The following is a 227,232-nucleotide window of genomic DNA, read 5'->3' as shown; positions in this document are numbered from 1 at the left end:
CAGTTGCCACTTCCTGACAACTGCAGCTTATGTAACCGTAACATTTACCGGGAAACGCTCGCGGCGAACACTGTGCGTTAAGGTGAGGTTTCATATTCCTTGTTTTGTTTCCCCCGCGCGGCCGGTGCAACCGCTGGTGCGCATGCGCGGACGTGAGTGCCATCTGGAAGGGCTTCAATATGGCTTACTTCGCTTTCCTCATTATGCTTCTGCTGCACCCTCCTCCTCCACTTTCCTCTTCGCTCTCACTGTCTTTCAACTGCCACTGCGCTCTACATTCACTCTTTCATCATTCTCTGTGCTCGTTTGCTCGGTTACGCCGAGGTACGACGCCGAGGGACGCTGACGTTCAACGCAGGAACGGGCGCCTAAGAGCTGCGATCTTAAATACGCAGACTACTCAAATCCGGAAGCAGTGACAACTTACAAACAGAACCGCTCAAACACGTTATTGTCATCATTGTTCCCCTTGGCGAATAATGTTGTCAACCTAATATTCTCATAAGGAAATCTTCCTTAACGTCTACAAGTTGCCAAGGTGTCTCTTGTCTACAAAGGTGGTGATGGATATATGTCCGATTACAGGCCAATATCGATTCTTTCTGCCTTTTCGAAACATATAGAAAAAAATATTACACATGCGGGAGACCTCTCTTTTGACATAGCACAACCTTCTGGCACCATTCAAATTTGGTTACACACACAGAAACAAAAGACATTCTACTGAGAGTGCAATATTGTTACATAAAGCATTTATCCTAGACTTCCTTGAAAGTGGCCATTACGTGGTTGGAGTACTTAATAATTATTGCAAAGCATTCTATTGCATAAATAAAGCAGAATTATTAACAAACTTTCTGATTATGGCTTCCTGGAAAATTTCAGAATCTTTTAGGCAGCTATCTTTACCGAACACAACAAATCCGACAATAGAAATTTAAATCTCAGTTTATAATATAAATATCAAATACCGTAGGATATCATCCGCGGACCTTTGCTCTCTAACGTATATGTCACTCACCTAGTAATTATTGACAGAAATACAAAGTTTATCGTATAAGTCGACAATACCTATTACATTTCACAGATTCTCACCGGCGGGCACTTATAAATCGAGCTGACGATGTACTTGCACATGCATATAAGTTAAGTTCACTGGCAATAAATATTGCGACAATGGAAGCTGTAATATTTCCCACCCAAAACAAAACTATGAATGTTGACATAAACTATACTGTGAGCACGTCTAGCATGGAAGTTGTACTTGTTAAGAGACTTGGAGTTCTACTGCATGAAATCAAGTATTAGAAAGAACACGCTGAGAAGGTTCGTTTTCAGTTATCACGGGCAGTTCGAGATTCATCGAGGCTGTGGTCACTTCTCCCATCACACACAAAGCTTGCAGACCATAACTCTTTCTCCTTTTCTACTTTATCATATTGTCACCTGATATGAGGCATGACTATCATTGCAAACTTAACAGGCATTCACAGATTGGAAAAGAAAGCAGTGCGAATCTCTCGTATGGCTCCCACACTAAGCCTATCTGATTACCTCAGACAGATACCCGTTTCTGACTTTTAAATCAATTCTTATGAGCCGCTACAACGTAGGCGCTAAACATAACGACGTATTTATGCCACAACTTGCAAATCGAAATGAACATTTTCCTAATTATTTACACTGCTAAGCAGACTAACTGCACGCTGCCACTTGCTGCATCCTGCTACCTGTGTGTTTTAAACAGAGTGCAGTCAACTGTCACGCCTTTTGTGGTTTATCGCTTAGAAGTCCCAGCATCACTGTACTTTTCACTATGCATGTTGAAATAAAGGGACGTTGACTGACTTTGACCCGACTGACCAGACTTGATGTAGAGCGGGAAGCCGGATCCGTCGTGGTGACCACGTAGGTGATGAGTGACGTGGCATCGGATTACATCATTTCGGTGGTCACGCGGGTGAATCGCAGAGGCCTGCAAAAACAGCACCCCACGAACCATAGGCATCACGTGAACGTACGCGCTGGAAACTGCTCAATGACCCTTCAAGGCTGCCAAGGTCGAGACGCTCACTATGCAGTGAGCGAGAAAAGTTAGGGGAAGTGAAAATTCGTATTTATTGTTAGAACAACGATTCTTAGTGTTATAGGCATGCTAACAGTGGTTTAAGCCTGGTGGTTCACTTCATTGTTTTCTTTTTTTTTGCAGAATTCCATTTCGACATTGTAGTATTTAAGGCCTTTCCTTGGTGCTTCCCTCTACACCAAAGTATACGTCGTGCACTAGCTCATAACAGAAAAAAGATATGAATAACCCTTAATAAATGAGAAACAACTTACTGAAAACAGAGTGCACTGGGTCGTGATCAGCACTTTTGCTTCGGCAAAGAAATCGCTACTCCGCCTCATTTTTTTTACTGCGAAATGCCTATACGCGAGTTCAGCTTACTTGTATCTATTCGGTTGACTCGGTACCGTGACAATGTGCATGCAAACAGTTCTTTGACATTGTTTGACGTCTCGAGACAATTAGTATAGTGAGTATACAGAGAGAGAGAGAGAGAGAGAACACGAAGCCACGCACGGCGCTTGTATTGCTTTTACAGTGGACAAGAGGAGGAGGGGCGGCACACACGTTTTCGCACTTTATCGCGCAATGCAGCGTGCAAACACATCTGCGGCGCCAACGAGACACCAGCACGACCTCAAGCCCCATACCTTTATTTATTTATTTATTTATTTATTTATTTATTTATTTATTTATTTATTTATTTATTTATTTATTTATTTATTTATTTATTTATTTATTTATTTATTTATTTATTTATTCAGTTACCTCACAGGTTCCCAAATGAGTATTTGGTGAGGAGTGGATACAGAGAATTAGCAAAAAGAGAGGAGTACAAAGAAATTCTGCATTGTTAGCTAGTAAACACGAAAGAACAAATATCTAACAACATAAATAACGCGATAAATGAAACAAAACGACTGTGTGAAGTAGCAAGAAGGGAGTACCAACAAATTATATAAATGGTAGCTCGTGACGACGAAAGAAGGAGTCTCTAACAATGTTAACGCAATACAAAACAAACATACAAAACAAAATAAACTATGCAACTTCGCTAACAGTATTTACTTATGCGCGCAGTAAGGTTTAGATATGATGAATTATGGAAATAATATGAATAAGCGTGCTTTGAAGGACACAGGGTCAAGAATGTTAACTATGTCGTTTGGTAGGTATAATGCTGAAAGGCACGTGGTAACGCCACCTGCCAACTTGTAGAAGAAGGTTCGGCGTTCGAATGCCGTGTTTTTGTCTTTCGAATATTTATTACTATATTAAATTTCGAAAGATGGACACTTCCTAGCCGACACTTATAGAGACGCGCGTTCGTTTCCTTTGCAGCTTCCTCGAACAGGACATGTTTGAGACCGTGGAAGTCAGGGACGACCTGACCGCGTTGAAGAAACGGCGCAGGGTGTACCACTACGGCATCCTGAACATCATCGATGATCCCACACCTGTCGAAAACCTCGCAACCGTGATCGCGCCTGCTATACTCAAGGTAACGGGCAGGCACGTCATTTCAGCGATAGTCACTTCGACTAAAAGTGGCCGGCAACTTCCAAAGGGAAGCTCAGTAATGTGAAAGTTGGGCTAGTTGGTGATTAATCATCATACCTTGCTGGTGAAGCAGCGCACTGACACGGACACAGTGAAGACACAGATGAAATGACAGCGAGTGTCCACTGTGTCCGTGTCAGTGGACACAGTTTCTTAGCCTGGTCCCGAAGGTGTCGCTTAAGTGGATGGCTGCATATTGTGCCGGATAGGCTCGGCGGGGGAGACCGTTGAGCACGAGCTGTCACTCAACAAAGAAGACAGATGACACTTGTTCGCAACCTTGAAATCTTCAGCGAAGCTGTTCCTTTCGGGAAGGTGCATTTAGAGTTTTCATTGCTTCAAATTCAAAAACGCACTTTGTAACGCTGCCCGCATATGACTCGCCCGTTTGAAGCTGTGGCCTCACATAATATGATTTTTTTTTGCACTCTCTTAAGTAACATACTATGAAGTCTATATTCTATTCATACCCGTCCGACTTCTAGTACTTGTTCCGTAGAGACTTGCCACCATTTTCGCTAAACTTTATCTCAGTTTTATATATCAGATTTATAGCGTGCTCAGGGGAGTGGTTGAAGTTGTGGATCGTTCGTAAAACACACTTGTGACGTTTATGATAAGGCGTTCGTACATCCGCACACTTCTAACTTCGTCTACACGTTGACCATAAGTCACTCCTAATGTTAGCCAAATGTAAGATGCCTTCTTTCGTTCACCGAGGAGACCGGAGAAACGTACTGCGAAACTGTGTAACGCATGAAAATATTCCAAAACAAACAAAAGAGGGTAGAATTTTTTTTCAAAGTGCCTGCCGCTAAATAGACTACAAACATTGTACGAACTTTTATCAGATGCTATAAAACACCCTTGCCCCTCCTCCCCACATTCCTTTCCCACATTTTCTCCGTATATATCTGGTCATTTAAAGCCATTTTAGGACTCTGAAAAACATTCCTGGTAATGACAATATGATATCCTAGAAGGCTTGAATAAGAAAGAATTTGACGCGAAGGCTGTATATTCATCAATACGCATTTAACTTCACACACTGAGTTGCCGTAGTGGTCTCCGCGCTTTTTCTAGGTTTGAACTTGGTGTAAAATGTACATATGGCAAGGAAGCAGGCTGAATTCCCCGCCGCTCGCAAAATGAACGCATAGTCATAAAGCTCCGGAGAACTCGCATATCTAATACATTAATAATACCGCAACTGGGCCACATATTTCCAACTTAGCTTATATTGTTCGAAGTCGGACGCACGTGACATGTTCAAATACGAAACGTTATGTCTGCCCCCTCCTTTCCTCCACGATGCTTTACCTGCGAATACGATTGTAAACCGGTCTAGAAAGACGAAAACTTGTCATGTCTGCTAGCAGTGTGTTGCTAAATCTAGTTTTAATAGTCTACTATTAACTCAACATGTGTTAAGAAAAACGAAAAGAAAGTCTGCAGCTTCTTTGAGCGCACGACGAGAACAAAGAAGAGGCTGAGTACAGGAGCGCGCTCACATGTCTCAGCCTCTTCTTTGTTCTCGTCTTGTGCGCAACAAGCTGTATTCATGTCCTACCAACATGCCCAGTCAGTCACCTTAAAAAAAAATAGTTTGTTCAGGCAGAGAAAGTAGACCAGTTCCATGTATATGCGACTGTCTTGGAAAATCTTGCTGCTGTTCTTTTTTTTTCCCCAATATTGTGCCTGAAATAAAGAAATGGGTCTCCCGACCTTGTTGTTATTGACAGGAAATGCGGAGGCTGCTGGGCTCAAACAGAGAACGCAGCAAGGTCTTCGTCGGCGTTGGCTACTACTTCTACAATGACAAACATGCATGGACTGACCTGGAGCAAACTGCGGAAAACCTTGCATTGTGAGTACGCAACTTCCGGTGAACACATGCAGCCGACGTCTTTGGAGCGTATTGCTCCAAAGATACCCGGGAAAGGCGGAGACATTATTTTACAAGCTTCGATCCGCCCTTTTGTCCTTAGGCACTGAGAGCGCAAGATTTTCATATAAATTTCCTGTATAGCTTCCCAACTCTGTTTCCACAATTTCCTTCCCCCGATTATTTGAAGCGCTTAGACGCGAATAGCGTACCTGACTGGGAAGCGACGAAAATTGGGACAATGTATGCAAGAATATAACTACGATCACTGTTGCGCGAATTAGGTTGGCAAACTTGTTAGCGTCGAATATGTCACACGGTTGCGTTTTAATCAACGCGTCCCCGTCAGGTCAGTGTTTATTTCGGTTCATTCGAATGTTTTCCGTCTTCGGCGTCACTATAAACGCAAGCAGAACAGAAAAAGAAGTTTAGACATACTCGGGCAGTTTTTTCCGTAATTTTTATAACAACATTGTCACATATAGTGAATGGCCAAGGGAGACCTCAGCCCGGAGGCAACATTTTCGACTCGAGCACTTGCCATCGGCGGGACCCTGGCAAAAGACTCATTCTCTTAGCTCTCGTCACCGAAGTATTGTTCACTTGAAAGCACCAGTTACGCAAACAAAGGCGCCTCGGATTAGACTCGTGACATGATGCAAATTTCTTCTAGGGAAACGTTGCTTCAAGACTAAGGTTCACCTTGTTCAGCCACTGTTGCTATATTCAAAGCGCCATCTTCCCATGGAGCTTGACGTTGGGAATTACAAAAACGCGATTCAGCTCAGTCTTTCTCTCAATCGTCAATGCGATCAAACTAATAGGTGTTTGAGGTTACTTAGCTGACAATAAATATCTGAGCCGCCATTGTGGCGCATTTGCGTCCGCTTTGCACTTCTTAAGCCCGAGGGCGCGGGATTTAATTTCGGCCGTACCGGCCACATATCGGGGGAAGAGAGGGGGGGGGGTAGTGCAATGCAAAAAAAAAAAAAATCGGCCGTGTACCATGTATCGGGTGCACCTTAAAGAAATGCAGGTGGCGAAAATGAATCGCGAATCCCTACCACGGCGTGCTTCATAATCGCGTCGTTGTTGTGACACGAAAAACCACGGAATTTAAATACTGACAAATCTTCATTAGAAAAGCGGAAACATCCTACCCGGACAAATTGCTTCGCACCCGGAAGAATCACGAATACTGTGTATTGCGTAGACACTGGAAATGCCGGTTTCACCAGAATTATGTTATCTGAATACCGGAATGTTGGGTTTTTATAGATTTCTGAGGCTGCATTTGAGAGATGTCTGCGTCAGCCCACGTAAACACCTCTGAGAGATGAATTTCCACTGTAGACTCCATCCAAGATTTTCAGATTTCTGTCACGCACGTACGAAGAAGTCGTTACGAAATTCAGCAACACCGGGAACGCGTTCTGCAGTATGTAGATCCCGGTACCTGTGCTCGACGCGTCACCCGACTTATGTGTCCCTGCTTATCGTAAAAAAAGAAAAAAAAGGAAAGAGAACCACCATAAATTCCCGTAACCAAAGTTTCTGAACCCCTATTGTGAACTCTGTTTTTGTACGCCTCTGTTATTTGTCGTTTCGCTACTTTTGTTCCAGCAATTTTCCAATCGCTACTTACTAATTTCTACTGAGGATGTGGTTAATTTTCCTCATGCTTTCGCTGAACCCATGGGCTTCAACGATGACAGTCGCGCATATATCAACCACTGCGCAGATGTATTTACAATGAAATAAAACATGCTCCACCGTTTCCCTAGCTTTACCGCAGCAAGCACATGCTTCGTCTTCCCTCTTATATCTCTGCTTTGTAAGTGCCTTTTCTAAGGCATGCTGTTCTCGCATGGAAAAGTAATGAGCTTCCCTTTCAGACATCATAAATTGTTTCTTTCCCGATTCCGTTTTTTCTTCTGAAGTAGCTACTTGGGCCAGGTTTCTTTTCTATTGCCGTGACCTATGAGATTATCTCAGCTTGTCTGACTTTCCATTTGACGTTCTTTATCGCTGTGTTGCTCACCTACACGCCCTGGACATGCTGGTAAGCTTCGTAGTTATCTTCCTGCACTGTGAATCAATGTTTTTCTTCTATATTCCTCAGTCATTCTTCGTAACTAATTTTGCTAGGAACTTCCATCACCTCAAAGCTTGTCCAGCCCATACCACCCACTTGAAGTTTTCCCGTGAGCGCCCAATTCGAGGCGTCCCACAAACCTTTGGTTGCCATCGAGTCCTGATTGCAACCCTAAATTCAAACATACGATCGCATTTGCAAATGTAACTTCTCGAATCATAACACCTTTCCACATACCACTGAACCCCTCCTACGTATTGCATCCGCAACAGCCTTTGCCACAGTGCCACTCCCCGGCTGAAAAAGATGCTACTCTTCTCAAGTGTTACCGTCGAACGACAGCAATAGACAGCAGGGACCCGCTTTTGTGGAAAGTTGGTGCTGCCATTCGCCTTCTAGATTCGCGGTGGAGTTGTGTCGAGGAAAGTTCTAGATTACGAGGGTAAGTTCAAGAAGAATGAGCGGAAACAACGTTTTGGAGTCTCGGTTACAACGCTGCGCGGTTCTTTCGTTGGTTAGTTTCGGAGAGATATCTTTCTGCTCGCTCGATGTACCTCGTGTCGCTTGAATACATTTTGTTGCCCGCAGGCCTGAGGTGGACATCGTGGTGATACTGAGCACAATCCTTACGACGCCGAGCCCCGAACGATGCATCACGCTGCCCGTAAACGCTTACAAGAGCCGAGACTTGCATCCACCCAGCCTGGCAAGTGCATCTGCATGTTTACAGGGTGCATTACCAAAACGTGGGGAAAAAGGTGTATTTTTATAATATTCAAAATACTTGCGCTTCGAAGTGATTAGGAAGAAATAAAACGTGTAATAACAAAATTTCCTCTTTATGTTAAGCCCTTTTGAACGGCTTGTATACGCCTAGAGTGTAGATAGGGAAAAAAAAGACACAACGAAAATTCACCGTTGACGTTGAGGATGATAATACTCCCTAATGCGACAACTGAGCCCAGGTCTGCATGAGTTCCCATTTCCTGATATATTGGGTGTCGTGGAGAATCTCTCTCGAACGGCCCGTTGCAATCAGAGCGCAGCGTTGCTAAACAAGACACACCCAAGCACAACGATAGCTGCGATCACAGTCGGCGGTCGTCGAAAATCTGATCTAGGAGTCGGGCGCGTTGGCTTTTATACATCAATCGTCGAAGGTTCCGGTGTAATCAGTGGTGCGCGCGTGGCCTCCAGAAAGTATCACACTGTTCGCGTCGCCCGTACAATCAGATTACGAATACTCTCGAGCCATCTCGTAGTCTCCCGCGGCACTCTGCTTTTCTCCTCGCCATTTCGCCATACTCTCCACTTCCGCTTTCGTCCTCGCACTCTCTTCGCTATCAACGTCTTCCATCACCCGCTGTGCTCCGCGTTCGCTCTTTCATCCTTCGCCGTTTTCGTTCACTCGGCTACGCCGAGGGAGGACGAGGTGCACTGAAGGTCGCCGAGGCACCACGACCTTCAGTGATGCCTCCAAAAAGTTGGGTCACCTGCTAACCTCGCCGCCAATACTGCGTCACTTCGACCCTACAGCTCTGACTGAAATGTACATCGACGCCAGTGGTGCTGGACTCGGCACTGTGCTCGCGCAGCGCAAATCTGGTTTCAACGAGTACGCCGTTGCATGAGCAAGCCGCACCCTCACCAAAGCAGACCAGTTATACCGTTACGAAAAAAACGTTTCGCAATAATCGGGGCACTTGGAAAATTTCGACGCTACCTCTTTGGCCGTCCCTTCGAGGTTTTTGCAAAGCACCGTGCGCTTTGTAGACCACCCACGTTGAAAGATCCCTCAGGCCCGTTAGCCCCCTGAGCTTTGCGGTCGCAATGTTTCGACGTGCGCGTTGTCTACAAGTCTGGCCGCCACGCCAATTCGATGGCGACGTGCTTTCCCCTTTGCCCGTGTCAGTCGAAACACTGCTTGCTTGTTTGCCGTTGATAAATTACTTTCGTTCCCAGCAGGCTGCCACATGGTTTGGGAACAAGGCAATATTGCCTGGATTAGCGCTCTTGTCCGCTTTAATTCACATTCGTCGACCCTTCCTCCACCTTCTCGAGTTTCGCACCATCAAGCTTCTCAGTTCGAAATGCGGGATGGCCTTCTCTATCACCCGAACTACCTCTCTGACGGCCGCAAATGGTTGCTGGTTATAACTCGATATCTTCGTGGTGAAATATGTTCTGCATTCCACGATGATCCACAGTGTGCAGATGTCGGTGTCTTCAATAGATGCACCCACCTTCGCTCCAGGTTGCATTCACGAGGCATGTACACCGTTGTGTGCAAGTACTCTCGATCATGCCCTCACTGACAGCGCCTCAAGCATCCTGCTCAGCATGTCTCTGGTCCACTTCAGTCAATCCTGTGCCCTGCCAGTCCCTGCGATCGCATTGGCATAGGCCTGTATGAAACCCTTCCGAGCCCGGTTCCCGGAAACCGCTGGATAGTTATCGCCATCGACCTTTTACTATTGATAGTCTTCGCCACTGACGCGATACGCGGAAACAGCCGCTCTGCCTGCCGCCAGAGCTTGTGATATTGCATCCTTCATCCTTCATCATGAGAAACATTATTCTCTGTCACGGGGCACCTCGTCGACTCCTGAGGTATAGAGAACGTGTGTTCCTCTCCAAGGTAATATACGCGCTCCTTGCTGAATGTCGCATCGTTTACTGAACCACCGACGCCTACCACCCTCAAACTAATGGATTGGACTAAACGCTCTCAGATACGTTGCCTCTGATAAGACTGATTGGTACCCTATTTTGCCGTTCACGATATACGCCTACACCACTGCACCACAGGCGGCCACAGGTTTTTTGCCATTCTTCCTCTTGTAGGGCCGCGAGGCTTCGACAACGCTTGCCACCATTGTCCCGTACCTACGCGAATCATCCGAGTGGACGCGCATCCGTGAAGCTGCCCGCCATGCCGAGAAATTGCGCCAGTTGGCCCATTCTTTAACTATAGCGTCGGCCAATGGCAACAACAATCTCGACATGACTATGACCACCGGCATTTTCACTTACATCCGCATCCCTTTTATGGATTTGGTTCGCAGCTGTTCCTGCTGGCCCCTGACCCAAGCTTGTCTCAAAATATCACAAACCCTACCATGTTGTAGCGCCGACATTGCCTGTGAATTATATCGTCCAGCCAGTCATGCCACCTACGGACCAGCGCTGTCGTGAAACCATCCACGTACAGCGCGTAAAGCCGTATTACGACCCACTAATACTATGTTCACCAAGAGTCGCCAGGATGGCTCCTTTTCCAATGCGGGAGTTTGTAGTTAACAAGAATGCTCCACGCTTCAGCCACATCGCCAGTTCTTCGGAGATGAGAATGTACCGTGCTTCGAGCGGAAGAACCCTGTGCGCGGTCAACCTATCGCTTACCAGGAACGACGGCGCCTCCATTCCGTGTGCCACCGTCAAAGATGCTGACGCACTGTGAAGTCAATGCCTACTGTCGCGGCCCCTCAGTTCGCCATAGTCCTCGCGCAAGGGCCTTTCGCACCAAGCACGATCGAGAGCGCTGCAATACGACAGCATATGAGCGCCGTCACGTGGTTTTATTTATTTCGCGGGCTTTCTTCAAACGCCGAGATATATCACCGCACAGCATGTTCATCACCATAAAAAATATGGAAACTTTATAAGCATGACTAAACACACTTGGCCCTAAAACTAATATTAAAATTTTTGCATAATTCATCCTATTTAATTAACTAATTAAGCGGAATAATAAAAAATATTTACAGAGCGCCATGTGTCCGCAAACCATAGGTCATTGGCTTCATTCAGCTGCAGTTCACCACTTCTTTATTAAATCCTTGGTTCAAGCTACGTGAAACACTCTATAAATGAGATTGTAAGATACGGAAGATGCGAGTAACGATGGTAAATAAAAGGCAGGTTTCTTGTTGCGTAGAGAGGGCATGTCGTTGAACGTGCGTTATGAAATCAACAGGACAAGGCCTACCGTATGGCGACGTCACAATTCTCGAGGCCGGATCTTCTCGTGGCCTTGGCACTGCAGATGGGCGTCGTCGTGTACAGCTTCGAGGAACGACCCAATAGCGCCAAAAGTGCGCTGTACGAACATTGCACTGGCTTCGATATCTCGGACTACTCTGAGGCAAGTTCCAGTCTTCCAGCATCTTTGTATTTGCTCTTTCTTTTCTTCCTGTTCCTATAGCAATGTGCGGTGTGTGAACCCATATAGATGCACGGCTACAAATTCAACTGCAGTCGAACATGGCTATAACGAACAAGTTGATGCATAACCTAAACGAACCTTTGTGACGCTTTCTTTAATAGGCATCTGTCATCTGCAGTAGTAAAACGTGGAGCGCAAGGAATCCGTTCGTTGCTGCGACGAATCCTCTGCATAGCAGGCAGTGATGTTTTGCCTCTGCCTTGAAACTAGTTTACTGCGTCGCTAGTGTGAGCCTTCTAATTTAATAATCGCCTTCAGTGCCAGTGTTGGTTAGCGTCACTAGTGTTGACCTGCTTACAGAGTGACAAGTTTTGCCGCTACTTTGTTGTCGTCTCGGAAGAGCACAGCTTTTGTACTTGAAGCTCTCAGCTGTCTGCATCACGAGGCCGAGGGATACGTATGACGCTTGTCGGGGGAAGAACGTTGATGAGTGGTGTACAGGGGCTCAGAGCATCACGACGCACACCTTAATGCAATTAGAGCTTCACACCTCTTGCCTCCCTAGTCGCACATCGCTCTTTATTTATTTACAGTACTTAAGCCGAAGCATTCTAGCAGGGGAGTAGGTACAACATGAAGTGACTAGCACGAGTATATAATCACCCAAAAGGGAGGGATGACAAAGGAGCAATGCATCAAGATAAAAAAAAGTACATGAGGAAAGTATAGGAGTAAAGTACATGAATAACAGTACAAGAAAAAAGTTCATTCAGCCTGCAGTCATTGGTTTGGAAGAAGATTGCAATTACAAATCATGGATTAGTCTTGAAAATGCATCCCGAGGAGCACTCACAACTTCAACTGGCAACTTATTCCATTCCGAAATACTGCGGGGGAAAAAAGAAAACTTCATATAGTTCGTTTTGCAGGAAATTTCACGTATTTTGAAACTGTGGTCTCTTCTGTTTGAGGTTTAGTGGGGTGCTTTACGGCATTTTAGCTTGTCAGTGCCTGTCGCGTCAGTGTATATTGCGTGCAGGAGTTTCAGTCGGTGCTTCCGGCGTCTTATCTTTAGCGGCTCTAGTCCGATGTGTTTCTTTATTGCTGTTATGCTTGCGTGTCTGAAGTACTGCCTTGATATAAACCTGGCAGCGCGGTTTTGTATGCCTTCTAACTTATCAATCAGGTACCGCTTGTGGGGATCGCACATGTCAGTTGCATATTCTAATTGTGGCCTTACCAGCGACTTATATGCTATGGTTTTAAGAATCTGAGGGGCAGTTCAAAGGGTTCGAATAAGTAAGCTAAGCATTTTCCCGGCTTTCCTGACAGTCATATTGATATGGCTGGAAAAGGACAGATCAGCAGTTAGATGAGCCCCTAAGTATTTATTTCGTTAACCTTCCTGAGTATGGAATCTCCCAGTTTGTAGGTAGGTTCATAAGTGATTTTAGATTTAGTGAGTCTTAACTGGTAACATTTATCAGTATTCAGGCTAAGTTCCCAGTTTTGACGCCAGGAGGCTATGCTTTTGAGGAGTACGTCTGTATCATGTTGATTGCGAAGGGATCTCTAAATAACGCAGTCATCTGTGAAAAGTATAATTTGTGAGGAAATGTTTGAAGCGATGTCATTCATGTAAATTAAACACAGTGGCAGCGCCAGCACCGAGCCTTGTGGCACTCCAGAAGTGACTTGGACAAAGCTAGATTTCTTGCCGCCTATAACTACGCATTGTATTGTGTCCTTCAGGTAATCTTCAATAACCTTCATGACTTTCGCATCCAAATTAACAGTGCTCATTTTATGTATTACCAGGTCATTGGATACGGAGTCAAAGGCTTTGCGAAAATTTAGAAAGACTGCATCCGCAGGCATTCTTTTTTCAGCAGTATCTGCAAGCTCATGAAATAGTTCTATCAGCTGAGTGGTACAGCACACGCATTTTGCGAAAACCATGCTTATTTGGAAAGAAAAAATTGTTTCCTTCTAAGTGCCTTATTATATAGCTATAAAGAATGCGCTCAAAGACTTTACGACATCTGGAACAAAGTGAAATTGGCCTATAGTTTGATACGGAAGACTTGCGACAGCTACCCATTCGCGCCCGTTGCTAATAAATCTCTTAGCAAGTGGTGGACGTTCTGGGTTTCGACCACCCTCGAACTTCGGAGTCGCACTCAACCCCCCATCATGCCCGATGACGCACGCACTTCTCCAGCTCCTCCAACGGCGCCAGCCACCTTGGTTTGTGCTGGTGCCTTGCGTCAGCGAGATCCCCCTATCTTCTCCGGCACAGATGACAAAGACGTTGAAGATTGGATTTCGTCTTATGAATGAGTGAGTGCCCATAACTAGTGGGACGATATTGCCAAGTTAAGAAACGTCGCATTCTATCTTGCGGACGCTGCGATACTATGGTTTCTAAACCATGAAGCCGACCTCACTTCGTCGTTGGTCTTCAAGACCAACTTTACCAAGTTTTGGTAGGCCAGAAAGCTTCGTGCAGAACAGCGTTTGCGCACACGATCCCAAGAGGCCGGAGAGAACTTCACGAGCTACATTGAAGACATTGTTGACCTTTGCAAACGCGTGAATGCGTCGATGTCAGAGGATGAAGCGATCAAACATATAATGAAGGGTATTCAGGACGACGCCTTTCAAATGTTATTATCGAAGAGGCCTCACACTGTCGCTGAAGTGATAGCATTGCGCCAGAGTTACGACGAGTTGCGCAGGCAACGGCTTCACACTCGACGTTTTAGCCCGCCCGCCGACTGTCTGTCAAGCGTTCGAGTTGACGACAACCATGCTGCTCTGTTCTTAAAACTTCAGGAATTCGTTCACGCAGAGGTCACCCGCCAGTTATCTTTGATATCGTCTGTCCAGGAACCACCACCTGCTTTGCATCCTACGATCCGTGACTTCATTCAAGAGCAAGTATCTCAAGCCGTTCCTTCAGCCGCTGAGCAGACACCAGTCACGGCTCCTCTCACTTACGCTGAAGAAGTTTCCCGCTCTCGTGCACAACCGCCCTTGCCGCCCTCTAGTCATCACCCACCGACATTCTTGCCGTCATCTATGCCACTTCCCGACCGATGGCATTTTCATCCTATGCCGCTAACCAACCGACAGCATTTCCCGAATCCTCAACCACGACTCGGACCTTACCCTCACCTATGGCACACCTTCGATGACCGCCCTATATGTTTTGCTTGCGGTGGTGCTGGTCACCTGGTGCGCCATTGCCTTCGTTCCATGCTTCCTCTTCAGAAACTCCGGCGAGTGCCATTTTCCCAACTCCGTTTTCCTCTTCGCCTTCCAGCCTTCCTACATCTTCCTTTTCCTCTGACCGCCCAACCGCCGCTACCCGCTTTCTCCGATGGGGCGCCGTCCCGTGTCCACCGAGCAGGAAAACTGATGGCCGCAGTTCCCGAGGCACGAACTGCGTCCACGCTGCAATGCGCAAGTCCTCGGCCCTCTCCAGCCAACGTAATTGAAGTCTCTGTCGAAAAAATTACCGTCCTGGCACTTGTAGATAGAGGAGCCACCGTATTCGTAATTTCCGCCGAACTCTGCCGCTCACTATATACGAAAGGTTTTGACGCCTCTCTCTGACTTCTCCCTTAGAACCGCGAACGCTCAAAATATAACGCCTCTCGCTGCCTGTACTGCTCGCGTCTTCATTCAAGGTCTATTGTATATCGTCGAATTCGTCGTGCTGCCCTCGTGTTCCCATGAAATTATATTAGGCTGGGACTTCCTAGCAAATAATAACGCCGTTATTGACTGTTGTCACGCCGAACTCGGTTTCTGCACTTCCCGACCTTGAGACTATCGAAAACGGCCTTTCTAGTATTAAACTGTTTGTGTATGAAGACAATGTCGCCCCTTCATGTCCTTCCCTGCTTGTACCTGTGTCGTGCACCGCTATTTCTGATGGCACTGTTCTCTTTACGCCCTCTGAGTTCTTCATTCGCCGCCAATGTTCTCCGATGCCCTTTGCTCTCTTTATTCTTCGCAGTGGCGTCGCGAAAATCGTCTTCGACAATCACATGGCCTGCCCTTTAGCTTTATTTAATGGTGGATGCCTTGTTCAACCGGTCGACACCTTTTGCATCTTTGACGCTCCTGCGGTTTCTACTTCTGCGGACCCATGAAACTACTTGTGACGCTGCGGTTGATCAGTACCTCCTCGATGCTTTCCACTGCTCCATCGACGATGGCATGTCATCTTCAGAGCGAAGCCGGCTTATTGTTCTCCTGCAGAGGTTCAGCGCTTCTTTCGACAGCCATGCTTCCGGTTTGGGCCATACATCGACCGTTTTTCACCAGATAGATACCGGCAGACATCCACCTTTACGGCAGCGCCATTACCGAGTATCCGCCGCTGAGCGCCATGTCATTGACCACCAGGTTGCTGTCATGCTCAAGCGTGGCGTTGTGCAGCCTTCCAACAGTTTCCGGGCATCACCGGTCGTCCTCGTTAAGAAAAAGGATGGCTCTATTCGATTCTCCGTCTACTACTGATGTCTGAACAAGATAACGCGTAAGGACGTTCACTGGTTACCGCGCATCGACGACGCCCTCGACTGTTTGCAGGGAGCGTTCTTTTCTTCGCTGGATTTACGTTCCGAATAGTGCAAGTCCCTTTGGCACCATCTGATTGACCTAAAAGAGCATTTGTAACACCTGACTGATAATACGAATTCATCCTAATGTGTTTTGGCCTCTGTAACGCTCCAGCCACTTTTGAGAGAATGATAGATAATATTTCTGGTGGCTTCAAATGGAACACATGTGTATGCTACCTGGATGAGGTAGTTATCTTTTCCGCTTATTTCCGAACACATCTCAACCGTCTCGAGCGAGTTCTGAAATGCCTTACTGACGCAGGACTTCAACTTAGCTTAAAAAAATGTCGTTTCGGTGCCCGAAAGCTCACCATTCTTGGCCATGTTGTATCGCGAGACGGCGTCCTTCCGGATCCTGCCAAGCTCCGCGCTGTGACCGACTTTCCGCAACCAAAGAAGTTAAAGGAGCTTCAAAGGTTCCTTGGTTTATGCTCATACTTCCGACGTTTCATTAGGAATTTCGCTTCCATAAGTGCACCCCTGACAGCCCTTCTAAGTGGCAACAAAGAACTTTCCGCTAGTTCACCCGCCTGTGATGACGCCTTCACGAAATTACGCTAGCTGCTAACCTCGCCACCTATCCTCCGCCACTTCCATCCTGCAGCCCCCACAGAGGTCCACACCGATACCAGCGGCGTCGGACATGGCGCCGTAGTCGCGCATCGAAAAGCGGGGTTTTATGAATATGTCGTTGCCTACGCGAGCCGAACTCTCATAAAGGCCGAGGCTAATTACTCTGTTACAGCGAAAGAGTGTTTAGCCATTATTTGGGCCCTTGGAAAATTCCGTCCCTAATTGTATGGTCACCCTTTCGATGTCGGCACTGACCATCAGGCCCTTTGCGGGCTGTCCACCCTTGAGGACCCATCTGGCCGACTTGCTCGCTGGGCCCTTAAGCTACAGGAGTACGACATCCACGTTCTCTACCGTTCCGGCCGCGAACACACGGACGCTGGCGCCCTTTCTCTCTCACCGGTCTCCGCTGACTGCGCTTGCCTATCCGCCCTTGAGCCCACACTTACATCTCATGCACTGCGCAACATGCCATCGGAGCAGCGCAAGGATCCCTGGATCAGTGATCTCATCAGCATCCTTTCTGATCCATCCACCATCTCGCGCTCTTCACCGCCAGGCTACCCACTTCTGCATTCGCGACGGCCTTTTTTATCGTCGTAATTATTACCTCTCTGACGGTCGCAAGTGTCTTCTCGTGATACCCCGCCATCCCCATCACCTTATCTGCGACGCTTTCCACGCAGACCCTCAGTGCGTGCATGCCGGCCTCTTCAAGACCTATGCTCAACTACACATCCGATTTTATTGGCATGGCATGTACAACTACGTCCGAAAGTTCATTCGCTCCTGTGCCAGTGCCAACACCGAAAATTACCTCCCGGACAAGTCTATCCGTCACAACCCCTTCCTTGCCCTAGCCGGCCCTTTGATCGTGTTCGTACAGACATCTATGGACCGCTACCCTCCACTCCATCAGGCAACCGCTGGATTACTGCTGCAGTGGATCACTTGACCCGCTATGCTGAAACAGCTGCTCTGCCGACTGCCACCACCCGTGACGTTGCATCGTTTCTGTTACGACATTTCGTTCTTTGCCACGGTGCCCCTCGCGAACACCTGAGCGATATTGGACGCACCGTTCTTTCCGATGCTTTGAAGGCACTACTCGACGAATTCCGAATCGTCCACCGCGCACCAGTACAGCGTACCATCCGCAAACTAACGGCATAACCGAGCGCTTCTACCGTACTCTTGGTGATATGCTCTCGATGTACGTCGCCTCTGATCATTCAAACTGGGACCAAGTTCTCCCTTTGGCGACGTATGCGTACAACACCGCGGCGCAACAAACTACTGTTTTTTTGCCATTACTTTCGCCTATAGGGAGGAGAACCTTCTACTACGCTTGATACTATTCTTTCATATACACCTGACGCGTCCGAAAGTACTCCGCTATCTGAAGCTCCTCGTCATGCCGAGGAATGCCGCCAGCTTGCCCACTCATTTTCCACCGAGGACAAGTGGCAGCAGCAATTCCGTCAACCTGCCGACCGTTCTGCACCAACTTTTTCGCCTGGCTCTCTCGTATGGCTTCGGGTACCCGCTACTACACCCGGCCGCTCCTCAAAACTTGTCGCAAAATACCTAGGACCCTACCGCGTTCTGGAGCAAACGTCCTGCGTCAATTACATCGTAGAGCACCTCACGCCATCGATGGACCCACGCCATCGTGGCCACGAACTTGTTCACGTCTCTCGCATTAAGCCGTACGTACTACGACCCAATAGTAGTCTCTTCGCCTTAAGCCGTCAGGATGGCTCCTTTTTGGGTGGAGGGCCATTGTAACGAAGAAGAGTAGCCTGCCTGCGCCACAGCACCATCGCTACCGGCATGGGCTCGTGGTTGTTCTCCTTCGCCGAACGCTTGTGACTGCTACCCGTTCGCGCCCGTTGCTAATAAACCTTTTGAACATGCTTGTTTGTACCCTTAGAATAGTATACCTTCTTATCATTTCAAAACTGCTATATCTTGAATTCTTGAATGTATCAAATATATATATATATATATATATATATATATATATATATATATATATATATATATATATATATATATATATATATATATATATATATATATATATATATATATATTGTTACGAAGAGTTGCGAAGAAATGGTTTTATTTACAGGCGACGGATGATGGTCGTAGCGTGATCGCAGCCCGGCCTCTCAAGCTCTTCGTTCTCTTAGACTTCTTTTCTCTCTTCTTGTCCGCACCTTTCGTATCCGTTACATTTCCCCGCAAGCAGACGAAGCCCGTGGGGCGAGTCAGGATGGACAAGCACGGCAGAAAGACTGCAGGCGAGCAATATGAGTTAGCTGAGTTCTGCTTGACCGCCGACCATTGCACAGGAAGCGAGCTATGACGTAAGTGAGTTCGATCAGGCGGTCCACGACTACAAATGGGCCTGAATATTATGACAAGAACTTTTGGCACAATCCACGCTTGCGTTGCGATGTCCAAAGAAGAACGAAGTCACCTTTTTCCAACTATACTTGTACGTGATGGTCGTCGTATCGCTCTTTCGAACGACTTTGCGAGGCCAGAGTACGAAGATGAGCTGTTCGAAGGGCTTCGTCGGCGAGACACAAAGTCTTCGATACAGAAATGTCACTGTGCAGTACGAAGGGTAAGAAAGTGTCCAGAGGGCTTCGCGGTAACCTTGCATACAGGAGATGAAATAGGCTATAGTTCATGGTTTCGTGTTTCGCCGTGTTGTATGCGTAAGTGATGAATGGAAGCACGTCGTCCCAGTTCTTATGATTTGAGGAGACGTACATGGCAAGCATGTTGGTCAACGTTCTGTTCGTCCTTTCAACGAGGCCGTTAGTCTGTGGATGATACGGCGTGGAATGAGGGAACGGTGAAGTGCACAAACGAAGTAACTCTTCAATGGCATCAGCAGTGAACTGGCGACCACGATCGCTGATGACACGTGGTGGGCCATGACGAAGGACCATGGAACGCAGCAGGAAGATCGCCGCACAAGCAGCGGTAGAAGACGGTATGGCTGCAGTTTCTGCATGCCGTGTAAGATGGTCTACGCAGACAAAAATCCAACGGTTCTTGTTGTAAGATAACGGGAATGGATTTGAAAGGTCAATGCCTACTTGCTCGAACGGCGTACTGGGCGGTGTCAATGGCCGAAAGGGATCGGGGACAGCGGTGGTCGGTCGCTTGTGACGTTGGCATGTTTCCCAACTACCAACATAGCGCTTGGTTGTTTCGTACATCTTGGGCCAGTAAAAGCGTTCCTGTGTGCGGTGCAGCGTTCGTACGAAGCCGAAATGACCAGATGTCACATCGTCATGCATAGCGCGTAGAATGTCGGAGCGGAGACTCTCGGGGACAACAAGCAGAAAACGCGCTCCATGCCCGAAGTAATTAGTTTTGTAGAGCAATTTATCACGGACAGCAAAGCGACCGCTGCATTTAGAAGCTCGGGGGGCGACAAAAAGTGGATCGAGGGTAACGTCATTCCGTTGTTCTCGCTGAAAGTCTGGCGCGTCAGGAAACGTAGAAGTAACAGCAGCGAGACAGTCGTCAAAATTCTCAGCATCGCAGTCGGTAGTCGCAAGAGGAATCCGATAGAGGCAGTCTGCATCAGCGTGACGATGGTTACTCTTGTACGATACCACAAAGTCGTATTCCTGGAAGCGCAGCGCCCAACGTGCGAGGCGACCAGAGGGATCACGCAAACTCACCAGCCAGCATGAAGAATGGTGGTCGGTGATAATCTTGAATGGTCTACCGTAAAGACAACACCGAAATTTATGTATGGCGAAAACGGCTGCCAGGCATTCCTGTTCCGTAACCGTATGATTGCGTTCAGATTTGCTCAGGCATCGGCGGGCATATGCGACAACATGTTCTGCGCCACTGTGACGTTGTACAAGCACCGCTCCTATCCCGATTCCACTAGCATCAGTGTGAACTTCAGTCGGGCAAGATGGATCGAAGTGACGCAAGAGGGTTGCTGACGTTAGTATAAACTTCAGCTGAGGGAATGATGCGTCACACTCTGGTGTCCAAGTGAAGAATGCATTTTGTCGCAAAACACTTGTCGAAGGGTAAACGATGTCGGCAAACCGGGGAACAAAACGACGAAAATAGGAACATAGGCCAATGAATGAGCGGAGTTCTCGAGCTGAGTGCGGTGGCTTGAAGGAGTTCATCGCTTCAATCTTACGAGAATCGGGTCTGACGCCATCCTTGTCGACTAAGTGTCCCAGGACCAGTGTTTGACATTCGCCAAACCGACACTTTTTTTAGTTTAGAACCAGTCCAGCTTTCTCAATGCAGTCGAGAATGAGGCTAAGGCGTTTATGTTCTTCAAACGTGCGGCCGAAGATTACAACATCATCGAGGTAACACATGCATATCTCCCACTTTAGACCGCGTAGTACTGTGTCCATGAATCTTTCAGAGGTGGCAGGAGCATTGCAATGGCCAAAAGGCATATCAAATTCGAATAGGCCATCTGGAGTCACGAAAACGGTCTTTTCCTTGTCGGCAGGGTCCATAGGTATTTGCCAATACCCCGATCGCAAATCAAGTGTTGAGAAGTAAGAAGCAGCGTGTAAGCAATCAATGACGTCATCGATTCGCGGTAGTGGATAGACATCCTTCTTCGTCACTGCGTTTAGATGTCTGTAATCCACGCAGAATCTCCAGGAGCCATCTTTTTTTCGCACCAGGATTACTGGGGCTGCCCACGCACTACACGACTCTTGAACGACAACTTTGTTCATCATCTCCTTGACTTGCTCTGCAATAAGTTTGTGCTCGGACGATGACACTCGGTAGGGCTTCCGGCGGATGGGGTGTGCTGAGTCTGCATCTATTCTGTGACGAGCGCTAGACGACGGCAAATGAAGGGGTGCGGCTCCATGCGTGAAGTCGAATGCAGCCTCATGTCTGGCAAGGACCTGTACCAGTGCTTGCCGTTCCGATGTTCCGAGAGCCTTGACGATCATGCCGAGCATTAGCTCTTCAGAATGGCGATCATCGCAAGGAGGGCAAGCTGTAGGAACGTCCGTAGTTAGTGCCGCTATTGAGCTACATGCGGCTTTATCGAAGAGAGCGATTTTCATACCGCGAGGAAGGACAACCGGCATGGCAGAACAGTTCAGCGCCCACAATATGGCGACTCCTTTCGTCATGCACATGACAGAACAGGGCACAAGTATACTTTCTTTAGCACAGTTTATGCGAAGAGGCCTAACTACAAGGTCAACACAATCAGCATCAACAGTAGTTGCAGAAACACCACGATGGCAGGCACCACGATGGTGCAATCACTTCGTCAAGAACACTGAGTGTCTGTGTCCCTGTCTTCACCACCCGAGCTTTGCTCGGACTGTGCTGATATAAATAACTTGTTCAGTGATATTTTGCCACATCCACAGTCCACCAAAGCACCGCACTATTCACGAAAACTTATACCAAGAATAACATCGTGTGAACAACGAGAAAGAACAAGGAATTCCGACACAAACACTTTCCCAGTCAATAAAACACTCGCAGCACAAACACCAAGGGGTTGAAACCACTCGCCGCCTACTCCACGAAAGGTAATATCGTCGATCCAGGAAAACATAACCTTGTAGCCTAGACGGTTTCTGAAAGCGAGGCTAATCACAGACACAGTCGCCCCAGTATCAACTAACGCCATGGTCGGTATTCCGTCAATCGAGACATTCACTTTGTTTTTGAACATCCCAACAGGCAGAGGTATTTCTTGCAAAGACCGTCCGGCGGCCACTCCTCCATTGGCCGCGGATGCTAGTTTCGCGGTGTTGGTGACGAAGAACGGCGCCGAGGGCACGGAGACCACCGACTTGGTGGCGTCAAACTCCGCTCAGAAGCTGGCGAATCGCTGCGTCTGGTCGCGTGTGAGAAGCGGTCCATTGGAAGTAAATCGGTCGTCCGCAAGTCATATGAAGTACGGATTCTGGGTGGCGAGAACATCGGTGGTGTCCCTGGTGATTCACGACCTTGGCGACAATAACTAGCTATATGGCCTGTGGAACCGCAGTCGTAGCACACGGGAGGGTCGTGGTTCACAGCATCTTCCTCGAAACGAATGCTAGGCTGCTGCGGGCGGCGAGAAAGTTCATTGTCATGTGGATAACTTATCTCTGCTGCTCGCTGAAATCCGTTATATCCTTCATAAGTCACGTCGTGGAAGTAGGGTTGGTGCTGTTCTTGTCGCGGCCTGACAGAAGTCACAGGGCCTCGGGGGCAAAAACGCGGCTGCTCTCGTTATGGCCGAGCGTCGTAAGTAGCGCCTCTGTCGTAGAGACTTCGCTGCTGTCGGGGTGCGAGTTCATAATCCTCAGCGCCCCTCGCCGCAGGATACGGGGAGAAGGATGCCACGTTTGGCTCGAAATCTGGTGGTAGGTGGAAGCTATGAGCGCCTGGATGTGTCACTTGTGCGTGCAGCTTGAGCTCTTCCCGAACTATTTGTCGGATCGTTGAAGCCAGATCGAGGGGCTGGTTGCTGTCCACGCTTGCAACTGTCGTCACATTGGCTAGCCTGCCAAACTTGGGCGTGATGCGCCACGTGTTCAGTTGCTCGAAAGTACGACAGTGCCGAATGATGTCAACGACGGAAGCCAGGTTGTCCTTCGCGATGAGGAAATTATAAACGTCTTCGGTAATTCCTTTCAGGATTCACCCGACTTTGTCTTCTTCAGACATCCCAGAGTCCACCATCCTACACAGTTTTATTACTGCCTCAGTGTAGGTCGTGCAGGTTTCGCCTGGCACTTGCGCACGTTGCAGTAGGGTCTGCTCTGCCCTTTTCTTTTTCGTCGCGGAGTCACCGAATCACTCTTTGATTTCGGAAACAAATATTCCCGATCTTGTAAACGTTTCCTCGTGATTGTCGAACGACAACAACGCAGTATCCGTTAGAAAGAACACGACGTTCGAAGGCTGAGAAGCACTGTTCCACTTGTTGGCGGCACTCACCCGGTGATGAAGGATGAGCCCTTCCTTGACGTCTTCGTCCGATCTTCCGGCGAAGGGACGCGCATCCCTCAGTTGTAAAACGGAACTTGTCGGCGCAGCTGTTGGAATGGGCCGTTGTTCGCCTGCGTCGTGGGACATATTCAACTCCGATACTTTCGATATGAGTTCAGCAAGACCACGGCTCCGTCGAAGAACTTCTGCTTCAGCCTCCGTCTTCGGGTGTCCATGACCCCACACCCTCCACCACAACTGTTACGAAGAGTTGCGAAGAAATGGTTTTATTTACAGGCGATGGATGATGGACGTAGCGTGATCATAGCGCAGCCCGGCCTCTCAAGCTCTACGTACCCTTCGTCTTCTCTTCTCTATTCTTGCCCGCACCTTTCGTATCCGTTACACTATATATATATATATATATATATATATATATATATATATATATATATATATATATATATATATATATATATATATATATATATAAACGAGAAGAAAGGGGGTTAACCGAGGGTCCCGATTTTATTAGTCATATCCTAAGAAGCCAACCAAATGTATATATATATATATATATATATATATATATGAGTGCCCGGCGCCGTGAACCAGCCTTCGCTACGTGGAGGGGCGGTACATCCCACTCGCGCCGAGGAAATTTCACCAAATAGGGGCTACGGTGTGGATTGGGATGGCCACTCGATCGCTCGCCTTTTCAAACCTTCGCTTTTGCCATGCCGCGTTCGAAGAAAGTGTTGACCGAAGTGGACTTTGACAAACGGAAGAACAAACGTGCAGAGAGTGTCTGACGTCGAGGTGTGTGTGTAGGGGGGGGGGGGGGGGGTTCTATATGAATCCAAGCAGAAAAGTTAGAAGGGGCTACAACACCTAGCTGACATCCACCAAACGTTGTCATCCCAGCGCCACTCTTTCAATAAATTGGGCGGTTCATACACGTAGCTTGCGGGTTCATCACTTTTAAGTGCGAAGCTTTGTTTCCCAACCCACGCAACTGGCCTTGGCTGCTGCTGTTGCCTTAGAGAATAACTGCCGCTCTGAAGATAAAGAAATTACGAGCCCGGTGCCGAACACCTAACCTGCAACACTAACTAGCACAGTGAGCGCTCGTTGTCGTAGGCAGGTTGTGGCGATACGACAGGCACACTTTTTTATTAATCACAGCGACGTTAGAAACTAAGGCACTACGTTGTGCTGGGTGCTCAACTTGCGCGATAGCTAGCAGAGCTAGGGCGGCAATGACTGCGCGAAAAAGAAAAGAAAAAAATTAAAGCACTGCTGACAGTATTTCTATCGTTATTTGAATGCTCCAGGCGTGCCAGGTGCCAAAGACGGACCTCAACATCGAGAAGACAGCTGTCGGTCTTGACACCACGGCGCAGTCCAAGCCACTCATGCGGGATAGGATGCTGGCGTTTGACACGCTCAACCACCTCATTGTCAAGGTGACTTGCTTGGGCCAGAACTCTTCATATGCAAAAAAGAACGTTTAATTCTTGCGATTTTAAATCTAGTCTTACAGCAGAGCTAATCATAGTGTCCTCGGACATTAATTATAATTAGTTTGCTTGCTAAATTGTTTCTTAATACTTTTTTAGTAATCACATCATGTAATTTTGTTGCCTTTCAATAATACGTCTATTCGTGCTCCCTGCTTTAATTTCCAATTAGTGATATTCAGACGAATGCGTTAAACAGTTCATCCGATGAAATACACGATGTCCCGCGTCATTGCACAGAAATTCATGTAACCAAAACTAACCTTGAGCCTCACTTGGAGGTATGGTTACCAGATACCAGTTGACATCGCGGAGGTCGAGAGGTCTTCCGATGTCAACCCCTACCTTTGGTAAGAGTCGAACCCACTTGGAGATACGGGTTAAGAGTCGAACCCACTTGGAGATACGGGTGAACCGGCCATATCTCCAAGGGCGTCTGCTCAATACAACACTTTCGCTTACGTTGGTCGACGCCGGAGCCATGCGGAAGACGCGCACTTGCGTCTACCGGCCAATGCTTCGGAAACAGACTTGCAACCGCACTTAAAGCGCGTTTCCGCCAGCCTCTTTACCGTCAGGCTGCTTTGAAGTGAAGTTTTAACGATGGCTATTGCGATGAATTCGAAGAAACGAGGCACATTTAATTTCTAAATTTTGAAATATGTTATCCTTTAGCCGTCTACTGTCAGTCACTGTTTGCGAATGCGTTCTTCGTAAGCATGCAAAGCTTACACTACATTCAATTCGGCCTCTAGATTAGGTGCCCACACTTTTTTAAGGAAGAGAAGAATCTGTTCCTTTCGGCTTTCCCAGGCCACGATCATCATGCAGAAGCCCGACGTACGGACCAACCTGTCGTGGTTGTTGCTGAACGTTGACATGACGGACTCAACGGGCCACTGTCTCCCAGCACCCTTCGACCGCGTGAAGGGATTCAGAGACTTTTACTACCAGCGAGCACGGATGCCGAAGGGTTAGGCACATACCCTGCTGTGTGGTAATTGCGCAAAGACGCGCAGGTGTCGCACCCTTTTGCGAGCCGTCGTGTAAGGTGTCTGTGGGCGGGCTTTTTTGTTAGCCCTACGTCACCAGGTAGAAAAGAAAAGCTTATATTTTTATTCAGCGTCTGTTCCTCTTTGCGGTACTGCATACGATAAACACATTGCGGTCAAAATGTTTTTGACCTTTCTCATTGCTGTTGTAAAGTGTCTTTGCGGGAGTTGTCACAGGCGGTGGATCGCCTTCGCTAATGGCTGCGACATCGGGCTTATAGATTGCAGCACCGTCGTCACATTACCGTGGATGGGCGGTAGGCGGCGCGCATTGAAATGTACGCGATGGAGGTTCGCTTTGAGCGATTTGGGCCAATTACTTAGCAATCATACATGCGGATTGTAGTGAACTGTTGCTATGTTGCCCTCCATTGCTCCATGTTTGTGAGAAACGCACGGGTCATTCCTACTGTACCCTAAATGAGCTCAAAACGAAATTTTTATTTGGGTACATCAATATCCCTTTCTTTTTGAGCGTCGGGCTTCCATTCAGCCTATTCCGATGGCGCTGCTCTTGTGCAAAAACTGGAAGAAAACTTGGCCTAGAACAGGGCAAGATCTATGGAGTGCTAATAAGTAAGGTCATAAGTAATTTCTATGATACGGTAAAAGCAGCGGAATTGTATGCTTGCGTGTTCAATACGCAGAGCAGCCACGTACTTTGTAACTTGACGCTGGCATTGCGACTGGCACGGGAAGAGCCACATTTATTGCGTTGCATGTCTAGTTATGCTGTGTGGGTGTGACCAGAGTGGCCAGACCACACCGCGTAGCATGCCACATATTAAATACATCTTTCCTCCCGCAAGGAACATAAGAGTAGAGAAAATAAGGTAAGTTGATGTGCAAACGCACCCATACACATGCACACTCACACATGAAAGCCTAAGGCAATTGTTGGAAGTCTTGGGAGTACGCAGGCCCGGTTAGCGCGCGTCACGTGAGATTTATTAGATGTAGTGTTTGGGGACGCAGGACCTTCACGTTTCCTCTGATGTTTTATCCGCATTTCTTTCGCGTCTCCTGTAATCCGGCTTCTCCCCCTAGCAAAGCACCGGTGGTGGTCGGCGTTGTTGCAGCGTATTACGGGAGGTGGCGCGAGTGTGGTGCTGTTAACGCTACGTAACGGAACGAGACGTTCATTTCAGGGATCGCCAGCCGTTTGTGCGCAGGAGCAAGTAAGAGCGGGCGCCAGAGAAAGTCTGGGGGCTTTCGCTCCTTGAACATATGACTCTGCCTAGGCACTACCGAGGAGGTTTCTTAGTGCGTGTTGTAGGAGTTTGTCCCTAGGCGTGCCGGTATTGCCTAGTAGGGTCGAGTTTGTTTACTCTCGGACGCTGGCAGCCGGCGCCGTAAAATAGGTGAAGCAGCGGGCTCTGACGCCCGCTTTGGTGACCTCTGTGTCGGACAGTCCGAACTTCTATTGTATAGGCCCACCCGAGGGAAGGTTAGGTGCTCCACACCATTAGATCTAGTTCCCATAGCCCTCTATAGGAGGGACGGACACCAAGTCCACACAGTGGATAGCAACGGGGTCCTCAGACTCTTGCTAGAAACTCGCGGGGGCAACTCGCAGCTCACGTTACCTCCAAGACGGAGAACGTCCTTCGGCTTATCCTCAGGGTCTCGAACCGCAGGGGAGAGGGGAGGGTTTAAGCGCGAGCAAGCTCCTCAGAATCTACCACGCGTTTCTGATGAGCCACGTTAACTTTGTAACCTCGTCGTTGCGCTGGTCAAAACGGGATGAGGACGAACTCGACGCCACTCACTACCAGCACCGCACGTGTCGTGCAACTAGGCATGCACAACACCATGTAAGAGGTGATCGAGGCTCAACGAGTGGCCCACATAATACGACTCTCATCATCGCGAGACGCCGAGACGCATCCTGGAATCCGTTGGATGCGCTCACCAGGAAATCACAGAGCACGACGTGACCCTCTCACCCATGGTCCGAGATACGTTCAAGGCAGATGCCGTGCCACGTAACGTCCACCCTCAATGCAGTGTTGGGCGCCGGGTAGCCCGGCTCGTTCCCTGTTAAAAGTGACTGCGGCCACTCCGAATCTGGTATGCTTCATTGACGCCACACATTACGGGTGCTCTTATCGTTATCATTTGCTTTTCTTGCAACTAATATATTTTTATGCCATCCACTGTTATGCTGCCAAGAATTCTACAATTCTGTTGTAGTTACTAACAGAGGGTGCCGTTTTCAGTATCATTACTTAAGGCCCCTCGTCTGTATATTACATGTATGTACCTATGTTTTGCATACGCATAAACTTCAACTATGCCTTAGTTTTGGTTGACTTGAATGGCACTCTATCTCAGCATCCGTGCGGAAGGTTTCTGCAACAATAATCCTCACGGCGGAACCACTGCGAGAAAACGCCACGCCACCCTAACGTCTTGTACGGTAACCTAACCTAATGTGGCCGAGACGAATAGAATAAGACTCATGGTGTAGCCGCTGTGAGAATACGCCGCACCTACCTAACGCCTTTTACGCTAACCTAAGCAAACGCGGGTGAGACGCCAAAGCCAATTATCCTCACGGCGTGACATCAGGCTGTGGCGTTCAATCGCGGTTGGTAAGGCGCTGTACCCTTATTTCAATCAAAGGGGACCGCTCGAAAATGCCCCTGAAAAGTCGCGGACAGCAGCATACGAAAAGCCTGGCAAGAGCGAAGAGCGCACCAGGAGAGCAGGCCGGGCCTCTACAACGGCCCCTACGGCTCCACCGGAAAATCAGAGATGTTTCCTTTTCTTTCAAGGTACAGCGCCGTAAGGGGCAAGAAAGGGTTCAATCCGGCATGACTGGCTCAGAACCAGCACCGCAGGCACGAGAATGCCTGTCCTACGCACCTTCAGATACAGCGATCACCAAATGGGGCCGTCCACACCCACTGCCTCACCGCGCGAGCAGCCAGCGGCGGAGCGTAAGCACTCTCGACCCCACTCCGCAATGCCGGCACGCCTAGCGTACAAATGCATATAACATGAGCGCACAAACTTCTCCTCCGTAGTGTCAAGGGAGAGTCAGATATTCAAGGAGGAAAAGCCCCAAGATTTTAACGCGATAGCGTTAAGGAGCTCGTGTCGCAGAAAAGCCGGTGTCGTCGGCGTCGGGTGTCGGCGTCGGTGTCGGCGTCCGCGGCGTTGACCGTGAGCGATAAATCACGGCAGGCACTTCATAAATAAAAAGCAACTTCCAAGATGGGGTGGGTGGGAATCGAACCAGGGTCTCCGGAGTGTGCGACGGAGACGCTACCACTCAGCCACGAGTTTGATGCTTTCAAGCGGTACAAACGCGCCTCTAGTGAATGCGGTGTTGCCTTCGAAACGAGCCGTGGAAAGTTATACTGCAGTTTATATCGGTAATTATGAACATGTAACTTACAGAAGTCGCAATTACACGAGTAGCGAAGTGCGTTTCCGCTGCATTTCTTCTGCGCTTTCCGCACACGCAGAGCCATCTTGCGGCAAACACAGAAGACCCCCTCCTCTCCATGTAGGGCGCTGCCTCGACAGATGGCGCGCCACGCGCGCATTGGAGCTGTGGAAGGACCGGTGCGAAGGGGGTCGTTGCCCGAACTCTCTCTCCCCTGACAATGCTTCGCCTTGTTCCCTCCCTCTGCAGAATCAAGCGTCCTTCCTTTCTTTAGATCACTATCTGTCTATCTCTCTGCCCGTGCCGATCACGACGTTTGGCTGGCGTGCATAATTTCCCCCTCCGAGATACCGAGTTCTTCGGTTCGTTCCGCTTGCTCAGGCGCACGTTTCGTTGCTGCGCCGAACGCCGCGCTGCTCGACCATAGGGCTCGACGCTCACCGCGTCCGATGCGGGGCGCCTCGTAAGTGATGGCTGCCCTGTAGCCCATTGTCTTACACCCCTTGGCGGGTCGACGGGAACGCTGTCGCGTTCCACTCTTGAAGGCGAAGCTTAAGCGTCCTCCAATTTTTCTCTCTCGCACCAACTCTTACTCGCGCCTGCGCGCAAACGTGTGGCGCCTCCGGAATTGCCCCGCCCCGCGAAACTTACTCGCAATTGCAAAAATGCGACAGGAAGTAGGCTCTTCCCCTTTGGCTTGGCGAGCGGCACGGAGCGGGACACAGGAACGGACGAACACGATAGTTCTAACGCGCCACCGTTCGCGAGACCGCACACGTGAACGATTACGCGTTGGTGTTCAGCATGGGAGCGAACATATTCGATCGCTATCAGGTCGCAGTAAGTCAAACTAACTCGATTTGTGGTGCGCTCATCCGCATGCACTTTCGTCTGGCTAGAGTAGTGTTTGAAAGGTGCTACACATGCTCTTGCGATTGTTTGCATTGCTGTGTTGTCGTTCCTTTGACCCAAGAGCCCGTGTGAGATCCCACAAGTGATGAACAGGATACAGAGGTGCCTTCAGTATCTAGCGAGGAAGTTAGAAGGGCCTTCAAAGACATGTTCCGGGAAAAAACGACCGGAGATTTATTTAGTCCAAGATGGCAGAGATATTATGCTTTACAAGCTTGCGGCCCTTTAAACGCAACACCTCGGGACTTCAAGTGTGGCAGAGAGCGCGAGGAATGCCAACATTACACTAATACATAAGACAAGAGACGTTAAAGAATTGAAGAATTAAAGGCCCATCAATTTGTTTTGAGTATTGTATAATATATTATTAAAGATAACTCGATAACTCCTAATATAATCAGGGCAACATTTCACTTCAACCAACCAAGAGAACCTACTGGCATAAGGAAGGCATATTCTGCAACTGATCACATCCATGTCATTAATAAGGTAATTATAAAATATGCGGGTTACAATCAGCCTCTTACATGGCTTTTATAAACTACGAATTATGCCAATGGTGCCTCCAATTAAGGCTTCGGTGTAAATCTCTCCCAGATAATTTAACGATTATACATGAGGAATTATCTCCTTACCAAAAGTCACTGTTATTCGTACAAGAAAAGTTGTCGGGACAACAATAATTATACTTTTGTTGACATTTAGCGACATTTTTATTCCTTAAAGCCACATTTAAGTCAGATTAAAGTACGACTGTGGGCTTTTGTATAGGGCATGTACAGCATCTAACACAAAAAATGCAGTATCATCAGCTTCTACAGCGAAGTAAGGAAGATGAAGCTCTGGCTTTTCCCGTGCCTCGACTTCGCTCTCCACATTCGAGCCAAAGCAACAACATCCGTCGCTCTCATTTTTTTCTTCTTCTTTAAGAATAGAGTGAAATGGAAGTAGGAGTCGCTCTGGCGTATATCCTCGGCATGAAATGGGGCCACCTTTTTGGTAACTTCCGTAGTGTGGGAAACAGAGAGTATGTTTGAATTCAGCGAGTTGTTCTTGAGTAACAAGGTTAAGTCGAGGGCGTTACAAAATTTCGTAGTTTTATTTCAGTTGTCCAACGATGGTCAGTGCTTCAACAGCGAAGTAAGGAAGATAAAGAGCTGCCTTGTCTCGTGACATGCTGCCACGAGATTAAAAAGAAGACATCAGCGCGCAAGCAAGCATTACCCGTCAAGCTCCTGTCAGGTTTGAGTATCTCCTCTGCGTGATTCATCCTCGAAGTAGACATGGCTCAAGCAGTAGGTGAGTGCGGAACAATTCTACATTCGCTAGCTTATCTGATAGATACATTAGCCCGTGAGGCAATCGCTTCGGCTTTGGCAAATCTTTCCTTGGTATCAAGCAGCGTCACCTTCCTAACAGCAGCAAAGCGCGGTGGGTCGTAAGCCATGTTAAACTGCTAAACTGCCATGTAAACATTGGCCAGTATGGACCGTCCCAGGGTACTATTCTGGATTTCGCAAGGTTCTGACATATTGCCCAATTCGTCATCTCTCTTTGGGCCACAAAGCTGCTAAGGCCTTTTTGATTGGCATAAAATGCCGCGAATGCAAAATTTGACAAGGTTACCGAATAATACCCCTGGCTTTCGATTTCCGGAACTGCGGGCGAGTGCATGCGATGAATATGCAGCGCGGTGTCTAGCAGGGAGGTGGCTCGTTGTCCTTCCTCTCACATCATGTGGCTTGACTCCCGGTTCCTCAGCATCACGCAACTAAGCAAAAACAATGCATCATGTGAACCATTGGTCCCGCAGATTAAGGGGCATCACGCGAAGGGAAGACGGGGCGCACCTCGAGATTGCATGCAGTCACCCGACTGGCTCGTTGTAGACGAGTCGCCAAGGCAGAAAATCTTGTAGCTGGCTATCCGCTCTCTGAAGGTGACCCAGTGTACAGTGCGAATTTTCCGTCTGGTCCCGCGGTTTGTGGTTCTGTAGACATCGATCCAGATGGGGTAGTGAACGCTGCCCCTCGCACTTGAGTGACAGCGCCACTCCCGCACAAGGCCTCACGTGGACCACGCCAAGTCAGGGGTCGTGTTTCGCTGCGGCGGGTGCAAGGTATGACCGGCAGGATAGAGGAGGTCATTTTTCAAAAGCAGGCCAGCACGCCCCACGGCATCCACCAGTGCTGTCTCACATGCCCATGTCTTACCCGAAACCGTGTGCTGGACGTTGAAGTCGCCACCAATGAGAAGGCGTTCTTTTGAGCAAAGGTTTTTAGGTCCGCAATCGAATGAGATATTCTGGAATTCTGCCAGTTCATAGCAGGCCGCGTGTGCACAGAAAGAGCAATGATGGTGGAGCATCCATCGAGCTTAGATTGTACAGCCACTACTACTTGGTGCTTTGTGCAGTAGGCGGATGTGTCACTGTGAACTCAGCTTCGGCGAAATATTATTAGGCAGTGGCTTGTCATATCAAATGCTGGGTTTGTAATAATCAGTGTATCCGCATGGTTTCGTGGCTTGGCCCCGAGTTTTCTGCAGCAGCAGTACCCACGGGTGGTCAGTTTGCGCAAGCAGCAGGTCCAGCACAGGCGCACAGGTCCCGAGTCTCCGGACGCTCCATCAGAAAACCACCGCAGGGTGCTAGGGTACTCGGCTGCCACCGGCCTGGTCGTCCATGTTGTCGCTTCATTTGGTCTCATTTGGTCTCGCATCATTTGGTCTAGTCGTTCGTAGACCGTTTCTGAGAATAAGGCGTACATGACTTCCTATATTCCGCTTTGCCACATTACCTGTCCGTTGACATAAGGTGTGCTCAGCGCATAGATGTAGCACTAGAACGCTGTTGTGATTGATGTATCTGTCTGAATCCTTCTATTGCCCACTCATATCGCCTACAAATACCACCTAGCCCGATTTCTTGACCCCATTCTTTTCGCTTTTAACCCAATCAATTCTTTAGTTTTATATTTGCTTTCACTACCTTTTCATAGCTGAGCTACTCCAACGAATGAAGTTTTGCCTTTCCATGTGCTTATAATCCGGAAATGCTCCCTACGGGTCTCTTACCCTTTGCCACTTCCTACTTCACCTAATTAGCGTGCCAAAGCATCCACCTTTCCTTGAACCATTCATTCTGTTGCACGCATCCCATAAGAAGTTGTCAATCACAGGCGGCTACTCCAACTCTAGCGGATGCGTTTTGGTGAACACGTATCCGATAATGGCTTCGTCGATCAGCTGCGTTTGAATTTAAAGCCATTTTTCCTGCATGCGACCACCCCGCATACTTATGTAACAAATTTTACCATCTGTATACTTGGGCTCTGTGCGTCTTTTCTTAATTCATTGCGGACTAACTTGCGCACTCTTTGCTGCTGTGGCGCTATATTTAATACTCTTACTTCCTGATTACCTGGGGCCCACCTAGAGAAGCTATCGCCTGTGCCGCGAATTGATGTCCGACCGGTGTAGCTGCACTATCGCTATGGTGTAACGCGTTACGCGCAAAAGCTCATTCGAGGCCTCCTCAGTGCACTTCTCGGTTGATGTCAATTACTTTAAAATCTATCGCCTTAGTAGCGTCGAAATTTCCCTCTTAAATGCAAGCACTGCCCTTGCAATTGCATAGCCTTGCCTTTCAACTTCAGGCACGGTGCACACTGTGATTTTCGCTTCTTTTGTAATATTTCGCAGACTGGTACCCATTTAACTATTTGCTTCGCGTTCCGTATACCACGTCCCTGCAGTACGTCAATCAGTCCGCCCATTATCGCCGCTAGCTGTCTCTTTTCCATTGTGTCCCACATCTGTTGTCCCATCCTTGGGGGAGGGGAGGGGGGCATTCGCTATCACTTCCCTAATAATTTTTCCGGGAAGCGCGATAATCTGCCGTCGCTCGCCGGCTCCTACCCTCTCTATTATTAGTGGCTCGAGTTTTCGCATGGCTTAATTGCCTACAAAAACAAGTCGACGATTTTTATGCGAAGCATATTACGAGAGCTCAACCCAGCTCCTCAGGCGCGGCGGTGTCGCCATGAAACCACGTGACACCGTGACGTCACGACAGAGGAGAAGTGGCTTTGGCTCAACTCTTGCAAGACGGGCTGGGTGGGAATCGAACCAGGGTCTCCGGAGTGTGGGACGGAGACGCTACCACTGAGCCACGAGTACGATGCTTCAAAGCGGTACAAAAGCGCCTCTAGTGAATGCGGTGTTGCCTTAGAAACGAGCTGTTTCTAAGGCGTGCGTCTCTTGCTCAGGCGCACATTTCGTTGCCGCGCCGAACGCTGCTTTGCTCGACGCTCACCGCGTCCAATGCGGGGCGCGTAGTCGCTGCCCTGTAGCCCATTGTCTTACACCCCTTGGCGGGTCGACGGGAACGCTGTCGCGTTCCACTCTTGAAGGCGAAGAAGTAATGCATGAGTTGTTTCTTCGTCTAGCCGAACCAAATATAGCCAAGCAACAGCAGTTCACCAGGCTAAACAGTGGTTCGACAACTAAAATAAAGGCTAGTATGCTTCGCATCCTGGGCTTAACCTTACCTAAGCCACAGCCATTTTTTTTCCTCCTTGTCGCCGAGAGCTGCCACCGGGCCCGCCATGCAACTTCCGGCCTGTCCCGTCCTCTCCCTTCTCTTTGTTGTCTTCCTCCGCGGCCGGCACGTCAATGGCAGCCTCTTGGTTTCCATAATTGACGTGTCTAGCCCTGTTTCCAGGCGTGGTTGTTCCAGCTTCCTTACGTGGGGTCGGGGGGGGGGGGGGGAGGCTCTTTAAGTGTCTGCATAGTCGACATGGCCATTTCGTCTGCTGCTGAAGTGCTGACTGGCTGGGGGCACCGATCTCCTTCTGACGCGTAGCCCTGCCCAGCCCATAAGAAATTGAGCAGCATACGAAGTGGTCATGTAAAGTAGGTGGACGCTTACAGGATTTGGCGGGTACACTGCTTTATGGTGGCTGATACGGCTTCAAAGATGATGTGCTGGTTTGAGAAGGCTGTTGTCAGGAGGGAGGGTATTAAACGCCGCTGAGCGGTCCTTCGAGTTGAGAACTCCTCTTGGGCAAGAGGGCTCGTAGAGAGGCTTGGCGCGGTTTTATTTGGCCTTACTGAGGCGCAGTTAGAACGCAGGCGACACCTTGCGCGGATAAGGAACGCGCCGATTGCAGAGACTTGCGAGAGCGAGAGCGATCGTGACATAGTGTCGCGGTGATGTCATTGGCGATGGCTTGTTCTATCACGCAACACCTGGCACGCTGGTGTTCCGGTTAGTCCGCTCTTCTTAATCGTGGCGCGCTCATGACGTGGGGTCACAGTCAATGGGATTTTAAACTGCTGCAGACGTCGGACGCCGGCTTTTTCGCTCAATGAGCGATTTAACGCTTTCGCATCAAAACTACCCGGTTCCCAACGCGCAGGAATGTTCTCAAAGAACGCGCGCCTGGGTTCCTTCTTGTACCGACTATAATTCTGTAGTAACAAGGCGTCGTACAAACGTAAACCTACTTGTAGAAAGAAGCACAATTATTCGCTACCTACCTACATCAAACCAAAGATACCAAGAAATAAAAAAGCACGAAATAGAACTTAGATAGATTTCTCGTTTAACCCAGCACTTATAGCAACCAAATGAGCGAAAAGTAAAAAAAAAATAGGGTGACCTATCACTTCTCGAACGCGGGCTACTCGCAAGCGTATGGGGGCTATTAGCCTTTATTTGTGCATTGCGCGAGAACGTTTGTATTGTGGTGTCCTGGGAAAGCCAAGCCCGCGCGTCTTGCCTGACCTGTTAGGCTCGTGGTCGGCGCTTGGCGACGAAAGCGGGAACGGTCGGCTCGCGCTCGACCTGCGTCGTTTGCGTCGCTGCTCCTTCTTTATCGCTCGGCCTGTCGATCACGAAACGAAAGCGGTACGTCGACAGTGCACGCAGAACCCGTAACAACTCCCAGAGGAGGTCAACCCAGCGCGCCTCCACCTTCCCTCCACCTCCGCGACATTTCGCCTCCTTTCTCCTTCCCCGCAGGGAGCCTACATCGCATGCATGCAAGCACGCTCAACGCCATCTAGAATTTCCTCTAGGTGGCGTCGCATTGCGGAGTGCATATTTCTACTCATGAAAAGAAGAGACGCCGCGAACACGCACAGCGAGCCAGCGTTGCAGCGAGCACTGCAGCGGCGAAGCACAAACGGAAATGGCGCGAACGAGGTCGCGGTCGGTACATTGGTCTCTATGGTGCGATGCCTGGTATCCTGGCGCACGATTCTCTTCTGCACCTCCAGGCGCCTTCCTCCTCTGGCGTTCGCTCTCCTCTCAAAGACAAACATAATGTCGCCGATTTCACAAGCGGGGCGTGTACGTTTGCGCGTAAAAAGGTTATCGCTTTCGCGCACGTCTCAGGGTTTGCTGGTAACGCACTTCCAGTGGGAACGCCTGTTCTCTTCGGCGTTCCTTTCGGCGTCACTCGCATCAAGAAGGTCGATGAAGGCGCCACCCCTCGAAAAAAGAAGACGCTACGTTTCTCAAGGATGGACGCGGGGTGTCAATGAAGCGCCGGGATACGTTTGTCCAGAGACTGCTATAAACTTCATTGAGTCGAGGTGTAGCGTTGCATGGAGGGATGTTCTAAGATACGAAGTTAAGAGTAGAAAAGTAAGAACATCTACGATGCAAAGAGAGACACAAAAGGTAAAAACGGATTTCGCCTGTATTAGTGAATCACCGTTGTACAATACATTTATTTAAAAAACACCACTCCTATCGTGAGAGGAAGATTGGCGCACCGTGAAACATGTGCACCTTTTCAGTGAATAAGGCTGTGAAGCAATCGATCCGGCACACCCTTACACTAAAAGAGGGTGTAAAGGTGTGAGCCACAGAACTATTCACACCCTTATTCTCCTTTTGTGGCATAAATTGTTTTCCCGCACAAGCTCCCCATGACATCACGCATTATTGCGGCGTTTGTGAAGGCCCAGCCGAATGTTTAGAGGTGAAAATTCAATACATTGTTTTCTAAAGAAGGCGAAAAGTGAACGTGACACGTTTCGGTCATTTTTACTGAGCCAACGCGACCCAAAGGCAAGAAAAGATTTATTATAATATATTGAAATATATGAGGCCTAACTGGCTTACTGGCATTGCAGTTTCGCCGCTAAATATAAAAAAAGGAGCTTGAATTTTTGTTCGGCGGCAATTCCTTCGCAATGCAGCCGCCTCGGCCTGCATGCAGTCGAACTGGCGACCGTCATTCACAGCCACCGCGATGCCGTAGCCTCTAAACCACTGCTGCGGGTGACTAACGCTTTTACTTCGTACGTGCTCCTTGCAGGTTCAGGTTCTAACGACCCAAAACAGAAGCAGCAGTACCCGTACCAGCCGACCCAGCAGCAGCGGTCCACGTACGACCAAACCCAGCAGCAGAAGTCCACGTACGACCAGACCCAGCAGCAGCAGTCTACGTACGACCCGAACTACGACTCGGACTACGACCCGAACTACATTCCGACCCACTACCCGCAGAGAGAGGCACCCTTCGCTATGGGCTACAATCAGCCGGGTAAGCAAGGAGTCAGCGATCAGAATTTGGGTTTCATGGCTGTCCACGTTGAACGGCTCTGCACAAACATAGAAGCGCATGTGGTGCTTCCGTACTTACGTGTGCTCAAGCAGGCTCAAAACATACCCTAGAGAATTATGCTGGCATCCGAGCAACTCTCGCTGAGAAAGATCTGTATGCGCGGGAGATCGCGGTGACCAGGCGAAGGCGTGGTGCCAGCGAGGGATGACACCCTTCAAAACCAGGCCCAGTAAACGGCAGACACGTTTGTTTACTGGCTAGTGCGGTTGTGTGCGCGCTTCAGGGGGAGGACTTGTGCAAAAAGAAAAAAAAAAGCACCGTAACAGGCACTCAAGACTGTGGCACTGGTAATACGCGAAAATGTTGTGAATGCCAAGGCGGGAGGCTGCTATGTTTGCAGTGCTGGGCATCATGCCGAGTTGCAAGCAATCTTGTGTTTAGAGAAAATCGACTTTTTTCGTCACTGGCAGCGGTAGATGAGCAGTGCCGCATTTTGGCGGCAGCTTCCCACTGTCGAGCAATGATTAATGTCGACCATGGGCATTAACCCACAAAAAAAAAGAACAAGCGTCAGAGGGCTATAAGGCGTAAGCGAAAATTCCGTTTACATTCTAGAAAGTAGGTAATTCCCCTTTACAATATTGCATGTGGTCAGTGCGTCATTCGTGTCACGCTGGGGATGCATGCTTATGTGCATGCATACTTAAGTGACGGTTTTACCCAACGTGGCTCAACTCTATTGGCGTTATGTTTGTTTCTTTTCCTTTTTGCGCGCAGGTATCGGCACCGCAAGTACTGGTAAGTTGACGTAAAAACGTGCTTCAGTTTAGATGTGGGCGAAAGCGATTCAACAACGAAAAAATACTCCGGTTCTGAACGTGCGTATTAAGAAAGAACCCTTAGGGCGGATTTGCTCGTAAGAGAAAATCCGAGCCGATCCGAAGATGGCAAGCCAGTGGTCCAGAGCTCTTAGCGAGGAAACGCTTCGCGAATTCGGCCCCTCATTTAGAGCATCGATGCGGCTTGGAAGGGAGGCATGAACGTGTTAAGAAGCAAGTCTAGAAAGTCTGTAGGCCTGAGGTAAACTGCTTTTCCCTCCCACAAGCTTATGATAGCGCAGAAAGCACACTAACAATTTATAGGTACATCGTTAACAGGAAGCTGTAGCTCCGAGTTCCTATGTAATTATATCTGAAACGTACAAATTCCTATTCTCGGGAACTGCCGCACCAAATTTTACTTAGTTGATTGTCTTTAACAGAAAAAAAAGGTTAATATCTAGAGAATGCAGCAAGCAGACATTTAAGTTAAGCCGTCGATTATTTCGTAGAAGTACCCGCCGCGGTTGCTTAGTGGCTATGCTGTTGGGCTGCTAAGCACGAGGTCATGGGGTAGAATCCCGGCCACGGCGACAGCATTTCGATAGGGGTGAAAACAGCTTTGTATTTAGATATAGGTGCGCGTTGAAGAACCCCAGGTGGTACAAATTTCCGGAGTCCCCTATTACGGCGTGCCTCATTATGAGATCGTGGTTCTGGCACGTAAAACTATACACCTTAATTTTTATTTCATAGAAGTTTGTATAAACTGCAATATTTAAAAACGACATACTGCGAACTTTGCAACTACGTACGTTAGCAGTGAAAGAGACATCACAATTTTGTCATTTGCAGCTAATAATGCGTCCTAAATCGGACAAAGTGTATGTAATAAATACACCTTTGCAAAAGCTGCGCAGGCAGTGCCAGAAGCACAAGGCCAGTAAATCGGATATCATATTTGCCGGCTTGTTTTCCTCTACCAGATACAGTTGATAGAACTTCAGAATGTGTTTTTAGTGCAGATTTACGCATTTGACTACTTCGTGCTCCTGTATTTTTTAAGCTGAACCATTTGCGGCGGTCTCCCTAAAAAAAAATATTTACACATCTAAATGAAAGTTTCGGTTCCTTCAGGCACTATAATTTTACGTTTTCTCTCTTAATGCAACACATTTTAGCGCAGTTTGCCGAACGGCTGTTTCACAGAAGTATTTATGAGTTTTACTTGTATTTGAATAATCGGCATCGCACTGCAACTCGAGCTAAGCATTTCTATCAACGAGCTGTGTCCTCTTGGTATTTTTCGACGCCTTGTGAATGGGCGACAGCGATGGTAGATCACGAAATGAACTAGGTGCCGTCAGTGCCGCAGATGCACAATCGCAAAGAAATTTCCGAATCGCCTACTTTGGTAGAAAAAAAACGATGCTTTTTAAGTATCGTGCTTTTGGAAACTGCCCCTGTCAGATTCTCGAAAACGTAATGGCCACATGCCGATTAGGAAGCGTAAGGATGTATTTCGCAACGCTTTTCGCAATTATTTCCAGACGTTCACGAGAAGGCAGTCATCTAAGAAACTTACACCCCTTATCGCGATTGTTTGTTTACTTTGCTCGCTTAGTATAGGAAAACACATATCTCTACTTAGATTTAGGTGCACGTTCAAGAACCCCTGGTAGCGCAAATTATTCAAGAGTGCCCCAATACGGCATGCCGCGTAATCAACTCGTGATTTTGTCACGTGAAAACCTACATTGAAATATTTTAATATGCTATGTAAATTGTCTAAACTTGAAACTCTTGTTTCAGGCATTTTTGAATGGTCCCTCTAGAAATGCGAGAGATTTACAGAGGTTATTATCTGGCTGCTTCCGAATACGTTTGTTTATTGTTGCTGGTCGCCTTACATATCAGCTTACGGACCTTCGACGAGATCGCACCATTGTCTTTGACGGCCGTGATTTTTTTTATATGAGTCATGACTCAGATTCTCGAAATAAATGGCGATCGCATAACACAAAATGCTGGGGGCAGGCTATCTTACCGATGGTTCCTTGTTCAATACTTAAGGTAGCAATATTACGCGGCAGTGTAAAGTAAAAGTAGAGAAAAGGAAGAAAAAAAAGCGACAACAATTAAGAAAGCGCTGTCAAGATTTCGCTTTATTTATCAAGACGGATTTGTTTTTATTTCCGATATACGGCGAGGGTAACCAGTGATACCGCCGACATGTTTTCGGCAGTATTCGGACGGTTTGGCTTGGGAGCATTTACATGGGCTCTTGTCGCCGGCAGGTTGATCTAGTCTCCTGCTGGAGTGCGATGGTACCCGTTGCGGGCTCAAGGAGGACTCTTTGCGTGACTCTGTATCGTTTGCTTGTCGGCCTCTGCGCGCTTCCTTCATCGCTGATGAATTTGCTTATCAACTATGGTATGACTATACTGGTGGCGAGCGGTTCGCCACACATGACGTCATGGTCAGGTGTTGCATAAGGCGCTGTTAGCCGTAAGAATTCCTTACGCTATGGTCTAAATGTTTGTGCGATTCGCATTAACACAGCCATATCAGCCACCATCTATCTATCTATCTATCTATCTATCTATCTATCTATCTATCTATCTATCTATCTATCTATCTATCTATCTATCTGTCTATCTATCTATCTATCTATCTATCTATCTATCTATCTATCTATCTATCTATCTATCTATCTATCTATCTATCTATCTATCTATCTATCTATCTATCTATCTATCTTCTTTAGACCACTCTTAGAAAAAAACCTATAAGCTATAATTGAACGCTACGTAAGAAGAAACATTGTTGTTTGGTAGTAGGAGGGTACTCACAAACAGTTACATGTTTCTGACAGGAAATGTGCACCGCACGTTGTGAATATGAAATGATTACATGGCACTGTTCTTTTTTTTTTTTCAGACCCGACAACGGTGCACACTTCTTGCAATTTGACGATGTTAGACTATGTAAACCAGTGAGCAGAAGTATACGGAGCAGGGACTGTGCAATAAAGCTCATTTTTCTCCTCTGTCTGTGAATGCAACCTGACATTAGCGACTGCAGTCCAAACTTGGCATTGCAAGTTTTTGAGGGCGCTCGCCAGTTTCCGTTTATGCGTGCTAATTACAAAGACATTCTGCTTTTTACGGTGACCCTGTGGTCCGTATACTCTTGCTCACGGGTGCACAAATACACACATGCACGTCGCTTGACATAATTATTCATTGTGGCTTTGATTGTATCTTCACCTGTGGCGTCACCAACGGTTTCAGTGCTGGATTAACCAGTTATGGCGGAACATGCCCGATGTGCATCATTGCTGACGTCAGTGCGCACTTGTCGAATAACTCAAGTGTGCTACGCCTAGAATTGGGCAGCCGATGAGCCAAGCGATAAGTGACAGCACATTGTTTCGTCGGCGCTGTATCGGTTAGGAACGTCCCACTGAGCGCTGTTTTGGCGTCGGATGACAGCTGCGTGCCCCAAATGCAGACCTCGGCGACTGTTGAGAACGCGCGTTAAACTGCACTGCCTTCGAGATCGGCCAGCGAGAGCGGCCACATATCCGGCAGGAAAAACCGACCTGCTTCCGAGAAAAATGATCGCATTAAAAAATTATCTTAGACATTCCCGCCGTCATCACGCCGCTGTAATGAGGCCGTAGTCATTCAATCGCGATCTTATCGCCGTTGTCTTGGTGTCTTGCCATATTAACGCGATAGCGTTAAGGAGCTCGTGTCGCAGAAAAGCCGGTGTCGTCGGCGTCGGTTGTCGGCGTCGGCGGCGTTGACCGTGAGCGATAAATCACGGCAGGCGCTTCATAAATAAAAAGCAACTTCCAAGATTGGCCCGGTGGGAATCGAACCCAGGTCTCCGGAGTGTGAGACGGAGACGCTACCACTCAGCCACGAGTTCGATGCTTCCAAGCGGTGCAAACGCGCCTCTAGTGAATGCGGTGTTGCCTTCGAAACGAGCCGTGGAAAGTTATACTGCGGTGTATATCGGTAATTATGAACATGTAACGTACAGAAGTCACAATTACACGAGTTGCGAAGTGCGTTTCCGCTGCATTTCTTCTGCGCTTTCCGCACACGCAGAGCCATCTTGCGGCAAACACAGAAGACCCCCTCCTCTCAATGTACGGCGCTGCCCCGACAGGAGGAGCGCCGCGCGCGCATTGGGACCGCTGCCAGGCGCGTCGCGGGACTCCCTCTCCCCTGACGACGCTTCGCCGTGCTTTTCGTCGTTGCGTTGTCCGCATCAGACATCGTCACGCATTCGTTGTCAAAACATCGCCCTGGGGCCGTCGTTCCGTTGTCGTCATTCCAGCGTCGTCTTCCGGGCCCTCGTCTTGCCGTCGTCCTTACTCCATGGTTGTCGTACAGGCGTCCTCATCCCATTGTGTTCATGCAGTTGCCGTTCTATCGACGTCGTTCTCTCTTCGTTATACCATGGTCGTCTTCATACTGACATCGTCATGCCGTTCGGGTCGTAGCCGATGCTGGTGAGCAAGTCTCGTAGCGAAGGGGGGCGATCCCGGGGGTGAAGCATGTAGCAAATAGCCGAAGCAGTGGAAACCTCACAATGACCGCTACGGACGGTAAACAATGATGTCTTCGTCCGTACGGTGTATCGGTCCAATGCTTGAATGCTAATCGCATTAACCTCTATAGACATCGTGAGATGGGTTGCGCGGAAATGTTTTGTTTGCCGTTCGCAGATCAGTTACAACTTTGCCAACACAATGGCTGTATGAGGTGAACTAATGCTAAGTTTTCTTTTATTTGGCAGGTATCAGAGAGTAAGTGAACACATTTTATTGCACCAGTTATGTTATCTTAATTGGATGCAGCATGCGGTCGATGTTTAAGGTAGGTTAACGGAGAATAAATCCTTAAGCTATCCTCGGTTCTGGGTTAATTTGTCTCAAGCGTCTGTCACAAAATAAACCCATCGGTAATTCACAAAGCGCTTTGTTCCGGAGTGCTGTAACAATACGTTTTACATAATTATCAGCTGGTACTTGCTCCCACGAACAGTTCTGATGTCAGAGATTTTTCGTGAAGGCAGGTCCTCTGGTTGCACGCCTTAGCTAAGCTAAATATGGCCTAATGTAACGCACTGAATGAAAATAGCCAAATTAGCAGCGTGATAAAAGAGTGTTGTACATAGCAACACAAGCTTTCCAGCTTGGTGACCGGACATACATTAGTATTTGCAGCAACTTGCATACTTCCCGATGTGAAAGTGTAACTTCAAAGTTCCAACCGCCATGATATGAGTACTGACACCGTGTGCGACGTACGCCAACATGTTCACTTGACTACTGCGGAGCAACCATGGAACAATGTATATGATGTTTTGGAGACCAAGGAATTGCTCGCGCCGTATTCAGAAACACCTACAAGCGCTTTCGTAAAGGGAGCACACTGATAAACGTGGGTGCCGTCGTTCTACATACATTTCATTTCCTCCTGGAATTGAGATAAATTTGGTAGAGAGCACTTAAGACTGGTTACATGTGGGAATGCGAGAGCATTGTAGTCTCTTTAGTGAAATGTTTTCATTTTTGCGCGCTGAGTGGCGTACCTCAGGACCTTAATTAATGGTTTGCATCCATCCATCCATACGTAAACTTTTGAGGTGGCGCCACCTTTTTCCCATCAGCTGCGCCGTCACGTGCCCAATCACGCCAGTACTAGGCCCCAGCTTTAGTCAGGCAGATGGCGTGGACGGGACGTGTGCAGTGACTCACGCACTACGCACCCCTATAGTCAGCCAGAACCACGGGGCTGCCGTCATGTCGGCGAAGCGTGCTTCTCGATCCCTACCCCCACCCACCTTCAGAGATCGAGTACGATTGCCACCCAGACCAAAATGTGCCACCTTTTCTTTTCGAAGCCAGTAATTTACTTTTTTCACAGGGAACCTCCGTGAGAAATTTGACATCATTCCGAGCATTTTTTCACGTGTTCTTATTCTCTGCGCCGTCGGCTATTTTTGGTGCCATCGCTCGGTCTAGCCGCTACCGATGCCGGATTTTCGCCTCTGCCTTATGTGGGTAATAGCCATTGGATTTTTTTGCTTGCTTACGGAGGTATTAGCCATTGCTTACGGGGTTACGAGCCATTGCTTAAGGGGGTATGAGCCACATTTTGGGGGGTATGAGTCATCGGATTAGTCTTACCTGACGGACAAGCAGGATTCTCGTTGCGCATGCATAGAAATGCTTGTGCGTTTAGAAGTCATCCATACATATAGGTACATTATTCGCGGAGTCACCCTTTTCCATGTGGGTAAGAGAGTTAGTTAGACACACACACAATACAACCTTAGGTGTGCTTTCAGATATAACTGTATGCGAACACAGCGTTGAATGCCTTGATTAACTTGTTCTTAATTTTGCCAAAACGAATCACGAAACAAATTACTTTTTATTTGATTCTATGTATTCAGAAACCGTAACCAATACTTTGGGCATAGCGGCCAATCACAAGAAGAGCGAGGGCGTGGCTGCGTGTGACCCAGTAACGATGGACGAAAGGAAGTGCAAACAGAAAAGGATGGTTACAAAATGCTGCCCCTAACATCGCGTTTTCTTTTCATGTTTCATGACTTTCAGTTCAGAAAGCGATGCCTGGGTCCTGATGTGCTGCTGTCTCATATTCTTTGGGGGAGTGCTGATTTTCCTTATGGTCGTTTCTTTGACGCTGCGAGGTGAGTTTTCACACACCACATGTACTTACCCTAAGAACACGCAGACAGCGAAAATTATAAATACAATTCTGCAGTCTCTAAAATGTTTTTTCTACTGCTCTTGCATAGGAAAAGAAGGGTGCTGTGCGTGGATTGTGAGCATAGTGTCGTGAACCTATAATAAATCGAAACCAATAGCCTAACAAACGCAGTGCCTCGGTGATGACAGAGATGACTAAAGAAACCGTTTCCCGTTTTCTTGCTGTTTAAGCCATACCGGGAACCCGGCGAAACTTCAGCGTTTCGCCATCTACTCCGTACGATGCAATCCATGTAATACCCGGCTGCTCTGCCTCGAAGTGTAGCCCGGCCTTCAAGTCGAAACCTAATGGTTTGCCGTTGGACGGCTCCCAGCACACATGTCTGTAGTGCCACAGCAGTGGGCTGCGGTTGTCCAGCGCCTATTACTGCAGGCTCCGTGGTTCGAGAAAGAATGCCCTACCAAATGATGCAGCTCCGTGGAGTTCACGGCCATAGCGGAGATTTATTGGAGCCCTGTAAATGCGCCTTCTTCATTTGGCCACCTACACGACAACACGAGGAGGGGGGCTTCGACCTGTAGGGTACCGAGAAACATTGCCTTATATTGGCGCCAGAGGTAACCGGCGGTTAAAGATTGGGTGCAAGCTGATCCCAGAGGCAGCCACCTGTCATCGTCACACACCACTACAAATGTGGCATATATGAGGCCGTTACTGCATGAGAATCGCCTTCTCACTGTGCGCACAAGTTGGCGTTGCCTATATATATATATATATATATATATATATATATATATATATATATATATATATATATGTGTGTGTGTGTGTGTGTGTGTGCGTGTGTGCGTGTGCGCGTGTGCGTGTGTGTGTGTGTGTGTGTGTGTGTGTGTGTGTGTGTGTGTGTGTGTGTGTGTGTGTGTGTGTGTGTGTGTGTGTGTGTGCATTGACATTGCAATTGAACAGTGATGTGTGTTGCCATATCTTACGGAGCGATTTAGGGGAACGAATGCTGAAAGCAGAAATTGTCCCGCACACATTGCAAAGTGCAAAAATATTGATGCCATTAGTATGGCCGTGAAACGAAGCGACAGTTGAGCACCGAATGGCAACGTCCTGGTTAAACTCCCTCTAAAAAGTAAGCACACAAGCATTAAAGTCAGTTTATGCTGGGGATGTAACTTAATAAGCTCTCAATCTAAGCGTGTTCTGTACCATTTACTACCATGGATTACGCTTCAGGTGTGGTTGGTCGCATGTCTATCCTGGTGGGATGGTACAGGATGAAATCTACCTCAAGGGCAAGCACCTAATGGATGTGATAGAAGGCAGAAGCCACGCAATTCAGTGACACCGTCCTGATTTGTTTTCATCAGGCCAGTGGTTCGTTGTACGACAACGCAAGGCCTCACACCACAGCATCAACACAGTAACCTGCGGCCATTCCTGTTCTGCCCCATCCATCATATTCACCCAACCAATCGATGTGGAATTGCGTTTTATTTCACAGCTTGGTAGTGCCACTGAATAGGAAGCGTCATGAATATATGGAAGCAGTCAAACCTGTTTTTGCTAATGTGCTCATGAGTATCCTGGATGAATCTTTCTCATCTTGTTTGCATCACATCCAGGAACGGTGGAAGTTGAGCTTTGGTAGCTACGGGGGGTTATTTTGACAAGAACTATAATCTCTAGTTTGTAAGCTGAATAAATATTTTTTTACGAGCTCAGTCTTGGAACTTTACTGACAAGACTGGTGGTTATTGTTGAAAGTTCATTCTTACCCCCTAATTTTGAAACGTTCCTCGGCTTGAAGTTCATTGACTCCACAGAGCAGAGCACTACGCCACTATCAGACTGAAAGGGTCACCGCGCTTCAAAAACTTTCCGGGTGGCAATCCGGTGCTTTCGGGTAGACGCCGAGAGCTCCTGGTAGCAATGTTTGTGCTCAAAAAACGCAATGGGGGTTAAAAAATCTGAGTGAACACACCAATCCAAGGGGGGGCACTGCGACGAGTTTTAACGTAAAACCCAGCCACGACCTTTGAAAACGTCCACTTGCAAAAGCGCTGCTATTCAAAGCGAATCCAAGGTTTAACTGGTCAAAGGTCGACATAAGCGAGACATGCTTGGAGTATTGGTGGACAAAGAAACCGGGAAGAAATAAATAGAGCAGGGTTAGTTACAGGCATGCCTAATAACAAGACATAGAGATAAATGTTTTAGTGAAGAAAGAAAGGGGGAGCTAAGCAAAGCGTTAGACGGCAATAACTGGGTATTATACCCGAGTAGTGTAAGCAGGCCAGGTGAATGTCACAATCATGCTCTGGAGGGGATGCATTAAGAAATCATAATGCTGCTCATCGTTATCATCATCATTCATCATATTGTGCGATGGACCGTTCACGAATACGGGGAGTAGTATCTTGAATTTCGCACCGATGACTCCATTGGATATTTTCAGGCTGCTGCTTCAGGCAGGATTTTTTCCGACCAAACACTCCAAGCCTAGGACTTCTTGCCCTTGAAACGCGTTTTTGCAGAAGCCATTTTCGGAGCTGAGAACAAGAAACGACTTCCTAATTTTTGATTATCTCGATTTCCTTCGCGTCCGTGTGGAAATGTGGACTCGTAACGACTTACGCATAACGACTGGTCGCATCTTTACACAGGGCCACAAAAAAATGTATTTGCAATAGCCATTGGAACTTGGAAATTTGAGTTACACAAGGTTATTTCTTTCTCTTTCTTCAGGCAGTGAACCAGACGAGGATGAAGACGATATATATCGAAGAGAAGGAGGAGGAAGCAGTAACTCAACATATACCTTGGTAAGCTCGCTTGGCGTGAGTTGAAGATCGATCGAGCCCCGACGAACCGTGCTTTTACATTTAAACAAGCAATAATTTCAATAAAAGTTCTGCGCTATTTCTGAAAATGCTGCTGGCAAGTCTTGCTTACGTGTTTAGCAGCTGCAGGTCCTTGCGCGCAGGTTCGGTCTATATATACCGGGTCAGTTTAATGACATCATTCCTTTTTAGTTTGTTCTGTTCATTTATTACCATGCACCGTTCACGGCCACTCGATATCGCTGCTAACTTGGGCGGCGAGCCACTGAGACCTCTGACGAAGCGCGAAATGGAACACCGTAGTGATGCAACTGTTCGTTATCCCGGCCCATGATTAGCTTGAATTTCGAGGCTATGGTATATGATTGTGTTCGCTACTTAAATGCAATTGTCTTCAAAGACGACTCCGTTTTGTTGAATGCTTCCAGACCACTTGCATTCCGAAATATCCATCGTTATATGCAGCACTTGTAGACTAACGTTGCATTCACACGCGCTAATTTGGACCCTAAGCCAAGCGCCCCGTGTGACCCACTTGCTTCCCTACCTATTGATTGCTTATTTCGGCTTGCCAATAGTGGGAGCGCATTTGTTATCAGTTCTGCCAGGTCCTGAACTTGCGTTTCATACGGAATCAGCCACGTCATATGAATGGTTTGTTATTCTTGTCAAGCTTCCACCTCCGAAAGCGATGTTGGGGAACCGCGGGCCAAATTGAACGAATCATATCTCGGAACAGAAGCGATCTGACAATCGACAAATAGTAGCCTTCGAATACTATTCTCTTCAAGTACCTTATATGAATGTATGCAGTGTAATCGTAAAATTCGGAGTTATAATTAACCAATATTCGTTATATATCAGTATACTTATCTTTTTACGCGTGAATTATCCGAAGCGCATATATCCACATGTGGAAGCATCACGCGAATCTAGCGTAGGTTTATTATTAAGATTTTGTTTATCGTACAACATTGGATGTCCAGTATCATTATTGAGCGCTCGTGGAGATTGAAAATTTTGAATACGAGTGGACTGCGTTTAGGTTTTAGATTTTTTTCGCACTCGAGCATTGGTTATTTGATGTTACGGAATACCCGTTGATAGACAAATACGTGGATTTAAAAAGGGTAGGCAGAACTTGCGGTAAACCTTACCTATTCCGGACCTCCTAATGCAGTCTTGCAGTAAATCAGTCCTGCTGAGACATACCATTCATGAGTGAAGGCAGGGTTTCGAGAGACCAGGACCTTCTGCAAAAGTTTGTGATCCATCGTTAATTTCATGGCCGCAATTCCCATATGTTTTCTACAGGATACTAGGTGAGCTATCGGTTAGCTATTATACTTAGCTGAGGTTACCTTGGCCACAGGCATTCACACCTTCTGAGAAGAAAAACTATTTGCTTGGAAAAGACTTAAAGGGTGCGAAATGGGGTATTCCGGTATCAACTGATTTCGCTTTCTGTTAACGCGTCAGCATTTTCAGCGTTCTTCGATCAAATTCGAAAGGCTGGAAGCCTCACGCATAGGATTTCTTTTTTTTGCGGCATATATGGAGAACGCATTAAATGTTTATATTTTCTCTCCATAGCCCACGACTGCACAATCTACAAACGAGTCTTCTGCTGAACCCACAAGTGAGACGGGTGAGGAAAGCACAACAACGTCGTCCATCGACACAGCGAAACCGAGGCCGCTGACGATACGACTTCCAACAGCGAGTAAGTCGGAATTTCTCGTAATGTTCGGGAATTCACCGGCGATGCGGTTGATTATTAGGCTACGCTCAGGTTTCAAAATGATGCTTTTCTTATTGAACTATTTTATTTTCTCACACCGCGTATTTTGTAATTTAATATTTCGGGTACACCTGAAATGGCAAAGGTTAACTGAAACAAAATCTCAAGTGAGCGCAACGTGTTCGAAAGAGATATTATTATGGGCCACCTAAGAACATGCGGCGAAGCCGATAGGCTGAGAAATCATACTGCTTTTTTTTTCCAATTGAGAGCATTCAGTTGGCCACGGATGGATGGACTGATAGAGGCTATGAGCGTCCCCTTTGAAAGGGGGCAGTGAGTTCTGATGGCAAGCACCCCATAGCGGTGTGCCCTGAAAATTCGCGATGAAATATATACTCAGACCCAAAATTGAACGACTGTCAAGACAGCAGTATTACGTCTTCTCAGATTCGTGTTGCCTTTGGCATCAGGGAGGTTGTGTTGGGCAAACTGGAGCTTCCGAACAGTTTGGTAGTAAACGACTAGCAGATGTTATCGTCCCGGAAATGCTGCTCTGAACTTGCTCAACTCATCTTCAACGTGTAATTGATGGAGTACACAAGGGATACAATGACGAATGCGGCTACTTCAATCTACACAATATAAAATAGAATAAATCGGATGACATTCAAATGACAGGAACCTGCAATACTGAAATTGTTAATATCGTAAATCTGAAAGCGCTGCGTCAAGTTGTCCATACACTGACGCCTGGAGACACTTTAGATTTGTACTTTAGATTTGCGAATTGACCTGATGAAGTCTGCTCAACACGTGTGGTTACTAGGGATATGGGATCACCAAACTGTCGTGTCACAGACGTCACAAGCCTATGTGAAAATCAATAGAACGATGTAGAAACACAAAGAAGGGGACACCTAGGTATACTTAATGAAAAGTTAGAGGCGCATCTTGCGCTGTTTGAAACTGGAACAGAATGACACCGGGGAACGAATGTCAAAAAGAAACAGAGAAAACGAAATGGTAAACAAAGTAGAAATATTAGGATTACGTGAGGGGCTTGTCCGATCGCGGCAGGTCCCGGAACGCACACCCCTCCGCCTCCCCTGCCTTACCCCGAAAAAGAACCCTGGTTTTCAAAGACCTTGCGCCACCTAACATAAACATAGCCGACATCTATTTGCAAAAAAAAACTAAATTAAGTACGTCAAATCCCCGAAGGATAGAGTTGCTGAAAGGCACCTTTCCTAAAAGTACTAATGAATGAAATAATTTGTCTGCGCATGTTGTCAGTGTTGTGCCAAATGTCGTATTTTTCTCCCTGTTGAAGTTATTCTAAATTCCCCTTTTCTTTGACTTTTTGCCTTGCCTGTGTAAAAAATTGAATACTTCGATAGTGCTATAACTCTTGCTGTCATTTTTGTGCCTTACACGCTATTTAATGATTTAGTCTTGAACTGGGCCGTCCGCTGATGTGGAACACGAAACCAAATATGCTGTAATAAAGCCAGGGTCAAAGCTGAAGACAGTATATAGTAAACTGAGTCGATCCCGAGATGGTGGGGTCAAAAGTGGGCCGATCCTGGAGAAAGTGTGAAAATCTGGCCCCCGACCTCAATATGGTGCAACCAAACTAAGCGCCTCCCGGAGATTGGAAAAAGCGGTCGGGTGAGGTGGATTGTGGGAGTGTCCATGGTTTCGCGGGCGCGTAAGTCTATGAGACTGAGTATATAACAAAAAGTCACCGACGATTATGATATTCTGTAGTGCGAAATTTGAGGTAGCTCTATACGTGTTTTCATTTGGCGATACACTGAGGCAGAGAACTTGAGAGAGACATGCAGATGAGTGGGCAATCGTCGAAAATCTGACCTGCGAGTCAAGTGCGTCGGTTTTTATGCAAGACAGTCGAAGACTCCAGTGTAATCGCTGGTGTCGCGTGACTTCCTAAAAGTACTACACAGTTGGCGTCGCGCATACAATCGGATTACAAAACCGTTGCAAGCCATCACAGTCGAAACGAGCAGACCAAACAAGCGCGAGCGTGACCGGACGTGAGCAGTCGATTGTACGAAAGGAGCGGTCCGGCTGAGTATACGAGTACGCATCGAGCGGTTGGGTGGGTCCGCATGACACCGGTTTCTCGCGCCCACGTCACAGAAAGGGCCGCTCACATTGGTCTCCGCAGTTCGCGGCTCGAGTGTGATGTGCCGCTCCGCGTTCGCTCTTTTATCTTTCGCTGTGGTCGTTCGCTCGGTTACGCCGCCGACTCCGCCACTGTCACCGCCGACGCTCGCGGCAGAAACGGACGCATAACAGCTGCGCCCTAAAAGCACTCGTTGTGGGAATGTGGGGTGTTCGCACTCGTGTCACTTGGCTGAAAAGCACATTCTGAGAGGGGAGTAATTAGAAGCCTAGAAAGATTTTTTTCGGAGAAGACAGAATGTGGTAAAGATATGGATATATTTCTCTTATGTATGTAAGCAGAGAAATATCCGCTATTAAGTTTATCAGGATTCCTCATTTATGAAGCAACGAAATTTGATTCCATTGGATAGCTTATCTGTTCGAAAATGCTTTTTACTCATGCCAACGCCAATATTCGCGCGTACCTCGCTTATCGAGTAATCGAATTCGATTCCATTCCGCTATTAAGTTTATCAGGATTCCTCATTTATGAAGCAACGCAATTTGATTCCATTGGATAGCTTATCTGTTCGAAAATGCTTTTTACTCATGCCAACGCCAATATTCGCGCGTGCCTCGCTTATCGAGTAATCGAATTCGATTCCATTCAATAGCTTATCTGTTCGAAAATGCTTTTTACTCATGCAAATGCAAATGTTCACCCGTACTTCGCAGTTACAACGCCGGCGACATCTTCGCGGGCGACAACTACGCCGGTGACAACTACGCGGGTGAAAACTACTCCAGTGACTACTCCAGTGACTACTCCAGCGACAACTACGCGGGCGGCTGCAACGCCGGCGACAACTACGCGGGCGCCCGCAACACCGGCGCCAGCTACGCCTGCGACAACTAAGCCGGCGCCCTCAACGCCGGCGACAACTAAGCGGGCGGTCGCAACGCCGGCGACAACTACGCCGACACCCGCAACGCCGAAGGCAACTAAGCCGGCGCCCTCAACGCCGGCGACAACTACGCCTGCGCCCGCTACGCCGGCGACAACTACGCCGACGCCTGCAACGCCGGCGCCAACTAAGCCGACGCCCTCAACGCCGGCGCCAACTACGCCGGCGACAACCACGCCGGCAGCAACAACTACGCCGGTGGCGACAACTACACCGGCGATGTCAACTACGCCCAAAGCAGCCAAGTCAAATAGAACGACGCCTGCGACTCCATTGCTGTGCTCGGTGGGGACGCAGGCAGCGATCGCTCCGGTCTTCCCACCTGACGAGTCGTGCGACATCGTGATTTACACACACGTGCGCGTGGTAAACGGAACTGTGATCAAGTCACACGACGACATCAGCTACGGGGCATTCAGGAACGCCTGCAAGGCGTACCGGTATACCACGTGCGGCTTCTCTTTCGACATACGGTGAGTTTCCGCAACGGACGAAGCTTGGGGAGCCATCGGGAAGATTTCTCTTTGGATAGAAGAGAAAGCTCTAATTATGTAGTGCAGAAGCACTGTTATTTGTAAAGACGCAACAGGCACCGACTCAGACAGGCATAGCGGAGCGAAACTCTGGCTGGGAAAGACGCTGTAGTCCAGCGCTGGTAATTGACCGTTTGCGGTTCTTTATAACGCCACCCGAAGCAGTATGAGGGGCATCTTGACGCATACGTTTGCGCAGCGTATTACGCACTGCAGCCAACAAAAATATCTGCCGCGGTAATAGGAAAGAAGCATGGCTGAAAACCATACAGTGTGTAGACACAGATTCCACATTCGAATGCCGCATTTTCGAGTATTCATAATGGATCCGAAGACGCGAAGTGAAGCACCGAGCAAAATAGTGGGGAAGTTACGATGACATTTCGGGTCCCCTACGAGAGGCTTCTTCGCATTTAATTCAGTTAAAGAAACAGAGCGTGTTTGTTTCACTTTGCTGCGCACCTCCACTTCGCGTCTTTGGACAACCCGCATTTTGCCAGGTGGGTTTGGGCTTGGGTTTCACATTCGATTCGTATAAATATAATACTATTCGTACGCTCCGTACTTTAACATGCATGTAGAAGCGCGCCTGTTTCCTCCTCAGGTACCTCGAAAGTGAAGGCGCAAGCGACATATTTGGGAATGAGCAAATCAAGGACGACCTAAACACGTCAAAGCACGTCTACCGTGTGCATCACTACGGCATCCTGAACATCTACAACACGTCTGAAGCTGTCCAAAAGCAGGCAACTGAGAGCGCACCTCCTATACTCAAGGTAAGGGGCCGGTGCGTCCTTTCCGTGATCGCTATTTAGGGTGGAAATGGCAGGTGCAAGTCATGAAGCGAACGTTTCTTTGTCTAACTACCCATGGTTTGGCGTGACTGGCAGGTGTCTCACCGTATAGGTTAAGCGTACACTTATGACAAGTTGTCATGCAGGAAAACATAATGTGCAAGCCCCACGCCGATGTTGAAATGCATGGAAAGCAAAACTTCAGTGAAATGGTAATTTAAATTTTGTGGAAGAAAGTACAAAGCTTACAACTGTGTTCGTTTCCAGCTTAGGCAACGCTTCATGACGTGAAATATTTCCTTATTCACGACACGTCCACAAGTTAGCCATAATTCGAAAACGAAATTGGAAAGTTGTACAGTGTGAGACGTCGCCACAGTGATACCAGGGGGACGAAACCGACGCAAGATTTCCATGCGCAGGCACGCGAGACACATACCTGAATATATCAAACGATTTCTGCAGAGTGGCACATAGCTATACTAGAGGATCGGCCAAGAATGACCCATAGTCAATAGCCCATCTGTGATACTTACGCAACGTCATGACAAGCCGTACCAAATGTAATTCAAATGCCAGTCCTGGAATCACTACACCTACCCACATAACCCGGAATACCTTGTACCTATTGTATCCCCATAGCGCGGTGTGTTTCATTACGGCCGTATTTCTCTTTCCCATTATTGTTATTGTTCTTGTCCTGTGTTTACACGTATCTATTGCCTTATTTTAGCCATATACTGAAGTATTTGTATTCTATGCGTGAGACATTTCCAGGCCCTGTATTGACACTGCCTCTTCACTGTTTTCACAGAATACCATAACACCTGATTTTTCACGCTAAATTTCAAACCGAAATTCTCGCCTTCCTGTCCTCTTGCCCGACGTAGCATATCACTTTGCTTGTTAGCTAACAATGCAATGTCGTCTGCATAAAACAAACCTGGCAGCTACTGTTCCACTATTGTACGCGGCCGTTTGTATGAGATTATAAATATGATATTACTTCCCTCTAGCGCCCTTTCCATCTCCACCATGTACATCATAAACAGCAGTGTTGATAAAGGGCACCCCTGCCTGAGTCCCTTGTTGATGTCAACTTTCTCCTCGCCACTCATCCCTTTCCATTCAACACAAACGGTATTTTGTAGGTAGATCTCCCTGAAACGCTGTATACAGTCGTCGCCTAAGCCTTCCCTTTCCATAACATCCCACAAAATGGTATGGTATGCGTTGTCATACTCTCCTGTAATGTCCTAAAAGGACACATATAACGGTCTGCTTTCTACTCCTCATATTTCAGTACACTGAGTAAGGACATATAAGTTATCATCCAGACGCCTACATATTCTAAAAGCATCCTGAAGCTATCCTAAAATGCCATTATTCTCTGCCAATGCTTGCAGTTTTAATTTAATCGTCTGCATTGCTAACCTGTATACTACCGATGTAATGGTCAACGGACTATATGAGCGACTTCTTTCTTTGTCCGCCTTACCTTCAAAAATAATTTAATTCTGCTCTGTCGCCAACTGTCTGGTATTCGCCTATCTTTTATCATTTTTTCTACTGCGTTCAACAAAACTTATTTACTATTTGGTCCTAGTTCATTAGTTAACATAACGGGAACTTCGTCTAGCCCTGTGGCTGTGCGCTAAGGAATGTTCCATTCGGCTTTTTTCCAGTCGAAATTTATCAGCACCAGCTCCTTTTCCATCTGGTTTTCATTCACGCTCCTTTTTCCTCAAATACAACCTCAGCATTGCCTTGGAATGATTCGGCTGTTATTGTTTCGGTGTAGTTTAAGGCCGCGTCCCTTTCCAGTTTGTTTCCATCTTCTTCTAGGATGTGTTACTGTATTGTTCCATACTTCCCGCCTAATAAGTTTATGTGCTTCCAAAACATTCTAGGTTAGGCCTTTTTTTTTCTCGCGTATTTTTGACAACCGACGTTCATTTTCGCGTCTTATATTTGCTTGAACCAGTATTTGCACCATAATTTTTTTCTATTGGTGGATTTCCCCTTTTCTGGCTACTTCATCCTTGGGCAAGTGCGCTTATTATTTTTTTTTTTGCCTGCCTGTGCTCCCGGGTTACTTTCTGTCGTTTGGCGATCGCTTCTCGTATCTCTCTGTTCCACCAGCTTTTCGGTTTCTTTTTTTTCCTTCCCAACGAGCATGTTGCTTCTGTTTCCGTATTTCTGTCGTTATTACACTGAGAAGCTCACTGCATTCCCACTCCCTGTTTAGTCATTTGCGAAGTTTCTCAATTCTTGTGACTTGTGACTCTTCTGACTCTTGTAATAGTGCGCCGCAAGGTAACGCCACCTGGAGGAAAATGCAGGTAACGTCGAGCGAAGTGGGGATGGAGAAATGAGACGAAGCGTGGCGGAAGACTAAGGCACGCGGAGGCGCGATTTGTTGACCTTGGTTGACCTCCTCTAGCAGTTGCTAGGGCTTGTGTGAGGGCAGTCGAGGTACCGCGTTCGTCTCTTGAACGAGTAGCCGACCGCCTTGCGAGGAGGACGGAGTGCAACGAAAGAGGTGGCAGGCCGACCGCGAGTTCACCGACCCTTAAGTCATTGCCAAGCGCCGGGCACAAGCTGAACAAGTCCGGCGAAAGACGCGGGGTTCGAGTGACCAGGAGACTGCAGAGGAACGTGCCTGGTGGTTTGCGACAATGCGGGTGTATCAGGCAAGACGCCGTAGCTCCGAAACTTCTCAACAGCACAAAGCCCGCTTGGACGCCCAGCGCTGCGTCTTCAGAGAAGCCCGGAAGCGCCACACGGAACAGAATGCCCGGCTCCACACTGACGCCACAGAAGTCTTTAACAGACATTTCAGCAAGAACTCGTTTGGCCACGTGTGCAGTGTGCGTGCTCGTCTCCGGCATCTGCGAGGGATCGTGTCCGTCCACGAGGCGTGGGTTTCCGTGCCGGAGCAAGTTTTTCTCGAGGCTGACGTAACTGCCTCGAACTTTTGCAACACCTGCCAAGGTTCGCTCTGGAAAGGTCAGGTCCCGTCTTTCTTCACTCCTAGCGGGTAGGTGCATCGTGCCAAGCAACATCACTTGCGCAAGCTCAACATCGTTGCGGAGCGGCTTATATCCCCCGGATACTGTTTATGCAAAGTCGGTGGCTTCGCTGCAACGGCTCCACTACTACGGCATTCGGGGGTCGGTGGTGAATGCGCCCGTGGAAACGGATACTGCCGCGAGGAAGCACGGCAGCAGCAGCGAGCGAAGTGACTTTCGTGCTGTTTACGTTTCAACGCAAACTCAGCGGCGAGAACTCAGCGCCCATGCAGCTATGAGCCGTTGGCGCCCTCGGTACACTTGCATTCTTTATATGGCTTTCAAGACAATGCGCGCGCGACCCCAGAATACGCAGTTGCTGGTGAAGTTGCTGGCGCATGCTGGCGAAGCATGAAATACTTTTAGTTCCCGTTATCGGCGACCTTCAAGTGACCGTGAGTGAAAACCCAGAGCCGTTATCCGGGCACTCAAACGAGAACACGCGGGGAAGTTGCGAGAACAAAACGAGATCATGCGCACAACCAATAAAAATTGAAAAATGCGTGGTCTGGCCCTCAACCTTTTGTACAGGATCACGTTATATACATATGCTAGTTACCGCCCAAACAACTTGCAAAAAAAAGATTGCTTCCAAGTTGTTCCTAATGTTTGTTCACAATATCGCTCAAGCAGTAACCTTCAGTACGCTGAAGATTTGTTTGATATTTCAAACACTTATGCTCAAAAGGCAGGTAGAGTGCACCATACACTTCATTGTCATCTTTTGGCTCGTAATCCTGCGCTCTTTTGAACGCCAGTGGTCCGTGAGTTTCGCGGCGTACGTTTTCCGTGGCCTTGAGAGATGGCGCCACGCAGCGCGGCGCCTCTTGAGGCGCTTTTTTTATTCTGGCCGGGCAGTGTGCTTTGGCTCCGTGGCGTCTTTCGTTGCCTGTCTTGCCGCCTTCAGCCGGTTGTCTTCTAGCTGGGCAGCGTGCATATGAACCAGTGCAAAGTTTGACGTGGTGCTGTGTGGTGCGGCGGGGTGTGCCGGTGCGAATATGCACTACACCCATTTTAAGGCTGCGGTTAGCATTATCTCCAACCAATCTGCTTCGCCGTTTGGCATTTCATGCTAACATCTACTCTCAATTACGGGAGAGGCAGCATTTCTTTTTCTTCGCAATATTCCGTTAACCTCAAAAGACCTCACTCTTATTTTCAGCAATTTCGGAACCTTTTGGGTGAAGACAAACAGCAACACAAGGTCTTCGTAGGCGTTGGATTCTACTTCTACAACAGTACAACAGCCTGGGAGGACCTGGACTATTTTGGAGATACTGTCGCCACGTGAGTACGCATTCCAACAAATGCAAGCAGTCTGCCCTTTGGAAGTGCTTTGGTTTGCAAAATTGCCCAGTAAATGCGCAGATATCCTGTTACTGGGCTTTTTTCAGCCAATGCGTTACTCCTCATACAGTGCTTCTTCGTTACAAGGTTTTGCTCTTTTTCAAAGGCTTCATGCACGTGATTTCCCCTTAGCGATGCTATGAAGCCCTTATATGCGGAGAGTGTACAAGAGCGCTATAACGTAAAACTATTCCCATTTTCTATTCCAATTCTGCTATCAGCCCTCCACGATTGGTCAAAAACTTTTTCGGCCACCTCCACTTCACCTGTCTGTCACGCGACGTCACAAAAACCGCGATAACTCCCCACCTGATATGATGTGTACACACTGATTATGCATGATTTGACAGAAAAAAGAAAAACAGTAATTTCTGATTCGACGCCTTTTCGCCATTAGCCCTCGGCTATTGGTCAAAAGTTTTCGGGCTGCACCCACTTCACTTGCCTGTCACGCGCCGTCACAAAACCGCAAAAATTTACAGCGTCAAAGTGACGTGTACGCGTGAAAGATGCATTAATGTGTCGAGAAAAAAAACTGAATTTTTTTTCGGAATCCTCACAGGCTGCCCCATTCCGAAAGGATTGAAAGATGGCTGCCGCCGATCGCTCAGGCACTGGCTACTCGAACCTGCCAGAGAGCATGGGTTTATTTGCGTACGACAAAGCTTTTTGCGTGGCCGTGTAACGTTTTCGAGCACTTTCGGCACGTTTACGACCGCGGTCTGCCAACTCTTCTTTATTGATAATCCGTTTTCAGCGTCATTCTTAAGCTTCCGTTGCATGCCGCCGCGATTCTCGACCAGCCACCGCAAGCTAAGTGCGGGAAAGCGGACCAATCGCAGACGCCGGCACCACCCTCTTCATCCGGTTATCGATTTTCAGTGCACTGGCTCTGCCCCATCGAATCCCTCACAACCTGAGCGTTCTCCTCGCCTCTTGTCAGCCAATTAGATACTACAAGCCGCTCAGTGTAGGCAACGTCATTCGTTTTTCAAGCAAACAAAAGTGACCTCCTATGAAAGAGGGGAGCATTTCATTGGTTTGTTCAGACAACTGAATGCCTGTGGCTGACCGCCCGATACTTGCGTCACCGGTTACGCAATGTTGACGACAGGAGATTGGAATAAAAACATATTGGAATAGCTTTACGTTATACGGCCCCAAGTTTACGCTTAAGGTATCGTCATTGTCCTGGGTTCATGTGTCGCTCGAGTTTTATGTCAAAGGATTTATGTCGAAAATCAGCTGCGCCGCTGCAGGGACGCAGGTGACTTTCTAAAAAACGTCCATCATTGAGTGCTTCGAAGAAATGAATGCTGCCCTTGACAATAAATATTAAAGGTCTGTACAAATATTTTTCGACTAATCACACTTCTCCATTTCTGGGAATATAGGTGCTAACACGCAACGCCATAATGGCAACCCTACGGCGTAGCTGACGCTTACCCCATGACCTGCATATGCATTGTAGCCAGTGTGGTTGCGCTGCCTTGGCGTACACATTAAAACTACTAATACAGAAGCACTAAAGAGAGCCAGAGTCTGCGTTAGCTACTAGGTAGGGCGTCGAGCTGGAACACTGCGCAGCCTTTTTTTTTTCCCCTCGGCTCAATGCGATGACTTTCCTCATCACTCGCTGTCACTTGTGCCGCCTCAACGCGCTCTGTTCCCTGCAGGTTCGATGTGGACATCCTGGTTGTAATGAGCACAGTTGTGACATTCCCGAGCAAAGCGGAATGCTTAGCAATGCCAGTCAACGCCTACGACAGTGCAAACGATTATACCCCTACCCTAGTAAGTATATCCACGTTTTTTTTTTTCAGCAATACGTGTGAACAAAATGAGTGAAAAATATTCCTTAAAATGTTTTTTCACACACTTCCGTGTAGAGGAAATCGGTCAAAAAAATTGTTGAAATCCGCAACGTGAGCTTGTTGTTACGTCGTTATAAGTGGCTTTAGACTTACCGCGAAGTTATAAAAAGAAAAGCACAAACGAAATGCAGGCCCACAGACTCTCCGATGTACTTAAACAATAACTACATTCGGTGCCTGAAAACTACTCTTGCTTTTCTCGCGAGGTGTCGCACTAACAATAGACTGCGATGTTAACTATAGACTGTTATGGACAATAGACCAAGTTATGCGTGCGTAGATTGAGCACTGCATGCACTGCTGCACACTTCGAGTGGTTTGTGCTCGAAGAAAAGAAAAAAAAAGGCTTGCAATGCAGTAGTCGTCGTTTGCGTCGGAAGGGCAAATACAGAAGCTCTACCGAACATTGAACGCTATACTGATTAGTATATAAGCATAAAGCGTTTTACTGATCAGCATAAAAGTACAAAACGTTATACTGATTAACATAAAAGCAACAGCCTTATATTCGTTAGTGTGAAAGTATAAAACCACACTGATTCGTATAAAAGTGTAAAACGCATTGCTGATTAGTATAAAAGTATTAAAGGTTATACTGATTAGTATCAAAGTATAAAAAGTTACAGTGAATAATATAAAAGCACAAATCGTTACACTGGTTACAATAAAATTATAAAAGGTTATATTCATTAGCATGAAATATAAAGATTGTACTAATTAGTATATAAGTATAATACGTTATACTGCTGAGTATACAAATATGAAACGTTACACAGATTAGTATAAATGTATAAAACGTTATACTCAATATCACGTGAACCATAAGATACCAAGCTTGGCAAAAAATAAAGCAGCAGTATGAGCAAACTCTTTGAAACAGCTCTAATCATTCAGCTGAGGTCTCTGGGTATGGGGAACCAGCGCTGGCCAGGAGGCGCTACGACATTTTTCATGCGTTACTAAAATATGCTGAAACCGTCCGATAGGGAGGCTACGAAGATGGCACGACATATTTAGCGATAAGAAACGTGCGCCTGTATCAATGTTTGTCTAGCCCGATGCGGCCAGCCAAGTTCTGTCTATGGCCATGCGCGCTGCGTAGAGCGCATGCGCTGCTACGTCCTAGCACGTCGGTTCCCTGCCGTTTGAGGAGCCGTGAAAAGTGTGACTCAAGACAATCGGTGAATTTGCTGACACGAAATCACTGCGTGTGCTACTGGAAACTGTGTCTACCGCTCGCTAGGCTGTGTGTTACGGCGCTGCTGTCGGCACGCGAAGCTTCAGCGCTGGTTGCCCATAGCTGTTACGAGAATGCTAAATACGGAATTTGCGAGCCATGATGACGCATAAAAGAGGGACTTGTCGTTGCTTGGGCAATGGGGGTGGGGGCAGCGGGGGATACCGATGATATATCCTGCGAAATTTCGCAGTATGACGCCTCCGTTATCATGGCCAAGAAAAAGTTCTCGAGACCGGCGCTTATCGTGGCCTTCGCACTGCAGATGGGCGTCATGGTTTACAAGTTCGCTGATAAGCCCGCGAGCGCCAATCGCGCCCTGTACACGCCGTGCACCGATTTCGAAATCTCCGACTACTCTCAGGCAAGTCTGTCCTCCCGAATCCGGTAATTCGTTGGCGCTTTAGGGACATGTCGACTCAGTCCGCGCGTCCGTCACTCGTATGCAGCAACTAGCGGCACTAATAGACTTCTTTGCCATTGTAGGTGGCACGTTGCGATTATCGATACGAAAATGGATCACGGAGATCTTTTTTTTTTCTGTGATTGGAGACATTTGACAACTTGTAGACTGACCCTGTTTTGTCGTTGCGCACACAGCATTTGACGGGTTTGTTGTGGTGTTTTTTTTTATTATTTTGTTCTGTTCACAAACAGAGGCCGTGCAAGGCTTTCGCTTTTGCTTTCGAAACTGGAGGCCAAGCTTAAGTTGGTGACACAGACAGCGGAGAGTTTCTATAGTGAACCATTAGAGAAGCTAGCGCATTTAATTATTTCCGGCACTTCATTTTTATTCGAGCGAATCGCAATATTTTATGTCGAGCCTATAACCCACCTATATATGCTCGGCCAGCTTGACAGTCGATTTTTTCCGTAAAATCAACGATTAAGTGATCGAGGCATGATGCGCCTGTCCGTTCCATGAATAAAGAAAACTAATTAAATTGTACACAGCACACCTGAGGGGAAAAAAACTGCAATATCCACTGCAAAAATACTGGACAGGAAGTTTGCAGTGGCCGCAGCCTGATAGCTGCCACGGCATGTGGGCGATACGATTTAAATTCGTGGTGGCTGCCAGATACTGACCTATTTTTTTTTCAATTCCTTGTGCAGTGACGTCAATTTAACCTCGTTAACAGTACGTCGGATGTGCCTGCACAAACATTTTCTAGCACACAAATCTATCATACGTTGCCCTCTATAGGCTGTCATTGTTAGAAAACGTTCTTCCCAACAACCCGGGTAGGCGGCTCTCCAACGCTCCCGTAATATACTCGATTTTCGCACGTGTAACACAAGTAGGACCACACCGCAGCCGTACGGCAAAAACATTAAAAAAATAAACACCGGTTGGTATTGCGATAACGTAGCTCTCGTTGCACGTATCGCAACCTATGCTACTTCGGTCATCTATAGACGCGCTCGAAGTTGCTAGCGGCATCTCTACAAAGAGAGACAGTGGAATCAGTGCCGCAGCTCCATGTCTTTGTACACATCCACAAGGAGAAAATGATGCCATGTGTCGTTACAATATTATGGCAACGCTGGCGATTCAATGACGATGCCAGTTTTGGGCAAAAGAGCCGCGGATATGCATCTGCTCATACAAAGCGGCGTCAGTCTTGCTCTGAGCGCTCGTAATTTGAGGCAACGGTGTCTGGTGAACCGTGGTTATTTTTTTTTTTTTTACAGTGAATAGCTTTCTTAGTCGTTCTCGTCCGTTTTCGTGGTTGCTCAGTGAACGGAGGTCGGTGCTCGGACTCGACATGGAAAATTTCGTTCATTCAATAGCTTGTTCATTCGTTCGTCAGTTATCAGGCCATTCGCTTGCGTTGACAATCATCGTCGATGTTTTGGGCAGAATTTTTTTGGCTTCCTTTTTCTGTGTATTTCTGCAGGAAAATGCGACGCCTAATCCCACATGGTTGCGTGGCTACAATATCCCATTTTCCCATTCCAATATCCCATTTCAGAGCTGCAGAGAATCTGCAAAACCAGCAGTACGAACCTCACGATGACCTCCTTACTATAGCGGTTGCAAAGGGACAAAAATCTGCGGTCGTTCACTAGGTCACTTTGCATTAATTGCCGCTTTTAAGTATTCTGATTCACAGACATACCTATGTTGAATTGTCGAGAAATGTTGCTTTATTTTGTGTTTTACCAGCAGCTGCACTTTTACTGAAACGTTGTGCGCTGTCACGTGGGTCACAGTACGCGCTGTCACGTGGGTCACATAACGCGCTTAGTGTTTAGCGCGATTCATGAACTCTGCCAAGAACCAACTCGCCTAAACCAAGGTAAAGCCACTGCGAACATTTAGGGCGAAGTGAGGGATCCCGCTGTGGCCCCACGCGGTTATTTATTGATAGCAGATCGCTTTCGCCGCTGCCATGACGTAACTCCTTTGGTAACGCTGCCTGATCGAACATGTTGTGCGCATGTTTTGCGTCTTTCCTTGTGGCACTCTGGATGCATGTTCTTGGGAGTCGGCTCTACTGCAATGTTTGATCTCGCCGATCTGAAGACCCTCAAATCCGCAACCCCCAACAAAGCCCAAAGGATACGTCGAGTCACGTCGAAAGGTGGAAATGCGAGAAGACGATACTGTAAAGCTCGTACAGGCCTTAGTGGTTAGTCTAATCACGTATGACTTACCATTTCCTGAACAAGGAGGAAGAAACGCAGGCCAACACGATGATCCAAATCGCCCTCAAAGCAGCCCGGGGCCTGCCTAACTCTACCTCCACGGAGCGCAGGCCACTCTGATGCGACAGAGGGAATCCTGTGAAGCCTGAGGTTCACAGGATTCATAGACCGGGCAATATTGGCTCGACTCAACCTCCCAGCATAACCCAATTATCTCACTGAACAGACCATACCTATCCTTCGTTCAGTGAGATCCAAAACTAAGGGGACAGAAATGTAACTCTCGACCAGTGTGCGAGAGACAGCACGTGCTCGAAGAGGCGGTGCTGGTGCTCTAGACCACAAGGTTACTGCAGCTAAAATAGAAAAAAAAGTTGGCGTGAGATGTAGATGTTCTATACTTGCGATATAACGGGTTTTACATGCAGCTGGCATTATCTATATTTTGCCATTCTTACACAACGTTCCAGGCATGCCAGGTGCAAGAGACGATCCTCGACCTCGAGAAGTCGGCCATCGGCCTTGCCAGCCAGCCGCAAACTCAGCGGGTGGTGCTGCAAACTTTCGACACGATCAGCCTCATGAAGAGCAAGGTGACTTGCTTGGGCCAAAAAGTCTCTGTATAGAAGGCAATGTGACCGGCATCGTACGCTAGGCCGTATCATGCGTGCATAGGTGCTTGGGTCATAGTGGGCGCACGTTAAAATGAGCAACCGTCACACCATAGCTGTTCATCTCAGCGCCAGGGCTACGTCTATATCTATACGTTAATCAGAGGTCCTACAAAGCCCGACCGTAAGAAATCGCCATGAAGTTGTTTCAACCGTGCCGAAACTGCAGTCACGAGAAAGGGTGTACACAGATTTACAAAAAAAAATGATACGATTGCGTTGACGAGAACCCTGAAAACACCAATAAGGCTTAAAATGGCTGCCTGCTCAGTTCATCCATCGGCGTCAGCAGCTCACAAAATTAGACACACTTTAGCCCCAAAACGAGCGAGACAGACACATTCCTGCCCGACTGAGTATTTCATTTTTAGCACAGAAAATAAAGGCAAGAGTGAAACACACAAAATGCACAATGCGTTTTGTGTGTTTCAGTCTCTTCAAGTTTTGCGCTAAAAAAATATAAGAGTAATGCTTTTCCAACTAGCCCGAAGCAACGCCCTTCATAATGCAGTCTAGGTGCACGTTAAGGAAGCCGAGGTGGTCAAAATTTCTGCAGTCCTCCACTACGGCGTGCCTAATAATCAGAAAGTGGTTTTGGCACGTCAAACCCCATAATTTTTTTTCATAATGTAGTCGACAATCAGGTGACAGAAAGTTGGCATCTGTGGCCAGTACCCGCTACAAAATTCCCTGTAACGCTAACCAGACACCGGCAAAAACGACAAGTCAACTGATCAAGCGTACTCACCATATGAAGCAGTTTTCCGGTGCACTATATCACTTGTTGCTATCTGGATTGTCCGCCTAGGGTTAATATTGCTACGGGATAGTATTTCCAATGACGAAGAGCCGAGCAGTAAGAAGACAACGACGACGATTAGACGCTGGCGCGGGCTGTTGCGTCTTGGCCAAGCGCAGGGTATTTTCTTATAAATATACTTGCACATAGCTTTTCGTCTGCGTCTTCCTACGTAACATATCTGGTGGAGGTGGACGTTACCTGTACCTCGTCACGGAGCTTCGCAGTGGACGGTACGTCTAGCCTTCCTTCATGGCTCCCGGCGACAACCCGACTCCACCTGCTCTGACACCTGCTGCCACCTCGACGACCTACATCACTCTCCCTGCTCCCCGTGATCCTGGCGTATTCTCGGGCAAAGATGGGGAAGAAGTCGATGACTGGATCAGCCTGTATGAACACGTCAGCAACAAAAACCGGTGGGGCCCTCCTATTATGCTCGCCAACGTAGTCTTTTACCTCAGTGGCACACCCAGAGTTTGGTATAGCACGCACGACGATGAGCTCACCAGTTTGGATTCACTTAAGGCACAGCTTCGAGACTTGTTCGGCAACACCTACGGTCACCAACTTGCCGCGCAGAAGGCGCTTTCCGGCCGTGTGCAGACGTCAGCAGAGCCCTATGTCACGTACATTCAGGACGTCTTGGCTCTGTGCCGCAAAGTTGACACCCACACGACTGAGTCCGACAAGGTTGCCCACATCCTCAAAGGCATTGCCGATGTCGCCTTCAACTTGCTCGTTTGCAACAACGTAGCGACGGTGGATGCAGTTATAAAAGAGTGCCGCCACCTGAAACTCGCTAAAAGCCGACGTATCGACCAGCTGTTTGACCGTCTGCTCAACACCCCAGCGACATCTTCCTGTGCCGACACTCCTCGTCCCAACAACACTGCCGATGTTACCAGGATCGTCCGGCGTGAGATCGAGGCCGCCTATCCAGCTGCCTTCGACTCCAGTCCCACCAACACATCTGCAGTCACGGTCTCACTGATCCAGGCAGTTGTCCGTCAAGAGTTCGAAAACATGGGTCGTCACACCATCTGCTCGGCCCATCGTCCTGATACCCGCCCGGCTTCTTCGATTCCGCCCCGTCCCGCATCTTCTTACCCACCACGTTCCCGCAACCCATCTGAATGGCGCACTGCGGACGACAAGCCCATTTGTTTCCACTGCCATCGAATCGGGCAGATTTCTCGGCACTGTCGCAGTCGCCGTAGTTCCCCGACCCGGCCTACTTATACTCCCTACTATCGCCCCCCAGGTGGCCCTTCTCGTCCTTATGCCACACGCTCCGATAACGCCGCCGCTGATACTCCTGCACCGAACCGCTCCTATTCCCGTTCGCCTTCGCCCCAACGATGACAACCTCGCTCTCCCCAGCCCCGTTGCACCTATTCGCCGACTTCCTTCGGACGCCGCTCCCAGTCAGAAAGCCAGACGATGCAGCGCCTCGAGGTGACGCTGCATAGCTCCCTACGCCGCCAAATCCTCTACTGACGTTGCCCAGTCATCTGAACCTTCTTGACGTGCACGTCGACGGTGTTTCTGTGTCTGCACTCACAGACACTGGGGCGCATTTGTCCGTAATGAGCGCTGACCTTCGTAACCGGCTCAAGAAAATTATCACGCCCGCCACGACGCCTGTTGTCCGTGTCGCCGATGGCGGAACAGCCCCCGTAATTGGTATGTGTACCACCCGCGTCTCCTTCGCCGATAGCTAAACAATCATGCTATTCACAGTCATCGCTCACTGTCCCCACGACATATCCTCGGCTTAGACTTCCTCTCCGCGCATATTGCTCTCATCGAGTGTTCTGCCAGTACTCTCCGCATTGACCTGCCTGTTCTGGATCCCGCTGAACCACGCCCCAGTCGCCTCAGTTCCGTCGACTTCGTTCGCTTGCCACCTTCGGCACTGACCTACGTTGACCTAGTGTCTTCCCCATCAGTCCCCGACGGTCACTACATCGCGGCTCCTATGCAAGACGTCCTCCTTACACACGGGATCACAGTACCTCACACAGTTTTATCTATTACGGCGAATTGCGTCTGCCTGCCAGTGGTCAATTTTGCCTTGACGACCCAAGTGCTGCCACGCGGCATGTCTCTGGCCCAACTTTGCTCATTCGAGGATCACTCTGTAGCATCGATTTCAGTAGACGACAATTCAACCGATCCTCCTCTATCATCGCAGTCGGCAACTTGTACCATCGCCAACTTACAGAAAATGATTGCACCCGACATGCCGTCCGAGCACGCTCGTGCGCTCTACCGCGTTCTGATTTCCTACCAAGATATTTTTGACTTTAACGATCTTCCTTTGGCCCAAACAACGGCTGTTAAACATCGCATTAATACCGGAGATGCCCCTCCTATTCATCGCCGCCCGTATCGAGTATCACCGGCTGAGCGTCAAGTGATTCACACCGAAGTTCGCAAAATGCTTGCGAAGAACATTATTGAACCGTCATGTAGTCCATGGGCGTCACCTGATGTTCTGGTAAAAAAGAAGGATGGCTCATGATGCCTTTCCGTGGATTATCGGCAGCTTAACATGGTTACCAAAAAGGACGTGTATCCCCTACCACGGATTGATGACGCCCTTGACTGTCTCCACAGTGCTCGCCATTTCTCCTCTACTGACCTTCGCTCCGGCTATTGGCAGATTGCCGTGGACGATCTCGTAGCAATATAATTATAACGTTGCGTGGTGTCACTTCACGGAACTTGCCTATATCCATGCTGGGAATAAAACGAAAAGCCTTGGCATGGCTCCAAAATGAGCGTCGTAGATGCACGAAAACAGTGAGTTACACCGAAAGGACCGCAACTTCGTTTATTCATTTATTTTTTATTTATTTATTTATTTATTATTTTTATTTATTTATTTATTGTACCTTCAAGGCCCGAAGGCGTTACAGAAGGGAGTGGAACGAAATACAGATCATGTGCAGATAACAGGGTACAATAATAACAAAAAAAGTAGAAAGTGCGGAATAACAAAAGTGTTCATCAATAGTAGTTCTAAAAGCAGGTGTATCGGTCATGTTAACAATTGAGGCTGGCAGACGATTCCATTCATTGGTAGTTTTAGGAATAAATGAATAAAAAGATAGGTTCGTGCGACAGTGTGGAACGCTCAATTTATGCCGATGGTCAATACGAGATGATATATATGCAGGTTTGGACAAAAGTTCTTTTTAATTCCGGATTGTAATAATAAATTTTGTGCAGCAGTGATAAGCGAGCTAACTTCCTGCGGGATGAGAGAGGAGGGATCTTTAGGGTAGCCTTCATAGATGTCACGCTTGATGTCCGAGAATAGTTAGCAAGAATGAAACGCGCGCTACGACTTTGTATAGATTCTATTGCATTTGTTAAGTGATCCAAGTCAGGGTCCCATACAGAAGAGGCATATTCAAGCTTAGGACGTATTAGTGTTTTGTATAGAAGTAGCTTTAAGTTAGTGCGTGCCATAGAGAAATTGCGACGGAGGTAACCAAGCGTACGGTTAGCATTGTTAGTGATGTGGTTTATGTGTGTTTGCGAGGAAAAATTAGATGTTATGTGGACACCTAAGTATTTATAGGAACTGACTTCTTCGAGTACAGAGTTGTTTAAGTGATAGTTGGATATGCTAGACGAAGCAGTATTGCGGGAAATCCTCATTAGTTTGCAATTTTGGCTGTTAAGTCGCATTTTCGAAGTGTCTCACCAGTTCGTTACCTTGTCTAGATAAGGTTGTAGTTATAGAGCGTCAGAATCTGATGATATTACTCTGTAAATGACACAATCGTCTGCAAATAACCTTATGGAGGACGCTACACAGTTAGGCAAATCATTAATATAAATGAGAAAAATTGGAGGACACTTAAGCTTCGCCTTCAAGAGTGGGACGCGACAGCGTTCCCGTCGACCCGCCAAGGGGTATAAGACAATGCGCTATGGCACAGCGATCACTTACGATGCGCCCCGCATCGGACTTAGCGCCCACCTATCACGCGGTGAGCGTCGAGCAACGGAGCGTTCGCCGCGGCAACGAAACGTGCGCCTGAGCGAAAGAAACGAACCAAAGAACTCGGTGTCTCGGAGGGGAAACGGCCTACGCCAGCCAAACGTCGTGATCGGCACGCGCAGAGAGATAGATAGTAATCTAAACCGGAAGCACGGCGAAGCGTCTTCAGGGGAGAGGGAGTCCCGCGACGCGCCTGGCAGCGGTCCCAATGCGCGCGCGGCGCGCCTCCTGTCGGGGCAGCGCCGTACATTGAGAGGAGGGGGTCTTCTGTGTTTGCCGCAAGATGGCTCTGCGTGTGCGGAAAGCGCAGAAGAAATTCAGCGGAAACGCACTTCGCAACTCGTGTAATTGTGACTTCTGTACGTTACATGTTCATAATTACCGATATACACCGCAGTATAACTTTCCACGGCTCGTTTCGAAGGCAACACCGCATTCACTAGAGGCGCGTTTGCACCGCTTGGAAGCATCGAACTCGTGGCTGAGTGGTAGCGTCTCCGTCTCACACTCCGGAGACCCGGGTTCGATTCCCACCAGGCCAATCTTGGAAGTTGCTTTTTATTTATGAAGCGCCTGCCGTGATTTATCGCTCACGGTCAACGCCACCGACGCCGACGACACCGGCTTTTCTGCGACACGAGCTCCTTAACGCTATCGCGTTAAAATGGAAGGAACTTCAAACAGGACGTTGCGGCACTCCGGAACTGACAGGACAGCGCGAAGAGTCAAAATTGTTAGGTGAGACAAATTGTGTTCTGTTGGACACGAAGTGTTCCATCCATAAGATAATATTACGGTCAATGTTAAGTGCATTTAGTTTGAGACAAAGTAATTGGTCAGAGACGAGACCAAATGCTTTAGAAAAGTCTAAGAAGATGGCGTCAATGTGAAATCCATTATCCAACGCGGCAGAGATGTCATGTGTAAATGAAATAAGTTGAGTATCACAGGAAAACAATTTACGGAACCCATACTGACGAGATGAAAAAGATGAATTTGTTTCTAGGAAGTTGATGAGATTAGTGTATATTATATGCTCTAGAATTTTGCATGGCACACTTGTTAGAGAAATTGGCCTGTAATTTATAAGTGAATGCACGTGGCCAGACTTAAATAATGGAACCACCTTGCCGACTTAATCTGCCACGTTATCTCTCGTGAAGAATTGACATGAACCTAATCAGCAGTTTTATTGTTGTGTACCCAACCCCTTCTTGTTGTCGGTTCTGGTTGCGCTGGCGTCAGAATTGGAACAGCGTGACATGCTAGTCTGCGAAAACTCGTGTCTGTTCCCGTTGGCCTTGTTAAAGTGGACGCGCAATACAGTGTCACCCCGTCTATGATGACATCATTCTCGACAAAAGGTCACGGGTACGACCGCAGGTTACGCCGTGGAGCTTCAGCGAAGCAGAAGGCAAAATTTCTTGCCCATATCTTCCTGCTGCAAGTCAAACTCATCACGGGATCTTTAAAAAAAATCGTCAGATTCCACGCGTACGGGTTGAATCGGTGATAGAGGAAGCATTTTTTTATAATCTCTTAAATTTGTTCACTTAACTACTACTTCACTTCTATGTAACTCAACGGTCCTCCGTCAATGCTTGCTCTGTTTTCATTTTGTTCATTTCTTTTTGCACAACCGACTGCTCCACACCCGGCAGCATTTCGCTGTAGCCGAGTTCAATTTCCTTTTGCCGATTTCTGCACTTCTTGCATCTTGTTCTGATAACTTATTCAGGTGCCTTGCCAATGGCGCACACCTGTTCGGGGAGGTTGACCAAGAATGTTTAAATACCCAGTGCCACATGCCCAATTGCACTTGCCTAGTTGCCCAGAGGTTGTCTACTCAGGCATGTAGAGATACTCAGCGGCATTTAATCAGTGGCACATAGCCAGCGACACAAGTTTTATATTCTGCAAGAAACTCTGCACAGTAACGCACGTGTCAAACCCCTGGTTGGTAAGAGTCGGGGATGCACCTTTCGCTTTTACAAAAAGAAATTATTCTGGTGTCTCAGGTTGCTCAGGCAAGAGTTGAACACGCCTCCGTTTCGTCTTCCCAGGCGACAACCATACTGACGCAGCCCAACGTGCGGAACAAGCTCACCTGGTTGCTGCTCAACGTTGACTTGACGGACTCAACGAAACGCTGTCTCAAGTCGGGGCCCTTTGAACGCGTCAAAGAGTTCAGCGACTTTCACTACCAGCACGCACAGATTGCTAAGCGTTAGCCACGCGTGCTGTTGATGCGACAAATGCGCAATGGCCTGCTGGTGTCGCACTTATTGCGTACGGTCGTGAAACCTGTCCGTGGGACGGAGTTTGTTTGCTCGCCCCACGGGACCAGGCAAAACAATAAAAACGATTTGATATTTTTTCCCAGCTAGCAGTCCTCTCTTCGCTAACGCATGCGGTAAAGAAAAAGAAAGAAAATCGCGGTCAAACCATTTTTACCCTTTTGCTCATTCTTTTTCCACCTTTTTGTGTTGGCCTTGTTCGTAACTTATTCGGAAAAAAAAACATCACTTTGTCAACCTAAAATTAAAAATCCACTTAATCAACAAAAACCTCACTAAAATGCTCTAAAACACGTGACCTTTTGCTTGGGTACAAACCTTGTCCTGCAATCCTGGTCGCAATCGCACGTTATTTTGTGAAGGCGCTCATTGTGGCGAGGTGTCGTTAAACATCCACAACGATGACGTTAACCACACTTGATGCTTGTTACCTCTTCAAGGGCCACGGCACCGAGTCGGTCGCTGTGGCAGCTGTGTTTGCAACACGCAACACTGTGCGCTGGCTCACGTCGTTATTTATCTCCGCGTTTTGGTACTACATTGAAGCATTAGTATTGTCAATAACGACATACCATGGTGCCTCTGAAAATACATACAGCGAAAGTAAGCACCTAGTTCACAGTTAAGTATGCCACCTTTGGGGGCATAAGCAATAAAGACCGCCGGCAGAATTGCCCCGATACTTAAAAACATCGAAATGGACTCCTATCCACACAGTTCTCGCATTGAGCGCCGCAATAATTCTGAACAGGAGCTCACAATCACATTTTTAGCGTGGTCAGGATAAAACACTGAGTCAAACGCTTTCTCCTAATCAATGAAATCTATATATAAGGGTTGGTTATATTCCGCACATGATAGAGAAATGTGCGTAATATAACCAACCCTTGTATATAGCTTTCATTGAATACTAGAAAGCGTTTGCTTCAGTGGAAACCTCAGCAGTCATGCAGGCATTACGGAATCAGGGTGTAGACGAGCCGTATGTAAAAATACTGAAACATATCTATAGCAGCTCCACAGCCACCGTAATCCTCCATAAAGAAAGCAACAAAATCCCAATAAAGAAAGCCGTCAGGCAGGGCGATACGATCTCTCCAATGCTATTCACAGCTTGTTTACAGGAGGTGTTCAGAGATCTGGATTGGGAAAAAATGGGGATCAGAGTTAATGGAGAATACCTTAGTAACATGCGATTCGCAATTGATATTGCCTTGCTTAGTAAATCAGGGGACAAATTTCAATGCATGCTCACTGACCTGGAGAGGCAGAGCAGAAGGGTGGGTCAAAAATTAACGTGCTTAAAATTAAAGTAATATTTAACAGTCTCGGAAGATAACAGCCGTTTACGATAGGTAGCAAGGCACTGGAAGTGGGAAGGGAATACATCTACTTAGGGACCGTAGTGACCGCGGATCCGGGTCATGAGACTGAAATAATCAGAAGAATAAGAATGCGCTGGGGTGCGTTTGGCAGCCATTCTCAGATCTTGAACAGCAGGTTGGCATTATCCCTCAAAAGAAAGTGTATAACAGCTGTGTCTTACCAGTGTTCACCTACGGGGCAGAAACCTGGAAGCCTAATATAAGGGTTCTATTTAAATTGAGGACGACGCAACGAGCTACGGAAAGAAGAATGATGGGTGTAACGTTAAGGGGATAAGAAAAGAGCAGATTGGATAAGGGAAGAAACGCGAGTTAATGACATCTTAGTTACGGACTGGACTCCAAGGGAAGGGAAATGCACCAGGCGGCAGCAGAAAGTTAGGTGGGCGGATGAGATTACGAAGTTTGCAGGGACAACATACAACTAGCACATGACCGGGGTAGTTGGAGAAGTATGAGGGAGGCATTTGCCCTGCAGTGGGCGTAGCCAGGATGATGATGATGCTGATGATAATGATGATGATGATGATGATGATGATGATGATGATCATGATGATGATGATGAAACATTCGCACCGACAAGTAGGCATGGAGGAGTGCTGGCGTGTCCACGCTGCAAACAAGAGCGTGAGCTCCAGTAGCCAAGTGTAGCTGGGCTCACCGCCGCATTGCCTGCAGAGGGATTTGAGGTTCGGTAAGCGAGGCAAGACGTGCGAGAAAATAGACAGCGGAAGAATGATAGGCATTGCGTTAAGGGAGCGCGCTTTGTAGCTGTTATTCGTACTGTCTTTAGGGGGAATGGGTACCCGTCGCGGTAGCTCGGCGGCTATGGCATGGCGCTGCCGAGTTCGATGTCGCGGGTTCCATACCGACCATGGTGGGCTCATTCACATAGCAAACGAATAATAAACACGCTCGCGCATTGAGATGATTATGATGATGGCCTACAAGCTATTAGCACCTGCTCACTCCGGGAGATTGGCGAATTGGGCGGATTCTAGAAATCAATTAGGGCAATAAATTTATAACTATTTGTCAATTAAGATAGATGAAAGGCGAATAAAGTATCGAGATAATTTTGTAAACTTTCGCTGCGACTGAAAAGGCACCAGTTGGTCAAAGTTAATCCAGAGTCTCCACTACGACGTCGCTCAAAATTAGATGGGTGCCCTGGCACGTTAACCTTCACACTTTAAATCAATTTTAGCCAGAAGGAATAAGTGGACCGCTAGTTATGATGTGGCAGAATCGGTGTGAAGGGAACAAAAATTGATGCAGGGCCGACAAAAGGAAAGTAGGAAATATTTGGAAAGTAGTTGTGCGTAAGATCAAATCAACTTATACGAAACAGGGGACCCATAGAAAGAAGCCTTCGAGAGGTTTTTTTTTATGTAAATGAAACATTGCTGTAGCATATGCTTTCAAAGCGGCTTCAGCTTTGGGACAGTGTTTCTGGTATGACCCACCGCCCGGCACATGCGTTGCTTGCTTACATCCTATACCATGACGCGTACCCACTACAGGGGATTGACCAAGAAGCCGGCTGTTAAACGGGAAACGGTTATAGGAAAACGTGTGTTTTTGAAAGGAAAGCAAGCTCGAAGGAAATAAAATTTATTCAGTTTGATGGGAATTATGTGAATTAATAAATAATAAATCACTATATAACCCTAATTGAAATTTTGTAATATCATTAACATTAAATTAGTAAATTAACTAGGTATTCTCTTTGTGTCATCGAGGAACTCTAACAGTGCCCTGCATACGTTCCTATGCCTAAAACCCAATGCAGTACCCCAAAGGAGGGAATGTTTTTTGTGCTTCTAGTAATGCCTAATTTACGGAATAGAATATCAAAGTATTTTTTTTACCATATTGCAAATCGGCCGCACGTTAATAAAAAATTATCCATGCTTTCAGGTTCTTTGCACAATTAACGTACAGAGGACAGTGCGAGGCCATACTTGCGTAGACAAAAATTTAGAGGTGGAGTATGGCAGGGTAATTTTTGGAGGGAGACTTCCAATTGACCTGTGGGACACCATTGATTGTCCTAAGAATAAAGGAAATGGCTTAAGTCTGTTATTTGGAATGTCTGTTTTGCAGTGTATTTTAAAAGAGATGGTTTCCTTTAATCTAGCCGCGGTGGTGGAAGAAGTTGGCAGAACATACATGACTGGTCCACGTAGGGACGTGCGTTGAAGTGCGTCGGCCATTTCATTTAAAAAAAGAAGCCACGGTGAATGATTTTAAGCGCACCAGACGTAAGGTCAAAGGGATTAAAGGTTCTTGTTCATTCAGAATTGTACTGTCTGGGGATGAGGTGAGTGCTATGCACACTGATAAAGAATCCGTCACTATTGCAGCTGTCGAAGAATTTGCAGGAAGTTTTCGAAGAGCTAAAGTAATTGCTAATAATTCTTTTTGAAACGCAGTTGTAACATCTGGAAGTCGCATTGAATACAACCAGCATAGCGCGTTAGAAAAAATGCCTACACCCACTTTCTCCTCGCACATTAATGCATCCGTCGCTATTACATTACTGATTTTCAGTTGCGCTAAATGATCGTGTAATAATCCACTTAGATATCTAGTTGACAGGAATTTAGCATTGAAATTAAATTCTAATAGTGTTTACTGATTTTTTCGGGGAATCATATCGCATAGCTGAACTTTTAATGGCTCTAGTTGTACTTGCGCGAAAAGATTCTGCGGATTGAGCAGACAGGACCATGTTTCTTCAAAGAACGCAAATCTTTCCGTAACAAACACATGCTGCCATCGTCTCAATGAAGATGCGTAAATGTTTAAGTCGGCTTTTTACTGTAACAACAAGTCTGCCAACAAGTTTGGGTAACAGGGCTTCTTGATACAAGCAACAAATTTGGGAAACTAAGACAAATCTGGAGTGTTTCTGGCTCAAGAAGAAGAACGGGGTTAATCTTGTATGCTGGCCGACCATAGAATAAAACGCAGTCAAATTCCAATATGGGTCGAACATACATGCGATAAATCATAACGAGAATGTGCCTCTGTATCCCAGAGTTTTAGCTACCCAGTTTATGAATCATGCCAACGGCGCGTCACTGCCTTCGAATTTACATGTTCGATGTGATTGCACAAGCTATGTCTTGAATAACGCCTAGATTCTTAATAAAGTCACGCTGAGGGATTATTTCTTGACAGTATCGGAAGGAGACATTAGCAGGTATACTTAACGGAAATACAAGAAAGGCACTCTTGGTGACATTTAATGACATACGAATATCATCGAGCCACTCTGCACGTATTCATAAATAGGAGTGTAATATTCTCTGCAATGAGTGAATATCACTCGTTGACGCAGATAATCCAACGTCGTCTGCGTAAACATGCACTTGTACATCATGCACTTGTATATCATCGCACAGTGTAATTCAACTCATTAGAATAATGAAGAGAATAGGTGAAAAACGGAGCCCTGTGGAATTCGTCTGGACTGATTATATTTTGACGTCGAAACGCTGCCTTGGGAGCAATACAATTTTCTATCTTTTGGGAAATCATAAATCTAATTTCTAGTATATGGAGGAAAATTCATGCTTTGTAGGATATTCAGGAGAATGACAAGCTCTGCATTGTGCTATGCCTTAGCATTATCAATAGCCACCGACGCTGCGTACTGCTGCCTGTGTCGATTCAGCATAACGAGTCTTTCAAAATCAACATGCGCGCACAAAATCGAGTATTCCGGTCTAAATCCGATCTGACATGAGCTCAGTAATGTGGTTTTAGTTAGGAACCTCAAAATACGGACATATAACACTCTTTCTATTGGTTTCATAAATTAGATGTTGATGCAATGGGCCTTATGTTGTCCATATGGCATCCCGCTCCTTGTTTCGTAAGCAGGGGGATAATCATCGCTAGCCTCCAGTCTGGGGGAATCCAGCTGTTCTTAATGGAGTGGTTGACGATATTAAATACCTCCTGTGGAGATACGTCAAATAATATTTTTTTCATGCTCGTTGTGATACCATTTCGACCTGGAACTGAGGCATGTAGCTGTGGTTTGTTGTTTTCGCCTTAAATCGGGACTCTCACCCACGAAAGTGATTGGCCACACTGGATGGACTGAAACTTGCACCCAACAACATACCAAAAGGGGCAAAGGCGAACATTTAGAACGAATCACTTGCCAATTAACTAGCAACACAGATTTTGGGAGTATGTATATATAAACTAAATACATAAAATTAAATTAAACTGGAGAACTAAGAAATAATAACAAAGTAAGATGTCCCATGGTCGGTGGCCTAGCAGCGTATCCTTCCGGATGCTTCAATGAACTTATGCAGAGCACTAATCATCAAACAATCGCTTGTGCCTAATTGGCAGGCACCGAAAGACAAAATGTTTGGTGTTGTAAGTACTCAACCCAGTTTACTAGTTGGAAAAGTGAGGAGCATTCTGGCGGAGAGAGGTAGCAGTCTGGCAACGTGCGCAAGCTCTTCGTTACATTTGAATAATTTATCCCAGGATGCAAGTCTGACAAAATTCAATTGTAACTGGGCTGTAAAACGCTCTTCTAATCATGTGCAATTTTGCTCCAATGATTCTGACAACTGATTAGGCGATAGCATTACCGAATCAATATTAACGGCAGTTCGTATAGCCTTGCGAAAACGAATAAATTCCTGCAACGAGCGTCTCCGGGCCAAAAATTTTCGGGAACCTCATTTACTTCTGCCATTGCTAGCCACGTGACATGTGTGCTGTCCCCGCTGTGAAGGGTGGTAGAAAAAATTACGAAGGTCACCACAGCTTTGACCTGTCAGGTTTTTTACTCCACATACACAGTGCTGCAATAAATTCTGTGCAATGTTGAGCTATGCGGTAAGGAATGAAAGGTTACCTGTGGTGTGTGGAATTGAGCATTACATGTGAATGTGTACCCACTTAACAATATCCATGTTTTCTAGTGGAACAATTATATATTTGGCATAGAGGCTCTACCACTCTTCAATGCAAACTTCTGAGTTTTCTTTCAGAGTTCTTGTGACGCTACCATTTGTTTGGTCACTCGTGTAGCGAATAGACGATCATAGGAGTCACCCATACTGCAGAGTTACGCTAAACAGATTGCGCATTAGTCACAAAGCTGCACCCAAGGAGCTATCGCTTGGTCTGTTATGAAAAAATATGACAGCAAATGTTCTGCAACTTTCGTTTAATGCCTTATATTGCGTCGTATAAGCCTGCATTTCATTTCATTGTCATGTGCTTGTTAAAGTAACTGCAAATTAGGAAAGGCAAACACAAACAACCGTGCATCAACCCTTTTCGCACAACCTGAGGTGACTTAACTCATTGCGAAACTTAGTCAGTTGATAATCTTGGTTAGTTTTCAGAAAAACGAAGGTACCGGCCACTTGTTAATGTTATGGTATGCATATTTTCATTTGCTTAAAATGTAAGCTGTGCGTTAGCTAGCAAGATCGTTACTACATAAACAACACCCAGCCCATTCTCCAATTCCCTCAAAGAACCTGAGTTTACAATAGTTCGCTGACCATGCGCATCCTGTGCAAGCTTATTTTTATATAGCGGTAATTAATCAAAAAAGTACACGCATCGATGCAGCTGAGCTCCTCAACCGACCTCCAGTCGATGATCCTTATTGCTTGTCGCCATGGCTGAGAGAAGGAGCACGGATGTCATAGTACTGCTTAATTTTGGTGCACTTCTGTAAGGCATGACATATTGTTTAAGTACTGAAGAAGGCACGTCTAAGTAGTAAATGGGCAGCAGATTGGCCACTAAGGCTAGCGAGAAAGAATGTAAGTATTTGATTTCACTCGAAATAAGTTGTCTTGTCAGCAGTATAAATTATATACCTTCAAATAAATACTCTCCTTGAAAACATCTGATGAGTATCTCTGCATTAGGTACCCATTATAAACACATATTGCTTTCGTGTGAGTCATAATAACACTCGCACTGCCTGACCATCACTTGCTCACTGCATCAATTTAACCGCTCACGCACAACATTTTAACACACTGTACGGGAACTTCAGCTATGGCTGAGCACTGCTTTTAATTTTCTGCTTCAGATAAGGTTTTAAGTTCACAAGCAGGACGCATTAAATTTCTAAAACGCCTGTTTTATGCCGCACTTTAAGTTTGGTGGTTTTATATACGTAGGTAAAAAAGAAAACAAAGGCAGTCCACGCATCAAAGTATGTTGGGCAGTCTTAAAATTCGCAGACTACAAAAAATAATGATCAAGCCATTGCAAGCAAATCAACAAGCTGTATACTCGAAGCTTCACACGCGTGCTCAGTGATAAAGAGGGATGACTGGTCGCCCCATACAGCTGTATTCCGCAAAAGTTGTGTGCGCGTGCGTGTGTTGCGAGTTCTTGCAATCTCAGACTAGTATTAATTACATAAGTTGCATCATCGTGTCTAAAACCGCCCAGCGTAGATAGGCACAAATGGGTTGGCGTTCTCTGACGAACCACTTGCGGCGATGCCATCGCTTTCGAGTGGCGTTGTAGGCCACACGCATTGAACGATGCGAGAGGTTCCGCTGAACCAGCCAATTCAGCGCGCACTGAAAGTGATCGTCCGAGAATGCGTACCATGCAGCGAACGTGATGCGATTGCAATACATATTTTTTTTTTTCAAAGGTAACGCTTTCAAAAGTGTTTCAAAAGCGGGTAAGATGACTATGCAGTCCTTCGAACGTGGATGAACCGCATCAATGCAACAGATTGGGTGCAACACATTTCGGTTCACACTGGGTGCGCAGATGCAGCGTAAGCCAAAATGTGCGCACCAGTGCGTGACGTGTGCAGTTTTTTTCCGCACGGCGAAGACGCGTGCGGCTCGAGCCCAAATGTGCCACGAGAGCCGTGTTTTCAGCGTGACGCGATTACCTGAACTCGAATCGAAAAAAAAAAATGCCCGTGTCGTTTGCTGTTGGCCATAGTTGCCAACCTCGAACACGTTCACTCCGCCGAACTATGGCCGGCTGTCAACAGATCGCGCCGTCCTATCGGAGATTGCGAGCGATACGATCGTGCGGGGTCGGCGTGCACACCAAATTTTACGGCACGACTCCGCCTTGAGGGCGTAGACAGCCATTTGCACCCATCCGCACGCAAGCACTCTTTAAACGGTGGCGCCCTTTGTGGTGTATATGTGTCCCACAACAATAATCGTCATCTGCCTTGCTTGCGTTTCCTTTCTTGAAACTCGGTGCTCGCTACATTCCTGTCGAGAATGCGGCGTCACACTGATAACGCGCATGCCGTTCGTGACTGGGAAGTACACTCTTAGAAATATTTACACCCTTTGGGGTGTATCTTGTCCCACAACAATAATCGTCATCTGTCTTGCCCGCGTTTCCTTTCTTTCACGCTGCGAGCCCGGTACTTCCCAGTCACGAACGGCATGCGCGTTATCAGTGTGACGCAGCTTCTCGAAAGGAAAGTAGCGAGCGCCGAGCTTTCAAGAAAGGAAACTTGGGCAAGACAGATGACGATTATTGTTGTGGGAAAAGATAAGCCCCAAAGGGTGTAAATATTTCTAAGAGTGTACCGGGCTCGCAGCGTTAAAAATAGAAAACGCGGGCAAGACAGATGACGATTATTGTTGTGGGACAAAATACGCCCCAAAGGGTGTAAATTTATTCCAAGACTGAGGCGTGGAACACAGGGCGGATTCCCGAAGTTCAGGCCACAATGGCAGCGCGCCTGGGCCACTACGCTGCGCGCAAAGAACCATGCCAGCAAAATTATGTCATATTTTCGTGTTTCAGCTCTGATATTGTTGTGAACTTTCAAAATTCAGCAGTCTAACAATATTTAATATAAAAGGCTTACGCTGTGAATGTTACGTTTTGCAGCGTTTTGCTTGTGCGAAGCCGTTCTGCTAATTCCAAGGAATATTTCAGCAAACATATAAAATGTGGCTTGAGAAACTATAGTGGCTGAATAGTATAGTAACATAACCTGCAAACCCCGCCGTGGGTAAACATAAATATACTTCGTTGTTTTGATTTCCTCAAATGTTTTCGGTGGTACAGTCCGCAAAAACGCCTAAACATTGTGCTTCATTCGACGCAGTTTGTTGCGGGGATCAAACCGATACCGGAATTATATCGGTAGGTGCTTTTCTCGAACTTTTAAACGACCTTGAACTTTTCGCGACGCCGGGCGGTTCTAACCCTAACGGGTTAACGCTGGTGAGGAGTACGGGCTAGGCCTTGGCCTAACTCCGGTGTGGTGGGGCATCATGCCCGAAGTCGAGATGGTGGAGGGGGTAGAAATCACCCCCGAAGAAGCAAGGTGCCCCGGCTGGACCACGGCAACGGGCAAGACTAAGAAGGCAAGGCAAGAAACTTCCAAGTCGACGCCGAGCCCGGTACAGCAGGGAGGCGGCAGGGGCGGCCGCCACACGGCAGCCCCGCGGAACGCGCTGAAGCAGCTGGCCGCAGCCTCAAGGCTCCCGAGACTGCCACGGGACCATATTCGAATCATCGTTAGGCCAAGGGGTGGTCTCGACGTGAAAAAGATCAGCACTATTAGAGTGGCACAAGCGCTGGCTATGGCGGCGGCGCTTTCACCCAACGAGGTTGGCGAAGACATCGTCTGCCCAAACAACGTGCAGAACATCTACGTCGTCTCAACGCCAGAAGAAAGGAACGCGCGTGCTTACGCGATGGTTCAGCAGATACACCTGCGCGAAGGGGTCTTTGAAGTGGCCGCGTACATGGCCGCCTCGGACAATACATGCAAGGGTGTTGTGAGGGGAGTCGACATCGAGTTCAACGACGCTCAGCTCCGCGCCATGATCGTACACCAGCGGAACCCCACCGCGTTGGAGGTGCGTCGCATCAAGACCACCACCACGGTTATCGTCCTGTTCGACGGACTGAGGGTGCCGAACTTTGTCATGTGTGGAGCGGGCATGCTGCCCTGCTCTTTATACAGAAGGCAAGTTGACGTGTGCTACGGTTGTGGGGAACTGGGCCACAGGGCCGATGTATGCCCGACCCCGAGTGTTAAGAAGTGCAGGGGATGCGGAGCCGCGTTCCCCACTGAAGGCCACCAGTGTGAGGCGAAATGCGGCATATGCGGAGGCCCTCACCCAACGGCTGATCGTAAGTGCGAGCAACGCTTCCAAACGCCGTATGTCGTCAGGCAGAGACGCCGAAGGCGTCGGCGGAAGAAACGTGGCAACGCCAAGAAGGGTGCGAACGCGGCACGTGAGGTGAGCCAGGCACTGACGTCAGCGCTATGGAAGAGGAGCTCTTCGAGGGGACGCTCCCGCTCGCGCAGTCTTTCCCGCTCTAGAACGCGCTCCCGCTCATGTGGGCGCTCCGTGCAACGAGGGCGCTCTCAATCTAGGGGCCGCTCGAAGTCCAAGGTGCGCATCGCAGGAGGTCCCACCTGGGCCGACAGAGTGAAACAGACGACGCAGACGGGCCGGACGCAACACGCCGCCGCGCAGGAGAGCGAGCGGGCACACGATCCCAGGATCGCGCAGTTGATGAGCGAAAACGCCAGTCTCAAGGAGGAAATTCAGAGAATGAAGGCCGACTTTGAGGCCTTCCGCAACGCCGGCGCCATCCAAGCGGCCGCGGCAAGGCAAACGTCTACGGAAGATGGGGCCACAGCAAGGGCGGTCAAGCGCAGAGCCACCTCCTCCCACGCTATGGTTGAGGATGTGAGCACGGCGGAGGCTGCCATGCAGAGGTCCTTGGACCGCATGCAAAAATATTTTGCCGAGCTGGTACAGAGTAACCAGACCCTTCTACTCAGAGTGCAACTGCTTGAGAACGAGCTTGCCAAGCGATGTGACCTACACTACGGCGACGCCGCCAGGCCGGAGGCGGTGTCCAGCGAAATGCTACAGGACGATCAGCTGTCGGGGGCTGACGAGCAAGATGGCACCCCAGCCCACCTCCGGTCCAACATGCCCAGCCATGGCCAGACCGGATAGTAAGCTCATCGTGTGGCAGTGGAACTGCGCCAGCTTCCGGAGGCGCAGGCCTCAACTGGTGCAGTTCATCAAGGCCCGGGAGCCGCAAGAGAGGCCCCACGTCATTTTACTACAGGAAACAGGAATGGAAACTATTTCCCTCCAGGGATACCGAGCTGTCTCCTCGTTGGCGGAGAGCGGGCTCGGCATCGCTATACTTATTGCAAAGAAGTGCGCCTTCCAGGAGCACGATCTCCGTCTTGGCAACACCAGACTGGAAACGTTGCTCGTCGAGCTCATACCCAACAGTTGGCTGAAGAACAGCGTCTACGTTGCCAATGTGTACAGCTCTCCTAGGGACAACCGGCAGACCTTCTACAGCCTAACAACCAAGGCATCGTCTAAGGCGAGGGAGACTCCGCTTGTTATGGCTGGAGATTTCAACGCGCCGCACGAAGCCTGGGGCTATGTGAGAAGCATTCCCAAAGGCTGCAGACTCCTGCAGGCAGTGACTGACAGCTCCCTGGAACTGATAACCGACCCCAATTACCCCACGCGCATGGGAAACTAGGTCTCGAGAGACACCACCCCCGACCTGGCCTTCGTCAAGAACGCGCCGGGAGCGCAGTGGCACAACTTACAAGAGAACCTGGGCAGTGACCACTACATCGTGGAAATCTCCCTACCGGTCAGCGCGGCCCCGCAGAGGGCTTTCGAAATAGTCGACTGGGACGCCTTCCGAAAGCGAAGGCAGGATGACCACGAAAAATACGACTCGTTTGCGGTCCTCGCAGCGCAGCTCAAGAGGGACGTAGCTGCGGTCACCAGGACCGTTGAAACGGACCTCAAGGTCGACCGCATGGACGCTCGATTGGCGCACCTGCTCGAAGCCAAGAATTCCCTCACGGCCAGATGGAAGACGCAGAAGCTGAATCGCAACCTCCGGAGGAGGATCACGGCCCTCAACCGCGAGGTCGAATCGCACTGCAAAGAGCTCGGCCAGCAGCAATGGAACGAAGTTTGTGCGTCGGTCGACGGCCAGATGCGTGCGGGAGGCAAGTGGAACCTCCTCAAGCAGTTATTGGACGACACACAGTCCAAGAGAAACCACACTCTGGCCATCGATAGGCTGGTCCACAAGCTCAATAGCGAAGGCGCATCTAAGAACGAAGTGATGGACGAAGTGGCGCGTCGCTACCTCCTCATCGGGCAGTCCGGACCAGAAGATTACCCGGCCTATGGCGGCAAGGCGGACGAGGAGCTCGACTCCCCCTTCTCCGTCTCGGAGGTCAGAGCGGCCCTTCAAGGCCTCAACGGAAAATCGGCGCCCGGGCCGGATGGAATCTCGAACAGACTCCTTCGAAATCTGGACGACGGCTTGATCGAACTGCTCACTAAAGAAATCAACGACGTCTGGGAGTCCGGCATCGTACCGGATGCCTGGAAGGAAGCCACGGTGATCCTAATTCCGAAGCCGGGCAAGACACCAGCCATAGACAGTCTGCGACCCATTTCGCTCACGTCGTGCGTTGGCAAGGTAGCGGAGCATGTCATCCACAACAGAATATCGAGACATGTCGAGGAACGACACCTCCTCCCACCGAATATGGTCGGCTTCAGACCCTCGCTGTCCACTCAAGAGGTCATGCTGCTGATCAAGAGGCAGATAGTCGACGTGGTCACGAGAGACGTCCGAGGCATCTTGGCGCTGGACATCGCCAAGGCCTTCGACACGGTCAAACACAAGCACCTCCTCGACTCTGTGACGAGACTGAACCTTGGCGAACGCTTCCATGCGTACGTGAGCTCTTTCCTAAGAGATTGCAAGGCCACGATCAAGTTGGGCCAGATCAAGTCGGACGGATACGCGCTGGGAGCCTGCGGCACGCCGAAGGGTGCGGTGTTATCTCCACTGCTCTTCAACATCGCCATGAGAGACCTATCAGTCCGACTCGACCGAATCGGGGCCGCCAATCTTAATCACGCTCTCTACGCGGACGACATCACCGTCTGGTGCGGCGGTGGGTCGGACGCAGCGGTGGAGCGGGCCCTGCAAGAGGCCTTGCACGTCACGGAAGAATTCCTCGAGGGCACGGGACTGGTCCTCTCGCCGACCAACTTGGAACTCTTGCTGTATCGGCCCGACAGAAAAGGCCGCAAGTTCGACACGACGCTGGACCAAGTACCAATCGAACTCAGAACGAAGACGGGTCAGCGCATCCAGAGGGTGGATTCTCTCAGGGTGCTCGGACTGGTCCTCAATGCAAAGGGCAGCAACGCGCAAACGATCGCGCGCCTGAGCGCACAGACGGAGAACATGCTCAGACTCGTTTCGCGAGTGACGAGCAGGAAAGGGGGCATCAGCGAAGCCAACCTCATAAGGATCTACCACGCCTTCCTCATGAGCCATATCAACTACGTGGCTTCTGCGCTAAGCTGGTCGCGGTCGGAGGAGAACAAGATCGACGCACTCATGAGGAAGAGCATTAAACGAGTCCTCGGCATCCCCGTGACGACCAGCACGGAGAAGTTGATGCAACTCGGGGTCCACAACACCCTGAGCGAAGTGGTCGAAGCACAGAAAACGGCACAGATCGTTCGCCTCTCTACCACCAAGGCCGGCCGTCGAATACTCGAGATGGCGGGTCTGGCAGCCATGGCCGAGGAGTCGTGCGCAGTCCCGCTCTGCGAGGGTGAAAGGGATGCCTTTCGAGTCTCCCCCTTCCCGAGGAACGTTCATCCACAGCACAACGAGGCCCGGCGCGCAGCCAGAGCCCGAGCACTCATCAAGACTGCTCTGCAGCACCCAGAGCTCGCGTCCTTTGTCGACGCGGCGCGGTATCCGGGATCAAACTCCTACGTGGCCGCTGTGGTTGACCCCCAGGGCAAGATCCTGAATGCGGCGTCTATACAGCGCTCGACGGCGTCCGTCGCAGAGCAAGTCGCAGTGGCGCTGGCTCTGTGCGAACCCGGGCGCACGCATATCTTCACAGACTCCAGGTCGGCGGCGATGGCCTTTCTCGCCGGCTCGGTCTCGGCCGAGGCTGCAGCAGTGCTGAGGACCCGCAAGACAGGCACGGCCCGTCACGTCATCACTTGGTTCCCGGCTCACATGGGCCGGAACGTCTCCCCTGGCTCGATCAACCCGAATGAGCTGGCCCACGACCAGGCGCGAGGTCTCATCAAACGCGCCGGTCCGAGGGGCCCAGCTTCGCAGGGGATCGACCGAACCACGGACCCGCTGCTAACTTTCCACGAGATAACTGCTCACTACCAGCTGGGACGCAGACAGTTTCGGGCTCCTCACCCGAAGCTAGGCAGACCCGAGGCGTCGGTGCTGAGAATGCTGCAGACGGGCTCCTTTCCGTCTCGCTCAAGGCTGAGCCACTACACTCCGGGTGTGGATCCCCGCTGCCCAGACTGCGGCGAGGAACGATCCACTTTGAACCACATGCTGTGGCAATGTTCTGTGTTGCGCCACTCGCCTTTCAACAGGCAAGAAGATTGGGATGAAGCCGTCAAGAGCGACAACCATCAAGTCCAACTTCAGGCTGTCCAAAGGGCCTGCGCCAGGGCTGAAGATCACGGTCTTCCGCCCCCGGCGCGGGTGCGGCCCGCGACTACGACAACGTAGTCCCTTCGGACCAATTAAAGTTTCTTGTCTGTCTGTCTGTTGTTTTGACTTGCGGAGTCGTGCTTTTACAAACAGAGTTCCCAGGAGACTTCCGGTTAAAGGGAAGCTGAAGCGGTTTTCAATTTCCATGAATTGCTGGGATTGGGAAGAACAGACCTAATAATTTACGGTTCCGAAATTTTTTTTTCGTTTTGTTAATATAAGGGGTGGAAATCGCTTTCTAAATCACCCCCGCGGACACGCCCCCATCGCTTCCCGCAGCGCCGGGTGAGGTGGTTGCCAGAGGAAAGAACCGGCGAGAGTGACGTCATTCGCGGGGACCGAGCTGCCGGACCGGCGTGCTGGCATGCCTCTTTCCGTCCTGCGCTTTACTGAACGACGCTACGAGAGATCTGCCGCCGCCACCGCTTACGTTTGTTTTCTTTTGTGATTTTCGTAAACTGTTCCTTCCTTCTGTGCTGCGTGAGTGCCTACAGCCAAGGGCGCCCAACATGCCCTCGTTCTGTGCAGCATTCGGCTGCGCGAGCACAGGCGGGCGAAACGATGTGGTGCTTTACAGGTTCCCGAAGGACAAGAAGCTTGCAGCGCAGTGGGTCCGTGCGGTGAGGAGAGATAAGTTCATGCCTACGAAATCAACTGTGCTGTGCTCGGACCATTTCCGCGATAGCCGGATATGGCCTTACGACAAATGCGGAAACGCGTTGTTGCTAGCGTTGCTACACTCCGTTTCATACATCAGGCGCAACGCTGTGGAGGCTTGAGATACTTTTTGCAGTGGCTGCGTTCGCACGCAGAAATAGTTCGGTGTTTCTTGATCCGATTTTTTAGAAAATTTTTCATATATAAGCTCAGTTCTGAACAAAAAGAAAAAAATTACCCATAGAAACAATCCGTGTCCTTATACCGCTGCTAACACGTTCTTTTAAATCAATGTTACTTTCGACATACTTTAATTGCAGCCCGTCGCGGCAGCTTCACGTGCATGCTCGCGTGAGCAAACGCCGCTGGCACGCTGCGAAGCATACACGGAAACGCGCGCAGTAATAAATTTTGGTGACCGGACCTCGTGCGTAGCTTGCACAGCGTTTCACCTGAGGTATGAAATGGAGTATAGGCTTGCCTAGTGACATTCGACGTACGGTTGCAGTTATCGTGTTTACCACACGGCGGTGCTAAAACTGCCTAATATCTTTATGTCAACACTAGCATGGAGCAAGCACACCGATTCTTGATCGAGCCACAATAGCAAAGTCATCAAACCATAGTATGAATATTGCACGTATAATACCTCTGTTCATCTCTGGATGTGTATGATAAGCAACTTCCATGACTGTACCTCGCAGCACTGCATGTGCGCGCTTTGAAACGCGGCACTTATGTTCGCGATCGTGTATCAACACTCAAAAAACCACGGGACTTTAGACAAGCAGCGGCAAGGTGCTTGACATCGCGGAATTGCACCCTTGTTTACAATCTAATGAGAAGTTAGTGCTTCGGCATTCTTCCAGCAGCAAGTTCCCAGTGACACTTTAGCGCATTTTTTCTCCCGCCATTGGAACGTACAGCTGCATGAAAAAAAAATATACGTACCAGCTAAGATTTCCAACGCGCGAGAAGGTGCACACATCGCTCTCGCTGTTGGCACACTCAACATCGTCGCTGCCGCCGTTGCCGCCATCGTTTTCCGTATTGGCTGTCAGTTCTAGCATGTACGGCGAAAATACAAGCTGTCCGAGACAGCGAGAACGTTCCATGAAGCTTCCAACTCAGCTATGAAGCCAGAACAGAACAGCGTGCAACACTCTGAAACGGCGGCGCCAACCGGCGACTGCCGCAAATGACGTCACAGCGGCCCCGACCAATCACAGGCAACAGCGGCGTTCGCGCGATGCCCTGAGGCGCTGGTGCGCGTTTTCATGAAAAAACAGCCGCTTGCGTTTGTTTCAGCCCTTTTTGAACCAGATATTCCTGTTCAGGAGACTCAAAACTGTAGAATGCCGCAGGGAACTCATTTTTTTCGAAAAGTGTTTCAGCTTCCCTTTAAGCCGTCAGGAACAACAGAAGTTACACCAGCCTATAAACTTACAGGACCCTCCTGCTGGCACCAGCTTTGTTGGGGAGTTGTTGACAATGAATTGTTTTGTTAAGTGCAAAAAAAGCCCGCACCTGAGCTCGACGCATTGCGCACGTTCTTTTATCTGAAAACATCAAGAATATGTCCCTGCAGTGTAGTATGCGGCAAAATACTTCTTTTTTCTTGGCTAACATGACTCTCGCAAATGGCTCACCGGAAGTTCCCTGGTGTCCTGAACGCAGTGCTGTTACATCGCGGATGAAAAAAGGTCTGTAATTGCTGTCGCAGTAAAAGTAACGCCGACCGCAACATAGTGATGAGGCCCGGTCGGTCCATTCCCCCAGTTGAGGAGTGGGCATTCATTGAGCATCGACAGGCGAAAGCGTTTATGAGCCCGTGCTGCAGAAAATGCGGCGTCAGCCGTCGCTTCGCAAAAATAATGGGCCGAATTCCGAAACACGCACACCCAACTTCTCTACCACCAAAGTTGCTCATATCTTGTCTTTCATTCTTTAAGACCTTATTCCTTGCAATCTTGAGAACGGTAGTCTGCGAACTAATTTAATGATAATAAACACCGACAGCGCATGTCCTTTATGTTATCAGTAATGTTATACAGTGAAAGCTCGTTAATTCGAACTTCAATAATTCGAATTTATGTATAATTCGAACTGTACGATTTGGTCCGGCCAAGCTCCACAGAAGTCTATGTATAAAAAAGTCCGTTAATTCGAACGCGAGAAGGTTCCCTCACGGATAATTCGAACTACGCTCGCCTGGCACACGGCCAGAGAAATGCGCCTACTGCCTACACACAAGGTTGTATTGCCTCCTAAACGGAGAGAACGGCGAGAGAAGGCAAAATCGGAAAAAATCTAACTGACGCGGGGTCAGCCAGAAGGCAGCGGCGGCGGCCGCCTCTCCGTTCTACGTAACCTCCGAGACTTCTTGCCCGTTGCGAATCTCGGAGGCTTTGCAAATCTTGTACAGCTGCTAATGCTGTGCGGAGATGGCACGGCAAACGCCAAAACACAGCGAATGAAGTACGTCGCAGCTGCGCTTGCAATCAAGAACCAACGAATCAGGGCCTTCGCCACCTTCACATGTTCGGCGTCTTTGTCTCGGCAGTCTTCATCGGTTGTGTACCTCTGTTTTCAGCTTAGGAGGTATCGGCCGTCGCGATTCATTGTGATGGTGTTAAGCCTCGGCTAACGTTCGTTTCGGTGGACATCGGTGGTGTGGCACAGTCGGACCCAGAGCTTCGACTTGAAGATGGCGTGTGCCCACGGCACACGCCATCACTTTCTGACGCGCCAAATTTCTGACATTCCCTACTGCTTCCAAATCGCAGTGTACTGTTGCTCTCCTTCACTTTCGTTAGTTCGAACTTTCACTAATTCGAACTGAAGCGGCTTCCCCTTGCGGTTCGAATTAACGAGCTTTTACTGTATTATGTATCGCACTTTTCAGTCTTCTCAGACTGAAAAGTGCGAAACAATAACAGGAGTACGACCCACGCAAGAGACCGCATTTCTACCAGAAAGCTCGCCTTCGTGCATAGCTTCGCAGCCAGCGTTTCCCGGTAAACGTTACGGTTACATAAGCTGCGTTTCCCGGGAAGAGTCCTTGAACGCTATCGTCGCCTTCCACTCTTAAAGGTGAAGCTTAAGCGACCGCCAAATTTTTGTTTGCCTATACGATGAATATGTGATTATCTATTTACCCTGACCGACGCACAAGAACAAAACAGAGGTACCCCACTATATACATATATATATATATATATATATATATATATATATATATATATATATATATATATATATATATATATATATATATATATATATATATATATATATCTATATATATATAAATAGTGGGGTACCTCTGATATAAAATGGCGCATGTGGAGCGACACAGTGGTAATAATTTACCGAATATGCATCCCTCCCATCGTGGAGTTTGGTCTCATTTCGCTCTGCGGTTCTCCTGCCTATAAACTACGTCCTTTAGTTTCTTTAACCGGAAAGTGTTCCACTTGACCTCGGGCTGCCGAAGTTTGTAGCTAACTTGTGACTCACCTGGAAGCACATCCTTCTCGGGGATGGCTTTCAGACCGCTTTGTCTACAAACATTCTAAGCGTACATAAGAAGTACGGTCCGAGTAAATCATTGTAAATCTTATTTCTCAGTCCCCTCGTTTCTTACCTTCAATAATGTGGTTTCTATAGATAACATAGGCAGCTTTTCCACAGTCGACACTACGTTTTTTACGTTTGCATATTTTGATGTGAGCGGTAAGAAATTATACATCATCATCGGAAGCCGCAAATGATCGCACTTTCACGAAGAATGCGATAGAATTTCCCTTTAGGCTTATGGTAGGACAACTCGATGCAGCGTACGCTAATGTTGTCATAGCTGCCAGCGTTTCTAAGGGTGAATAAAAGGTCGGAATATGGATCTTCTCGTACGCGTACTCTCTGAAAAGGTGGTTCCTTTGCTTGACTGCTTCACAATTTCTTTCAGAATTCTTAGTGGTGCATCTAGCCTGGCGCAAGCTTCACTCTGGCTTTTCACCGATCGAAGAACGGAAAGTTGATTATATAGGTTCATTTAAACTGGAACTTACTGTGCCGAATGTTTTTCACATATTAAGGAAATTATACTGGACAGCTGTACCTTATCTGGGCTTCCTACCAGTGATTTGCTACTTTTCCTCGCCCATTGGTTTCTATGCTTTTGACGACAGTATCCACAACTGGGCTCTTCCAGTACAGGCTCACCTTTTGACGTGGCCTCAGCGCCAGCCATTTTTCTAAGGGAGATGGACAACCTCTTCAGCGGTATGAGGCACGTGGTGGTGTACTTGAACGACAACCTGGGGACCGGCACCGACGACGGGCACCACCTGCAAAACGTGCACAACGTCCTGACACGACTGCAGGACGCCGGCCTCAAGCACATGCTAGAAAAGTGCGTTTTCCTGGCCTCCAGAGTTGAATATGTGGGTCGTGCCATTTCTCAGGCCTGCCTGACCCACCCCCCCCCCCCCCCGCCCGCGCAAAGTTAATGCTGTGCTACAGGCGCCTAAGTCCCACAACAAGAAAGAGCTTCAGAGCTACCTCGGCCACATATACTTTAACAGAAGTTTCCTGCCGAACCTGTCGGCACATGTACGGCCGCTCCATCTTCTTCTTCGATATGGGGAGCAGCGGGTCTGGAAGAAGGAGCAGCATGTGCCCTTCCAGCACAGTAAGGAGCTAATCACTAAGGCTACAGTGTTGGTACACATCGATACGGCCAAGCCTGTCGTTCTTACCGTGGGTTCGTCGCCGTATGGCGTGGGAGCCGTCCTGGCGCACCGGGCCAAGGATGGCCAGGAACGCCCTGTGTCGTTTGCTTCTTGTCGGCTTCATGCTGCAGAGCAAGGTTACAACCAGCTCAACAAGGAAGGCCTGGCCCTCATGTTCGGGGTCGAGCGCTTTCACCAGTACTTGTGCGGCCGGAAGTTCGAGGTGGTCACGTACCACAAGCCACTGTGGGGCTGCTGAATCTGACAAGGTGGATCCCGTACAGGCATCACCTCGGGTGGTACGCCGGACCTTGAGGCTGGTGGCCTACAGCCACGAGCTGGTCTACTGTCCGGGAAGACCTGGGACCTGTTGATGCCCCGAGCCACCTGCCCATGTCAGAGCTGCCTGCTGAAGTGTTCGTGCTGGAGTGCGCGTGCCCTCATATTCTCCATATTTATCTACGCTTACACAACAATGCGCCAACTGTTACGGCGTCTGCGGATGTCTACAGGACGCAATATGAAAGTAGTCATCTAGGCATTCAGGATTAGATTTTCTGTGCGTAATATCCCCGATATGGAGGAGTACAATTGGAAAATTGCACTATTTAAATGGGGGGAGGGGGGGAGCGGTCGCCGATTCAACGGATCCCGACATATCCCGCAACTAAGCTAATAGGGGCATGTGGCTGAGTTATCACGCCTGTAATTTTTGTGAGACTCACAAAGCTAACCACTCTGCTTAGGGCACGCATTTCTTTATCTCCACCCAGTGCATCTGTAGAAGAGGGGTGAATGTGACATTTCGCCGAATGATTGTAACGTGGCAGCTTTGCCCAAGTAAGAACTTTCCTAAGTTGAACAGAATCTCGTTAGACGTGGATCTTACCATTTCATAACACCGTTTGCTCTATCTCTGGTAGCAGCTAACTTCTGTTCGTTTCGGCCTCCAAACACGGCGAGACACCGCTATAACAGGCCTATCCGGCTGGACACTGCAAAAACCGTTCCGCTCTTTTCTGTGAATAAATCACTTGAACATGGACACGCCATGCTCGTTTAGCCGAGGCGCCTTTCAAATCATTTAAATAATTCATTTAGAACATTGCATCAGAATCTGTTCATAAATGTCCGCTGCAAAGAGAAGTTTTGATGGCCATCTACACTTAACCCTTCCCTACGTCATCTGACCCCGTTCTATGTTTGCGGCTTCCTTCCTTCACTTGCAAGTCTTGCGCTGTAGCAAAAACTAGCTAAGAGCGACAGCTGAGTGAAATGGGATCGGCCTGAAGTTGAACAACGCGAACGTGGCAGAATTGTGTGCCACGTCGTGAATGGCCCAGTTGTGCTCGCGCTGGCTTTGCAGTGAAGCCAGACACACCCGCAAGCGTGCAGAACACTAGGGAACATAGAGCTTCTTATAAGCACCGAACGCGACAGGTGGAGCTGCCGGCTTGCTGCGTGCGTGGGAATCTGGACATGTGATGGCTTAGGGCTGACACGTTTATCGAAGAGTCTAGAATCACGGAAGACCTATACTGGCAAGCAGCATTCCATCTTTCGCAATTACTGATTCTCTACGAGTTTAGAGCTTGTAAAAAAATTTAATTGTCAATTACGATGTGTAGCAGCATTCACTTTATTAAGCCACGGTGATTTGTGCTGAGTTGTGCAGTTACAGAGAAGAGAACCGGCGGCAGCTAATCTTGAAACAAAAACAACAAAGTCCGCGCTCACGCTTCTTCACTTTTAATTGCCTATTTTGCTTTCTTCACTTGCTTGTAATATTCGGGTGGTCATGGCTACGTTCAACGCCGAGCGACCTTAGAGGCGTGCCTCACAGACCCACATTTCCACACTCCCGTGAAGGCACACTCACCCATTAGGAAACTCGTACATGGGAGGGTGGAACGAGATATTCATACCAGGTATTATATATAGTAAGAATTGTATAGTAAAAAAAAATGCGTGACAGAGAGCCTCGGTCCTCCATGAAGTTCATGTCCCACCATGATTGAATTTGCTCGCAGGATGCTGGCGGAGAACAAGTTCAGCAACTCGCAGATAAGGAGCCAGCTGAGGCGACTTCGGAGGGAGTCCCGAATCCACGACTACGGCATCCTGGACATTTAGGGTGGAAGAGACGAGGTCGAAAATGTGTCCACGACAATATCGCCAGGACTACTCAGCGTGAGCGATGGTGCTGTCCGCGCAATGTTGCCACTTGCACGTACCGCACACTGGCGCCAAAGACCAGATAAATTTTGTACGCATACGCTCTGGTGTTCTATTGGACAGATAAATACGGAATGCTAGGGTAAACGGCTTCAGCATGGATGAATAGATGGACAGATGCTATGAGCATCCCCTTTGAGAAGGAGTGGTGGCTTGTGCCAACAAACTGTATATTTCTTATTTTGCCGAGTCTCCTACATGTCTGATTTTTCTAGAGACAATAGATAACCTACATTGAAATGTGTGAGCCATCATTGGAAACGTTGTTTTTGTACGCGTCTGTTCTCCAACCGCCTTTTACTAAACTAGGTTGTGGACATGTTGACTTTCCCCTTGCTATCCATGAACCCCGGGGCTTCAAGGGGGCCACCAGAGCCCAAACCGAAAGCGAGGTAGACGTCTTCACATTAAAAAAAAATGAAAGAAGGTTTCATCGTTTGCTTAGCCTTACCGCAGCAAGCATATGCTTCTTCTTCCTTGGTGTACCTCGCTTTATAGGCACGCGTTTCAAGGCATCCTGATCTCGGTTAGAAAAGTAAAATTTCTCTTTGAGCTATCATAACATGGTTCTATCTCATTTCGTTTTTACTTCTTATGTAATAACTTATTGCCGGTATCCTTTCCATTGCTGCCACCCAGGAGATTGTCTCTCTACCTCGCACTTTGTGTTTAACGTTCTTTGTTTCTATGTTGCTTACTATACCGGCCTCATACTTGCTGGTAAGCTTTCTAGTTCTACTATGAGTCAATGCAACGCTCATATTACATCTTTTGACACGTTGTGCAACTACAACGTGTGTGAAAGGTTGTTGTGTTGCGTGAGTGTTCTCGGTCAAAAAGCCGAAAAACACTCAACGTTAGCATTCAGGTCGCTTCCGACGGTTATCATCGGCGCTTAAACAACGTATGGCTAGTCAGTGTAATAGTAAATCGTTTCTCTCTCTGTTTATAGTCTGCGACACGTCATGGCGGAACCAACTCGGCTGCACCAACTCGGCACCGGAGACATGGGCGGCTGAAAAATCATGGTGGCGATACCTTGTTACGTTTTGCCCAAGAACAACATGTTAAGCCAGTTTTCCTGTACCTGGGTGTTCTTGTCAAAGAAAAATAGAAAGGCTGCATGTCAATGGTCACGTTACTGCCAGCACTTCGAACTAGCATCAAACCAGAATATCATTCATTCCAAAAGTTGCAGCAGGTCCGTCATCTATGGCTAAAATATGCGGCACAAGGTGGCGCCGCAAACTCAGCTGTTCGTGGCGCCACAATAAATATGAAGTGGTATGTGGAACCTAGAGAGGAGTAGTAGAGCGAGCGCTAACGTTTGCAAATGCCGTTCTTCGCCTAAAACCGCATATCTTGTCGGCACTTTCTGTCTGAAATGTACGACATATTATGCACATCACTTTGTTTTTTGGAATTGTACATTTTTGTAAAAATTGTCACTTGTAATATTCCTTTTTGTCTGTACTGATATGCTTGTACTGTTTGCCTTTTTTTCTAAACATCATGTATTGTATCGGGGAGGCGAGAGCCCGTCAAGCTGGATATGTAGCTTTTTCTCTCCCCCTCCCACATCCTTGAGATGGAAAATAAAGGCATTATTATTATTATTATTATTATTATTATTATTATTATTATTATTATTATTATTATTATTATTATTATTATTATTATTATTATTATTTTAAAGTAAACGAAACATCGGTAGGCCGGTTGTCTTTGGGAGCCCACGGTAAAACCACCAATGAAGCAGTACAAAGTGACATTGGTAAGTCCTATTTTCAAGTCGGGGAAACGCAGAGCAAGGTTTTTAAGAAAGACTCAGGAACATTGATGAAAGGAAGCGGACGGTTAAAGTGCACAAGTATGTATACTCGAAAAGCGTGGACAGAAAATGGAGGAATAGGCCCAGAAAGCTGGCAGCCAGGCTCAACTTAATCGAAAATGTAAATGGACAACCAGGAGTCATCTAAAACGAACTGTAAGAAACAGAGACAGTGAATTAGGTGCAAATCATGGAGGTTAAGAAGATCACGGAGATTTACGAGAATGGGATGAAAGGAATTAGAAGAGAAAGTCTGCATGATGACACAAAGAGCAGTGCCTTGCTGTAAGAGGGTCGAGCTGGTTGTCTAAGAACAAAAACGTACCGGAGCAAATATTTGCAACAATATGAGGCATGATTCTACTGCCGCAAATATTCGGAAACAGCTCAGCACATCTTAATGGAATGCAAAGGTATCCCAGTGAGTAGGCACCGCACACGTTTCAGGAACACTTGGATTTAAAGTGGACGGAAACGCCAACCGGTCCGCATACGAGATAAGCAAAAGTAGTTTAGAGTATTGATGGAAACAAAAGAAGGAAAGAAATTGATACGACAGGGCTCCTTACAGGCATAGATAGCGGTAAAAGGTGGATCAAAAATTTTCAGGGCGAGAAAAAAAATATGAAGATGTACGCAAAGAAACTAGAATGCAAAGTATGAATGGCCCGTGAATAAACGGGCTATTCACGTGAAAAACGTGAATAAATCAAGAAGACCAGTTGACTCTCTCATCGCACCGTTTCAAAGAGAACGCCAAATATAATCATCCTAATCATCACGTCATTATCATCATCATCATCATTCACGTTTACGTTTCCGATAAACCGGAATTTAGCAAAGGACAATACGTTTACTGGCAAGATAAGACATATTCTGATGCGATTATTACGTTTCCGCACAAGCTAAACCTCCCTCTAAATATCTTAATACATCTATTCACAAGCTAAAGATTGTTCTCTTCCAGATTGTTGTGGAAGGGAAAGTTCTCGTGGTCATGGTCCTTTACCCGAGCAGGCGCCTCTTAATCCCCGAGCTGACCTCGTACAGCGGCCGCCTCGGCTGTCCATTGTCTGGCGTATTCAAAGGCTCATGAGAAAGCACCGCAAAGCATCTCCTTCCAGGAATTCTCCCTGCTTCAGTCGAACCGTGAAGGCGTTGGTGATTTCACTAACAATAGTTGGTCCGCCGATCGCGTTTAGTGATAGCGGCGCCGGAGATGTGTTGACGCGGCACATCGTCGTCACTACGAAACGAGTCACCGCGGCAGGGGGTGAAGGCTTTCATGGTCTCTTCGGAGTAGCTCCCCACGCTGGCAGCTGCAGCAGGCTGAGAAAATTTTGCATGTCGGCACCTCTGCAGGCCGTTCCTAACAAGGCGGCATCACTATTTCCACCTGAAGCTGCTATGCGCCAACTGGCAAGATACAATGATTTTTCCCGTTACATTCGTTTGTGCCTACATTCCGTTACTCAATAAATACGCATCAAGTCCATTTAGTAATGGCTAGTGGGGAAGGATATGCAAACTATGCGTGACACACGCAAATCTGTGTATAAACTGAATTCCTCAGTGGTGTGTTTTCTTTTTCATTATCACATAAAATGAAGAAATATACGAGTGCCATGTATGACTGCAACGTTACGTGACAGCCGGCTTCTTTGTCATAGTGTTAATACATAAAGGGTTCAGCAGAAATGTTTGTTTGAGTGTTCTAATGCTTTTTTCCTGAATCTAGTAAACCAAGCGAGATGTATACATTATATCCAACAGTGGTACGTGAGGGATAATAAAAGTATTCTTGTAAACGATTCATCGATAAAAAATTTGGCAGAGCCCATATAACGATGACTGTTGACGGTTAATGCTATTAGTATTGAAACAATATATAAACACAACGTTTTCTCACCGTCGAAACGTCTTGTGTATGAGGCACGTACTGCAGCAGACTCCTTCCTCGGACTGCTATTTAAGCCCACTGCGCCATGTTTCGACGCCCCCGCGAAGCGTCCGAAAAGGATGGAATGCCAGTGCATGCGCTGAGAAAAGCACCGTTTCGGCTTCTGCGGCCCCAACCCTCGGGCTGCCCTGCTTCCAGCTTCGATCGTCCCGCTACCACTTGGGTGCCCCGGAGGTCCTGCGCCGCCTGCTTTAATATAACGTCAGGCGGTCTCCTGAGGCCTCGGTTTGCCGGCTATATGTGCCGTCCTGGAGCAGGGCTTGTAAAAAAATGCAAGCTATTGTCGCGACTAACAAGTGGCCCGCGACTTATACAACACCAGTCAGGACCTTGCCCCTTCAGAGACAGTGATCACAAAATGGGGCGTCCATGCCCACTGCCTCAGCGCGCGGGAAGTAAGCGGCGGAGCGTAAACGAACTCGACCACCCTCCGTCATGCGGCACGCCTAGGGACAAACGCACGCTACACGCGCAAAGAAACTTCACCACCGTAGTGCCTAGGCAGAGTCACATATTCAAGGAGCAAAGGCCCCCACATTTTCTCTTTCGCATCCTCTCTTACTCGCGTCTGCACAGAAACGTCCAGCGCCGTCAAAAGAGCCACGCCCCGCTGTACCTACTAGCAATTGTACCAAGGCCTCCCGGTCGCGCGCGAATAATTCCGCCGTTACGACGAGACGTTCGTTTGAGGGATAGCCAGCCGTTTGTGCGCAGGCGTGAGTAAGAGTGGGCGCGAGAGAGAAAATCTGGGGACGTTTGCTCCTTGAATACATGACTCTGCCTAGGCACTACGGAGGAGGTTTCTTAGAGCGCGTTGTATTCGTTTGTCCCCAGACATGCCGGCATTGCGGAGTGCGGTCGAGTTTGTTTACGCTCAGCCGCTGGCTGCCCGCGCGGTGAGGCGGTGGGCACCAACGCGCCTTGGGGATCGCTTTGTCTGAAGCGGCAATGTTCTTTTATATGCCGTGGGTCGCTTTTTTCGTCGCGACAATAGATCGTATTTTTGCAAGTACTGCTCCAGGAGGGCACATGTAACCGGCAGACGGAGACCACAGGAGGGCACCTTAGGTTATAATAAAGCAGGCGGCGCATAATCTCCAGGGCACCCAAAGATTAGCGGGCTGGTCACAGCTGGAAGCAGGGCTGCCTGTGGATTGGGGCCGTGGGGGCCGAAGCGTGCCAGGGGGTGTTCGCATAAAAACATTAGCTGTCCGCTGTCGCAGACAGCCGATCCTATACACCTCTGGCACGCGCAGGCCTCGGCGAGCTCCAACACACGCACCAGTTCGGTTTCTAGCTTTGGTGTCCCCGTTGCCGCTTTGGTGTCCTGGAGGTGCCGCCAATAATGTGAAATAATGAGACGTTGTTACAATAAGTAAAAAACACGATTGAATAAATATAACTACATCCAGCCGCCAACTTCTGACGCTAAGCTCAGCACCACCGCGCCCCGCGACGTTTTGCAATATATGCGGCCCAAGCTCTACTACGGTAGCTACTGCTCCCACAGAAACATTTGTGATGTTATTTACAAGGTAGATCGCCGTGAGGTGCCAGAAAGGTCTACTTTACTAATGGTCCTGAGGAACCGCGTTAGGGTACTTCCCTTTTCAGGGAGTCCTCGTAGCCGTCGTTGGCCATACTCACGTCGGGGTTGGCCCTGTCGCAGGCCCTCTGGACAGCCCGTAGCTGCTCTGAGGTCGCCGCTTTTAAGGGCTGCCTCCCAGACGGTCAGAGTTGTCAGCGATAAGCTGCGTAACACAGGGCATTGCCAGAGCATTGCCAGAGCATATGAGATAAGGAGCAGTACGCCTTGCCACAGTCTGGACAGTGGGGTTCTACATTAGGCGCGGAGTGGCTGAATCGGCCCCAGGGGAATAACCCCGTTTGGAGCATGCGAAAGGCCGACGATTGTGGTCTAGTAAGTTTAGGATGTGGTAGCAGAAAGGCCCGCCGAGCAAGTAGATAATGTGCCAATATTTCATGGAAGGTGAGAAGCGAATCCCTGTACAGACCTAAGTCGCCGCCCGTGAGTCCACCGGAAGCGCCGTGGTGCGTAAGACCTCGCGCATGGTCATGGGCCAACTCATTGGCGATAACAACCTCAGAGTGTACATTGATTCCCATATGGGCCGGGAACTATTTGATGATATCAAAACCAGCAGCCCTCTCACTGCCGAGGATGGCCGCTGCCTCCTTTGAGATCGAGCCGGCGGCGAACGCCCGTGTTGCAGACCTTGAGTCTATAAAGATATTGGGACGTAAAGGTTCCTTCAGTGCTATAGCTATAGCAACCTGCTCGGCTATTGTTGCAGAAACCATCCGCAGGAATACTGAGGTAATGAGAGTGTCATTGGAGTCCACCGAAACTATGGCATAGTGATCGAAGCGCCCGGACTGGGCGGCGTCAACAAAACATGCCAGATTCGGAGTGACCGCAGCCCCTTTTAACAGGGAAGAAGCCTGGGCTACCCGGCGCCCTACATTTCATTGAGGGTGTACGTTACGTGGCATCGTTACGTATCTCGGACAATGGGTGATAGGGTCACGTTGCGCTCCGTGATTTCCTGGTGAGTGCATCCAACGGATTCGAGGATGCGTCTCCCCGCTCGCGATGATGAGAGTGGTATTATTTGGGCCAGTCGTTGCGCCTCGATCACCTCTGACAGGGTGTTGTGCATGCCTGATTGCACGAGACGTGCGGTACTGGCAGCGAGTGGTAAACCCAGAACGCGCTTGATGCTTTTGCGCATGAGGACGTCGATTTCGGCCTCATCCCGTTTAGACCAGCGCAACACGGAGGCGACATAGTTAAGGTGGCTCATCAAAAACGCATGGCAGATTCTGAGAAGATTGCTCGCGCTCAAACCCCTCCTGCGTTTCGAGACCCTGCGGATATGCCCAAGCATATTCTCCGCCTTGGAGGTAATGCGGGCTAAACTCTGTGAGTTGCCCCCACGAGATTGTAGCAAGAGTCCGAGGACCCTGATGGTATCCACTCTGGATTTGTTGTCCGTCCATCGTGTTGAGGGCTACGGGAACTTGATCTAAGGGTGTGGAGCACCTAACCTCCCGTCGGGTGGGCCTAAGAATGGAAGTTCGGACTATCCGACACAGAGGTCGCCAAATCGGGCTTCAGTGTCCGCTGCTTCACCTATTTTACAGCGCTGGCCGCCAGCGTCCGAGAGTAAACAAACTGGACCCCACTACGCAATCCCGGCTCGCCTAGGAAGAAACTCCTACAACACGCGCTAGGAAACCTCCGCGGTAGTGCATAGGCAGAGTCATAAATTCAAGGAGAAAGAACCCCCAAATTTTCTATGGCGCCCGCTCTTACTTGCGCCTGCGCACAAACGGCTGCCGATCCCTCAAATGAAAGTCTCGTTCCGTTACGTGGCGTTAACTGCACCACACTCGCGCCACCTCCCGTAATATGCTGCAACAACGCCGATCGCAGCCGGTGCTCAGCAAGGGGGCGAAGCCGGATTACAGGAGACGCGAAAGCCATGCGGAGAAAACATCGTTAGAGGACGTGTGAAGGTCGTGCGTCCCCACACACTACATGAAATAAACCTTACGTGACGCGCGCTAACCGGGCCTGCGTACTCCGACGACTTATGCTTTCCTTAGACTCCGAAGATTTCCTTAGGCTTTCATATGCGAGGGTGCCTGTGTTTAGAAGTGTTTGCACACCAACTTACCTTATTTTCTCTACTCTTATGTTCCTTGTGGTAGGAAAGATGTATCAATATGTGGCATGCTATGCGGTGCGGTCTGGCCACTCTGGTCACACTCACACAGCATAATATGGCGTGCAACGCAATGTGGTTCTTCCCGTGCCAGTCGCAGTGCCAGCGTCATGTAACTCAATGTACGTGGCTGCTCAGCGTATTGAACACGCAAGTATCCAATTCCGCTGCTTTGACTGTATCATAGAAATTACTTACCTTACTTACCTCACTTTATACCTTTATAGCCTTACTTTATAGGTACAGAGTAGGTTACAACCCCGGGTCGACGCTTGGCTAGCGTCACGACACGTTAACGTCGGTTGCCGGCACTTTATTAATGTTATTCCTATCCTATCCTAGCACTCCATAGATCTTGCCCTGTTCTACGCCAAGTTTTCTTCCGATTTTTGCACAAGAGCAGCGCTATCGGAATAGGCTGCACGAAAGCCCAACGCTCCAAAAAACAAACAAAGCAACATGGATGTACCCAAATAAAAACTTCGTTTTGCGCTCATTTACGTATAGTAGGAATGACCCGTGCGTTTCTCGCAAAATATGACATTGGAGGGTATATAGCAACAGTTTGCGGCAGTCAGCGTGTTTCATTACTAAGCAATTGGCCCAAATCGCTCACAGCGAACGTCCACCGTGTACATTTCAATGCGCGCCGCCGACCGCCCATCCACATTAATGCGACGACGGTGCAGCCACCTGTAAGCCCGATCTCGCGGCCATTAGCGAAGGCGATCCACCGCCCGAGACAACTCCCGCAAAGACACTTTACAAGAGCAATGAGAAAAGTCAAAAACAGTTCGACCACAATGTGTTTATCGCATGCAGTACCGTAAAGAGTAATCGACGCTGAATAAAAATATAGGCTTTTTCTATCTTTTTCTGAATACAAATATAGGTTTTTTTTTTCTTTTTCTGCCTGGTCACGTAGGGCTAACGAAAAAGCCCGCGCACGGACACCTTACACGACGGCTCACAAAACGGCACAACACCTGCACGTCGTTGCGCAATTACCACACAGCAGCGCGTGTGGCTAACCCTTCGGCATCTGTGCTTGCCGGTAGTAAAAGTCTCTGAATCCCTTCACGCGCTCGAAGGGTTTTTCGAGACATTTCCCCGTTGAGTCCGTCATATCAGCGTTGAGCAACAGCCACGTCAGGTTTGTCCGTGCGTCGGATCTCTTCATGATGTTCGTGGCCTGGGAAGCCGAAACGGAAAGACAGGTTCTTCTCTTCCTTAGCAAAGTGCGGACACCTAATCTAGAGGCCGAATTCAATATAGTATAAGCTTTACATGCTTACGAAGAACGCATTCGCAAACAGTGACTGACAGTAGACCGCTAAAGGGTACTATATTTCAAAGTCTAGAAATTAGATGTGCCTCGCTTCTTCGAATTCTTCGCAATGGCCATCGTGAAAACGTCACTGCAAAGCAGCGTGACGTTAAAGAGGCTGGCGGAGACGCACTTTCAGTGCGGTTGCACGTCCGTTTGCCGAAACACTGGCCGGGAGACGCAAGTGCGCGTCTTCCACGTGGCTCCGGCGTCGACTAACGTAAGCGCAAGTGTTGTATTGAGCAGACCCCCTTGGAGATATGGCCGACGGCCCATATCTCCATGTGAGTTCGACTCCCACCAAAGGTCATGGGTTCGAGTGCCTTAAGTGACTTTATTTTATTCAACTGTGCCTTAATTAACCCCGAAGGTAGTGGGTTCGACTCTCGACCTGTCAGCTTGAATACAATTTAGATATGGCCGAACACCCATATCTCCACGTGAGGCTCACTGAGTTTTGGTTACATGAATTTTGGTGCAATGACGCCGGACATCGCATATTTCATCGGATGAACTGTTTAAGGCTTTCGTCTTAATATCACAAATTGAAAATTAAAGCAGTGAGCACGAATGGACGTCTTAACGAAAGACAACAAAATTACATGAAGTGAGCACTAGAAGGAAATATTAAAGAAGCAAGTTAGCAAGAAAACGAATTACAATTAATCTCCGAGGACAGTGTGATTAGCTCTGCTAAGAGCAGATCTAAAATCGCGGAAATTAGGCATTGTTTTTTGTATATGAAGAGTTCAGGCCCAAGCAAGTCACCTTTTCAATAAGGTGGTTGAGCGTGTCAAACGCCAACAGCCTCGCCTGGAGTCGCTTGGACTGCAGCGTGGTGGCAAGGCCGATGGCTGTCTTCTCGAGCTTGAGGTCCGTTTCTCGCACCTTGCATGCCTGGAGCATTCAAGCAACGATCATACAGATACTGTCCGCTGTGCATTGTTTTTCGTATCTTTTTCGCGCAGTCGCTGCTACCATAGCTCTGCTAGCTATCGCGGAAGTTGAGCACCCAACACAACGTAGTGTCTGAATTTCGAACGTCGCTGTGATTAATAGAAAAGTGTTCCTGTCGTATCGCCAGAATCTGCCTACGACAACGAGCGCTCACTGTGCTAGTTAGTGTTGGAGGGTAAGTGTTAGAGTTCGGCACCGGGCTCGTAATTTCTTTATCTTCAGAGTTGCCGTTATTCAGTAAGGAAACAGCAGCAGCCATGGCCAGTTGACAACGTTCGCAAACACAGCTTCAAGCTTGGAAGCAATCAAGCCGCAAGCTACGTGTATGAACCGTGCAAGTTATTGAAAGAGGCGTGCTGGGACGACATGGTTTGGTGGATGTCAGCTACGTGTTGTACCACCTTCTAACTTTTCTGATTGGATTCATATCCAATCACCCACACACACATACACCTCGACGTCAGACACTTTCTGCACGTTTGTTTTTCCGCTCGTCAAAGTACGCTTCGGTCAGCACCTCCTTCGGACGTGGAATGTCAAAAGCGAAGGTGAGTAGTGAGTGATCGAGTGGGCATCCCAATCCATACCATACCCCCGATTTGGTGAAAATTCCTCCATGTCAGAGGGATGTACCGCTCCTCCCCGTAGCGAAGGCGGGTTCACGGCGCCCGGTTCTATATATATATATATATATATATATATATATATATATATATATATATATATATATATATATATATATATATATATATATATATATATATATTCAAGAATTCAAGATATATCAGTTTTAGAATGATTGGTAGGTATACTATTTTACGGGTACAAACCAAGCATTCTTATGCACGTCGAGCATCTAAGCATGTCAAGCTAAGGGTACACACAAGCATTATACGATCATGAAAATCAAACAAACAGCAAATTTGTAAATACAACTTATACAGGTACTATAAAAAACATATACAGTAAAAGCTCGTTAATTCGAACCGCAAGGGGAAGCCGCTTCAGTTTGAATTAACGAAAGTTCGAACTAACGAAAGTGAAGGAGGGCAACAGTACACTGCGATTTGGAAGCAGTAGGGCATGTCAGAAATTTGGCGTGTCAGAAAGTGATGGCGTGTGCCGCGGGCACACGCCATCTTCAAGTAGAAGCTCTGGGTCCGACTGTGCCACACCACCGATGTCCACCGAAACGAACGTTAGCCGAGGCTTAACACTATCACAATGAATCGCGACGGCCGATACCTCCTAAGCAGAAAACAGAGGTGCACAACCGATGAAGACTGCCGAGACAAAGACGCTGAACATGTGAAGGTGGCGAAGGCCCTGATTCGTTGGTTCTTGATTGCAAGCGCAGCTGCGACGTACTTGATTCGCTGTGTTTTGGAGCCTGCCGTGCCATCTCCGCACAACATTAACAGCTGTACAAGATTTGCAAAGCCTCCGAGATTCGCAACGGGCAAGAAGTCTCGGAGGTTACGTAGAACGGAGAGGCGGCAGCCGCCGCTGCCTTCTGGCTGACCGCGCGTCCGTTAGATTTTTGTCCGATTTTGCCTTCTCTCGCCGTTCTCTCCGTTTCGGAGGCAATATAAATATAGCCTTGTGTGTAGGCAGTAGGCGCGTTTCTCTGGCCGTGTGCCAGGCGAGCGTAGTTCGAATTATCCGTGAAGGAACCTTCTCGCGTTCGAATCAACGGACTTTTTCATACATAGACTTCTATGGAGCTTGGCCGGACCAAATCGTACAGTTCGAATTATCCATAAAGTCGAATTATTGAAGTTCGAATTAACGAGCTTTCACTGTATGAGCCAAGTGTCATCACAGATAACGTTGGTCTGGTATCATTATACTCAGCTCGGCAAGCTCTAGAAATTTCAGGGCTGTCTGCTATGTTGCAATTGAGGCCTCTAGCGCATTCCGATCGCTCACTGCTTGGGGAAAAAAGAACAAAAAAGTGTTGTTATTGCAAAATAATTCCTCAAAAGTAAGAGGGTGTTTCTGGCGGGAGATTCTGTAGTGGCTTATATTGATGAAGTCTTCGGAGTTAAACTGAAATTATTGTGCAGAATTAAGCATAGCAACTTCGAGCGGTATATCTGCAGTCGGCTAGATATAGCGTAAAGCTCTGCACAAAGTGTAAGTTCCGTCAGTGAATACGTGCGACTGTATTTGTTATATATAAATCGCGCAGGTTTTCGCTGCACCCTTTCGAGTGTGGCTACGTTGGTAGCTGTATAAAGCGACCATGCAATATTAGCATATTCCAATATCGGACGATTAAGCGAAACGTAAGCCAGTAGCTTTATTCCGGGAAGCAAGTTATTCAAGGCACGTTTAAGGAGAAAGAGCTTGTTCATGGCTTTTTTGCTACATGCTGAACGCGTCTTGTCCAGCTTAAGTCGAATGTCCTAATGCCCACATATAGGTATTTAATAAGAGTTTGCAGTGTGGTGTTATCTGAACCATAAGTGAACTTGAGCGGAATTGTTTCTTTGTAACGGACATAGGAACTGTCTTTTATTTGTCAACGATTATGTTTCAATCGTGACATCACTGAAAAACATCATTTATGCCGCTGTTTAGTTTGGTCTGGTCGGACCAATCTATTATAGTGTCACCCATGGCGTGAGTGGAATAGAAGGAGCGTCGGACATTCAACTGCACTACCTCCACAATCCGACCCACGATTTTAGACTGTACCATCTCCGGAATCAGCGCAAGAACAAGGCCAGAATAAGAAACTGACATACACCTTTCGAATAAATTGGGGTAACTCACCAAAGAAGATATTGTCACCCAAATTTGGTTCTCTTTCTGTTGAATTTCGTCTGCCTTCAGCAGGCTCATCGTTTTCGATACACTGCGTAATTGTGATCAAGAGGTGTCGAACACAGAAGGTCGGTAAAGCAAACGTTTCAAACACAGAAGCTAGTCTTCAGTGAGGCCCCTTTATATTGGTTACACTGAATCCACGAATAGATCCTCACAAGTGCGCCCGACGTTCATTTGGTGCATTCCTATCAACGCCTCTGTATAGGAATCAATAGCAGCAAGATAAGTTCATGGCACCGTATTCTAGTATTTCCCTTCGGTGTTTTTTAGGAGTTTCCCCTGACCAGTTCGCAACAAGTTGGCAACTGATTGACCAAGCGACAGTGGCTGTGGTATTACCCCCGACCCCATAAAGGTCACACAAATCTGCGTGAGACAACAAATGCGCATACTTTATGCGGATTCACAATAAACATCGCCTCTTGCTTATATAGGCTACTAAACTTGCGGCAATCCCGATACCCTTGAGCACCTTCCCTGTGATTGCGTACCGTGGGCACAGGAACGCTCAAGGGTCATCACTGTCTACAGGCAAGAGGGCGCACCTGCTGCAACACAAAACGACCCCCTGTTCCCGTCGCGTGTCCACCTCGGAGCTCTCCACAGCCTCTTGGAGTTTCTGGAGTCGAACTTGATGACCGCGTATGGTAGGCGCCCGTACCCCGGCGGCCACTGCCTTCATCCTCGGCCTTCTCCATGAAAGGAGGAGACTCCTCATGCTTCTCCTTCTCTACCCATTCTTTCATCTCTATTTCCTACTACCCCTGACGCTTCGCCGTGCTCCCTATTGGTCAGCAGAAATAAGCGTGATTTCCCACAATGAATCACTACTGCTACCATTCAACTTGAACTTTCCGTAAAGAGTACGCTGAGTAGCCTAAGTTCAATTACAGAGATGGAAGGTGCTTAGACCAAAGTAAAATAAATACAGTGGGAGGGGTATTACCCTAAATCTTCACTGAAAAAGCTTTGTATATTCGTCTTCGCAGCCTAACATGACTGTCATCACACTAAACAGCGTTCACATTTATGTGTATTTGTGTATGTGCATGCGACCTGCCCATGTAGTGACACGAGGGACAGCCATGCCGTACTGAAATGGCAGAGAATAAAATGGGGCCGCTTCATCTGTGCTGTCTGCTGTCTTGTCAGAAACATTGGGCCGCTTTGTGTTTGCCCGAATGGACACCTTGAGGCTGGTTTTGGCCGAATAACCAACATGGGTCACTGAGTACGTGCCATTGGGTCGGGGCCCGAGACCAACAACTTTGGCAGTAGTATGCGGCACCGAATGTGTGCCAGTACTCGGTCAATCCAGAAGAGTTATGTGTGACTAGGGAGGAAGAGGTGTGAAGCCCTTATTGTATTTAGGTGCGCCTCGTACACCTCTCATCAACGTTCTTCCCGCGACAAGCGTCATACATATCCGTCGGCCTCGTGATGAAGACAGCTGAGAGCTACAAGTGCTAAGACTGCGTTCGCAGAGGGAGAATACTTGCGACCGCCAGTGCTCTTCCGAGAGGATAACACGGTTGCGGCAAGACTTTTCACCCTCTGAGCAGCTCGACACTAGTGACGCTAAGGAACAATGGCACTGAAGCCGATTATTAATGAGAAGGCTCACATTAGTGACGCTGTAAACTAGTTTCAAGACACATGCTAAACCTCACTGCCTGCTATGCAGAGGATCCTTCGCAGCCTACGAATGGATTCTTTGTGCACTTCGTTTTACCACTGCAGATGACAGATGCCTTTATAAATAAATCTGCACAAAGGTACATTTAGATTATAGGCGTGCTATTGGTGCATAAACCTGTTCGTTATAGTCATGTTCAACTGCATTTGAAGTTGTAACCATGCATCCATTTGGATTCAGACACCATGTATTGCTAGAAGAACAGGAACAAAAAAGAGTAAATACACAGATGCTTGAACACTAGAACTTGCCTGAGAGTAAGCCGAGATGCCGAAGCCAATGCATGGTTGGTACGGCCCACTCTTGGCGCTACTGGGTCGCTCCTTGAAGCTGTAAATGGCGACTCCCATCTGCAGTGTCAAGGCCACGACGAGATCCGACCTCGCGAATCGTGACTTCGCCATACGGTAGGCCTTGTCCTGGTGATTTCATAACGCACGTTCAACGACACGCCCTCTCTACGCAACGAGAAAGCTGCCTAATAATTACTATCGCGACTCGTATTGTCCGTATCTTATAATCTCATTTACAGGGCATTTCACGTAACTTGAGCCAAGGATTTAAAGAAAATTGGTGAACTGCAGCTGAATGAAGCCAATGACCTATGGTTTGCCGACATATGAAGCTCCTTAGAGTGTCTTTTTTAGTATTCCGTTCAATATGTAAGTAAATAGGACCAATTATGTAAAAACTTCAATATTCGTTTTAGGGCCGAGAGCCTTTAGTTAAGCTTATAAAGTTTCCATATTTTTTTATGGGGGCGAACATGCTCTGTGGTGATTTTTCTCGGCGTTTAAAGAAAGCCCGCGAAATAAATAAAAATTGGCAGTGGCTTAGCTCGGTTACGCCAGGATATACGTAGCGAAAGCTACGGCATAGCGTGATTAGCCATGGTTAATCTTGATTGCAAGTCCAGGTTAGTCTGGTTGTCTAGCTATATTACGGTGTTTAGCCAGTCATTCGGCGCGCTGTTCGTCTGTTTCCTGAACGATTCGTTTCCTTTTCATCTCGTGCCGATGTCGATTGCAGGCCTCCTCCTGGTTACCAGAATTGTTGTCGTCCATACTGCCGCCTCAACTGTGGTTGCGGCACACGCGAGCACTCCTTTTCAATCCTTCGACGTGTTATCAGGCACTCTGCGCAGCTGGGGAAGCGAGCGGAGGCGACCGAGACGACGAGAAACGCGACGTGGCGTCATACCAAGCGGTGGGGCGGAAAGGCACGGCGCTGCGCAACGGCGGAACAGCTGTGTCTCGGTGCTACTAGTGGCGCATGCGCAGTAGGGACTGAGGAACAAGAGAGAGAGCGAGAGAGAAACATCCACGGCGAGGCGCGCGTTGTGACGTCATGTGTCTCCTCGGAGCACCGCCACGGCGTTCGCGGCCACTAGAGCTTTCGCTTTAAACCCACGTGACTGCGCTCAGGCGCTGTCGTATTGCCGCACTCTCAACCGTGCTTACAGCGAAAGGACCGTGCGCAGACCACGGTGAAGTGAGGGGCCACGACTGTAGGCATCGACTTCACAGTGCGTCAGCATCTTCGACGGTGGCACATGGAAAGGAGGCACCTTCGTCGCTGGTAAGCGATAGGCTGACCGCGCGCAGCGTTCTTCCAATCGAAGCACGGTCCATCATTCTCCTCTCCGAGGAACTGGCGATGTGGCTGCAGCGTGAAGCATTCTTCTTAGCCACAATCACCCCCATTGGAAAAGGAGCCATCCTGGCGACTCCTGGTGAACATAGTCCGAGTGGTTCGTAATACGGCTGTAGGCACTGCGCGCGGACGTTTTCACGACTCCGACAGCGCTGGCCCGTAGCTGGCATGACAGACTCGACGAGATAATTCACAGGCAATGTCGGCGCTACAACACCGTAGGGCTTGTGATATTTGGAGACAAGCTTGGGTGAGAGGCCAGCAGGAACAGAACAGCTCCGAACCAAATCCGTACAAGGGATCGGAAGTAAGTGAAAATGCGGGTGGTATTGGTCACGTCGAGATTGTTGTTGCCATTGGTCGACCGTATAGTAAAAGAATGGGCGATCTGACGCAATTTCTGGGAATGGCGGGCAGCTTCATGGATGCGCGTCCACTCGGACGATTCGCGTAGGTACGGCAGAATGCTGGCGAGCGTTGTCGAAGGCTCGCGGTCCTACAAGAGAAAGAATGGCGAAAGACCTGTGCTCGCCTGTGGTGCAGTGGTGTAGGCGTACGTCATGAACGTCAAAATAAGTTCCCAATCAGTGTTATTAGAGGAGACAGATCTGAGAGCATGTCGTCCATACCATTCGTTTGAGGATAGTAGGCGTAGGCAGTTCAATAAACGATTCCACATTAAGCAAGGAGCGCGTATACGACCTTGGAGAAGAACACATGTGCTCTATCCCTCAGGAGCTGGTGAGGTGCGCCGTGACAGAGGACGAGGAGGTGGAAATAAGTTTTTTGACTCCTGAGGAACCCCTCCCCACCCACGCGTGATATAGAACGAAGTTTTTCATGACGAGGGATACGGTATCACGAGCTGTGGCTGCAGGCAGAGCGGCCATTTCAGCGTGTCGCGTCAATGGCGAAGACTGTAAATATTCGACGGTAATGACAACTATCCAGCGGTTTCCGGAAGCCGTGCTCAGTAGGGTTACATACAGCTCAATGCCAATGCGATCGCATGGCCTGGCAGGGCACGGGATTGACTGGAGTGGACCAGAAATATGCTGGACAGGAAGCTTGAGGCGCTGTCACTGAGGGCACGATCGAAAGTGTTTGCACTCAAAGGTGTACATGCCTCATGAATAAAACCTGGGTGTACGTTTTTAAGACACCCGCATGTCCACACTGCGTATCAACGTAGAATGCAGAACATATTCCACCACGAAGAGATCGAGGTATAACCAGGAACCATTTGCGGCCGTCAGGGAGGTAGATCCGGTGATAGAGAAGGTCATCCCACACCTCGAAGTGAAAAGCTTGACGGTGAAAAGCTCGAGAAGGTGGTGGAGGAGTCGACGGGTTTGAAATAAAGCGCATAAAAGCGCTAATCCAGGCATTCCTGCGTTACTCCCAAGACGTGTGGCAGCCTCCTGGGAACGATAGTAATTTATCAACGGAAGGCAAGCAGGCAACATTTCGATTGACACGGGCAAACGGGAATGGACGTCGACATTGGTGTGAAGGTGGCCCGAAATGTAGACAACGGGCACGTCGAAGCAATGGAACCGCAAAGCTTAGGGAGCTAGCTGGCCGTAGGACTACTTCAACATGGACAGGCAACAAAGCGCACGGTGGTCTGCAAATACATCGAAGGGACGGTAGCGTCTTAATCTACCAAGTGCCCAGATTATCGCGAAACCTTTTTTTTTTCTTAACGGGCTAACTGGTCTCTGCTTTAGTGAGTGCGCTGCTTGCATATTCAACGACGTACTCGTTGAAACCAAATTTGCGCAGCGCGAGCACAGTGCCGAGTCCAGCACCGCTGGAATCGATGTGCACTTCAGTCGGAGCTGTAGGGTCGAAGTGACGAAGTATCGGCGGCGAGGTTAGCAGGCGACCCAACTCTTTCGAAGCATCGTTGAAGGTCGGGGTGCCTCGGCGTCCTTCAGTGCACCTCGTACTGCCTCGGCGTAACCGAGCGTACGAGCACGGTGAAGGATGAAAGAGTGAACGCTCAGCACAGGGGGTGATGGAAGACGGCGATAGTCAAGAGAGCGCGAGAAAGAAAGCGGAAGTGGAGAGCATGGCGAAATGCCGAGGACAAAAGCAGAGTGCCGCGGGAGACTACGAGATGGCGCCAGAGTATTCGTAAACTGATTGTACGGGCGACGCGAATGGTGTGGTACTTTCTTTAGGCCACGCACGCACCACTGATTACACTGAAACCTTTGACGATTCATGTATAGAAGCCAACGCGCTTGACCCATAGATCAGATTTTCGACGATCGCCGACTGTGATCGCGGCTATCGTTGTACATTAGTGTGTCTTGTTTTGCAACGCTTCGCTCCCTCTGACAGGGGCCGCACGAGGGAGATTCTCCGCGCCAGCCAATATATCACGAAATTAAAACATATGCAGAGCTGGGCATAGATTTTGCATTAGGGAGTATCATCATCGTCTCATCATCGGTGAATCTTTGTTCTGTCTTTTTTTTCTACATACATTCTTGGCTTATACAAGCCCTTCATAATGACTTAACAGAAAGAGCATAGTTTGTTATTTACCCGTTTTATTTCTGACTGATCTCTTCAAAGCGCAAGTATTTTGAAAATTTTTAGAAATATGCCTTTTTCCACACGCTTTCTTAATGCACCCTGTAAACATGCGGATATACTTGCCAGAGTGGGTGTACTCAAGTTCCGGCTCTTGAAAGCGTTGACAGGCAGCGCGATGCATCGTAGGTTGCTCGGCATCGTCACAATTGTGGCCAGTATCACCACGATGTCCACATCAAGCCTGCGGGCAACAAAATTTATGCAAATGACACGAGGTACAGCGAGTGATCTGAAAACTATCTGTCCGAAACGAACCAACGAAAGATCTGCGCAGCGTTGTAATCCCAGACTTTAAAGCGTTGCTTTCGCTCACTCTTGCTGAACTTAGCCTTGTATTCTAGAAGGTTCCTCGACATAACTCCATCCCGAATGGAGAAGGAGAATGGCAGCGCCTCCTTTCGACAAAAGGGGGTCACTGCTCTCCATTCCTGCCGTTGGACGGCAACACTTGAGATGAGTAACGTATTTTTCAGCCGAGGAGTGGCGCTGTGGCAAAGCCTGTTGCGGATGCAATACGTACGAGGTGCTCCGGGCTATGTGGAAAGGTGTGATGGTTCCAGGACTTACGTTCGTAAATGCGGTTGTTTGCTTGAAATTAGGGTTACAATAAGGACTCGATGGCAACCAAAGTTTAGTGGGCCCCCTCGCATTGGGCGCTCACGGGAAGACTACACATGAAGCTGCACAAATTTGTATAGCTGGACAAGTTTTGAAATGAGCGACGCTCCAAGCAAAATTATCAAAAACGACTGAGGAATGTGGAAGAAAAACATGGATTCACAGTGGAGGAAAAGAGCTAGGAAGCTTACCAGCATGTCTAGGGCCTGTAGGTGAGCAACGCAACAACAAATAACGTCAAACAGAAAGTCAGACAAGCTGAGATAATCTCATTGGTCATGGCAATAGAAAAAAAACCTGCCACGAGTAGCTACTTCAGAGGAATAAACGATATCAGGACAGAACCAATTTTGTGATAACCCAAAGGGAAGCTCATTACTTTTCGAAACGAGATCAGGAGGCCTTAGAAAACGCACATATAAAGCGAGATATAAGAGGGAAGAAGATGCATGTGCTTGCTGCGGTAAAGCTAGGGAAACGGTGGCGCATTTTTATTACAATGTAAACATATCTACCCAGCGGTTGATATATGCGCCACTGTCATCGTTGAGGCCCTTGGATTCAGCGAGAGCATGGGGAAAGTAAACATAGCCTCAGTAGAGATTAGTAAGTGGCGATTGGAAAATTGGTGGAGCAAAAGTAGCGAAACGACAAACAGAGGTGCAAAAAAAAATCACAAATAGGTGTCAGAAACTTTGGTTACAGGAATTTAGGGTGGTTCTTTTTCCTTTTTTTCTTTTCTTTAACATAGGTGGTGACAATGTGCAATATAACAGCAAAAGCTTGGTGGCGCAACCCAGTGCCCCATTCAAAGGGGAAGCTCATCACATCCATCCATCTATCCATCGATGAGAGGAGGAAGACGTTCTAGTGGGGTATGGCTTAAGAACCCGAAGGCTAGTATGTTTCCTATTTTCAGTTGCCGTTGGAAATGTAAACCCGAGACAGTTTATTCCTAAAGGCTATGCTGAATATAGCACGCGTCATAAAAGGGACATGACTATAGAATGCAGAGTGCGACTATAGACGCAATCAGCAAGGCGACCACGCAAGTACTGTGATACTTTCAACTACAAATATATTGTCTTCAGAGGCACCCCATATATATATACGCACCCGATGAACAGAAATATAAACAAGAATAACATGCATTTAGGGCTACGTATATGAGAACTGTGCCCATGTGCACAGTATGTAAAACATACAATGTAAAGGTAAACAGCCGTATTTCAAGAAACCAAGGGTTTATTTTTTTCTTTTTTTTACCGTGATGCCATAAGCATGCTCACGTGGTCTCCGTCCTTGCAATCACACACGCCTCAATTATTGCTGTGGTCATATTACAACCGAGTCCCGTGTCATTTATGCATGCATTGCCGAGAACGCGGCTGAATCCCGGTAACACAAACATGATGGCAGGATAAAATATGTATTTCTCTGAAATCATAAGAAAATAGGGGTGCGTGAGCCTGCGGTCAGTGTCGCTATCAGAAAATGAAATGCCGTTCCCTGAATAATCGCTACGACCTGTGGCTTGCATGTTTTGATCTCACTGTGGACACGCGTAATGTAATGTTATGTGTAGTTATGATCTTGTCATTTTTGGTTTTAGTTCCAGTCGGCCGATAGATATATATATACATATATATATATATATATATATTCATACATATAGACTGGGCAGCGAGACAAGGCCAATCCGTAGATAAAGAAGCCGGCATACCAAACACAGCGCTGCTGTCAAGCAGCGATGTGTGCTGGCTGCTTTGTATGTGCCGGCTTCTCTGTCGCTATATATATATATGTATATATATATATATATATATATATATATATATATATATATATATATATATATATATATATATATATATATATATATATATATATATATATATATATATATATATATATATATATATATGTCGGCTGTGTTTGCCGGCTTCTTCATCTACGGATTGGCCTTGTCTCGCTGCCCAGTCTAGCCGTGAATTGAGGAGTTGACCGTGAATTTACCATATGCTAAGGAAAATGACGGCGAAAGTGTGCCCACTCATGAGATATCCATTACGTCACTCGACATTCTCATTCTAACGCGTTGTTACTTCATATCACTTGTTTTTTTTTTTTCACCAATGATCGTGGGTTTTAGTGCCTCAATTACCTCTGCCTTATTTAACTGTGCCTTTATTCATCATCATCATCGTCATCAGCCTAGTTACGCCCACTGCAAGACAAAGGTCTCTCCCATACTTCTCCAACTACCCCGGTCATGTACAAATTGTGGCCATGTTGTCGCTGCAAACGTCTTAATGTCATCCACCCACCTAATTTTCTGCCGCCCCCTGCTACGCTTCCCTTCCCTTGGAATCCAGTCCGTAATCCTTAATGACCATCGGTTATTTTCCCTCCTCATTACATGTCCGGCCCATGCCCATTTCTTTTTCTTGATTTCAGCTAAGATGTCATTTACCCGCGTTTGTTCCCTCACTCAATCTGCTCTTTTCTTATCCCTTAACGTTACACCCATCATTCTTCTTTCCATAGCTCGTTGCGTCGTCCTCAATTTCAGCGGAACCCTTCTCGTAAGCCTCCAGGTTTCCTCCCTTACGTGAGTACTGGTAACACACAGCTGTTATGCACTTTTCTCTTGAGGGATAGTGGCAACCTGCTGTTCATGATTTGAGAATGCCTGCCAAACGCACCCCAGCCCATTCTTATTCTTCTGATTATTTCTGTCTCATGATCCTGATCCGTGGTCACTACCTGCCCTAAGTAGATGTATTCCCTTACCACTTCCAGTGCCTCGCTACCTATTGTAAACTGCAGTTCTCTTCCGAGACTGTTAAACATCACTACTTCCCCCTAATTAACACCAAAGGTGGCGCGTTCAACTCCGACCAAATGTCGTACGTACTAGTGCCCTAATTAACCCTATGTTATATACTGTGCCCTAATTCACTTCGGCTTAGTTAACCCCAACGGTTCGACTATCGTCACTCACAATGTCAACTGAAATCCAACTTGGAGATATTACTGGTTCACCCATACCTCCATGTTGGGTCGTAGATTCGAGTACCTCAATCAACTTCGCCTTAAGTAGCACCAACTCTCGACCTTCGCCATGTCAATGGGAATGCAACTTGTAGATATCGCTAGTTCGCCCAAATATCCAAGTGGGTTCAACTCCCACCAAGAATCGTGGGTTCAATGGTCTTAATTAACTTATATTAATTTCCTGTGGCCTAATTCAGTTCGACATAGCTCCAAATGTAGTCGGTTCACATTGAGCCATTGAAAACGCCCGTCCCGCACCGCCCCCAACCAGCAGCACTCCTCGTGTAATTTGCGTTAGTACGTCACATGATTCAGCTGTGTTCCTATTTGTCCGTTCCGTCCCTTTCATGCGAACCAGTTGCTCCGCTGAAGACATACCTCCTTACATCACCTTAGGCTGTTTAGACCTTCATAATGCTATCACGTAAAACACTCTTGTCGGGGGAAACATCGAGCACAGGTAACAGGATCTACGTACCACAGAACGCGTTCCCTGTGTTACTGAATTTCATAATGATTTCTGCGTACGTGCGTGACAGAAATCTGAAAATCTTGGATGGTCTGCAGTGGAAATCCAACTCTCAGATATGTTTACGTGTGCTGACGCACACACCTCTCAAATGCAGCGTGAGAAACCTTGCGGAATTATTTTTGACTATAAAACCGCAATGTGCCAGTATTCAGGTAACATCATTCTGGTGAAACCGGCATTTCCAGTGTCTTCGTAATACCCAGTATTCGCGATTCTTCCTGGTGCGAAGCAATTTGTCCGGGTTGAATGTTTCCGTCTTTTCTAATGAACATTTGACAATATTTAAATTCTGGTGTTTCATGTATCACAACGATGGCACGATCATGAAGGACACCGTGTTAGGGGATCCGGGATTAATTTTGACCACATGCATGTTTTTAACGTGCACCCGATGCATGATACACGGGCGTATTTTCTTTCGTTCGTTTTTCATTTTGCCCCCACCGATATGCGGCCGCCACGGCCGAAATTATATCCCGCTTTCTTGGGCTTAAGAAGTGCAGCGCGAAATAAACTGCGCCACAATGGCGGGTCTGATTTATCAGCTAAGTAGCCTCAAACGCCTATTAGTACAATTACATTCCGGATTGAGAAATAGACTGAACAGAATCGCCTTTTTGTAAATCCCAAGATCGCGTTCCATAGGAAGATGCAACTTTGAATATAGCAACAGTGGTTGAACAAGGTGAACCTTAGTCTTGAAGCAACGTTTCATAGAAGAAATTAGCATCATGTGACGACTCTAACCCGAGCCGCCTTTGTTTGGGTAACTGGTGCTTTCAAGTGAACAGTACTTCGTCGACGAGAGATAAGGTAATGCGTCTTTGCCAGGGTCCCACCGATGGCAAGTGCTCTCATCGAAAACGTTGTCTCCGGGCTGAGGTCTCCTTTGGCCATTCACTATTGACGAGAGGGATATTATAAAAATTACAAAAAAAAACTCACCGATTACGTCTAAACTTCATATTTTGCTCTGCTGGCGTTTAGAGTGACGCCGAAGACAGAAAACATTCGAATGAACAGAAATAAACACCGATGGACGGGGACGCATTCATCAAGATGCCACCATGTGACACATTCGACGCTAACAAGTTTCGCAAGCTAACTGGCGCAACAGTGATCGCCGTTATATTCTCGCATGCATTCTCTTAATCTTCGTCGCTATCCAGTCAGGTACACTCTTGACGTCCAAGCGCTTCATAGCATCGGGAAGGAACTTGCCCAAACAGAGTTGGGCAACTACACCGAAAATTTACGTGACGAACATGCACTCTGCAGTGCCTAGGGCAGAACAGGCGGATCGAAGCTTGTAAAATAAAGTCTCCGCCTTTCCCGGGTATCTCTGCAACGACAGGCTCCAAAAGCTCTGGCTGCATGTGTTAACCGGAAGTTGCGTACTCACAATGCGAGGTTTTGCGCAGTGTACTCCAGGTTCGACCACGCATTTTTGTGATCGTAGAAGTAGGAGCCAACGCCCACGAAGACCTTGTGGCGTTCTCTCTCTAAACCCAGCAGCCTCCGCATTTCCTGTCAATAATAGCAAGGTCGGAATACCCGTTTTCAGGCACAATATTGCCAAAAAGAAGGAAGAACAGTAGCAAGAATTTTCGAGATAGTTACTGTCAATAATAGCAAGATCGGAATACCCGTTTCTTTATTTCAGGCACAATATTGCCAAAAAGAAGAAAGAACAGTAGCAAGAATTTTCATGATAGTCACAAATACATGTAACAACAGTCTACTTTCCCTGCCTCAACAAACTATCTTGTTTTTTTTTTTTAGGTGACTGACTGGGCATGTTGGTAGGGTACGAATGCAGCATTTTGCGCACAAGACGAGAGCAAAGAAGAGGCTGAGACACAAGAGCACGTTCGTGTGTCTCGGCCTTTTCGTTGTTCTCGTCGTGTGCCCAAAAAAGCTGCAGACTTTCTTTTCGTTTTTCTTAACACAAGTCGAGACAATAGTAGGCTTTTAAAATTTGATTTAGCAACGCACTGGTAACAGACATGACAAGTTTTCGTCTTTTTAGCCCAATTTACAATCGTATTCGCAGATAAAGCAGCGGGGAGGAGAGGAGGGGTCAGACGTGATGTTTCGCATTTGAATGTCACTTGCTTCCCACTACCCGCCGTGGTTGCTCAGTGGCTATGGTGTTGGGCTGCTGAGCACGAGGTCGCGGGATCGAATCCCGGCCACGGCGGCCGCATTTCGATGGGGGCGAAATGCGAAAACACCCGTGTGCTTAGATTTAGGTGCACGTTAAAGAACCCCAGGTGGTCAAAATTTCCGGAGTCCTCCACTACGGCGTGCCTCATAATCAGAAAGTGGTTTTGGCACGTAAAACCCCAAATATTATATTATTATTGCTTCCCACTTTGCACAATATAGGCCAAGTTCGAAATACGTGGCCCAGTTGCGGTATTTGCAATGTATTAGATGCGCGAGTTCTCCAGAACTTTATGATTATGCGTTCGTGTTATAAGCGGTGGAAAATTCAGCCAGCTTCCTTGCCCCAACTACACATTACACCAAGTTCAAACATAGAAAAAGCGCGGAGAACACTACGGCAACTCAGTGTGTTAAGGTAAATGCGTAGAGATAAATTTATAGCCTTAGCGTGAAATTGGTTCTTATTCAAGCATTCCAGGATACCATACGGCGGTTACCCGGAATTTTTTTCGGCGTCCAAAAATAGCTTTAAATGACTAGTTCATATACGGCCAAAATGTGGGAAGGGAAGAGGGGGGGGGGGGCAGGGATGTTTTATAGCGTCTGAGAAAATTTCGTAAAATGCTTGCAGCCTATTTGGGGGCTTTGAAAACAATTACTGAAGCCTTTTTTGTTTGTTTTGGCGTATTTTCATGCTTTATACAGGTTCCCAGTAGGTTTCTTCGGTGTCCTCGGTGCAGTAAAGAAAACATCTTACATTTGCTTAACATTAGGAGAAATTCATGGCCAGTGCTTAGACGAAGTTGGAAGTGTGCGGATGTACTAACGCTTTAGCAGTAAATGGCGTACGCCAGTGATCATAAGCTTCATAACTGTGTTTTACGAACGATACCCAACTTCGCTCACTGCCCTGGGAGTGCAATGACCAAGTTTAGCGAAAATGGTGATGACACTATACCGAGCAAGTACTAGAAGTCAGATGAGTATGGATCGAATAAAGGCTTCGTAATATGTTCCCTAAGAAAGTGCTCAAAAACCATATTGTATGAGGGCAAGGCTTCAAAGAGGCGAGTCATATGCGGGCAACGTCTCAAAGTACGTCGTTTAATTTGAAGCAACGGAAATTTCAGATGCACCTTCTCGAAAGGAACAGCTTTGATGAAAATTGGGTTGTGAATATTTGAAGGTCGCGAACAAGTATCACCTGTCTGTTTTGTTGTGTGACAGCTCCTGCTCAACCGTCTTCCCCACTGAGCCTATCCGGCAAAAGACACAGCCAGGCAGTAAAGCCAAACCTGGCAGGCAAGTTCCCTTTGGAACTTGCCTGCTAGCTTTATTTACTCGAAGTGACGATCACTGAAACGACGTGCCAACCCGTTACCTTGAGTGTATCAGGCGCGGTCATGGTTGCGAGCTTTTCGACACGTTCGGGATCTTCGATAATGTTCAGGATGCCGTAGTGGTTGACCCGGTGCCGCTGCTTCAACGCGTCCAGGTCATCAACAACTTCCACGGCATGAAACATGTCCTTTTCGAGGTACCTACAAAGGAAAGGAACGCGCATCTCTATAAGTGTTGCCTGGGGAGTGTCCAGCTATGGAAATTTAATTTAGTGTAAGTACTCGAAAGAAAAACACGGAATTCGAGCGCCGAACCTTCTACTTCTACAAGTTGTCACGTGGTGTTACCACGTGCCAATCAGCATTGGAATAACCTACCAAACGACATATGTTGACATTCTTGACCCTGTATGCTTCAAAGTACGCTTATGTATACCATTTCCATAATTCGTCACAACTAAACCTTACTGCTCACCTAAGTAAATACTATTGTATTTCCTTAGGTTGTATAGTTTTGTTTGTTTTGTTGTTTTTGTTTGTTTGTTTTGTATTGCGTTAGCATTGTTAGAGAGTTGTTCCTTTATCTTCACCAGTCATTTGTGTAATTTCTTGGTACTCCCTTTTTGCTACTTCACACAGTGGTTTTGTTTCATTTATAGCGTTATTTATATTGTTGGATATTTGTTCTTTCATGCATGTTTGCTTGCTAACAATGCATATTTTTTTGTACTCCTTTCTTTTTGCTAATTCCTTGTGTCCTCCGCTCACGCAATACTCCTTCGGGAGCCTGTGAGGTAACTGAATAAATAAATAAATAAATAAATAAATAAATAAATAATGTTGTGGGGCTTGAGGTCGCTCTGGCGTCTCGTTGGCGCCGCAGATGTGTTTGTACGCTGCATTGCGCGATAAAGTGCGAAAACGAGTGTGCGGCCCCTCCTCAGCGTGTCCAGTGTAAATGCAATACAAGCCCCGTGCGTGGCTTCGTGTTCTCTCTCTCTCTCTCTCTCTGTATACTCACTGTACTAATTGTCCGGAGGCGTCAAACAATGTGAAAGAAATGTTTGGGTGCGCTTTGTGACGGCACCGAGTCAACCAAATCGATACAAGTAAGCATTTCGGAGCAAACAGTAAAAAGTAAGCATTTCGCAAAAAGTAAGCATTTCGGAGCGATAATTTTAAAAAAATTAGGTGGAATATAGTCACTTCTATGCGAAGTGAAAGTGCTAATCATGACCGAGTGCGCTCTGTTTTCAGTAAGTTTTTCTAAATTATTAGGCGTTGTTCATCTTTTTCCTTTTTCAGTTACGAGGTAGTGGACGGCGTATACTTTGGTATAGAGGGAATCAGCAAGGAAAAGCCGTAACCGCTGCAAAGTCGCAATGGAATTCTGCACGAAAAAAAAAAGAGAAAACAATGACGTAAAGCACCAGGCTGAAACCACTGTTACCATGCCTATAACAACGAATCGCTGTGCTAACAATAAATATAAACTTCTGACTTCCCCTAACTTTTCTCGCTCACTGCAAAACGAGCGTCTCGACCTTGGCAGCCTTGAGGGATCATTGAGAAGTTTCCTGAGCCTACTTTCACGTGATGCCTGCGGTTGGCGAGGTGCTGTTTTTGCAGGCCTCTCTGGCACGTGACCATCACTCCTTTGTACTCCGATACCGCGTCACTCATCTCCTAAGTGGTCACCCCTACTGTTGCGGCTTTCCGCTCTAGACCAAGTCTGGTAAGTCAAGTCCAAGTCAGTCAACATCACTTTATTTCAACATCCATATTAAAAAATTTAACGATGCTGGGACTCGTAGGCGATAAACCACAATAGGCGTTACAGAGGCCTGCACCCCGTTTGAAACACACAGGCAGCAGTATGCAGCAAGTGGCAGCGTCCAGTTAGTCTGCTCACAAATGAGATCTCTGTAGAAAATGCTTTAAGCACATACAGCACTTGCAGTGTAAAAAATTGAGAGAAAGTTCATTTAGATTCGCAAATTCTCGGATACATACATCATTACGTTTAACGCCTACATTGTAGCGGCTCATAAGAATGGATTTATAGGTCAAAAACGGGTAGCAATCTGAGGTAATCAAAGATAGGCCTAGTGCAATTCACATTGCTTTCTTCTCGAATGTGTGAACGTTAAGTTTGCACTGATAGCCGTGCCCCATATCAGGTGACAATATGATAAAGTAGAAAAGAAGAAAGAGTTATGGACTACAAGCTTTATGTGTGACGGGAGAAGAGACCACAGCCTCGATAAAGCTCCAACTGCCCGTGATAACTAAAAACGAACCTTCTCAACATGTTCTTTCTAATAATTGACTTCAAGCAATACAACTCCAGGTCTCTTAACAAGTACAACTTCAATGCTAGAAGAGCTCAGAGTATAGCTTATGTCAACATTCATAGTTTTGTTTCGGGTGGGAAATATTACAGCTTCTATTTTCGCAATAGTTATTGCCAGTGAACTCCACTTATATACATGTGCAAGTACATCGACAGCTCGATATATAAGTGCCGGCAGGAGAGAATCTGAGAAATGCAACAAGTGTTGTAGGCTTCTACGATAAACTTTGTATTTCTGTCAATATTTACTAGGTGACTGACATATATGCTAGAGAGCAAAGGTCCGCGGATGATGTCCTACGGTATTTGATATTTATTTTATTAAACTGAGATATAAAGTTTTTGAGTCGCATTTGTTTGCGGTAACATAGATAGCAGCTTAAAAGATTCTGAAAGTTTCCTGAAAGCAATAATCAGAAGGTTCGTTAATAATTGTGCTTTGATTGATGAAATAGAAAGCTTTGGAATAATCAATACGTACTCCAACCCCGTAATTGCCACTTTCAAGGAAGTGTATAATAAATGCTTTATGCAACAAAAAACAAAAGTGCATTCTCAGTAGAACGTCTTTTGTGTGTGTGTGTGTGTGTGTGTGTGTGTGTGTGTGTGTGTGCGTGTGCGTGTGCGTGTGCGTGTGCGTGTGTGTGTGTGTGTGTGTGTGTGTGTGTGTGTGTGTGTGTGTGTGTGTGTGTGTGTGTGTGTAACCAAAGTTGAACGGTGCCACAAAGTTGTGTTTTTTCAAAAAGTGGTCACTCGCATGTGCAATAATTTTTTATACCTTTCGCAAAGACTGGTAGAATCGATATTGGCCTTTAGTCACACATGTCATATCCATCACCACCTTTGTAGACAAGAGACACTTTGGCAACTTGCAGACGTTAAGGAAAATTTTCTGATAAGAATATTAGGTTGACAACATTATTTGCCAACGGGAACAATGATGACAATAACGTGTTTGAGTGGTTCTGTCCGTAAGTTGTCACTGTTTCTGGATTTGAGTGGTCTCGGTATTTCAGATCGCAGCTCTTAGGCGCCCGTTCCTGCGTTGAACGTCGGCGTGCCTCGGCGTCGTACCTCGGCGTAACCGAGCAAACGAGGACAGCGAATAATGCAAGAGTGAAAGCAGGCCGCAGCGGTGGTTGAAAGACGGCGAGAGCGAAGAGAACGCGAGGAAGAAAGCGGAGGAGGAAGGTGTAGCTGAAGCATGAGGAGGAAAGCGAAGTAAGCCACATTGAAGCACATCCAGATGGCGCTCACGTCCACGCATGCGCACCAGCGGTGGCACCAGCCGTGCGGGGGAAACAAAACAAGGAATCAGAAACCTCACCTTAACGCATAGCGTTCGCCGCGAGCGTTTTCCGGTAAATATTACGGTTACATAAGCTGCAGTTTCCGGTTAGCGGCAACTGTGGGGCGCCGGTCTATTATAGTCCCGCGCGTCACGGCTCTGCCAGTCGGTGCGGTGTTCGGTGCGATGCCCCAATATATCGCTAAATGAAAACACGTATAGAGCTGCGCACGAATTTCGCATTAGGTAGTATCCTAATGGTCGGTGAATATTTTTTTCTTTTTTTTCAGCATACACATTGCCACCACTTGTTGCGAATATTTGCTCCAGTATGTTTTTGTCCTTAAGAAACCAGCTTGAGCCTCAAATAGCAAGGCACAACCCTTCATGGTATACTGCAGATTTTCCATTCTAATACCTTTCTTCTTATTCTTGTAAATCTCCATGCTCTTTCTTGTCGCCATTCTTTGCAATCATTTCACTGTCGCTGTTTCTCTCACCTTCTTTTTGATGCCTCCAGGTTGTGTATTTGCACTTTCACTGACCGTGTACTTGGTTGCCAGCTTTCTTCACTTCTTCCTCAGTTCTTTGTCCACGCTTTTCAGGTAAAACTGCTTGTGAACTTTAGCCGTCCATTTATTTTGATCCATGCGGCTGAGTCTTTCTTCAAAACTAATTTGGCTCTTCGCTACCACGACTACAAAATAGGCCCAACCCATTTCAATCTGCACTGCATCATCTGTGGTTTTACCGATTGCTCCGAAAGCCAACCTGCCTACCGATCTCTGGTTAATTTCCAACCCCGACGTGATACTATTTTAAACACCAAGTGCCATTTGCGAACGTTAGAGCTGGTACTATTATTCATTTCGACATTCCACTCACCACCTTATATCTATTGTGGCCTCAAAATGCTCTAAGTTTCATAAGTGCTGCGTTCCGCTTCCCATCAATATTCAGATTATCCTGGTGGGTGACTTAGAAGTGTTTCGTTCGTTTATGTGTGCGCCGAGGTAGTTATACTGCTTAGCTATAGGTACGACTAGCTGCTGAATTGACACCACGTAAGTACTCGTCTCTTTATTAAAGATCAAAATTCACAATTTATCTGTGCTGAGCCTAAGGCGTAGATTTGTGGCTGCGTTGCCACAGCTATTCGCAAGTATCGGTAAATGTCTTATATTGTCCGCTATGTCATCCGTAAACATAAGTCCGGGGACATTCTGTTGCCCCGATTGTCCATTACGCATGCACGGTAAATCACGCGTTAAGTCGCCGTTTTCCAATCGTATTTCTATGCCCTGTACATAAAGCGTGAATAACAGTGGAGGCAGAAGTCACCCTTGCTCCAGCTTTTGTTTAATGTGTATTCCTTGATTGCATTTTCGACCTGTCCATACATTTGTACTCGGTTATGTCGATATACCTCCCTCAGCACCATCCCCAAAATCGTCGTCTGTCGTCATTTTTGAGAATATCCCATAGCAATTCCCTGTCTTTGCTTTAGTAGGTTGCCTTAATATTGGCACTGGTATTTATCCTTTTTCCGGCTACTGCATTTCACCCGCTAAGAACTTAATGTTATCGTATGTCAAATACTGATAACAACTACTACTTGATGTTGCCTGTCCACTCCCCCCTGGCTGCCCGCCAACGCCCACCCGCCCGCTCGCTCGATATGTTGCTTTCTATTGAGTTGTATTGAGAGAAAGGTGTATAATAGCTGTATCTTACCAGTACTCACCTACGGGGCAGAAACCTGGAGGCTTACGAAAAGCCTTCTACTCAAATTGAGGACGACCCAACGAGCTATAGAAGGAAGAATGATAGGTGTAACGTTAAGGGACAAGAAATGAGCAGATTGGGTGAGGGAACAAAAGCGAGTTAATGACATCCTAGTTGAAATCAAGAAAAAGAAATGGGGCATGTGCCGGGCATGTAATGAGGAGGGAAGATAACCGATGGTCACTAAGGGTTACGAAATGGATTCCAAGGGAAGGGAAGCATAGCAGGGGGCGGCAGAAAGTTAGGTGGGCGGATGAGATTAAGAAGTTTGCAGGGACGACATGGTCACAATTAGTACATGACCGGGGTTGTTGGAGAAGTATGGGAGAGGCATTTGCCCTGCAGTGGGCGTAACCAGGCTGATTATTATTATTATTATTATTATTATTATTATTATTATTATTATTATTATTATTATTATTATTATTATGATTGAGTTGTCTGCCTGTCTCTGTCTGTCTGTCTGTCTCATTGTCCACCCCGGTTTCGGACAGAGTATGGCCCACAAAAATTTGTAGAAGAAACTCTCGCGCATATGTCAACGCGAACCACAAGCATGGTGGTTCAGTAAAAATGTAAATTATGGTTAGTGCAGTTATTTGCCTAAACTGTCATCTTCTCTCATCTCCTGGCTTTGCAACTCTACTAATTGATCACTTTCAACAAGCGATTGTGTTATGAATGCTACCATAGGTGGCGTCTAAAGCTTGGCGACCGTGACGTGTACACTTCCACCATAGCAGTTAGCGGTCTGGTTACGATCGTTATTGATAACGACGGTTTCCTCAGCTACAGTTCCAACTAGTCATTTCAGTAGGATACTAATGGTCCAAGCTTTGCGTGTGTCAGCGACTCACCGGCTGTCGAAGGACAAACCGCACGAGGTGTCAACGTAAGTCCTGCAGGCGTTCCTGAAGGCCTGGTAGCTGATTTCATTGACGGACCCGCCCACAACTCTCTCGAAGACGCGCACGTGCGTGTATATGACGATGTCGCATGAGTTGTCCGGTGGGAAGAGCTTGGAAATCGCCGTCTGCGTCCCAACCGAGCACAGCAGAGGAGGGGGTGGCGTAGTCGTCGTTGATGGAGTTGTTGGAGTTGTTGGAGTTGTTGGCGTTGTTGGCGTTGTCGTCGTCGGCGGAGGTACTGCGGGGCGCGAGCGATTTGCGTTGGCGTGAGAAGAAAGAAGCATTTTGGAACCGCTAAATTATCGAATAGAATCAATAATAAGCTTTCGATACATTACTGAATATAATATCGAATGGGATACCGAATATTTTTCAGATTCTGAACCTAAGAAATAGAGACAAAAGTGGTGACCGCTAAAGAAAACATGCTTTCTATATAAAAACTGGAAAACGTGCCACATCAAATCATGCTGAATGAGACGAACATACTCAGACATGGCCAAACCAGAACTCAACTGGCTGCTAGAGACAGAATCGTGTATGCTTGGTATGGTTGAATCTTTAAGCCCTCTTCGCCTGTAGGTTAGTAGGAACAAGTGTGAGTGCAACAACTCCCTGCGCTCCATGTGTCATTCTGGCCTTGATGTCACATCCGCTTTCAACGCGTCACATCCGCCTTGAGCGCCACAAGGGGTGCGTGTCTTCTGTTAAGTGTCAGCCTGAATTCTGTTAATGAAGAAATCGATGTGTTCGCCTAGCTTTACGGTGTTGCCGCATGCTCTGTGACGCCAACTATAGGGTTTTCAGCTAGATAACGTGTGGCAAGCCTTAAAAAACACTAATATCTGTCCCGAGAATCTAACCAACTCGGTATTATTCACCGTCCTCTTGAGCAACCCAAGGTATTGCTTTTACATGTAATTATTTACGCCAAATATTTTATCATGTAAGACAACCAAGCGAATATTTCTACAACTTTCCCCTAGAGACATTTTCTGCTTTAGCCAATATCTTATATGTTGCATAATTTCTAATTATAGAGCTAATCGCATAGTAAAAGTTACTTGGATGTCTCAAGGGGCAGTGAACCATACTGAATTGATCACATTCTTGTAGTGCCCATTTGCATTTTCTAAGGCATGGCAGACGCTACCTGAAACGCCCTGTATTGCCAGCCTCTATCAAACTGGCTCGTCGAATTGCAATATACACAGTGCGCGATAAGTTGGCGGAATGAGAGAGATAATAAGAGCTCTACGGTTTCTTTCTTGTTTTAGCTACCACCTAAAGGTCGAGACAGTTCTACGAAACCTAGTAATCACCCTCATCACCAAGCAGCCAATTCCCGATCGTCACAAGATTGTCTGAATGGCTCACTTGGCCTCCGAGTCGCCTTCCTTGTAATGGGTGGTTCCGGTACGACGGGTGGCGGAGGAGGTGGCGGCGCCTGAGGAACAACCTATGGAGAGGTTAACGGTAACATTTATTTTCTTCGGTACGGATGCCTTAAATGTGCCTTATAAATATGGATTCCAACAACCCTCACGGATTCGACCAAAGAACGCCGAAAAGCAATGAACTCCGTCCTCTCTTTTCTTTCTGATTTTTTAAGTGAAGCTTTACTCGCGAACTCTGCCTGAATGTCCTGACCGTGACTGCTGGGCGCTGCTGCTGCTGCTGCTGTCTCACCAATAGATCACAGCTTAAAATGAAAGAATGAATGACGTGCCCGACGGTGGCATCGAACGTCGGTCGCCCTGCACAGCAGTCCCAACTTCGAACCGCGAGACGACACCAACTTTTTGATATAATGACGAACTATATCTCTTTGAGATAATGGCCGCGTCTGTCACATTGCGTATTCCGCGTTTGCGATAACACCTGCGTGCGAGGCAGTCTCCTTTACGCCAATGACGCGGAAGTGAAATGGGTAAATTTGGAGCGTTTAATTGCCCTATTCCCGAAAGCTTTGCTTCACATAGATACCGAAGTGTGCGTTCGATGTGCATAATTTTTTTTTCTAATATGCAGGTAGTTTTTTTTAGTGGCGGGAAAGAGGGAGGGGGGTGGGGGAGGACGCGTGTTGTGGTGTGCTTAAGTAGCGCGATTATTAGACGTCCGGCCCCATAAGGAGGCCGGTTCAATTGGGTGCAACAGACAAGTGATTTGCCGTCCAGTATACGTAATTACTATAAGATATAAGATATAAGATAAGATATAAGATATTAGATATAAGATAAGAAATTACTGATATTTCATAAGCGACCATGGGTGCTCTCCAAACCCTGCTTTCCCTCATCTCGCAGCCAAAAGGGCCCAGATATGAGGCGTGTAGCTGTCAATACGGAGTCGCGAGCTCTGGTAAGGGTGTCGTCAGTAGTCTGCACGAAGAGCGAGTCTACATGAAGCCGTGATGACACATTGCAGTCTGTCGCCAACACGCCGACCTAATGGCTCAAGCGTGTTGGACACGTAATGTACGCACACAATTGTGTGTCCAGGTGCTACGACGTCCTCTGATAACCCGTTTATCGACGAGCTTCCCTTCTGGACGTCATTCTGGTGCTGCTTCGAACATTAGTTTCAATTTCCAGTCTCATCTACATACAGAAATTTGTAATCCGCGCATGCTCTCTTGCACACTACACCAGCTGTAGTGTACCACTCATCATTCGAACTGCTGACTAATCCTTAACAGAATGGACGGCAATGTTCACGCCATCTATGCGAAGTCACTTCTTCACATATTGAAGATTACGCACACAGTTTCAGTGATGGCCATTTCGTTGTTGTGTTTTGTAAACAGGGTTCCCACACGGGCACCGACGCGTCACTATCGTCGTTTGGTGTTCGGTTGCAAGATTTTTATTTTCTGTGCTATAATTTCACTCGGCCAGACGGTTCCCTGCGACCCCATTTACCACATGAAACGACGTACATGTTGGCTAATGCCGGGCCTAATTATGTTTCTTACGTAAACTATAACGGGCATTTAGAACATTTTCAGAGGGTTGGTGTAGAATTAGCCTTCGCAAGAACCTAAGCAAGCTCTTTGTCTTGCCTATCAACATCTGATTTTCTGAACGCCTTGAAGCAATTATCGAAAAAAGCTGGTCTATAGAAGTAGACTTGAAAGGTTTATGATGATCTGAAAACTCCCTTTCGCGGGTTCCAGTGAGTCGAAGGCAAGAGTTCCAGCCAATAAACTGGTGTTTTGCCTCAGCTTTATTTCTATAGGCTTCCGGCTGTCTTAGCTAGGTGGACGCCTGGCTTCTCCAACGTATGCCTTGCTGTGGCTTTCAATGCTCGGCCATGTGAAAAAAATCTGCCATCTCTTTCTGAAGGTTACTCGCAGTTGACGTTTGAAGGGGCTTTACGTTGAGGATATATCAAAGCTAAACTCACCAACACGTTGCTTCCGCCACCACCGCCTTTTCGAGATGATTCTGTTGCACTTTCTTCCTCCATGTCACTGCCTGAAAAATGCGAAAGGAACACGTTTGTAGAACTCACGCTCCAGATTACTAATGACTAGAACAAACAGCTTTTCATTGCGACCTGTGAAATCCGTACCCGTCGCTAGATAGGGACGGCGATTAGAACTGCCTATTTCCGCACCGTCGCGAATGAATTAGTGTGATAAACTTTTCAAAAAATGAGACTTCCGTGTTTCATTTTTCTCATCTTGAAAAAAAAAAACACTTCCTATAAGATGTGCTTTAAATACGAAAGTCATGAAGGCAAAAACGGTGCGCTTGCAGCGTTTTGTCACTATATAAAAGCCTCAAAGAACCACTTTACGGTTGAATGGTCCTTCCCTTGGCACTGCATTCCTACACAGGAAAGTGCGGGGCAGCTCCACCCATCAAGTGATGCATTTACTCGGCTTTGTGACACTGGACGACCTTTTCATAGGGAACATCTCGCAACCAGAAGCTTTTTACGGCGTCTACTCTAATGCACTTAAGTGGAGGCGTGATTTTCTATATAGCTACCACTCTTCATAGATAATTCGAACCGTCGTGCTCTTTTGGTGCGGGGAGTTGCACTATGGGGTGGGCAGCCTCCATTCAAGCACTTGTGTGAAGGCTACGTACTCTGTCGAGGCACGTCGCCAATATGCAGGCAACCACAATGATTTTTCAAGGAATACGTACCACATTTTCCTATTGCGAACAACCTGTATGCCCGATATGTCCTGCGTCCGTACGTGGCTGTGGACGCATACAATCATATGATCATATGGCTATGAAACCTCATACGTGCTTGATTCTTTATTGTCCCTACAACGTGACAATTTATATGTAAGATTACCGTACGGCGCACATGGTATCTTTTTCTGGATACTCCTGCGTGCGCAAAAAAGCTTGGAAATGAAACATTTGTGATGCGCTTACTCATCCGCAGTATTGACACAAATGTGCTCGCAACTGACAGAAACTGGAAACGTTACGATCAGGAACATGTCCCTGCTGTTCCTAATTCTCTGTCGTGAAAAGTTTAGTCCATGCTTTTTTTTTTACTCTGTAGAGGTTGTAACGTAGCTGCACTTGACACAGCTTTGGGTCCGTGAATGTGAGCGCCTCAGGAGCTTGTGGTGCAAGACCAGCGGAAGAAACTTCTCGATTCACAATAATGAGATCACACCAAAAGAGACCGTCACAGTGCTCCCTTACGGACGCCGACTTTGTGTGTTATATAATGAAGCCTGCCGCGTTTAGCGAGAAAACTGAAAAGCCCCCGAAAAATGCCTCATTTCTCGAGGCTTCAGGTTTCGCAAATGTTACTTTGCAAGCTCTGCCAGCTCACATCTCCCTGTTTTTTCTTAAGAACTTCAAGACACGCAAGATTTCCAGGTCACACAACTTAAGACACAATACTGAATTGGCGTGAGCTCCTACTTATGCTCACCAGCTGTGCCGCCAAAAACGCAAACGCGATCAGCAACCTGGACAATTATGGGGAGTCAAGCACAATGACTTTGGTCACGGCACCAAAAGAAAGAGATATCAGCTTCAACAGGCAGCTCAGCGTGGCATTGTGCAGGTCTATTCCGAATCTAAAAAGGTGAAGCTTGTTACAGCGATGGCCAGTGCATACGGCTGTCATCCTCAGACGACACTTCTCTCAGATAAAGCCTCCCAAACACACTTGTCTTAAACCCCGGATCTGGGTGCGCTATTGTTCGTAAGCACAGTTACCGGAATTGCTGTTCGTCAGAACCATACTGCGCCTCTTCTTTCAGAGCACGAGGCATGAAGTGTGTGGGCCACCGATGCTCTCGCATCCAGTCTTTCATTGTTTCGCGTTGCACTAGTTTTTCAGCTTGACTGTACCGTAGACACCAGAAGACTCCCCTGCATCACCGGCTAGATAGCCAACAGAAGGCGGTGCCTTATACGTGCAACCAATCAATCAATGCTAGGGCCGTGAGCCTTGCCGAGTTTGTTTGTTGGGAAGCGCATGCAGAGAGACAAAACAATCTGGAACGATGGCACCTAGAGTAAAGAAGCCGAAACAAGCCGGAACAGACTGCTAGTGCTCTAAGCAAAATACTGTTTGAGGTTTTGTGGCAAAAAAACAACATTTAGAATCATTGCGAACACTGCGCTGCACTTCGAGCGAAACCAGACGGAAGGACACCTGGATTGCCGTACCAAGGACGCGACGACACCCACTTTTAGCCGGCCTCCCTATGGATCTTAATCCGCAGGAGAGTGCGACGCGATTAACTTGGTTACCTAGGTTGCTTCCGATCACCTGCTGTTTCTCAGCCTGCAACTAAATTTAATTGGGCGAGCAGTTGTGCATATCGCCTTCATATAAACGTGGTTGTCGTGGCTGAAGCCAAATGGGTCCGCTATCTCGAACTTGCACCATGACGCCGTTCGGCAAGTGAAATTGCAGCGGTGGCTTGCTCGATGAATAATGCATTGCTTCTATAACTACAAGGTCGCGGGTTCGGCCACTGCCAACAGCGGCTGCATTTTCCTAAATAACACACCCGTGAAATTAATCCGGAAAGACGGGCGTTAATAAACACGGGCGTAGATTCGTGCGTCTGAAATTCGTGAGCGCAAGCCCATACACGCGTACTGGAGCAAAAACCAAACGCCGGCGGCATTTGTGTCGTTTCTCCTTGCTAATCCTGTCCTTGTTTTCCACGCTTGCATCTCCGTACCATATATCCCTACAAACTTGCCCAACCTTTCGTCGCTGTAACTGAAAACACTCGTTTGTCGAGATTACAGTGCACATAAAAAGGAGAAGGTGGGTTTCGGAACCGACTGTATCATTTCTTTACTCGCGTTTATGAATATTGGTACGCATGCCCAGAGCTACTCCCTGATGCTCCGATACAGGTTTCAGAGTGGTATCTTGAGCACATTTTATTTCACACAATTTCTCCTTCTTGCATTTTCTGGAGGCTCCGTAAAGCTTAAAAAATCAAATGGAAGTATCGTTGAATATTGACTGCGCATCTAAACTTGTACTGACGGCCATGGAATTCTTGATTTTATTTTTGCAGCCCAATGTTCGTATTGCCTTCTTTTTACGTTACCTTTGCATCAGGGCAGAGTTTTGGCGGGATCGAAAAGCCTTATTATAAATTTAGAAAAAATCAAGCTAAGAAAGCAACAACGTCAAGACCTGCACTGGAATGGAACGCAAGGAACGTGACAAAAAAAAAGCAGAGTCAGAACTGGCCCAATGGTAACAAAGAAATCAGCTCCGAAGTGTGAGTAAAGAGGGAAAAAACTTTTCAATTCTCTAAAAGATGTGATCTTCTGATGCGTGGCTTCTTGGACATGTGGCCCCTGACCTTGTATGCCTTCATTTGCCCCTTTCTGTTTGCATGGAATTCTTTTCTGCTGATCCACAAAGAGCATGGTGCCTGGGTATCAAACCGAATGAGGCGCAGAACTTGTGTGGGCATGATTATAGCTCCAGTGTTGCACCTGGAGATTGCATCATTGATTGCAGTCTGCAGTGCAGTTAGTGAAGCGTTTTGTTTTCTTTTGGTAGAATCGACCAGGTCACTGAATGAGGGCTCTCAGCAGTCTTCCCATCGTCTCCCCTTGACAAGGGCTCTGAAGCTTATGATCAGACACCCACTGATAGATATCGATTCAGTTGCTAGGTGCTCTTCCAGCTTGCACTTTTCTGTGATGCCTCGCTTCTGCAGCCCAGTCCCTGCACCAGCTCAAGAGGCTTTGTGAGCATAGCTCATGATGAGGTTCTCTTTATGAAGGTGTGGTATGATAGATATTGATACCACATATTGTGAGAATATATGATGAAAGAGTCAGTGTGAGATGTTTTTGGTCGCGAGTGCGAGGGGCCGATATGCGGCATGCCAAACCACGGGTGCGAAGAGTCGGCACTCGATGTGCTTAGTCACGCAATACGAGGTAGGTGCCGATAGACGAAATGCTTAGCCGCGGGTGCGAGGACTGCGTGAAAAATGTGCCTGGTCACAAATTCTGAAGCACCGATGCTCAAAAGGCTTAGCTGCGCATCCGAGGGTTCCGCACGCAATGCTTCGTCCCGAAGTCTGCATTGCCCATTATCCGAGTCCTTATCCGCTGGTCTGAGACGTCCATAGACGGAGGGACCGGCCATGCTTATGCGATGTCCACGTAGGCGTAGCGCCCATGTTTAGACTCGTCGAGATTACGGAGACGGTCGAGAATTCGCGATGTGCAAACAGCCGAGCAGACCACGCCTCTGCGAAGCGAGCCTTAGACCAATGGCGAAGCGCGCTGAAACCCCGTGACGGGCACGGCCAATCGGATAATTTCAAATGACCTTCAGTCATCTGCTTTTCGTGCACGTGTTTCTGTGGCATGTATTGATAGCTGAAGCGGCACATATGAAGCAGAAGATGAGTTTCGCATATATGGTGGCTTGAAAAACATCTTTTTCCGGATTTCCGTGAAATATTTCACCACCTTGGCTGATGCAACAAATCTTTAGACTACTTCTGCGAGATCTTTAGTGAAGACATTTCGCATTCAGATAGAAAAACAGTAATGAAAACTTAATCTGCGATCTCCAATTATTCGCTTCTTTTTATCATGTCTCGCTATACGAAAGCCACGCCCAGCTTTGATAAAGAATGCTAGCCAAAATAAATTTGCACTGTTCTGCCATATACGGAGTCCTTTATAGCCAAGTGTGGATTTTAAGGACGTGAACTCCTTTTAGAGACGCTCAAAAAGAAAAGGGGATGGGGGGTCTCAGTACACCTTGGAGGAATGACACCAACAATGCTGATTTCCCTCTCCCTTCCTTCTTTTTAGTCCTGTGTAAACATTCGCGAAAAAAAATACACTATTCTGCAGCGGATACAGACACGCCGTCCGAAGCATGTTCCTATACATACTAAGCACATGCGGCATGTGAGATCTCACCTCCTATATACATAAATAAGACCGTAATGATGATCAGCATGGACCCGACAAGCATGAGAAAACCGCACACCATGCCCCAGTTGCTGCTCTGCGACCTGCAATTCGTGGAACACGAGTATCAGACAAATGACGAAAGGGGCACCATTTTTCATCGATGACACTTTCTTTTTGTGCGTTCTTTTTTGCCCGACGCCTCACTTGCCCAGCTTTAGCTGGGATCGGCCGCTAAGCGTAGCAGATAAATTACTAGAATCAAAAGAAAGTAACTCTTTATTTGTGATTTGTGATAGCAAAAATCAAACGAGAATGTCGTCCTGTCGAGCGCTGTCCACACAAGGTAGCAACATCAGTCAGCGGAGAAATCTAAGATGTCAGCACTGCATCACACGGCCGGTGTTTGCAGTCAAACTCTGACTTTTAATCCCCACTAAAATGAAAGATTACATTCGGTGAGCCTCATTACCATCCTTCCGCGACCTCGCACAAGAAAACTGATCAGGCGAGCGTTTCAATGGCCGTTCATCTCAATGGTCACTGAAAAAAGCGAAAGTGCGACTGCTGTATTAGACTAGTCTATCCGCGGCGCTTCTGCATGTGAAGGGGCCAATCAGCTATATGTTACGATGTATATCCCATGCATGTAATGAGGTCTGCTAATCACTCTTTAGGGAGCAAGTTTATGCTATGCAATACAACTTTCTGTCGCATCAGGTGGCTACGCGCAGGGCTCTGTTTCAACTACGTTATTGCACACGTAATTCTTTAACCAAGTTCACCACTGAGCCTATCCGGCAAGAAACGCAGCCAGCGAACCAAGCTGAAGCACAGAGAGGAAGGCTAAAGAAAGCAAGCTTGGTTTGAAAAAAAAAACGAAAACTGCGAGAGACTTACCTCTTGACTGTGAACGAGATGCACTGAAGTTAGCCTGAAGTCCAACATGTTTTCTTTGATAAATAGATTTACAGGAGCACTTCACTATGGGTGTCATTAAAATGGCTCGACACCATATTTACGGCGTACATAGACTGCATAAGTTACTCACATCTCCTGTGACAAGTGTTTCAGATATATTGTGCATCACGCGAGTAATCTCCCTGCGCACAAAAATAAATTTCCTTTTTCCCTTACTCGCGTGGCATTGCAGTGCTCGCAATGACATCCTCGCACATCGCAAAAAAACGGTCAGACCGCGCGTCCTCTTGCTCCAACGTCTGCATTGCTCCTCATATTGGGTGAAAACCAACAACACAGTCTTGAACTGTCGTATTGTATAAACTCTCTTGCCAGTGCACAAACCTTAACCCTTTGGGATGCTTACCTCCCATGAGTTCATGTGGGAAATTTTGTAATAGTTCCGAGGTATCTATTTCTATACATAACCTTTTTTTTCTTTAAATCAAACTGCGTCCCAAGAGAGAGCCCCTCAACGATAGTGCTTTAGAAACGAAGCATTTGTGATGTTACCAATGCGCCGTCTATGTGTGTGCGTAAGGTCTCGCAACACCGGTGGTACAGGAACGGGCATAATGTTTACTATATGAGGTGAGAAAATATTGTGGCCCATGGGAGCACTTTGCAAAATGCATCAGTGCACCAACTCAGATGAACACCTTTAGAGCTCAGCTCTTAGGCGCCCGTTCCTGAGTTTAGCGTCGGCGTCCCTCGGCGTCGTCGCAGTAACCGAGCGAACTCTTACAGCGAACGATGAAAGAGCGAACGCGGAGCGCAGACGGGATGAAAGACGGCGATACAGAAGAGAGCGGGAGGAAGAAAGCGGAGGAGGAGGGCGTGGGTAAAGCGTGAGAAGAAAAGCGTAGTTCCGCGCAAGACGGGCTCTGCAGCGATGACCGCTACTAGATGGCGCCAGAGTAGCGCGCCTTCGTCTGTTCACAGATGACGCCATCGATAAGGCATGCGGCGGCGGCGTCCACCGATACCATATATGGAAACAAAGCGCTGCATGAGGGGAGGTCTGTCTGCGGCGGCGGCTGCTGTGAATCGCGCCCACGCGTCACCCACGCGCTGCCTCTCGCGATCTCCCGATTAGCGAGGCAGTCGTGCCACACTTCGCTCGGCTTGCAATATGCAGATTGTCTGCGCCAGGGAGGCTTTCTAATACAATATCGACATGTTTGCACAGCGCTAAAGACGAGGACTGAAGGAAGAACTCAAGACAGGCGCCGGTTTCAACTGATCTTTATTTGCGAAATCGCCAGAACTATATACATGAGCAAAAGTAATGAAAAAAAAAAACCTTTTGCATTGAGTCACACGTGAACCCCTGTTGCATCACAGCCAGAGACTTGGTTTCGTATTTTTGTGAGGGCAATCGATGGCATGCTGATGCAAAGGTCGCCCAGCCGCTGTATCTTGTCATCATCTTTGATTTCATGTGTAAGCTGTTCTCGGTGTTTGGAAATTGTGGCGCAGTTTTCAAATTCAGGGTCACAATGGCAGTCTCTACAGTGAATGCCGTTGCAAGGTCATCTTGGCATTCACTGCAGAGACTGCCATTGTGACCCTGCATTTCAAAACTGCGCCATAATTTCCTAACACCGAGAACAGCTTACCCATGAAATCAAAGAGGCTGACAAGATACAGTGGCTGGGCGCAAATTGCATCAGCTTGCCGTCGATTGCCCTCACAAAAAATTAAATCAAGTATCTGGCTGTGGTGTAATACAGGTTCACGTGACTTAACGCAAAACTTATTTTTTCAGTAGTTTTGCTCTTGTATATAGATGGGGCGAGTTCTCAAATAAATATCACTTGAAGTCAGTGCCTGTACTGTGTTCTTCCGTCGGTCATAGTCGTTTGCTCTGTGCAAACATGTCGATATTGAACCACCAACTCTCCCAAGCTTCCACCTTATTATGTTCTAACATAAACAGTATATCCATATAATTATAATACACGATATTGGCACGCATACTCTTCTGACGCATACACCTGCCTCCAATTTCGCATTAGAGGGTATCGTAATAGTCTGTGATATTTTTATCTGCCTAATTATAGTATCATACTCACAACTGAAATATTTAGGAAAGTTACTGCAGCCTGAACGTTTCAATTTCGCAAACGAAGATGGTCAGTGCCAAAGGCACGTGATCTTAGTGGGAATCACTATGGTATATGTACTAGTTCTTAAATATGTCCTCTCCAATACTTCCCTCGAAATGCGATGGTGTTCTATGTATTAACTTCTCATAGAGTCTTCCTTCGGTAATGAGGAGCAACTGGCGGGGCAATAATCTATTTTTTAATAATTGTTAAGGGCAAATATCTCAAGATGTTGCCAGCTTCAATACTTCTGCGGCGTAAATGTGGCATGGAACACAAACCGCGCTCTGTGGTGAATTGGGATAAAATACCCGATGCAATACAAAGCGTTCGCTTACCGATCACCTCCTGCAAAGGAATATAAAACGTAATGTGAGTGATATCATGCACGGTCGTCAAGGTGGTCTAACAATAACTGTTCAAATGGCGTATAAAAAACTTTCGACCATGCCAGAAATCATTTTACCCGCGAACAGCGGTTTAGGTAGCGCCGTGCTAGCGCAGGGGGATGGATGAATGAATGGATGCAGGGACGGATCAATGGATGGATGGATGGATGGATGGATGGATGGATGGATGGATGGATGGATGGATGGATGGATGGATGGATGGATGGATGGATGGATGGATGGATGGATGGATGGATGGATGGATGGATGGATGGATTTTTGATGGATGGATGGATGGATGGATGGATGGATGGATGGATGGATGGATGGATGGATGGATGGATGGATGGATGGATGGATGGATGGATGGATGGATGGATGGAAGGAAGGATGGATGGATGGATGGATGGATGGATGGATGGATGGATGGATGGATGGATGGATGGATGGATGGATGGATGGATGGATGGATGGATGGATGGATGGATGGATGGATGGATGGATGGATGGATGGATGGATGGATGGATGGATGGATGGATGGATGGATGGATGGATGGATGGATGGATGGATGGATGGATGGATGGATGGATGGACAAATGCATGCATGCATGAATGGATGGAACGCGGCAGTAGGTTGCGCTACCAAGCTCTTGTTGCATTTCCCAATGTGCTACCTATGTTATAAAAGAAAAAAAGGAAAATGAAAAACAAAACGCGAACAATTCCAATAACTAAACTTTGTTTTTGTACACCTCCGTCGTTTGTCGTGTCCCTACTTTTCTTCCACCAATCTTCCAAGTCACCTCTTAATAAACTCTATTTCGGGCATGTTTACTTTCCAACTGCTCTCGCTGAGCCCAAGGGCTTCAAGGAGGCCTGAGGTGCCTAAATCGACCGTTGGGCAGATATCCTCACATTATGATCAAACGTGCTCCATCGTTTCCCTAGCTTTATGGCAAAAAAGGAGCCAGCATGAGGGCAGCGCCACCTTCATTCGGCCACTCAATCAGCCACACAATTCCCGCTTCTCGTCGTTAGTTCACGTGTGCCGATGTGTTCCTGGCCAGTTTTGTCAGCGGCATAATTGAGAAGGGTGGGTAGTTCGGCAATGGACGAAGCGAGCATAGCCTGACTGACGGCTATGGGCAAATCGCAGATGCCCTGAAAAGAGCGAATTCAAGCACTCCAAACCCGGGACGTCGCACCCCGTCAAGAGCTTTTCCTAGAATGTCAACGACGAGAGTTCCAACCGGGAAAACAACGCCCCAAATTGCAAAAAAAGAACAAGTTAGTCGTACTATGTAAAGCATAACCTTGTCAGCAGTTTCTTAATTGCTGTCGCTTTTTTCACTGCCGTCTGACGTCTACTAGCGTATGTCGTATAAATTGGCTGCCTTAAGTATCAGGCAACGAACCATCCTCGAGTTGTTACACTTTTTTGCACTCGTAAGGTATTAAGACACTCGTGACTGATTTGCAAAGTCATGACCATCGAAAACATTTAGGAAAGCAAAAAAAAAAGCAGATCTGAACGCTCTGTTGTACCATATGTAAGCAGGCCAACACAATATTCGACGACATTGGAATACTACCAGACAATAAGAAGTGTATATCACTCACATTTGACTGTGCGATGGCAATATGCAGAAACGCTTGAAATACGGGTTTGATATTGGACTAATTATTTGTAGTATAACAACTCAGCCATACTGTTGGGCAGTTATACCTCCTTAGATTAGTCTAACTTCTTTAATGCATAGAAAAATTAGCAAAACTTCCCGAAATACGTCCTGACGCATCCAGTTGGCGTCTGTAGTCCGTTTGTGTTATACTGTATTTGGATCTGTTCCCGAGGGCCCAATACATACATACTGATTTGTTTTTGTAATCACTTCGTTATTGCGTAGGCAGCTGTAAGAAGCATACAAATAAAGTTCTTTCATGGCCTTGTAGTTATTGTACTACTGCTTTCCCATCGCAAAGGCACCGCCATATACAAAAATCAGGGCTCGCAAACTATGCGTATCTAATTAGCCCGTATACGCTTTCCGTAAAATCACAAAACATGTAAGAGGAAAGAGCAAGATACGTCAGGTGTGGAGACTCTTTAAGCGTTCTTCGTTTAAGGGTCCACAATATCCTTTCTGAGCGGGACTTAAGCCACCCACTACAGGACACGAAGCACGTTCACCCACATATAGGCTAAAGCAGATTGGCGCGTCAACTTACGTGAAGTGGACACGCGGGAACCTGCGCGTAAGAAGCAAAAAATAAGACAACGCCAACTTGGTTAACCACGTAGTGCTTTAGTTTTCCCCTGACACGAACGGAAGATTTGCCCGCGCAATGAATTTGTCCGCGCATCAAAATGGAGTATAGCAGGGCCTGTATATAAGTTAAACTGCTGCTTTCCTGACACAGTGCACTCCTCTCACGTTATTTTTGTGCCGGTAAAGACGATTATTCGCTCGGAAGTTGCAACTCTCCCTAAAACCTGCACTGCTAATGGGCCGCTGTCAGTGACGGGCATCGCTAATAAGTCGCGTGTGCAGCTATCACCACAGCGCATGCAAATCGGCAAGGGGCCAAGCGCTACCAAGCACGCACGCGGTTGCCATCGCTTGACCTTTCGCAAGTTAGCATGCTACCTAACACTACCATGCACTTGCTTGTCTGAAATTACTAGAGGGTTTGTAATCAGCATGCTACCTATATTACTACCAAGCGCCGGCGTGCCTGCTATGAATATGGACTGTTCGCAAGTCATCATGGTACCGAAGAACTACCAAGCGCTTGCATGTCTGATATTAAGACAGTGTTGGTTTATAGCCAAGTCACTGCCGAGTACTTGCGTGACTGCTATCACGAAACCACTTGCAAATCGGCGTGGTTCCAAGCACTAAATCATGCTTTTCGTGCCCTATATCACACGGCATTTCTATGTAGAACTACTCTCCGCAATGCTTTGTTTCTGCGAAAGCACACTTCTCGCAGCGGATAGATCATCACAGTGTGAATCTTCGCGTCTTCTTCATGTATAGAAGCAATGGAAAGCAGGAAAATTGTTTGTCAGGCCTTTAGAAGAGTTTATTCACTTACAGGCACTACGAATGCTTCTAACCGCCGCGATATCCTTCTAACAGACTGCATGCAGAACGAGAGTTCCTTAGATTCACTTTAAGTGAGTATGCGCGAGCACAGACGTACCACGTCCGCTTTACACTCGAGCACAACAGTTCAAGCAGCAAGTGTCCATTGTCATTTTTGAAAAGGTTCAGAGAGCAACGACATCCCCCTTTGACCCTTACCTTCTTTAGAGCCTCCAAGAATGGGTGCCACTTCGGGCGGGGGGATATAGGGTTCGTACCAGCCGTATGCTAAGTGATGCTCGGGATCTGGCTCCAGGTTCTCTTGGCGGTAGTCCTCCGGCTGATACTGCTGCTGCTGCTGGTCGTAATAACCTGAACACGCAAAGAAGCAGCCACGGAGTAAAAATGTTAGTAACCTGCAGCGCTGGTTTAGAAGCTGCAAGAGCAAGATGTCGGGGGTTAAGGCGTAGACAAGAGCGGCCAAATTGTGACACGCCCTTGAACGCAAAAATAAACGCTTTCCCACGGTGCATCGTTCGGACAGCATACGCGTAGTTCGCGCCGATGGACGCGCCACTGGTGGCGGCCTTGCGCAGAACACGCGGGAGAGGAGCCAGCCGCGCGCCGTAGTTTGTTTTGTCGTTGATAGTGCTTCCCTGTCTTATTCACGTTTTCAGAGTAAAATAGGCAACACCCCTCGCATGTGTGGGGTGGCCAAAGCTTCAAGGAATGTCCAAGAAGAATTGTTGCTAGGTGGGGGGCTCGAATACCAGCGAAAACGTGTCGGTGATACGCTTCTAATCATTCCCCGCAAAGCCTCATCAGCGGGAGCAACTGTAGCAAAAATGGATCCTGGCTTCGGCAGGAAATTTCTTGTTCGCATTCTTTCGTTTGTCTCATCGGTGTTGTTTTTTTTCACTCGATCATAGTTGGACGCCTATGCGACGAAGTTTGTCTGCAGCGCAGCATGCAGTTTAAAGGCATTTCGCTAAAGTTCGGAATACCGTTTGCCGCTTATATTGTTTTCCACTTGTGTACCTCGTTGGGCTAGCTAGGCAGCACGACTGCACGAGCGCATTGTGCTCTATAATAAAGCTACTGACGTTTGCAAGAGCTGAAGTTGTTGGTTTTATGTGGCACGGTAAATCCTCGCACCAGCTGTCGCGCACTTCATGTTTTTACATCTATTTCATGCGTGGCTTCGCACATGTTTAACTGTTGCTAATTGCTCCATGCATAACTCTTGTTGAGTCTTTTGGGCTGCGAGGTTTTCACCCTGCCTCGTTTGTAAAGGGTATTAATCATGCTGTGTGTTATCGTAATGATACAAAGGAAGTGCTTCTTTAACAGCTTTATTCTTTCCGCCCGAGGGCATCATAGAAATTGTGTTTTTTTTTAGAAGTGTGTTTAGAAAATAGGTTGTTCAGGGCGAGAATTGCTAATAGTGGCTGCATATGGTATTTTTCTTTCATTTTTCGCCGAAAAGTTCACGTCACGTTTGGGAAGACATCACATCTCGATGCTGTCCGAGCAGACTTAACACGCCGAGTGATTTGTTTGTTTCACGACAGTAGTCCCTTCTTGCGTGTGAATATTGTACTCAAATGAATTCTTCTTTATTATGCTTACGCTGCAGATGACTAAACCTGGCCTTGCCGCCAGCGATCATCTACATTGACTGGCGCAGCTCCGCCTTTAAATATATCACGCGGGACCTCTCTCTAGTAAAATCAGGCATTTGCTTTGTACGTTTCCAAGCAGCTCCCTTGGGGAATGTAAAATTGCGAAAACTGCAGCGGGAACGGCAGTTCCTCGGCGTATGCAGCAGAACTCATTGTCGGTACAGCACTAACACGCGCTTTCATTATAATCCCCGTGGTGTTTGGTGAGTTCGTTGACTCGCGTACGCGTTTCCATCAATAAATTTGCAATTACTTTTCTTGAGGCGACTCCGACTGCACTTATTCAGCGATTTCACATGTATTCATCGGCAAGAAAATCACATGTGCAGACATCACACCTTGCGGATTTGTTTGATATAAGTCTGCACTAACGACGGATGCTTATTATTGAGGTACAAAAGCAGCAATACGGCAAGGGTAGAATTAAATGTAACGATCGAGAGATCGCATCACTCAACAAAATTTATCGGCTAGTTAACGTGAGCTCCACTTCATGTAAATGGGGTTCATTGAGTTTGTCTGCGGGACACACCTGGCGCGTATGTGGACCATGTCGTCCCAAACACCGGTAATATCGCCTTCATACCTTCCCTACAGCTGTTACCACAGAAGAAGCAGCCTGGCACCCGAACAAAGGAGAAATCGCAGCCGCGAGCTTCAGCCATCCTTGCTGCAAAGGGTTGTCGTCTGCTACTGCTCCCGAGCGTACTGTTGCAAGCGCCCTCTAGTGGCTATGAGTGATGCCTCTATAGACGGTGCACAAGGCGCATAGACAGCTGTTTGGCACATGAAGTCACAGACACAGTTGCTCACTGTGCTTGTTCGCAAACATGCCGCCCATGATGATGTCAGTGCAAGTCGTCCATACAACCCCAAGGTATCGAAATGAGCGCAAAGGTCCCCCTCATCCCAATTACCTATAGCCAAACCAGATACGGCTCCTTTTAAAAAGCAGCGTTTTGCTCTGGGACGTGAAACCTAATCAATCATCGGCGTTTTTTTCTTGAAATCAATACATACAGCTCCAACTATTTGTTAACGTCCCCGGCGCATCGCTGTTTTCGCTCTTTCATCTGTTCATCGTTCACTTTCGAGGAATAAACTCTCCGAAGGGCAGTACCACGACTGACCTACAGGCTGGCGCAGCATTGCCCACGCCGATAAGTCGACTGCATTTTAGGTCTGCAGGAAAGTGAATGTTTATTCGAGCTGCATTTTGTCATAAATAAGCTGCCGCGTTTCGGCGGAGACCTATTCATATAAACGGAATCGCAGTATTGTGAGTGGAAGAAAAGAAGTCATTTCTCGTGATACAGGTGCCGGAGGAAGTAATTAGCTTCGAGTGTTTGGCAGTCCTGTTTTCAATTTAGGGCACGGGTTCCCACAGAGGGACTGAACCTGTTGGGTACTCAAAGCATAACCACATCGCAGGTACACCCCTGCTTGTTACCACGTTTCCAGATGTTAATCCTCGAAAGCTGCCACGAAATACATCAGTGTTCAACACAGTCGAGTCCTGCACAGCGAAAGCAAGGATTTCTGAGAATGAGCTTAGTGCATTGTCGGCGTACTTCGGAGCATGTCCGCTGACGGATATCTGAGAAATGGTCACAGTCTCGAGTTATGCCTACTAAGAAGTACCTCGAACATTTGCTAGTCACCATAGGCGATTGCAACATGTTCCCTAGAGTATTTGATTGCGGAGTAAATAATATGTAGAGATAAACTTCGCTGGCATGTGGTCCGAGTTGATGAACGCGAACCGCGAAGGATGCGTAACATCAACCGCGCAATTGCTTCGGGCTCTTCGGACTGCCGTGATAGCGGGCCCTTTAGCTTCAGGCTCTTTTTCACAGCTTTTATTTTATCTTTAGAAATGATAGGAGCTGAAGCTGTAATTAAAGATTATAATTGCTAACTTGACGGCTGAAGAGTTCACTTTAACGGTGGTGAGGCGCGAGCTGTGAAACAATAAGATTTCACAGCTTGTCTTGCTTTAAATTCTATGTCGCGGACGTCGACATATTGATTACACAGGGCCAGACAGAGCCATTTGGCAATTGAGTCTCTTAAAGGATAGATTATTGCCGTGAAGCCAAGAGACGCCTCAAGGGCTTTCCACCATTCTTGAGAGTACTACGTTCCGAGAGGTGGTGCTCCGTGATCCCGTGCGGTTCGCATAGCTAACGTGACTGAACGAGAACTGGCCCACCCAACGCAACATGGCCGATGGCCTCTCGCACGAAGGTCGAGCTGCATCGTGCAGCGAGGAACTGTGGCAGGAAATTTCCAAGGCTCAATGACCGAGGTGCTGAGGCATCTGACCAGTTGCCGCGTGAGGAGAAATGTTCCGCACTCACCTGGTGTGTTAGCCATGTCTAGTTCTAGGAGGCGTCAGGCAGAGGAGAAGCTGGAACCTGGTAGGGACTGGCGGTTGAGGGGCTGAGATGCGCGAGCGCTGAAGACGTTGCACCTCGTGGCACGAATCTCGTGGCACGAGGTGATGATGATCACGATGGAGAAGCCTCAAATAATGGCACAAACCCACTATGGGGGATATGCCACTAATCGGGTGGTAATATGAATGAATAAATAAAGGAAATTGGATAATAAGTAAATAACACAAAAAGGAAAACAAATATGTAATCCAAGCTGAAAAATAAACTGCGAATAGATGAGATAAAGTAGTGATCAGTATTATAGGAAGCCTTGCGTTGATAGGAATACTAAAAAAAGGATATACTTAAACTTGAGTATGGTAAATTTTGAATAATAATACTAGTAAGATTTAAACTGCGAGTTTGTGCTCTTACTTTTGAATTGTCTAAACTGAAGTAGAAGTAAATAAAATGTGGAGACTAAAACTATTAAGAAGGCATCCTTTTTGTGCCTCATATAAAAACATAAATGGCTTGGCAAACGTTACTCTGGCGGTATCCCTATACTGTTGATCCAAGGGAGTATAACAGCACTGCGCAAAGGCAATCCTAAATTTTGAAGTGGAATTTCTAGACATAGTTTTCAATGAGCAGAAAACCACCGACATGATAATAAAAAATGATCTATAGATTCCGGTTCATTGCAGACGTAGCATAGAGGGGATACCATCCGACCACACCTGTGCAAGTAAAAATTAAGCGTTGGAATACGGCAACGGGGGCAGCCTAGTAAATGAAACCTCGAATTTCCCGTTTGGTCACCATTGCAGGTTCCAATAATAATTTAGGTGCAAAAAATCTGTAGATTTTGCTAATGACGGTGGCCCATGACTACGGTGTACTCGTTTTCAAGAGTCCATGGCTTCTGGCGTTGAGCTCTCCCAGGAATAGAGCTGGTCCGAGCTTCCAAAGACACGTCGTCCAAAAATGAGCGATGAAGTAGACGACTGACCTTGTTCAGGTGGTCGTGGAAACATCTTCTTGCTGATGCTTGATGAAATGACTCACGAAAATGGCAAGAACTTTAAAAAATGGCTGTGGCTTAGCTAAGGTTAAGCCCAGGATGCGAAGCATACTAGCGTTTATTTTAACGCTGTCGCGTTAAGGAGCTCGTGTCGCAGAAAAGCCGGTGTCGTCGGCGTCGGCTCAGGCGTGCGGCGCTTGCTCAGGCGCACATTTCGTTGTCGCGCCGAACGCTGCCTTGCTCGACGCTCACCGCGTCCGATGCGGGGCGCGTAGTCGCTGCGCCGTAGCAAAGCCACCTAGAAACAGTGTCTGTAGCACGCCGCAACCTTCGCTTCTCATTCCAACGAGCAGCTCTGTCTCCAGGAGGCATCTCACCTCGTGAGTGTCTAGCAGAGACAAGCGCAGCAGCTTATATACCGCCGCGACGCCGCGAGCGATGGCGCGAGTTGGAGCCCCGTTTCTCCTCTGTCGTGACGTCACGGTGTCACGTGGTCAGCCTTGAAGGCAACGGCGCGAGTTGGAACCCCGTTTCTCCTCTGTCGTGACGTCACAGTGTCACGTGGTATTGAAGGCGACACCGCCGCGCCTGAGGAGCTGGGTTGAGCTCTAGTAATATGCTTCGCATAAAAAATACATAACAGCGAAAGGCACAAAGCACCAGTTAGCTCTGGGTGACGTCGCTCGAGACGTGGCCACGTCACCAGCGCGTCTCGACGGAGGAGACATGGCGACGCGACGCCCTGCGGCGAGGCTGGCCGTCGCCGGCGAGGCAGTCACGTGACGTGCGGCAGCGGGTGCAGCCGTCTCGATCACGGAGCTCGACACGCTGTCTCTCTCTTTCTCTCACGCACTGGACTTAGCTGCTGCGCGCGCCTGATGAGGAGGAGGAAATAACTTTAATGTGTCCTGAGGAACCCCTCCCCACCCACTCTTGGTTTAGTGGGCGGCAGGGGTCGCGGGCCGCACCCACGTTGGGACGGGAAGCCCGTGAGCCTCCGCCCTTTCGTGAGCCCTCTGGACGGCCCGGAGCTGGGTCTGGTGGTCGTCGCTTTGCAGGGCGTCCACCCAATCTTCTTCTTTAGTGAACACGGTGCCGCTTAACGCGGAGCATTGCCAAAGCATGTGCGCTAGCGAGCAGTAAGATTCACCACAATCCGGACACTGCGGCTCTACTTCTGGTGAATAACGGCTCAGTCTGCCTCTCGAGGGGAACGACCCTGTCTGAAGCATTCTGAATATCGATGACGGTGGTCTCGTGAGTTTAGCGTGGGGGAGTGGGAAGGTCCTCCTCGACAGCTGATAATGTGTTGTTACTTCGTTGAAGGTGAGCAGCGGGTCTCGGTGCTCCCCTCCCTCCCCGCCACCTCGCTCGCCACGATCGCCGCGGTGCGTGAGTCCTCGCGCGGGTCCGTGCGCCAGCTCGTTGGCGTTGGGAAATTCGGGGTGCACGTCGGCCCCCATGTGGGCTGGAAACCATTTGACGAGGTGCTGACCCGCGGCTCCCTCGCTGCCGAGGACGGCCGCCGCTTCCCGGGATATCGAGCCCGAGGCGAATGCTCTTGCCGCCGATCGCGAATCTGTGTAGACGTGAGGACGTTCGGGGTCTCTCATTGCCATGGCTATTGCCACCTGTTCGGCCACTTCGGACGTTACCCCCTTGACCGATGCTGCGTTAATTATTGTGCCATCCCAGCGTACCGAGACGGCCGCGTACCGGTCGCTGCGCCCATACTGGGCCGCGTCTACAAATGCCGCCAGGCCCGGGCAGTTGGCGGTCGATTTCAGCAGTGCTCGGGCCCTCGCCTTTCGGCGCCCCTCGTTGAATTGCGGGTGGACGTTTCTCGGAAGCGGTTCTACCTTGAAAGTGCCCCTTACCGCCGCGCTGAGCGCAATCTTGTGTGCGTTGCACTCTACCTCGGCATTTATCCCTGCTTCTTCTAGGATGCGCCTGCCGGCCCTGGTGGTCGACAGCCGCACGACCTGTGCCTTGGTCTGCGCTTCGATGATTTCTGATAGTGAATTGTGGACCCCTAACCGATCGAGCTGCTCCGTGCTTGTAGTGATCGGGAGACCTAGCACCCTTTTGACGCTCCTGCGCATCAGTGTCTCTATTTTGGCCGCGTCTCTCTTGGTCCATTTTAGCGCCGAGGCTACGTAATTGACGTGACTCATGAGGAAGGCGTGGTAAAGTCTGATGAGACTGCTCTCGCTGAGCCCTCCTCTGCGGTTCGTCACCCTGAGGATCAGCCGGAGCATGTTCTCCGTTTTGGACGTTAGTTTTATGACAGTTTGTGTGTTACCACCTTTCGCCTCAATTAGCAGCCCCAGGATTCGTATAGTGTCCACTCTGGGAATCGGCTGGCCGGCATTCGTATGTAATTTGATCGGTATTTGATCGATCGGCGTCAAATTCCTCATGCCTTGTTTTGAGGGCCTGTACAGCAACAGTTCCGATTTGTTGGGTGACAGACGGAGTCCCGTTTCCTTCAGGTACTCTTCCGTTGTGTCCAGCGCCTCTTGAAGAGCCTGCTCGACTTCTGCGTCGGACCCTCCCGGGCACCACACCGTAATGTCGTCTGCGTACAGGGCGTGATTGACGTTGGTCACTCTCGTCAGCCGGTCAGAGAGCCCTTTCATTGCCAGATTGAATAATAGTGGGGAGAGCACCGCCCCTTGTGGGGGGCCCCTCGCGCCCAGCGTGTACCAATCGGACGTGGCCTGTCCAATTTTGATCGTGGCTTTCCTGTCTCTGAGGAAGGAGCCTATGTAAGAGTGGAATTTCCGGCCGAGCCCCATCATCGAGATCGTTTCCATTAGAAATCTGTGTTTGACCGTGTCGAACGCTTTCGTTAGGTCCAGGGCCAGTATGCCCCTGGTGTCTCTGGTCATGCCGTCAATTATATGCTTTTTGAGTAGCAACATTACGTCCTGTGTGGAGAGGCCCGGTCTGAAGCCCACCATGTTATGTGGGAAGAGGCCCTCTCTCTCTATGTACCGGGATACTCGGTTATGTATGGCATGTTCGGCCGTCTTGCCTACGCACGAGGTGAGCGATATTGGCCGCATGTTCTCCGCCGCAAGTGGTTTACCGGGTTTCGGTATAAGTATGACCGAGGCCTCTTTCCACACCTCTGGTACTTCTCCCGTTTCCCACACTCTGTTGATTTCTTCGGTGAGCTTCTCGACCGACCCTCCGTCTAGGTTCCTCAACAGTTTGTTCGAGACCCCGTCCGGGCCTGTAGCGGAGCGTCCGTTGAGGCCTTGTAAAGCATCCCAAATTTCTGATTCCGTGAAAGGCGCGTCGAGTTCTTCGACCTCTGCCCCGGCGTATTGTGGATAGTCGCCGTCGCCTGACGGGCCCAGTGGCAGATACGTCTCCGCCAGCTCCTTTAGGAATTCGCTTTCCGTTTTGCCCTGCTCCTTTTGCTTTTGTAAAATCCTATCGATTGCCAATCGCTGACTTCCTTTGGATTGTTTGTCGTCTAACAGTTGCTTTAGGAGGTTCCATTTGCGCCCGGTTCTCATTTGTCCGTCTACCGACGCGCACACCTCGTTCCACTGTTGCTTGGAAAGCTCGATCGAGTGCGCTTCGATCTCCCGGTTTAGTGCCGCTACTTTCTTTCGTAGTCTGCGATTCAGTCTTTGCGTTTTCCGCCTGATGACTTTGGTGGCCACTGCTTCTTCCTCGGCCACTTGTCGCTGAAGACGTCGGTTGAATGCTCCTGCTGCTGCTCGCTGACTCAGGCAGCACGTGCCGGTATGATAAATTAGTCGCAGGGCAAAACTCGAGGAACCGCTCAGCGGCGTTGAAGTGGATATTAATGCTTTCGCATTCATAACTCACTAGAAGTGCTTTGGTGTCCTCCGATTTTTCTTGCAGTGAACTGAAAGCTACGAAACATTTCTGGATAGAATGTGCCCTTCGCCTACTACAACTGGTTACTACGCTTCCTGTGATACTGCATTTAAGGCCTCGGTACTCGGGTGCAGCACTAGGTGCGTATGTGATTTTGTAAGAGAAACGAGGAGACTGCGCCGGTAAATTTATTGTTTTTCCCCTCAGCACGTAAACAAATAGAAATAAATTCAAATTATGATATAACATAGCCTGAAAATTGATATTAACAATCGGTATTCGATTAAATCTCTTTCTTGAATTACATAATTTGATTAAAGGTTTCTTCCTTTTTTACCTACTGCCGCCCGATTCATAACCGATCACCCGTAGCGGATTGAACCACACACATTGACACAAAACCAAACCAAACTTAAATTGGTCGAAAACTGGGATCCAGCTACGAGATATTTTAAACCCTTCGATGTCACCTTGTTACTCAAGAACAACTCAATGTACCCAAGGTTACTTTCTCTTTCTTACTCTAAACAAGTTGTTGTAAAAGTGGTGCCAGTTTCTGCCGATGATAGATGCCACAGACCCCCACTTTCGTTTACTTCCATTCCTAAGCAAAAAAAAAGCGAGCGAATGTGGACATTAAAGTAGGAAGGAGTACGGGAGAATCATGAACTTCACCTTGCTTACTTCGTTGTAAAAGCACTGAAATCAGTCGAAGACTGGGATGAAACTAAGAGATTACCTTTGAATCCCTGAATGTCACCTTGTTGCTCAAGGAAAATTCAATGAACTCAAATATGCTTCCTTTTTCTTTTATTTATTTATTTATTTATTGTACCCTCAAGGCATACAAGCATTATAGAGGGGAGGGGGTCAATCATTCAACATAAGTTCAGTTATTTGCACATACACAATCAAAAATTTCAAAAAATGGGAATGAATGTAATTTCTAATAACAAAAATTCACACTGTCATGCACGGCTTTATACAATGATTACGGCAAGAACATACCATTGTAACCGATTGAGACACCAAAAGATGAAGTTTCCAACCAACATAGAAAAAAAAAGTTAGAATGCGTTAAATTTCGCTGGAAAGAGCATCACGAAAATGGTCACAGTTGGTAATGTTAACTAATGAGGCGGGAAGATTGTTCCAGTCGAGGCTGGTTTTGGGCAGGAAAGAGTGCGAGTATGTTGCAGTGTTTTGGTGAGGAACGTGGACTTTATGGTTGTGATCAAGTCGAGATGAAACAAAATTAGGCGGTTTAATCAGACGCGTCCTAAGAACATGATTATGATGATAGATCTTATGAAACAATGCAAGTCGAGATAGTTTCCGTCTATTTGCAAGCGGGGGCAGATTAAGTATTGATTTCATGTTAGTTACGCTGGAAGTTCGATGATAGTCACTTAGGATAAAACGTGCTGAGCGATTCTGCATTGCCTCCAAGTTATTGGTAAGAGTTGCAAGGCCAGGGTCCCAGATTGACGATGCATATTCAAGGTTAGATCGGACATAAGTGATATACAACTGTCGCTTGAGTGATGAAGGTGCGAGAGAGAAGTTCCTTTTCAGGTACCCAAGCATGCGATTGGCCTTTGAAGTTACGTGCTCGATGTGGTACTTCCATGAAAGGTCATTAGTAATATGTACACCGAGGTATTTATAGGTAGTTACAGATTCTAACGCCGTGCTGTGAAGAAGGTAGTTTGGGCAAGGCATGTTATTACGCGCTACTCACATTGATTTACATTTAAGAATGTTAAGCTTCATTTTCCACGTTTGACACCAAGCAGAAATATTATTTAGGTCGCTTTGAAGGATTATTGTGTCAGTGTAATTAGAAATGTTGCGGTAGATAACACAATCATCAGCAAAAAGACAGACAGAAGAAGCTATGCTAGTAGGTAAATCATTAATATAAATCAAAAATAGTAATGGGCCTAAGACTGAACCCTGTGGCACTCCGGCGGAAACAGGTGCCTCCAGGGAATCGGTTCCATTCACCGTGACGAATTGAGTCCGGTTAGAAAGAAAGTCGCGTATCCAGTTCAGTACTAAAGGGTCAGTGTTTAGGCTGGTTAGTTTTAGTATAAGGAGCTCATGGTTTACACTATCAAAGGCTTTCGCAAAATCCAAGTATATGCAATCAGTAATGAGGCCGGCATCAAGGAACGCGTGAAGGTCATTAGTAAATGTTAGTAGCTGTGTTTCACAAGAAAAATGTTTACGAAAACCATGCTGGGATGGATGGAAAAAGTTATTCGACTCCAAGAAGTTAACTAAGTGAGTAAATATGACATGTTCTAATATTTTGCAGGGAACAGATGTTAGTGATATCGCACGATAATTGCTTGGGTTGTGTGCGTCACCAGACTTGTAAAAAGGCACGACCTTGGCTACTTTCCAATCCTTGGGCAAGCATCCATCGTTGAGTGATTTGGTGAAAATGTAATTCAAAATGATAGAGCTGTACTCATTAGTGTTTTGCAAGAATTTAGCGTTGATGCCATCCCGACCACATGAAGATGATCGTTTTAGTCTGTTAATAATAGCACGAATGCCGGCTGGGTCAAGCATGATGGGATCCATAGCTGTAAGATGTGCTCTCGGATAAGAAGGAAGAGTGAATATTGGGTCCCAGCACAAGTTTGTGAAGGTGTCATTAAAGAGTGAGGCGCAAAGATGCTTCGGAACTGGTTCACCATTGTTATTGAGAGATACGTCGTTGTTATTGCTGCTTTTCATTGTGTTCCAAAAGCGTTTAGGGTTAGTTTTGAGTAAGGACGGAAGCGTTGAATGAAAAAAGGTAAATTTCGCCGTTTTCAGAGCCTCTGAATATGCCGTAGAAGCGGCTTTGTATACAGCCCATCTCTCTGGGTTAGGCGATTTTTTCGCACTATGAAACAGCCTGCTTTTTTTGTTTGATAACCGCTTGAGATATCTGTTATACCAGGGAGCGTTAGTGTTGTCGTAAACAGCTCGTAAAGGAATAAATTTGTTAGTTAGATCGACTACTTTTGTTCTAAAAGAATTCCAAAGTTCTTCGAAGGACTGCTCATTGTAGGTTGAAATTAAGTTGTCAAGGAAGGAGGAAAGTTCAATGTTAATAGCATCGTAATTGCCACAGTTGTAGTCCCGTATTTGTTTGAGCCGTTTTTGTGCACGTGTAGATGGAATAGACAATGTAAAATGAAGAACATCATGGTCACTTAATCCAGGCACATGAGTAACTAGTGACGTCATATCAGGAGCAGATGTAAGGACGAGATCGAGTAAGGACGAAGTAGTGGGTGTTACACGCGTCGGTAGGTGAACAATCTGTGATAGGTGAAAGTCAGTACATGTGTTAAGAAATGTTACCGCGTCCACGCATGCTGGTTCTGAAAAGGGACACAACTGGGACCATCTGATCGTGGGAAAGTTAAAGTCACCTAGAATAAAAAGTGGTACACCAGGGAAACGCACAACAATCTGGTTTAAACAATCATGAAAATCTGCACAAAAAGTGTGACCCGAGGTAGGGGGACGGTAGCAAGCACCCAAGATCAGTTTTTTAAAATTAAGAGTAATGCAACACCACACTATTTCTAGATTGCTACTAATATGGATAGGATAAGATTCAATGTTTTCATTAATGGCAATGAGAACGCCTCCACCCATTCTATCAGTGCGATCACGACGATAAACATTAAATTTTTTGTTACACTGAAATAACTCCGAATCAGATATACGGCTAGAAAGCCAGGTTTCCGTTAGTACAACAAGATCAGCATTACAGTCATTAATTAACGCATTTAAGTTATCTTTTTTGGGGTAGAAACTGCGTATATTAGTAAATAGCACAGACGCACCAACTGTCGGGTCACCTCCCCTCATCCTGTCCTAGCTAGTGCCAGAGTACACCTTACCCGACCGAGTTGATTTTAAGGACGGCTTTTCAGCCCTGTGTGCATCAGGAATAGGACTCTGTTCGTGCACCTTGTCTTCGACAGAGTAACATTTATTATCAATGAGAAGTTTGTTATGGCGCAGTTTGAACTTCGTGTTAAGTGCCTTGCCGAATTCCAGTAGTTTTTTACGAGCCAGTCGCGTCGCAGGTTGCCGTGTGGAAGTTACCTAAAACGTGCCGTCATCAGCTGTCACGGATAGATGACAGACTCCTATTTCGATTCCACTCCATTTTCAAACAAAAAGAAAAGGTAGCGAATGATGAGAGTGAAATGTGGGTACCGGCGAAGTTAGATCTTCATCCTCCTTACTTCGCTGTCGAAGCAATAAAATTAGTCGGAAGCTGAAATCTTACTTACGTGATATTCTACAGGGATAGCTGTTATGTGGTTGTTTTAACCACGAAATGCTTCGGTTGACCTTGAGGCAAAAACCAGAGCCGTTATCCGGGCGCTCAAACGAGAACATCCAGCCAACCCATCAAAACATAAGAAAATGCTGCTTCTGGCCCCCAATCCTTCGTACAGGACGGCATTACATACACTAGTTACTGCTCAAATAAGTTACAAAAATTATTGCTACCGAGTTTCTCCTAATGTTTGTTCAGAATGTCACTCCAGCTTTAACTTCTAGTACGCTGAATATTTATTTGTCATTTCCAATAGCGACGTTCAATAGGCAGATACAAGGCACCATACACATCATTGTTATCTTTTGGCGCTCCAACAGGGCTGCCTGTGCTCTTTGAATGCCAGCGGTCGGCGAGTCCCGCGGCGCGGGTTCCGCGTCGCCTCGAAAGATGGCGCCACGCTGCGTGGCGCCTCCTTCAGGCTATTTGCTTCTTCTAGCGGGGCAGAGCGCTCTGGCTCCCTGGCGTCTTTGCTACCTGTCGTGCCTCCAACAGTCGGTCTTCTTTTATCTGGGCAGCGCCCACATGGGTGAATGCACAGTATGGCGCGATGCAGTGTGGTGTGGTGGGTTGTGCTGTTGCGAACATGCATTGCACCCATTTTGAAATGGTGGCTAGTATCATGTCCCACCAATTTGTTTTGCGGTTCCCATCTGATGCTTACATCTACTCTCAAATGCGGGAGAGCCAGCTATTTTTGGTCCACCGGCATCCTCCGCAACGCACTGCTGGAATTAAAGTAAATGATGGGGTTTTACTTGCCAAAACCCCAAATTGATTATGAGGCACGCTCTAGCGGAGAACTGCGGAAATTTGGACCACCTGGGGTTCTTTAACGAGCACCTAAATATAGATACACGAGCGTTTCCTCATTTCGCCTCCATCGAAATGCGGCAGCCTGGACGGGATTCGATCCCGCGACCTCGTCCTTAGCAGCCCAACACCATAGCCACTAAGGAAATACGGCGGGTATTGCTGGAATTCCCAAATTGTTTGCGAGAAAAGTCAAATTGAAATTAATTGTTACGCGGGGATTGGTAGTTACGACTAAATGATTGCCAGTTCAGGATTGTACCTGTCAGCCACTTTGCCGCTGCTACAGCTGTGATGAATACTGGTCCTGGAGAGCGCGATACACCCCGCAGCTGTTTTGGTTGGCTTACGCTCACTCAATATCTGTGCACTCAATAGAGCCGCCGCTCATGCTTTCTTCTTCTTCTAAAAACTCACCTTGCCTGTTGTTGCTCTTTCCCCATTACGTAGGAAAAACAACATTTTTTTTTCTCCGTGAACTGGAAACGAGTGAGCCCGTCTGCTTTGTCTTCATTACCCTTTTGTGGTCGGCCTCTCATGTTGAATAGGAGGCCTTGGCAGAGGGACACTGCATATCGCTAATGCGGAAGTCGTGAGAGCATTTATTTTACTGTGTAAAATTAGACTTTCTTTATTCTGTTGAAACAGTTGCGCGATGATGCAGCAGTGGTCTACACGAATAGACCTCCTTCGTATAGACCTGCCATCCGCTTGCGAAATTATTCTTCCTAAAGGCCCGTCCGCGGCCCATACGTCGAAATAAACTTGCTACGTTTTCGAACGTCGACTAACCTAAATCGCAGAGGAAGTGTAGCTGAGCACAGCCGAGCAAGTGCGAAATTTTTTAAAGATGTTGCTCACTTGTAGGACTTGCAACTCCTGATGAACACTGGTTTGAGTTTGGTGAACCATACTTACTATGGGCATAGCGAACTCTTTCAAAACCTACCTACCTCGGAAAACCTCACTGAAGGCCGAAGTCAACTGACGTGCCATAGGCGCTCTCCGAAACTGCCACCCGACGTCCTTTGTTCGGACCTCCTGAGGCGCGACGTGCTCGAAGAGCCGTCCACCACGGTTAGCGCGTGACTTTTGTCGAATTTTCAACCACGGCCTGTCCAGCTTTGCTTCGTCACCGGCTGGCTCCATAGGCCTAATTGCGCGCACGAATGCGTACGAATACGGCACACCATCGCACACCTTCACGACGGCTCCCACCGACACTGCAGTCGGTGAAGGCTGAACCACAATTTATTCCCGCAAACGCACAGTCCTTTACGAACTCATCATTTGCACCTACTGGAAAATGAATATACCTGCCACCACAAGGCTTACTCCTCGTCGAAATTTCACCCGACAAACTGCACTCCTTGCTAGGGCCGACATCCCTGCCAAGCGAGGCAGAACTACGCTTAATCTTTGTGCGCATTCTTCCTGAGGAACGCGTTACCCTGCTCACCTGCCATACCCCTTCTGTAAATGTAAAGCTTTCGGCAATGGATCCTCTCACCGTCCGAAACTTCCAACTAGCTTCTCGCGTCTATCAAGCCCGTCCAACAATTGCCGAGGAGTCGTCCACCACATAACACCTAAAACTTCCTCTGGGCCCCCACCTCGGGCATCTTCACAGCACATATGATAGGCTCCACAAACACCGCCCTCATCACGTTTTATGAATCACACATTCCACGCTGGGTAAACTGTCGGAACGTTATGGTGCGCTGTGCCCCATACAAGCATCGAGCACAATTACGCACCGTCTGTTCCGGCCTGGGTCACCGTGAGGTTGTATGCCCCAAAACCGGAGTTACAAAATGCCTTACATGTGGGCTTACATGTGGCCTTACTTTAGACTCATCAAACCAATCTCACACCTGCAGCACTGCCCTCACTGCCACATATCCATAGCCATATCCAAGCTGGAGATCCTCGCTGCGAAACCCAAGCGGCTGCAGACCGCGCCCCCCGTGAAAAGGAGCACGCACATTGCACATTATCTGCGTCCCCGTGCTTCCGCCAAAGATATCCCAAAAGTGGAATAGCCATCAGGTCAGCAGCAGTTCATTTCCCTGGCTATTTCGCATACCCAGGCGGCATTCATCGCCGAATAATCTGCACCGGCTGCGACACTCGCCAAACCAAACGCATCAGCTGCGCCAGCAGCAGCATTATGCCTGGGAGCCGCTCCAATACCCCCTACCGCTCACCCGATCAACCTTCGAGCCAGGCCGCGTCAGTCTGCAGCAGAGCACCTTTCTCAGGCAAGTTAACCAGGCAACCATTCCTCGGCCCTTCCTGCCGCAAACCCAGCACTCAGCCTTTACGCTCACGTAAAGTGAAAAGCGACTCGGCGCTCTGTACCAACTGTCCTAGGGCGGCAGAAATCAACTCTCCTCCCACCTTATGCGCCTCTCAAACGTCATCTGCCATGGTCATTGCTCTAGCTGTCAATAGAGAAACAACTTTTTGCAAAAACACCCGCAACCATTACTCCACAAGTATTATCCACTGCTCTAAATCGAAAGACCTCGTCGTCCACCTCTCCGTCTGAGGTTAACTGCTTTGTGGCGGAGCTGTGCCAAAAGCGTGTATTAAGAGGATTAACATTCATAGCCTACTCTCCCCACTACGGATCTTAGATAAAGGTGCCTCCAGAAAGCTGGTTTATTATTGCATTGTTTCAATGCTAATCGCATCAGTGTCGACAGTCATCTTTAGATTGGTCCTGCCGGGTTTTTTTTTTTCTTCGCCATATCCATGACAAAACGCGTTATGACTAAGGCAATTAGGGAGCCAGGTTTACCAAACTGAGCACATATGCTACAAGCTACGAGGCGGATGTTCACTTTCAGTCAATTTGTGAAAACTGGCTTATGTTTAGGAACAAGCTAATTGAACTAATAAGTAAGATCAATCCAACGATTACATCTTCATGCCGGCAGCTAAAATCAATAGTTTACTAAATAACATGAATTTCTTGAGAATGAGAAACAAAAACGGTATTTCAGGCTGGCTATACTGCGGGGAACTGCCCCGGGCATAAACAAAGTGCTAGACAGTTAAAAAACCCAACATCATGTTGCCGTGTTTCCTTCTTTAACTCCGAATTGCCAATAAAACACGTAAATTCTGGCAGGCAATTATTCCTCAAGTAGCAAATAATGCCACGTTTGCTAACAATTCGGGTTAAGTACTTGCAATCATGGAATGCGTTGAAACGCATAACACATTTTCATCCCCCTTCACTGGAGGAGAAGCATACCCACTGCATTTTTCGCCACTAAGATGAGTTCCTACCAGTCAGTCAGTCAGTCAAGAACTTTACTGAGGTCCTGAGGGGGTTTAAGCCGTTGGAGATCGCACGCGGGTAGCTCCTTGGGCCGAAACCGTAGGCGACGCCCAAGTCTGGACGGGAACGTGGTAACGCTCCGCCAGTTCTTGGGCCCTCTGGACGGCCTTGAGTTGGAGTGTGAGGTCCGGGCTTTTGAGGGCTTCTTCCCATACGGGCTCACTGGAGAGACGGCCCTCTGGTAACGCGGTACATTGCCAAAGCATGTGCGAGAGTCAGCAATAGAGTTCTGGGCAGTCTGGGCAATTTGTCGGGATTTCTGAATTGTAGTGGCTTAATAGGCCTCGTGACGGATACGAGTCCGTTTGTAGCATTCGAAACGCGGCCGCCTGCGTGCGTTCGAGTTTGGCATGTGGGAGCGGGAATTTGGTTCTGCCTTTCCGATAGTGGGAGGTGATCTCTTGGTAAGTGAGCAGCGGGTCATTAAACTGAATGTCCAGCCCCTCGGAGGCCGTGGGACCGTCGCGGCGGGCAAGTTCTCGCGCACGGTCGTGGGCCGTTTCATTGAGGTTGGGTTTTTGCGGGTGAATGTCTTTCCCCATGTGAGCGGAGAACCAGGAGAGGCATCGTTTGCACTCTTTTGAGCTTGCTACTAGTATATGCGCTACCTCTTTCGATACGTTGCCGCTTTCATAAGCCCGAATTGCAGCACGCGAATCCGTGAGGACATGGGTAAATGTGGGGTCTGCCTTGGCGATGGCTACGGCTATCTGTTCTGCTTTAGCGCTGGTGGTCGATTTAACCGATGCCGATGATCGTAACGTTCCGTTGCCGGCCACAACTGCTATCGCGAAAGTTGATGTATTGCCGTACTGGGCCGCGTCCACAAATGCGGTGGCTTCACGATCCGCGTCGGTGCGGTCGAGAATCGCGCGGGCGCGGGCCCGGCGCCTACCCACGTTGTATAGGGTGGACGTTACTGGGAAACGGTGAGACTCTGTAGTTGTCTCTAATTTCACTCGGTAGGGTAACAGCGTGCTCGAGATAGGGAGATGGTGAGACATTAGCTGCGCTTAGAATTAGTCTACCGGCTTTGGACGAGGATAGGCGGAGTATTTGCGCCATAGTCTGAGCCTCGACCACTTCGTCGATGTTGTTGTGCATGCCTAGCTGATCAACCTTTGCTCTACTTGCTCTTTGCGGAATGCCCAAGACCTGTTTGATGCTCTTGCGCATGAATGTGTTTAGTTTCGTCTTTTCTGTTTTCGTTCAATTGTGTGCAGAGGCGACGTAATTAATATGGCTCATAAGGAACGCGTGGTATACGCGCAGAAGGTTATCTTCGCAGAGACCCTTTCGGCGCCCTGAGACTCTGTGGATGAGTCTGATCATGTTTTCGGTTTTCGCGGATAAGTGTTTTATCGTGTGTCCGTGGCATCCGGTGGCTTCGATTAGTAGCCCAAGAATGCGTATGTGGTCGACTCGCGGAATCTGTTGTCCGTCTCTTGTCTGTAGCGCGATCGGAAGTTCATCTAGAGGAGTTAGGTATCGGACTCCTTGGCAAGACTTGCGATATAGTAAGAGTTCCGATTTCTTGGAGGATAGTTTCATCCCTGTGTCTAGTAGGTACTCCTCCATGGCATCTAAGGCAGATTGTAATGCCTGCTCCATGTCTGCAAGGGAGCCTCCCAGGCTCCAGATGGTGATGTCATCTGCATATAGAGTGCAATTAACGTTCGGGATGTCTCGTAGTTTGTCGGCGAGTCCCTTCATCACTATGTTAAATAGTAATGGAGAGATGACGGAGCCTTGCGGTGTTCCGACAGAGCCCAGCGTATAGCAGTCCGACTTAAGTTGTGAGACTCGCAGTCGGGCTTCTCTGCCGTTTAGGAAGGAGCGCACGTACTCCTGAAATCTCTGCCCGAGGCCGAGGCCTGCCACAGACTCCAATATGAAGCGGTGCGAGACGGTGTCGAATGCCTTCGTGAGATCGAGGGCGAGGATGCCTCGAACGTCTCTTGTTTTAACGTCAAAGACCTGTCTCTTTAGGAGCAACATGACATCTTGCGTGGAAAGGTGGGGTCGAAACCCTACCATGTTGTGTGAAAGGAGTTCGTGTTCCTCAATGTAGCGTGACACCCGGTTTTGAATGACGTGCTCGGCTACTTTACCCACATGAAGTAAGAGAGATAGGGCGTAAATTGTCGAGGTTAAGTGGTTTGCCGGGTTTGGGGATAAGGACCACCGTGGCCGTGCGCCATCGCGTTGGTACCTCTCCTGGTTGATGTCTTTAGTGAGTAATCTATTTTTTTCTTTAAAACCCACACGTGGTTGATGTCTTTAGTGAAATCTAATTTTTTTTCTTTAGTCCTTGTGGCATGTCAGCCTGTTTCTTGTTCTTTGCTTCCTCTTTACTCCCCTTTACCCTACCTTCCTTGGTTGGTAATAACTTTATTGAATTGTCGAGCAGGCTTTCTTTTTGTTCTTTACTTCATTCTGATCTTTTTGCACACTGGCTACGAATAACATGCGTGCATGTAGCGTGCGTGTTCCTCTTTTTCTTTTTCGCTTTTTTGGCACCCACTTAGTTACAGTATCTGCCCAAGGTCACGCGTTACTTTTCAAACTGCCTGAAATGGTAGCTGCACGCGTTTAACGTAATGAATATTCATTCTTCTCTATTTTCGCTGTATCTCAACTTCCTTTCCAAAAGTCTTGTCGACCTTGATGAAGGAACCTTGCTGGGTTTTAAAAAAAGAAACGCTGTCTTTGCCATCCCTCCCGTATTTTCCTGACTGTGGCTCGCTGCTTCCTTCTATTCGAAAAGAGCAGACTCGAGAAAACTGAATTAGGTTTAGGTACGCGATGGTAGGAACGAACCTCTGCTTTCGAGCACAGTAGATCGTGGTGATTTCACACGTTTCTTTTGAAAGACAGTTGTGAGCGTCTAGTCATGATTTGGTAATGCAAGCAGCACGCAATACACTAAATTTTTATTCTTCTGTATGTTTTCTTCTCATGATCAGCATCCCCTGTGGGTAAACAACCTAGATGAATGTACTCATGTACAGACTCTAGAGGCTGACCGGCGATCATCAATCCTTCCTTTGCCAGGCCACTGAACATTACCTTTGTCTTTTGCATATTATTCTTCAATCCCTATATTTTCTCGGTTAAGGTCCTCAGTCACTTGCTGCAATTCATCCCCAGTGTTGCTGCATAGCACAACGTCATGTCCAATTGGAAGATCGCTGAGATATTCGCCGCCCTAAGTCATTCCAGTCTACTAATCGAACACTTCTTCTAGGCATGTAGACAATAGCGTTGTCTCCTCGCATGACCTCCTTCCTCATAGGTAATTTTCTACTTTTCCTGTGGAGCGCCATGCTAGGTGTAGAATCTGCGTTGGTGTTTCTCAAGATATTGACGTATGCCTCCCACACTCCTTGATTAGGCAACGCCTTCATCATTGTTTGTATCTCAACTGAATCAAATGCCCTTCTCATACTTTAGGAAAGCCACACAGAGAGGCTGATTGTACTCCGCAGATTTCTTAATTACCTTATTGATGACATGGATGTGATCCATTGCAGAATATGCCTTCCTGGTGTCAGTCTGTTCTCTTGGTTGATTGAAGTCAAATGTTGCGCTGATTATATTGGGGATTATATTTATTAATATTCTATACAAAACTCAAAACAAGCTGATGGGCCTTTAATTCTTTAATTCTTTAACGTCTCTCGTCTTATGTATTAGTATAGTGTTGGCATTCCTCCCACTCTCAGCTACATATGAAGTCACGAGGCATTGCGTATAAAGGGCCGCAAGCTTTTAAAGCGTAATATCTCCGACATCTTGGATTAAATTAATCTTCTCCTGTCGCTTTTTCCCAGAGCATGCCTTTGAAGGCGCTTCTAACTTCCTCGCTAGATATTGAAGGAGCCTCTGTATCCTGTTCATCACTTGTGGGATCTCACACAGGCTCTTGGTTCAAAAGAACGACAACACAGTTGTGCAAACAATCATAAGAGTGTGTGCTGCACCTTTCAAACACTAGTCCAGCCAGCCGATAGTACGTGCGGATGAGCGCGCCACAAATCGAGTAAGTTCGACTTACTGCGACCACATAGCGAGCGAATATGTTCGCGCCCATGCTGACCACCAACGCGTAATCGTTCGCGTGTGCGGTCACGCGAACGGTGGCGCGTTGGAACCATCGGGTTCGTCCATTCCGGTGTCCCTCTCCGCGCAGCTCACCGATCAAAGGCCCGCGTCACTCGCCAAGGCAAAGAGGAAGAGCCTACTCCCGGTCGCATTTTTACAATTGCTAGTGAGTTCTGCGGGGCGGGGCACTTCCGGAGGCGCCGGACGTTAGTGCACATGCGCGAGTAAGAGTGGGTGCGAGAGAGAAAATCTGGGGGCTTTTGCTCCTTGAATACCTGACTCTGCCTAGGCACTACGGAGAAAAAGCTTGTTTGCTTCTTCCCCGTGTTTCCTTCTTCCCCATTTGCGTCGAAACCTAATAAAGAGCACATGAAAACTGAAAGGTTTGTCCTGTAAGTGATATTAACGAGAAATACTGCAGCAATTCTTTCCCACTAAGGGTCACAGAAATCTCGCTTATGAATGTTTCTTCGTGATCAATACATAATGCTTCCATAAGTGCTCTCGTGTTCTGGTCCTTCTGATGAAACAATCGTTCTTTCTGCCCAATACCGCAACACTAGAGGAGTTCCAGAAGCAATATTTATTGATCAAAAACGAAACAAATGCATAACCAAGTTATCTGTTGCCCTTAGTGGGAAAGAATTGCAGTTCTCAAAAGAGTATTTCTCGTTGGGTAGCATAACCTGTCGGACAAATCTATCATTTTTTCGAAATATTTGTCCGAAAGTTCGTTTTTCACGCACGTTTATTCTACATGACATGGCTTTTTCATATTTTTTCTTCTCGCACGTGGATGTTTCTGCTACGCATGCACGATTTTTTACCTTTGGCAAGTTGAGCAGTGTCTATAATACCTCTGTCTTCAAAAATAAACTTTTAGTTAGTTGAGCTTGCGCTCGCGTGTGCTCCTACCTATTTCGTCGTCCGTCGTCCGCCTTTGTTCATGCTGCTGTTTCCAGTCAGCACGTATAACTTGGTTAGGCTAGTAAACATTCTCAAAAGCAAAAGTAAATACTTCCTCTGAAAAGGTAGCCCATCCTTTACTACTGAAAGCCAGAGGAAATCGAAAGTAAGTCTTCACAGCGTTCATGTGGCAGCTAGTACACCACAGAGCAGCACAAAAAGTAGTTAAAAATCCCACTTGATGGAGTGGCAACGGAGATGCGAGCTTCCTAATGAATTAGATACATATCAACGGGTGTCTCTTGCACGACGCCAAGCTTCTCTTGACGTAGAAAACTTCAGCACATGGGCATTTGCTGCATGCGTAACCTGTTAGAAAATTAAAAATTAAATTATTGGGTTTTACGTGCCAAAACCACTTTCTGATGATGAGGCATGCCGTAGTGGAGGACTCCGGAAATTTCGACCACCTGGGGTTCTTTAACGTGCACCTAAATCTAAGTACACGGGTGTTTTCGCATTTCGCCCCCATCGAAATGCTGCCGCCGTGGCCGGGATTCGATCCCGCGACCTTGTGCTCAGCAGCCTAACACCATAGCCGCTGAGCAACCACGGTGGGTAAACCTGTTAGAAGGGAATGCGGACAGAAAATGAGATTACGCGGATTAAGAATGTGCTACACACTGCACATAACTACGCACGAAATAAAGGTACACAGTATACTGGAAAGTAAAAATTTGCGACTCTTTACGAGTGCCGTCGAGAAAAAAGGGAGAAATAGGTTGCTACGGTAAATGTTAGCTAAGACACGTACAGCGATCTTTTACAGCGGGGAAGGATATTCCCGGCTCTCTCGCAGAGCCAAAGACCACGAGACAGTGCATAGCCGACACCAAGCAGATATCGAATCTTTGGGTACAAGTCCAGCAGCAGGAATGTCCTAAAGATACACCGAGAGCGCTGCGAGCGTGAGCGTGCCTGTAAGAGTGAGAACATGTACGGCTTCTTTGAAGCACGCCGCTCCGGCGTGGCTCCGATCATCCCATGCCATTTGTGCGCACAACTTCGCGTACACGCCCTTGCGCGTTTTGCGCGGTAGCGCCTCCGCAGTGAGCCAGCTTCATGCACGCGCCATTCTTCGCCGCGCAAACGATGCTCGAGTGCGACGCTCAGCTCGAGGCGACAACGCGCCCATTGGCGCTCCTTTCGCTTATGCAAGCAACGCACATTCGGATCGGTCCAGCTCAAAGAGGCAGCAGAGAACGGTGGCATGTTTCAGTTATCGCCTATTAAAAGTGTACAATACGCCTTCAAAGGCAATGCGCCGCGCTAGATAAAGATGGTGATAGGCGATAAGGCGAGCCCGTCAGCGGCTGTGTTCTTTGCCGACGTCGTCACCACACTGACCACACCTCTGTTCATTTGCGCTGTGTATGCGTGTACAATCACCACGCGGAAGCTGCGACTTATCGGTTGGCCGTTCTCCGCAAATCCCGAAGAGGCAAGATATACTTCGTGGTGCGCCGCATCATTAGTCGCAACCTAAATCGAGGCGCACTTAAATGCTACGGCACAAGACGTGATCGCACTAACCGTATAGTATACGATGAGCCACTACGGATTAAAAAATAATAATTCTGATGTCCTCCGTGCCAAACTAACGATCTGATTATGAGGCAGGTCGTAGTTAGAGACTCCATTATAATTTTGACTTCTTGCAAATATTTACGTGCATACAATGCACAATGCACGAGCGTTTTTGCATTCCGCTCCTTTGGAATGCGGCCGCTGCAGGAATCGTATCTACGACCTCGAGCCCCAAATTGCCACGGCGGCCGCAATAGTTACGAAATGCGTAAGCGTGAAGTGCAACACTGCTTTCTGGTATAAGAGTGGTACAAGCGTAGCACAGCTGCGCACCTGCCGCATAATTATTTGTCGCGGTTCTCCCAAGCTCGTAATATCGGCCTGAATACCTTGAAAGGCAGCGCCTCTCACGTATCGGATCGCGATAACAAGAGCTTAGACGGCCCACGTGAGCCCCTACGTAAGATGGCGCATGGCCACTGCACAAAATTTTCACTGCGCAGAGAAGTTGATCCTTATGTTCCAATTGTGTTCTCTCACACAAATTAAGGAAACGTTATTAGACAGGAACAAATGAAGCAACGCAATTTTACGCACGTGGGGCGCCGCTGCCTCTTCGCCTACCATTGTTTTAAACGATGAGACGGCGGCAGCGAGAGTTGGTATCTCGAGCTTTTGCGCCGGGTCATGCGGTTTGCTTGAAGAAAGCGAACGGTGTGCTTAACATCTCACGATTGTCAATGTCAAAATAGAAAAAAAGGGTACGTGCTCAAGAAAACGAGATTACTTACCTATGTGCAGAAGTTCGGCTGCGATTGTTTCGGGGTGTCTTCTCTCCAACAGACGTCATGACCTCTGCCGCGCAACTAATCAAAACAGCCAGGCTCGCACATCAGTCGAAGATGAGTAGCTGGGTCAGCCAACCACTTCAACGGATAAACGTCCCACTTATCGTCTTTAAAGCATTTCACTAAAATGTGCGTCATGATGTCCGAAAAGGAAAAATACTTTCATCAAAAAGCGTGAGGCGTGAACGACCGCACAACTCCGACCAAGTAACCGAGTTAGAAAGCAGTTCACAGCTTCACTATCGTTTTGAGTTATAAAAACCTTTCAAACACAAAAACCGCTAATCGTTTAGTGATAATTTTTCATCTACTAACTTTCATAATTTTTTTCAGAACAACCTAATTTGTAGCGTAAACAACAAATACTACGACCAAAATATGCGGCTACGAAACTAGCGGTAACGATGTGTACTGTTGCAAAAGTGTGCTCAAAACGAAGCTACAACGGTTGCAACCGCTTGCGCACACACACACACCCGAGCGCTACCCTGACGTTGGTGGCGCCACCTAGAAATAAAAACTACTACTAATTTTATTATTTTTACAAAAGTAACGCTCCTAGAATAGTTTATAGCACCTTTGCAGATGACGAAGTGACAAGTAAGGTATGATAAGAGTCCGTTACATGTATTTCTTTCATTTCCCTTTGGTGTTGTTCTATTTAACTGAACATACGGTACCTGTCCTGCAGGATTGGGAGACAGAGGACGACAGTTCGGGGAGGCTCAAATAAAGCGCATGCTTCTTGCAAGGCGAGAGTCAGGAGCAGCCGCAGATACAGCGATTAGCTGTGATACTGTTGCGGCTGTTGCTGAATCCGAAGCTCTTTGAAGTCAATGGTTATGGCGGCTGCGCGCTGCGATCTCAAAGCGCGTTCGTTGTTTGATCTCTAGTACCACGGCCTTTGGATAAAAAAAAACTATATTTGCTTTCCGGACAGAGGGTGCGTGGCAGGAAATTTGAAGTCCGCACACGTGTATGTTTGTAGCGTGTGCGCGCTTGCATCCTACAGTTCCCACAGCGCGTCCGATGCTCGAAGGTAGCGTCGTCGCGTGTCGGCGCCTGTCTTATCGCCGGCCGCGCTGCCGCCGTGTCTACTTTTGGGGAACTCCACATGCGCGTAGTCACCGTGTTTGCGAGTGAATTTCGCATTCTTCTGCTCCCCGAAACGTGCTCATTTTGGATCGTACCAATGGCCATGTCATCTAGTGTATGTTAAAACGACGATGGCACTTGTACACCGGCGAAAAAATGTTAAATCGTTATGAACTTGGGCGGTCACGAAGCCGGTCTAACGTTGCGGCTCTTACGTAGCGAAAACGGCAACGAAAGTGGGGTGGTCCCGGAGATAGGCGCTTCAAAGCGGCAGCTGTAGTGACAGCACGAGGAAGTGGCACGCGGCTCACGTATGAAGTATTTCGGAGCTTACTGGCTTTCGAACGACAGGAGTATGCACCCGCTCGTGGCCTAATGGTTAGAGCACCGGGCTCGACGGCTGACGTTCGATGCCACACCATCGATCACACATTATTTTCTTTTAACGAAAGCGAGGCGAAAGAACCTACCTGCCGCAAAGTGACAAGACTGAGACTGGAGCGCTCCGCATTAAATATTTGGAATGTCTTCATACGAGAGTCCCAATATCGTATACTGTACTCAACTGCTACACAACAAAAAAGAACTACAAAAATCAACACAAATTACCCAATAAATTGTTTATTGAGAACACTCAATGGTGATATTGTTGTGCAAATGTTGAGCGAACTCAATTGCCCAACAATATATCAATGGTTAATCAACAGCCATTTATGTGCGAGTTGGAAACGCCCGGATCTTGCGTTTTCCTTCTGTTTTTCTTTTTCGTCCGCGCCATTTTTCTCCTCAGCTCGGCTGCCTCGGCGCTTTAGCTCGGCGTAGTGAACGTTGTACGCTGTGTTTCCTGCTTTCTGTGCTAGCGCTACACCGCATTGTTGCGCGTATAACTGCAGCAAGAAGCCTGAAGATGGTTATGCAATATTTCTGATACCACAAGAAAAGGGTCACGACTTGCACAGGAAGCAGTGACTGCATAACATTGGCCGAAAGAATTTGGTTCCGACAAAGGAGAATGTTGTTTCCGAGCTGAGGAGTCTTATTGGTCGTATCAAAGCATCTCCTAATGCTGTATTTTGTTATTCTTCCGGCCTGCTCAACAGCATTTTTGCTTCGGCAATTTGTACGTTGCATAAAAATCGGGTTGTCTTCAGTATGCTTACTATTCTGGCAGGACTCCATCACCTCGCAAGTCGCCAAATGTAGTTATTCAGTGGGTAATGAAGCACTATAAGTTGTTTTCCACTGTGAAGAATTCTGAGCGATGATACAGCCTCTCGATCGCATTTTAGTTATTGTTAGGATCCGTTGCCTGTTTTATTGAAAATCTATACAGCGGCTTGTAGAGGAGCTATTATTTTCAGCTTACGTCAATGTGTGCGTCAGTCATACAATAAATGCAGGCCCCGAAAAAATTAGCGGTAAGTATACCTGTATATTGCAGGTGATGAGCGCTAGCTAGTCCACATTGCGTTTTTATTTTAAGTTTTAAGGCTAGAGCCTTAGGGCTCTGCTTCAAGGTCACCTTGTGAACATAAAATATCACGCGACCCAGGACACCAGTAACGACCCAAAGCATGTTCAGCCGTGTATAAGAGATTAATGATTAGCCAGGGTAATTAATGATTCATTAGTGATTGAATTAAGGTGGATTAAGGTAGAATTAGGGTGATTAGGGTAGATTATGGTGGATTTAGGTGCATGAACAAGGATTAAGGTTATTAAGAAAGAATAAGATGGATGAGGAAAGATTAAGGTGGATTACGGTGGATTATGGGGAATAAAGGAGGATTAAGGTGCATGAACAATGATTAAGAAGTAATAAAGAGAACTAGGTGGATTAAAGTGGATGGAGGATTAAGGTCGATTACGGTGTATTAAGGTGAATTGACGACAGAGGAATAAGACGAACAATGGTGTATTAAGGAGGATTAAGGGAGAATAGGGTGGATGAAGGTTGATGGAGATGGATTAAGGTGAATTACAGTAGGCTTCACAAGGCTTTCACATTCGCGTCTCAAGCGGAAGCCTAAGTTCACCTTGTATTTTTAAAATTTGCTTTGAACTGCACTTCCACGCACGCATGAGTGGGCGCCTATTATTATTTGGTTTTCTCACGGATGCAGGCAGATGCAGGGGGTGTTCACATGATCGTGCACGCTTGCTGTTGATATCGAAATTTAGGCGGCGGGCGGGAATCCTCGCTTTAATAGCGAATGTTCTAAAACCACCTTTCTGCGGTTTTGTTCTGTGTGGAAATTTTTCAATTGATTTAACGCAAGCCCAAATCATTGCATCAATGCGCTTTGATTACGAAGATTGAGCAATCAATCATGATTGTGGTCATGATCCAGTAATGCAAGAAATATTCTGCAGGCAATGATATTTAACACTGCAACGTATTTCATCCTAATCAACCTTCATCCTCCCTCATAGACTATTAATTCTTAATCCACCATAGTTCCCCTTCAACCACCTTAACCCATTCTGATCCTCTATAATGCCCTTCATACACCCTAGTCCTCCTTCATCGACCTGAATCCATCCTAATTCTCCTTAACACACCTTATTCCTCCATAATACACCTTAATTTATCCTAATACAACTCCTAATCAATACTTCATTAACTTTGATAATGAGTAACCATCCCTTATACACGGGTGGACATGCTTTGGTTCCCTTCCGGCCTTCCTTTGGTCATGTGATATTTTCTATACCTCACAACGCGACCTTGAAACAGAGATCTAAGGCTTTAGCTTAATCAGCCAGACGCAGAGCGATGTGCCACAAGGAATACTAGTTCTGACGCAGAAAATAAAGCATCACATCATGTGGCAGAAGAATTGTCTGCAGTATCGAACTCGCCTCAAAGCTCCTCTTACATCAGTATACCCCATTCATACGGCTTTAGGAAAAAAACCAACCTCTTCACAAATGTTGCCTTCAGCATGATCGAGGCGCCTATAAGCATTTCTCAAAATTTTCAGCACCACTGCGCCGTGCAACTGGCGCAAATGAACGCGTCTCCGTAAAATGCTGCGGCCCCTCCGCGGGAGCCGAGGAGAAAAGGCGAATGGATAAGAGGGGGAAAGCGCCGCGGGGAGGAGAGTGTCGCTACTTTCAAGTTATCAAGGGAAGCAACACTCGCGCCACCTCCCGTAATATTCTGCAACAACACCGATCGCGGCCGGCGCTCAGCTAGGGGAAGAAGCCGGTTTACAGAAGACGCGAAAGCCATGCGAAACAACATCACAGGACACGTGAAAGTCGTGCGTCCCCACACACTACGTGTAATAAATCTTACGTGACACGCGCCAAGCAGGCCTGCGTACTCCGAAGACTCAACAATTGCCTTAGGCTTTCATATAAGAGTGTGCATGCGTTCGGGCGTGTTTGCACATCAACTTACCTTATTTTCGCTACTCTACTTCCTCTACTTATGTTGCTCTCGGGAGGGAAGATGTATCGATATGTGGCAGGCTACGCGGTGTGGTCTGGCCACTCTGGTTGCACCCACACAGCATATAATGTGGTGCAACGCATTAATTGTGGTGCTTCCCGTGCCGGTCGCAGTGCCAGCATCGTGTAAATCGAAGTACGTGGCTGCTCTGGGTATTTAGCACGCAAGTATCGAATTCCGCTACTTTTACTATATCATAGAAATTTACTTATGACCTCACTTTATAGCACTGTATAGATCTCGCCCTGTTCTAACGCCAAGTTTTATTCTTATTTTTGCACAACAGCAGCGCCATCGGAATCGGCTGAGCGGAAGCCCAACGCCCAAAAAAAGAACCCGACATTGATGTGCCCGAACTGCGGTTTGTGCTCATTTAGCGTCTAGTAAGAATGACCCGTGCGTTTCTCGCAAAACTGTGGCATTTGAGGGCAATACAGCAACAGTTCACTGCAGTTGGCGTGTTTCATTACTAAGCAATTCGCCCAAATCGATTGCAGCGAACTTCCGCCTTGTATATTTCAATGCGCGCCGCCAACCGCCCATCCTCATCAACGGGATAAAGCCCCAACCAGACGTACGCGTTGGAACGCGTCCGCACGCGCCGCGCTCACTCGACGTCGCGTCGCGTCCGGCGGAGGTAGAGGGCGCGCACCCACACGATGCAGGAGTTGCCGCGCGCTCGTCGCCGTGCGTTTCTGCGCGACGATTGAATGCAGCCCAGCCTACGCTTAACGGTCACGTTAAGCAATGTGCTAAAGATGTCAATAACACGCAATAAGTTTTAACATTAATTTGTTTTTATATTTTAAAAAAAGATATTGCAGGCCTCCTGCAGCAGCGTCGGCATAGCATCAGTCGCGCGCTCTGTGTGTCAGGTCCCGAACTTCGGCGATAAACATTTCGTTAATAATGCACCCGGTACGGCTGAAGACTTCATCGGCTGCCATCATAAAATACCAAAACCCGCGCGGAACTCGGATCACAACGCACGCAGCATGCCAGAGCTTGCCTGCACGCCGCGCGAAGGGTCGTTCCGGAAGTCACGTTGGTTCGCCGTCGTCACGTGAGGCGCGACGGGCGGGTGACGCGAGCGGCAGCTTCCGGTGCGGGTGCAAGAAGCCTAGCAGTGCAAGGTCTCCACGCCGCCGCGCGTCAACATGAGGTGCAGCCTCCGCGCCTGACGTCGTACGCGTTCAGACGCGGCGCTGCGCGTGCGGCCGCGCACCAGCGCGTACGTCTGGTTGGGGCTTAACCGTCCTGCCACCCGATCTCGCGGCCATTAGCGAAGGTGATCCACCACCCGAGACCACTCAGGTAAAGACAATTGCTAGAGCAATGAGAAAGGTCCAAAACCGTTTGACCACAATGTGTTTATCGCATGCAGTACCGCAAACAGGAAGAGACGCTGAATAAAAATATAGGCATTTTTTGTTTTTCTACCTGGTCACGTAGGGCTAACGAAAAAGCCCGCCCATAGACACGTTACACGACGGCTCGCAAAACGGTGCGACGCCTGCACTTCGATGCGCAATTACCCCACAGCAGCAGCATATGTAGCTAACCCGCCGGCATCTGTGCTCGCCGGTAGTAAAAGTCTCTGAATCCCTTCACGCGCTCGAAGGGTTGTTGGAGACAGGTCTCCGTTGAGTCCGTCAGGTCGGTGTTGAGCAACAGCCACGTCAGGTTTGTCCGTATGTCGGGCTTCTGCATGATGAGCGTGGCCTGGGAAGCGGAAACGGAAAGATTGGTTCTTCGCTTCCTTAAGAAAGCGCGGACACCTAATCTATAGAGGCTGAATCGAATATAGCACAAGCTTTGCGTGCTTATGAAGAACGCTTTCACAAAGTGTGACTGACAGCACACCGCTAAAGTACAATATATTTCAAAGTCTAGGAATATAAATGTGGCTCGTTTCTTCGAGTTCGTCGCAATAGCCATCGTGAGAATGTCACGGCAAAGCAGCGTGACGTTAAACAGGCTGGCGGAGACGCATTTTCAGAGTTGATGCACGTCTCTTTGCCGAAACACTGCCCTGGAGACGCAAGTGCGTGTCTTCCGCGTGGCTCGGGCGTCGACCAACGTAAGCGCAAGTGTAATATTGAGCAGACCCCCTTGAGTCAGTTTAACCATATCTACAGGTGGGTTTGACTCCTACCAAAGGTCGGGGGTTTGACTCTCGACCTTCACAGTGTCAATTGGAATTCAACACGAAGATATGGCCGATCGCCCATATCTCCAAGTGGTTTCGACCCCTACCAAAGGTCATGGGTGCCTTAATTAACACCGAAGGTGTTAATTAAGGCACCCATGACCCATAGGCATAGTGGGTTCCCACTATGGGCACCCATGGTGGGTTTTACACTCGACCTTCGCGATGTCAACTGGAACCCAACTTGGATAGGGCCGACCGCCCATATCTCCAAGTTGGTTCGGCTCATTGTGAGTTTTGGTGACATGAATTTTTGTGCACTTACACCGGTAATCGTATTTTTCGTCGGATGAACCGTCTAAGGCTTTCGCCTTAGCATCGCTAATTCGAAATAAAGCAGGGAATACGACTAGACGTCCCATCGGAAGACAACAAAATTACATGAAGTGAGCACTAGAACAAATTATTAAGCAATTTATCAAGAAAACTAATTATAATTAATGTGCGAGGACACTCTTATTACCTCTCCTAAGACCAGATTAAATATCACGGAAATTAAGGGTTGTTTTTTTTGTATATAAAATGTTCAGGGCCAAGCAAGTCACCTTGTCGATAAGGTGGTTGAGCGGATCAAACGCCACCAACACAGCCCGCGTCAGTCGCTGGGCTTGCGCCCTGGTGGTAAGGCCGACGGTTGTCTTCTCGATGTTGAGGTCCGTTTGTGGCGCCTGGCAGGCCTGGAGCATTCAAGCAACGATCATGCAGAATACTGTCAGCTGTGCTTTGCTTTTCGTTTCTTTTCGCGCAATCACTTCCGCCATAGCTCTGCTAGCTATCGCGCAAGTTGAGCACCCAGCACAACCTAGTGTCTTAATTTCGAACGTCACTGTAATAATAGAAAAGCGTGCCTGTCGTATCAACAGAACCTGCCTACGACAACGAGAGCTCACTCTGCTAGTTGGCTTTGAAAGGTTAGCTGCTAGAGTTCCTCACCGGGCTCGTAGATTCGTTCATATCGTAATTTTCAGAGCGGCAGTTATTCGCTAAGGCAACAGCAGCAGTCGCGGCCGGTTTCGAGGGTTCGGAAACAAAGCTTCGCAATTGAAAGCGATCAAGCCGCATGCTACGTGTACAAACCGTGCAATTTACTGAAAGAGCCGCGCTGGGACGACACCGTTTGTTGGATGTCAGCTTGGTGTTTTACCACCTTCTAACTTTTCTGATGGGATTGGGATAGTCCCCCCCGCCCCGCCCACACCCACACACCTCGTCGTCAGGAACTCTCTGCACCTTTGTTCTTCCGCTCGTCAAAGTCCGCTTCGGTCCACACTTTCTTCGGACGCGGCATAGCAAAAGCGAAGGTGAGAGGCGAGCGATCGTGTGGCCTTGCCAATCCACTCCGCAGCCCCGATTCGGTTAAATTTCAGCGGCGCGAGTGGGATGTACCGCTCCTCCACGTAGAGAAGGCGGGTTCAGGGCGCCCGGCGCAATATATATATATATATATATATATATATATATATATATATATATATATATATATATATATATATATATATATATATATATATATATATCATCATGTTATATATTCAAGAATTCAAGAATTCAAGATATAGCAGTTTTGGAATGGTAAGGAGCTATACTACTCTACGGGTACAAACCAAGCATGTTTATCCACATCTAGCATCTCCGCATCAACCATGTCCAGCTAAGGGTACAAACCAGCATGATACAATCAAGAAAATCAAACAAACAGCAAATTTGTCCATACAACTTATACAGGTACTAAGAAAACATATCCGCCATGTCACGTCAAAGATTAGGTCAGTCTGGTAGCATCGTACTCAGCTCGGCAAGCTCTAGAAATTTCAGGGCTGTCTACTACGTTTGAGTTGAGGCGTCTAGTGCATTCCAATCGCTCACTGCTTGGGGAAAAAAAGAAAAAAGTGTTATTGCAAAATAATTCCGCAAAAGTGAGAGGGTGTTTGTGATGGCTAATTCTGGAGTGGCTTATATTGATGAAGCCTTCGGAATTAAACCTAAATCATTGTGCAGAAGTAAGCATAGGAACTTCGAGCGGTATATCTGCAGTCGCCTAGATATAGCGTAAAGCTCTGCGCGAACTGTAAGTTCAGTCAGTGAATACGTGCGACTGTATTTGCTATAGATCAATCGCGCAGCTTTTCGCTGCACCCTTTCGAGTGCGGCTATGTTGGTAGCTGTATAGAGAGACCATGCAATATTAGCATATACCAATATCGGACGTATAAGCGAAACGTAAGCCAGTAGCTTTATTCCGGGAAGCAAGTTATTCAAGGCACGTTTAAGGAAAAAGAGCTTGTTCATGGCTTTTTTGCTACATGCTGAACGTGTGTTGTCCAGATTAAGCTTAATGTGATAATACCCAGATACTGGTATTCAATATGAGTTCGCAATGCGGTGTTATCAGAACCAGAAGTGAACTTGAGCGGATTTTTTTCTTTGTAACGGACATAGGAACTGTCTTTTCTTCGTCAACGATTATGTTTCAATCGTGACGCCACCGAAAAGCATTATTTAAGGCCCTGTTTAGTTTGGTCTGGTCGGACTGGTGTTTTATAGTGTCACCCATGGCGTGAGTGGAATAGAACGAGCGTCGGACATTGCACTACCTCCGCAATCGGCCCACGATTTTAGGCTGTGTCATCTTCAGAATCGGCGATAGAACAAGGCTAGAATAAGAAACTGACATGCACCTTCCGAACAAATTGGTGGTAACTCGCCAAGGAAGATATTTTCACCCAAATTTGGTTCTCTTTCAGTTGAATTTCTTCTGCTTTCAGCAGGCTCCTCATTTTCGATACGAGTGGACACGGAGGCACCGCCGTGATAATGTCGCCTCCAGGTTCTCTGCGCATGCCTTAGCTTCATCGCTGGAGACGCTGCGAAACCGTTTGGCGCTAGAAACATCACGCCTGCCTACGATACTGGCCTGCTGCGACACCTCTGTGTGAGCGGTTACTTCGGCCAGTTTGCTGAGCTCACCGGTACCCAAGAGCATCGACACGTGGATGGTCTTTTCGGCTCACCATCTTGGGCACGATGACGTCCGGAACCGCATGCCCAAAATGGATGAGCTGTATGCTATTAAAGCATTCCCATCACTTACCAGCTTCAGTGGACACGGCAGCACCGCTGTGACAATGTCGCCTGACGTGCCGCTCTTCATGCAGGTTGGTGACCGAAAAAATTGTTTCCATAGTGATGTTCTTGGTCTTGTAGTGCTGCCGTGTCCACAGGTTGTCGTTGACTATATATGCGACTGTTTTTCTATTGCGAGCCTGTTGTTGAGTCTCTCTGGAGACGTGGAGAAAAATGCAGAACCAATAAGAGAAGTAATGTGCAGGGAATTGCTCCAAAAGCAGAAGACAATTTTGTCTAAACTCACTGCCGTTCAAGACAAGCAAGACTCGTTTGAAACAAGAATCCTAGACATGCAGAACCGGCTTCTTGTTATAGAGAGTAAGGTACAAAGCTTAGACGAGACTCCAAACAAGCTCGCAACTCTTGAGGGAATTGTAGCTGACCACAGCGTTGAAACATATAGTCTGGTCAAACATCTAGATGATCTGGATATCCGTTCATGGCGAAATAATCTTATCTTTAGAGAAATTAAAGAAGAACATGAAAAAGAGACCCTATTAAGCAAAGTAAAAGACGAAATCTCGCGCTACTCTGAAAGTGAATGTATCTTCTATTGAAAGAATTCATAGGATAGGCAAGAAGATTTCTGGTAGAACTCGATCAGTCATAGTGACGGTTGCAGACTATATGGATAAAATGAAAGTTTTGCAGAACTGAACCAAAGTGAAAGACACGGATTACAGCGTAAGTTAAGATTCTTGTAAAATAATACTGGGAATAAGAAAAAACCTATGCGACTCAGCAAGTGAGGAAGAGAAGGCAGGAATAAAGGTAAAGCTTCTTTTTGATAAATTAAAAGTAAACAATGCGCTGTACAGCTAGAATGAAGAACGTGAGGAAAGGTGCAAAGAGCGAACTGTTTCAGGAGCAAGTGATAATCGACATATGCAAGATCAACATGCTGGTTTCAAAATAATCAACGTTTGCATTTGCACCTGTTTCTGATGCGCAGACTGCGAGTGTTTTGTCTTTGATCACCGCATGTCCCTTTTTACAGATACTGCTATTGCATCGTTTTTGGTTCTACATGTACCGATAATATGTATCTTTTTTGTTGTGTTTCCATCCCCTCCTGTTATGATCCATCCTTGGACTGACAGTATAAACAAACAAACAAACAAACAAACTGCGTAATTGTGATCCAAAGGTTTCAAACACGGAATGTCGCTAAAGCCAACGTTTCAAACACCAAAGATAGTCTTCAGCAAGGCCCCTTCTTTAAGATGGTCACACTGAGTCCACGAATAGTTCCTCACAAAGGCGCCCAACATCCCTTTGGTGCATTCATATCAACGCCTGTGTAGAGGAATCGACAGCAGCCAGATAAGTTCATGGCAGCATGTTCTAGTATTTTTCCTCAATGTTTCTTAGGATTTACCACTGACCAGTTCGCAAAAAGTTGGCAACTGATTGACCAGCCCACAGTGGCTGTGGTATTACCCGCGACCCCACAAAGGTCACACAAAACTGCGTGAGCCAACAGTCGCGCATACTTTATGCGGATTCACAATAAACATCGCCTCTTGCTTATATAGGCTACTGAACTTGCGGTGACCCCGAGACCCTTGAGCAACTTCTCTGTGCTTGCGCAGCGCTGGCACGGGAACACTCAAGGGCCGTCACTGTCTACAGGCCAAAGGGCGCACCTCCTGCAAACACCCAACGACCCTTGTTCCCGTCGCCTCTCCACATCGGAGCTCTCCACAGCCTCTTGGAGTTTGTAGGGGCGAACGGCATGACAGCCTACCGATAGACGCCCGCATACTGCTGGTCACTGCTTTCATCAACGGCCTCTTTCATGAACGGACGAAACTCCTGATGCTTCGCCTTCTCTACCCTTTCTTTCATCTTTATTTCCCACTTCCCCTTCCCCTGACGCATCACCGTGCTCCATATTGGGGAGCAAACATAAGCGTGATTTCCCACAGTAAACCACTACTACTAGTATTCAACTTGAAGTTTCCGTGAAGAGTCTGCTGAGTAGCCTATGTTCAATTACAGAGATGGAACGTGTTCAGTCGAAAGTAAAATTAATACATTGGGGAGGGGAAATCATAATAAATCTTTTCTGAAAAAGCTCTGTATATTCGTCTACGCAGCCAACCATGGCTGTCGTCACACTAAACAGCGTTCACTTTTATGTATATTTGTGTATGTGTACATGAGCTACCCATGTAGCGACCGGAGGGATAGCCCCGCCGCAGCTGAAGTGTTAGAGAATAAAGTGGGGCCACTGGATATGTGCTGTCTTGACAGAAACATTGGGCCGCTTTGCGTGTGCCAGAATGGACACCTTCTGGTTGGCTTTGGCCGAATAACCAACATGGGTTGATGAGTACGTACCATTGGGTCGGTGCCTGAGACAAACAACTTCGGCACTGGTATGCGGCACCGAATGTGTGCCCGTTCTTGGTCAATCCACGAGAGTGATGTGCGACTAGGGAGGGAAGAGGTATGAAGCCCTAATTGTATTTAGGTGTACGTTGTACAGCTCTGAGCCCCCGTACACCTCTCATTAACGTTCTTCCAATGACAAGCTTCATACATATTCCTCGGCCTCGTGATGCAGACAGCTGAGAGCTTCAAGTGCAAAGGCTGTGCTCTTCCGAGAGGACAACAAAGTAGCGGCAAAACTTGTCACTCTCTGAGCAGGTCGACACTAGTAACGCTAACCAACACTGGCACTGAAGGCGATTATTAATGAGAAGGCTCACATTAGTGAAGCTGTAAAATAGTTTCAAGGCATAGGCAAAGCATCACTGCCTGCTATGCAGAGGAATCGTCGCAGCAACAAATGGATTCTTTGCGCACTTCGTTTTACCACTGCAGATGACAGATGCATATATAAAGAAACCGTCGCAAAGGTTCGTTTAAGTTATGGGCGTGCTATTGTTGCATAAACATGTTCGTTATAGTCATGTTCAACTGCAGTTGAAATTGTAGCCATGCGTCCGTTTGCATTCAGACACCATATATTGCTATAGGAACAGGAAGAAAAAAGAGTAAATACACAGATGCTGGAACACTGGAACTTGCCTGAGAGTAGTCCGAGATGCCGAAGCCAGTGCATGGTTTGTACAGCGCACCGCTGGCGCTACTGGCTTTCTTACTCAAGTTGTAAACGGCGACGCCCATCTGCAGTGCCAACGCCACGACGAGATCCGGCCTCGAGAATTCTGATGTCGCCATGCGGTAGGCCTTGTCCTGTTGATTTCACAACGCAAGTTCAACGACATGCCCTCTCTAGGGAACGACAAAGCTGCCTTTTATTTACCGTCCCTACTTGTATCTTCCGTATCCTACAATCGCATTTACAGAGTGTTTCACGTAACTTGAACAAAGGATTTTAAAAGAAAGTGGTGAACTGCAGCTGAATGAAACTAATGACCTATCGTTTGCCGAGACATGGCGCTCCTTAGAGTATTGTCCTAATATACCGCTTAATTAGTGAATTAAATAGGATGAACTCTGCAAAAATTCATATATTAATTTTAGGGCAAAGTGCGTTTAGTAAGGCGTATAAAGTTTCCATATTTCTTTATGGTAACGAACATGCTGTGTGGGGATTTGTCTCGGAGTTTTACGAAAGCCCGCGAAATAAATAAAACCATGCGACTGCGCTCATGCGCTGTCGTATTGCAGCGCTCTCAACCGCGCTTGCAGCGAAAGGAGCGCGCGCGCGGACCATGGCGGAGTGAGGGGCCCCGACTGTAGGCATCGACTTCACAGTGCGTCAGCATCTTTGACGGTGGCACACGGAATGGAGGCGCCGTCGTCCGTGGTAAGCGATAGGTTGATCGCGCACAGGGTTCTTCCGGTCGAAGCACGGCACATTCTCATCTCCGAAGAACTGGCGATGTGGCTGCAGCGTGGAGCACTCTTGTTAACTACAAACTCCCGCATTGGAAAAGAGCCATCTTGGCGACTCCTGGTGAGCAAGTATGAGTCGGTCGTAATACGGCTTTAGGCGCTGTACGTGGACGCTTTTACGACCACGACAGCGCTGGCCCGCAAGTGGCATGAGAGGCTCGACGATATAATTCCCAGGTGATTTCGGCGCTACAACACGGTAGGGTTTGTGATATTTGGAGGCAAGCTTGGATGAGAGGCCAGCAGTAATAGCTGGGACACAAATCCATACAAAGGATGCGGAAGTAAGGGAAAATGCGGGTGGTCATAGTCACGTCGCGATTGTTGCTGCCATTGGTCGATGGAACGGTAAAAGAATGGGCGAGCTGATGGAATTTCTCGGCACGGCGGGCAGCGTCTCGGATGCGCGTCCACTCGCATGATTCGCGTAGGTACGGAAGAATGGGGGCGAGCCTTGTCGAAGGCTCGCGGCCCTACAAGAGGAAGAATTGCAAAAAACCTGCGGTTGCCTGTGGTGCACTGGTGTAGGCTTACGTCGCGAACGGCAAAATAAGGTCCCAATCAGTGTTATCAGAGGCGACGTATTAGAGAGCATGTCATCGAAACCATTACGTCACCAACGGCAAAATAATGTCCCAATCGGCGTTATCAGATGTGACCTATTAGAGAGCATGTCATCCAAACAATTACTTTGAGGATTGTAGGCACTGGTGGTTCAATAAACGATGCGACATTCAGCAAGGAGCGCATTTACGACCTTGGTGAGGAACACACGTTCTCTATCCCTCAAGAGTTGGCGAGGTGCGCCGTGACAGAGGAGGAGGAGGAGGAGGAGGAGGAGGAGGAGGAAATACCTTTGTTGAGCCCTGAGGAACCCCTCCCCACCCACCGGTGTCAGAGAATAAAGTTTTTCATGATGAAGGATGCTATATCACGAGCTGTGGCTGCAGGCAGAGTGGCTGTTTCCGTGTATCGCGTCAATGGCGAAGATTATCAACCGTCAATGGTCGATGTTGACAACTGTCCAGCAGTTTCCGGAAGCCATGCTCGGAAGGGTTCCATACCGATCAATGCCAATGCGATCGAAAGGCCTGGCAGGGCACGCGATTGACTGAAGTGGGCCAGAGACATGCTGAGCAGGAAGCTTGAGGCGTTGTCAATGAGGGCATGGTCGAAAGTACTTGCACACAAAGGTGTACATGCCTCGTGAATAAAACCTGGAGCGAAGCCGGGTGTATCTCCTGAAGGCACACTGTGGATCAGCGTGGAATGCAAACATTTTGCAACACGAAGATATCGAGGCACAACCAGCAACCATTTGCGGTCGTCACAGAGGTAGTTCCGGTGATAGTGAAGGTCATCCCGCATATCGAAGTGAGAAGCTTGACGGTGCAAAGCTCGAGCAGGTGGAGGAAGAGTAGACGGGTTTGACATAAAGCGGATAAGAGCGCTAACCCAGGCATTCTTGCGTTGCTCCCAAGCCATGTGGCAGCCTGCTGGGAACGAAAGCACTTTATCAACGGCAGGCAAGCAGGCAGCCTTTCGCGTGACCCGGGCAAACGGGAATGCACGTCGACATCGGTGTGGCGTGGCGGCCAGACTTGTAGACAATGCGCACGTCAAACCTTTGCAACCGCAAAGCTCAGGGAGGTAACCGGCTTGAGGGGTCCTGCAACGTGGACAGCCAACAAAGCGCACGGTGGTCTGCAACAACATCGAAGGGAAGCCCATATAGGTAGCGTACAAATTTACGAAGTGCCTAGATAATCGCGAAACCTTTTTTCGTAGCGGAATAACTGGTCTCTGCTTTGGTGAGGGTGCGGCTTGCTTATACAGCGATATACTCGTTGAAACTAGATTTGCGCTGCGAGAGCATAGTGCCGAGTCCAGCACCGCTGGCATCGATGTGCCCTTCAGTCAGAGCTGTATGGTCGAAATGACGCAGTATCTGCGGTGAGGTTAGTAGGTGACCCAACTCTTTGGAGGCATCGTTGAAGGCTGGGGTGCCTCGGTGTCCTTCAGTGTACCTCGTCCTGCCTCGGCGTAACCGAGCACGGCGAAGGATGAAAGAGCAAACGTGGAGCGCAGCGGGTGATGAAACACGGCGATAGCGAAGAGAGCGCGAGGAGAAAAGCGGAAGGGGAGAGTATCTCGAAATGGCGAGGAGAAAAGCAGAGCGCCGCGCGAGACTAATGCCATCTTCGACTGGTCGTTTCTGAGCGCTCTGGAGCGCTCTCGCGAGCGGCGTTGTCTTCGGCTGGTTGAAAGAGAGTGCCCGCCCTGCGTTCGGCTGGTTCTTCTCGATTGCTCTCCTCCACCTTCGAGCGCTCTGAGGCGCTCCGAGCCCTGGCATCGGAGCAGTCGTCGAAATTGAAACGTCATCGCAGAGCCGCGTTGCTGCTGTTGGCGACGGCCCACCGTAACCTAGGCAACCTAGGCCACTGCGACGAACGCTCGTCCCGCCGGCGCGTCCGCCGGTTTTCCCGGCAGCGCCGGGAGCTTTCGATAAGCGAAACATCGGACGTTGCTAGTAGTCACGTGGTTTAGCATCTGCCATTGCCTCCTCCGAGAGCGAGTCGTACGTTTGGCTTGCGCGCTCGTCCTCTACCTCTGAGCTCGGGGAACGCCGGATCTGCCCGACTCTGCTTCGGGGGATGGAAGCGACCAACCGAAGATAGCATAAGAGATGGGGCCAGAGTATTCGTAATCTGATTGTACGGGCGACGCGATTAGTGTGGTACATTCTGGAAGCCACGCGCGCACCACCGATTACGCTGGAACCTTCGACGATTCATGTATAAAAGCCAACGCGCTTGACCCATAGATAAGATTTTCGACGGTCGCCGACTGTGATCGCGGCTATCGTTGTGCTTGAGTGTGTCTTGTTTTGCAACGCTTCTCTCCGACTGCATGCAACGGGCCGTTCAAGAGAGATTCTCCACGACAGCCAATATATCACGATATGAAAACATGCGCAGAGGTGGGCTCAGATTCGGTATTAGGGAGTATTATCATAGTCATCATCATCGGCGAATTTTTGGGCTGTCTTTATTCTTTCTATCTACACTATAGCCGTATACAAGCCGTTCATAATGGCCTAACAGAAAGAGCATATTTCGTTATTTACCCCTTTTATTTCTGGCTGATCTCTTCAAAGCGCAAGTACTTTGAAAATAAAAAATATATACCTTGTTCCGCACGCTTTCATAATTCACCCTGTAAACATGCGGATACACTTGCCAGAGTGGCTGGATGCGAATCCCGGCTCTTGTAAACGTTGACAGGCAGCGTGACGCATCGTAGGTTGCTCGGCATCGTCAGGGTTGTGCTGAGTATCACCAGGATGTCCAACTCAGGCCTGCGGGCAACAAAATTTATTCAAGTGACACGAGGTACAGCGAGTGAGCAGAAAAATATATCTGCGAAAGTAACCAACGAAAGATCCGCGCAGCGTTGTAATCCCAGACTCCAAAACATTGTTTTCGCTCACTCTTGTTGAACTTACCCTCGTATTCTAGAACTTCCCTCGACACAACTCCACCGCGAATCTAGAAGGTGAATGGCAGCGCCAACTTTCCACAAAAGGGGGTCCCTGCTGTCCATTGCTGCAGTTCGACGGTAGCAATGGACGTACGAGGGGCTCCGGGCTACGTGGAAAGGTGTAATGGTTCGATGAATTACATTTGTAAATGCAAAAACAAGAAAGGGGCTGGCAGATGGAATGGCACACTGTGGTATAAAATTTTTTAAACAGGGATGAAGTACCTCAGACAGGCTGGCCAACGTTTCGATAGGTGGACCTATCTTCGTCAAAGGCGGCCTCGTCATCCTCGGCGTGTTAGTTTTAAAGGGTTAGTGCAGTGACGTCACGTGCGGGTGTTGTCGCTGGCGGCTGGTTTTAATACCCAAAGCAGTAGCCAACCACTTTAATGAACATGGACATATGTTTGACAAAGCAAGGCTCTATATACTACAAACAAATTTCCGTTCCCCTCGCGAAAGGAAGTACACGGAATCATACCTCATACACAAGTTTAATTGCCTACACCTGACAGGAATTAATTTGGCACGCGGCAACTTAGAATCTTTAAAAGCTGTAACTTAAATCTGAAACTCTCATATCATCAACCAATACACAAAACACATTAGGCCACCAGCCAACTTTAATTCTTAACCTCACCTACTCTTTCATTTCGGAGGAAAAAAAAATTTCCTGCCTACTACTCAATTTAATGTACTCTTTCAGGATTTTACGTCTATACCAACTGTACGATCCCCTTCTTCCATGTACACTTGCCCGCGCCCGCTTCTGCACGCGTCACCCTCCTGTTTGCTATATCGATTTCGCCCCCTCCCTTCCCCCTGCCCCCTTTTTTAGTCTTTTTTTTTTGAAACCCCCTCGACAACACATTCCGAAGTCAATATGCCTTTTTCGGCGCCTCAACCCAGAGTATCGCCTTCTGGATGCCACCGTAACGACACCTACGTTAAGCGCGTGGGGCAGTGCCCCTTGAAAGACCATGCCGCTGCCTTTCAGTCACCCCACACATTGCACCGCAGACTCCTCGTCGCCACCTTAACTATTTCAAAATTACTCGACCTATTGCTTGACCGGCCGTTCTAATGCCTCAAAAACATGCCGCCAACGACTCCCCCTGAATACCTCCTAACCTTTCGCATCCCCAACACGCTCCCAAGCCCCCGTATTTCTTAAAGATTTCATTTTTCTCTTTCTTTTTCTTTCACCCCCCCCCTTTTGTTGTGTCTTGTTACGGCCCTGGCTCCCCCCTTCTTTTTTTTTCCTTTTTTCCCCCTTTTTTCTGCTTCTATTTCCTTTCTTTCCTCCCCGCGTGCCCACTCTCACGCTCTTGTCCCTTCGTCTTGAGAATGAGGCTCACAGACGTCGGACGACAACGCCTGTTCCCTCTTGTAATCTCTCTCTTTAAAACCAGCTGCCAGCGACAACACCCGCACGTGACGTCACTGCACTAACCCTTTAAAACTAACACGCCGAGGATGACGAGGCCGCCTTTGACGAAGATAGGTCCACCTATCGAAACGTTGGCCAGCCTGTCCGAGGTACTTCATCCCTGTTTAAAAAATTTTATACCATTTGTAAATGCGGTTGTTCGCTTGAAATGAGGGTTACAATCAGGACTCGATGGCAACCAAAGGTTTGTGAGACGCCTCGCATTGGGTGCTCACGGGAACACTACAAATGAGGCTTTGCAGGGTGGTAGGGGCTGGACAAGGTTTCAAGAGAGGGAAGCTCCCAGCAAAATTAGTTATCCAGAACGACTGAGGCATATCGAAGAAAACATTGATTCACAGTGAAGGGAGAGCACTAGGAAGCTTACAAGCATGTGTGCGGCCTGTAGGTGGGCAACACAGCGACAAAGAACGTCTAACGGAAATCAGACAAGCCGAGATAATCTCACAGGTCACGGCAATAGAAAAAAGAAACCTGCCACGAGTAGCTACTTCACAGGAATAAACGATATCAGGAAAGAAACAATTTATGATAACTGAAATGGAAGCTCATTACTTTTTTGAAGCGAGATCAGGTTGCCTTAGAAAACGCACTCATAAAGCAAGATGTAAAAGAAGGAGCATGTCCTTGCTGCGGTAAAGCTAGGGAAACAGTGGAACATGCTTTATTACAATGTAAGGATATCTACCCAGCGGTTGATATATGCGCCACTGCCAACGTTGAAGCCCATGGGTTTAGCTAGAGCAGGGGGAAAGTATACATATCCGCAGTAGAGATTAGTAAGCGGCGATTTGAAAATTGATGGAAGAAACGTAGGGAAACGACAAACAACGGAGGCGTACAAAAACAAAGTTCCCAATAGGGGTTTAGAAACATTGCTTACGGGAATTTATGGTGGTTTCTTTTCCTTTCAATTTTTTTATCATTATTCAACATAAGTAGGGACACTAGGCATTATAATAACAAGAGCTTGGTGGCGCAACCCACCGCCCCGTTCCAAAGGGGACGCTCATCACATCCATCCATCCATCCATCCATCTATCCATCGATGAGAGGATGAAGACGTCCCAGTGGAGTATTGTTTGAGAACGCTAACGTTAGCACCTTTCTTATTCTCAGTGTCGTTGGAAATGTAAACCCGCGACAGTTTATTCGTAAAGGTTATTCTGAATATAGCACGCGTCATAATATGAGCATGACGATATAATGCACAGTGCGACTAGACGCAGGCACGCAACTACAGTCATACTTTTAACTAGAAATGTTGCTTTGACACGTGTCCCATATATATATATATATATATATATATATATATATATATATATATATATATATATATATATATATATATATATATATATATATATATATATATATATATATATATTGCTACGAATGATGTCATATTACAACCAGCCGGCGCAGGGTACCCCGAGATCATGCGTGCACACTCTACTTCTTCTTTCTCTGCCTCAGTCACGCAGAGCTACGACATTTTCTCCGAGGGCAGACGAAGCTCGCTGAGCGAGTTAAAGGGACCTGTGATTGTACTTCTTGAGTATGGCCGCTTGAACAACTTGCGTCGCACGTGAACGCCGATTATTTGCCGTCACTTTGGCGACGACATAGTTCACATCACTCAAGCGGCTGAGTATAACGAATGGTCCGGTGTAAGTGGCGAAAAACTTGCGGTACAATCCCTTTTTGCGAACAGGTGTCCACAACCAAACATAATCACCGGGAGTAAAGCTGACGGGGATATGCCGCGCATCCTAGCGAGTCTTGCTGTTGCCTTGTGAGGACAACGTCCTAAGATGCGCCAGCCGACGTGCTTCCTCAGCACGACACAGAGTTCTTATTGGCACGATAAAGGTAGAATAGTGTCCAGAAAGCTCTGTGGAGCGCCTGCGTACAGCAAAAAGAACGGCGCATATCCAGTAACTTCGTGCTTGGCACTATTGTACACGTACGTTACAAAAGGTAAGACGGCGTCCCAATTCTTGTGGTCAGCAGCAACATACATTGATAACATGTTGGTAAGGATTCGATTCGTCCGCTCCGTGAGGCCATTTGTTTATGGGTGGTAAGGAGCGGAATGACGATATGCAGAACCACAAAGCCATAAAGGTTCTTCAACGACGTCGGCGGTGAATTGCCGTCCACGGTCACTGATGACAACACGGGGAGCGCAATGACAGAGTATGACGTGATGCAACAAAAATGAAGAGACATCTGCTGCAGTGGCAGATGGAAGTGCCGCCGTTTCTGTGTAGCGAGTAAGGTAATCTACGCATACTATTATCCAGCGGTAGCCAGCTGACGTCTTTGGGAGTGGGCCAAGCTAGTCGATGCCGCTATTTTCAAAGGATAACGTCGGTGGCCTAACCGGTTGTAAATAGCCTGCTGGAGCCATCGTCGTTTGCTTGTGGCGCTGGCAAACAGTAGAGCTAGCGACATACTGTTCCGTTGTTTTCCAGAGCTTGGGCCAGAAAAATCTCTGTCGAAGTCGGTGTAGTGTGCGTGCAAAGCCAAGGTGCCCGGACGTGATATCGTCATGCATGGAACGAACGACAGCAGGGCGCAGGTTTTCGGGTACAACGAGAAGCAATGGGGGACCACCAGCCGAGTAATTTTTTTTGTACAGCAAACCATTACGAAAAGTAAACGGTGTTGTTCCTGCTGGCTCACATGCAGCTGCCCGTAGGGATTTCAAGGTAGGGTCACAACGTTGCTCGCTCTCGAAGGCACTCAGGTCTGGCAAGTCGGAAAAGATGGAAACTAGGTAGTCATCGAAGTCATCATCCTCAGCTTTAGTGTGCGGCGAAGGCAGACCGGATAGGCAATCAGCATCCGTGTGACAGCGTCCGCTGTTGTTAACGGAAAAACTGCACTCTTGAAGGCCCAGCGGGCCAACCGGCCAGACGAGTCACGCAGCCCAACCAGCCAACTGAGGGAATAATGATCACTCACTATCGTGAATGCGCGGCCATGTAGATACGGACGGAACTTCTGAATGGCAAAGACGACTGCTAGGCACTCGAGTTCAGTAACGGTGTAGTTTGTCTCCGCTTTTGTAAGTGTCCGACTAGCGTAGGCAATGACATGGTAACGGCCACCGCAGAGCTGAACAAGCACGACGCCAACACCCGCAGCTTTGGCGTCAGTAAGCAGTTCAGTTGACGCCTCCGGATAAAAATGCCGCAGTACCGGTCCAGAAGTCAACAAAAACTTCAGCTGTTGAAACGCCGACTCGCAGTCAGCAGTCCACAAGTATGGGGTGTCCTTGTGAAGGAGAGACGTCAGGGGAGAGGCAAGCTGTGCGAAATATGAGCAAAGGCCCAAAATTTTTCGCAGATCTTTCACCGTTTGTGGCTGTTGGAAGTCGCGAACCGCTGCTATCTTTTCAGGGTCTCGTCGTAAGCCGTCTTTGTCGGCCAGAAAGCCTAGTACGAGGGCTTGACGTTCACCAAAATGTCATTTCTTAGAGTTTAAAATAAGGCCAGCTTGCTGGATACAGTCAAGAACGATCGACAGGCGCTGATTGTGCTCGTGAAACGTCCGGCCGCAGATAATGATGTCATCTAAATAGCACACGCAAATTTCCCATTTGAGTCCGCGGAGCACGGTATCCATAAATCGCTCGAATGTCACTGGAGCGCTGCATAAGCCAAAGGGCATAACGTTGAACTTGAAGAGACTGTCAGGTGTCACGAAGGCTGTCTTCTCCTTTTCTGAGGGGTGCGTGGGAATTTGCCAATATCCTGACCGTAAATCAACAGAATAGAAATACGATGCGGAGTGGAGGCAGTCGATGGCGTCATCTATTCGTGGTAGGGTGTACACGTCTTTCTTTGTGACGGTGTTTAGGCGGCGATAGTCCACACAGAATCTCCATGAGTTGTCTTTTTTCTTGACTAGGATCACAGGAGCAGCCCAAGGGCTACATGATTCCTGGATTACTCCTTTCTGTAACATTTCTTCGGCCTGCTCGGCGATGACTTTTCTCTCTGAAGGTGAAATGCGGTAGGGCCTTTGACGAATTGGCGTTGCTTGCCCTGTATGGATGCGGTGTTGCATGCGAGACGCCGGTGGTGTATGGGACGCTCGTTAAGCTTGGGAAAAATCAAACACTGTGGCGTAGCCAGCGAGCACAGTTTCCAGCAGACACTGCTCACTAGAAGACAGCGACTTGTTAATCATGCGCTTAAAGTCAGCAGAATTATCATGGTTGGAATCGGGGCTGGATTTTTTTTTGCGGTTGATATTTCGACCGTTCCGAGGCTGACAATGGTTTGTTAATCAAAACGTGCCAGTTTAAGTCCTAGCGTCAATGTTATGGAGTGGCCAGGTGGCCGGTGGCACACGAGAGCGATGATCAAATGCGCACTAATGGAACACATGAGCGTCGTCAACAGCTTTAACGCGTTCAAGCTCTTCTTTAACCACCTGCCGAATTACCGAGATGTCGTCGTGGGTTGGGACTGACACACTTGCAATAGCAGTAACATTGTCCAGGCGTCTGAACTTTGGCCCAATCCTTCTCATTTTCACCGCTTCAAACGCCCGGCAGTGTTTCTTCAGATCAGACGGAGTACTAAGATCTTCCTTCGTTATACGAAAATTATAAACATCTTCAGCGATTCCTTTAAGCAGATGTCCTACTTTGTCTTCGTCTGTCATAGTAGCGCTGACGATTCCGAATAATTTCAGAGCAGTCCCTATGTACGTAGTACACGTTTCGCCAGGCAATTGAGGTCGTCGGAAAAGCGTCTGCTCAGCCTTCTTTTTCTTAGAGGTCGGGTCCCCGAAGCACTTGGTGAGTTCTTCTACAAAATTATCCCAGCTTGTCAGAACGTCCTCGTGGTTTTCAAACCAGAGAAGTGCGGTTCCAGCGAGAGAAAAAACCTACGTTATCGAGCTGCTTCGTAGTGCTGCAGTGGTTGTGGCGACTCACTCCGTTGTGTTTAGGCCAGTCTTCGTTCGCCTTCCCCGAAAAGGTGGGTGGCTCTCGCAGCAGTGTCCAGTAGCCAGCTTGACCTGCGTGACTGCTGTATCGTCCGCGGCAGGTGGGGTCGTCATTGCTTTCTCGGCAATCGGCCATGTCCGCTGCTTGTGGTCGTAAACCGGCCAAGCGTCTACTCCGTCGAACAGTTGGTAGAGCTGCGTCGTCCAGGATCATCCAAGATTTACCCCGCACGTCCACCAAAGGTGTTACGCATGATGTTGGTTTCCAGGGTTAAACGAGGTCCGAGAAGGAAGTTACAGGCCAGGTCCAGCCGGCGCAGAGTACCCCGAGATCACGCGCACACATTGTACTTCTTTCTCTACCTCAGTCGCGCAGTGCAGCGACAATATATATATATATATATATATATATATATATATATATATATATATATACAGTATAGCTGTGTGTGTCGGCTTCTTTGTCTAGGGATTGGCCTTGTCTCGCTACACATTCTAGCCATGAATTGAAAAGTTGACCGTGACTTTACCATACGCCTAGGAGGATGACGGCGAAAGCCTGCCCACTCCCGATATATCCAATACGTCACTTGACATTTACATTCTAACGCGTTCTTATTTCCTATAACTTGTATTTTTCCACAAACGGTCGTGGGTTTGAGTGCCTTAATTGCCTCTACCTTAATTATTTGTGCTTTAATTGAATTTTCCCTAATTAACACCAAAAGTCGCGGCTTCATATCCCACCAAATGTGGGTTCGACTCTCGACATTCACAAAGAATCCAAGTTCTAGATATCGCTGGTTTGCTTAAACCTCCAAGTGGGCTCGGCTCCCACAAAAGGTCGCGGATTCGACTTCCACCAAAGATCGTGAGTACGAGTGCCTGGGTTAACTATGTTAATTAACTGTGCCTTAATTCACTTCCGCTTATTTAATCCCAAAGGTTCGACTAACCTCCCTCACATTGTCAATTGAAATCCAACATGGAGATATGACTTTGTTCACCTATACCTCTATGTTGGGTAGTGGATTCCAGTGCCTCAATCAACTTCGCCTTAATTAGCCCCAACTCTCGACCTTCGCGATGTCAATGGGAAACCAACTTGTAGATATCACTAGTTCTCCCAAATCTCCAAGTGGGTTCGACTCCCACCAAGGATCGTGGGTTCAACGGCCTAAATTACCTATACGCATTAATTACCTTTGCCTTAGTTCAGTTCGACCTAATTACCTCCAAAGGTAGTTGGTTCACTTTCAGCCATTCAAAGCGCCCGCCTTGCACCGCCCCCAACCAGCAGCACTCCTCGTGTAATCTGCGTTACTACGTCAAATGACTCAGCTGTGTTCGTCCTTATCCGTTCCGTCACTTTCATGTGAACCGGTTGCTCCGCTGAAGACATAGCTCCTTACATCACCTTAGGCTATTTAGACCTTGATAATGCTATCACGTAAGAACACTTGTCGGGTGACACATCGAGCACAGGCACCAGGATATACACACCACAGAACGTGTTCCCGGTGTTGCTGAATTTCGTAATTATTTCTTCGCACGTGCGTGACAGAAACCTGAAAATCTTGGATGGAGTCTACAGCGGAATTTCATCTCTGAGAGATGTTCACGAATGCTGACGCAGACATCTCTAAAATGCAGTGTGAGAAATCCTGCGCAACTTTTTTTACCATTAGAAACGCAATGTGCCAATGCTCAGATAACAATTATGGTGAAACCGGCATTTTCAAAGTCTTCGCAATATAAAGTATTCGTGATTCTTCCGGGTGCAAAACAATTTGCCCGGGTTGAATGTTTCCGCTTTTCTAATAAAAATTTGTCAATATTTAAATTCTTGTGTTTTACGTGTCACAATAACGACGCGATTATGAAGCACACCGTGGTAAGGGATTCGCAATTCATTTTGACTCCCTGCATTTCTTTAACGTGCACCCGCTTAAGAAGTGCAACACGATATTAACTGTGCCACATGGGCGGGTCCAATTTATCAGCTAAGTAGCCTCAAACGCGTATTAGTTCAATCACATTCGCGATTGAGAGATGGACTAAATTCAATCGCGTTTTTGTAAATTCGAAGGTTGCGTTCCATAGGAGCATGGATCTTTGAATATAGCAATAGTGGTTGAACAAGGTGAACCTTAGTCTTGAAGCAATGTTTCGTAGAAGAAATTTGCATCATGTGACGACTCTAATCCGACCCACCTTTGTTTGCGTAACTGGTGCTTTCAAATGAACAATACTTCATTGACGAGAGATAAGGAAATGAGTCTGCGCCAGGATACCGCCGATGGCAAGTGCTACAGTCGAAAATGTTGCTTCCGGGCTGAGGTCTCCCTAGGCCATTTACTATTGATGACAAGGTTGTTATCAAAAATTACGAAAAAAAAACTCCCCGAATACGTCTAAATTTTTTTTTCTGCTCTACTTGCGTTTAGAGTGACGCCGTAGACGGAAAACATTCAAATGAACAGAAATAAACACCGACGGACGCGGACGCATTCATTAAGACGCCACCATGTGACACATTCGATGCTAACAAGTTTCGCAAGCTAATTCGTGCAACAGTGATCGTAGTTATTTTCCCGCGTATATTCTCTTAATCTTCGTCGCTATCCAGTCAGGCACGCTCTTGGCGTCTAAACGCTTAATAGCATCGGGGGAAGGAAATTGTGGAAACAGAGTTGGGCAACTGCACCGAAAATTTACATGAAGAACATGCGCTCTGCAGTGCCTAGTGCAGAACGGGCTGATCGGAGCTTGTAAAATAATGTCTCCGCCTTTCCCGGGTATCTCTGGAGCAATACGCTCCAAAACCTCTGGCTGCATCTGTTGACCGGAAGTTGCGTACTCACAATGCGATGTTTTCCGCAGTGTATGCCAGGTCCGTCCATGCATTTTTGCCATCGTAGAAGTAGTAGCCAACGCCGACGAATACCTTGTTGCGTTTTCTGTTTGAGCCCAGCAGCTTCCGCATTACCTGTCAATAATAACAAGGTCGTGAGACCCATTCCTTTATTTTAGGCACAATATTGGGGAAAAAAAGAACATCCGCAAGATTTTCCAAGACGGTCGCAGATACATGGAATTGGTCTACTTTCTCTGCCTGAACAAACTTCTTTTTTTAAGGTGACTGTTTGGGCATGTTGGTAGGACATGAATGCAGCTTGTTGCATACAAGACGAGAACAAAGAAGAGGCTGAGACATGTGAGCGCGCTCCTGTATGTCAGCCTCTTCTTTGTTCTCGTCGTGGGCGCAAAGAAGTTGCACACTTTCTTTTCGTTTTTCTTAACACATGTCGAGTTAATAGTAGACTAACAAAACTAGATTTAGCAACACACTGCTAGCAGACATGGCAAGTTTTCGTCTTTCTAGCCCGGTTTACAATCGTATTCGCAGGTAAAGCATCGGGGAGGAAAGGAGGGGGCAGACATAACGTTTCGTTATTGAATATGTCGCGTGCGTCCCACTTTGCACAATATAGGCTAAGTTCGAAATATGTGGCCCAGTTGCGGTTATATTAATGTATTAGATATGCGAGTTCTCCGGAGCTTTATGACTATGCGTTCGTTTTGCAAGCGGCGGGGAATTCAGCCCGCTTCCTTGTCATAACTACATTTTACACCAAGTTCAAACCTAGAAAAAGCGCGGAGACCACAACAGCAACTCAGTGTGTGAAGTTACATGCGTATTGATTAATTTACAGCCTTTGCGTCAAATTCTTTCTTATTCAAGCCTTCTAAGATATCATATTGTCATCACCAGGAATGTTTCTCAGAGTCCTAAAATGGCTTTAAATGACGATCATATACGGAGAAAATGTGGGAAAGGAATGTGGGGAGGAGGGACAAGGGTGTTTTATAGCATCTGATAAAAGTTCGTACAGTGTTTGTAGCCTATTTAGGGGCAGGGGCTTTGAAAAAAAATACTACCCTCTTTTGTTTGTTTTGGAATATTTTCATATTTTTACCGGAAAGGTGTGAACGTTCTGGCCCTTACTAACAAAACATTATTTGACATGTTTGTTTGACTGTATTGTAACTGCTTATGCGTCTAATTGTTCTTGTAATTGTCATTTGTGATCGGACTGTCTGATCGTTTATTTGCTGATATGTTTATATAACTGAATCAAGATAACAAATCGTCGTGTCACTGCTGTTGTACGGGTGGCTAGAGCTTAGTCAAGCTGCACAGATGCAGCTTTTTTCTCTGGCCCCCTATTTTCGCTGTAACAATGTATTGTCTGCGGCGAAAATAAAACTTGATTGATTGATTGATTGATTGATTGATTGATTGATTGATTGATTGATTGATTGATTGATTGATTGATTGATTGATTGATTGATTGATTCGTTACACAGGTTCGCAGTACGTTTCTCCGGTGTCCTCGGTGAACAAAAGAAGGTATGTTACATTTGGTTAACATTAGGCTTGACTTGTGGTCAACATGTAGGCGAAGTTAGAAGTGTGCGGCTGTACTAACGCCTTAGCAGTAAGTTACGTACGCCAGTGATCATAAGCGTCACAAGTGTATTTTATGAACGATGCACAACTTCGACCCCTCCTCTGAGCACGCTATAAATATGATATATGAAACGGAGATATAGTTTAGCGAAAATGGTGGAAAGTCTATACGGGACAAGTACTAGAAGTCGGATGGGCATGAATAGAATATAGGCTTCGTAATATGTTCCTTAAGGAAGTGCTCAAAAAATCATATTATATGTGGGCCCGGCTTCAAAAGGGCGAATCACATACGGGCGACGGTTCAAAGTACGTGTTTGAATTTCAAGCAACAAAAATTCCAAATGCACCTTCTTGAAAGGAACAGCTTCACTGAAGATTGGCTGTGAATATTTCAAGGTTGTGAACAAGTATCATCTGTCTTCTTTGTTAAGTGACAGCTCGTGCTCAATGGTCTCCCCCGCCGAGCCTATACGGCAAAAGACGCAGCCATCCACTTAAGCGAAACCTTCGGGACCAGGCTAAGAGACTGTGTCCACTGACAGGGACACAGTGGACACTCGCTGTCATTTCTTCTTTGTCTTCACTGTGTCCGTGTCAGTGGGCTGCTTCACTAGCAAGGTATGATGATTAATCACCAACTAGCCCGACTTTCACATTACTGAACTTCCCTTTGGAACTTGCGGCTACTTTCAGTCGAAGTGACGATCACTGAAAGGACGTGCCAGCCCCTTACCTTGAATATAGTAGGCGCGGTCATGGTTGCGAGCTTTTCGACATGTATAGGGTCTTCTATGATGTTCAGGATGCCATAGTGGTACACCCGGTGCTTCCGCTTCAACGCGGTCAGGTCTTCCCTGACTTCCACGGTCTGAAACATGTCCTGTTCGAGGAAGCTGCAAAGGAAACAAACGCGCGTCTCTATAAGTGTTGGCTAGGAAGTGTCCATCTTTCGAAATTTAATTTAGTAATAAATATTCGAATAAAAAAAACACGGCATTCGAACGCTGAACCTTCTTCTATAAGTTGGCAAGTGGCGTTACCACGTGCCCTTCAGCATTGTACCTGCCAAGCGACATAGTTAACATTCTTGACCCTGTATCCTTCAAAACACGCTTATTGATATTATTTCCATAATTCATCACATCTAAACCATACTGCGCACATAAGTAAATACTTTTAGTGATGTTGTATAGAATATTTTGTTTTGTACTGCGCTAACATTGTTAGAGACTGGTTTTTTAATCTCCACCGTTTACCATTTGTATAATTTATTGGTACTCCCTTCTTGCTAGTTCACACAGTCGTTTTGTTTCATTTATCGCATTATTTGTATTGTTAGATATTTGTTCTTTCATGTTTACTTGCTAACAATGCATAATTTCTTTGTACTCCTTTCTTTTTGCTGATTCCTTGTATCCTCCCATTACGCAACACTCCTTCGGGAGCCTGTGAGGTGACTGAATAAAAAAATTTAAAAAATAAATAAATAAATAGGAAGTTGTTGGGCTTTAGGTTGTGCTGGCGTCTCGTTGGCGCCGCAGATGTGTTTGCACGCTACATTTCGCGATAAAGTGCGAAAACGTGTGTGCCGCCCCTCCTCTTCTTGTCCACTGTAAAAGCAATACAAGCCCCGTGCCTGGCTTCGTGTTCTCTCTATCTCTCTATCTCTCTATCTCACTCTGTATACTCACTATACTAATTGTCCGGAGGCCTCAAACAATGTCAAAGAAATGTATGCATGCGCTTTGTCCCGGTACCGAGTCAACCTAATAGATACAAGTAAGCTGAACCCGCGAATAGGCATTTCGAAGCAATTTTTTTTTTAATGAGGTGGATTAGTGACTTCTTTGCCGAAGTGAAAGTGCTGGTCATGACCCAGTGCGCTCTGTTTTCAGTAAGTTGCTTCTAAATTATTTGGAGTTATTCGTCTTCTTGTTTTGTTTTTTCTGTTATGAGCTAGTGCACGACGTATACTTTTGGTGCAGAGGGAAGCACCAAGGAAAGTCCTTAACTACTACAAAGTCGAAATGGAATTCTGCAGAAAAGAGAGATAAAAATCAAGTAAACCACTATACTGCAACTGTTGTTAGCATGCATTTAACACTAAGAGTGGTTGTTCTAACAATAAATTGAACTTCTCACTTCCCCTAACTTTTCTCGCTCACTGCATAGCGAGCGTCTCGACCTTGGCAGCCTTGAGGGATCATTGAGCAGTTTCCTGCGCGTACGTTCACGTGATGCCTGCGGGTGGGGGGCGCTGTTTTTGCAGGCCTCTCCGATTCACCCACGTGACCACCGCAATGATTACTCCGATACCACGTCACTCATCTCCTAAGTGGTCACTTCGACTGTTCCGGCTTTCCCCTCTAGCTCAAGTCTGGTCAGTCAAGTCAAAGTCAGTCAACATCACTTTATTTCAACATCCATATTGAAAAGTACAGCGATGCTGGGACTTGCAAGCGAGAAACCACAAAAGGGGTGACAGAGGCCTGCACCCCGTTTGAAACACACAGGCAGCAGGATCCAGCAAGTGGCAGCGTCCAGTTAGTCTGCTCACAAATGAAATCTCTGTAGAAAATGCTTTAAGCACACACAGTACTTGCAGTATAAAAAATTGAGAGAAAGTTCATCTGGATTCGCAAATTGTCGGATAAATACGTCATTACGTTTAACGCCTACATTGTAGCGGCTCATAAGAATGGATTTATAGGTAAAAAACGGGTAGAAATCTGAGGTAATCAAAGATAGGCCTAGTGTGGCAGCCATACGGACAGTTACTATTATTCACGCTGCTTTCTTTTCCAATTTGTGAATGTCTGTTAAGTTTGCAATGATAGCTGTGCCCCATATAAGGTTACACTATGTTAAAGTAGAAAACATGAAAGAGTTATGGACTAGAAGCTTGATGTGCGACGGGTGAAGAAACGACAGCCTCGATAAAGCTCCTACTGTCCGTAATAATTTAGAACAAACCTTTTCAAGGTGCTCTTTCTAATACTTGATTTTATGCAATAGAACTCCACGACGCTTAACAAGTACAACTTCAATGCTAGGAGAGCTCAGGGTAAAATTTATGTCAACATTCTTAGTTTTGTTTTTGGCGCGGAATATTACAGATTCTATTTTCGCGATATTTATGGCCAGTGAACTCCACTTATATACATCTGTAAGTACATCATCAGCTCGATTTATAAGTGCCGGCCGTTGAGAATCTGAGAAATATACCTAGTATTGTCGGCGTATACGATAAAGTTTGTATTTCTGCCGATATTTACTAGATGGCTTACATATACGTTAGAGAGCAAAGGCCCACGGACATATCCAACTTTTATGGACACGTACCAACTAGCGCCCCAAGCGGGCCCGGCACGAAGCTAGCGCGTTTTCAATGGAACGAGCGGGTTTTTCGCGAATAACAAAGCTGAAGGTAGAATATTGAAAAAGGCAGGTGGCAGACGTGTTCTGGAAGACAATCCACACCAGCCAAATACAGTGATCATGCTATGGCAAGTAAGAATTTTGTTCCCAGAGCGGTTAAAGATTTAGCAATGGAAGCCTATGGAAACGACGAAAATTTGTACTCGATTTTCGAGGCAAGAACGATGTCTGTAATAAAACTACGGCGTCTATCGTAATACCCAGTGCAGCGTATGTAGTCCGGAGACTGAGGTTTTGATTGATGCCTACCTCGACTCTCCACACATGGCGTAACACTGTTCCTAAAAACGATTTTTGTAACACTGTCGTAAAAATTCACGTAGCATCTATAAGAACATAAGCGTAATGCTTGGCGAAGCCTTGGAAGCCGTGGCTGAGTGCTGGAATCGCGCGCACCTCTAGCCCCGCGTCACGGTGGCCGTGATTCGATTCCCGCTTCGCACTTATATTTTAAGCCGCATAGGACATAGTTTTGTAGTCTCTCACTAGATGGCAGAAACACAAAACCCAAGATTTGCTTTCGGTTCTCGTTTTTCAGCAGCGCAATTTTTTTTAAGCCGCATAGGACTTAGTTTTATTATCTCCTACCAGATGGCAGAAACACGAAACTCAAGATTTGCTTTCGGTTCTGGTTTTACAGTGGTGCTCTTGAGATATTATGTTTTCTATTTTTCCTTCCTAAAACGTAGCAGTGTCGTGTTCATTTGTTAGGTCATCGCTTTTATGAAGATTTTGTTCATTAGACATCATAACTAGAAGCTTGCGCATGGCTTTGTGTTATGCAAAAAAAAATTTCGTGCTTTCTAGCGTGGAACCTGGGAAAACAAAATGGCTATTCTTATTGCGTTCTTCTGGAAGGCTGTTTTCTTCAACTTTCGGCTGTCCTTAATGGCACACACTCCGAGTGAATCAGGTCCACCTGGGGCACAATGCCACCCGGTGGCCAGTGCCATTCCTATGCAACATTCGTTTGGAACCAAGGGTCTGCTAGGCTGAGTCGCTTGCCGAACGTTAATAATTTCTAAAGATTCATCCAAATAAGAAATGCGCCAACTAGGAGACGTGCAGCATCTGGAATAATAGCTACTGTTAAGGTGTTACCTACAGCCAAGGGGTACGAATCCGTAGGTGTGGCCGTAAAAAAAACCATTTGAATAAATGTCCCGTGCTGTGTCTGCCCCGGTCGCTCTACAGAAAAGCTAGCTTGGCTAGCCGTCAGCATTTAGGACCAACATATGGCGTCCCTCGTGCGGTGCATTTGCTTTTAATGCACAGCATTCTTTGGCGAGTACCCCAGGAATTTGGTAGCAAAATCGTGCGAAATCGCGTCTGTAACGCCAAAAAAACTTGACGCATTTCCCAATAAACACATAGGTCTTCATGATGATGATGGCAAAATGTATTTATAAAAAAGGGTTGGGGTGGCCAACTTGAAATTGGAAGTGGCATCAGCATAAATTTGGGCGTGATACAGGGATGGGGCAAGCTGAATTTGGTAGTGCTATGGGAGTGGCCCAACCTAAATTTGGGGTGAAATGGTAGTGAGCCAAGCTGAATTTGAGGCTGATGTGGGGGCGGCCCTATCTAAATTTGAGGTGATATAGGGATGGATAAGCCTAAGTTTGGGGGAATATGGGGGATGGGCCAGCCTGGATTTGGGGATGATATGGGGTTGGGAGAATCTAAATTCGGGGGTGATATGGGGGCGGGCCACCCGAGCCATGGGGCTGATATGGGGTTGGGCCAAGCTGAATTGGGGGCGACATGGGGTGGGCTAACCTAAATTTGGGAGTGATTTGTGGTGGGCCATCCTAAATTTGAGGTGATAGAGAGGTGGGCCAGGCTAAGTTTGGGGCTGATATGGGGGTGGGCTTACCTGTATTTGGAGATGATATGGGGGTTGGTCAACCTAAATTTGGAGGTGGCATGGAGACGGGCTACCCTAACCATGGGGGTGATGTGCGGCTGGGCAAAGCTGAATTGGGGGTGATATATGGGGGGACTAACCTTAATTGGGGGGGGGGTGATTTGCGGTGGGCCATCCTAAATTTGAAGTGATCGAGGGGTGGGCCAACGTTAGTTTGGGGCTGATATGGGGGAGGGCCAACCTAGATTTGCAGGTCGTAGTGGAATGGGCCAATCTAAATTTGGTGGTTTGGGGAGGCGAGCCAATCTGTATTTGCGGGTGATATGGGGTTGGTCCTACCTAAATGTGGTGGCATTCTCGGGGTCGGCCAATCGGAATTTGGGGGCAATATGAGGGTGGGCCAACCTGGATTTGGGGATGATATGGGGTTGGGAGAATCTAAATTCGGGGGTGATATGGGGGCGGGCCACCCGAGCCATGGGGCTGATATGGGGTTGGGCCAAGCTGAATTGGGGGCGACATGGGGTGGGCTAACCTAAATTTGGGAGTGATTTGTGGTGGGCCAACCTAAATTGTGGGGTGTGTCGACTCGAAATTCGGGGGCGATATATTGGAATTCGTGAGTGGACCAACTTCACAATTAGGGGTGACCCAATTGAAATTTGGGATTGGGCCAACTTGAAGTTTAAGGCTCGGTGAAATGAAAATCGGGCGCGGCCGACTTTAAATTTGGGTATAGGCTAATTTAAATTTGAGGGTGTGCCAAAATGAAATTTGGGGGGTGGGCCTAATTAATGTTTGGGGGTGGGCTAAATGAAATTTGGGGGCCTGTTTACGAATAGTTGGACAACACCAGTGGTGTTTCTGCTTCTTTTTCACCATCGACAAGTACATAGCATACTAATAATTGTTAGCCAATACCCCTCAAGGTGAGCTACCACTCGAGCCTTCCCAGCCCACTGGGCTAATAATGTCACAAGAGTGCTCTCATCGTGGCGATTGCGACGTTCAACGTGGAGATCCGCAAGAACTTATCGCAGACCGAGCTGACCATTTTCACACCAATGTCATCGCTAACACTACTCGCTCGTACTAGACGCAATACAAGCTTAGAACGATCATAATTCAACTTTCAATCGCACGCTAGGCGACACGCTCTCAGTGCACAATTTCGCCAATCATCTGGATAGGAACCTTGCTGGATGTTTTATTGTTATGTTGTGTCGTTTTTCACGAAGGCCTCCTCCCGCAAAGAGAATACATTTTTGAGATTGGCGAGGCAAGCTAGTATATAACTCATACAAAGCAAATGTATAAACGGTTATAGTGATATTTCAAAAAGATATGTACGTAAATAAGATTTCAGATGGTATTGTTTCGACTGAGCATGACAACGATTTCTTCCCGCCTGTCACAGTGCTTTGACCGAAAACCTAATCATTTTGCTCAAACGTGTTGCCCCAATACTGTATGGGCTAAATGTACAAAAGCGCGGTGCGTGGTCACAGCTTCAAAGCCAGTCTCTTTTGTGCACTGTTGTTGATATTCAAGTAATGTGGAGTTTTCCTCTTCATAAGAGCACAGAAAGAAGAATATTACAGTTGGTAGCTAAGCGCAAAGTACATTGGAAGATCTGAAATCAGCGACTTTTTTTCAATTTGAGGGTTGGTCTTCTCTGCTGGTCAATCGCTGTCCGATCACTTCAACGAATTTTGTTTGTGTGCAACTGCAGCAAAAACGTCGATACTACCATTTCATTGCCAGGACCTTTATGCCCTACACAAATACAAGAAGGACACCAGATAATTGGCACACGCACTTTTATAAACTGATATTGTTTTGCTAATTTCAGTGTAGCGAGCTGTCTGCGAACGGAGCATTTTCTTAGTATCAGCCCAGTGTTAGCAGTGAGAAGCAGTTCGGTCGACCATATCCATGAGGGCATACTAGCCATTGAAGCGCTTTACTGTAGGACAAGTGAAGTGCTAAAAACTTGATGTGCCTTGCCCTTTCCGCAGGTCGTCCATCCATTATGTTATGGTGACGGTCAATGTTGTGTCCATCAGGTCTCCTCCTCATTTTTAGCTTCACCATCGCCAGAGCGGACAGAGAAAGGAAGCTTTCTTCACAATCACCCCCAGCGGGATTCCACCCCTCGTAACTGCTGCAATTCGCATTCAGTGGCTGGGCATGCTAACCACATCGTTAGTTTCACAATCGCTAGAGCGCGCAAAAAAAAAGGAGAGCTTTGGTCGCTATCGCTACCACAAAGCCATGTCAATGGAGGTATAAGTACGTGCTGGGGCTGGGCATGTTAACTTCGGCGCTACCACCGGCCGCCGCCACCTTAGATTTTCCATGCATACTTGCTTCTTGTTTTCATCGCAGACGCATGCAGGACAAACGTGGATAAGAAACAAATCTGAGTGCCCTTCCACTCTGTGAAGAAGGATGACCAGCAAAACTGTGCATGTGTGCCCCTTAATGGCGAACTGCACCTCCGCCGCGGGTCGGCCCGCCATTGCACTATTTTCGCGATCGGCCCACGTATGGGGAGTGCTTAACACCTGCTTCAACACCACCGCGGATCGGGTCACTTTTGCACTATCTTCGGAAACGGCCCACGTAAGGGGAGTGCTTAACGCCTGCTTCACCGCCGCCGCGGGTCAAGACGGCATTGTACTATCTTCGAGATTTTGTTCTAAACGCGGACAAGATAGCGGAGAAAGTAGTCCTTAAGAGGAAGCTTTAGCTCGGGTGATTTTACCTAAGTGTATGTAAAAGGAGAATTCGTTTTTCTCGGCAACCACAGCTGCACCAAATTTGACAAGGTTTGTCGCACTTTAAAGAAACGCGTAAAATCTAGAGTCTGTTGGTTTCGAATTTTTTATTTAGGTCATCATTTGTTTCTGCAAAATTGGCTAAAATCGCAACTTTTCGGCAAACAATACTATCAAGTTTCCAACTCTGTCTTTCGGCAATGAAAAATATCACAATTCTGTGCATTGCATCATACATCACATCTAAAGCGGACAAAATTAATATATTACACATGAATCTCCAAAGAGAATTAGTAATATGGAGATACATCTTTTGCAGAACCCTTGTACACAACGGAACGAATTCATGTAAGATATAAATTCACATATCGAATTTGTCCGCTTTGAACGATCTAATGGATGCCGTTTACAGAACCGTGATATCTATTCTTGATGCGGAGATAATAATTTGTAAACTTCGCACCTCTATCTTTTTCGCACTTTCGAATCTCTAAAACTCTTCTAACAACATTCAGGCTCTAAATGAAAAGTCCGCTTCCAAAAGTCACCAGAATTTACCTTTCTGTCTAGAATCCAGCATCCAGCAAACTACCGTAAAATCGGTCCAGGGGTTATCTGAGAAAAGCGTTTCGGTGTTTTACATCTATTTGAATAGGCCACACCGGTGTTGGGTCCGAGTTCGAACTTCCTCTTGACGGCTATATATATATATATATATATATATATATATATATATATATATATATATATATATATATATATATATATATATATATATATATATATACAAAGAAATAAAGACGATACATTCCGCAGTCGTCAATACCGCCGCCCCAAATTTCGTCACGATGGCACCGTCTCCATCGGCACGGCTCCGTGAGCAGCTACCAAGCTGTTCACTTTTGTTATGTTCCTTTCCTCGGCGGCAGCGCATTGTCTTGATGCCAGCGACGCGCTATATCTGCTCGATCATTACGTCATGCATTGCTTCTGCGGCCAAGCAAGCTTTCGGCGGCACACTTTTGCTGCTATATTGACAATTAGAATTTAAACTGCTTGCCTTCGAAACAACAGCGTGAATAAAATCGAAAGCGGACTGGCCGGCCACAAAGAACATGCACACGGGGCCATACTATTGATGACAGCATCAAAAAAGGCTAGGTGCCGTCAGGTTGACTATACAGGTTTGCAAGTAATGACTGACGGGCTAGTTGCTTCATTATCACAGAAAGAACAGCGCTTCAAGTTGTTAGCGCAGTTCGTGTGTGGTTCCTCCTTTGTGTCCCGTCTTGAAGTGCTGTTCTGTGACTTTACATATGTTCTTTATCTGCGTTAGTTACACCTTCCAAGAGCGTCTACTTAGAAAATTTTTGTTCGCATGCCTCTTACAGAAGCATGTTTAATCTAAATTTCTTCGCTTGGCTGCATAATCTCGAGGATGGGGTCCAAGCTGCTCATTTTCTTTAGCAATGTAAGATCAATCAGTGAAAAGTTCATTAACGTAGCTAAGTTAATTATGTACACGATTTCTCAACTTACTCCGCATCCACAAGTTACAAATCTCAACACTCGCATTATAACATGATGTCACCATTGCTTCTATTGGTTTAATAGTTTTGTTTGGTGCAGTTAGAAGCAGCCGGCATATTGGTGGTGCGGTAGGCTTCTTATAAAGTAAGTATGAAAGTACGGACAGGTTATCTTGGCGCAAATGAATTTCATGAGCTCAAGAGGAAGCTTTAGATCGGGCCCAACTTCCACGTGGCCTATTCATATACATGTAAAACGCAAAAACGTTTTTTTGAGATTACCCCTGGATAAATTTTAATGAAATTTGTTGCATTCCTGAGAGTAAGTTAAATTCTAGTGACGGTTGGAAGCAGAATCTTGATTTAGGGTTTGAATATTGTGAAAAGAATTTTTAAAAATTATTAATTTCGAAAATAATAGACGCATGAAGTTTATAAATTAATAGCTCTGCATCAAGTACAGATATCGCGGTTCTGTTAACAGCATCCATTAGGTCATTCAAAGCGGACAAATTTCAGTCGTCATTTTACATCTTACGTGAATTCGTTACGTTGGTCACAAGGGTTCTGCAAAAGCTTTATTTCCATATTACTAAATTTTTTTATATTCATGTGTAACATACCAAGTTTGTCCGCTTCAGGTGTACTATTAGATGCAATTCACAAGATTGTTTTATCATTTTTGTTGAGTTACAGAGTTGTAAACTTGATAGTATCGTTTTATGAAAAATTTCGATTTTCGCCAAATTTTTAATAAAATATTTACAACCTAATTGAAAAATTCGGAACCAACAGTCACTATATCTTGAGTTTTTCTTTTATATGCAACAAACCTCGTCAAATTTGGGGTAGTGGTTGCCGAGAAAAACGAATTCTCCTTTTGCGTGTATTTAGATAGGAGCACCCGAGCTAAACCTTCCCCTTAAGCTTAGACGCTGAAGCCAAGATACGCTCTTTGAAAAAAGTGACCTTTGCTATGATGGGCCTGTGCTTTTCTTGCGAATGTTTGCCCAAACAGTGCACGCGCTCGAATTGTTGACCTGTCATGGTAACGCCAAGTTTTTCTGAGCAAAACTTGATAATTTTTATCTTTGTAGCATTAACCAGCGTGAGCGTGCCATTCCCTATGCGCTGTCGTGTCCAAGGTGCGCTGTCGATGGCTGGCTTTTATGGCTTCCGCACAATGTGTCGACGGTAGTTGTCACACGCCCGGATTGCCAGTCGGTGAGGCAAGCATCGTTCAGAACCGGCTTCCAGCGCTGTGATGCAGACTCTGGTTGCGATAACTTGATACCAGAGTGTTGGCTTGGATGAACATGCCAAGAACAGACCGCCCAGGAGATAGCGCCCTGTAACATGAACGAGCCTGAGCGTGCCATTCCCGATGCGCTGTTGTGTCCAAGTTGGTGAGGCAAGCTTCCTTCAGAACCGGCTTCCGGCGCTGTGATTCAGAATCTAGTGGCGATAACTTGATACCAGAGTGTTGGCTTGGATGAACAAGCCAAGAACAGACCGCCCAGGAGATGCGGTCTGTAACATGAACCAGCGTGAGCGTGCCGTTCTCGATGCCCATAGTGCCCCTGTATATAGGCCGAGGTAATGTATGTAATGTATGTGCCGAGGTAATTGCTTAACTATGGGTATAAGTCGCTATTGAATTGAGACCATGCAATTGCTCGTCTCTGGAATAAAGATCATAATTCTCGATATCTCTGTGCTAAACGTAAGGCATAGATTTGTCACTGCATTGCCACAGCTATTCGCAAGTGTGTGTAAATGTCTTACATTGTCCGCTATGTTGTCTGTTAACTTAAGTCCTGGGAACTTCTGTTGCACCGATTGTCCATTACGCATGCAGGATAAATCAAATCATAAGTCGCCGTTTTACAATCGTATTTCTGGGCCCTTTACATAAAGCATGAATAACAGTAGAGGCAGAGGTCACCCTTCCTCCAGCCTTTGTTGATTGTGTATGACCTGATTACGTTTTCGGCCTGTCCATACATTTGTACTCGGTTATGCCGATATACCTTCCTCAGCAGCATCCCCGAACTCATCATCTATGCCTTCGTTTTTGAGAATATCCCATAACAATTCCCTGTTTGCGCTGAAGTAGGCTGCCTTAATGTTGACACGAGTATTTATTTATCCTTTTTCCAGGTACTGCATTTCACCCGCTAACAACTTAATGTTATCGCCTGTCAACCACTGATAACAACTATTTCATGTTATCTGTCATCTCCAGCCTGCCTGACCGCCACCGCCCACCCGCCCGGCGGCTCGATATGTTGCTCTCTATTGAGTAGTCTGTCTGTCTGTCTGTCTGTCTGTCTGTCTGTCTGTCTGTCTGTCTGTCTGTCTGTCTGTCTGTCTGTCTGTCGGTCGGTCGGTCGGTCGGTCGGTCGGTCGGTCGGTCGGTCGGTCGGTCGGTCGGTCGGTCGGTCGGTCGGTCGGTCGGTCGGTCGGTCGGTCGGTCGGTCGGTCGGTCGGTCGGTCGGTCGGTCGGTCGGTCGGTCGGTCGGTCGGTCGGTCGGTCGGTCGGTCGGTCGGTCGGTCGGTCGGTCGGTCGGTCGGTCGGTCGGTCGGTCGGTCGGTCGGTCGGTCGGTCGGTCGGTCGGTCGGTCGGTCGGTCGGTCGGTCGGTCGGTCGGTCGGTCGGTCGGTCGGTCGGTCGGTCGGTCGGTCGGTCGGTCGGTCGGTCGGTCGGTCGGTCGGTCGGTCGGTCGGTCGGTCGGTCGGTCGGTCGGTCGGTCGGTCGGTCGGTCGGTCGGTCGGTCGGTCGGTCGGTCGGTCGGTCGGTCGGTCGGTCGGTCGGTCGGTCGGTCGGTCGGTCGGTCGGTCGGTCGGTCGGTCGGTCGGTCGGTCGGTCGGTCGGTCGGTCGGTCGGTCGGTCGGTCGGTCGGTCGGTCGGTCGGTCGGTCCGTCCGTCCGTCCGTCCGTCCGTCCGTCCGTCCGTCCGTCCGTCTCATTGTCCACCCCGGTTTCGGACAGAGTATAGCCCACAAAAATTAGAAGAAGGAACTTCGGTGATAATGTGAACGGGTACCACAAGCATGGTGGTTCCGCAAGAACGCAAATTGTGGCTAGTACAGGTATTTGCCTAAACTTTGTCCTGGCGTCAAACGGCTTCGGGAATCTGCTAATTGATCACTTTCAACAAACGATTATGTTATAAATGCTACAATAGGTGGCGTCTAAAACTTGGCGCCCGTGACGTGTACACTTCACCCATAGCAGTTAGCGGTCCGTATACGATCGTTATTAATAACGACGGTTTTCCCTGCTACAGTTCCAACCAGTCCTTTCAGTCGGATACTAGGGGTCCAAGCTTCGCGTGCGTCAGCGACTCACCCGACGTCGAAGGACAAACCGCACGAGGTGTCAACGTAAGTGCTGCAGGCGTTCCTGAATGCATGGTAGCTGATGCCGTTGACGGACCCGATCACAGCTTTCTGGAACACCCGCACGTGCGTGTATATGATGATGTCGCATGACTTGTCCGGTGGGAACAGCCTAGAAATCGCCGTCTGCGTCCCCACCGAGCACAGCAGAGGGGCTGGCGTCGTTTTCGAAATTGTTGGAGTTGTTGGCGTTGGTGTCGTCGTCGGAGGTACTGCGGCGCGCGAGGGATTTGCGTTGGCGTGAGAAGAAAGAAGCATTTCGCAACCGCAAAATTATCGAATAAAATCAATTGTAAACTTTCGATACATGCCGGATTATAATATCGAATGGACTACGGAACATTCTTCAGATTCTGAACTTGAGAAATGGAAACAAAAGTGACGACCGCAAAAGAAAAGAACATCATGTCTTCTATATAAAGACTGGAAAACGCGCCACATCAAAGCATGCTGAATGAGACGAACAAACTCAGACTTGGCAAAGCCAGATCTGAACTGGATGCTCGCTGCTAGAGACAGAATAGTGTATGTTTCACATGGTTGAATATTTAGGCATCTTCGTCTATGTTAATACCAATAAGTGTGATTGCAGCAACTCCCTGTGCTCCAGATGCGATTCTGGGCTTGACGTCATATCCGCTTTGAACGCATCACATCCGCTTTGAGCGGCACAAGGGGTGCGTGTCTTCTGTTAAGTGCCGGCCTGAATTCTGTTAATGAAGTAATCGAAGTGTTCTCTTAGCTTTACAATGTTGCCGCGTGCACTGTAACGCCAACTATAGGGTTTTCGGCTAGATAACTTGTGGCAAGCCTTATAAAAACGCAAATATCCGTGCCTAGAAGATACCCAACTTATTATTCACCATCATCTTGAGCAACCCAAAGTATTGCTTTTACATGTCATTATTTAAGCCAAATATTGTATCATGCAAAAGAACCAAGTGAATATTTCTAACATTTTCCCCTTGAAAATTTTCTGCTTAAGCCAATATCTTATATGTTGCATAATTTCTAATTACAGAGCTAACCGCATAGCAAAAGTTGCTTGGATGTCTCAAGGGGCAGTGAACAATGCTGAATTGATCACATTCTTGTAGTGCCCACTTTCATTTTCTAAGGCTTGGCAGACGCTACCTGAAACACTCCATACCACAAGTCTCTATCAAACTGGTATGTCGAATTGCAGTATATATACACACTGCGTGAAAAGTTGGCGGAATGGGAAAGATAATAGGAGCTCCACGGTTCTTTTCTTTTTTTAGATACCACGTAAAGGTCGAAACAGTTCTACGAACGCTAGCAATCGCCCTCATCACCGAGCACCGAATTCCCGATCGTCACAATATAGTCTGAATGGCTCACTTGGCTTCCGAGTCGCCCTTGTAATGGACGAGCCCATATCTCGTCCCGGTTCGGCGGGTGGCGGAGGTGGTGCCGGCGCCTTAGGAACAACCTATGGAGAGGTTAACGGTAACATTTAGTCTCTTCGGTGCGGATGCTTTAAAACTGCCTTATAAATATGGATTCCAACAACTGTCACGAATTTGACCAAAGAGCGCCGAAAAGCAAGGAACTCTGTCCCTTTTTTTTCTCTTTCTTATTTTTTAAGCTAAGCTTTACTCGCGAACCCTGTCTGAATTTCCTGACCGCGATTGCTAGGTGCTGCTGCTGTCTTACCGAATAGATCACAGCTTAAAAAAGAAAGAACGAGTAACGTGCCCGACGGTGGGACCGAACGTCGGTAGCCCAGCACAGCAGGTCCAGCTTCGAACCGCGAGGCAACGCCAGCTTTTTGAGATAATTACCAACTATAGCTCTTTGAGATAATGGCCGCGTCTGTCACATTGCGCAGCCCGGGTGTGCGATAACACCTGCCCGCGAGCCAGTCTCCCTTACGCCAATGACCTGGAAGTGAAATGGGTAAATTTAGAGCGTTTGATTGGTCGCTTCCCGCAAGCTTCGCTTCGAGTAGATATCGAAGCGTGCGTTGGATGTGCATATTTTTTTTTCTGATATGCAGGAAGTTTGTTTTAATGGCTGGTAAAGGGGATGGGGGAGGACACGTGGCTGTGGTGAGTTTAATCAGCGTGATTATTAGGCGTTCGGCCACGTAAGAAGACCGATTCAATTGAGTGCAACAGGCAAGTCACATACGGTCGTTCAGCTTACGCAACTACGATAAGATTGTAAGATCACTATTACTATAAGTTACTATACTATAAAGGTGTGATGCTGATATTTCAGAAGCTACCATGGGTGCTCTCCAAACCCTGCTTGCGCTCATCTCGTAGCCACAAGTGCCCAGCTACTAGGCCTGTAGGTGCCAATACGAAGTCGCGAGCTCTGGTAAGGGTGTCGTCAGTAGTCTGCACGAAGAGCGAGTCTATATGAGGCCGTGATGAACCCTCCCCCCCCCCCCACCCTTTGCGGTCTGTCACCAACACGCCATAATAATTGCGCAAGCGTGTTGGACACGTAATGGGCGCACATTATTGTGCGTCCAGGTCCTTGACGTCCTCCGCTAAGGCGTTTGTCGACGCGTTTCCTTTCTTGACGTCATTCTGGTGCTGCTTCGAACACTTGCTTAGATTTGCAACCTCATCTACATACGAAAATTTCCAATCCGCGCATGGTATCTTGCACACTACACCAAGTGTAGAGTACCACTCATCATTCGAACTACTGACAAAACCCTTAACAGAATGGACTGCAATCTTCAGGCCATCTATGCGAAGTCACTTCTTCACATATTAAAGATTACGCAAACAGTTTCAGTGATGGCCATTTCGTTGTTGCGTTTTGTAAACAGGGTTCCCTCACGGGCACCGACGCGTCACTATCGTCGTTTGGTGTTCGGTTGCAAGATTTTTTTTTTGCTGTGCTATAATTTCACCCGGCCAGACGGTTCTCTGTGAAACAATTACTGCATAAAACGACGTACATGTTGGCTAATTCCCGGCCTAATTATACTTTTTACATAATCTATAACGAGTATTTAGAACATATTCAGAGGGTTGGTGTAGAAATAGCCTTTGCAAGAACCTGAGCTAGCCCTTTGCCTGGCCTATCAACATCCGTTTTTCTAAGCGCCTTCAAGTAGTTATCAAAAAAGCTGGTCTAGAAGTAGATTTGAAATGTTCATGATGATCTCAAAATTCACTTTCACGGGTTCCGGTGAGTCGAAGCTAAGAGTTCCAGCCAACAAACTGGTGTTTTGCCTCAGCTTTATTTCGACAGGCTCCAGCTGTCTTAGCCAGCTGGATGTCTGGCTTCTCCAAGATATGCCTTGCTATCCCTTTCAACGCTTGGTCATTTGAACGAAACTGCCAGCTGTATTTAAAGGTAATGTTGTAATTTAAAGGCAGTTGAGGTTTGAAGGGACATTAGGTTGAGGTTAAGGTTATATCAAAGCCAAACTCACCAACACGTTTACAGATGATCCTTGTGCACCTTCTTCATCCATTTCACTGTCTGACAAATGCGAAAGGAACACGTTTGTATAACTCACGCTCCAAATTACTACTGACTAGAGCAAACAGCTTTTCATTGCAGCCTGTGAAATCCGTACCCGTGGCTAGATAGAGACGGCGATTAGAACTGCTTATTTCCGCACCGTCGCGAATGAATTAGTGAGACAAACTTCTCAAAAATGAGACTTCTGTGTTTCATTTTTCTCAGCATGAAAAAAAAAACACTTCCTGCGAGATGTCTTTTAAAGACGAAAGTCATGAAGGAGAAAACGGTGCGCTTGAAGCATTTTGTCAAAGTAAAGAAGCCTGAAAGAATTTATCGGCAAAAAAAATCGTGGTACTAACCACTTTACCTGTTGAATGGTCCTTCACTTGGCACTCCCGAGACAGGAAAGTGCGGGGCAGCACCACCCCTGAAGTAATTTTTTTACTCGGCTTTGCGACACTCGACGACCTTTTCTGAGGGAACATCTCGCAACCAGAAGCTCGTGGCGTGTACTCGAATGCACTGGATCGGAGGCGTGATGTTTTATATGGCTACTACTCTTCGTAGTCAGTTCGAAGCGTCGTGTCCTTTTGGCGCGGAGAATGGCACTATGGGGTGGGAAGCCTACATTCAAGCGCTTGTATGAAGGCTCCGTACTCTGTCGAGGCACGTCGGCAATATGCGGGCAACAACAATGTTTTTTTGATGGAATACATACCACATTTTCCTATTGCGAACAGCCTGTGTGCCCGACATGCCCTGCATCCGTACGTGCTATGGACGTATACAATCATATGATCATATGGCTATTAAAACTCACATGTCCTTGATTCTTCATTGTCCCCACAACGTGACAATATGAATATAAAATTACCGTACGGCGCACATGGTACTTTTTTACTGGATAGCCCTGCGTACGCAAAAACGCTTGGAAATGATACATTTGTTATGCGCTTATTCATCCGCAGCACAGACACAAATGTGCTCGCAACTGACAGAAACTGAAAACGTTACGATCAGAAACATGTCCCTGCTGTTCTTAATTCTCTGAAGTGAAAGGTTTAGTCTGCACTTTTCTATCTGTAGCAGGTTGTAACGTAGGTGTACTTGACACAGCGTTGGGTCCGTAAATGTGAGCAGCACCTCAAGAGCTCGTTGGGCAAGACCGGCGGAAGGGACTTCTCGGCCCATAATAATGACACCAAACCAAAAGAGCCTATCACAGTGCTCCCGTATGCAGTCCGGCTTTGTGTGCTCTACGATGAAACATGCCGGGTTTTGGCGAGAAACCTGATTCGCGAATGTTACCTTGCAAGCTCTGCCAGCTCACATCTTCCTGTGCTTTCTTAAGAACTTCAAGACGCCCAAGATTACCAGGTCACACAAGTTAAGAGACAATACTAAATTGACGTGAGCTACTGTTTATCCTCACGAGCTGTGCCATGAAAAACAAACGCGATCAGCAACCTAGACAATTATGAGGAGTCAAGCCTAACGATTTTGGTCGCGGCGCCAAAAGCAATCGGGGATATCAGCTTCAACAGGCCGCTCACCGTGAAATTGTACAGGTGTACCCCGAGTCTAGCAAAGTGAAGCTTGTTACAGCGATTGACAGCACACACGGCTGTCATCCTCTGACGACACTTCTCTCATATAAAACCTCCCAAACGAACTTTACTTCAACCCAGGAGCTGGGTGCACCATTGTTCGTTAGCACAGTTACCGGAATCACTGTTCGTTTAAACCATACTGCGCCTCTTCTTTCAGAGCACGAAGCACGAAGTGTGTGGGCCACCGATGCTCTCGCGTCCTGTCTTTCATTGTTTTGCGTTGCTATAGTTTTTCAGCTTGACTGTACCGTAGACACAAGAAGACTCCCCTGCATCACCGGCTAGATAGCCAACAGAAGGCGGTGCCTTATACGTGTAGCCAACCAATCAATGCTAGGGCTGAGAGTCTCGCCGAGTTCGTTTGTTGGTAAGCGCATGAGCATGAGCGTGCAAGTAGTTTGCGCTTTGGCAAGTATAGTTTGCTAAAGCGGCACATTTAAAGCAGGAGATGTGAGTTCCGCAGACACTGTGGCTTGAAAAACCTTCCCTTTTTTCGGGATTTCCGCGAAATATTGCACCACCTTAGCTGATGCAACAAATCGAGTACCTCTGAGTGATTTTGATTATGCACATTTCGCATTCAGATAAGAACACGGTAACGGAAACCTAATATGCGATTTTCCAGAATACGTTTCTTTTTATCATGTCTCGCGATACAAAAGCCACGCCCAGCTTTCATGAAGAATGCTAGCCAAAATAATTGGGCAGAGTTCTGCTATTACGGTGTCCTCTATAGCCAAGTGTGGCTTTTAAGGACGTGAACTCCTTTAGAGACGCTCGAAAAGAAAAGGGGAGGGGGGGTCTCAGTACACGTTGGAGGAACGACACTAAGCATTCTGATTTCCCTCCCCCTTCCTTTTTTCGTCACGTGAAAACATGTCAGAAAAAAAAACACTATACTGCAGCGAATATAGAGGCACTGTCCGAAGCATGTTCCTATACATACTAAGTACATCTAAGTACATGCGACATGTAACATCTCACCTCTTATGGACAGAAATAAGACCGTAATGATGATCAGCAAGGCCCCGAGAAGCATGAGAAAACAGCACACGATGCGCCAGTTGCTGCTGCGCGACCTGCAATTCGTGGAACACGAGTGTAGGACACACGACGAAAGGGGCACCATTTTGCATTGATGACTTTTTCTTTTTGCGCGTTCTTTTTTGCCCGACGCCTCACTTGCCCAGCTTTAGCTGGGATCGGCCGCTAAGCGTAGCAGATAAATTACTAGAATCAAAAGAAAGTAACTATTTATTTGTGATTTGTGATAGCAAAAATCAAACGAGAATGTCGTCCTGTCGAGCGCTGTCCACACAAGGTAGCAACATCAGTCAGCGGAGAAATCAAAGATGTCAGCACTGCATCGCACGGCCGGTGTTTGCAGTCAAACTCTCACATTTAATACCCATTGAAATGAAAGATTACATTCGGTGAGCCTCATTACCATCCATCCCGCGACCTCGCGCAAGAAAACTGATCAGACGAGTGTTTCAATGGCCGCTGATCTCAATGGTTACTGAAAGCGAAAGTGCGACTGCTGTATTAGACAAGTCAATGCGAGGCGTTTCTGTATGTGAAGGAGCCAATCAGGTATATGTTACGATGAATATCCTATATATGTAATGAGGTCTGCTAATCACTCTTTAGGGAGCAAGTTTATGCTATGCAATACAACTTTTTGTCGCATCAGGTGGCTAGGCGCAGGGCTCTGTTTCCACTACGTTATTGTACACGTAATTCTTTAACAGAGTTCACCACTGAGCCTATCCGGCAAGAAAACCAGCCAGCGAACCAAGCTGAAGCCCAGAGAGGAAGGCTAAAAAAAAGCAAGCTTGGTTTGAAAAAAGAAACGAAAACTGCGAGAGATTTCCCTCTTGACGGTGAACGAGATGTACTGAAGTTAGCCTCAAATCCAACCCGTTTTCTTCGATAAATAGATTTACCGGAGCCCTTCACAATGAGTGTAATTTAATATGGGTCGACACCATATTTACGGCGTACCTAGACTGCGTAATTTACTTACGTTCCCTGCGACAAGTGTTTCAGATTTATTGTGCATCACGCGAGTAATCTTGCTTTGCGCAAAAATAAATTTTCTTTTTCTCGTACTCGCGTGGCGTTGCAGTGCTTGCAATGACAGCCTGATACTTCGCCAAAAAAAAAAAACGGTCAGACTGCGGGGTTTTTTTTTCCAGCGTCTGCATTGCTCCTCATATTGGATGAAAACCAACAACACAGCCTCAAACTGTCGTATTGTATAAACCCACGTGCCAGTGCACAAACCTTAACCCTTTTGGATACGTACCTCGCGTGAGTTCACGTGGGAAATGTTGGAATACTTCTGAGGTATCTATTCCTACACATATCCTTTTTTTATTGTTTAAATCAAACTGCATCCCACTTAACGGTATTGCTATAGAAACAATGCATTTGTGATTTTAGCAATGCGCCGTGTATCTGCGTGCGTAAGGTCTGGCGACGCCGGTGGTGCAGGAACGGGCATAATATTTCTTACATAAGGCGAGAAAATATTGTGGCCCATGGGAGCACTTTGCAAAATATTGTATTGTATTGTATTGTATTGTATTGTATTGTATTGTATTGTATTGTATTGTATTGTATTGTATTGTATTGTATTGGGTTTTATGGCGCATCAGCGACTTAGGCTATCATGCGCCAAACACATGGTATAACTTATTTCAAAAATTGGGTATCCTCAGCGAAGTCCTTGTCCGGACAAGGCCTCTGAAGAGCCCAACAAACCAAATGAAGACCTCAGCCTTCTTCTCAGAACTGAGAAAATGGGTGAGGTGCATCATAAGATGCGTGAAAAAACCGGGTAATATTTTTTTTTAAATTAGTAGTTCTGTGATACGTTATATTTCGTTTAGGATCGCTGCGTCTTTCAAAAAACTAAAGACAGATGAAGTTTAAGTACATCAGTGCACCAACTCAGATGAACACCTTTAGAGCTCAGCTCTTGGGCGCCCGTTCCTGCGTTGAGCGTCGGCGTCCCTCGGCGTCGTCGTAGTAACGGAGCGAACTCTTACAGCAAAGGATGAAAGAGCGAACGCGGAGTGCAGCAGAGATGAAAGACGGCGATACAGAAGAGAGCGGGAGGAAGAAAGCGGAGGAGGAGGGCGTGGGTAAAGCGTGAGAAGAAAAGCGTAGTTCCGCGCAAGACGGGCTCTGCAGCGACAACCGCTACTAGGTGGCGCCAGAGTAGCGCGCCTTCGTCTGTTCACCTGATGACGCCATCGATAAGGCATGCGGCGGTGGCGTGCACAGACACCATATATGGAATCATAGCGCTGCATGAGGGGACGTCCGTCTGCGGCGGCGGCTGCTGTGAATCGCGCCCACGCGTCACCCACGCGCTGCCTCTCGCGATCTCCCGATTAGCGAGGCAGTTGCACCACATCTCGCTCGGTTTGCAATATGCCGAAAAACAGATTGTCCGCGCTAGGGACGCTTTCTAATATAATATCCACATGTTTTCACAGCGTGAAAGACGAGGACTGAAAGAAGAACACAGTACATGCGTTGACTTCAACTGATCGCTATTTGCGAAATCGCCAGAACTATATACATGAGCAAAAGTAATAAAAAAAACTTTTGCATTAAATCACACGTCAACCCCTATTGCATCACAGCCAGGTACTTGGTTTCGTTTTTTTTTTGCGAGCGCAATCGACGACATGCTGATGCACAGGTCGCCCAGCCGCTGTATCTTGTCAGCCTCTTTGATTTCATGGGTAAGCTATTCTCGGTGTTAGGAAAGTATGGCGCAGTTTTGAAATCCAGGGTCACAATAGCAGTCTCTAAAGTGAATGCCAAGATGACCTTGCAACGGCATTCACTGTAGAGACTGTCATTGAGACCCTGAATTTGAAAACTGTGTCATCATTTCCAAACACCGAGAACAGCTTACACGTGAAATCATAGAGGCTGACAAGATGCAGCGGCTGGGCGACCTTTGCATTAGAATGCCATCGATTGCCTTCACAAAAAACGAAATCAAATATCTGGCTGTGTTGAAATAGGCGTTCACGTGTGGCTTAATGCAAAAGTTGCTTTTTCATTACTGTTGCTCATGTATATAGTTCTGGCGATCTCACAAATAAAGAACAGTTGAAGTCAGCGCCTGTGATGTTATCTTCCTTTAGTCCTCGTATTTTGCGTTGTGCAAACATGTCGATATTTAATCACCAACTCTCCCATGCTTCCGCCGTATCAAGTTCTAATATAAGCCGTATGCCCACATAATCCTGATACACAATATTGACATACTCCTTAAACGCATAGAGCTGCGCTCAAATTTCACATAATCTACTACACAATAATGACACGCATACTCATTAAACGCATAGAGCTGCGCTCAAGTTTCGCATTAGAGGGTATCGTAATAGTCTGATATTTTATCTGCTTAATTAGAGTACGATACTCACAACTGAAATATTTAGAAACGTTACTGCAGCCTAACCGTTTCAATTTCGGAAACGAACATAATCAATGCCAAAGGCACGTGATCTTAGTGGGAATCGCTATGCTACACGTACTAGTTCCTAAATATCTTCTCTCCAATACTTCGATCCAAATGCGATGGCATTCCATGTATTAACTTTTCATAGAGACTTCTTTCGGTAATGAGGAACAATTGGCGGGATAATAATCTATTCTTTAATAAATGTTAAGGGCAAATATCTTGACAGGTTGCTAGCTTCAATACTTCCGCGGAGTAAATGTGGTACAGAACACAAACCGCGTTCTGTGGCCAATTGGAATAAAAAACCCGATGAAATACAAAGCGTTCGCTTACCGATCATCTCCTGTAAAGGAACATAAAACGCAAAGTGAGTGATATCATGCACGGTCATCAGGGTGGTCTTGCAATAACTGTTCAAATGGCGTATAAAAACTTTCGACCATGCCAAAAATCATTCTAACCGCGAACAGCGGTTTCTGTAGCGCCATGCTAGCGCAGGGGGATGGATGGATGGCTGGATGGATGGATGGCTGGATGGATGGATGGATGGATGGATGGATGGATGGATGAATGGATGGATGGATGGATGGATGGATGGATGGATGGATGGATGGATGGATGGATGGATGGATGGATGGATGGATGGATGGATGGATGGATGGATGGATGGATTGATGGATGGATGGATGGATGGATGGATGGATGGATGGATGGATGGATGGACGGACGGACGGACGGACGGACGGACGGACGGACGGACGGACGGACGGACGGACGGACGGACGGACGGACGGACGGACGGACGGACGGATGGATGGATGGATGGATGGATGGATGGATGGATGGATGGATGGATGGATGGATGGATGGATGGATGGATGGATGGATGGATACTATGAGCGTCCCCTTTGGAACGGGGCAGTAGGTTGCGCCACAAAGTACTTATTATATTTCCAGATCTGCTACCTATGTTATAAAAGAAAAAAAGGAAAATGAAAAGAAAACACGAATTCCCATAACCAAACTTTGTTTTTGTACGCCTCCGTCGTGTGTCGTGTCCCTATTTTCTTCCTCCAATCTTCCAAGTCACCTCTCACTAAACTCTATTGCGGACATGTTTGCTTTCCCCCTGCTCTCGCTGAACCCACGGGCTTCAAGGATTCCAGAGGTGCCTAAATCGACCGTTGGGCAGATATCTTCACATTCTGATAAAGCGTGCTCCATCGTTTCTCGAGATTTACGGCAAAAAAAAGGAGCCCACGTGAGGCCAGTGCCACCAACATTCCGCCACTCAATCAACCACAAAATCCTCGCGGCTCGTTGTCAGTTCACGTGTGCCGATGTGTTCCCGGCTGGTTTTGTCAACGGGATAGTTGAGAAGGGAATGGTTCGGCAATGGACGAAGCGACCAGAGCACGACTGACGGCTATGGGCAAATCACAGATGGTCAAAACAGAGCGAATGCAAGCACTACGAGCCTGGGACATCGTTCCTCGCCAAGAGGTTTTCCTAGGTTGTCGACGACGAGAGCTCCAACAGGAAAGCCAACGCCCCAAATTGCAAAAAAAAAGAACAAGTTAGTCGCACTATGTAAAGCATGACCGTGACAGCAGTTTCTTAATTGTGGTCGTGTTTTCCACTGACGTCCGACGTTTAATAGCGTATGTCGTATACATTGGCTGCCTTAAGTATCAGGCAACGAACCGTCATTGAGATGTTCCACTATTTGGCATTCGTCGGTCATTTAGACACTCATGACTGATTTGCAATGTCATGACCGTCGAAAACATTTAGGGAAGCAAAAAAAAAGCAGATCTCCTCGGCGGTCTGTTGTGCGACATGTAAGCAGGCCATCAGAATATTCGACGACATTAGCATACTGCCAAACAATAAGTATATATCGCTCACATTTGATTGTGGGAAGGCAATGTTCAGAAATGATTGAAGTACGAGTTTGATATTGGACTAATTATTCGTAGTATATTAACTCGACCATACTGTTGGGCAGATATACCTCCTTAGATGAGTCCTTTTACTTCTTCAATGCAAAGAAAAATAAGTAAAAACATGTAAAAGGAAAGAGCAAGATAGGTCAACTGCGCTGACTCTTTAAGCGTTCTTCGTTTAAGGGTCCACAATATCCTTTCTAAGCGGGACTTAAGCGAACCACTACAGGACACGAAGCACGTTCACCAACATGCAGGCTAACGCCGATTGGCACGTCAACTTACGTGAAGTGGTGGTCACGTGGGAACCTGCGCGTAAGAAGCAAAAACAAAGACAACGCCAACTCGGTTAACCGCGTAGCGCCTTTTTTTTTTTTTTTCGTCGAAGCTACACTCACGCCGCCTCGCCCTGACATGAACGGAAGATTTTTCCGCGCAATGAATTTGTCCGCGCATTAAAATAGCGTAGCATGCAGGAGCTCTATATAAATTGAACGGCCGCTTTCCTGACACTGTGCACCTATTTCACGCTGTTTTGGTTCTGGTTAAGAAGATTATTCGCTCGGAAGCTGCAACTCTTCCTAAAACCTGCACTGCTAATGGGCCGCTGTCAGTGACGGGCATCGCTAATAAGTCGCGTGTGCAGCTATCACCACAGCGCTTGCAAATCGGCAAGGGGCCAAGCGCTACTACGCGCGCGTGTGGTTGGCATCACTTGACCATTCGCAACTCAGCACGGTATCTAACACTACCATGCTCTTGCTTGTCTGCTATTACTACAGGGTTTGTAGGTCAGCATGCTACCTATATTACTACCATGTGCTGGCGTGTCTGCTTATAGACTGTTCGCAACTCATCATGGTACCCAAGAACTACTAAGCCCTTGCGTGTCTGGTATCAAGACAATGTTGGCTTATAGCCAAGTCACTTCCGAGGACTTGCGTGAGTGCTATCACTAGACCGCATGCAAATTGGCGTGGTGCCAAGCACTATGCCATGCTATTTCGTGTTCTATATCACACATCATTCCTATGTAGAAGTACTCTCCGCAATGCTTTGTTTCTGCCGAAGTACACTCTTCGCAGTGCATAGTCCACTACAGCTTCACGTCTACCTCATGCACAGAAGCAATGGAAAGCGGGCCAACTGTTTGTCAGGCCTTTAGAAGAGGTTATTCGATTACTGACACTACGAATTCATCTAACCACCACGATATCCTTTTAAGAGACTGCATGCAGAACGAGAGTTCCTCAGATTCACGTTACGTGAGTATGCTTTAGTTGAGAAGTACCACGTGCGCTTTACACTCGAGCACCACAGTTCAAGCAGCAAGTGTCCATTGTCCTTTTTGAAAAAGTTCAGCGAGCAACGACATCCCGCTTTGACCCTTACCTCCTATATGGCCTTCAAGTATGGGAGCCCCTTCGTTCTGGCCGTAGTAATAAGGGTCGGCCGGCTCGTACCAGCCGTATGCGTAGCGATGCTCGGGATCTTGATACTGGTACTCTTGGTATTGGGCCTCCGGCTGCTGGTAATATTGCTGCTGCTGCTGGTCGTAATAACCTGAACAAGCAAAGAAGCAGCCACGGAGTAAAAGCGTTAGTAACCTGTAGCGATGGTTTAAAAACTTCAAGAGCGCAGCTGCAGCTTTGCTCTGCTGAGCAAGATGTCGGGGGTTCGGTCGTAGATCCAAGCGGCCAAAGCGTGACGCGCTCTTGAGCGCAAAAATAAACGCTTTCCCACGGTGTTTGGGTCGGACAGTATAGAGAGCTGTTTGGCGCATGACGTCCTTTCAAAAAGCAGCGTTTTGCTCTGGAACGTGAAACCTAATCAATTTTCGTCGTTTTTTTTTTCATCCAATCAATAAATACAGCGCTAGCTATTCGTTAACGTCCCAGACACTTCGTTGTTCTCACTCTTTCATCGATTAATCCTTCGCTTTCGACGAATGAACTATCCGAAGGGAGTACCGTGATACTCCCTACACGCGGGCGCAGCACTTCCCACGCAGCTAAATCGACTTCATTTTAGGTCTGCAGGAAAATGAATGTTTATTCGAGCGGCATTTCATCATAATTAAGTTGCTGTGTTTCGGCGGAGACCTATTCATATAAACGGAATCGCACCATTGAGTGGAAGATGTAACTTTTCATGGTACACGAGTCAGAGGAAGTCAAGTAATTACCTTTGAGTGTTTCGCAGTCATATGTCCAATTTAAGGCACGGATTGCCCCTGAGGCACTGAAGCTGGTGGGTACTCAAAGTATAACCACATAGTAGGTACACCCCCGCTGTTACCACGCTTCCAGATGTTAATCCTCGAAAGCTGTCACGAAATACATCAGTGTTCAACACAGTCGAGTCCTGCACAGCGAAAGCTGGGATTTCTGATAATGTACTTAGTGCATTGTCGGTGTACTTGGCGCATGTCCGCTTAGGGATATCTCAGAACTGGCGACAGTCTCGACTTTTGCCTCCTAAGTACAAGTACCTCGAACATTGGCTAGCCACCATGTGCGATTGCGACATGTTCGCTAGAGTATTTGGTTGTGGAGTAAATATAACGTAGAGATAAACTGGGCTAGCCTGTGGTCCACGTTGATGAACGCGAATTGCGAGGGATGCATAACATCAACCGCGCAATTGCTTCGGGCTCTTCGGACCCCCGTGATAGCGGGTCCTTTAGCTTCGATCTCTTTTTCACAACTTTTCTTTTTTTTAGAATTGATGGGAGCTGAAGCTGTATTTAAGATTATAATTGCTAACTTGACAGCTGAAAAGTTCACTTTAGCGGTGGTGGGGCGCGAGCTGCGAAACAATAAGGTGTCACAGCTTGTCTTGTTTTAAATTCTATGTCGCGGACGTCGACATATTGATTACACAGGGCCAGAAAGAGACATTGGGTAATTGAGTCTCTTAAGGGATAGATTATTGCCGTGAAGCCAAGAGACGCCTCAAAAGCTTTACAGCGTTCTTGAGAGTACTACGTTCCGAGAGGCGGTACACCGTGATCCCGTGGGGTCCGCATAGCTAACGTGACTGAACGAGAACCGGTCCACCCAACGCAACATGGCCGATGGCCTCTCGCACGAAGGTCGAGCTGCATCGTGCAGCGAGGAACCGTGGCAGGAAATTTCCAAGGCTCAATGACTGAGGTGCTGAGGCATCTGACCAGTTGCCGCGTGAGGAGAAATGTTCCGCACTCACCTGCTGTGTCAGCCATGTCTACTTCGAGGAAGAGTCAGGCAGAGGAGAAGCTCGAACCTGGTTGGGACTGGCGGTTGAGGGGCCGAGAGACGCGAGCATTGAAGCCGTTGCGCCTCGTGGCATGAATCTCGTGGCACGAGGTGATGATGATGACGACGAAGAAGCGTTGAAGCCGTCGTATTGAATCTCGTGGAACGAGGGCCATGTGGGAAGACAGAGCTTCATCTTCCTTACTTCGCTGTAGAAGAGCCCACCGAAATCGGTCGAGAACTGAAACCCAAATAACTGAAAGAACTCAAGGAAAATTTTTTTTTGTGCCTTGTGGAAGTTAAGGAAAAGGTGGTCCCCGTTACTTCTGAGGATGAACGCCTGAGCCTCCTAAACGGAAGAAAAAAAGGGAAAGCGAATGTCGCTCCCTGTCTGTGGTATAACTAAATCAATATTTATGGCTCATATTGATTCCTTGTCAACCTGCCAATAGGGGACAGGCAACGCATATGATTAACCAAATGAACATCCATAACAATGCGTTAGAAAAAGCTTGACATAAACATACTCTACAAGACAAGCGGGACCAGTGCAGAAACGGGCACCTACCGAATTTTGTTAGATATCCATTACCCCACTCGATAGCTTTTCTTCAACTATTCTTTAAGAAACATTTCTTTATTCATTCTTCTTTATGCAAAGCTCACTACTTCATACATTTTATTCTATTGGATCTATGATCTCTTTCTTTTGTACTTGCATTTATCTTTTTTTTCTTTTACTTATTTTCGCTTTATTTTTTTTTCTGTTACTGCCAAGATCTGAATGCAGAAAAAAGGATACGGCGGAACTCAACTCATGATGTATGTCGACGGTAATACGAATAGCAATCGAGCAAATAGTGGCATTGAGTGAGTGAGTGAGTGAGTGAGTGAGTGAGTGAGTGAGTGAGTGAGTGAGTGAGTGAGTGAGTGAGTGAGTGAGTGAGTGAGTGAGTGAGTGAGTGAGTGAGTGAGTGAGTGAGTGAGTGAGTGAGTGAGTGAGTGAGTGAGTGAGTGAGTGAGTGAGTGAGTGAGTGAGTGAGTGAGTGAGTGAGTGAGTGAGTGAGTGAGTGAGTGAGTGAGTGAGTGAGTGAGTGAGTGAGTGAGTGAGTGAGTGAGTGAGTGAGTGAGTGAGTGAGTGAGTGGGTGAGTGAGTGAGTGAGTGAGTGAGTGAGTGAGTGAGTGAGTGAGTGAGTGAGTGAGTGAAGAAACTTTGTTATACATGCCTGCAGAACGGTTATCCTTCCCCTGTTAGGGAGGCGTCACCGTGACGTGGCCATGGTGTCTTCGCGGCGTGTGGCACCTCTACTTCAGCCGCGGCCGCACTACTCCCTGTGGTCGACCGCACCTGCCCCTCTTTTGGGGTGGCAGCTACCCTCCAGTTTCGCTTGGTCGTTAACTTTCGAGGACCGCCGAGATCTGCTGGACGGCCTGGACTAGGACATCTTGGTCATAGCACCTCGTTGCGGCTTCGAGACGCGGTGGGATCGTTGTTATCGTTCCAACTTCGTGCGGATTCTTAGCATAGTCCCAAAGGATGTGAGCTGCAGTGGCTCTTTCCTTTCGGCACGCACAACACAGATCACTGTCATAAATACTTGGACACACGTGCCTCATCAGCACCGGGGTGAATAACGACCCCGTTTGAAGTTGTCGATATAGAACCGCCTCCTTACAGGTCAAGCCCGGATGAGGTGGCGGCATAGTCCTTCCGTTGTATTAATTCGCAATTCCGTTGTAGGAAGTCATTTTGTCCTTGGTTTCACACCACCACGACGGGTCGACCGCAGTAGCAGTTGTACGGTTGGTTAGTCCTCGCGCCGCCGCGTTCGCCGTCTCGTTGCGGTTTGCGTTGCCGCGATCCGACACACCACTGCCCATGTGGGCCGGAAACCACTTTATCACCACACACCGACTTTCACTCGCGAGATCGACCGCACGCAATACACGCGCGGCTTCACCACGCACCCTTGCTCTGGCGTATTTCTCACTGCCGTCCTTGAATCACAGAGCACAGTCGTGCACTCGGAGTCGGCGATCGCCAGAGCAATGGCCACCTCCTCGGCTTGATGCGCCCCTCGAGTCCGCACACTCGCCGCTGTTCTCGTTGCACCAGTCGATGCCCCGACGACTGCAGCGGCGAATGCATTTCTGTCATGTGGATACTGTGCCGCGTCCACAAACACGGCACCCCTGTCTTTGGCACAGAGATCGATGAGCGCTTTGGCCCTCGCCACCCGCCACCCTTTGTGGAATTCAGTATTCATGTTTCTTGGCACCGGACATACCCGTAGCCGTCTACTAATTGCGTCCGGTACAGGCACCTCTGTAGTTTCGGGTCCCCTTTCCTTTGGCCCCAGACCTAGGTCACGCAGCACTTGTCTGCCCATTCTTGTTTCCGATAGCCGCGCGAGCTGAGCGGTCTTCTCCAGGGTGTTATGCACTCCCAGGGCCAGGAACTTGTCGGTATTTGTGCAGTCAGAAGTCCGTGTGCAGCCTTGTACGCTTTGCGTACGAGCGCATTGATCTTATTTCGCTCGCACTGCCTCCACTTGTGGAAAGCAGCAATGTATGTAATGTGGCTTATAGCGAAGGATTCCACCAGTCGGGTGAGGCTTTTTTCCTTCATGCCTGCTGTTCTCTGTGACACCCTCTTGATGAGGCGGATGGCCGTGGTGACTTTGGCCGCGAGATGATTGACCGTCTCGTCGTTGGTTCGTTTGCGCTCAATCAGCATCCCCAGCACTCGGATCTTCTCGACAACCGGGATCGTGTGACCACCGTTCGTCTTGATCTTGATTGTCTCTTGCTCTCTCGCAGGTTCGTTGCCTTTCGCCTTCCTAGCTGCTCTTTTCGGAGGAATCACCAACAGCTCAGACTTGGTTGGCGAGCGGACGAGCCCAGACCCGTCCAGCTGCTCTTCGATAGCGTCAACCGCCTGTTGCAATGTACTCTCGATTTGTCCGTCGCTTCCACCTGGGACCCAGAGCGTTATGTCGTCGGCATAGATGGTGTGTCGTACCCGCGCGATTCGCGAGAGGCGCTCGGCCACACCTATCATTACAAGGTTGAAAAGTAATGGCGAGATAACCGAGCCCTGAGGGATACCGACACTGCCGAGTTTCTTCTTTTGGAGCCGCAGGTCACCGGCGATGATTTCGGTAGCCCGCTCCATCAAAAAATCCTTGATGTACGCATATGTTCTCT

The 227,232-nt window shown here is 47.4% G+C and overlaps 5 protein-coding genes and 1 long non-coding RNA gene across 6 annotated transcripts in view; 3 read left to right on the top strand and 3 right to left on the bottom strand.

Moving 5' to 3' along the window:
* LOC135912630 (uncharacterized) overlaps positions 1–26,595 on the top strand; it is a 37,407-nt gene extending 10,812 nt beyond the window's left edge. Inside the window, exons 5-10 of the mRNA XM_065445120.1 lie at positions 3,410–3,569; positions 5,371–5,495; positions 8,197–8,314; positions 11,585–11,752; positions 25,287–25,418; positions 26,286–26,595. Coding sequence (XP_065301192.1) covers positions 3,410–3,569; positions 5,371–5,495; positions 8,197–8,314; positions 11,585–11,752; positions 25,287–25,418; positions 26,286–26,450 — 868 coding nt within the window. The 3' untranslated portion in view covers positions 26,451–26,595. The remainder of the gene's footprint in view (positions 1–3,409; positions 3,570–5,370; positions 5,496–8,196; positions 8,315–11,584; positions 11,753–25,286; positions 25,419–26,285) is intronic.
* Positions 26,596–38,276: 11,681 nt separating this feature from the next.
* Positions 38,277–73,049, top strand: LOC135912629 (location of vulva defective 1-like). The gene is made up of 11 exons (XM_065445119.1): positions 38,277–38,389; positions 39,188–39,208; positions 45,872–45,966; positions 48,741–48,817; positions 50,429–50,558; positions 53,442–54,144; positions 54,809–54,980; positions 59,232–59,356; positions 61,093–61,210; positions 65,650–65,772; positions 72,731–73,049. Exons 3-11 carry the CDS (start codon positions 45,897–45,899, stop codon positions 72,896–72,898), a joined length of 1,686 nt encoding a protein of 561 aa, XP_065301191.1. The 5' UTR covers positions 38,277–38,389; positions 39,188–39,208; positions 45,872–45,896; the 3' UTR covers positions 72,899–73,049.
* Positions 73,050–74,934: 1,885 nt separating this feature from the next.
* Positions 74,935–96,674, top strand: LOC135912628 (uncharacterized). The gene is made up of 3 exons (XR_010567735.1): positions 74,935–75,043; positions 95,357–95,516; positions 96,514–96,674. It is a non-coding gene; the product is annotated as an uncharacterized lncRNA (long non-coding RNA).
* A 7,271-nt stretch (positions 96,675–103,945) lies between these two features.
* LOC135912626 (uncharacterized) lies at positions 103,946–110,327 on the bottom strand. Its single transcript, XM_065445118.1, has 3 exons — positions 110,165–110,327; positions 105,197–105,325; positions 103,946–104,293 (listed from the first exon to the last, which is right to left on the bottom strand). Exons 1-3 carry the CDS (start codon positions 110,315–110,317, stop codon positions 104,129–104,131), a joined length of 447 nt encoding a protein of 148 aa, XP_065301190.1. The 5' UTR covers positions 110,318–110,327; the 3' UTR covers positions 103,946–104,128.
* Positions 110,328–111,774: 1,447 nt separating this feature from the next.
* Positions 111,775–147,349, bottom strand: LOC135912644 (uncharacterized). Its single transcript, XM_065445131.1, has 9 exons — positions 147,219–147,349; positions 143,396–143,548; positions 131,629–131,699; positions 129,601–129,682; positions 128,173–128,461; positions 121,931–122,090; positions 119,783–119,907; positions 114,237–114,354; positions 111,775–112,062 (listed from the first exon to the last, which is right to left on the bottom strand). Exons 1-9 carry the CDS (start codon positions 147,232–147,234, stop codon positions 111,775–111,777), a joined length of 1,302 nt encoding a protein of 433 aa, XP_065301203.1. The 5' UTR covers positions 147,235–147,349.
* A 26,649-nt stretch (positions 147,350–173,998) lies between these two features.
* LOC135912690 (uncharacterized) lies at positions 173,999–224,151 on the bottom strand. The gene is made up of 13 exons (XM_065445209.2): positions 223,997–224,151; positions 222,182–222,352; positions 221,075–221,098; positions 215,339–215,433; positions 212,710–212,759; positions 210,651–210,741; positions 209,239–209,500; positions 197,008–197,167; positions 194,662–194,786; positions 185,083–185,200; positions 181,009–181,176; positions 175,392–175,523; positions 173,999–174,359 (listed from the first exon to the last, which is right to left on the bottom strand). Exons 4-13 carry the CDS (start codon positions 215,391–215,393, stop codon positions 174,195–174,197), a joined length of 1,326 nt encoding a protein of 441 aa, XP_065301281.1. The 5' UTR covers positions 215,394–215,433; positions 221,075–221,098; positions 222,182–222,352; positions 223,997–224,151; the 3' UTR covers positions 173,999–174,194.
* Positions 224,152–227,232: the final 3,081 nt, after the last annotated feature.

The sequence above is a fragment of the Dermacentor albipictus genome, chromosome 7, assembly GCF_038994185.2.
Source record: "Dermacentor albipictus isolate Rhodes 1998 colony chromosome 7, USDA_Dalb.pri_finalv2, whole genome shotgun sequence".
NCBI classification, from domain to species: domain Eukaryota; kingdom Metazoa; phylum Arthropoda; class Arachnida; order Ixodida; family Ixodidae; genus Dermacentor; species Dermacentor albipictus.
Note: the sequence above shows the minus strand (reverse complement) of the source record. Positions and strands in the feature narration are given on the sequence as shown.

Excerpts from the sequence above, each read along its gene's own strand:
- LOC135912629 (XM_065445119.1), top strand. The coding sequence starts at position 45,897 with ATGTGCTGCTGTCTCATATTCTTTGGGGGAGTGCTGATTTTCCTTATG. Across the intron at positions 59,357-61,092 it reads TTTGGAGATACTGTCGCCAC|GTTCGATGTGGACATCCTGG; the intron begins GTGAGTACGCAT and ends TGTTCCCTGCAG. Across the intron at positions 61,211-65,649 it reads ACGATTATACCCCTACCCTA|GCATGCCAGGTGCAAGAGAC; the intron begins GTAAGTATATCC and ends ACAACGTTCCAG.
- LOC135912626 (XM_065445118.1), bottom strand. The coding sequence starts at position 110,317 with ATGGCGAAGTCACGATTCGCGAGGTCGGATCTCGTCGTGGCCTTGACA. Across the intron at positions 105,326-110,164 it reads GCATCTCGGCTTACTCTCAG|GCATGCAAGGTGCGAGAAAC; the intron begins GCAAGTTCTAGT and ends TGAATGCTCCAG. Across the intron at positions 104,294-105,196 it reads TCAACCACCTTATTGAAAAG|GCCACGAACATCATGAAGAG; the intron begins GTGACTTGCTTG and ends TCGGCTTCCCAG.
- LOC135912644 (XM_065445131.1), bottom strand. Across the intron at positions 114,355-119,782 it reads ACTGCGCAAAACCTCGCATT|GCTTGATGTGGACATCGTGG; the intron begins GTGAGTACGCAA and ends TGTTGCCCGCAG. Across the intron at positions 112,063-114,236 it reads ACTTGAGTACACCCACTCTG|GACCGCGAGCCTTCGACAAC; the intron begins GCAAGTATATCC and ends TTTCTCTTGTAG.
- LOC135912690 (XM_065445209.2), bottom strand. The coding sequence starts at position 215,393 with ATGCTTCTCGGGGCCTTGCTGATCATCATTACGGTCTTATTTCTGTCC. Across the intron at positions 212,760-215,338 it reads CTTATTTCTGTCCATAAGAG|ACAGTGAAATGGATGAAGAA; the intron begins GTGAGATGTTAC and ends CGCATTTGTCAG. Across the intron at positions 197,168-209,238 it reads GGTTTGTCCTTCGACGTCGG|CTTCCTCGAACAGGACATGT; the intron begins GTGAGTCGCTGA and ends TTTCCTTTGCAG.